At 42.6% G+C, this 288321-nt stretch overlaps 8 protein-coding genes across 17 annotated transcripts; 5 read left to right on the top strand and 3 right to left on the bottom strand.

Annotated features, from left to right (window-relative positions):
• The first annotated feature begins 53003 nt into the window (after positions 1 to 53003).
• Positions 53004 to 102381, top strand: SLC9A3 (solute carrier family 9 member A3). 2 transcript variants are annotated; one of them, XM_065667138.1, is made up of 17 exons: positions 53004 to 53445; positions 75805 to 76107; positions 81066 to 81226; positions 82150 to 82228; positions 83012 to 83189; positions 84057 to 84277; positions 85368 to 85570; positions 86397 to 86486; positions 89788 to 89858; positions 92123 to 92252; positions 94635 to 94750; positions 95374 to 95503; positions 96011 to 96187; positions 96757 to 96832; positions 98022 to 98132; positions 99499 to 99742; positions 102291 to 102381. In XM_065667138.1, exons 1-17 carry the CDS (start codon positions 53250 to 53252, stop codon positions 102292 to 102294), a joined length of 2490 nt encoding a protein of 829 aa, XP_065523210.1. In that variant the 5' UTR covers positions 53004 to 53249; the 3' UTR covers positions 102295 to 102381. The 2 variants fall into 2 exon arrangements, with proteins under 2 accessions (XP_065523210.1, XP_065523209.1); XM_065667137.1 differs by lacking the exon at positions 102291 to 102381 and having other exon boundaries at positions 99499 to 99746.
• Positions 102382 to 117644: 15263 nt separating this feature from the next.
• LRRC14B (leucine rich repeat containing 14B) lies at positions 117645 to 120926 on the top strand. The gene is made up of 2 exons (XM_065669282.1): positions 117645 to 118580; positions 120012 to 120926. Exons 1-2 carry the CDS (start codon positions 117676 to 117678, stop codon positions 120652 to 120654), a joined length of 1548 nt encoding a protein of 515 aa, XP_065525354.1. The 5' UTR covers positions 117645 to 117675; the 3' UTR covers positions 120655 to 120926.
• Positions 120927 to 125582: 4656 nt separating this feature from the next.
• Positions 125583 to 215944, bottom strand: SMARCD3 (SWI/SNF related, matrix associated, actin dependent regulator of chromatin, subfamily d, member 3). Of its 8 annotated transcripts, none has more exons than XM_065667133.1 (15): positions 215853 to 215944; positions 213763 to 213888; positions 212288 to 212481; positions 172517 to 172734; positions 169337 to 169379; positions 153341 to 153463; positions 141819 to 141941; positions 139915 to 140010; positions 139299 to 139400; positions 137155 to 137316; positions 136451 to 136548; positions 134973 to 135108; positions 132655 to 132777; positions 130187 to 130288; positions 125583 to 130089 (listed from the first exon to the last, which is right to left on the bottom strand). In XM_065667133.1, exons 4-15 carry the CDS (start codon positions 172723 to 172725, stop codon positions 130036 to 130038), a joined length of 1371 nt encoding a protein of 456 aa, XP_065523205.1. In that variant the 5' UTR covers positions 172726 to 172734; positions 212288 to 212481; positions 213763 to 213888; positions 215853 to 215944; the 3' UTR covers positions 125583 to 130035. The 8 variants fall into 8 exon arrangements, with proteins under 8 accessions (XP_065523205.1, XP_065523203.1, XP_065523204.1 ...); XM_065667131.1 differs by lacking the exon at positions 215853 to 215944 and adding an exon at positions 215114 to 215386 and having other exon boundaries at positions 213763 to 214183; XM_065667132.1 differs by lacking the exon at positions 215853 to 215944 and having other exon boundaries at positions 213763 to 214883.
• An 8210-nt stretch (positions 215945 to 224154) lies between these two features.
• Positions 224155 to 229155, bottom strand: CHPF2 (chondroitin polymerizing factor 2). Its single transcript, XM_065667127.1, has 4 exons — positions 228545 to 229155; positions 226587 to 227151; positions 225945 to 226127; positions 224155 to 225662 (listed from the first exon to the last, which is right to left on the bottom strand). Exons 1-4 carry the CDS (start codon positions 228817 to 228819, stop codon positions 224400 to 224402), a joined length of 2286 nt encoding a protein of 761 aa, XP_065523199.1. The 5' UTR covers positions 228820 to 229155; the 3' UTR covers positions 224155 to 224399.
• Positions 229156 to 229277: 122 nt separating this feature from the next.
• ABCF2 (ATP binding cassette subfamily F member 2) lies at positions 229278 to 240055 on the top strand. 2 transcript variants are annotated; one of them, XM_065667125.1, is made up of 15 exons: positions 229278 to 229426; positions 229701 to 229869; positions 231948 to 232160; positions 233068 to 233250; positions 233578 to 233749; positions 233897 to 233992; positions 234612 to 234714; positions 234799 to 234894; positions 235002 to 235121; positions 235789 to 235878; positions 236090 to 236200; positions 236448 to 236510; positions 236950 to 237078; positions 237907 to 238110; positions 239444 to 240055. In XM_065667125.1, the coding sequence occupies exons 2-15, from the start codon at positions 229716 to 229718 to the stop codon at positions 239579 to 239581; spliced, it is 1872 nt and encodes a 623-aa protein (XP_065523197.1). In that variant the 5' UTR covers positions 229278 to 229426; positions 229701 to 229715; the 3' UTR covers positions 239582 to 240055. The 2 variants fall into 2 exon arrangements, with proteins under 2 accessions (XP_065523197.1, XP_065523198.1); XM_065667126.1 differs by having other exon boundaries at positions 229387 to 229460.
• A 4284-nt stretch (positions 240056 to 244339) lies between these two features.
• LOC136009234 (histone H2B, gonadal) lies at positions 244340 to 245432 on the bottom strand. The gene is made up of 2 exons (XM_065669281.1): positions 245292 to 245432; positions 244340 to 244610 (listed from the first exon to the last, which is right to left on the bottom strand). Exons 1-2 carry the CDS (start codon positions 245406 to 245408, stop codon positions 244374 to 244376), a joined length of 354 nt encoding a protein of 117 aa, XP_065525353.1. The 5' UTR covers positions 245409 to 245432; the 3' UTR covers positions 244340 to 244373.
• Positions 245433 to 255107: 9675 nt separating this feature from the next.
• On the top strand, positions 255108 to 263912 carry ASB10 (ankyrin repeat and SOCS box containing 10). Its single transcript, XM_065667124.1, has 5 exons — positions 255108 to 255556; positions 259688 to 259955; positions 260503 to 261007; positions 262337 to 262450; positions 263261 to 263912. Exons 1-5 carry the CDS (start codon positions 255247 to 255249, stop codon positions 263444 to 263446), a joined length of 1383 nt encoding a protein of 460 aa, XP_065523196.1. The 5' UTR covers positions 255108 to 255246; the 3' UTR covers positions 263447 to 263912.
• A 9615-nt stretch (positions 263913 to 273527) lies between these two features.
• On the top strand, positions 273528 to 280433 carry GBX1 (gastrulation brain homeobox 1). The gene is made up of 2 exons (XM_065669280.1): positions 273528 to 274308; positions 279815 to 280433. The coding sequence occupies exons 1-2, from the start codon at positions 273528 to 273530 to the stop codon at positions 280333 to 280335; spliced, it is 1302 nt and encodes a 433-aa protein (XP_065525352.1). The 3' UTR covers positions 280336 to 280433.
• The last annotated feature ends 7888 nt before the right edge of the window (positions 280434 to 288321 follow it).

The following is a 288321-nucleotide window of genomic DNA, read 5'->3' as shown; positions in this document are numbered from 1 at the left end:
CTAATGAAACAGAATCTTCAGGGATTACTAAAGGAAAAGTCTTTTTTCCATTCAAAAACCTTTAAAGGGAGATAGTATCCCTTCTGTCCCAAGAGAATGTAAGACACTACAATCTGTATTTTCAAAAGAGTTGAAGTTTTATTATGTCCCTGTAGAGCCTTTGGAAATGCCTGCTCAAGCCTGAACGCCACTTATGCATAATGACTTTAAAATAAAAAGTAAAAAAAATTTGCCAGGATGTATTCTCTTTACTCCAGGAGTTAAATTATTTGTCCTCACTTTTGTCTATGTGTAGTTACTGCGCACTGTAGCTTGTGCATGTAGAGATAGTCCTATTGAGATGGTTCTGACAGAGTGCCACCTGACCATTGCTGCATTTCTGTTCTAAGCTTTCAGGACTGACTGCTCAAATCAGCATCAGTTAGGTCTGCTACTCTCATGTCCATGCCAAATGCAATTGATCTCTTACGGTTCTACCAGCTATCTACCACAGCCGGGACTGCATGAAGAAAGGCAGAACAGGGAAAGGTGGGGAGAAAAAAAGCTATCTCTGCCAAATGAAAGCCTTCAGGGGACTCATAAAACCTAGTTTTCTAGTTAGAATTTTTTCATTTCCTGAACTTCCCATTCAACTCACTGCACTGCTTTATTAATAATGTAAACTAACCCAGCCTCACTGAAATAAACCTGAAGTTTATTCCAGGTCGACATCACTTTATTTCCAAAACTGAGAACTCCAGAGATTACACAACCATCCATGGGTCACTTGAGGGCTGCAGGGGTTTTCAGGAATGAATACAGGAATATAAGGAGTGGCAGGGACAGTAGGAAAGAATAGCCAGCTGGGGCTGCTGGAATGGATCTTGCTTCCAGCTAGTGCAAGTGTGCCTTTCCTTTTCAGTGAAGATAAGGTAGTCAACCGGAACATCGGTTTTAGCCCCTCATTGGAATGAAAACAAAAAACTGTTATAATCTGTTGTATCATTACTGTGGCAACAAGACTTTTTTTTTTTCTGTAACAGTCCCTGATACTACATGATACTGTAGAAAATAAAATACAGGTTTTAATCCCATTTTTACTTGAGTTCCATGACCACTGTAATAGCAAGAATAATTTTATGTGGAATAGAAATTGGCTAGCATGGAATATTTTATCTGAGTCAGCCAGCTTTACAGCTTGTGTACCTGGGATCATCTAATTAAGTGCTTTTATTGTAACGGATTAAGACTGGATACTCCTGTATACATACATGCATATGGAGGTCTAATAGCCATCAGCTGAAGTCAGACCGTGGGTCACAATAGCCAGTGATACCAGTGGTGCCAGCAACTGAGAGTGAGTGAGGCTGTGTACCAGAAAGTGGATCAAGTGAGGGGATGTATACTACCACGTGACTGCTACCAAATACCAAGCTGAACCTACTCAGCAAGTAGGTTAAGAGCATTTAGGCTCAGTTACCAAAGCAGCCGTAAAACTGGGCCGGGTATGTGTGTATCTCTGAGACAGCTAGAAGAGCATGCTAGAGGGACCAGGCAGTCCCGGCCAGCTACTGGGAAGACCACAAGGTCTGAAGGTGTGTGTCTCTAAGCAGGAGGCAACTGGAGATGTTGGAATCCAGGGGCAAGTTACTGAGTTGGTTGCACATCTAAACCCAGTTACTCAAGAGATTCGCAGCATGCGCTGGTGTGTGTAAGGGTGAGGGAGAAGTGTACCAGCAGCTGAAGTGTAGCTGTGGTCCTCCTAGGCTTGCATATACAGGTGCCAGCAGCAAGGGAAAAGAGGAATCCAAGTGATAGCTGTTTGATAAACTGTCTGAAGGGAACCACACTGAATATATGCATGTTTCCTACTAACAGGTCTTCATCCTGATTGGCCAGAGACAGGCTATTGGTGCTGATTTTGGTTTTGTTGGTGGTGCTGGCTTTGGTTTTGTAACTGCTGAGTGTTTCTGGCTATGTTGATCAACACTACTGGCATGTAACTTTGCCTTCTTTGCAGTGTTACCAACATCTGTTGTTGCTATATTGTTGTGAAAAAGCTGATTCGTTGTGTTTCTTAACTGATAATAACTCCAGTTAAACTGCTCAGCTTGAGTCTTCTGGCAAGTGCATGTCTGCTAAATCTTGGTAGAAATTAAAGTTCTATAAATTAAAGAAAATCAGGCAACCAATTTTGTTAATTTCCCCAGCTAAATTAAATGATCTTTTTAAAGTTTCCTTTCAGTAGTATTTTGGTCAGTTTAGTCTACTTCAGTACTAATAAGTTGAACTTAAAACTTTTTAAAGGAACGTTTCTTATAAATTACTCAGTCATACATTGATATCTCTCCAATAAGAATAGTTTCCACTTGTTGAAGTCACTAGACCGGATGCAGTATAAAATATAAAAAAATACAAATATAAAATTTATATTTAATATTTACATTTAAATATAGTTTATATTTAATTATAATTATATGTATTAGTATATATAAATATATATTATTTAAAATTTATGTTTTCCATACTTTAAAATTGTGGCTTTGCTCCAAGGCACTGTCACCAGCATGAAGTGATTGTTAGTTGTCTTGCTCCTCCCTACAAAGGGAGTATTGAAGAAATAGCAAAGGAACTTGAACTTTGGACATAAATTAGCCTCAGATCTGCAGACTATTTATGACTATGAATGCTACACCCTTCTGAATGCTACATGAGAATCACAGATCTCAGTAGGTACCTATCAAAGCCTGTAGCCCACTTAGAACAGCCTTGCCATTAAAAGTTGAACAAATTGTTACTCCTGCGGGAGAGACTGACTGCAAGCCTTTGCAGTGAAGATAAGCCTGGAGCTCCTTCTGGTTTACAAGTGTCTAGAAAGGAGTGTGACCAGAGGGTAACAACCTTTAAGAGGCAAGATAGAAAGTGATGTTGGTGATGTCAGATAGTAAGTAGTATTTTGCATTAATAAATACTGCGCTGATGCAGAAAATCTGTATGGCTTAATGCTTGGATGGGTTAACTGACTTCAGGTTTGGGTGTATTTTAACCCCAAAAGCTGAAAGGCAAGTAGTCACCTGGCTTAAAGTAGATTCTGTGAATAGCTATCAATGAGAGAGAAAGTCAGATGCATTCTCTGGAGTTTTGCTAAAGCCTCATTCAAAGCTATTACAATGTAAAGCTGTGATTTTTATTTACTTCAGTGGGCCATTCATTCATTCAGTCATCACAGTTTTGCTCCCTGTGCGACTGAGGCAGATGCCAAAAGCTAATGCAATATTTCTATTGTGCTTTACTCCTGGATTAGCAAATATAATATGCTTATAGAAAGTTGAGATTAATTTTAATGGAGGAAATAGGGGATTGGAGGGCAACAACGAAACAAAAATAAGCAAAATAGTGGAAACTTCAGATAAAAGAGTAGCAGAGAAAGCTGGTTGCAGCAAAGTTAGAGAAAGCACACAAGAACCAGCCTGAGGACTATGCATTTAATAGAAAGGCCATCTGTACATGCCTGAAGCCAACTTTTTGATGGAATAAAGTGAGATGTTTCAATAAGCACTTAGAAATTTGTCACAAAGTGTCTGTTACTGGTTTGAATCAGCATAAAGTTCAAAAGCTAGAAGGCCTTAAGAGGTTTAAAAGTTTATAACATAAAAACACAGTAGTCTTTCTGAAAAGACAGAACTGCACCACAAGAACTAGCTAATTTGCGGCTACTGCTGAATGCATCAGTGAAAAAGGAAATGTATAAACAAGTACATAGTTAAGGGGTTAGTTTTTTAATTGCAAGGACAGATATGCTGGCACCTGGAAGAATGGTATTCACTTTACCAAATGAGTTGCTCAGTCTTGTGAGACAGTTGCCCTGTTGACCATCACCAGATGGATAAAAAAGAACCTATTTCTAACAGAAATATAAAACTAAGCAAGAATTTGTGCTTGTTAGTTTTGTAAAACACTTGATCCGCAGTCTCCTTGACAGAAGTCTCTATTAGGAAAACCCTCCAGTATCACTTCAAATTAAGAAAGAAGTATCCACATTCCATGGAAAAATCCCATCTGTTTAGATCTGGTTTATTCCAGAACTACAGGAATGACACTTGACCTTAAAATCCTGAATTTACACAGGTTGAAATCCAGAAACAAAGCCACAGTAAACAAGGATATTTTCTCCTCTGATTGATTGTTATGGGTTATTGTATTCCAGCCTTCTCACCCAAGGAATTTTCTGCCCTCCTGTCCCTTCTTCTTATCCAGCCTACCTGAGCACAGGATGCTTTCACCATGGGCAACTGACAGCAGAATAGTGAGACAGATGCTGAGTAAGATCCCAACAAGATGGTGGATCTTTCCATATAGGATTGGCATACCATCACCAGTCTTCTGACTGCTTACCAAATGAATGAAAATATTAGAGAGCCCTAAGCCTGGCATTACAGAGAACAGGGTTCAGCATGTCTTATTTTTGCAAGCCAAAAAGGTAGTGAATGAGTAATAGAACAATATTAATTTCTGAAAAGCAATCTAAGAAAAGGGAATCTTCATTAAAGGTCCATTTTAACATTTGAGATACACAATAAACAATAATCAGATCTTATCAAATCTTCTTTCTAGTGCTTACCTGTCCATCAGTTTTATTGTTTGTTCTTCACATACAGTTTCCATAGAGGCGACAAATTATTTCTGTTTAAGCATTGATATTCCAAGCATTAGATTGTTCATTATGTTTTTGCATAGCTATGAAGTTTTTGTTTCTCAGCAGGTCAGTTTGTTTTATTGCACAATTTTCTATTGCTGAGCAATTCAGATGCTGAGAGTGTGTTAGAATTCTGAGCTTGCATGTGCTCCTCTGAAAAAGTGGATAATTCACCTATTTTAATGAGTTTGGAAAAGAAAAAAAGACACTGTCATGTTAACAGAATATCCTCATTTTAAAATTACATTCAAGAATAAAGTCTATATTGTTGGGTTTGGGTTTTTTTACTATGAAAATCCACATAGTTTTTGAAATTAGGTCTGGAGGTGATAAAAATACTTTCAGACCAGTTCTCAGGTTATTTTTTTTTTTATTTTGAAAAAAGCTTAATTCTTCCAGTAAAATGTTGCTCACTTTGGAGTACTATATATATTCTTCACAATTGCAAACAGTTCCATCACTTTGTGTACAAGTTACTAAATGTAAGTGATTTTTGCTTAAGGAAAAATGAACTCATGGAATAATTTAGATTTACAGAAGTGAAAAGACATTAGCTAAATACAGTTGTATTCACAATTGTCCTGGTTTCAGCTGGGAGAGGATTACATTTCTTCCTATTAAGTGTTACAGTGCTGTGATTCAGCTTTAGTCTGAGAACAGTGCTGATAACACACCAATGTTTTAGTTGTTGCTAAGTAGCGCTTGCCCAGATCAAGGATTCTTCAGTCTCTCATGATCTGCCAGTAACGAGGGGCACAAGAAGCTGGGATAGAGCAGACAGGACACCTGACCAGAGCTAGCCAAAAGGGTATTCCATACCACAGCAGATCATGCCCAGTGCAGAAATGGGGGTGATTTACCCAGAAGGGACCAATTCCTGCTCAGGTCAGACTGAGTATTGGTTGGCAGGTAGTGAGTAATTGTATTGTGCATCGTTTGTGTTTTCTGAGGTTGTTGCTGTCTATTATAATCAGTATTGTTATAGCTAGTATTATTTCTATTGTTGTGTTTTACTTAATTATTAAACTGCTCTTATCTCAACCTGCAGGATATATATCCTTCTGATTCTTGTTCCCATCCCACATGGGGGTTTAAACCACAATAGTCCTTTTTTGGCCCCCAGCTTGGGACCCAGCGGGTTGAGATAACAGTGGATGTGACCAAAACGTGTTAAAAGAAATTTGTTGTAAGCATTCGTTGTATTGTAATAGTCATTGGTCACAATGTTACCTCATTCATTCTCAGAGTTCATGTGTGTGTGCTCCCTGGTAATATTGTTCTTGTCCTGGGTGCTCCCTGTGGTGATTATCCATGGGGCTTGGGCTAAGTTGTACTTTGTAGTGCTGGGCTATGATAGGACTGAGAATCGTTGGCCATGAGACTATCTGGTATGTATACCCGGTATTGTCGTCACCTTTGTCCTTCGGGAGCCATCTGTTGGGAGCTATTAACAATTACACCTTTGGCATTTTCTCCTTGGAGTGCCAACTGGTAACAGAAACATTTTCTTATAGCTTCCTTCTTGCCTTTGTTCTGTCCTTCCTTTCCCCGTTCCTTCCTTCCTATATCCTCCTTCTCCTCCAGGATAATTACACTAGCATCTGTAAATTTTAAATATTTGAATACCCTTTGAATACCAGTGAAACCATCCTGGTTCTTTTGCTAGGAGTCAGCATGCTGTTAAACGTGATTCGGACCTTGCTTAGGGTTAATCAGCTACCTGTGGCTCCTCCAGCCCCCAGTGATGAGCACTGTGGCTCGAAGAAGAAAAAGGGGGACTCAAATTCTAGTGACAGGCACTGTAGCTACTCCAACTCCGGCGACAGGGATTTCAGCCACTTCAGCCTCCACAACAAGCACTGTATGACCAACTGATGACCAACCCCAGGAGTTTGAAGACAATATCTCCCCCTCCATCATTTCAGCTCTGGCAAAACTGCGCTGGGACTTCCAGCAATTTAGAGAGGATATATGCTGCTCCCCGCATGTACAGGCTCACATCTCAGCTATTAACAGTAAGCACATGTCATTGAGAGGGAGTATGTAGAAGGCCACGGGGTTTGGTTTTATCTACAGGATCATGGAGAGTACTTAAGTGGGATGAAAACCTACCTTAATTCTAGAGGGATGGGTACATGAATTTCAAGGATCCCCCCACCTGGGAATCCTCCCAGGAAAACTGCTGCTCCAAACTCTGGTGGGCTGTTTCCCAGATATAGTGGAAGAGCTGATTTTACTCCAATTCCTATGAACAGGAATTCTAATCCCTTTTTATAAGAAGTGAAGAGTCTTATGATCACTTATTATTGGGGCCCTGCCTCCAGCCACGTTGAGGAGAAGGACAACTGGGTTTTATGGACTGTGTGGATCAGATGGCCTGGCATATCAGTCCCACCAGACTAAAAGGCTCTAGTAGACACCGGTGCAGTGTATCCTGATGCCATCAAGTTATCAAGGGGCTTAGCAAGAGGGAGAAAGAATATTAAGACTTAGTTTCAACTGTGTAAAATATCCTCACTCCCAAGTCTTAGTGAGTTCTTTTCACATGGTTTCATGCAAACTATATTCAAGACTTCTGAATGTTCTGTTCTTCCTGACTGTTTAAATTGGTGAAAGCTAAATCTGAACTAGATTGTCACCAATGATTATTGATATCATATGTTAAAGTAAGAACCCTTTATGATGTTCATATAAAGTAAGAAGTCTTTATGAGTTGCTAAAAACCAACTGGAAGTTAAACAGAAAGGTGTGAATTAAGACATATTTTGTTACTAGACAAAGTAACGAGTGTGAGTTATCTGCTCAGAAACAAGTGAATACTGTGTTCCATGGACCTGCGAGCAGCCGAATCTTTGCAGGGATTGTTAAAGAGTCCACTAGGTGGTGCACATGGCACAGAGGAAAAAAGAATCCGCCAAATAGACAAAAAGATTTTTCTCCTGAAGAAGAGCAGGGAGCGTCTGAACCACCAAATATCTAACGTATGCCATTGAGCTGAAACCCAAAGGTCACATCCATTTCTCCTATCACACAGGAGGAAGGAAGCACAGGGACTTGTTCTGTGACATTTCCCCTGCAAGGTGCAGGTCCATTATGTCTCTGAGGATTGTGGAATAGAAGAGATATAGCAATCTTAACTGAACTGTGAATCAATATAGCAGTCTGTATGACCACTTATACCTACAGATTCATTATATGTTCTTTTATTCATGCATTCAACACAGTATTAGCTCAATATCCTTTTTCATGCAGCCCATGTGCATCTCTTCCCCAACACTACCTTCAGTTATTAGCCAAATTACCCGATGTTCACCTAATCCATTACCTCCCTATGCTGCTGAAGTATTCCCCATGCACAATACCTGCTAAGCAAGAGGCACTTTTTGGCCAGTCTGCGTGCAGCTGGGAGCCAGCCACAACAAATATATGTAATGGCTAAAGATTGCAATCTATTCTTCAGTAAAGACACCAATTGGGAAGCTCAAAAAATCCTTCTACTAGAAGATTGAATTTGATTTCCATTTAATTACAGAGATTAGATATCTCCTAAAGATACTGACAATCACAGAATAATAAATGGAGCAGAAAACTACTATAAACAGCCATAAACACATACTTCTTATATAGAAGATAGAAGAATAATTTGTACCGTGGTGATTAACACCTTTGTTTTTAAACAAAGTAAGCTAAAATTGATACTTGTATGAGTTGTAAAGTCAGCCTGGACAGACATTTTATTATAAGTTTCATCTTCATGTTGAAGTTTTAGGTTTGGAATTTTTTTTTTAGACAAATCCTTAGTCTTACTTTCTGAAAACATAAATTTGCTACTTCTTTTTCAGGTCCTTGTTTACTGTTGAGAAGTTTAGCTGGTGAAACATTAGACAAATATTTATACTGTAGCAAAGGGGAAAAAAACAAAGATAGGTTTGCTATCAAATAACTACAGATAATTTAATATATGGATACACACGAGAATAAGCAAGAAACAAGAATGCTAAATCACACAGACAATGTGCATTTTCCAAGCATGGCAAAATAAAATGTGGTATGTTTTTGAACAGGACTGAAATATGGCTTTTCAGACTTGAGACACTGACCAAGTATTCCACCCTTATTAATTGTTCGGGATTGTAAGAAAACTAGGTGATAACAGACTGATAAATTTCTAATTCTATACTACACTTTTTCCATTTCATAGAATCACAGAACCATAGAATAGTTAGGGTTGTAAAGGACCTCAAGATCATCTAGTTTCAACCCCCCTGCCATGGACTCCATAGACTGCCAACATAATGTGCTCCATTATTTTCTTACAGCATGTAGTGTTAGCATTGCTGCTGTTAAAAATGCTTTTGTTGATTCAGAGCAGAAGTATACTAAACTCATGGCAAAACACTAATATAATTTTTAGCAGTTTCTACTATACTGAAATATCATACTCTAGGTCATAAGGATGCAAAATTCCAAACAAGTTCCAAATATAGGTGATTAAATAAAATGCTAATGTCTCATGCCATCTGTGGGTTTTATTTGTTAAGCACCAAGAGCTTATTCTAAGGTACTATATATATCATTCTAATCAATGGAAGTTAAAAACTTGCATTCTTTAAGGAATCAAGATCCTAGTATTTACACTTGCATAGGAAAGTGTTATGAAAGGTAACCTTTTCCTAACATTAGCTGAAATTCCTATTGCAAACATGGAGATATATCTAACAAACTGTGTTCAGAAACATGCTGGTTAAAATTATTCTTTCTTTCCCCCCCTTCATTCTTTTTTCTTCCCCCAAAGGAGAATTACTGAATTCTGAAGATGACAGCATTTTTTCAGTATTTCATCTTAGATACCGTAACTATCACGCTGTGTTTAGTAAGCTAGACTGTATGTCCTTTTGCTGATGAAGTGGTACAAAAATGCTGGGAAATTCTATAAGAAAGTTTTTTCAAGACCACAGGTCTTTTTGCTTTTATCTTTGATATTTATCATGGACTAATAACAACCTCTAAGTGCTCTTGCAACCTCTTCTTTCAAACTTTGGCTTTGAACTGTAATTCTTCAAAGCCAGTATACAAACTACTCTTACTTATCTCTGCTCAAAGAAGCACAGACAGCAACACAGTTTCCAGGCAAGTCTATCACCTCTTGCAATGAAACCTCAGTCTCTTTCCTTACAGAGATATGATGACTCCAAGTATCAGAAAAAAATGCATGAGGATTGCCAAAAATTCAGGACCCAACCATCTTGAACTTACAGTTTTGCCCAGAGAAGCCGTAGCTGCCCCATCCCTGGCAGTGTTCAAGACCAGGTTGGATGGGGCTTTGAGCCACCTGCTCTAGTGGAAGGTGTCCCTGCTTGTGGCAGGGGTTTGGAACTGGACAATCTTTCAAGTCCCTTCCAACCCAAACTGTTCTATGTTTCTATGATTAACCTGCAAGGCAGATATATAAGACCATGATATAAGAAGACTGTGTTATGCCAACTGTGAAGCACTGTCTGCACTGGTCTCTTTTCTATGCAGTTCTACTTCACTTATTATCAATGGAAATGTCAGTCCTACTGTCTAAAATATTAAAGAAAAAGCTGGTAGCAGAAACACTGTGATCACAAATAGTATGAATCTGCTGACCTTCAAGCAATACAAAAAAGTCCTGAACATGCTTGACAAGTAAAAGAAAGGTTCACCTGGAAATAAGTGTTTGAAAGAAGTGCCTAGCTTGGATTTTTAGTTCTGGCAAAGCAGGTAGTGTCAGGCTGCTCTGTTCGAATGTGTCCTAAGTTACAAGCTAAACTTACAAAAGTCATGAGACAGATGTCATCAGTTCAGCTGATCCCAGCTTTGTAAATACCATTGTAGCTACCATTAGCAGTGGGAAAAAAACTTTACGACTCCACATCAAAAATAAGACTAAAGCATTAAGGAAACAGATAAGAAAGGTATAGACAAGGCCAAACTAATAACACAAGGCAAGATTATTCCAACAATAGCACAATGTACCTCAGCTGTAACCTGAAATGCTCCCAGTTCTGAGCAAATAGCAGGCTGACAATATTGAAAATGGGAATATTGAAGCAAGAAGTTCAGACATTTAAGATAATTTCATCTGTATCCAAAAGAAAGGTCATTTCTATAAGCCTATACTTATACAGGTGCAGGGGGGGTTTATGAAATTTCTAGTTCCAAAAAGCTTATGGCAATACAAACTTATTTATGCCATGTTGCTACCATACTTGACAGGTGGGTCCGATCTCAGACTTCTTGTTCTTTAACACTTATGCTATCAGTTTTGTAAATACCAAGGAAATAACATTTGAAAATTTAAAAACATACAAATGAATTGTCTGTAAGTACCAAACATGCATGTCTTTCTTAAAATTATGTCTCAAACAACTGTATAATCAGCAGCTGCCTTCATCACTTGAAAGTAAAATCATAAGAATAGCAAACTTAACACACATGTCAACCCAAATGCAGAACTTGAACATGTTATTATTATTGTTGTTGCTGTTGTTATCATCATCATCATTATTATTATTTAAGAACCTTAATGTTTAAGGTGTCGCTGCCCATGACAGGTGGATCAGAACTAGGTCCCTTCCAATCCAAACCATTCTGTGCTTCTATGATCTGCATGAATCTCAGTCTCACCAAAGCCAGAGAAATTATACTATCTTCCTCTTATCCACAGCTTTATTTACTGAGCTTTTGGGGGTTTTCCTGAAGATTTCACAAAACATATATATCTAAGATTACCTAATTATATTGCTTTGTGCCATTTGTTTGTCCTTGTTTACACCTTTTTTATATCTTTCTTTATGCTTCCGTTTTATTTTTGATGCGCAGTCATACAATTATATTTCCCCTTCCCAAGTGCAAAGATCACAACAGTGCTAAATTGAAAAACTCACGGTAAGTTAACAATTGCATTATGCCTGTGTGTATGTGAGCGTACATATAAAAAAGGTACGGTTGTAAAAATAAATTTCACATAAATACATAAAGACAAAATACTAAAACTGTTATACTTGTAATTGCTATAATCTAGTCCTGTATCTTGGTATTACAAAACAATAGTACCAAAGCTGGCATTCAAAACATGATATAAAATTGTTATTATTGCCAGAGGAGTGCTTTAAGGTACAATACACAGTTACATAAATACAAAGAAACAACACAACAGAAATTTAAATGTAACTGAACTACACTCAAAGCAAGTATTTCAAAACAGCAAAACCAGTCTCAATACATCAGAAATCCATTCTTCCCTTTGCTAACCAGTGCTTACAAACAAAATGTAACCAAAGTGCTTACAAACCCATGCCAGGTTTAGAAACAAGCTAGAAGGAACATAGGATGCTGGTGTTGAAAATGAATGTTTTAATGAGCTCACCAATGAAAAATAAATATCAAGAGACTACCTGAAAATACGTGATGCCAACAGAAAATGTATCCACCCCCAAAAGTAACACAAGAAACTGACAAGGCTTATTAGATGCATCTAAGTTCCTGTCTATGCTGTTGAGCACACTACAAGACATATTTTTAAATGAGACATGTAATGTACCAGAAACATCCTAGCCACTGAAGCATGAGCGCATACCAGTTCACCACACCGAGAGGCAGCAGTACCATAGTTATGTGTAATTATCTTTCAAAACTACTTGAGGAAAATTCAGTTGGTGGTGGAAGTCTTGTAGATTTTCTAAGTGTTTCTTCCAGACTTCACTGTGAATTTTTCTGACCTCGCTTAACTATGCTATTAACTTTTGAATAAAGCTCTAACTAGTGGGACAGCGTTTCAACTGTTTCATGTAAGCACTTGTATCTTTTAACATAATCTATTTAATTCTGTTGCTCAGAAAGACTTAATTTAAATGCATGCTGTCTAGTAAAATGCAACAAAGATGCATTTCATTCACTAACAGTGACTGGATGATCATGTAATATTTCAAAAATTGATTTCATTATTAAGATTTTCACAAGTGTTTAAGTCAGCAGCACCACTAAATCTTTATGATTATTGAATTAAAAGACAGTTTATCAATCTAATGGGATGTGTCAATACTGAGGTAGGTAAGAAATCTTAATGGAAAAAGTAAGTGCACCCAAGATAGCATTGTATGACACAAAATCCATACAAACATAGCAACTGTACACAAAATCTTGACAAATCTTGTGAATCAAACCATTCTACGTAGGAAAAGGGATTATTTTAATTTTTTTTAACTCAGATGTCAGGAAAAGGTTACTTCTTGACTGTCATTTTAACCATTATATTACATCAATTGCTGAAATTCATCTCCCATTGATAGCACATGTTAGAGCTATAACAGAAGCATTAGAAACAAACTTGCTGATTTTATGTTAATGATTCGTTTCACCTAGGAATATAAAGGTGGAACTTTGGCAACAGTTAGGCATGTAGAAAATTTTGGATGGAATTGTACAATGAGAATTTTTGGCCATAGAATCAGCGGCCAAAAGTGATAACTGTCAGTAGCATTGGAACTTCATCTGGAAACTGGAAAGCTTCTGAAAACTTCACTTGAGCATGACTGTTCTTTAACTTAGTCTTACACCTGGAACAGTGTGATTTTATTAATCCTAAGATAAATGTGCAAACTGTCTGCTATGAAACTCTTGAAATTTGGCAGGAGGGAAAAGTTGAACAAATAGCATTTACATGAAAAAAAAGTAGAGAAATTATTTTAAACAGTCACAGGAAACATAGGAAGGCCTCACAGTTAACATCCACTTAAAAATATACACTTGCTATAGTGTTTAGTCAGTTAGTAGTACAGTTCTACTAATAACTTCTAATAGTAGCTATCTTCACTTTCTGTGACCTTTGATATCAATGACAAAGCAATAAACGACAATGTGGATGGCAGATCAAAGTTCACAAAGCAATAATATAGCCATTTGTTTCATAGCTCCACAAAAAAGTAAAATCAGCACAGCTCCCCAGAGGAAACAGAATCTAGTTTTCTTCCCTTGTAGTACAAGATAAGCCTATTACCAAGACATTTCAAAGGAACGAATGCGAACAAAAAGGAAATAAGCTATCTTATCAAAACATTTGTGTATACTGTTAATCTGCAAATGAGGTGTGCACATACCTGTGAATTTAATCAAGTCATATCCTTATAGGATGGTAATACATAAGCTAAATTGAAAAATATAGTATTGTTTCATATTCTCCGAGTTTTACCTTGATCCCTACTTGAAAACGACTTTATTCTGAACTTATTTTGTATCTCCAAGATAGAGTTCAAACTGATAGAATTAATGGAGTCTGATGTTTTACAGAAGCCAGTTTAGCCTCCCAAAAATATGAATGGGATTTATGCCAAAGCTGAACACACTTATAATCTAGCCCTGAAAGTCTACATCCTTGCAACTTCAAAGTCATCTATTGATGGATTTTTTGAACAATCTTGTTTTATTCAAAAGTGGTAGCAAGTACTTAAAATAATCAGATTAAGAGAATTTATTGCTTGCTTTCTTCAGCCTTCATTATTTACATTTCCACTATTTAAGTAGAGGATAACAAATTAAGTATTAAGACTGCGTTACAGAGGTTACATCATGACACATATAAAAAACATAAAACACGCGAAAAGAGTTTCTACACAAGATTTTTTTGCAAACTCTCAACCCCAAGCCCTTAAAACTACCTGTCATAAAAGCAAAGAAATGCATTTATGCAGTAAAAATGTATTGTTTACTTTCTTACATAATTCTCTAAGGCCTGGAAGCATGAGTACTATAAAAAGGCAATAGTCAGGTTTTTTGTACATACTAATTCAAATGCAGATCCAAACTTTAGAGTGTAGTAAGCTATGAAGTCTAAACACTTCTGATTGATAGATATGAAATGTGGTTGTAAGTAAAGACTGTGTTTTTCTTAAGAACTTAGGTGCTGAATACCCACTTAATACACAGAAAACAAACCAAGTTAACATTTGGACATCACTTCAATAAACCAGGAAGATAAAAACTGAAAGTTTCTGCTGTGTGGCATGAATCAGTAGCATCTTCTTGGTAAAACGAATGAGAATATTGCCTATGTTCTGATGTACACACTGAGTTAAACCTCCTCTTACAAAGCCTATAAACAAAATCTCAAGTTACGTAACACCTGTTAGGCTGTATTGAAAGACAGAGACAACATACTCAACCTTCCTTCCATACAAGGTTTAGGTCTTCATATAAAATGGCTTGGAGGTGGCAGGAGGGTGTTATTTCTTTAGGGGGTGAGGAGAGGTGTGAGAAGAGAAAGAGACATGACTGGGTATCTGTTGTCCATACAAAGATATTTGGTGAATAAAGCCTACCTTTACATAATTACCAAACCAAGAATATTTTACTTTAGATGAGCATACAGTTGAAAGAAAAGCAAGAATGAATTATGAACTCAGTCCACCTCTAATATTGGCATTCGTCAGTCTGGGACTGTGGCAACATGAGATGACCTCATCTAACAGCTCACAGTCTGTGACAGGGAGCTAACAGTACTTTTTCCTTATTTTTCATTCCCCATGCTTCCAATGAGAAGTTGTCAATGATCATACTTTTTACCTTGCACAAACTCTTGTGTTCTCTGGATTCCTCTGGGAGCTCATGCAACATGTCAACTTGCCAGGAAACAGATCTACCAGCAAAGAGAAGACCTCTGCTAGGTTAATGAACTGAACTGAGTCACAGAGTTACCTCGTAAGTGCCAGAGAGAAGGCAAGGGAATGGCCAGGAGCCATGGATGACGAAAGAAGGACCTGAAGTCTTAGAGGGACTGGAGAAGGAACATACAGGAACAAAAATTCCCCCTTGCTGTGGCAGCAAGCCATCCATCTCACTGTTTTTCTTGAAAATAACCTGTTACAAGCCAGAAAAAAAAAATAAATATTTTTTGTGTTATCATTCCATAAAGCTGTTTAAAGTAGAATGAAAGTCAGCAAACTTCTCTTCAATTACAGAAAGATATCTAACAGTAAAGGGTGAGAATCAGCTTTTGAAAAAGCATGTGAAACCTAAGTGCTTGCTATTTCTTGTTTACCACTTCCAGTCACCCTTTAAAGTTCACACCACTTTCTGCATTAAATTTCTTCATTATATCAGGTGTTACACTGCTAGAATAAGCCAAACTGTAAAGCTGATCCAGTTGAAAGTTAACCAGCTGGGGTATATGTTGGTGTTGGAATTTTTCTTCCTTTTTTTTTTTTCTGCACTCAGACATACAGAGGTCTCTTAATGCTTGCGGTAGGGGCAGGAAGAAGTAAATACATTTATTTCATCAACAACTGTTCAGCATCAATTCACAGACTTAATTACCATTTCATGTGAGTCAGAGAAACTCCAGAAATAATAATCACGGAATATACTGGTGACATTTTTCAATAAAAATACTTAAGTAACTCAACTCCAGACCACAAGCAACTACTTAAGATCCCCATGATATTCACCTGGGATTCCCATGATGCTGCTGAGAGTTCTGTGATTTGCTGTTTGAGTTTTTGTGAAATCATAGTTGCTATTGAAGTTTCTCCAAGTGTTGCCAGTTTAACATGCAGAGGCATGTTCTTCTGCATGCTCACCCACTAGTGCAATGTAATCTTTGTGAAAGACAAACTTTGAAGTTTGGAATACTTATCCAAGCTCGTCCAAGCTCTACATCTACTTCACTCAAATTACTGCCAAATATTTGCTTGCTATGGCTGCTCATTTTAAAATAAACTAAATCTAGACATGCTTTCTAAAGCATATTTTGAATAGCTACAGGAAAATATGCTTCACTTGCAGATGATCTAGTGCAGAAGTAAAGTTACCACCTCAACATGAAACCTACTATTTCTTGCCTACCTCTTAGGACACATCTCAGTAATCAGCATCTTCGTTACAAATTTAATGGTATGTTGGAACTGGAATTAGGCACTGAGACTCCTTCAGTTCACAAATGCTGATTTTCTGTTTTATTAGAAAAGAAATTTCCCCCTCATACTTCCCCTTTATTTTTCACAGAAAACTGAGATGAACAAAGCATACAGGTAACTATTGCAATGTTGCTCCCAACAGCTAACAGTTTCTTAGCTTTGTCTTCCATATGCTTTCAAGATGCAGTGTGTGTAGGTTACATCTTTCTTAAGCTAGCTTGAAAAAACAACCACCCAACATACAAAGCCCTTACCTCCAAACTAACCAATGTATTGTGAAAGAGATCTGGGAATTTCACATAAGTAAGTTTTTTCAGAGAATTTCATAAATGAGCAATTTTTTCTTGATGTTTTCTAGAAATGAACAAGGAATGAACATCACCTACAGCAGGACAAAAGGGCAGGCAGGATGGGGGCATGGGTGGGAGCACACATATACCACCTCAGCATATTTATAAGAAAGGCAGGTAAAATTTTCCACACATTTTAGTACTTGATATGGTTAATGTAAAACACAGGATGAAGCTATTCTGCAGTATGTTAAGCACTAGGGCAACAGTTTTAATACTAAACAAAAACAGGAAACGCATGGATGTATTTTTGCTACTTACAGGGATTTTGTTGTTTGGGTTTGGTTTTTGTTGGCTATTTTTTTGGGGGGTTGGATTTTTTTTTTGTGATAGAACTAGTAATAATAACTATTTGATAACCATTGCAAAAGGATGTTTGAAAGAAGCCAGCACCAGCTCAAAATCCTGCATGCATGCTCTCCAGGAGAGAGCAATAAATACTTGTTTTCATAACAAGGGCATATTATGCAGATTAAATCACTATCATCTTGTGTACAGGGAGAACACACCTCAACTACCACAGATCTGCATATCACCTTCCTTAGGAAAGAAGCTATGGAATAATAAAAACTCAGTTTCTAAATATACATGGATTTTGACCACAAACAACCTTTTAGAACTGCTGTATGAACCTGCAATAATCAACTCTTTGGGTGTTGTTTTTTGTTTTTGTTTTTGTTTTTTTTTAAAAAAGGTAATCTATGATAGGGAAAACAGGCTGCACATTCTCTGGTAGCATTGAGCCTGTATCTGCTGAACTCTATCCCATTATTTCTGTAGGAACAATTAATGTACTTTATACAGTGCAGGAGACATCCAGGGAAAGATCTATCTAGGACACAAGAAACAAGGTATGTATTTCTAAATTTGGAACTCCTACTCTCTCTCCCTGTATCTGCTACTCTCTCTACTTCTCCCATGATTTAGCTCAACATGTAATATCCTTTTTTATGAAGAATTTATAAGCCTTAATGGGCTTAGTTTCCATATCTAGGAATGATGTTCCCAAGTACACTGGGGTGTCTGAACATTGCATCCTTCTAAAAAACTTTAGGTTTTCAGGCACTGAAATATTAAAAAAAATAAACAAAAAATTACTTTGCATTCCATGTTACTCAAAGTTCAAGAAACAATTACATAGAACATTTAAACAGTGAACTAAGTCAGTGGTATATCTAAATGATGTTAACTCTTATCAGGACTAGTACTGAACAGAAGCCAAATTTCTGCTTTCCTTCACATCCAGATGAAGAATGTTGGTAATTTCAAACAGTTTACAGAAAAACAAATTGCCATGAATGAGAAAACTACATTTGTCAGGTAATACACTGTCAATATCAGCTACAACTTTTTATCCAAGAAGCAGAAAAACACTCTCCTGTCAATCACAAAAGAATAAAAAGCTTAAAAACTCAGAAACCTGAGCAGACCTGTGCAGATCTACTTAACAATTCGTCTGAACCTGTCTAGATGATTCCTTGTTTAGGTCATTACATTAGATGCCCAAAACCTGCATTTCAGCTGGAGTTTACCATTACATAGTTATGCAATAGTTAGGTTAACATATCATGGGTTAACAACTTCTTTATCTAAAAGCACTAGTCCAGATTAACAGATATTCCTGTCTTTTTTTCTTTTAATCACTGTGCATCCACAATAGAGGAAAAGGGTTACGAATGTTAGCTCAGTCAAAACAGAAAAGATAAAACAGCTGTTGGTGCTTCGTTATTACCTGTGAACTGATGAAAAAGGGATGGGAAATAATGGAAATTCTTATGCAGGAATTCCAGGCCTTCTGACTTACTTAAGGGAGGAAGATAAGACAATGTGAGGGTTGCCTTTTTTCCCCCACAGCCTAAGGTTAAGAAACCTTTAAGTCGCGTTTCTCCCACATCCACTTTACTTCCAGCCATGTCTTCCAGTTGCTTTATTCTGCATTGACTCTGGCAGTGATGTAATCAACTTTGATGAAACAATGGGCATCAAAACTAAAATTACGCAATAACTTTTTGTTGGGTTAGCAAGTTGTATTGATATACTGTATGAGCTGATAAATGCCCAACATGGTGCAAAGTAGGAAGATACAGCACTGGAAGTAAGGAAAAGAGAAAGAAGAGCAGTGAGCAAAGATGAAAACAAAGGCAAGACAATGACATACATTAACTATCTATTAATCTTAAATATATTAAGAAATCATATATTTAAGAGGCTCTCACTTGCAGGAGCTCAATGTAATACACATATATCTGAACAATGAGCTACACATACTGATTTTGGGGAGATTTGCATCCCTTGAGCATACAAATTAACTACTATTTAAAGTACAAGACGACAAGAGACTCAGCCAATTAGCAAACTATAGCTATTGTAGTGTACATAGCAGTTGAAAAATCAGACAGCATGTTCTTGTGGTGTGGTTGTTTTTTTTCTCTGGACCAACAGAACAGTATCTGCATTTTCTTCTTCTTGAGAGTTTTCTGTAACTTCTTGCTAACTGTTTTTATAGGCAAAACACAGAGCAATGCTTATGAGTATGTGGAAAGAACAGTTATCTATGTTGCAAAAACTCCCCCAAAACCTGAGTTACATACTCTTCTGACATAAGCGACTGTGAAGTAATTTTTTAATGTATGAATTGTGGATCCGTGGAAAAGTGACACCAGTTAAACTGCTTTATTACAGTAATGCTTGTCCCTCAAATTTGCAGGGAGCAAGAATCAAGGAAGTACTAAAGTAGTACAACGTTATTTGTAACTTTCTCCCTTGTGAATGAGGATACAGGAAGTTTTCGCAAAGTAGCTTCAGAAAATGCTGAGTCAGGAATTAAAATCAGCAGCAGTGTAACACACCATGCCCACAGATTCACAGTCACGCAACTGTGATAAGGGTCTAAGCTTCAGCCACAAGAGGCGCAGAGGACGCCAGCGCACGCAGGCCTTGTAGAGTGTATCCTCCTCGCAACCAGAGGACAGAACCGCCAGCGACAGGAGGGAGAACCCCCACCTCTGCTTCTAACAGCCTTCCCTCTCCTCGCCCCTACCGCAGGGCAAAAAGGCAGTTACCAAGATGCTGATACGGCAAGTAGACCCTCCCCCTCTTCCTCTTCTTCCTCCTCTTCTTCTCCTTCCTCGTCTTCCTCCTTCTTTCTCCTCTTTCTCTTTCTTCTCCCTCCTTCTTCTTTCTCCTCCCCATCTTTCTTCTTGTTTTTTGATATTCATGTCTCGTTTAATACTCATGTCTTGTCCTTTTTGTGGTTTTGAACAGTTGAGTAAGAAGTGTTCAGCATTCTAAATGGTTGATGTTGTTACTAATCAAAATGGAAGGAATGGCTTTTGCTGCATGAAGAAAAAGGAGAGGAAAATGTTTGGGTTTTTTCCCCCCTGCAGATTCTTACAGATCAATGACTTCAAAGCATATCACTAATAAATATGTACGTGATAAGAAGTATGGTGGCCAGACAGGAACTAGCAGAATATATCAACAACAATCACATTCTTGTGCAGTTTTTCAGCATTTGTACTTGTGATGATAACATCTAGTAAACTACTGTAATTAATGTAAACCGTGTTTGAATTCTGAGGAAGCATGAAAAATTAGTAAATCAGTTACATTAGTATTCACTACTAATCTGCTTTTTACAATCTCTTCTTCAAGTATTGGCAGCTAATATATCATCCATTTTGCATACTGGAACTGTTGGAGTTGGCTTGCCTCTAATCTCATTACAGGTACCTGGATGACGTACCATTTTATTTGTAATAATTCTTTTTCTGTTGGGTTATTATTATTTGTGTATTTCCAGCTTATCACTGTGATAAATTTCTCATATTTTCCCATGTTTTTCACTCACAGTTAGAAGATTGACCTTTTCTTTGTTCAGAAACTCACCATTACACTTTCTTTGACACACTTAGTGACTGTCACTTCTGCTCTTCTAGGTTTTTTTAAGCTGTTGCTCCATATTCCTGGTTCCTTGAAGCCAAATAAGGAAGCCCCTCTAATGACCTCAGTGGATTTCAGGGTAAGTTTTCATTTATGAATCTCGTAAATTTAATATGAGAGTGGACCAACTTCCTAACCTTAGAGAGTTACCTAAGATGTTTACACGACAGAGAACTGCAACATGCTTGTCATATACTTGCAACAAGTAATTCCAGAAACTCTGGAAGTAACTAATTTCCAGAAGAAGGTAGTGGCTCAAGGGTAAGTCCATGCTGGAGAATGTACACCTCAAAGCATGTGTGGCTGTGGATAAGTTCATAGTGCAATAGAAGAAGCCTTTACTCCAATCTTTTTGCTGAGAGAATTGAAGATGATGTTCACTGAATTAATTACTAAATACAAAAACAAAAATAAAATTCAACTTATCTTCTAGAACATCTCTAATACACTTATAAAATCAAAGTTGATCTGTATTATTTTGATATTTTGATACAGTCTGGAAAAGCCAATATAGAAACCGACTTTCAAATACTTCAATTTGATTTTTTTGTGTACTACTTCTTAATCTTTAGAGAAAGTGCTGATAAGCAAAGTAGTTAAGAACAGATGTGGTATACTGCTGTGTATATGCATATATGCAAAAACCTGTTCATGTATTAAAACCTGTTCATGTATTATTGCATAACTTTCTTGGCTATTGAATTATTTTGTAGAGCAATTAACCTTTCCTTGAATTTACCTATTAATAATTATCACATAATAATTCTGCCCTAAAATGATTACTTGTGAAAGAATATCCCCATTTTCAACCTTGTGAAAACATAAGAAATTACACTCCACCTTCTTTATACTTGCTAAAAAAAAAGGGGGGAAACTAATCTGCTTTTTACTATAACGTCACTTGAATTGGCACTCATAGCAAATATAAACAGGCATCAAATGTGTAATCTGAATGCTAAGAGGCATGCTGTGTTTAGTGTCCTTTGTTTTGTAAATGAAATTACATTAAATAATTTCATATGATTGCATTTTACCTTATGGAATTTCTGGTTTTTATCAGGATAATGAAGAAAGTTCAGGTAGGACTGGAAATTCTGAGGAAATCTCAAAATATCCTTAAATGTTTTAGCAGGGAGTGATGGTTACTCAGTGGATGATACTCTTTTCTTTCAGTTGGTATTCCATCAGTGCCCCAACAGGACACTTAGTGGTTTTTTCTCAAACAAAACCAAGGCCTGGTTAAACCTGATCAGAAAATGGAAAGTGCATTATGGGAAAAAAAATACAACTAGATTCTTACGTGTAAGGTTGACAACTGAAAACTTTCCACTCATAGCCAAAAAGAAACAGATTTATGAGTGTCATGAAGCAGTAAAAGAAGTACTTTATTTCCCTGGGATGTTGTGCACTTGAGGTACTGCAATATTTCAGTGTATAGATTTACCTTATGACTGTATTTTTTCAGTTTCTGGTGATAATCTTATTGACTTACAGAGCATAATGTTATGAACCATGTGTTTGCAGTATACTCTAATTTTCATACACATTTGGATTCCAATTTTGAAGTAAAATCATATTCAACTTGGAAGTGTTATATGTCTGTACAGTACAGACTTAAAATCTGAAAATAAATGGAGTTTAAAAACTAAGCCAATTTGTACAGGTGTTTAGGTTGTAGAAACTGATTTTTATCCATTTAAGGAAATTTACACTGCAAGAGATAGGTATTTCATGGGAGGATAAGAGCACACATATTTAGTTACCATAATTTAGCTGGTGAATGGTCACTGGCAATGATCTAGTACCTCAGCAGCTTAAAGTCAACAGTCCATACCCTCAGCCCCTGCACTGGCAGGAAGAACAGTTTCTAAGGTTGGCTGCTGTAAATTTCTTTTTCATTGTCCATGGGAACAAGTTTCAATTAGAATAGAACATGACAGAAAACAGAACTGTACTGTGTTAAAAGATACCTGCAATAGGTGCTGTTGCCATAAAGAGCTGTCACATGTCAAGTGGAAGAGTTGAGATGATAGGCAGCACAGTAGAAATAAGTACTGCTGTGTGGTGTAGAGTGCATGTATGAAATTAGAATAGAATGATAGAATCATAGAATCATAGAATAGTTAGGGTTGGAAAGGACCTTAAGATCATCTAGTCCCAACCCCCTGCCATGGGCAGGGACATCTCACACTAAACCATCTCACCCAAGGTTCTGTCCAACCTGGCCTTGAACACTGCCAGGGATGGAGCATTCACAACTTCCCTGGGCAACCCATTCAGGTACCTCACCACCCTTACAGTAAAGTACTTCTTTATATCCAATCTAAACTTCCCCTGTTTAAGTTTTAACCAGTAACCCCTTGTCCTGTCACTACAGTCCCTGATGAAGAGTCCCTCCCCAGCATCCCTATAGGCCCCCTTCAGATACTGGAAGGCTGCTATGAGGTCTCCACGCAGCCTTCTCTTCTCCAGGCTGAACAGCCCCAACTTCCTCAGCCTGTCTTCCTACGGGAGGTGTTCCAGACCCCTGATCATCCTCGTGGCCCTCCTCTGGACTTGTTCCAACAGTTCCATGTCCTTTTTATGTTGAGGACACCAGAACTGCACACAATACTCCAGGTGAGGTCTCACAAGAGCAGAGTAGAGGGGCAGGATCACCTCCTTCGACCTGCTGGTCACACTCCTTTTGATGCAGCCCAGGATACGGTTGGCTTTCTGGGCTGCGAGCGCACACTGCAGCGGCTCATGTTCAGTTTCTCATCGACCAACACCCCGAAGTCCTTCTCCACAGGGCTGCTCTGAATCTCTTCTCTGCCCAGCCTGTAGCTGTGCCTGGGATTGCTTCAGCCCAGGTGTAGGACCTTGCACTTGGCATGGCTAAACTTCTTGAGGTTGGCATCAGCCCACCTTACAAGCGTGTCAAGGTCCCTCTGGACGGCATCCCTTCCCTCCAGCATATCAACCGGACCACACAGCTTGGTGTCATTGGCAAACTTGCTGAGGGCGCACTCAATCCCACTGTCCATGTCACCAACAAAGATGTTGAACAAGATCTGTCCCAGCACCGATCCCTGAGGGACACCACTCGTTACCGGTCTCCAGCCGGACATCGAGCCATTGACCACAACTCTTTGCGTGTGGCCATCCAGCCAGTTCTTTATCTACTGAGTGGTCCACCTATCAAACTGATGTCTCTCCAATTTAGAGACAAGAATGTAATGTGGGACAGTGTCAAACGCTTTGCACAAGTCCAGGTAGATAGCATCAACTGCTCTACCCCTGTCTATCAGTTCTGTAACCCCACCATAGAAGGCCACCAAATTGGTCAGGCAGGATTTCCCCTTAGTGAAGCCATGCTGGCTGTCACCAAGCACCTTGCTGTTTTTCATGTGCCTTAGCATGCCTTCCAGGAGAATCTGCTCCATGATTTTGCCAGGCACAGAGGCGAGACTGACTGGTCTGTAATTCCCCGGGTCTTCCATTTTCCCCTTCTTGAAAATGGGGGTTATATTTCCCTTTTTCCAGTCGGCGGGCACTTCACCTGAGCGCCATGATTTTTCAAATATGATGGCCAGTGGCTTAGCAACTTCATTTGCCAGCTCCTTCAGGACCCGCGGATGGATTTCATCAGGTCCCATGGACTTGTGCACGTTCAGGCTCTTAACATGGTCTCAAACCAGATTCTCTCCTACAGTGGGCCTAGGGTCTTCACTCTCACTGTCCCTGTGTCTGCCTTCCAGGACTTGGGTGGTGTGGTCAGAGCATTTGCCAGTGAAGACCAAGTCAAAGAAGTCATTCAGAACCTCAGCCTTATCCAAATCCAGGGTAGCCAGTTTTCTGGATAGAGTCCAGAGAAGACCCACGTTGTCTGTACTCTGTCTTTTATTTGCGATATTACAGAATCCTTTCCTGTTATCTTTCACATCCCTAGCCAAGTTTAATTCTAACTGGGCCTTAGCTTTCCTGACCTGGTTCCTACCTTCCTGAACAACATCCCTGTATTCTTTCCAGGCTGCCTGTCCTTGCTTCCACTTTTTATAAGCCTCTTTTTTCCATCAAAGTTTCCTTAGCAGCTCCTTATCCATCCAAGGAGGTCTCCTGGCCCTCCTGCTGCACTTCTAGTTGGGATGCAACACTCCTGAGCTTGTAAATTGGTTACAATTAATTGCTATCTTAGAAGCAAGATTAACGACAGTTCTGAAATGGAGCTGAAGCAAATTTTTTTGGTTTATACTTCCTTACCCATTGTCTATCTATATCTAAGCTGGAGTCCCCTGATAATATTCTCACAACAGTTTTTGTATGTGATAAAATACTCAGCATTTATTTCCACAAAGGGTGTTATATTTCAGATCCCTTGCAAGCAGTATAATGTAATTTCTGTACTTTAACAGTTTTTTCCAATAGATGGCAGTAGCTGCTTATTGGGTATTAAATTAACACCATTCATAGTGCTTTATATAAACATAAAGCAGCAAAATACAAATACGTTGATGTATAGGTGCTTAACACACAACTGACCCATACTTATTTATGTTACAAGTGTGTCACCTGTTTTCCACATTTGAACATTAAAACCTTTCTGAATATTTTCCTGTTGAGTCTGTTGGCTTGCTCAGAATTACGTGATATTATAAAACTAATCAAAATATTATAGGGCTACTGAAGGTTAAGGACAAATATATCTCAGAGCATGGTTAGTTCTGAGGTCATTAGGGTTCGTCTACATTTGAAATCTGTTGTGAAACATGTCATGTTGCAAGATTGTCAAAACCTGCCACTCATTTTCTACCATGTTTGCTCCTTCTAGGCTTTGTGTTCATCCATGTTTCCTCTACAGTCTGGAACGCATGGTAAAGAGATGGTTATTGTGCTGTTTAAACACTGATCTGAAAACTTTTATGTCATCATGCTAATTCATAAGGAGTCCACAAACCTTAGCTCTTGGTGCTTCATCTGCCATATGTAATGTTGGCTGGGGTCATCTACTAAGAAGGTAGGAGTGAAGATATCTTTTTCACCAGAACAACATACATTACTTTAACTGATATGCAGTTAGAATCATAGAATAGTTAGGGTTGGAAAGGACCTCAAGATCACCTAGTTCCAACCCCCCTGCCATGGGCAGGGACACCTCACACTAAACCATGTCACCCAAGGCTTCGTCCAACCTGGCCTTGAAAGTTATATAAACATCCACCATTATGCAGATGAAGGAATACATGTGTGTCTTTCCTACCACCTTGCTTGCACCCTGATTGCCATTCAGCTCTCATGTACATTTCCCTGTTTCTGTAAGTACATGCAAACAAAAACAGCATCCCACTCTGTGTTCCTAATCATGATGCTTAAACTCTTCACTTCTGTCTAGTCAACTCTTAATTCCCTGAAAGGGTGATATCCAGGTGACTGTTTTAAAGAAAGACATATAAAGAAGAGAGGAGAGGATGGTGAGGATGACAATGTACATGTAACTCTCTGCTTTTCACTATTATACTGTCATTTGGTGGCTTTACAATATTCACAGGAAATATTAACAAACTGCTAGTTTGTCAGTTGTCATTCATTTCTCCAAGTTGGCAAGGCAACCACTTTTTACTGTGATGCTTCATATCACACCTGGGGAGTAGCAATGCACAGGAGGAAGATAGCCTATTCTAACTTTGGCCTTATAGCTCTAATGCCATGGAAAAAGGTTAGGGAGAGGAAAGGATAGCGAATGTTGCTGCAAAAGCAGTTTTCTTGAAATACATAACAAGGTAGTCCTTTGAATGTATATACTGCTATGAAAGCCTAAGTCAAGATTTTTGTAAGACTGGTGTTAATATTTCAGTATTGCTATGTGTTGAATAAAAAGAGCTGACTTTTTCTTCTCACTGTTTTGGGTCATGGATCCCCCTTTTATATCATCATCATAACATATTCAAAGGCTATGAAATAATATGGATCTTTAACCTCATTACAAGAACTCTGTTGCAAACTATGCATGAATGTGCAACAAAAATAACACTAAATGTGATAACACTTATCAAATCTGGTTACACTGGGATATCAGTTCATTGGGCCAAGAAGACATATAGCATTCCTAGGACATGTCCTATACGAAAAAAATATATACTGATGAAAAGCTGAACTTAGTATCAGTGTATGAGTACAATACATGCCTCATTTTTTGAATTTGTATCATTCCACTGAGTTCTCCTTTCTGACTTACTAAGCTTGTTTTTCTCCTGCACTCTTGTGTAAGATTGTCTCTTAGTTGCTCTCCTGGGCTTCTGCAAAACACATGAAGAAGCAATCAAAAGGAACATGTTTTCTTACTCTGGAATTTCTGTTTTTCTTTCAGTCCTTTAGGTATGTCACTGTATTATGTCTTGTTCTTTTCTATACATCTCATTACTGCAGGTGAACTTCCCATACAAAGACCAAACATTGACATACTATGGAGAAACATTTTTCTCTGTTTAAGAACCTTGGCATATAATCAAAAAACCACAAACATTTTTACAATCAATAGCATTCTTTAATTTAGAGAATACTGGCTATGTAAAATCGTTTATAACAATCAGTATAGATAAAAGATACAGCTTAGGTTGCTGTATTATTCTTTAATAGAGCCACATGTCTCTATTATGCTACCCCTAATGTTTGAGCTACTTATATGACAGAGTGTTTCTGTCTTGAGGTTGTTCTCATGTATGGGAGACGATAGTATCTGCAGCTACAGGACAGACTAAACAGCAAGTTCTAAGAAAGTGGGTTTGAGATCCAACAGTTCTGCTGTGTCATGCGTGTCTTTTAGCCCACTAGTGAGTGGTACTTGACTGAGCCAAAAAACACTGTCTTCCTTGGCAGGTGATCCTGATTCACAAGTTACTCTCTATGTACACTGGCAACAACTACCTGTGTTTTCCACAATTTGCTCCAGACTGCCTGACTTCACTTTGAAAAAGAAATGTTTCTGAAACCAAGATGGTAATATGCCTAACAGAAGAGAAACCTTTCCCATGACACAGGAACTTCAAGGTTCTAGCAGTCTACAAAGTTTTCAGTTTTCCTCTAATATTTTTTCACATGAGGAAAAGACATACATGTACCAGAGTGCTATAAGGCATAACCAACAAATAATTCCACTAAAAGAACAAAAGTTTATTTTAATGAAAAGAGCAAATGTTGACATAGTTGAGTGATTCACTTAGTTTGTGAAATCAAAATGCAGCCAAGGACTTCTGCTTCATCACTAAACCAGTAATTTTAAGTCTGACGTATTTACAGTGCTGTAACACAGATTAGAACTATATTGAATTTTAAAGTTTTAGTGTCTCCACATCTCTGTGAGGATGTGAAATGTACAATTTTGGATTTTGTTTAATCGTGAGATAATCATTCAAAAAAAACTATACAAGCTTAACAAGGCTGATCAAACCCAGTATAAATTTCTGGGTTTTTTTCATGAGAATTTCAGAAGTTTTGACCTTTATTTTTCCATCCTTCAACAAGAGGCAAAACCTTTTGCGTATTTCTCTGCATAAAATGTCTGCTTTTGAATCAGAACCTCTTGATTTTGTACTCTTTATGCAGAAGAGATCTATCAGTCAAGACATCTCACCTAGAAGAAACTTGGGATCCTAATGAAAACATTTCTCCTGTAATGGGACTTGATGAAATGGAAATTTGTCAGTCGGCTGCATCTGAAAGGCATGAGATTTGGGGAAGGAGGAACTGGTAAATTAGGTATAAACCATTCTTTGATAAATAATGTTCCTCCCTACTATGCTGTCTTATCAAAAAATCATGTGTATCAGGAAGTTCCCATTCCTAAATAATAATAGGACTCCTAAAATATACAAATTAGTTCAATTTTAACATATGTGTTTAACTAGCTTAAAAAGTAATGCATGTTAAAACTTTCACCATTGCCAAGGCAGCACAGACTAGCTTCTGCTGATCTACAATCTTTCCTGGGGGCTTCAATGCAAGTGGTATCAATTGTTACAGGGTACGGACTTGAGACTATCTGTCTCAAGCATCTTTTAACTAAAATATTAAATTGGTTATGTTCCTCCATTCAAGTATCAGGAATATAATTTGCTGGTGACCAATAAGACCATCGGTAACACATTCAGTGATTCAGACGGTAAAACCAAAACTGTCCCTGCTGCAGAGTTTAATACTTACAAAAAGAAAATACATAAATATGAGCAGCAGGAAACTGCTGTTGTGCAAACACTGTTATATCCTCTGCAGTAACTAAGAGATAGGAAATAGTTATGATTTTACTCACATGAAAGACATACAGACACAGACATCCCCTTGTATGAGAGTTTAAACGTCCCTAGAATTCTTGCATTTTTGGCTCAATTTGATGCAGTTACAAGCTTTGAATACCCCACCTAACTTGTGGGAAATCCTTTCCCTGTGTTTACAGACACAGTGGATTTTTGCGTGTGTTTATTTCATGCAAACTCAGAACAATGGTAGCTTGTTTTTAATGCTTTTATCTTTTGGAATTGTTAGAGGTCCCACAGTTCTGCTGTCACTAGGTCACTTAACAGATAGTTTAGCTTTTCCTAGTTGTGTGTACTGTAACAGTCTAACATCACTTTGATACTTAGAGTCAGGCATCAAAGGCATTTAATTCTTAAAGCTGGCTCAGTGTTTTTTTAGAAAAGGTAAAAATCAATTTTCTTGCTTAGACACAGCTTTTCAGCTGGTGTAACCTTACCAAAACACCTTAGCTAGCTTTCCCAAGGTGCACAGTAGTAGCAGAGGGATCTGGTTTCAGTCCTTGCACCTGGTCACACAGTGTCCTGTCATGTGTCCTGCACTAAGTTAAATGCAGGGATGTGCTTCTGCATTGGCAGCACATAACTGCACAACCACAGACACACCCCTATTGCAGCCATCCCTCCTTAGGGCCTGTAATTTGATAAGCAGTGACTGGGACAGGAAGCAGGGCTGGTCCAGTCTCAGCTCAGTTTTTGAGGTAGTCAGTGATTTTAGGCAATCCTATTTATCTCACTATATCTTGATTTTCAAATTATAATAATTAAGACCTCTTTCCGGAACACATTAAAAAATTCCATATAAGAGCTGAATAAGAATATTGTTCATCTTCTTATTTTTTCAAAACCCAGGGTCTAAGTATCCCCATTTAAATCTGGCAATCACAGATGATCTTTATCCCAGGGACTGTGCTAAATAAAACATAGGCATAGGTATAGACAGAAACATATCACTCAGACACCTAAATTGTTTATAGATCACTTTTTTAATCATGGTTTTTAATTGGACTGGAAATTCCAATGTATTCTAATGTCAATTTGGCTAGAAGCTGATGATGTGATGTGTACAGATGATGAATGAGGAAATGTTTCTATTCAGAAGAGCTTAACATTAATAAAAGAATGCTTACAAGTTGTGATATAACCTTGCAAGAAATAATTTGTTTGATTTTTAAAAGATTATTGACAGTAGTCATATGTATAGTGCTAGAACCTAGTTCATGAAACAGACCTTTAAATTCTTTGTCATTCGGGTGTTGCTCACCAGTACTGTGCAATTTGCCTAGGAAAATGAAAAGTCATCTTAAAGACTTTCTAAACTGTTAGTTCTTCACTAGAAGGTAACTCATGTACCTTCTAGCAAAATCCAGACAAATAGCTGGACAGCTAATGTGTAAGGGTGACCCACCTGTTGCTTGTAGTTCAGTTTAAATATGAGAGAAAAGCATCCTTCTGTAACATATGTTATTTAAAGTACAATACAATATAATGAGTGTAAAAGACATTATTTTTCTACATAAAAAAAATAACTCTGTCAATGCTGCTAGTGGCTTTCCTAAAACCTCATGTGTAACCTACTCCAGTTATGTCTTTGGTTGTGTGATAGTAGCTGGGGAATTTTTTCCCTTTGTTGATGCTTTTCCCATTAGACCTGATATTACAGAGGTTTAAGAAAGTCTTAACTGATTTTGAATCTGGTCTGTTATTTCTGTCAAGTCATTTTTCCTTGTTCGTAGCATATCATAAGTGTGCTCAGTAGACCCAAAATCTAGGTCTTGTGTGGTTTTGCACGTAGGTACTATGCTGGCATTTCTGCTGTCTGTTCAGTTCCTCATTACCAAGTCTGCAGCAATGCCAAACAGCAGTGAAGAGATGTAATCCTGTACCAACCTAGTTATTTCCACATGGAAATATACTGTTATCTGGTGGTTGAATCCTACAGGTCAGTTTACACATCTGAACATAATGATATTGGTGGCCAAACTGGAATTCTATAGAGCTTAAAGTCCGTGCTGTAGGACTGTGTTGAGTTAGCTTACTGCTCTGTGCATAAATCTTTGAATGTTCATAGTGTGAATACATCCTAATATGCAGTATGTTTAACATGCAATAAAAAGTATATCCCTATTTTCAGCTTTCTGTGAGCTTTGTATGCTGCACATGATGCTTTTACATCATGCAGCAGGAGGCTATCTGTGCAACAGGGATCATCAAGACTTCTCTCCAGTTGTACTCAGTTAAATATCCTTTACCAGATATTTTATCCAAGGTTCCAAGTTTCTTTCAGTGAGCAATGAGCCCCTTTTTCAGGTTTTCCTCAAACTTCAGTCAATTTTACTGGTGGGGAGGCTGCTTTAAAATCCCTGTTACTCCTTTTGTTTCTCTGTTCATCAGTTTCTTGACTAGAGTATGTATTTCTCGTATTTCCGTTGGCATGTTCATGTATTTCACCAAAATCAAGTAATGTGCTAGTTTAGCAGACTGTGCGAATCCTTTTGAAATGCTGTGCCCATCCACTTACCTGCTCTATCCCAATTACGAGTAAGTTGATGCTGACTGAATAACTGGATATTCCCACACATACGTGCAAGCTGACCTCTCTCACACCTAGTGAATCCCTGATGTCTTAAAGACTGTTTTAAGGGTTATACTGCTTAAAAGAGCAAGCAGAGATGAACTTGCAACATGATGCTTTCCATGGTTCATTACTTCAGATAGACTCACCCAGATAATGGTGCAATAAAGTGGAATCTTATTTTGACTGTAATGCATACCCTTCTGTCCAAAGCCTGAAACTTTGGATGTATCTCCATCAGAGAATGCAGTTTTACATAGCAAAGCTGGAGCTAGTTCTCATTAAGCTGGTATGTCTACAGAGGGCAGCTCACTGCCATGCGGAGATGTTAGCCATGACTGAAGTAAGCTCAGACTTCTCTCAATAACAGACCCTACTTCCCAATAATAGTAATTACACAGCAAAAGAGCTCTACCTTGAAGGGACCACAGTGCTGACCTCTTAGCCTGTTAGCTCTGAATTAGCATAAGTATCTTGATAACTCTGTGCCCTGTGCTGTAATACAGATATCCCATACTACAATGCTAATATTGTATTGTCTTGGTTTGTTGGGTTTATATAGCAGAAGGATATGGGATAAAAAAGTAAAACTTCAAATTTCAGACTTGAATTAAAATTTTTCCTGGAATATATCTAAAAATAACATGCTGCCTCATTTCTCTGCTGTTAAATTAGTAGTTATTCTTTTTTCTCATAAACAACATTGAGTCGACTATCAAAAGCCCACCTTAATTTTATTAAGGGTGCAATCTGCTATCTCCTCAGTGTTCAGCACAGGTGTGCTCTCTGCTCTTTGCCCTGTAAACAGAATGGTAGTTGTCCTCTAGTCCGGCTAAATATAGCACTTTAGAGATACCAAGGGCTGACCTTGACCTCAAGGCCTTACAGATACTTACACTTTAATGAGTCACCTGATGGAAGGTAACATTGGGGATTTAGCCCATTTGCTTCTTTCTGAAAAGTTTATTATCAGTGCTTGAGGACACACACTGAATATCTTCCTAATTGTTGTATTTCACATGTGTTTATTTAAAAGGCCAGTGGAGACAATGAGTGCTTTGATGGTTATGTTTAACTGTGTTTCTGTAAATTGAATATTTATTTTGACAGTGATCCCTCATTAACAATAAAACCTCTTTCCCTTTGATTCTCCTCACCTAAGCTTTTTATATAATGGCCACAAATAATTGCAATTTTTTCCCCCTATTTTTTAGGAGAAAGCACCAATACAGTCCTGGACTACCTGAAGTAAATTACAAAATAAACTGCCAAGGATTGACTTGCCTGCTATGCGTATTTGTTGTAAAAAAAAAAAAAAAAAAGCCCAAACCCAGGTAACATTCATGCTATTCCAGTTCTACACAAGACTTTTCACTGCCAAAATTATTTAGCCATGACGTGTGATAGTAAAATCAATAACAACGCAGTGTGTTACTCCAGTAGTAAGCTTTTCCTAGAATAGTAAAATCAATAATACTAAGCTTTCACTGAGACCGTATGTGTGTATAACTTGGTGTCACACTGCAGCTGACACCGTCTCCCTGCTCTTAGCTGTGTAGTTCTATCTCCCCAGATTTGGCAATACTGTTTGATCCCATTATAAATTGATTCAATTCACTAGCCAAGCAAACACATGTGTGTTTAGCTTGAGTAAGCTCATACTGCAATTAGACAAGTGCCAGAGTTAAAGAAGTTGAAGACAGTGTTTGGTTAGAAAACTTTAACTTGCGTCTTGAGAATGTATAAAATATAGTCATTTGCAGAATGGCTTACAGTCATTAAGCAGAACAGGCACAGTTTGGAAGTAGCTTTTCTGGAGGAAATTTATACGTATCTGTTGAAGTATTTATATTATCATCTACATCTGATATATGCAACATTGTAAATATCACATTCACACAAACACCAACTGCTGGTGAAAAAAGTATGAGTTAAATGACTCATTAGGCTATTTATTGCTAAACCATGTTTCTAAAGAAACTTGAAGTGCAAAAATTGTTAGATAAATTTAAGTTGACAAATTCTTTGCTCTCAAAAAATTTCAGTTCAGAATTCAGTCAAGCTAGTACAGAACATGCTTGATTATGTGAAAGAGTAAGTACGGTTTGTCAGAAAAGAGGTAGAGCATCTGCAGAAGTTCTATTTCTAAATATTATCTCCAGAACTTTATTTTTTAAATGTTGTTGTTCACAAGTCATTTGCAGGTCTGAAGTACACAAGAATGTAGCCAATCTAAAATGGAAAATGGTGTTTATAATTTTATAAATCTTTTTTCTCACCATGTTCTAACCTCTTCTTAAATCAAAACCTTTTCTTATAGTGTAAGATAAGTATATATCTAGATGTATACTTTTCCAAAGCACTAAATTCTGTTAATTGAGAACACTCAATGTTGAATTTTACTTGTTATTCAAAAGCACATACTTCAGGTATCAAAATTTAAAAAAACCCCACAAAACCCAAAAGAAACCCAAAACAAACAACCCAACAAAAAAGGAAACACACTAATTAAAAAAACTCGAAAACCCAAAACCAAGTAGGGTGATTATTGTCTGACAATGTTTTTCCTTATACACCTCTATAATAGAGAAACATTAAAACACTACAATAGTAAGTTGGATTTTGAAGTCTGCTTATCTCAGGATGGCCAATTAGTAAAGGAAACGCCATCTTTCTGGAGTTTAAACAGTGACCTGATGATTTACCTAATGGAAGAATCTTGTTTTTAAGGTTACCAGCCTGATCAGAGGGCTGAAGACAGCTGAGAGAGCTGGGGCTGTTCAGCCTGGAGGAGAAAAGGCTCTGAGGAGACCTCATAGAAGCCTCCTAGTACCTAAAGAAGGCTACAAGAAGTCTCAAGAGGGACTTTTTACAAGGGAATGTATTGATGGGACAAGGGGGAATGGCTTTGAACTGAAAGAGGACAGATTTGAGAATAGACGTAAGGACGAATTTCTTCCCTGTGAGGGTGGTGAGGCCCTGGCACAGGTTGCCCAGAGAAGCTGTGGCTGCCCCATCACAGGCAGCGTTAAGGCCAGACAGGATGGGGCTTTGAGCAACCTGGTCTAGTGGAAGGTGTCCCTGCCCATGGCAGGGGGTTGGAACTGGATGAGCTTTAAGGTTCCTTACAACCCAAACCATTCTATCATTCTGTATTGCACATGAATAACAATGGTAATGTATTATGTACATTTTGCATTCAGAAAAGGATCACATCCCAGACTTTTACTTTAGAAATTCAGAAGTTTCAGAACTGGTTTGATTGAAGGTACATTTGAATGGTCCCACTCAGGAATGCCCAAGCTTATAAATTCTCCTACTTCAGCTGAGTTTGTAAATTCTTGAAAATAAGTAACAAAAGGTGTTGATCCTCAGTTTTTGTCAATGGAGATCAATAGTCTACAGAAAAATTAAACAGTATTCAAATGTTCTAAATTACCTGATTAAAAAGCCTGGCCATACCTATTGGCTGTACACTTTCTTAACTATCTCAAAGCCATAATAATACTGGTTACCCAGTTGCCATGAAGGCTGTATGATAGAAAAGACAGCAGTATCAATCAGTTTAAAATATATTTTGTATTGGTACCATATATACATATGTACCTATATAAAACAAAACACTGTTTGCTTTTATTCATACTAGTTAGTTCCTTTCACTCCTTCAAATGAATTTAATCCTTTACCTTGAAGACAGCAGTGCATGTGGACCACTACAAATTAAAAAATACAGTGAAGGCAAAGTACTTCACATTTGATAGAAAAAGAAAGTGAACCCCATACTGTCTTCTTGGGGAAACGGAAACAATTTTTTCTTCATTGAATTCTTTGCTCAGGAGAACTTTTACTTGTTGGTTACTTTTGAAAGTGGAAACCAAGCAAGTAAGGGAACAAACAACAAATATAGGGAAAACAGATTTCTAGGTGCTTTGTCTGAGTAAGTTTGGGGAAAAAAAAAGAAATCTAAGTTAAAGCAAGACTTCTCCTGGAACCTGCAACCTTTTATACTATTTCTCTCTTATTTTTCAATAATCATAATTTCCTAGGATTTTACAAACTCTTTAAACTATTTTTAGATATAATTAAAATGAAGTCCAGCATATGAAGTCTTGTTTTTAAGGTTATTTGTATGAAATAATTGAAATTAGCAGAATAAATAAATATGTATGCTTTTCTTTCCCCCGACCTTATCTGCTCACTCTTTCCCATCACTAAATACTACCTTCGATTCGTCTGCCCACAACTACATGAAAAAATAGTTAGGAAGAAGCAATAAATCTAATTCATATACAAAACAAGAACTAAACACCAAAAGGAAAGTGCCAGATCTTGTGGAGGCCAAAATTTCTACATAAATTCAATCAGGGATTCAGTTCTCCAATGACTTATCTGGACTAGGCACTTACAGGAGGAATTGTGGAAGAAAGATCCTCTTAGATACACTTTCTTCACTTTCTCTGTGCAGGCTACCTACCATGTCAGCATCCACAACCACCTCAGGCCATGGAGGCAGACAGAAACATGGAGAAAAAACACTCTAAGCCTTACATCAGACATGCCTCAAGATGATGGCCAGCACTGCTGATTGAGTAGTAAATTATTACCCCCTTGAAGCAATGAGGAAATTATGTATGGGTTTTGCCCCTGAGGTGTGTCTCTGCAACACTGTTCCTCCCATTCCCATATTGAAGGTTAAACGCCAACCTTTGCTTAGGGCTGTGCCCAAAGGCATATTCTACCTTTCAGAAGCAGATTCAAGCTTTTATTTCTGACCTTAAGTGTACAGAGTCAGCCAAGATATTGAGTGGGGAAGAGTGGACACCCTGTTCTCTGTTGTATTTGTGCTAGGCAAAGGCTGATCAGTATTCAGATATAAAATAAGGTTTTTGTTATTGTACTCAGTTGTGAGCGAAAGGTTAAGGCTTCTGGGGCTCTGATATTTTTGTTGCTGCTTTTGCTTTCCCAGAGGTGAGCTGAGCTTTGAATCTCAATGAGGTAGATAAGCAATGCAAAATTATAGTGAGTGAAATGGGCTGCTGAAAAATTCCAGTTTGCATAACTTATTCTCTAAGGGATTGTATATTCCTTAAAGCATTCATGATTTTGACAATGGTATTTCCTTCCTGCTCTACTTCTTGCAGGTATGCAGTTGTGGAGGCTAAATGTATTTTTGCATCTAATCTTTTCCAATGTTCTCTCTTATCTACACTTTTCCAATATTCTTTTGAGTTGGAACTTGGCTGCTAATGTGCATGTAGTATGTGCATGTAGTACTATATCTCAGGGCCATTATAAAGTGCTGTTACTTACTATATTAGTATGTGGAGAATGCTTCTAGGAGTGTTTGATTAACTCTGTATGTGGCCAAATGAAGCTCTAAAATAATGTGAATGCATTCTACCAGTACTATTTGTTTCTTAGGGTATTCAGTAAATATTACTTGCTTGACATAATTTTCTACAATATTTCTGTGCTGCATTTCTATACTATATGTATTTTACAGTGCAAAATATGTTTGCCTTTAACTAGGAAGCATGTATAGGCTTCTCACTCACTTCAGCACTCATTTAATCCTGAAAATTCTGTATTTCAAGGCTACTGCATGGCTTAGGGCAGTCATTTGGAAGTTCTGCATCTTATTATCTGCAGTATCACTGGCAATTTCCTGGATGTCCTGAGTTGGTGTTCACTGAGAGGCTGCAGTATGAAGGCCAACACTTGATGGAATACCCTGTGTTTTCAGTTTGCTTATCTCCAGCAGGCTAAGTTGCTAAACTCTGGGACACTGTAAATCTTTTTCTTAAGGAAGTAGGGTGGAGAGGATTTCAGATAACATCATAGCTTCTTGTATTAATAATTAAGGAATTTACGGGATACAAATAGATGTGATTAACACTGAAATGAACAGCCCAGAGCTTCCTGAAAATGGTTATAAAGTTATGAATAGTTATTGTTCTTTAATTGCTGTTGTAGCAGACTATGTATGGACCCCTCTTTCTTCAGTGGCAGTAATTTCTTTATCTACTTTTATGGTTCAAAATTGTGGCTTAATTATGCCTTAAGATGAGTAGGAGGGTATCAGAGTTTCAGGAGCAACAAAGCTTGCCTCAGGAAAAGCAAAAACATACTACAACCTTTGCCTCAGGATATTTAAGGTAGTTTTACATCAAAAAGCCACTAGAATGAAATGTACTAACATGTATCTGGACTCAGTATTGTTTATTCTGTGAGACCCCTTTTTGTTTAATCAATGAGTAATATAACAAATGATAATAATAATTGTATATGTTATTTTCATTGCAATTTTCAGTTTTAAAAATTTTAATGATCTTGCAAAATTCTTCCTTTTGTTGCCTTGATCCTTTTATTATTGATGATGTCCTCTTCAGGAAAACAGGAATGTTCTTGTCTAGAAATGCTGTACTCATGTTATTTTTTCTGTTCAAAAATGTCTACCTGACAAAATCAAGTTGGACTGCTGTGATACTCAAGCTTGCAATTTGAAATATTCAGGGAGTGTCAGCTAAAAGAAGTTTGAACAACCAAGTCTGTTGGAGACAACTCCTCATGGCTATGACTGAACCAGCTGAAAAATCCAAAATAAAAGTAAACTCCTCATAAAATTCAAAAAGTGTGCTAATGGGGCAGTTGAATTATATTGTTTCACTAACAGCTGCTTTTAACGGATGCCTGAGCCACCCTGTATGTGAACAACAGCTGTAGAAGACTTAGTCAGCTGAGCCTAATTGCCTAATACAAACAAAAGCAATTCAATTCCAGTTTCTGACACAGATTAAATTCCTGTTCATTGTATATCATGGGGGAAGTAAGTTTTGCAGTGTCACTCCAGAACATTGGGAGGATGTAAAATAGAGGAGAAAGACAGAATAGCAGTGCTATTATAGCTGATAAGAAATCAATGACTGGAAAATTCAGAAAGAAGCTATTTTACTATAGCATACAAGAGCAGGAAGATCCACTATCTTGAAACTAACAGAATTACAGTGAGCTGAAATTAAGATAAAAAGGAATCAAAGCTGTATGTACTGACTTTTGAAGAATTTTCTTTGCAGTAGAATACTACTAGTAGTATACTAATTTTCCTACTAGTAGAATACTAGTTTATCTTAATGGATCTCACCTTCACCCTAAAAAACAGGTATGATTTATTGTGTTCTAAGACGGTTTGCTGTGATGCCATGATTCATCAAATTTTCAGAGATATGCACCTCCACTTTTAAGTGCATTAGAAAGTAAAAATCCAACAAAAGAGAAAATTTTAGTTATTTCCCCCATCAAAGTCTAATGTTATATGCTCTTTCAGCTGTAGAACTGTAATAACTGGACAACATTATCACAAATCTTAGAGTAAAAGGGAAAGAATGGGGAAAAAAAAAAAGATTTCTTCCTGTTGTACCCACCTCTGTGCTTAGCTTTAGCCTCTAACATTACAGAATCTACCATCACTGACCTGCTGTGAGACAAAAGTCATTCCACATAGAAGAATCAGTATAGATCTGAGAAAGAAGAGCACTGGTTTCCAGTAAGATGAAATTATGAAGAGGCATCAAGACTTGAAGTATGTGCCAGAACCATGTCCTACGCCCAGTTTACTACACACACCTCTTCTATTTCAGGGCATTTCCTTGCTGTTCCACATAAAAAAATAACTCATTCAGAGTCTCACTGTGCTCTTCTTTTGCTGTGCTCACCATGTCCCTGTTTTTCATCTCAGATGCTTCCACTCACGCTGTTTATACTGTGGATTCCCTTATCACCTAAAAAGTCTCTGACTTTCCCTCATTCATATCGTCTCTCATTTTCAGAAGTTCCATAAATGAACATCCTGTGGTTACAGCTTGACAGAGAAAACTGGGGCCATTCATCCTAAGAACTTACCCTAAAACTTGGGGAGTGAGAAAGTAAGAATAATTATATTTATTTAGTCACATATATCCTGGCCACCAAAACCTGAAATGTGAGCAGGATTTTAGAATGGCTCACCAGCTGTTATTATGCATACTGTGTAATTATTTAATTGTTAAATAAAGACATTATGATCATTTCTGCATCCATATCTCAGAGAGATGGACGTTCATAGATGATGCCCTATGGTTGTTCAGTGTTCGAGGAGATGCAAACAAATAAGCGTATCCCCACTATCGTTAGTAGAGAGGACCATGCAGTGTTCTCTTTTCCATAGCAGCAGAAAGGCATGCTTGCATAGCATGCATTTGCTGGGATCTCTCAGGGTAATTTCACAGGCATTTCTCACTTCCTCGTACATCCTCTTCACACTGCAGTTAGTAAAAACCTTTCAGCAAAACAAAAATTTGACAGAAAACATTGATTTCTTGATCCAGAACATCAATATGTTTTTGTTTCTTTGCTACTGAAATTCCTGGGAGTCTAATCTCCCTCTCCATACTGGGGATCCTGAAGCATTAGCGTAGGTTCCAGGAGCCTGTGGCTTCTGGGCAGCCTCGGTCTACCCCAGGACAGGAGTTGATTCCCACTCAGGTTGCTGCAGTTGCCCCAAGAAGTTGTCATTTCTGTCAATTTTGATTAATAATTTCTTAGAAGAATACTGATAGCTACACAAACTTTAAATTCTCCGAGCAGCTGCAGGGCACCTGGGGCACTTTCCTTAGAATTTCGGGTTCTGAAAACACAACTAACTAAATCAAATGTCAGACCTCTTCAGACCAAATGTAAACAAGAGTAAGCAAACCCTGCTTTTCACCGAATTTGACGACTCCTTGTACTTCACACTTCCTTCAGCACAGACTACATTTTGGTAGACATAGTCTAGAGACCAATATTTTGAAATAAAGTCAGTCTCTGATACTCTAAACCTTTGCTCACTGCTTTCTTTATATGTTACCGTACCAGAATAACGAGTTGTACTTGAACAGAGATGCATTGTAAATTGGAAGAATTACTGGATGTGTGATAGGGGATTAACAGTCTGAATTAACACAGTGTAAGTTTGTTTTCCGAATATTTCTGTTCCTATTGATCAGTGTTATTTCATTTATTGTCCTGTGTATTACAATTAATAATGGGAAAACACTGTTTTCTGCTACACCCCTTGGAACAATGCTGCAACACTTCAATATTTAATCAATTATGACTGATAAATATGATGCAGCACAGAGCAATCAGCATCAGATGAATTTGTCCCATCGAGCCAGTGTTTACAAATTAGTGAAAAAAGAAATGGAACCTGGGTCTCATTCAGGTATTAGTTTGTATCGGAACCGCCTTTAAATAGATCAGTACTGAAAAGCCAACACTCATGATGAGAAAAAAATTTAAGTAAAGAGTTGTGCTTTCAAATTCTTTTGGGGGGCAAATTATTTCATCGTTAGTAATAAATAAACTCAGTAAATACAATGATTCTTTCGCATATTATGAGTATTCCTGTCTTTGTTATTTACAGTTGAATACATAAATTATTTTTAAAGCAAATTCAATTATAACCATAATACCAAGAGGACTTAACTGCTTACTAGAAAACATTAGATTTGAAAAAAATAGGTGAGTACATAAAATATATGAAATATTAAAATGTTTGACCCACTGATTTTGAACATTTCAGAACCAAATTATTTGTTTGGAACAGTAATTTTCATTTTACATTTGTATGCTAAAAGGTGAGGCTAAGTAACTTGGAAAATAAATTTTTAAGGTAATTTTTTTTGTTTTTCCCCAGATTGAATGATTAAATTATGGAAATTACTGTGGTTTTCTTTTTAAAAATTTCATATGCTCTTTCATTTTATTTCACCCAAACTAAAGCTTTGGTTTTTTGGTCTTTTTTTTCTTCAATTCTGGTGATGTAACCACTGAATAAAAATAAATAATTTCACTGCTTAATGATGTATATACTATGCTAATAATGTGATTTTGTTTCGTCAAATGACATAATCTTTTTACTGTAACCTCTAGCTCATATTTATAAAATATTATAACTTTCCCTAAAAACCTCTCTTTTTGGCTAAGAATTTGAGGTTATTTCCTTAACTATGCTGAATCAATAGACTTCATGTAGCACACTTGGCAATTTCAAAGAATTCCTGTAACTTACATTCATTTCTTCATGTATGAATTAAAAATTTTGGATATTTCCCATTTCAGTTTTTTGTGTGGGGTTTTGGTTTGGGTTTTTTTGGTTTTGTTTTCTTTGGTTTGGTTTTGTGGGTTCTTTTGTTTGGTTGGTTGTTTATTTAGCTATTGGAGCTAAATAACTGAAAGCAAAAGTAAACATTTCTTAACAGATGGATTAAAATAGTTCTTTCTTTCCCCATTTTTCTTTTCTTGTATGTCAGTATTTCATTTGTTCTGTAGTCCTTCCAGAGTCTTCCCATGTAAAGCTATACTTCATATTAAAGAAATAGAAGCACAGAAAAGCCCTCTCCATAGTGTATTCAATGCCAACCAAAAAAAAAAGGGGGGGGGGGGAAAGCCCTAATTTCTAGATACCTTCATGATCTCAGGCAAAATATTACCTAATTCCCCAAGCAAAAATACTGATGCCTGCATTCCCAGAATCCCAGGTGCAGAAAGAGCTATTAATCTGCTTTAAAAACGTATTCTCTATAGAAAGTATTTTAATGGTCATGTTGGAATGTACATATATTTTTAAGACAAAATCAAGTGCAATACATCAAGTTTTCTGGCAGAAAAGGCATAACAGTGAAGTCAAGGTTTATAGTATTTTTTTGTTTTGAATGGAATCTTGTGGTTTCTGCTAAAACCTTTCAAATATGCCAGAAAAGAATTTGACTTTTAAATGATAACATGCAGAAGAAAAAAACAAACAAACAAAACAAAAACCCCCCAAAAAAAACTTCCTACAAGGAAACAGATCTTTTTGCTAAGTGTAATATCTTCAGTGGGGTATTCAGTATATTCGGTTTCCTAAAGCAATACACTTTACAAAGACCCTCAAGAGGGAGAAGAATGACCAAGATTATATTAAGCTTTGTGCTTGATATATGGGAAGTTACTCCTAGCTGTGAGGAAGAACAACATGTAGAAGTGGCTTTGTTGTTGTTTCATTTGTTACATTGCCAAGATTAGAGTTTACTGAGGGTTATAGTTCAGTTTGCAAACTAAAGTAACGTCTTATTTGATCTAAAATAAGATCATACTCTTATCAGTTCAAAAGAAAATACAAGTCATTTTTATATAACTGTGAAATTGCAAAGAGATTTTAGCCTTTGCAAAGAGTGCTTCTGAAAATAAATTTCTGCTGGTACTGTTTTCTTAGTAGCAATTGACTGAAAAATTGTTGAATCAGTCTCCTTAAGAAAAGTAAGTTTGTACACTATTCCCTGGTTAAAGATGCTTGAATTTCAACTGTACTTAAACTTAAATTGTAATAACTTCCAAATTAATGCACCTAAAATATGCATAAAATTAAATATACTAGTCAGTGAAAGATAAAACTGCAAGGAACTTCAGAGGAACTGACTTAGCAATGATGAAAGTAAGTGTTGATAAAAGCAAAGTATTTGACTGGGGAGGGGGAGATATGAAATGCCACTCATAAAATTCTAAGTAAATCCTATCATCTTCAGGACAGGTTGTTTGTAAATAATTTTTGTTAAATTAAAACCGATCAACCAACAACTGAAACAACTCTAGCAAGTATGTAGAAGTAATAAGAATGTTAGAAAAAAAAAATAAAATATATAAATAAAGTAAAAAGAGATGACATATGGAAAAGAATGAGAAAATTACACAAGTTGAAATTACAGTCTTATTTAGAATATTTCATTCACTGTCTGCAACTTCAATCCATATTCTTCTTGCTGAACTGTAAATATCACTGAGGTGGCTAAATTACGAAAGTAGGCCCCCTTGACTCTACGAAGCATAAACAGGCACCTGCAGAAGGTAATTCATTTTTATTTTTAAATGTGCTGAGTTTCCCTATGGACAGCCTGTGTCTTTTCATTGAATATGAATGCTGAAGTGAATACGGTCCTGAGTTTAGTGAGGTACATAATGTAAAGTTACATTAACCTGTATCCAAATCTGAAATACCAAAGCGGTAGTTCAGAATGAGCCAACTCCATGAGGAAGTTGGGAAGCATGGGGAAAAACCTTGCATCTAAAGGACAAGTGAAAATAATTATATTATTAAAGAGGAAAGTGAGCAAGAGGGTATATGGTAGCTGTACAAGGTAAAATAACACAGGAAATAAGGCGGAACCTTTTGTTCTTCATATTACATAACAGGAACAAGGAAATATTCTGTGTAATTGTAGAACAATAAATTCGAAACTCATTAACAGAAAAAAAAAATCACTAAGTCCATAATTACAGTCCTAGAAATTGGAGGCGAGAACAAAACAGAGCTGTCTCAATGCTCATGGATGCCACATTATTTTGAGTAAATATTAATATCACTGAACTCTCTGTACTGTAAATCTAAATCCTGTCCTTTTACATTTTAAGAACTCTCCAGGCTTACATGCTTACCTAATTTAAGAAAACATCTTTTGCTCATATAGAGCCTAATCATTCCAAATATGTGTAACTTAACCCCTGCTGATTATTTCAGAATTTCTTTTTTAAACCGTATTGTTCACACACTACTGCATTCTATCTCAGAAACTTTCTGACCTTTTAGAAACTTTCTTCATAATGAGAAACTGTCACTGTCTATCTTCTTTTTCCTTTGTTAGATAATTTTCTGGATCATGAATTTTCACATTAAATGTTACTGATGAGCACCACTGCTAGAGCTAAATATGATATGGTCACAAGAATATAAGAAAGGCCACCTTGATTCAAACCAATAACCTAGTTCCATGACAGTGGTAAATACCTGATGTCTAGTAAGGAGTTCAAGAACAGGATAAGTATGCCCCTGGTATTTTTTTTCTTTTCTGGGAAAGAAACTGTATATTTATTTCTGGAATTTTATTTGAATTTTTGTTTTTAAATCCTATTACAATATTGAGCAGCCTGCAGGTTTTGAAGGTGCCCTAGAAGTAGCTAACTGGGACTGATTACTTCTTTCTCCTTAGATTATAGTCTATAGAATAATAATTTCAGTGCTTACTTCCACTGAAATACTTTTGCGTCTCTTCTTTCTCCTCTCTCACAGCCTGCGAACCATTATAAACATCCTCCCATTGATATGACTGAAAATCAAATATGATTTTATGAATAATATCTCATATTAATAACATCAGTTAAAGTATTATACACCTATTTACACATAAAGAAGAAATTTAATCTGACATAATTTATTATGAGAGAAAGAATTATCCAGCAGCTCCCAAAGATGTGGTGCACCCTTGTGTCATCATATTGAATAGTTAGCTAATAGCTGTCAAAACTTAGAAAGGTTTTCCAAATTACTTGTTTACTGTGTGGATTCTTATTATCATACAACAGACAAAATTAATAACCCTTCTCTGCAACTGGGCACCTTATTTTTCAATGTTTCCAAAAGTATGACTTCATAAGAAGCAGAAGTTTAAAGTAATTACTCTGACAAAACTTGTATCCACTGCATAATTTTATTTGCACAGTTTCATGACAGAAATGTTCTAATCAGTTTCTTTCTTGTTTTCACTTTAAATTTATCATGAAGTTATTTTTTTCAATATGTTATTTGCCTCTAAAGAAAGTTCCTGAAAATTCAGTAATAACAACTCTGAGAAATTTGTCAAAGCCAACTGATGCAGTTAATTCTTATATACAATAGTGCCAAATTATTTTACATGTTTAGAAAATATCACTCTTCCTGTTTACACATTCATTTACCAATCTCAGTTTATGGCTGCAGTTTTGTGCAGTGTGGAAGCGCATGCCATGTACATGCTGCACCTCGTGGCCTTTGAAACTTCACTGAGATATGAAGCAAACTAGTTCAGATTCCCTCAATTCAAAGTAGAGAGCCTTTCTATTTCAAAGAATCTCTGACGCTTTTTACACTTGCAGCAAAGGACCATCTTTCCCCATTCCACTAGATTCCCATTCCCATTTTACTACTGTCCAATGGACTACAAAATATGTATTGCATTCCTTTTACATTGACATTTGAAATACTACATGCAGGCTTCTCATTGGTTATAATATCTAGCACAGTTAGGGAAAAGATTTGTTTACTAATCTAATAGATATTTTTTAAACCAGTTTTCAATTTCTCAAGAATTGAAGTTTCAACAATCACTTTTAGAATCATAGAATTATAGCATATTTACGGTTGGAAAGGACTTTAAGATCATCTAGTTCCAACCCCCCTGCCATGAGTAGGGACACCTCACACTAAACCATGTCACCCAAGGCTCTGCCCAACCTGGCCTAAAATTAAATCAAGACCATCTTAATTTCTTTTAAGTCATGATCAGGGCATTCACCTGAAATATATGAGATTTAAGATTATATCTTTGCACTGAATTAGGCAGATTACTGCTACTATCATCAGCTCTGAAGTTTTTCTTTCCTCTGTGGCTTTGACCAGGAATATCATTTTGATCATAGGAAAACTTCCTAAAAAAAGACTCACAAAAATATGTATATTTTGGTTAAATGTGTTTTTCTTCTGTTTGTTTGGGTTTGTTTTGTTGGTTTTTTTTAATAAACTGGAATTACCCACTAAAACTCCACACTCCTCTAATGCATCATTCTTAAATACGTGCAGGTTTTAAAGTATGCATCAACAAAAAATAGGTATTGATTGTTATTTATGTCTTTTTTTGCTTATCAAATTGCCATAATCAAGACATTAAGCCATAAATTGTGTTGGCAGATTTTGTCTGTATCATAATTAATTCAACTAATTGACTCTTTGTTTTGCCTGATATAAGTTCAAAGCAGTTCCTAATTAGTACATGATTACTATTTCACATCAACCAAGGTTCACTGTTTTCTTTATCATAATTTAAATTAAAAAAGGGGGGAAAAAAAGAAATAAAGGCAAAATTTTGCTCTCACAAAACCGCAGCTGCCTTCTATAAATATTTCAAAGGAAAGCTTCTTTATGTGCAGTGACAGAGGAGAGGCTTAGATTGGGAGTTTGACGTTAGAAGGCATCCTGAAGGTGGGAGCTGCTGCTTCAAAGAAGCATCGGATCGAAGAAGCACCCGGAAACCCACTCCCCAAAGGTTACCTGGTGCACTCAAGCCCGAGCAGACTGAAGGGTTACTCCCTCTGCTGGAATAGGCTTGGGATTGCAACAGTCAAGTAAATGTACTCGCATTGCTGAGTTTCCACATACTGGTTAAACCATCCACGTCCACTCCATGGCCTACCGATAGAAACAAGTATTTAATCCATTCACGACAGTGGCTGCTGCCATCTATGCAGACTTCAGCATGTAATTTATGAAGGGCAGGGAGAACAGGAGACACTCTTGTTCACATTGTTTTCAGCTGTTTGTTCATCTTTCCCTCTCAGGTTAAGCTACAGAAAGTTTAAATACATGGGAAAAAATGAGAGCAGTGCACTTCTGTTTCTTTTGGTTTCTTTGTTTTTTTTTTTTTTTGTACTTGATGTCTGAAATTTGTAGTTATAGTTTCTGACACAGTCTTCCCCAAACCTTTATAATGTAGAACACAATGTCAATTAAACTAATAGTGACTTGTGTCTTGAGTCACACAATTCGTGTTGTTCAGGCTGGTGTGAATAGCTGGGCAAAGGATATGTGGTTAAAAATTAAATATCTGAATTTGAAGGGGGAGACAGTCATGTGAGAGCTGAAGTAGTGGAAAGAACCATCATACACAAATAGCATTTTGAGTGTTCCTTGTGTCTCAGTATTTGTGATTTTTTGTGAGTATTGACAGAAGACACATATGAAAAGGAAGGAAGGTAGAGACCAGGAGAACAGAGAAATAGAAAAAGAGTGGAATGCCAAAAGCATGGAAATGTGAACACTACACCCAGAGGGAAAGTCATGGAAGATGTAGCCTGTCACAGATTAAAATGTTTGAGGTCATCTTTGTCTAGTAGCAAGCCCAGAAGAGTCCTAATACAGAGTAGAAGATTTTTTGTTGAAATTGGAACTTGAAGAAGGAGGACTTTTCATACACATGGCATTTTATAGAAGTTCATTGTTTTCTGAGCACAATATGATAAAACGTACTAGGTACCTGGTGCTAAGAACTTTCTCTGTCCCATTCCCTTTTCACTGCTCCTTACACTGAGAGTTCACTGATATAATCCCATATGGAGGGAGTCATCCTTAACTGACATATTAGGTGGGGCTAATGTTTGTCACTTGTACCCTCCCACTCCTACAAGATTAGTTGCTAATCTAATATAAATGGGAGGTGTCATTTAAAATGATAGTAGAAACAACAACAAACCAGAAAATCTCACAATATGAAATGTCTGCAATTTCTAAAAAGATGTGAGACCAAAAATGAAAAAACCTCTCTACTCACTCTACTTATATGCAGACACATATTGAAATGAATAATGAAAAATCCAGCTAATTTCCTCTGCCACCTACTTCACAGCCAAATCCATTTTCACCTACCTCTCTGATTCATTTGTCCTCACCCTGGTCTTCATTTTGTTCACCTAAACTAGTAGTAATGCGTGTGAGCTGAATAATAGAATCACAGAATCAACTAGGTTGGAAAAGACCTTTAAGGTCAGCAAGTCCAACCATTACCCCAGGACTGCCAAGACCACCATTAAACCATGTCACTGAGGGCTTCACCTACTTGTTTTCTGAACACTTGCAGGGATGGTGACTCCACCTCTTCCCTGGGCAGCCTGTTCCGATGCCTGATCACCCTCTCTATGAAGAATTTTTTTCCTAATATCCAATCTAAATCTCCCCTTGTGCAGCTTGAGGCCATTACTTCTTGTCCTATTGCTTGTTATTTGGAAGACCGACCCCCACCTCCCTACAACCTCCTTTCAGTAGCTGCAGAGAGCAATAAGGTCCTCCCTGAGCCTTTTCTTCTCCAGACTAAACAAGCCTAGTTCCCTCACCCGTTCCTCATAAGACTCATTCCTCAGACCCTTCACCAGCTTTATTGCCCTTTTCTGGACCCACTCCAGCACCTCAGTGTCTTTAAATTGAGGTATCTTTACAACGTCTTGTAGTGAGGGTCCCAGAACTGAGCGCAGTATTCAAGATGTGGCCTCACCACCGAGGAGTACAGGGGGATGATCACTTCCCTGGCCCTTCTGGCCACACTGCTTCTGATGAAGGCCAGGATGCTGTTGGCCTTCTTGGTTGCCTGAGCAAAAGCACGCTCATGTTCAGCCATCAATCAGCACCCCAGGTCCTTTTCTGCCAAGCAACTTTCTAGCCACTCTTCCCCAAGACTGGAGCTTTGCTTGGGGTTGTTGTGGCCCAGATGCAGGACCTGGCATTTTGCCTTGTTTATCCTTAATTCATTAAATACATTGATTTAATACATTGCTTCTCAACAATTTCAGAGGTTCACATTCATGAAGCTGTAATATAATGCTCTGCTATATTACTCAGTCCAGCAATATTTGCCCTACTCCTTGCAGGATAAATTTTAACAAACTGCACTGATTTCACTTGTAGAAACACTGGCAAAATGTCAGCTGTTGAATCAACTCAATTCACTACAAATTCATATGTTCCTGCATTCATCTGCATAGCAAACACATTAATTCTCACCAAATCAAACAGTTATATTGGTACGGTGCCTTTCACAACAATTACTGTTCAATGTAACTGTGTATAGATTTGGAATTATGGCATGAAAATAAATGCTGAAACTATATTCCTTTCAAAATCTTACCTTAACCTGCTTATGCACTTAATAGACATGAATATAAAAAGAGTGCATTTCCCAAGGACAGACAGGAATGATAATAAGTGATTTATGATGGTTTATGTTACATCAGGAGGTTTTTCACAGTACATTTGCCATTTCTTCACTACTTGCATTTATTTATTTTCTTTATGAAAGTTCTGAGCTCCACAGGAATGTGCTTCTTACTTTCATCTCAGCTTAAACACATTTGTTGTAAATGCCAGTATTGAAAGTTACTTGTACTTCTTCCTCTAAGTTAGTATAACTGAACTACTGTGTGTGCTTCCCAGAGAACACTAATACAATTTTGAAGAGTTCAGTTTATCTATTAGGGTTTTTTTAAACTGAAATTGTCTTTTATCTGAGATTTAAAAAAAATCCCCAAGAAGTAATCTTTACAGGAAACAGACCGTGTGAAGGGTGTGTTAGATACTAATTCTCTTCTCTAGACAACTGTTTACACAACATTTCCAGAAATTACAATGCTTGATTTTTTTTTTCCAGTTAGGAAAAAAAAAAAAAAACAAACAACAAACCAAAAAAAAACCAAACCATACAAAACATAAACACTCAGGACACAAAGCACTATTTTACAGTAAATAGAAATCTTCCTTGTGTGATCTTTCTGAAGAGTGGGGAAATATCAGCTGTTGTGTGATATGATATCTTTATTGCAAACTTAGAACTCAAGATAATGCTTCTGTTACTGATAGAGAATGAGGTCATAGGAAACTACATAAGGAATTCCATGAAGAACATTGAAGCAAATGGAATCTATTAATAAATACATAAACTCAAATTTATTACTGTACAACTAAATGATCTGCACATGAGTTCTCACATATTCAGCTGTCTGCTGGTTTAGCATGTATTCATGTACCTACAGGAGATTTGTGAGTTCCAGTTCCTTCCTGTGTCCTTTCTGTGTCATGCTAACATATGAAAGAATTGCACAAGAATTCCCTGATATGTACTGTCATTTGATATCCAGCCTACTTTAAAAAATTCATAAGCAGTCAGAAGATAGGACAAATGTCACAGATACAGCTTCAACCATTAACTTGTTACTGTTAAACAAAAACACAGTGTTGGCATTTTAGCAGTGTTGTAAGCATTTTTTTGAGAAGATTTTTTGACAAGCAAGATTATGTACTTTTGTAGCAGTTTGCACCAAGGTCTTAAAAAAATCCTTACAAATTCTAAAATTCTCACATTCCTTTAAGATAGGTTGCTAGTCATTATACTTCCAACTGAGGAGCATATTTACATTATCTTTTCTGTGCTAAGATGGTACTTCCAACATTTTTTGTTTGCTAATATGGGTTTATCTCCACCACCAAACTCAGAATTGTCATGTAACTTGGTTGCTGATGTCACTATTGTCATGAGTAGAACACTACCTAAAGGTAATCAGAGGCATGATCTTGGCTGTAGCTCCTTCAAGTGAAGTGTAAGCCTTTGCTTATCTGAGAAAAGATCCACTGGAGAAGGCTTTCTCATTTTTCTAGCACAGCTGCATGCATACTTGATCTAGGATATGTTTGTCTTAACAACATGGTTCCCTTCAACACTTTCAATAGCAAGGTTTATTTCTAACCCAGTCATCATTTTGTGGAATTAGATTTGAGAAGAAACACATATATAACATGGGACACTGTGGCACCCTTTTATCAGCTGCACCTGAAATACTTAGTTGTGATGTGATGGTACATGGAATAAGTTGTGAAAAAAGGTTGTGATAAATTGTGATAACACTAGTGCTGACAATTTGTCTCTATTAAAGCTAATTGTTCTCCTAATATCAGCAAATGGAACATTAGCAGCTGGAAGCTACTACAGAAGAGCTCAGCAACAGGTTACACAGATGATCAGCAGGTACAAAATTCCAAAAAAATGATAAAAAGAATATAGATAGGATTTCGGTTTGTAGACAGGGAAATATTCTTCTGGCTTTTGTCCACAACATTTACCATATGAAATGGTACCAAAGAAAATATTTTACTGTCTATTATGCTTCCTAAAGTTTTGCAAATTCCATCTTCGAATTAGCTCCTAGTTGAAAAATTCCTGCATAATTTCTTTGCCCTTAAGTAATGAGGAAGTAGGGGAAAGAAAAAAAAATAAATTAAAAAATTAAAACCTGTTTGATTGTCCAGCACAAGGCCTGAACTTGCTTTGAGGTGATGATAACTGAATCTTTAGTGCATTAACTCAAGAGAACTTTGCTCCTTGAGTTCCTTAGCTAAATAAGATTATTATGTGATAATGATAGACACCCTTTGTAACAACGATATTTCTTGCAAATTCATTGGGTTTATTAACCAGTTAATTGATTTATAGAGTGTCTGTGCAGGTCACTTAAACTTTGAAGAAGTATTTAGCTCTTCTCCCAGGTGACTGAAATAATCAAAATCATTTCGTAAGTTTCCAAACGTTTTAAGGGAGAGCTTTAAGGATTTTGAACTTTTGATAGAACTATCATGTGAGTTATGTAAAAAGGTGGGATTTTTTTCCCCCAGAAAGTCACAGAAACAGTGGACTGCACATGTGGCCAGCTGGATTGCTTCAGAACACACAGCAAAAGATAGAAGTTGCTGCTAACTGTGGTGTGTGTAAAGGGGCACTGAGGTCGGTTTACTGGCAACATGCTGCCTGCCTTTTTACAGCACCGTGATTAGCATGGGTCCACCTGCCTACAATACACGACATAGACCGTCCAGGATATCAGGTAAATGTTATCAGCACGAAAGAAGGCTTCAAGAGGAAAGTGAGAATTTTCCAAAAGCTTTCAAGTTGTTAACAGTAAAAAGACGCCAGGTAGTGTTTTTAATATAGCACATGTTAACAAACAGCTGCAAGAAATCCTAAGTGGAAAGCTAAACTTTGCCTCGTGGTGTCATTTCCCTGAGCACCGTAGGAAGAGGTGCTCTCTGGTGGACAGAAGAAAAAGCTGGCTTGCGAAATCTGCTGTTTCTTCGGTGTACTAAATCCTAAAGTGATTTGAAGTTGAAAAGCAGAAAAGAGTGCATTTCCTTCGTGCTAACCTACTAGGACAGTGGGTCTGAGGGAAGAAGGCTGACCCACCGGGCTCCGCATTCAAAGCGCTCAAACGGAGACTTGTGGATCTGTTATCTGGCTCCGATCTAAGCACGTACCGCCGGGTCCACCCTGGCTGTGCCCGCTGGAGCAGCTCTGCTTTGGCCCCGGAGCACCGAAAGTTCAAAGCCACTTCTTTCCAACCCCCATGTGCCCACAGCCGGGCCGAGACGGTAGACACAGCCCACAGCCTGCTGTCATCCCCTCAGCGGAACGGAGCTCCCCTGCTGATCCCGAGCCGTGCTCAGTCAGGACATCGCTGTCTCCGCACTGCAGACTCCGCGGGAGCGGCAGGAAAGCTCCGCCTCCGGCCGTTCGGGAACAGCCTGATAAAGGCAGGTGCGGACAAGCAGCAGGACCCTAGCTAGAAGCATCTGCCTATGCAGAGAGACCCTGACCCGTCCTTGGCCACCCCATGCAAAGCAGCACCTGAGCCAGCCAGTGCTGCCGTGCCGACTGTGGCGGGGTAAGACCCTCTCTGCGTCCTGCACCAGTGTCCCGCGGTCCACAGTCTTCGGTCGCGTCTCTGCGAAGGGACAAGGACCTCGCCCCCAAGGACCTCCGAAGAGGCGGGATTTCTCAGGGAAGGGGAAGCAGGATTTTGTTGTGTGGCTTGGAGATGAGGCAGCTATCTGGAGTGGGGCTCCTCCTGGGGCTGATGGCTCTCCCAGTGGCGCTGGGACAGAGAAGCTCGGGAAGCCCTATAAATAGCAACCAGTCTCAAAGCTTTGCCATCGTCTCTTTCAAATGGGATCACGTCAAGGACCCTTATGTCATCACACTCTGGATACTCGTGGCCAGCCTGGCCAAAATCGGTGAGTAGAGTTATGTATTAATACATGTTCTTTCCCTTTCCCTTCTCCCACCCAGCGTAAATGAAGAAAGCTTATTATAAGTCCACTGACCCATTTTCAGGGGGTTTACTGTACTCTGTCCTGATTTCATAATATTGCCCTACACAGTGCTCAGCCGTGTGATCGTATTCTGTCCCGGTGGGTTACTCAGTTCGTTTTCAGTGCCCAGGACTGTGGTTGTGGCTTCCGCACCTGACTCCTTGAAACCTTGCATTACTGTTGCTCGTGGGAAAGACTTCTTACAGCAATGAAACATAAATTATTGCTTATACAATGCCTATTCCGATTTATGATATACCAGTGTCGTGATTATGACTGGTTGCTCTATTAGCTAGGACTATCAAAAATGGACCCTGTGAACTATACTTATGAACTTAGTCTTCTCCACTTGCAGCGCATTGCTGAATTACTCTAAGAGTGTGGTTTACAGAGAAAGGTGATGTGTATTATTAGACCTTCTGATGCAGCTGAAAAAAATACAAGCTTTAGAGCACACAGAATTTTCTTCAAGAAATTGGAATCTGTGAAAAACAGGGGCTTAGTCCAACTTCAGTGTAGTTTAAGTGCATTTATACGAATGCTCTAACTGTTATGTTCTGATCTGTGTGGCTTTTCTAAAATCAATCGTATTAATAATGTTTCTGAACTAGAAGAGTCACTGTTTAATTGGAATGTATTTTTTATCTTGATGCTATAGTTTTCAGTCCATTTACATTTGGATCTAAAACCAGACGTTCAGTTTGGCTGACACTCAAATTGTCATTTTCAATTTTCAATAAATCACCTCTAAAATCAGTCTCAACTCAGAGGGTATGATCAGCTGAAAATCCTAAAAATACTTTTCTGTACTTGTACCATTAATACTCATTTAGGATACCAGAACCACATTCCATGGATTTTCATGTCACAGAGAGAATGGAAGATGCAAAAAGGTGTGCTTAGGTATGTTCTGTCTAGAGCATAAACACAGAAAAGCTTAGGTGGAAAAATGCTGTCTCCAAATCAAATATTTTAAATATAGGGAGGAAGTCATGTAGAAGTGATACTGTCAAGCATATTTCAGTGATACCTGCATCTTGGGTTTCACTTGCTTAACCATAGATATATAAATAAATATCTGAATCAATGTTGGACTACATCTTTCAAATAGTTTGTATTCAGATGGTTGCTGCATTATCTCGATTACGTAAAAACATAGTTTTGTCTTAATTGACTTCTATTGGAGGGCTATATCAAGTAGAAAGCTGAGGAAACCACTTACAGGAAACAGTGACAACACTGAGTCTCTAGAAAATTGTGCTAACTAAACTCATATACAGGTGTTTTATTTGAATCTACTTCTTGAAATACTCTTCTAAATAAGTATTTGCCCTTTGTGTTATTAGGGCTTTGCTGTTTTGTACATCTGCCACAGTTGTATAGAGTAACATTACTGCTGCACAATCATATCAGTGCTGTCTTAGAAACCCTGTGAAGCTATCAGGACAGTTAGATTGTTGTATACTTAAGTTTAAATGGCCTAGATTAAGATTAGTTTGGATTAAGATTAGTTTGGATTAAGATGAGCCAATCTACTGTGAACTCCTCATCATAAACTCTTGATAAAACACTTATTGCCCTTGGAGTTTAGGAGCTGAATGTTGCTGGTTCTGCACTTTTTCCACAGCTGCACAGAGCCTGTCACTTAGATAGTATCTATCAACTCCATCATTTTTCTTACCCAAAGCTGTCAAGCTTTGTTCTTTTCTCCCTTCACATTTGTAATTGCAATCCTATACTACTCTGGCCATTGTCTCTGAAGAAGCAACGGACAACTGCTGTATTCCACTTAGAGACAATGAATGCTCCTGCTTTCCCAACTGGTCAGAAATAAAATACAGAAAAGCAGAAATGTATACTCACTGTTCATCAGTTTATTAATGAAGAAAGCATGAAGGTGTCATATAAATCATTGAGAGGGGGAAAGGGGGGGGGGGGGGTGGGAAGCCCGGCTTGTCAGCCTTCTATCTGCCTTGGTATGTCAGTGGTTCTGGAAAGTAGATCAGAAATCTATCAGATTTTGAATGGCAAAAATCCTACGCTAGTTTAAAGATGTTTTATACAGTAAAAAAGCAGTCAGAAAAGAACTGAGGAAGAAAATCCAGAACATCTGCCATTATATCTCTTGCTTTACTACTTGAAGGAGGCCAAAGGTAGAGTCAAAATGCTGGTGTGTCTTTTGCTGGGGAGGCAGTGTTCCTACCCATGAAAACTCACTTCTCCACGGCTACAGATTGGGAGAGCTATTTTATTGGTGGATGACAGGGTAATGTGTCAGCAAAGGGTGTTCTAGGAATTGCAATTGGTAGCTGGGGATGAGAGGTGTATGAGAATATTTTCCCTTCTCTTGCATTAGAATAACTTTACGGTTTTGTGGGGGTTTTGTTTTGGTTGGTTGGTTTTGGGGTTTTGTTTCTGGTTTGGTTTGGGGTTGTTTTGTCTGGTGTTTGTTGTTGGTGGTGTTGTTTGTTTTCTTAAAGTTTCAGTTTATGATGTATATGGCTTGTAGAAACATGCATATAATAGAATATTCTTGTGGATTTTTTGGGACTTGATGCTCATGTTGTGTACATTCAGAATGTAAATTGGTGATGACAAGGCATTCAGCAACATGAACTATTGTATGTAAAATCTCAGAAGCATCCCAAATACATGAAGAAGTGCCTAATGTTTGGGGTTTGTGGGAAAGAAGCTGCTTTTTTAATTTGTGTGTGTGTGAAGAATACTCGCATCTCTTGGGCAAGTCTAAGTATTGCTGCAAATGAAACTGGAAGGAGAGTCTTTGTACAGTTTGCTTTCATACACTATATGAAATAACATGTCTGTATCTACTATGAAACTTCCAATGCATGTCAGTGTACTGTTTTACATACTATAATTGATTTGACCTTCTTCATTTGAGATGTTCCAACTCTTCATTCTAAGGTACACAGTGTTCCACTTTGGCTAATGATCTTTATTTCCTCTATTGATAGGCTCTCTTATCACTTCAAGTGAGTATCCTTATAGGTTAAGGCCAATAAACTACTTACATGTGCAAAGCTAAGCCAGAAAAACATCTTATCTAAATGAAGAAGGTACATGAGGTACAGCTGAGAACCCTCCCAGTGGGCTTCAGGTGTCTACTTTCTGGCACTTCAGCTCTCCACATGAAGAGAGCAATACCAATGAAAAAAAACCCTCAAACAAATACACACGTGTGAGTATATAGTTACAGACTAGGGCACTGATAAAGAATGTAACATTTTTAAACAACATACTTGCAGAATATAGTTCTGATTGAAGATTAAAGACACATGCACATTCTCCAGCCCTGCACATGCTTTCTATGTTCATTTTTATCCTGTGTTCTTCTCCTTTCTATGTCTTTAAGAGATCACATCTTGAAAATAACTTTTGAATAAACAGACATGTAGAAGACACAAACAATAGCAGGGAAGCCTGATACAGGGAAAAAAAAAACAAAACAAAACAAAAAAAAAACCACCAACAAACCAAAACCAAAGAAGCAGGAGGGAGATCAGAAAACAACTTTGGAAACAAGTAGAAGGAAAGGAATAATCAGCTCAGGAGCTAAAACTGGGAAGAGAAGAAATGGTTTAAACTCTGAATATTGTATATATTTTTTTTTCCTGAGGATATTTCCTGAGACCTTGTCAATTTAAAGAAAAAATACAAGTACGCTTTTTAGCTAGGCTGTATGCGCTGCATGCTTCTATACTTGCTCATAATCCTAGGAGTCAAAGAGAGATTGTGTTTCTATTTTCATTGGAGGTTATGTTGCGAAACTGGTAAAATTCCTACTTGTGGTTTAAATCCTTTTGTGGATTTCTTCAGAAGGATAGTTAATTTTTGTCCCCCCAAAAAATAAAAAAAAAACAAAAAACTTTCAAAGCAGTCTTTCTGCTTTTAACGCCCTGAAATTGCTCAGTGTGGAACAGGTAAGCAACTGTAAGAAAGAGTGTGAGAGTGAGTGACTAGGAACAGGAATGAGGAACAGTACATAACCTTTTCATTATCTGTGATTCAAACCTCATGCCAACTGTTTTCATTGGTATAGTTTATGCTGAGTCCAAGAATGCCACAAAAGCTTTTTTTCTTTTCTATTTTTTTTCTTTACATCTAAAGGCTTTTATATTAGAAATATAAAAGTGGGAGTGAAATTTGAATCCATGGCAGCTGGTACATCTCTCTTCTCTCTTCAGAAATGCCACAATACTTTGCAGGAGGGGGAAGAAGTGATTCAATAACAAGGAAGAAACATTTAGGAGAAGGATGGCCTAGTGATATCTCAAAGATACTCTGTCAGATGGACTTATTGAGTCCATTAGCTCTTGAGACCCCAGAAGGACATGAGAACTGGGGTGTAAAACACTCTAAGTTGACAGAGATATGGGTTCCTGCAAATGCTCTACTTTGTGCCTGTTCAGGCCCCTTCATATTGTCTTAGAGCACTCTGAGAAAGGAGCTCTTCAGAGAAATTTGTTAACACAATTGCTGTTGAGAATTTTAAGCATGTTAGGGATGGGCTAGGGAAGGAACTGTGAAATGCAGGTCTAGCAACCCATCCAATTTAGACTCCTGGGGCAATATTTTCTTTGAAGAAATCAATACCCCACCCTCCAAAGCAAACTGTCAAAACAAAAGCCTATTTGAATCCCAAGTTTCTCCTCCTGGCATTTTAGGACTAGTCAAGTCAGTTACTTAGAGAAAGTGATTTAGTGTATTGTTTCAATAAAAAGGGGGCAAAAAAGTGAGAATAGCTCTTCAGTAAATAACAACTTTAGGAAGAAATGTTGAAGGATGCTTAGCAGAAGTTTATTGGAAGTATTTAACTGAAAATGTAGTCAGAGACTCAAAAGGTGAGGACACCACCAGACCCTACAAAGCTTAAACTGCCAGCTTTGTCATGAGGGTGGTGCTTGTTAAAAGCTGCTTTCATTAGCAGGTGATAATATGAAAAAGAACTTTGCAGTGTGACTAGGAAGTCTGGACTTGTTTATCTTCTCCCACATCCTCCTAAACAAGATAACAAGAAATAATTTATTTTTGTTGTGAACTTAGTAGAAGCTGGAACAGGTTGACATAGTTACAATAGAGGCATATGCATTTCCTTCATGAATATAGTGGTTTATTATCTATCTTAAAAAATACATTAGGAATGCTATAAATCTGTGGTGGCAAACATGTATAACTGGGGTGTCTTCATTTTAGTAAGATTCTGTCTTTCCTCTTGCAAAGTGTTGTTTATAACACCTGTGAGCTAGGAATGTTTAGTACTGTAAAAATCTCTGCCTCTCTGGGAATTACCTTTTGTATGCCACATTTTAGGGAGCTGAAAAGAACATGTCCAACATAAAAAAATAGCTTTGCTTTTACAGTCCTAGGAACAGCTGTATAACCCATATCTTTCTTAAATGGATGCCTATTTCCACATTTCATTGCCATTTTACTCTTGCAACCTTACTTATTCTTTTCCTGTCCTTCTTGCCCCCTTGAAACACACATTTATCTTCTTCCCCCTCCCCCTCCAGGTCTTGCAAGTCTCAAGTCTTAATTATTTAGAGTAGGGAAGAAGATATCAGGACAGTATAATTTGACAAGATTCAGATTACATCCCCTGACGAATAGCAAATGTACAATGGCAACTTGTGTGAATTACATAAGAAAACAATGGCATGTTGAGAATGGCCCTGAATTGAATACAGTTCAGGCATGCATACCTAAGAAAGGATCTCTGCCATCAATTACTTTCAGGCACCTGTGTGCAAAGTGCTTGGTGTTCTCTGTAGAACAATGAAATCCTTTTAATACTGCAGTCTTAGGACTGTTGAAACCATTGATTTACTGTCTTCAGAGCTAAAGCCACTTATTACTAAGAGTGATCTACAAACCCTCCAAGTGACTGTAAATCTCCCGTGGTAATGCAGCAGACCACAGGTCTGCAAGTAATAAGTGCAAGCAGAAAACCCTTTCAGGTGTACACAGGTTCTCCAAGTGAAAGGCTTTGTGGGGCCCTCTTTGTTTTTGTGGAGCTTTGTGTGAGATGTTTAGCAGGGACGCTGGTATGAGAAATTATTACTTTGACCTGGCAGTAAGAAAGTTGCTTTTCCAGTTGTTTTGACTCATACCACCAGAAGTTTATCAAAAGTCAGTGAGTTTCACCACCATTTTGCTTAAACAAATGTTTCGAATTCAAATACAAAACTTCTTCTAGCATGTTCTAATTGCTGAAGTAATGCGGTAATGGATTACTGAAGTTTACTGTACCTTCTGTATGGCTCGTTCTATTCCAAGATGATGTGTTGAGTCTGAAGGCATAGAAGAGTATTTCTAATCTTTTTGCTTTTTCAGGAAATTCTATGATTTTTCTCATCTTTCTGCAGAAAAACTAATGTCCTGAACAACTAGGGGCTCTAATTATTCTCCAACTTGCTAATAAGTGGCACCGATTTGAAATTATAGACCATTAAAACAGTCTTGGTAAACTGCAGAGCATGGCCTGTTGACTGTGTTCTAATATTTGGATTCCTTTTGTAAAACAGCTTACAGAGTATTTTACCTCTATGGCAGGAGTTACTTGATACCCAATTGGCTGTTAAGTAAAGCACTGTAAAGTCATAGATACTGAAACTACTGGCTGACAAGGAAGAGCCAGCCGAGATGGAATACAAGACCTAAAGTGGAAACACTTTTAATTAAGGGACAAATATTTAATGTTTATTCATGGCAGAAAAAATTTGAAAGATATTCTGAGAGGCTTTTGCAAAAGCAGGGTTTTAAAGTAGATAAGGACAGTTTTCTCCTTCCTCAATAACTGAAAGTAAGTCTGAATTCATTAATGTGTGCCTAGGTGAGTTTTGTTTTTATCTTTTGAAAGAAAAAATGCTTCAGCCTCTTGTCAATCCCAAATGTTAAAATAGCAGTAGTTACACACCAAGAAGGAAAATTAGTAGATTGTATACCAGTTTTCAAAAACATTTAGCTATTATTTTCTCTGCTTCAATTACAGTTCCTTAAAAGTGGAAAGAAAGTGGAAAGTAGAAGCTTTACAGATTCATTCACTTCCAAAAGTTGGGCTTTGAGGAAAATATTAAATATTCAAAAACCTTTATAGGTCTTGAGCCAGTAAGATTTCATAATGAAAATCTCCCAGGGGCAAACAGATTATAAACTGGTGGAGGGACTCGTCTAAATACAAAACTGATTTTCTGTTAACTATTTTGCCATAGTTAAAGCATTCTAACTCATTTATTAAAAAGAATATTTTTACATTGGTTTGATGGTATAATAGTATTGCAAGAACTAGATGACACAGATTGTTTGCTTTATGTTACTGTAAGTATCAGTAGTAATAGTTGTACTGGAGGTATGGTGTTATGTGATTATATAATAAAACTAAATATAGTTGTAGTATGGAGTTGTTACAATGCTCCTACTCCAGAGAATTAGCAGAAATGATGTCTGTCAGGATGTAGATTTTTCAGGCCTTGACAGCTTAGACATATATTTAACAAATTCATTTGATAAATGTTATTTAGTGGTTTAAGTGCTGTATTCATGCCACAGTGAATAAACAGTGTTTGAGTGCTTGCTGTTCTGTTCTAATGTATAGTCTAGAGTTTGAACTGCTATGGGATTTGGGTTGAATTCAGTTGCTAGATTTTCCACTGAAACAGCTCTGGTCCTTGGCTATGCCATCCTACTTAATTCTGGTGATGTCTTTGGGATGGTAGTGAACTGGGAAAAGTCATCTTTCAGATTGGATAAGTCAGTGATAAGTGGCTGTGTTTAAGGCTTAAGTCAATGATACAGTGTTCCTGTGATATAACTGTCTCTGAAGCTGACGACTAGCAAGAAAACACAGGAGCACATGCATTGTGTCCTGTAACACAGGCATCAGTTTGGAATTTTGCTGGACATGGGGCCTCATATGGAGTTCACAGAATCATAGAACACAGAATGGTTGAGATTGGAAGGAACCTCTGAAGATCGTCAGGTGCAACTCCCTTGCTAAACCAGAGCAACCTACAGCTGGTTGCCCAGGATCATGTCCAGACAGCTTTTGAATGTCTCCAAGGATGGAGACTCCACAATCCTTCCATGCAACTTTTGCCAATGCTCTGCACCTTCACAGTGAAAGAGTGTTTCCTGATGTTCAGAAGGAACTTCCTGTGTTTCAGTTCGTGGCCACCGCCTCTTGTCCTGTTACTGCACATCACAGAAAAGAACCTGGCTCTGTCGCCTTTCCATCTTCCCATCAGGTGTCTACATACGTGGATGAAATCCCCCCCACTTGAGCCTTCTCTTCTGCATGTTAAACAGCCTCAGCTCTTTCAGACTTTTCTTGTATGTGAGATGCTCCAGTCCCTCAATTATTTTCCTGGATCTTTGTTGGACTCTGTCCAGTATGTCCATGTCTCTCTGGTATTGAGGAGCCCAGAACTCAATGCAGACCTCACCAGTGCAGAACAGAGAGGAAGGAGCAACTGCCTTAGCCTGCTCGACTGCCTGTTGCAGCTCAGGATACCTTTGCTACAAGGGCACATCACTGGCTATGTATACTTGGTGGTTACTGGGACCCCTAAGACCTTTTCTGCCAACCACCTTTCTGGCTGGGTGCCCACCCCACCCCGATGTTCCTGTCAGCCCATTTCTCCAACTTGTTACAAGTTTCCAATTAGATTTTGCATCACTGATCACTACCCTCAGGGACCAGCCATTCTGAGTTTTCAGTTCACCTCACTGTCTGCTCATCCAGCCCCTGCAGAAACAGCCTGGGGGACTATGAGGCTCTTATGGGAAACATTGTCAAAGGCCTTACTGAAGGCTCAGCACTAGCCATTTTTCTGTCCTCATCTATCAGGCCTGTCATTTAATAATGCAAGTTAACCAGGTGGGTCAAGCATGACTTCTCTTTGTGGAGCCATGCTGGCTACTCCGGAAGAATTTCTTGTCCTTGATGTGCCCCAAATTTTTTTCCAGAATTAGTTGTTCTATCAGTTAGACAGGCAGATCATGGTGTTTGGATTAGCAGTGTTTGTATGTGGAAGGACCTTTACCCAGGTCCATCCACCTGGTCAAAGAAAGCAACATTTATCCATGCAGTTTTGATGGAACCAGTACACTTTGATTAGCTGGAGCAAAATTGCATGCTAAGATACAGAGGAAAGGGGAATATATGGTGGCCATACGAATCCTAGAATGGTTTGGGTTAGAAAGGACCTTAAAATTCATCTAGTTCCAACCCTCTACCATGAGCAGAGACACCTTCCCATCTTCCACTGTACCAGGTTGCTCCAAGCCTCATCCAGACTGGCCTTGAACTCTTCCAGGGATGGATCATTCACAACATCTCTGGGCAACTTGTGCCAGTGCATCACCACCCTCAGAGTGAAGATTTTTTCCTAATATCTAATTTGAACCTCCCCTCTTTCAGTTTAAAGCCAGTCCCCCTTGTTCTATCACTACATGACCTTATAAGAAGTTCCTCTCATACCTTGGGTTCCCTATTTCTGTTTTTTTCTCAAGAAACCTTCTGTGGCCTTCTGTGATCTCAAAAAAAGACCCCCAAACAAAACAAACAGATAAAACCCCAAACCAACCAGCAAAAAACCCCACTGAACTATTATTACAGTTCTTTACAACAGGAAGCACCAATAAATTTCTTAGACCATGATAGTTATGGCAGTGGTGGTCTCCTATTGCTTCTTTATATGATTCTCATTTGTCTCCTATTTTAATTTAACTTCACGAAGACCGTACAAGCTGGGTAGGACAACATTTTGACTATTGAACTGGTATTTTGTCAAGGTACATTATTGAAGTGTAAATATTGACATGAAGATATTTTGAGCTCATTTATCTGTTTAGATTAGTTGACATGGAAGATCACTAGTGGAGTAGAGTGTAGAGTGGAGTACTCTTTCTGAGTAGAAATATTGCATAAATACTGTGATTATTTTAATATTTGTTTAACATTTCCTACCATAGATGTCATGTGGAAAAGAAACCATATTTTTATAGACAGTCAATGAATCTGAGTGCACAATCTTTCTAGTGTAACAAGCTGAGTAAGATAGTCTACATTAAAAAAAAAAAAGAAATTTCTTGTAGATCAATGCACTGATCAATAATGAAAAAAAGTAGGATAGAAAGTACTATCAGAGCAGTATAGAAGCTACAGATGAGACTGCATAAAATGATGTAATTAGATTGTGAGGGGGAAAAATAAAAAGAGCGCAAAGTATTTACGTATTTTTTGTTGTGTCGAAATTAAATTATTAAATCCTCAATTTGTTGGCTTTTTCTCATAAAGAAGATGAACATTTGACTAGCACGTCAGATTTTCTATTAACATACCTTCTATTCATTAAAAGCATTTTGTCATAAAATACTGTCTGACAGGTTCTATCACTGCATCCATTATTCAGAATCTGTCCTCAGGACGACTCATCCAGTGGTTCTATACTTTGTCTTGTGGAGTACAGTGTATCCTAGAGGATGCTATCTTTTAGAGGTGTAAAAAGAATATGCACAGCAGCGCTTAGTTTTATTTCCACTAAGGCGGCATTTCCTAGACAAGTTGAATAATCAGCATCACTTTGTTCTCTTCAGTGTTATGCTAAGTATTCCTTCAAAGCAGAGAGCCACCTTTCTATCTTCTCCAAATAATCCTGTTAAGTCTTCATTCTATCTGTACAGGATTATACCTAACAGTTAAAAAAACCCAACACCAAACAACAGGATGGTGCAGCTATCCACAGTTACAGAGTTTTCTGGTTTAGTATTTGCCTTCTTTTTATTTTTTTTTTTTTATTTTTTATTTCTGTGTTCCACAATACCATGCCACAAAGCCTTATGATTCAAGATAAGAACGGAAGATAGGTTGTAAAACAGGGAAGGTGATAGTTCAATTAGGCCAGTTATATAAGTCGCTGTGTAGCATCCCTAACAGAGCCTGAAACGTGTTTCCTGTAGTGCTGAAAACTTACGCTGCTTATACAGTAAATGTCTGGAAATAGAAGACTGGTTTAGTTGCTTTCTTCTTAGTAATATTTAGAAAAACTGTGTGCACTCTTCCAAAATTTTTATTAGAAATAAAGAACAGAGCAGGTTGGGAAAATATACATTTTTCTTTCTTACTTCACAGTGTGATAGATATGGCATTGAAGTCGGTGAAAGAGAAATGCTTTCCCCCTCTTCGCCTCTCAAGTTAATTCAATCAATTTTCAGATATTCTCTGATCTGAGGATGAGGTTATTACACTTCACATGAGTCTATAAAAAAGGCTGTCACGTTTCTCACAGACTTAAAGGGAGCAGCAATTCCTTAGTACATAATAAATTAATTTTATTTCCAACTTGATGTTCCCTAATATTTCAGCAAATGGAAATATATCTTGTTTTCCTGTCTTGAATACTGGTACTGAAGAAAATGGTAGTAAGTGAAAAGCTAAAGCTCTTTGCTTTGAAGCAAAATTATTCTTTTTGAGCAGTCAATAAAGCATCTTAATTCTTCAGCCTTTCCTAAGGTATAGAACATAATTTTCAAGCTGTGTTCACTTGCATAATGCAGTTTGGTGTTTGAAAGTATGAGGATGTAAAAACAGCAGCAGGAAGTATGAAGTTTCCTTCTGTTTATTGTGATTTAGAAGTAAAGATTAAAACCAGTCCAAAATAAATCTGCCACTGTAGGTGGAAACTCAGCTTGTGTATAAATACTGAAGCTCTTATGTCAGGAAAGACTACCCAAAAGGATGACTGATCTATAGCTGTACTTCCTTTTACTGCCTGGTATAGTGTGCGATCTTTATCACATGATGGAGGATCCCAATGTGTTAGTAGTCAGTAAAATCTTGTCTGTATTGCCCTCATCTGATAAAGGCTTTATGATTAAAGTTAAGTGAAATAGTACTACAGTCAACGGAAGTGTTTGTGCTGTTGTGCCTAAAATACAATATCTGTACCTGCTGTTGGAAGAAGCCTGGTAAAGAGTCCATACTTTGGGAACAGTTTATCAGTTACAAATATGATGGAAGTACAGATAAATAATCAAGCAGATTCAGATGCTGACAAACCAAACAGTCATAGCTGAAATGAAAATAGAAAAATACATCCTGTATTGTATGCTAATATCCTAAGTATATTACTTAGATGCTAGTGAATGTGTCAGGAAGTGGAGAATCCGTAGACTTAAAGAAAATATAGCTGAAACTTGGCTGCTGTCTTGACATCTGTTCATCTCTTTTTAAACTTCCTATCAGGAGTAACAGTATATTTAGGTAGAGGAGTTCAAGAGATTAATGGGGAAAAAAAATAGTATTAGCAGAAAACTGTTAAGTTTAGCTGTTTACAACAGTTTGTTTTCAATCAAAAATGGGATTAACCTACCTGTATTTTTTACTTTATAGTTGGGATAAAGCAGTATCAATTCAGCTACGTCTTTCTGTGTGGTTCATGCTCTTCCATACTAGCAGTCTTTTTCCAGAACCTGTCCCAGCATTTACATGTATTTGAAGATGTTACAGTAATTCTTTTAGAACTAAAGCCAACACTGGACTCCCTTTACCGGACATGAGCAGGCAATGTGTGCTCACAGCCCAGAAATCCAATCGTATCCTGGGCTGCATCAAAAGCTTGACCAACAGGTTGGGGGAGGTGATTGTGTCCCCATATCCTGCTCTCATGAGACTCCACTTGGACTGCTGCATTCAGATTTGGGACCCCCAACATAAGAAAGACTGAGAGAGTTGGGGTTGTTCAGCCTGGAGAAGAGAGGGCTCTGGGAAGACCTTATTGTGGCCTTTCAATAATTAAAGGGGAATTAAAGAAAGATGGTGGCAGATTTTTGTAGGACCTGTTGTGATAGGAAAAATGGTAACAGTTTTAAACTAAAGGAAGGTAGATTTAGGCTAGATATAAGGAAGACATTTTTTACAATGAGGGTGGGAAGGCACTGCACAGTTTGCCCAGAGAGGTGGTAGATGTCTTATCTCTGGAAAAATTCAATGTCAGGTTGGACAGGGCTCTGAGCAGCCTGATCTGGTTGAATGTCCCTAGTTGCAGAGGGTGGACTAGATGACCAAAATAAGGCTCTGGCGAAAGTTTGAAGCCTTGCAGGGGGAACAGTAGCATTCCCTTTCAGTAGCAGGTAGCCAGGTATGTTTTCTCAACTTCTCTCAAATTAAGCTTGTTTTCAGTTTTAAGCAAGAGCTACTTGACATTTGTGATTTTACTTTTTTTGTCTGTGGGCATCACTGCTAATTTTGAATGCCTTAATACTTATTTAATTTACTGCTGTAACCAGAATATTTCCACTGTAATACCATGCTACTCCGACTGTACTAATTAAAATCTTGCCAGGGTGGAATATAGGGAGCAGGAAGCAAGGCAGTTTACCAAGGAAAGTGCTTTCCTACCCTATGACTTGGAGCAGCCTTCATAACTATTCCCCCTAGCCCTTAGGCATTAATTATGTCCTTCATGCCCTTCCTAACAGGCAGTAATCCTTACCATGCCCTGCAAGAAGCAGTACTAGGGAAGAACATGAAGTCCTTATAGAATTTTTCAGAGTTTCAACCTCCTGTTGGGATTCATAAAATTATTTCTGACGCATCTTCTTTTTCTTCTTTGTAGAGTGAACCTGAACCAAGGAGAAGAACTGGTTCTTGTTTGTGTTCAGGCTTTGGTAATTCTTCATGCAGTTTATCATGACACCGGAATAGCTGTTCCCATATACTACCAGTAACCCATTTCTTTGCAGTGTTTTGTCTGTATGAGCAGGAGCCAAAACATTCCCAAAGGGAGACCTTTATTTTAATTCATTTATCATATTAAAATGAAGGTCAAAAGGAAAAAAATTCTAAAATTCATAGTGTGAAATGAGTTAACTCAGCTTTTTTTTTTTTTTTTGTGATTTCTTTATTTAACGCAGTTCTCCCCATTTAAAAATAAAAAAAAAAAAAAGCTTTCACTATTTGTCAATAAATTCCAGTGAATTTTTTAAGATAACTTAAAAGCTGGAGCAGTTTCAATGTGTACTACTAGTAGAAAGTAAATCCTTGTGTTCATGCCCTAAAATGCCTTTTATTTAATTTGTAAAATCAGCTGGACTTTTAGACCTCTACCAATCATTTTAGTCAAAACTACCTTACTGATCAGAAAATTACTGCTAATTCTGCTTATAGTTACTGCCAACCCTTTAACATTTAATTGGAAGAGGTTATGAAAGAAATATCATATTTTTATTCTTTTGTATGCAAAGTAGCTCTAGAATGTAAGACCCTTCAACTGTAATTCTTTATATTTCTATTCAGTATGTAATACTGAATCTAACACAGCATCTAAACACAGAAAATTCATAGTAACCCTTAATTCAGGAATTATGGAATATTAACTTGAGCAAGAAAATTGTCTTTCAAACTTAACTCCAATACATTTGCATAGGAAATTAAGCAGTTTTATGAGACTTTTGCTGTCCTGTTTTATATCCTCTACTATACTTCAAGGTGTTTCTAATGTGTACTTTGCTCTCATTTTGAAATATTATTTTTGACTGTTCCCATTTTTCTTTCAGTGCCATTCAGTTCCATAAGGGCCAAATGCTACCACACTTTCACTGCAGTGAGACTGCTCCTTCAAACAAGAGCTGTTTGGCATAATTATGATAAAACCTGATTGCTTATGCTTCATTATGTTCTAGTGCTTATAGAAGTAATAGTTGCTCACTCACACACTTCTTTGAATTTGACTTGGGGCTATCTTGTTATAACCTATCAACAGGGAACCTTGACCTGTATGTTGGCTGTATTTTTAATTACTAACATATTTTGTTAATTGTTCACCTACAAAGAACAGCAACCTAAAATCTCCTGTTTAATGAGCTCATTAAAATGCTGTACACTTCTTAAATGGTGGTCATTACATATGTGACAAATAAAGCAAGCTTTCTTGAGCTGGATAAAACCAAACTCAAACCAGTTCATCTAAACAAGTTACATATGAAGGACTTCGTGATTTGCTTAGGAAAAAAATGTCCAAGATTAAGTATGAATAGTATTAATAGTCATGTTCATATATTTTAAGACAGTATCCAAGGACCTATAAAAAAAGGGTTTTACTGCTTGTTACACAATACACTTACATTATTTCTCTGTTTTTCTTCAGATATAAAATAACTGAGACATAAAATATTTCTGTGGGGGTTTTGGGTTTTCTGGGTTTTTTTGTTTGTTTTCTTTTTTTCTCCCCAGTAAATCTTTGTATTTTTGCAAGATTTGGTGCAAGCATAAGGAACTGATTAACAAAATAAGTTAAAATTTAAGTAGTATTGCTTAGAATAAATCAGTAAAAGCTTTTTCTTTAAGGGTTTTGTGCTACCTGTACATAAGCAATGCAAAATGGCAAAACCAGTTCGTAAGACTTGCAGAATATTGTTATCGCAAGGTCCACAGAACACAGAGGACTATAAAATATTCTATCAGTCTCTTGATCAGGAGAAAAAATTGGAGCACATTTTGATAAAGATTAGAAAGGCAATAATGATCAGCTTCAGCCATGTTGTGTCTGCTCGAACATTTCCTGAACAGATTAGAAAGGCAGCTGCCTCATGCTTTGAATCCTTGCTTCAAAAAAAACACTCTTGGAACACAATGGACTGTTTTGGGTTTTTTTTTTTTTCCTACTTGATTTAGGCCAAAATTCATCTATTAGTATCTAGCTATGCCATGAAGGCTGCTGGTGTGTCTTCACATAGGCTTAGCTGGAGCAAAAATCTTCCCAGAAGAGGATCATTAAATGTGGTGGTGTGATAATAGAGGGCCTGGCTACACAACTAAATAGGTCTTCTAGTTCTTATGGTGATAATTAGAATTCCTAGAGCCCCTGTGCAGGCAACATAAGCACCTGTAATTAGTTGGAAGGTATGCCTACGGTTGTGCAGGCAAGAAATGCTTTGTTTGGTAATGTAGCAAGGGTAGAAAACTAATGTACTCAAGTCATGAAGGAGATCTTACAAAAGAGATCCAGTAAGACTGAGGTCAGTGTACAGGGATGCAAAACTCATGTCATGAAAATAATGAGTTACAAGGGTAGAACAGAAAATGAAAGACACATGAGTACAGAGAAATGAAGTATAGCAAGTGCAGAAACTTTACTAGAGAGCTAGTAGGTTGGTAGCACTAATGAGAAGTAAAGGGAGCCATAACAGAGCATAAGAAAAATATACGCATGGGAAACTTCATTACATAAGAAATTGTATCAAAAGTCTTCTCTTAGTAGAAGAGTGGAGTAAGTAGAAAGTGAACTTAAGAATGTGTTCTTGAACAAATATATGAAATAGATGGCAAGTAATACCAAATACTTAAGGACAAATAGCAGAACCTCTGGAGAAATTTGAGATTAAAACTTTAGAAGTATAGAATCCTGGAATGCTTTGAATTGAAAGTGACCTTAAACCCCACCTAGTGCCAATCCCCCTGCCATGGGCAAGGACACCTTCCACTAGACCAGGTTGCTCCAAGTCCCATCCAACCTGGTCTTGCCCCAGGGATGGGTCAGCCACAGCTTCTCTGGGCAAGGACCTCTGCCAGGACCTCACCACCCTCACAGGGATGTTTTTTTTCCTAATATCTAATCTAAACTTTCCCTCTGCCAACTTAAAGCCATTCCGCTTCGTTCAGTCACTGCATGCTCTCGTAACAAGTCTCTCTCCTGATTTCTTGTACAAGTACCCCCTTTAGGTACTGGAAGACTGTTGTAAGAAAGTTGCCCATCAAATGGAAGGCAAGGTGACTGAAGAGTGGAAGAGACCTGCCGTTCCTAAAAAAAAAAAAAAAAAAATAAAATAAATAAAAAAATAATAAAAAAATAGATAAATAAGTTAAACACTAATGGTCATTACTGTTAAGTAATCTTCTAATCAAATGCAACAGTGAAGTTTTCTAAGGAGTTTGTAATGTCAGTTGTTTAAAGAACATTCACTATTAGTCTTGAATGGGTGATGCGCAGAATGAAACTTACATACATTGTCTTCGTACCATGAGAGGACCATAGCAAAGACTAAGAACAGCCAATAAAGATCAGTGAGCGATTATGAGACTGTTAGTAAACCAGGGGTATGGCAGATGCAGCTGGTTAATCCGTGCTATATTGCACTAACTAGCTGCAAGTAATGTGTGGAGATATGGAGGAAGAGTGTGACCAGTGATGCATAACTTTTAGGGATGGTAGAAGGAAAATAATCCCTTCTTGAAAATCTGTGCTCCATATTATAGACAGTGTGGCCATTCCTTAGTCAGGTAGATCAACCCAGTAGGAATAGACTGGGACTTCCGAGAGGCTTTTGGTCTGTATTCCTGCCCAGCTACTACAGAGAATAACTGCAGAAAGGATAGAACTAAACAGTTTTTGCATAGAATTCACCTTCTGAGGTGAGAACATAAATAGGTAGATAAGAAACACAGATTTCACGTCTGCCAGTCAGAGTCCAACTGTTGGAAGATGTTTAGAAGAAAGGTTTCCCTTTGGGCAGAGTATTCTTGGAAATTAATTCCACAGAATCCTCTTCTCAAGTAGTTTCCATGTTGTGCCATTACAGGAACCTAATTATATACTGCCTTGGAGATACTATTATTTACATCTATGTAAAAACCATGATGAAATTTGTAGCATTTTGCTCTCACTTTAGTCAATGCAAGGGTTCTCACCAGTTACAGAGAATCAAGTCTTGGATCTCAAATTAGAAGCACTCATGGCTTGATTTAATACAACAACTTCATCTTCATAAGTGAAAATACAAAGTCAAACCTGAAAAATAGATTAATAGCATACTATCAGTGCTTATTTGACCCACTAGCAAAAATGTGTACGGTAGACAGAATCAAAGAATCACAGGATCATTATGGTTGGAAGGGACCTTTGGAGATCCTTTAGTCCAGCCCCCACAGCCAAGGCAGGGCCACCTAGAGCTGGTTACACAGGAACATGTCCAGGCAGGTTTTGAATGTCTCCAGAGAGGGAGACTCCATGACCTCCCTGGGCGGCCTATTCCAGTGCTCTGCCACCCTCAATGTACAGAAGTTCTTCCTCATGTTGAGGTGAAACTTCTTGTGTTTCAGTTTATAGCCATCACTCTGTGTGCTGTCACTGGGCACCAGTGAAAAGAGTCTGGCACCATCTTCCTGGCTCCACACCTACAGGGGAGTAGTGATAGGCAGAGCTGAGAAATGTTTGCAGATTCGTATCTATGCTTTCATGGGAACTGTGGAAATTGTAAGTCTGAAAAAAAGAGGTTGAAAATCTTCATCTAAATTTCTTCGTGATTCTTTGGCCTTAGAAAGCTGTTAAGTTCACTGAATGCTACAAATTTCACTAAAGGATTTAATCTAGGTTACTGCACTTTAAAAAGGTGATAAAAAATAACTGACTTCTGAAAGTGTATTTCTTTCTTGGAGTCAAAAAAAAGCTGTTTCCCTCATTAAATCATAGATTGCTAATTTGTTTTGTCTTTCTCACTGGATATGTTAAATGTCATTTTTCTTGGATCTCTAAGGAAGTGTAAAAAAAATTCACTGAAAGTTTATACTGTTGTTTCTTAACTTTGTAGACAGCTTCTAATTCAGGGATACCCATCTTGAATTTAAACACAGTTTGCCCAGTAGCCAGTTCACTTTTAAGCCAGATTTCCACATACTGAATGGAAGGCATATATTTAATCTTTTTTTGCTTATACTGTGCCTAAACTTATGTAGATGAATTCTAAATGATAAATGTTAAAACTTAGAGATTAAAAGATTGCCCTTTGTGCAGTTATTTCTTTTATGCAATGGACTGCCTAAAAGTTTTCTTTTTTTGCTCTTTCCTTCTTCTCATTAAGATATATTAATGTATTTTTCATTATTAACAGCAGTGAAAATAGACTTGATTTCATCTCCGGGTCCCTCACAGAGTAATTTATCTGAGCAGCACTGCATGTTATCCTTCCTGATATTTGCAATTTCTTTCATAACAGAATCAAACTAAACTTCTTGACCATTATTGCTGCATTGTATTTTACTCCTTAGTTAGGTGGAATACCTTGTCATTCTAGAAATTTAGTTGTAATTAAAGCTTCTATTTTGTCATGGAGACATAATTCATTTGGTGGGACTATTTCTGGATTGCTCCTAGGCAAGTGAAGTCAAACTTTATTAATTGAATGTACTATCATTATTTCAGTTTGTAAAACATTCAGAGTGTATTTGGGACATAACTTCAGGATAATGAATTGATAAAAAAAAAACCATCAAGGAGTGAATTTGGAACTAATCTATCCCTATCAATTTCTATAAATGTAATAATTATTCATAATGTACAGTCTTGATTGAATGTATTTTATGTATGTAGCCAGGAAAAAATATCAATCACTGTAAATACAAATATTAACTCAAGCATTGATCTGTTTTAAATTAGTCTCAAGCTATTATATTGAATTTCATGGTATTTTTCTGTTACATATTTCTATGTTTATATATACTAGGATTTCACTAATCATATTGCATCCTGTCTGCCAGCAAAGTTAGCTAAGCAGTTCCCTTAAAACAAGTACAGTTTAGTGTTCGGATTTTGCTTAGGCCAAATGCAAAAAAAAAAAAAAGAAAAGAAACTTCTCTAGAGTCTTGTTCCTTGTCCATGCAATAACTTTCCTGTCCTCAGCTGCTTTTGTAACCTAACTGAGAAGAAGAATTTATTGCTGATAGTATTAAAATCCAGTACAGATAATCAGTTGGTTGGAGTTAAAGAGAGATATGGTGTAGCTGATTCATTGGGAACATGTGACTTCTAGGAGACAGTGATATAACCAAAAGCAGGTTGTCTTCCTAGTACTCACTAAGAGAAACTGGTTTTGGTTGTAGAGACGAGAATTCTACAGAAGATGAATTTTTAGCTGGACGTCGGGGTTTTTTTTTTCCCAAATGTCTAGTTCTGAAAAGTCTTTACAGGTTTATTTTAAATTCTGAACTTTAACTTCTTGTAGTCATGGCTTATCTACAAAGAGTAGGTAAAACAGACTTGGGTTGGTAAGACTAGCTCAGCAACATTCATTTCCATGGATAAGGAGATAATCCCTACTCTGTGAAGTGATAAATTAGTTGATAATTCACTGACTGGAAATTCTAGGAATCAAGAATGACCAGTAGGAAAGCCTTTTGAGAAATTAAATGCTACAATTTATACATATGGAATAACAGCTAGTTTGGTTTTCTTTCTGTAATTTTTCCCCCCCTTTTTTTTTAAAATGGAAGCTCAAGGGAAGAGAAGGAAACTAACTGGGAAAGACATATGATATAGAAAACTGGCATTGCTTAGCCAACTTCACTGAAAGCAGTTTTCTTTCATGTGTGATTTCTGTTGTATTAATCCCACTCTGAAGCTATGTTCTAACATGGCTTGGTGTTCAAGGTTTGTCTACAAACACTTACGAACATCTGTGTTCATGCTCACTGTTGGTATAGAGCAGGTCCTCATAATTTTTCCTTTTTGTGTTTTCTATTCTGATTAGGCCTTGGAGGTTATATAACTAGTAGGACCTATCTTACTTGCGTCTACTATAGTGACAGTGATGCCTCTAACATTGCTTGTATAGATACAGCCAAAATGAAGGCAGAGGGTTAAGGAATGGGGCCCTTAAAACACCCTAAAAGGTAACTAGTAAATATTTGACTAGGGCAAACACTTGTCTGGGAGGAAAAACAATGGTCTTTGAGTAAAGTAATCTCGTGTAAGATTGCTACGTAGTCATAGGAAAGATTCTTCCACTATACCTTGAAAAGCTAGAATTCTTAATGATGTTTTCTTGTGCAAACTAGTTTTGAGGTAACTTGCATCAACATTGTAAAAGCTTCAACACAGTTCTAGGCTGATGCTCAAACCAGAAACTCAGTGTCTTTTAGTAGAATTTTCTTCCTAAAGTGAAATGTGCATTTTCAGCACAAAGCTATATAAGTAAAATCCCAATTAGTGGGTCAATATCACAAACTGCAGGGCTCAGACCATCTGGGACACATCAAAATTTTAGATAAACTGAAGGAAACGCTTGCAGAAATCCCAATAAAGTCAATCAGCACACCTGTGCTTCCTTATTATCAAACATCTTTACCATCTCCTCCATTTTCATGTTCCAGCTTTCTTTGTAGACCCGACTTCTTTCTGTTCTTCTCTTTGCCTTTTTTTTTTTTTTTTTAATTTTTTTTTTTTTTTAAATCTGATTCCTAAGAAATGCACTGGAAATATGTTGCCACACATACTTGCAGTCTTACTTGTGTTTCTGCAATACAGAATAGTTTATTTTTTCTCTCTTGGCCTTGTCATCTTTTCACACATTGCACTGTCTGATTTTCTCCCTCTCTAATTATTAGCTAATTTAATAGTCTTACCACACCATACAATTATATAGTTTTGTATAATAGGTTTCATGTATTCTTCATCTTTATTAACAGATTTGACATATTATTGTAAGATACAGATCTTATTACATTTTATACAAAAGAAAGTAGCCCGCTGCAGAGCCATTTCCTGTGAATATATCTATATATGAAGAAGGCACCACTAAAGCCCCTATTCCTCCAGAAAGCCTCTGAATTAACTGAAATTCTTACTAGAAAAATGTTGAGGAAAAGACATAAAAGGGGGATTTCCTATTATATCATCTCCATTCTGCTCCTTCTGCAGGCTACATTGTCATAGTATTCATAAATTTAAAAAGAGTTGTCTAGAAACTAGTTCTTTCAGCATTCTTCTGTCATCCTCCAGTAATGTTGGAGGATTAATACAACTTAACTGCTGATACACTGATCATTTCTAAAGACAAATATTGGGAGTTAGATGTGTATTTTTACATACAGAAATAAACCATAAAATCATGCTTCCAGCACATATTTCCAGTGCTTCTACCATTTTTTTTCAGTCTTGCACTTACTGCATTGCACAGAACACCATCTTTCCCAAAACAGATCTTGAATAGGGAAGTTAATCCAATAAAGGAAATAAATGTAAGGGAATATTGGTTTCATATAAGTTGAATATGCTGGATAAAATCTGAAAATTAACCTTTATATTTTATTTTATAAGTGGCTGGGTTCTGACACTGTCTATATCTTACGCATTCTATGCATGCTTTTAGGTCTAATAACAACGAAAGCAGGATGTTTCTGTAAAGTCAAAATTGTTAGCTAACAACAGTTGTTGCTCAAATTGTTGCTCCATTCCAATTCTGGCAAACTGTTTTCTCTTGTCCTTACAGTTTTCCAGTTGTCCCACAAAGTCACTCGGGTGGTTCCAGAGAGTGCTCTTCTGATTGTTCTTGGTCTCTTCCTTGGTGGCATTGTATGGGCAGCAGATCATATTGCCTCCTTTGCCCTTACACCAACTGTATTTTTCTTCTATCTGCTGCCCCCCATTGTTTTGGATGCTGGATATTTTATGCCAAATAGACTGTTTTTTGGAAATCTTGGTTCTATCCTTCTGTATGCTGTCATTGGAACAGTCTGGAATGCTGCCACAACCGGTTTATCACTCTATGGCGTCTATCAGACAGGAATAATGGGTAAGTTTGATCTGCAAAGGCACAATTGTGAATGCTATTGTATGCCAGATGTTAGATGCGTGATACTTTACAACTTAACAACTCTTTTCAGCAGGAAAAAAAACCAAACCAAAACAAACAAACGATTATAATGGGAGCAATCTGTAATACTTTTTTTACCAGATTTATGAATGATCTGAGAAATCTCTGAAGCAAACACAAAAGAGACACGAAACTGTGCCTCTTATTTCCCTGCTGTAAATGTGTGCATACACTCTCAGGAGAAAGTTCAGGATTCATCCCACTAATGGATATCTGGACAAAAATACATTCTGAAGGGCTTGTTTGTTTCTGCTGTGATAGAAACCTTCAAAGTTACTGTGAAATGAAACTGCCATCCTTCAATCAGCTTTAATATTAAGCAAGCAATGGTTGTTGACTGAGTCTACATGCGTGACATCTCTATTTTGTCTTCTGAGGCTGAAAATTGTAACTGAAGACTTACAGAGCCAAATAGCACACGGAAGACACACTCTGTCTTAATTATACTAAAATATAAGAGTATTGGGCTGCTAGAAGAGGCACATGACAGCAATTTTTAATCTCCTCAGTAGTTATGGCATGCACATCTGCTGTGCATTACCACCTGAAGAACAATAATTCACACTGTATGTGAATTGCATGTGTTTTGAAACAGGCATCCTACCTATGCTTTTTACTGTCTGTAGTGAAGAGCCCTTCTAGGACAAAATTCTGTTAGACTACTGAGTTCAAGAAAGTACTTACAGGGTACATCTGAGTGCTGCTGAGAGCAGTACAGATTCAGTGTGCTGCTGTGCCTGTGCACTCTGCCCATCAGTTCTTGGCAACCAGTGCTGAGATCCTGGACTCTCTGTGTGGCTCCAAGACCATGAAGGGTATGCTGTGTTGTATTAAAAGCTCAGCAGTGAGTCATGGGGCTGTTCTCTAACCACAGTGGCTCAAAATCGACTCAGAGCAATTTACCACAGACTTCCTTTTAAGTCCAGATAACAAGAGTGCCTCAGATGTCAGAAGCTGCAGAGACATTTTTGTGATGAAGAATTAAACTATTAACCAATTATTGCAGAAGATAACATAATAGAGATTTTCAGCCTGAAAGCCAGCTCTCATTATCCAACACAGAGAAGTAGCAAAATTTAGTTCTGGAAGAACTACAAGAAGACCACAGATTTGTTCATATGAGACCAATTTTATATAACTGCGAACATTTGTAATACAGATATCTAAGACAGATTTAGCTTACATTTTAGATATTTACCTATAACACACAACTATAACATGTTTTGTAAGCAAGAATTTTTCTTTAGAAGATACAAATATGACAGCTCAGATGCAGACACTATTGACTTCTATAGGTAGGTAAGACATTCTACGTGCTTGTAGCCTGTGAACACAATATATTGCATCCACGATTTCACAGTTAAATACAGGTTTTCAGGAACAAAAAAGATGACAAAGGGATACTACTATTGCAACAAAATCGATGGGTAGGACAAGGATTTTTTCTTCAAACATCCAAGCTGTTTGGAACAATTTAAAAAATACAACCAAAAATATTTTATTAACATCCTGTTCTGGGAAATATAATGAATAACAATTACTTTTAAAATATGTTTATAAAAAACATTAAAGGACAAGCATTGACCTCTTTATGACATGTGAAATGGGAAAGTATTTTCCCCCAAAAAAATATTTTTAGTAAAAAATCCACTTATCTCTTACTCTCCTCCCAATCCATATGCAATTCTCAACTAACTGTAAACGCTGGATTAAATAGCTACATGTTCTTCATCATTATGCAAGTCTTTCAGTGACAGTATATGCTAGAACTCTGAGCTTACAGTTAAACAGGAGAATCAGCCCTTGCCACAGGTCACAGCTAAAGCTCTACAAGCTAAAAATAGGGATGTTAACAAAAGGAAACAATAAACTGACATGCCTGGTGAATTTAAATGTTTAGAATGAACATTAATTGGTATACTGTGGGGACCTGTCTTTACCACCAAGGCATATTATAATCTGCTAGAGTTCTAATTTCAGATAGGGAAAAGGGCAGACAAGCCTGTCCCTGATTCAAACTATGTCACTCTCCAGCAAAGCTAAGTAGGACTTTAAAATGCCTTCTTGACACATACTTACTAATCCACTAAATACATTGTGTTGGCCTCCAAGATGTCAGCAAGTTCTGAGTACCACGCTTAGTGAAAAGCCTTCCTGTTGTTACTTATTTGCTGAAGTTAGGAGAACGCTGAGTTAATCTCTAGAATAGTTCATAGCAGCCTCTGGTTAAAATTCTATGGCATATTTTTGTTTCTACACACTATTTCTAAGATCGGATTGAATGCTAAATGTAACATCATTAAAATGTATGTATATCCACTACAAAAATTAACCAAAACCGAATTACTTCCATTGAAGCAATGGTCCACTAACCATTGAATGGGCCTGTAGTATTTTCCATCAATATGAGATTGAATGATCCAAACTGGATTACACAAATTTACTACATAAACATAAAAGTAGCTTTGTTCACATTCAGTATCCTTATAGATATTACAATTTGCAGAAGAAAAAGAGAGAAGGTGATAATAACAAAGAAATCCTTCTTTCATAAGAAATGAACTTAAAAATCAGCACCTTAACTATACCCATACCACAGCCATACCAGTCTCTTTTCACAGCATAAGAAGTACCTAATCCAAAATCTTCCTGGCTGATTGCATCTAAGTGTTCACCATCTGCTGAAGAACACATGCAGTGCTTATCTGTGGAATAACTGTGGTTGTGGTTGTGACAATCTAGGTCACAGCAACAACACGCTGAGTATGTGCAGAAGTCTTAAAATGGGCCCAGTGAATTTACCTCGCTCAGGTGTCACTGTTGGCACCTAGTCAATCCAGACTCCAGACTTTCGAGCTGGAAGAAGCAGTGGTCATGTATCACTTGGAAATAACTTGCATTATTAGTCTAAATAGAAGCCTGATTTAGAAACCCCATGCCCCTCAACACTGCTTTGTAGGAAATAGTTGTGTCCTAACCTTTCCATAAATATTTGCTCACTAGCTTTGCAAGTCTTCAAAGAATGTGCCAATGATCATAATTGGTAACATATAAAAAAGATAAGCAATCTCAGTGAGCCAATTTATTTTGAAAGCTTACATCCTATTGTACCCTGATATCAGACAGTTATTGTCAATGGGTTTGTTCCTTCCTTAAGCGTGGCAGAGAAGGACATTTGATGGAATCATTACTTAGATTCAGGTTCAAGGCTGTTCTCAGAATTTTTGGCAGAGACTTCAGCTCACTGCTTCAACACTTCTCTCACACTAAAATGGATAGATTCAGTCCTCATTCACAGCCCAATATGCCCAAGAGTGTAAAATACTATTACTGTTTTTGAAAATATAAAGCAGTTATGTGTCTGCGCAAACTATGAATTTTTGATTTCAGGGCCTTACCAAGGTCCCTATAAGCCTATATATACGGGAAACTAGAATTCTGATTGGCAGACAGCAGCTTATAGAATATGTACTTCTGCAGCTGCCCCAGATTTTTGGCCATTGTTGTTTTCTACTCCTGTCTCTGGCTGCCCATCTAAGTGTCCTTCTGTATAGTAAATATGCCCATATTGTTTGTATCAAAGCTATTTGGAATATTCAATTACCTTTCAAGCACTAAACATTCCGGATTTGAAAAATTATTCCGTAAGAGTTCTTGCTGGAGGAGTGGCCATGTCGTTCTGGAAGTACCTTACAGGCAGTAGTGATCCTTTTGCTATAGCTACTGACTGTCATTGTCTAACTTATGCTTCTAAATCACTAAATCAGATGGATTTCTCCCTCACCTTTAGAAATCACGCCTGATACAACTGTCTAATTTTGGGCATGTGCCTCTGCACTGTGTTCTAGTGAATGAACTCTCAACATATTCCTTCTTTGCTCCTCAAATACTTTTGGTCTGAAGCATCTCTTAATAACCCTCCATCTGTTATATTAATGAACACAAAAGGGATGTTCTTGTTCTCTATGCTCTAAAAAATCATTTCCCTAGAACTGATATTGGGATAGCACTCTTGATTGCATGAAGAGGGTCAATTTAGCAAGATGTCTAGGAAGGTAAGCAAAGCAATCTTTGTGGCTCTTCCTTTTTTGTCACTTTTAAAAGAAAGTTAATGCTTGTTTCAGTCTTTGCATAACTAACCAAAATAACCTTACTAACTAAAAGAAGATAAAAATACTGGCTTACTTTATCACCAGAGTTTTGTAGTTCCAAAACTTTTGAAATCATTGCCGAAATTTCTAAGGGGCCACAACACAAACACGTTGACATACATTTAGTCCTTCATCTAAAGGACTTGCAGAGAGTGGCCTGGTGAATCATAATTTGGGAACAATTGGCTTAACTGCACCTATCAATGAATGTCTCCTTGAATAAGAAGGCCACAATGGTTTTTAACTGCACTGAATGCAGATAAGCACCACTGTAGAACTCTTACCAACCAGGAGTTGAATTTGGCCTGTGGCATGAAGTATTTTGGAACATATACTTCAGGAGTACTGATATATTCCTCTTACCATTTTGTCATTTCTCAATTATCCTAAGATAATTTATTTAAGTTAGATAAACCAAATCCACACAAATACAAAGCCAGTTTGGATCTGGAAATACTTATCTCCAGTGCCTTGCCGAATGAACAGGATTGTACTGTTCTCAGAATCAACTTTGATCCACATGGACCAATTCTGGATCCAAAAAACCTTGTAGGATACAAGGTGACACATTGCAGAACTTGTTAAGTAGTTTCTGTGACATGCTTTCTAGTCAATGCCTTAGGATCCCTGTTTTCAACGATTTTGCATTATTTGTAATATCAGAGTATGTCATTACTATAGATAGCACAGAGCTAACTCTGCTTATACTTGGCTTTGTTTTTGAAGGCCACCTGAATACTGGACTGCTGGACTTCCTTCTGTTTGGCAGCTTAATTGCTGCTGTGGATCCTGTAGCTGTTCTGGCAGTGTTTGAAGAAGTCCATGTCAACGAAGTTCTATTCATCATTGTTTTTGGAGAATCACTTCTGAATGATGCTGTAACTGTGGTAAATACATTATATATCCCGAAGTCATCTGAATTCTAGAGGGTTTCTTCTGAAGTTCATTTTCACCTTAAATGAAACACTGTATCACCTGTGTGTATCTACTCATGGGCTAGGGGACAGTAGCTGATGGTTTTCTCCGTCATGCTTACAAACACTGTATTGCAAAGATTAAATGTTTGAGAATGAAAGCTAATTGGAGCCCATGGGTCCCATAAAAATACATAGTCCTGGGTTGGAAGAGCATGAAAAACATTTAAAAATGAAGTTTCAGGTGTATATGTTTCATTTGGCTTTCATGACATACTAAAATTAGTTACAGGGATTTTAAGCATTTCTTTGCTGTTGATCTTAATGCACATAATCTTTTCTGTGTATTTCCGTTATGTTCATAATTTATATACATAGCTCAGATATATAAACAGAAAGAGAATACTCTCCAAAGTGCTTATGCCTGTTGCCACTCTTTTACTTCAAACAGATGTTCATCAAACAGATACATAACAAAGAACCAACTGAGAGAAATTATGGGACATTTTAGAAAGTTTCTGTTTAAGAGAATTATTATATCTTATTATCTTATTTATTTTATAAAAGTGATTGATTAAATCTGCTAAATAACTGGATTTTAGAATGAGAAGTGCTTTAGAAAATCCACCTAGATCTAACAACATTTCTTACAGACAAAAATAATATTGAACTAAGAAATGGGAAGTTGTGGGGTTTGAAATTTGTTTCTTCTTGTATCACTGCATTTTTTTCTGGTTTTGAAAAATGAAAAACATCTGCAAAATCTTTGCTCTCCACGCAGAATTTCCCTCTGTCACGCATCATTTCAGAATTCAAAATGTTGGAACCCATAATGACAATATTGAAATCTTGTTAATTCAGGAGCAAATATTAAGTTAGTCTACTTTTCTTTCCAGGTGCTGTACAATGTGTTCGAATCTTTTGTTACAATAGGTCCAGAAAATGTGACGGGGACTGAATGTGTCAAAGGCATAGGTGTGTAGAATTGAATTCCGTATCAAATCATTGATGTACATATGCAGACTTTTAAACAAAATGTTATTATTGTAGTATCAGTAAATGTTATTTTTCAGCCCTTTCCCTTGTCACTGATATACCCACATTCCTGTGGCATAGATAAATGCCCTAAGAAAATAGATGAGTATTCCTGAAATTTGGGAAACGTAATCAGATATTTTTTTTCTGAGGAGGCTCAACAGGCGTGGAGTTCATTTGTTAAGAACAAAAAACTTGATGGCTGTGCATATTTTCTTTCTATTTTATAATATGTTCTTAGTTTCAACCTATGCTGTCATTGCATGCCAGAAGAATTGACATTGCATTTGGACATTCTCACTCCTTATCACTGATTGCTATCAAGTAATGTTTGCTAGTGACTATAAAATATTTGCTCACTACTTCTCATTCCAAGCACAACGCGATACTACGTTATCATATGAATCAATGTTTTATCAATGACTATGGCATATTCTATAACATGCTTTTGGAAAAGCTTTTGTTTACACAACATCGGGAAAAAATAAATGTTCAAAGGAATGTAGTGACTTTTGGATAAGCCTATAATGGTAAGGCTTAACAAAAAGTAACCTTGTTTTTATCACAGCATCTTCATTCACATACAAAGTGCTATAAGGCAATTCCTTTTAGAAATAATTGGTATGTCCTCTAAAATTTTCTCTGACGTGCTAACCATAAAATAGAACTAGTTCAAACTGTCATGTTTCTACTGTTTAACCTGTGTTTGGTTTTGGTTTTCAGTGTCATTCTTTGTGGTGAGCCTGGGTGGGACACTGGTTGGCATTTTCTTTGCATTCCTGCTCTCATTGGTCAGTCGTTTCACCAAGCACGTGCGAATCATTGAACCTGGATTTGTGTTTATAATTTCCTACCTGTCCTACCTCACAGCAGAGATGCTTTCTCTTTCTGCTATCCTCGCGTAAGTCTCTTTTAATTACTGCTTGTGAAGGGGTTGGGAAGAGAGAATCGTTTTTAAAGCACTGAAAAGGAAGACCTAAATTATATAGGAGAGCTATTGAATATGACACTCATGAAGCTTATGCTGAATATTGCTATCTTCACACTGCAGTAGATTGTAGTTTGCAAATATTGTCTTTTAGGCTTGAAAAGGAATGCAAGTTTTCCAGTATATTCTGTGCAACATGAGAACTTCCTTTGCAAAATACAGACTAGACTCTTTCCTCTTTGAGATTAATAATACTCCAGTAACTACAAGTTGTCCATTTGGATTGACATCTTTCCCTATAATTTGTAATTAAAACCATATTTCTCTAAAGCATTATGTGAATGTCCATTATTTGCTGCTCTCACTGTCTTGACTGGCCTGTTAAGGTTTGCTTAAATCTTGCCTGGTTTAGCTTGAGTACCTCTGTGGACTTTCGTCTTTTAGAATCCATTGATTCCTGGCACCTTTCTTCTCAGTTTTGCTTGTCATGTTTGTAGATGCTACAGTGAGTATACTCAAGATCAGAAAATCTTGCTGCAAAAGCAGATCATTAGTTTAAGATAATGTCTAATGTAAACAAGGTTTAAAATTTTCCTTGTAAAACTGTGGTACTCTGAAGAGAATTAAGGTCTGTTATGATGTAATGAAATGCTGTCTTCAGACCTCTTGGAGTCACCTCAGGGTGATTGTTCAAGATACACATTTTATCTAGATTAGTCTCAACAGTGGCTCCTTAGGAATTAATGGTAGGGTTTTATCACTATGTGACAGGCAGATAGAAATACTATTGAACGTTACAACAAATCTTCTCTGAACATTTGTTTCTTTTTTTTCCCCTAGGATAACCTTCTGTGGCATCTGCTGTCAGAAGTATGTCAAGGCTAACATATCTGAACAGTCTTCTACAACTGTAAGATATACCATGAAAATGATGGCCAGTGGAGCAGAAACTATTATCTTTATGTTCCTGGGAATTTCAGCTGTAAATCCAGATATCTGGACTTGGAATACAGCTTTTATTCTGTTGACTCTTGTCTTCATCTCAGTATATCGAGTTATTGGTAAGGGGATGATCTGCTTCCTGTCCTTGCATTGTATTGTTGATGAAATCACATATTCTTTTTCCAAGAAATTAAAAAAATGGGGGTTCTAGACTTGTTTCTTTTAAAGTATTCAATTTATTGTGGTTGAATTTATATTTGGTTTTGGGTTAGGAAGATAGATCTCTGCAGTGAGCTTCATCATATGCTGAAAATACATGAGAATTTCACTTTTGATGACGCATGAGGATATGACTAGACCAGCAGTTAACATCAATCAAGCTGTGGCTGACCATTGTTGACCCAGCACATTGTCATGGCAAAATCTTGCAGTGAAATGGACTTTGTTCTTTATTAGGCAGCTTAACAAAATATGTGAGTCTGTCAGCCATTTCTTTCCTTCAGCTCTTTCAATTTGGTAATAGATTGTTCTAAGCTAATTTTAGGGTTATCTTCAGGTTTGAGATACACAGTGATATCAGGTCATACATAATTACACCACAGATTTTTTGACTTTAGAAATAATTAAGAAACAAGAAGCTGTCTTCCTCGTGTATGGTGGGAGCTGTGGGAGACATGAATTCTAGAGCTTTAGGTCTCCTACAGTAAGCAGCATCTCATCTGTAGGCCTGAAGACAGTATTACCATAACTACACAACCCTCCATATTACGATACCATCAATGTCATTTTTAGTGATTTGTAAAGAGTACTACACTGACTCTCTAAATAAACAGTTTTAACTGTGTTCTTCTGTTAAAAGACGCTGTGCGTATCAGTGACTATGGTGCTAGAAATTCTGTTCTTTCTCAACTGTGAATTTCAAAGGTTAGCATGTAACAGAATTTCACCTGTACTGCCTATGCCAGACGGCAGCACTCTCAGAAGTGCTGCTGGCCCACAGAACAAGCTTCATCTAACTCCTTTGGCTGAATGTTGGTACTGAGTGGACCTGCCCTCCTTGGCAATGTAGCAATGCAGAGGGAGAAGTAGATGGTGTAGAGAATTTGTTATGAAAGCAGACTGGTGATACTGGGGTTTTTACACACAATTGGGTTATTAACACTTCATAAGGCTATTTCTGGACATGCTGGCATTTATTTTTTTTTATAGGTGTAGTTTTACAGACATGGATTCTTAACCACTACAGAATGGTCCAGTTGGAAATAATAGACCAGGTGGTGATGTCGTATGGTGGACTACGTGGAGCAGTTGCTTTTGCTCTGGTTGTACTTCTGGATGTGGAAAAAGTGAAAGAGAAAAACCTGTTTGTCAGCACAACTATCATTGTTGTGTTTTTTACTGTTATTTTCCAGGTAATACAACTTCTTAAGTATACTTCTTGCAAGGAGAAGGAGTCCCCCAAAAGTACTGAATGCTTAAAGCAGTTCTCAGCTGAAGGTTGCGTATTGTTTCACTGAACTGGAAGCATAATTGAATTTGTAATTTTAGTAACAAAGATCCTATTTTATGTTTTCATATGGCACCACGAGGGACAAAACACAATTTCCTCTGTGCTAAAAAATGTTCAGTCTTAGCTGCTTGATATTAATAGTGCTCAAGTTAATATCTGATTAAACATCCTTCACCTCATATGAATAACTATAGGGAACAGTCCTTTTTATGGGCAAATACAGTCATTAAGCTGATCTACCTGAGCCTAATTTCTTGCTTTTAAATATAACAGTATTTAAATATGAGAGTGGGACAAGAAAGTACTTAGCATCAAAACAAAGCAGTACTTTCAGGATGAAAAAAACAACATTAATTTAAATGCAGATATGTCTGTATAACCGGATGGAAATTTCTTCCTCAAGTTCATTATAGAAAGTTTAATTGTGGTCACAAACTCCTGATACATGTAGAAAATAACAGTCGATGGTACAGGAAACACTTTAACCCTTCCACTACCATACTTTTCTTATAGAAAATACATTTTTCCACTGGTTGGTGTCTTTTCAAATCTTTGGAACAGGAGCTGAGGGTACTGCATTATTTTATCTTCTAAAGAGGACAGAGATCAACTGAAGAAATAACACGATATAACACACAAAAAAATGCTCTATCTCTCTTTAACAACAACCAGTTGGAGGAAAATCTAAGATCATTCCTAAGCATTTGTTATTGTTCTTCAATCCTTAGGGACTGACTATCAAGCCTTTGGTACAGTGGCTGAAAGTGAAGAAAACTGAACACAGAGAGCCAAAACTGAATGAGAAACTTCATGGCAGAGTAAGATTTTTAAACAAAACTGTAGGATCTTCTGGATTTTAAGTGCAAAATCCTTCAAACATTTCAAAATTTTTCTGTAGGTTGTAATTTGGCTTTGTTTTGGGTCCTGTGAAGGGATATTCAACTGAAGGTTCTGGTCTTTCGCTTGACAATTCAATGGGGCTGACAGTACTGGGGTAACAGCATGGCTGGAATATGCTTCTTTCTCTTCATCTGAAAGAGAGAGGAGGACTTTCAATTGACAATTGTAGCATAAAGCATGTGGAAGTAAGCTTATATTTCCTTCCTAAATACTGTATTTATGGAAAAGGTATGAAAGCAGCCTTTGTAGCTTGCATAATACATAGAAAGATAGCCTGCTGCCCAGTGCAGATGTTAACTATATAGTGAAATTCCAGATTAATGGTAATAGTTCAGTAAGAAGTCTGGGTTTGCCCCCTTTTGTTTAACCTTTTGAAACATTTTTAAACATCATCTCTTCCAATTGACTATCACACAAATCGACTTTCACACAATATTGCAAAGTTTTTATTCAGTAGAAGAAAAAACATCCATTTTCAATACAAATACAGGTTAAAAATTGGAAGATTATAAGACATCTTTCATGGTCTTCTTTAATTAATAATCTTTTCAGATTTACACAGCTACCCTGAATTAAGTATTTTAACATATTCTTGTATGATCTTCTAATCTTGCCTGTTTTCATGCTGGACATCACCTGAAGTGACTTAACAACTTAGTGATGGACAGGGCTAGTTTTTGATTAATTCTTTTGCAGTCTACTGAATAAATACATTGTGCTTTTGTTATCCAGCGATTCAAATTTCCATTTCCATTCAAATATCTTACTATCTGAAAATCATGATTCTTTCCCAGTCTCTCTACATTCATGACATATACCTTTCCGTGACACTTAGTAGTGCAGGCTGAGCAGCAATGTTAATCCTAACACTTTGCAAAGTTGTATGTACTGATTTCCATCATCTTTGGTAAGTCGTGGGAAACGGGCGAGGTGCCTGAGGATTGGCGGATGGCAAAGGTCACACCAATCTATAAGAAGGGCAAGAAGGAGGACCCGGGTGATTATAGACCGGTCAGCCTTACCTCCATCCCTGGAAAGATGATGGAACAACTTATTCTTGACTCCATCACTAGGCATATCAAGGATGAGGGGGTCATTAAGAACAGCCAACATGGTTTTATGAGGGGGAAGTCATGTATGACCAACCTTATAGCCTTCTATGAGGAAGTGACTAGGTGGAGGGATGATGGTAGAGCGGTAGATGTAGTTTTTCTTGATTTCAGTAAGGCATTTGATACTGTCTCCCACAGCATCCTCATAGATAAGCTAAGGAAGTGTGGGCTTGACGATCAAGTAGTGAGGTGGATCGAGAACTGGTTGAAAGGAAGAAGGCAGAGAGTTGTGGTCAATGGCGCAGAATCTAGCTGGAGGTCTGTGACTAGTGGAGTTCCTCAGGGGTCGGTGCTGGGACCGGTGCTGTTTAATATTTTCATCAATGACCTGGATGAGGGAACTGAGTGCACCCTCAGCAAGTTTGCTGATGACACAAAACTGGGAGGAGTGGCTGACACACCAGAGGACTGTGCTGCCATTCAGCGAGACCTGGACAGGCTGGAGAGTTGGGCGGGGAGAAACTTGATGAAATTTAACAAGGGCAAGTGTAGAGTCTTGCATCTGGGGAAGAACAACCCCATGTACCAGTACAGGTTGGGGGGTGACCTGCTGGAAAGTAGTGAAGGGGAAAGGGACCTGGGGGTCCTGGTGGATAGGAGGATGACCATGAGCCAGCAATGTGCTCTTGTGGCCAAGAAGGCAAATGGCATCTTAGGGTGCATTAGAAAGGGAGTGGTTAGTAGGTCAAGAGAGGTTCTCCTCCCCCTCTACTCAGCCTTGGTGAGGCCGCATCTGGAATATTGCGTCCAGTTCTGGGCCCCTCTGTTCAAGAAGGACAGGGAATTGCTTGAAGGAGTCCAGCGCAGAGCCACAAAGATGATTAAGGGAGTGGAACATCTCCCTTACGAGGAGAGGCTGAGGGAGCTGGGTCTCTTTAGCTTGCAAAAGAGGAGACTGAGGGGTGACCTCATCAATGTTTACAAATATGTGAAGGGTAGGTGTCAGGATGATGGAGCTAGGCTTTTTTCAGTGATATCCAGTGATAGGACAAGGGGCAATGGGTGTAAACTGGAACATAGGAAGTTCCACGTTAACATCAGGAAGAACTTCTTTACTGTAAGAGTGACAGAGCACTGGAACAGGTTGCCCAGGGGGGTTGTGGAGTCTCCTACACTGGAGATATTCAAGGCCCGCCTGGACAAGTTCCTGTGTGATGTACTGTAGGCTACCCTGCTCTTGCAGGGGGGTTGGACTAGATGATCTTTTGAGGTCCCTTCCAACCCTTGGGATTCTGTGATTCTGTGATTCTGTGATTCACCACTTCCTAGAGTATCCTAGCAGATGCTGTCTCAGGAGGCACAGTGCTCCTAGAACTGTATAAACTGCAAACTTCAGAGAGAAGGAAGCACTGTCTGTTCTCAGGGAGGAGGAGGGAGACAACTTATTGTAATATCATCTTCTCCATTTCCATGTCAGATATCTCCTGAGGCAATGTTTCATACTATTTTCAGGAAAAATCCATATCATCCATACTGTGCTAAACCTAGCATGCTGTATGTTCTGCAATAAGCACTCCAATATTCAGAGTGAAATGTAAACAACCATATATAGAAAAAGACTAAATTCTACCTGCAGCTGCCTTGGCTTGAATCAAGAGCTATAAACTCAGGATTTCTGTCAGCTATCTCATATACTCAGTATGGAATTTTGCCCTAGATAGCAAAAGAATGGAGCCTACTTCAACTCTGACAGATGTATGGATTCCTCAAACATCTAAAAAGAAACACTAGGGACTGTTTTCAACTGACTTAATCACCAACACAAACAGTGGCTGATGTACTTCATAGGGCAGAAATGGAGACTGCAAAATGAGTTGATAAAAGAGTTTTAAAATTCAATGGTAAAATGGGGGATCAAGTACCTTCTTGCTGAGACTCTAGTAATTAAAAAAATAGTGAATTCGTAAAGAACTGGTTAGAAAGTTCAGGACCTTTGAAGAAAAGCACATAGTAGTTGGTATTTCAGTAAATGAGGGGAAAAAAATCTCCTTAGCAGCAATAAAACTATTTTGCATAGACGCCTGGTCTAACCTGACATAAATTTAGCTGTTTTCTAATTATGCCTTTTATTTTTGTAAAGATATTAATTCCACTTTCACTTTCCTAGGCCTTTGATCACATTCTTTCTGCGATAGAAGACATTTCTGGACAAATAGGACATAATTATCTGAGAGACAAGTAAGTAGTAACTAACTTGTTATGTTGAAATACTGCTAGAAAATCTTATCTGTAAATTGCGACTTTTTAAGCCTCTGAGTTTAGAGACAAGAAGACTATCAAATGTAGTCGAGAAGGTTGAATGCTAAAAATGCTGGAAATATAGTTAGTGTGAAAATGGAGAGAAGGGTTGTCCCCTACAACTGGACTCTTTCACTTTTTTCCCCACAGTTATGATTAGGCCTTTGTAAATACCCCAGTTCACACCCAGTGATCAGTTACTCTCAAGATTTGAGAACTGGTCATTTGCACAAGATTTAAACTAAAATGTTAATGTTGGGCCTTCTCTGTAGTATTCCATTTCATTAACATTATTTGTGCATGGAGACACTGAAAAACAACATCAGCTACAACTGTCTCAGTTGTTTGTTCTGTTTCTACAAATAATGTGTTCAATGCTTCTGAAAGTGATGGCCGAGGGTGCTTGGAAATTACTCTAATAGTTTAAGCCTATTAGTTTGAAACCAACAATGAAAATTACAGATCATTTCTACCTTCCTCTGTTTATGGCTGATTCATCCTGAGAGAAGCAAAATTACTCAGCCGAAAGATACAGGCACCATTTTCTTTAAATTACACATGAAGAATTACCACTGTGATAGCCAGACTTCCCTAATCTAGATGAACAAATGTGAAAGAAGGACATAAGTCCTGGACATCTTTAAGATTGTTAAGGTTAGGCAGCTCTCTGCCTGGAGTTAGGTCTTTACATATGTATAGACAGTCACAGTTCTGACCTGTTAATGTCCTGCTGACTCAACATGTCCATTCCAATCCAAAAGCCATGTGCTTCTGCAGAGCACCCTGCTAGCCCTTCCTGAGAAGCCTGAATATATTAGCTTAGGTTTAGCATTATGTTTGCACAACTATAAAACTCCTAGGCTGGATCTAGATTGCACCTGAGCTCAAGCAGAATTGCTCACCAGTTATAGAACAATCTCCTTCCTTTCCTTTTGCTCTTTGTTCATTTATGCATCAAAGAATTTTCATGAGTTATCCCAAATAGAACATCCCCTTTCTTTTGCTCTGAATTTTTAGTTTAATTTTGGGGAATTTATTTCAGCAGGCTATAATGCAGGGGAATACATCCCCAGATTTGAAATACTGTCAGGAAGATGGAGCTAAATATATTTAAAATGGGATATTTTTTATTTTTAATATATTTTTTAATGGCTTTTTAAACATCAGAAAGTAATCTCCCTAAGTAACAGGAGGAGTAGCTTAATGTGGATCCGTGGCTGAGTGTGCGCTTTGATGACTAATGTATTCTGAATGAGACCACCTTAAATCTGCTTTTGGACTGTATGTACATGAAAGTGATGCTTCCTCAAAGAAACAACAGTCTCTAGTATCCCTAGTGATGTGTTTAGGTGTGGCAACTTGAATTAGAGATTGCTTGTCAGATATTCTTCCTAGAGAAGAGGAATAGCTATCAAATCAGTGAATAATATTTAACAACAAAAAGTTTTCAATAATCTGAATAAGAAGCTATAAACCCAAAATAGCCATTGAGCAAGGTGGATAGAATCACTTTGAACAGTAGTCTTAAAATTTGCTTCATTGTCCTTTAGAGAAAATCTTGAGGAAGGTCAATGAAAGGAAAGCAGCCTTTACCTTCTGGAGCCTAAATATGAACTGGCAGATGTCCTGCTATCAGACAAGCTTGGAAGTGTAAATAACAGAAAATACACACCACTTCTATCCCCCAGAGTACATCAATGGCATGAATAAAACCCTCTGTAAGCGCTTTTGGAAGGACAGTGTTGTGAACTGACTTTCTGCACTGGCTGTCCTGCAATACGGCTGGGGAAAAGCAGATTCCCTTCCAGAAGAGGAAAGAAAATTAAACTTTTAGAATGAAGCTATTAGATACAACTGCATAATCAGAAGTGGAAATATTAGGTAGCATAATCTCCTAAAGTGTAAAATGTCCTAGTGACTCTGAAATGGGATATTGTAATAACAGCACTCTTGCTGTTGTAGTAGTGTTTGGTAAGTGAACCTATTAAAAGCTTTGTGACAGCTGCATAACTCTGTAGCAGGCTTTTTGTTAACTTTCTTTAAATGTTAACTGGAAAGACTCAAAACACAAATCCCTCATATTGCTATGTTCACCATTTTTTTAAAAAATGCTTAGCTCAAAAAAATATCATTTATGCTAAACTGAAAATTATGTGAAACTAAAATTGCTTGTTGCCATTAACACAGTTCGTTTAAATCATCAGGTGGTCCAATTTTGATAGGAAATTCCTCAGTAAAGTACTGATGAGAAGGTCTGCTCAAAAATCAAGAGACCAGATCCTTAATGTTTTCCATGAGCTCAACTTGAAGGATGCAATTAGCTATGTGGCTGAGGTACTCATGAACACTTGTTGACATGTTATAGCATCATTTGGTTTTGTGGTTTTATGGAGTTTTTTGGGTTTGTGGGTTTTCGGTTTTGGTTTGGGTTTTTTTGTTTAGGTTTTTTTTGGGGGGATGGGGTGGGGTCAGCAGTTATTTATAATATAAAGTTGATATATTGCAGGAGATGTCTAAAAGAAAATTATTTTCATTTCTGCTCTGCTTTCTATTCCTAAATGTGTCATGAGTCCCACTATCACCTGTTTTAGTGGCTGTAGTTCTCAGTATTATGCCTGATCCCCAAGAATGAGTATATTGTACTTATTATTGTAATTATGTCAGTGTACTTTTCTGTTGGGTTTTACTGATTAACTTTGTTTCTATATTTATTGCATTTTAAAAAATAATGTAATTCCAAAAAGATCAGGCAAACTACAGTCTGTCTAAATGTGTCAACAGCCTGGCTCCTGCTGAATAGTGGTTCTGTGTTGTTGACAAATCTGAATTGAAGAAGCTTACTTCCAAGTGGTGTGGATATATGACCAATGTAGTGGACTGCTATAACCCCCTTCTGCCAGATCACAGTAACACACACCAAAAAAAGAAGACTGGGAAGGGTAATTTTAATTCAATGAAATCATAACACCCACAGTTCAAAAATTAGGGTTGAAGTTAAGTACTACAGATATCAAACACAATCACAGAATTTTGAAGTTAGAAAAACCAAAGACTTGTTACAGGAGACATTTTAAAAGTTGCAGAACAGAAGAAAATTACTGGTCTTCTGCATGAATATTATTCCCAGAGTGGAGCAATGTTAACAGGTTGTGTAAGAATTCCTAATCTTTCTCAGTGTGAAGCTGACCACTTCAGTTCAAATCACCACAAATATGCAGTATTGATGCAGTGTAGAGGATAGTTTTAAACAGTATTTTAAACAATAACCTTTGAAGTGATCATCTACCTATGCCCATAACCTCCAACTGAACTGAGTATCACAGTCAGGTGAAATATGAGTTAATTTCTTTAATTAAAATAAACACTATCATTGTGACAGAATCTGCTACTAATACTAGTCTCTTTTAAAAAAAAATTGAGCTACAGCCAGGCAGACTTCTTCTGTGAAACATGGAATTTCAAAAATCAAATTCAGAAAATAAGATTAAATTCAGAAATTATATTAGTGTGAAAAATGGGGAATAGTTCACAACAGAAGTAAATACTTCTTTTTGAGATTTTGTAAATTGCCCCTTCGGTTTTCACACCATTTGAGCTTCAGAACTAATTTTCTTTCTCATGGTGCTTTCTGGGTCACACCTGAGAGGAAGAAAGTTAGATAATGACTTTGAATGTTGATGAGCATGAGGCTTATATTCTGATTCCCCATGAATCTGTTCAGAGCCTACTTCTTAATGTTACTGACCTGATCCAACACACAATACTGTAACATGTATGTGGGCTATCACAGTAAAACGAAACACTTTTATTTTATTTACTCTCTGAATGCAAACATGTAAAGGGAACACAATATAGTTAAAGTTGCAGAAATGTAGATAAAGTCTGTCCTGGTTTCAGCTGAACCCAGGACAACTCTTTCAATATTCTGCAAGGGAGTTGTTTTGTCTTAGTGTATTCTTCATTACTGTTTAAAATGTAGAGACCTGCTATAGGATTTCTCTCTCCTGTTATGCAAAACCATAGATGGGTTCAACCTATGTAACCACAATGTCACTCAACAGCTACCTTTCACCTAAACAAGGTATTATGCAAGCAGTAGGGAAAACTGTGAAAACATAAATCTGATCTTTTCCAGCAATTCAATTCTGACGTGTTTCAGAACTGAAAGCAAATCTCATCTCTTCAGTATTTCATCTCCTCATGCCATAACCTCTAATAGTCTTGTAGACTTCTGCCTCCACTTAAACTTTGTCGCTTCCAGCCTTGTAAAGAATAGAAAACCTAGTATTGTATCTTTGAAAATGGTACTGTTAATGAAGAGATGTGTTGAGTCATAAAAATCTGCATAGATATCCCTATGTGCTTAGTTTGCAATGTGGTACAAAGCGAAAGGTCCATCCCTGAAAGAGTCTGTGAAGAGGAAAGAGACAGCAAAAGTGCAAGGATATAATTTGTAAACAGATTGAAGCCTAAAAAATCATTCACATCTTCAGAATCAATTTACCTGAGTGGAATAGTTTTTCTCTTTGCTTTGTTCACTGGCATAACATCACTTCATGTAAAGCAACCATACCACCAAAAAATGGTTTGTATTCGTTAACCAAACACGATTTCTCCCCCGCTTCTTGTGCTATTTGCATGCAGCAGTCTCAAATTATGTACATTTTCTCATACACATTTTGCCCTAAGTGTTTACAGCTTTCTTTCTGTGGCCAGGGAGAACGCAGAGGTTCCTTGGCATTTATACGCTCTCCAAGTACAGACAACATGGTGAATGTGGATTTCAACACCCCACTCCCAAGTACTGTGGAAAGCTCTGTCTCTTATTTACTGTAAGTAATAAGGACTGATGGGGGGGGGGGGGGGGGAGAGGTGTGTTATAGATGAGGAAATGGAAACAGTTGTAAATTTTGAAAAATGCATGTTACAGAGGCTTCATTCACTACTTTTTGACTTTCAATTAATTTTTTCTCCCACATAAAATGGATATTCATGCAGTTATATCGTTGTGTTTCACATAAAATTTTTTGCCATAAAGCCTGATAAGATGAAGCAGACATCCACATTAGAGTTGTTTCATGTGCCTTTTGCTCACCAACTGCTAAAGGCAAGCCTAGATGTCATTTCTGTGTCTCTTGCAGAAAAAGTCAGGAGAGAGGCAAGAAAAAACCCTTGCTCTTTCCTTAACTCTTTCATGAGTATATCACCAGACTACGTGTCATGTAAACTGAGAAATTAATGCTACACCCACCTGAAAGATAAAAAATTATAATCTTTTCACATTTCCCTTCATTTGTTCACTCATTTTTATTTATCTGATTTTGACCTTTCCTTTTTAGTTCTTTTCCTTTTCATCCCCATTTCTCCCTATCATTCCACATTTTCCTGTTTTTATTTTCTCTCCACCAATTACTGATTTTTAAAACTGCTGTCTTTATATTGTATTCTTCTTCAGGAGAGAAAAAGCTGGACCAGTGTGCCTTGACATGCAAGCTTTAGAGCAGAGGAGAAAAAGTATCCGTGACACAGAAGACACAGTTGCTCATCACACTCTACAACAGTACCTGTATAAACCTAGGCAGGAGGTGAGGGCAGATTGGACTGTTTTCCAGTCTAAAAGAGGAGACATTAGGAACCAAAACTTGGGAGTGAAACTCAAAAGAAAAGAACCCATCTGTAAAATCTGCACCTTTGAGGAACATAGGCTTTTTGTCTATATTCTTTCTCATTTATGAACATGCCCCTTGAACAGAACCGTATCCTTGATTTCACTGGGGCCAGTGGAATGCAGAACTGGATCCAACACAGGTTCTGAAGCAGGATTAAATGGAGTGTATCAATTGAAGTGATTCAGACACTTACAGGGAGAGGCTTACTTTGAATGACAGTTGCTCTTACATATTTAAAATTCTTGGATTTATACCTCTTTCATGGTAAAGAAAGAAAAATAGGAGTTTCATTAACTAGACTAGTCTTTGGTTCATCCTTTTTATGGAGTTGTTTATATTTGCATGACACTGATTAAATGCATTGATTCAGGGCTTCCAGTTGTATTTTTAAATAAATTAATTGTCTTTCCTTCCTGGCCACAGCATAAACACCTGTACAGTCGACATGAGATCATGCACAGTGAAGATGAGAAACAAGACAAGGAGATTTTCCATAGGACAATGAGGAAGCGCTTAGAATCTTTCAAGAGTACCAAACTAGGAATAAACCATCCTAAGAAGCTCAATAAGATTCACAAGCGAGACCGAGGACAAAAAAGGGTAAGACACCTTCATAAGGACCCAGATGTAGGCATGGAATAGGAAGGGAGCACTCTGAATGGTCTTATGTCCTGCATTTATCTCTGTCCTATATAACTTCATGAACTTAAAAGGACTAAGCAAGAAGAGATTAAACTATGAGATAACTCTAGGGGCATCTTCTCATATGCTGCTCTTCTCTGTGCTTTACAACACTTCCGGGTGAGAGATTTTGGATCATTTGAAAAACAATAGACCTTGCGCCACACTACAACACTGTGGGGAGGTGTTGCAGGGTAGCAACATCTAGTACTATGCTATAGTAGCACTATAGTATTGAGTATTCCACAAAATTTGCAGGAAACTAAGAGGTAACATACAGCATACAAAGAGCTAAAGTTCCTTTCTTTTCCTGTAGTGAGTACAAGTGTTGGGGAGAAACTAATGACATCCCTATTGAATCTCAGGCAAATATTACAAGACGTTTCAGCGTTATGATGCTGAACTCGTAATTCCAAAGGATTCCACATCCACATACCATTGCTATCTGATGATGGTAGCATTTTTGGTAACTTTTTGTTTTCTTTCAGCGAAACAGCAGTGTCATACCAAATGGAAAAATACCTTCAGAAAATCCAGTACAAGATTTTACTTTGAAGGAAAAAGGTAAAAAGACTCTTAGACCGGTTTCATTAGCTGCATTTACCCGCTACCTTGTCAATGAAATGTCACTGAAAATTTTTATCATATGCAACAACGAAGCCAGCATTAAAAAGACTTCTAACCATAACTCAGACGAGTAGGGATCTGCCCCATGCTTAAATGCAGTGTCTTGACAATATAGAAGTTGTTTTTCTAGGTAGCTTGATGGCAAATGAAGTTTTAATTGGCCTTTTTTCTCATATTAAAAATATCACATTTCAATTTTGAATACAAAAATATTGCAGTCATTATAAAATAATATGTACCACTTAAAACTGAAATGTGGTCTAAAAGCCACTGAACTCTGTGTTCTTTCTTCTGTTTCTGCATGCAACCCCTTTATCTCAAAGAAAATTGAAGTAGAGAGGGAGTCATCTTTTCTTAATGCTCCAAGCAAAGGCATTTTTCTTTATTACGTATTTCGAATCATTTTCTGAGCATTATTTTTCTTTGACTGACAGAGGCAATACAGGCTGGCTGAGTAAGTGTAATAACCTAGAACCTTTTTGCATGGGAAGACCTTTCCAACTTTTCAACACTGTTGTTGAAGAACACTGTATACAGGTGTCCCTACTCAAAAAAAAAAAGCTTCATTGAAAGACAGTCTTAACAAGTTTTTTTTTAGCTGTTTTAAAACTGATTCTTTCTTCTACTGCAGTAGAAGTAGTACTGATCTCACCAGGTTTAAAATCAGTCAGGACACTAAAGCTGGCCTCTTTCAAATGATGAAAATGAGTGACGGGTCATTGTAACAGAATGACATTTGTCAGCATCATTTAAGCATGAGCATTTAAGACACAAAGCACAGTAGCAGTGGTGCCATGCCATAGATTGATTTGTTTCAGTCCCAGGAAAGCAGACAATTCTGTAGCCCAAAAGCTTAACCAGCATGTGAAATCTCTCTATCATAGCACCAGGTAATAACACAAGCTGGAAAGCTCTGTTGAGTTTCATGGTGTAATTGGTATCTGTGTTGCAAACTCTACATATATTCACATTCCCATTTAAGTGCTATGACTGTTGATTAATCTTTACCTTTATCTAGATCCTTGTTAAGATAAATCTTTGATAATGATGCCAGCAACAAAACAGCATGATAACTGTGATAACTGATACAGATCTCTAATCAAAATGGACTTTATTCTTTTTCCAGATTTGGAGTTTTCTGAATCAGAAGAAAATGATTATGAAACTTTGCATCTAGGCAAAGGAGTTGACTTCCTGGCTAATGTGACACAGCAAAATTTCACAGATGCTCCTACTGGTAAAAATATTAATTACCTACAAAGTTGGGGTTTCTTCTCTCCATTGTGGGAAAAAAAAAAAAAAAACCACACTGGAAATGCTGCCAATTTAATTGTAAATTTTGTTCTGATTTGTTGTGTTCTATTGGAAAATATATTTGCTTAATATTAATGTTAACAGATAACAAGTTTTGGATATTCGGAGGTATGGAGTGAATCAAATTTGCTAGTGATAGAAGTTGTGAGCATGACTACCTAAACTTGTCCTAAACCCACTAATTATTTCTAGCAACAGAAATGTTATTTTAGAGTTGTCCTACCTCATGAGACCAGTCAATACTAGTCTTTTGGAATGGTTTTGTACTTGCGCTTTGTTGTGATAAACTCCATGCTTTTTCTTTCAGGCCAGATTTCTTCTCTTAAATTCACAGCTCCTTCACTTCCTTACAGGCTCATAGAAGTCACTTGAAAAGCACAGATTTGCAGTATTCCTGGAGCATTCATTGGACTTGATTTCCAGCCCTGAAAAGCTCCAAAATATCAGATAGTGTATTACTATATATAACAGAAATTATATGTTTTATAAAGTTTTAAGATTTATTATTTCTCTTTAGCACTTTCGTGTTTGAATTTTCAGCATGCCACTGTATACTTCATTTGTAACATGGTGCATATGGTGAAGAAAAATACTTGTGTCTGTACTTTTTCGGTAGATACAGCCTTTTCACTGTTCCATGACAAATTCTATGCTGGAGAATGTATAAAGACATCCAGAAATCAATCCAGAAATAAGAGGGTGACAAGACACAGACCTAGACTAATTTTTAAAATTTCTTTTTCTGTTCAAACACTAGAAACTTAATATCTATATTACAAGGCCCCTGTAACTTACTTGTGACTCTTACTGAGGCCTGCTTGAGCTCTCTCACACACATCTGAGTCCTTTCATGGAGTTGTGCAGTTTTTGTTTTTGCATTTTATTATTTTTATCCCATCTTTTGTTTCTTTTTTTATGGCTTTGATTTGAATTTTCTGCAGATCTTTTTTATTGTGCTTTATTTCGCTTAAAATTTGCATACTGATTTCTTCTTTCATTGATTTTCTTTTTTGTCTCCAGATATCCCAGACATAACTACATATTGGAGTTAACTCCAATAATAACTACATATTAAAGATATTATATCCAATAGAAATCCAAAATTACTAGTAATAACCAAGGTAGAAAGAGCAACCTATGCATGTATAATGGTCTGTCACACCTATACTGGCATGTATCGGCCTATTTTTTCCCCCATTACAGTTATTCTTTTACAAAGCATCTTGCTTTGTATGACCCAGAAATCATTTTCATTAACTATATTTGTCACTCATGAACTTTTTTTTTAGGAATTGATAACCCAGTATTTTCAGCTGATGATGACCAAAGCATCTACATGAAGTTCTCACCATGGTTATCTAGTGAAGACACTGTGGTACCATCGCAAAGGGCCCGAGTGCAGATCCCATATTCTCCAAACAACTTCAGACGGCTCGCACCATTCCGGCTCAGCAATAAATCAATAGATTCCTTCCTGCAAGCAGATGGACCAGAGGACCGACCCAGATCTTTTCTCCCAGAATCAACACATATGTAATATTGTAAAAGATATTATCACTTTTGTTTTTAATCAGCCTTCTTATCAAACCTAAATACTGACAAGTAAACTTACTTTTCTGAATTTTCTCCTCACAGAGCACCTTTTCCTGATTTCTTCAGACAACTAAATACCTTCTATTTTCCTCCAGTCTGAATAACAAAACATCTTTCTATTTTCTTTCTGCAGAAGATCTGTCAGATTATTTGGGGTCCAATGCCTTGCTGTTTTTATAAGGCTCCTGCTCTTTGTTTTGGCTTAAATGCCAAGAAAATAGCATTCCAAATACCAGAATATCGTGCAATCGTTTTCAAGAGGTTTCAGGTTTCTGGATTAGTGAGCTCTAGATGACAGAATTTGTACCTGGGTTCCCTCACAGGAATCAGGTAGTCTTTAAACGGCGATCAGTCTTTTTGAGTAACACTATCACTACTGTCTGCAAATGTCAGCAAAGTAGTCTGAAGCCCCAGAAAGGCAATACAGTTGCTGGTGCCAAAGGATATGGCTTGCCCATAAGAGGTCAGATGAGTCATTTAACCATTGGACTCTATTGCATTTGGTTGTACAATAGGAGCAGAAGGGCTAGACCAGCAATGGGCTGGGCTAAGTTTTGCATTCTTAGCATTACTAGAATACGATTTTGACTCTATTGCTAAGAAGCCTTGAGGCAGTTCTGAACATTTGTCCTGGTTATTTAGCCAGTGCTCAGGAAGGGAAAATCATCCCACTGCTACAAAACAGGTATTTCATGACAGTGCTGATGTCATCATTAAAATACATAAAAAAGAGTTTAAAAATTAAGCATGTTTACTAGAATGCGTCAGAGTTCCCTTGCACAGGTAGAGATAATTACACAACAGCCATACTGTGGGGAAGCAGAATTCCATTTTTGGTTAGAGCCTTACCTTTAAACTGTAGATTTATCTTAATCCATACCCTATTTTGAAACCAGACAAATGGTTAGCTTTCTGATGCAGTAAACAACTTATTGCTTCTAATATATTAGAGGCTTAAAATTAAATTGACTCTGTGTTTAAATGAATACCCTACTTGCCCTTGAATTCTTGCTCTATGGCAATTTTTCACACCATAAAAAGCAGCCTCCACTTCTGTAATCAAAACAGTCAGTGTTGTAAATTAGGTGGGTCAGGCCACAGTTCAAACATCATAATTGAATAGAACATAGGGCGCTGAGGGGATTATGCAGTGAGATGCAACAGTCAGTTTCATCATTAATTTGCTTTTGTGGAATCCATGACCACAAATGTGTAATCTAGTGTCCTTTATTCATCAACAAATAAAGGAATGTGGTAAGTTGAAACTACTTCTGTAGTTAATTGATGAAAGTTTGTTCAGACAAAGACCTCAGGATTAAGAGTGAATGCTGGTAATTTTTATTTGAGAAGAGCTTCATAACCTTTTGAAAAGAAATAGAAGTTACGTTTTAATTCTGTTCTGGCTTCTGTCCCTGCAAGAAGATGTGCTCATTCAAGTGTAATTACAAAAAGCATGTTACTTTCTTTACTGGAAGAACCTGTAAGTCTGTGGTTGCTTCTACTACTCGGTTTCTTATTAATGCATCTTTTTTAAAATGAACACTGGATTAATTAAAGAACTATGAATTAAATTCCAACATCCTGATCAACAACTTGAACAATGACCAGCATTTTGAAAGGAAAACTTCTCCTTGACACTTATCCACATTGAAATTCTCTTCACTCTTTTTCCCCACTGAGAACATTGTCATAAAATATTGTCATATGACTTGCTGAACATTTTCTTGCTAACTTTTGTTCTTTTCCTCTACTCAAGTGCCTTATTTATAATTGACTTTATTATTAGGAACCAGCATATGTAAGGTCTTGTGCAGGTATCTTTGCTCTATCAAAATCACTGGGGTTTGACTGCTTTGTTTCCTAAGAAGTATTTTGGGAAGTTAGATTTCCCAAGCAAATAAGCTTAGACCTTGAATACTCTCTGAAACAGTCCTCTGAATTATCTCCTTAATAAAATTCTCCTAATAGGAGAATGATACTGAAATTTCAATTAAATGGTTTTGAAAAACAATATAAGCTGGAAGCAAAAGGGTGGAAATCTGAAGTTTCTCTACTGAAAAATGTATCATAGGTTCTGGTCAGTAAGGAGCTGACTCCCCGGTGATACACTCGGCTACTTGATTGAAAGAGCATCACTTTTTTTATTCTTTAAGTTTCTGAAATGTTTCCTTGCTGAGCATCAGGGCCCTAATGAACAGATGATGGCTCCATGCCCCTAATGTCTGAAACAGGCAGTTGTTCATCACAAACACTGAAGTTTCGCCTGATACTTAGCAAGGATAATAAGTTTAATGAACTCACTTCAAGTTGTCAAAGGTAGAAATTGGGACAGGGTACAGTTCCCCAGGGGAAAAAAATAAAAAATAAAAAAACCACCGACTTTCATTAAGATTTTCATATAAATAGCAAAAAGCAAAGCAAAACTAGTCAGCACCCTAGAAATAGAAATTGTGTATTACAAATGTTTCTATTTAATTGTGTTCCCCAGGTGATATCAACCATGATGTTGAAATGACAGAATACTCCTCTTCAGATGATCAACTAAACCAAACTGAAGGTGTTTCAGTGAATCCCCTCCACTTCTTCCCATCATGTCTTGAGATGCCTTGGACACAAAACTATTCTTCACTGGAAAACAGAGGGAATGTACCTCTTTCTACTGTCTCTGAGTATATAGCTTCTTGTGACCCAAATGTACCTGATCTCTTCTGGGAATCAGGTACAGATACAAATAACAAAGAGACAGTAAACTCGGGTTATTGTTCTGAAGTTAACTACAAATCACAGAATTCACAAGAAGATAATTCCTTACTTATGTTTGAAGGGCTGGAAGACTCTTATATGAAGGAGCCCCAAGAGAAGAAATTGTTGCTTGACACACAGGGAAACTACAGATCTGCTGCCAGACGTGTACAAAGCCGACGTTCTTTTCACAGGCCAAAACCTCTGCAGCACCCTAAGCTTCAGAAGCTAGCGTCTCTTCCAGCATCTTGCCATGTCCCTCCACATTCTTTGGAACAAGAAGAAACACAGTTGTGAGCCAACTTTCTTACTGAAAGGAGAAGATGAGAGAGTAACTTAAACAAGGGGCTTCTATAAAAATAGAAAGCAACCTATCGGTTCATGAAGTCTGCTCTAGAACGGTTTCAGATGGAAAGGGAGTCCTATGATGTCAAAAACACTGGAGCTTTTGTGCTGCACTTATATTTTTAAGTTCTCATTCATAATGAAGGGAAACATGCCTCCTTGTTATTTTGTTCATGTAGACTGTTACAAAAGATCAATATTATTTTTGGAAGGCTAAATCGAGAATCTTTTCAAATGGTAAATCCTTGGGTTTATACATGGAAATTGTTTCTTATGCCATTATGCCATAAATACATTTAAAGAAATAGGCTGCATTTGATGCTTCAGTAATGGAATTAAATATTTATGATGTATGAAATCAATGTAGGAGAAGCCAATGGTTAGCCTCTTGCCTGCTTTTAAATGATGTTTTAAAGTCTACTGTGATTGAAATGGATCAGTGCCTTTTATAAGTGCAAGCTAAAGAAAAATATTTTCATGCTTTTGAACATTTGTGTCACTGAGTAATTGTGGGATAGTGACTCTGGTGGAAAATTTCCCAGGGAGAGGAAAGTCCTGGCATCTTGAAATTTAATCAAGGGCTCCAGGAAGGCTATTCCCTTCCTTCACCTTCATTTCCTCTACTCAGTAGCACTGGAATGTAAGAACGTCCAGAATTAGCTCAGAATTTTAGTTTGTGTGGTCACGGACAACACATTTCATATTCTTAATTATGCTGCTGTGTTTTAAATAGCCTCACTCAGACAGAAGTGTAAATACTTGTCATTTTTACTGCTGCTTTGGAAGACACCTTCCAAATACTCTTTTGGATTTTATTGTTAATTTATGTATCATTTTCAATAGCTGATCAGGATAATGGTCTCTCAGATCATATCCTGTGTTTTGCCACATGGTTTAAGTGCCACAATGACTCAGGATGTTGATGGTACAGACGTAGTTTGGCTACTGTGTGTATATATATATATATCTGTTTCTGTTAGGAAATTATTTTTTGTCCCAAATTTTCTGTTAAATGATATTAATTAAAATTGCACTAGACATCTATTGTGTATGGATTTGGTCTGCATCACCTTGAAGACAGCGGAGACATCAGTGAAAGCCAACTCAGATGAAGACTAAATAAAAGTGAAAACTGAGACATCTCGTGGATGTATAATACTACATAACAGTGTATACTCCGTGAGCATATCTGTATTTTGCCTTGGATGATTTCATCCTGAATTTTTTGGCTTGAAGTCTTCCGCGGTATTAATTTGCAAAGATTCAGTGACATGAATAGAAGATGAGTCTTTAGCTGCTTCTGTGATCCTAACGTGCACCTTATTTCTATTTGACACCAGTGTAAACCATTTGTAAATGAACTGAGTCACCTTCAGGGATCTAAATTGCTCAAGACAGAGGCTTTATCTGGTAAATTTTACTTTATCATAGGAATTAGTGGTTGTTTCACTCTACCTACCCAGATTTTGAACAGGTTTTAAGTGATTCTGTGTCAGATGTCAAATTTAAGATTTACCCAGACACCCAGGAAGAGTGAAACAATGTGTGAAAATTCATGCCCACATCTTTTTTCTATCTTTATCCTCTTTGCTAAAACTGCCTGTTAGGCTAGTGCAAATTGCAGATATGTGATGGAAAATGCCATGTACAAATCTAAATAGATACATAACATATGCCTTTAGAGACTAGATTCAGAGTCCTGGTTCTTTTGATATCAACACACAAGCAGCTGCCTGTTTGCAGGCATATCAGTGCCAAATCAGTGTTCCTAATTGGAAAGCTTCATCGCACAGTTCTAGTCTTGTTAATGAGGGTCATAAGACATAAGGCTGTCACCAGTAGGGATGCTAATCTTGTAAATAAATAATGTAAATGCCATTTTTTGTGAACTGAGTACATATGAGCATACTATTTTGGTGAAGTAGACAATATTAATGCTGTTGCAGATATTATAATTGGAACAAGTATTTCAGTCACTGGCATAGATATATAACAGGCCCATGACTGATCCCACTTACTAGCACAGGTGAAGCGTGATGTGCCAAAATCTGACCTCCAGTCTCATAGCAAAATGCTGAAGCACCAACACCAAAGTTGGCCAGAGGCTCAACAGGTATAGGCCTTGAAATAGAAGTTTAATCTCTTATTGCTGCTGTACAGAGGTCATTGCTGTGTTGCAGTCAGAAGAAGAACCACACTGCGGACTGTGTTTTCTGCATGATTCTTGAAGCATTCCTAATCTATTTGTGTACAGACTACCTCAAGAAAACATTTGTAAGTCATCATTATCAGATAGGAATTTTCACCAGACAAGTGTTGTGCACACACACACAAGAGTAAGCAATTTTGAAAATCGCAGGATATAAGATTTTAATGTTCTTGTATGTTTTTATGCTAAACAAAAGAGGATCAATTGACAGGACAGTATTTACAAATACAGCAGTCTGTGAAAAGTCAGCAGGATTCTGTATGCTTTTGAGAGGGCTTTGGACTGTAGGAGTTTTACAAAACAGAGAAACATGCCATTTTTAGCAACACAGGAAATGGAAAGACACTGTATACAAAGGGCTTAACTCTTCATTTACTTTCAAAGGCCTTAGAAATTGTATGTTATGTCACAATAGTTGAACAGACAAAGGATAAAATGGGCAATTCTGATAGCAAAGAGACCTCTCCCTGGAATAGCTTGCATCATTTCTGAGGCTTGTATGCCTCTGGAAGAAGTTTCTAGTATAATTGTCTCTACAGCAAGGTTTTGTTTGGCATAGATTCTCAAATTGAAATGTAACGAAAAAAAAAAAAAGCCTCATGTCCCCATTTTCTATATTGAGAACATACTCTTAGCTTGAATGCAGGGGATTATAATTCCTTTTTTTTTTCCAAGGCAATTGCTCCCAGTGTCTAACAAGTATATACAAAAAGCAGGTTATGAGTTCATTATGTCTCTGACCTTTTTTTTCTATACTCTTATACTTTCACATATCAGTACGTGTCCTGTGAGTGCAAGTGTCTGGTTGCTTCTCCCCGCTTCAGTCAGTCAAGCACCACTAATTTCCATCACCGCAACACAAATTTAGATCTGCTGAGGATCTGGCTGTATGTATCAGCTTCCTTTTTACCATGTGAATTAGACCAGAATGAGCAGTTGGGAAATCAGTTCACCTCTGCTGAGGCCAGTTTAGTTCCCTCCCTGGCCAAAATCTTTTTCTCTAAATATTTTTGTGACATGCTCTGTCAAAGAAAGGCAAGTTGGGAATTCCAAAGTGGCTATTTATTAAACAAGGAACTATGGTCTACCTTCTTGTAAAAAGATGAAATATTTTATATCTCTTCTATACATTTAACTCCACGGATAAGATTCGTTTTGACAATGTTTATTATGCTGCACTATGGCCTAGCAATGTTGAAAGAAGTGTTACCTGCATTCAGATGAATTCTGAACTGTCTGAGCTGTGAAGCTAGTTACCGAAATATATGAAATTATGTTTTATAAATATACGGTCTAGCCAGAGATTTATGTAACAAATGTTGCAAAATAATCACGTGCCTTAAATTGTTACTCTTTGGAGTGCTGTTGTTTGCAGATTTTTGTGTGTACTTTCCAAAAGGTGTCAACTTATTGCATACATTTTTTAATAAGTCAATTTGTTCTGCTAATGTGTCTTTATTGACATGTTTTAATAGTATATCACACTGAGAAGTTTGGCAATAAATTGTATCACTTTGGTGGAATCACACTGCTCTGGCAAGTGATTTGGAGAATCATTTATTTAGTACATTTAGAGAAGACTCTCCATACAAGACTTCTGAGAAGTTTGTATTCCTGCTCCCAAATCAAAGTTAAAAAAAAAAAGTGTACTGCTGATAACTTTTGTCATTTATAAAATGCGAATCGTTAAAAGCAGCGACAGAAGTTGTAGAAGATCTCCTGAGTCTCTCTCTGAAAACTATAGTTCTATCCCCACTTCAGTCAATGACAGAATTCCTATTGACTCTATAAGCCAATAGTTCCATCCTTAAAACAGAAGGGTCCATATTTCATCAAAATATATAATGAGAGGTTGTCATTATAACAACACTATAATTTAAACTTTACATATATGATGAAATAATTGATGCTATGATGATCTAATTATAATATCATTCTTTTGATGCAAAAAAACAAGAGATCATAAAATTTTAGAACGATTAGGGTTGGAAAGGACCTCAAGATCATCCAGTTCCAACCCCCCTGCCATGGGCAGGAACACCTCACACTAGACCAGGTTGTTCAAAGCCCCATCCAACCTGGCCTTGAACACTGCCAGGGATGGAGCAGCCACAGCTTCCTTAGGCAGCCTGTTCCAGTGTCTCACCACTCTCGCAGTAAAGAATTTCTTCCTTGTATCTAACCTAAATCTCGCCTGCTTGAATTTGAACTCATTATCCATAACCCTTCTCCTATTGCTACAGTCCCTAATGAAGAGTCCCTCTCTCACAACCTTGTAAGCCCCCTTCAGATACTGGATGCCTTCTCTTCTCCAGGCTGAACACCCCCACTTTTTTCATCCTGTCTGCATCAATTTTGCTTTACTGTGCCATGTTATCTGAAGATACGGTAGTCACTAATGCCAGACAGCTTGAATTCCTACACAGAAACCAAGGAAACTTAATCCAAGCTGGTTTGTATTGGATGAATTAATTTCCCCTGAAAGCTCTGTGATCCCAGTGAAAATTACCATTTCCCAATTACATCCTCCTGCTGTCATCCTGTTTCCATACCTCATATTTCTTTCTACAGTAGATAGGAGGCACGGGGTGAAAAAATATGTTCTAACTTTATTTCTAGAGTAATGGAGTTAAATATTTATTGGAGTTAAATAAACATTTTCTAAGTATGGATTTGAAAAGATTAAAGAATACACAAATGACTGAACCACATGCTAGTAAATAAGGTGCTGCAACGGCAAAATTAGATAAAACTTGTTTTGTGGTATGTCCATGCAATAACTAATTAGCTAATACATCATTAAATCAAACAGGGGGAAGTGGCATCCCTTGCCACTTTTGTTGATACACAAAACATACAAAAGCCGTGATTTTTTCAGTGGAAAAATTAGACTCTGAAATGAGCATTGAATGCTATTGGTAAGGATTCTGATGGGTCAGATTTAATGCTTCTTAGTTTAGTGAGCTAAGAGGTTCATCACACTGAAACAGACCCCAGCCTTTCGCAAATGGTGTGCAAACACAACTGGCACAGAGAAGATGAGAGAATTCAGTGCTGTCCATTACTTAGAAACACAAATACAAAGTAGTGATCAGCATAGTAGACCCATACAATATAGAGTGAACAATCCAAGAGGTTTTAGGTTACTTCTTATGGGCTTTAATATTTTAATCTTTAAAACCAGTGAAATTATAACTAAATTTCAAATCCCAATTGTTTTTTCAATTTTCTGAAAGTGTTGGTGGACTGAACACATCACAAAAAGCCTTCATATTCTTTCCCCTTCACATCTGCTTCAGGCTCTCCTCACATGCTCAGGGGCATCCCAAAGCTTTGTACCTCTGCGCTTTGTACCTCACAGATCTGGAGGTACAGAAAGGCTCAGTGCTAGTTATTAGAAATTGCAGCAAAACCAAGATGTATGCCTATGGAGTTTACAACATTCTAACTCTCTGAAATCCTAACCATGCCTGAAGTTCAAGTTTCCTTATCTATATTATACCCTACTATGCTCACCAGTTATAGAAGAGCAGACTTTCAGTGAATTTCACTTGATATTATTATGGGTCTGAATTATCACCTCTGCCTTACAAAAGAAGTTCTTTCTGATTGGTTAGCTAGGTGATGTGCCACACAGGAGCTGTACTTCCACCCACTACAGATGAGTTGGATGGCATGCAACGCTTTTGCAAAGAACAGTCCGGAACACGTAACTATCCAACATTGCTCTTATTAGAGCTACTGCATTCTGTTACTTGCAAAACCTGATCCTTCTCATTTGTGTACAGTTAACATTTAACTGCTTGCTGTTCTGAAACATTGACGAATCCATCTTGAATCCTGAAAGTGGCAGCATTACACCTAACATGTAATTCAAAGAAAACAAATATGACTCTGTAACTGGGCTATGAACTCTCGGGCTGTGGATGAGTGAACGTTTTGCTGAGACTCCATAAGACAGAGAATCAAAGAAATATTGAAGAAGTTCAGTTGGAAGAGACTTCTGGAGGTCATCTAATCCAATCTCTGAGGAGCTAGCTGAGATCTAACTAACTTGGAGCTAACTGACCCAAGTCAAATCTGGATAGCAGGATGGCAGGATTCACTTCTTTTCATACACACACTTTCAGCTCTCAAGGCTATTTTCTCAACTCACCAGAAGAAAACCTACCTTCTGGCAGAAAGCCATCAGGGTATCCCCAAGAAAACATTCCAAGCATCTGTCATCCCTGGTGTCTAGAGGATCATACAGGAGCCAAGAGTACAGACTGCAGATGACATGGTATGGTATGCTCATGAAAGAGCTGGGTAGAATCATTTCACCTGCCATAGAAAGACTTCTGCATATACTGATCCTCATAATGGGTGTTTATAAGGGGTGTTTATTATGCTGATGTGTGTGGTGCCCTCTTCCTTACGAGCGTTGACTCATTTTGCTATATGAAAGACACTACTCCTCTATTCCCCAGAGGTGGCCACTACAAGTATGACCCCAATAATGGGGTTAAAGATAGGCAGTCTTAATTTTCTTTAGCTTTTTAAGAAGCACTGCAGGATGCTGTGTTGGTAGTGCTGATCATGTAACTGCTCTGTAACAATCTTGTATGTGGCCAAGACTCTGAATGTGATAGTGAACTCTGCTTTCCAGTAGTCTTCACCACATAAAAACAACTACCTTTTAAACTTGGCACTTCCTCTGGAGCCTTCTTCATTCTTAAAACATAGAAAGAACCCAATGACATATGTGCCCATTTTTTTTCTAGTCATCCTCCCATGAGAGACTCCTATTTGGGGCAGAACGGACTGAGAGTAGCCCTGAGGAGAAGGTCTTGGGGGTGTTAGTTGACAAGAAGCTCACCACGACCCAGCAGTGTGCACTTGCAGCCCAGAAACCAACCTGGGATTTTAGCCTGCATTCTTCTCTTCTGACAAAGTTTTAGTAGATGTTAAAACCTCTTGTGCTGGACTTGCAATACGTGTGCTTTTGCTTCGTTCTGACTTATGTAAGACACCAAAAAGAATAATTGCCTTGAAAGACTTCTAAGTGGTACTAATGCTTTTTGATGTTTAGGTGTAAATAAAGGTTTTCCTGTACTTGTACATTGTGATACTACAAGCAGAAGAGAACAAGAAATTAAGAAAAGCTCTCAGTTTTGAGTGTTTGTGCCATTTTTGTTCCTCCCGTATCCTTGTCCCCCTTATTATCCCTTTATTTTTTCCTGACACAAATCACATTAGGAAACAATACTCTTTAGGCTTCCCTCCCTCTTCCCCCCACCAAGGTTTAGACTAATCTAAATGATTCAAAGAAGCCTAAGGAATGAGTGGAGATAGGGCTGTGTGCCATTTCAAAATACCCAAATATGGGAGGTCAACTTTATTTATTAAACTCCAAAGACAAAAATTGCTTGCATGGAGGCTGCTGGTTTATTCTGCAGTTCCTTTCTGTGTTTGTATGTGGTGCCTATCTAGTCCCAAGCCCTGCCTTGAATAACCAAACAAGAATGGCTGATGGACTATACAAAAAAAAAGACAATACTAATTATGTTGGCCAATCAATTCAACCTGACTGTAACCAGATCAACTGACATTTTTGCAGTATGTTACTGTTTCACGTTATTTTTTAGGATAAAAACCCAACTTTTAGGGGCAGCAGATACATCTTGTTTATTTATTTCTCTGTGTCATCTCTATGATGTTGGAATATTTTGACTCTTTCTTGTTTCCAAACAAATTAAGTATGCAGACTTCAAATATGTGTGAATTGTTTAAAAATTTTCTCTCCCTTTGCCTTCCTGTCTTGCTATCAGCTTTTCTGCAGTTGTCCTGAGGAGCACTGTATGATGTCATATAGAGTACAGGTTGAGGAACACTGGCCTAGACTCAAGTGATGGTACATAAAAACAAGTACCACCTTTCTCCCAAATTGAAGGAAAAAAAATCTTATGCTCTTAGGCAACTCACATTCAGACCTTTTGATCCAAAATTACATGTTTAAATATGCAAATTCATAATTCAGGGTCTGTCTGTAAGTTCTATCTTCTATTGAGAGACATTTAAGAATCTTAGCATTTTTCCCAGCAAGACAGAATTAAATGGATAATTCCTGTAAGATTTTTCTTCCTTTCTTCTTAATCAAAGTTAGGGTTTGTTAACAAGCCTGAGGTATTGGAAAAGAGATTTATAGTGTGCTTGGCTCCTTCTGGAGCCTACATTAGTCTCAGTGGGACCAGAACTTGCAGTCTGTCACCTGCATGCAGCAAAACACTATGCCATGACACAATATGGCATGATGTTGTTCTCAGTCTATGTTGCTTTATCTGCTTTGTTTCTTAGCAGTCTCAAACAAGATTTGTGTGTGGACATTCAACACCATGGACTCAGAATGCTGGATGTGCTTGAAAAACCTCTGTATCACCTACTGTACGTTTTGGAAAACTCCATGATTTGCTTTTTGAGGAGTAATTAAAAAAAAAAAAATTGTCATCTTAATAAAATACTTACCTCCATGATGTGTCCTTTGAAATGGGCCCACAGCTTCAGAAACTGGTTTACTATCCCTCCACATTAAAGATGTATTTCAAGACCCATCTCTTTCACTTCAATGTAAAGAGCATTAGTAGATATAAATTTAGAGTGTGTCAAACAAACTAGTAAACTATCTTGACAAAGCATAATATCAATTGGGTCTACTTCAGATTAATTTTTCAGTAGGATGAAGCAATGAAGTCCTTGCAAATAGCTGTTAAAATCATGTGTATCTCAAATGAGAATGAAAATAATAGATATGTTAACACAGAAATTAAGGAGGAGAAGCTTTGAGCAACCTGGTCTAGTGGAACACGTCCCCGCCCTTGGCAGGGGGGTTGAAACTGGATGAGCTTTAAGGTCCCTTCCAACCCAAACTATTCTATGATTCTATGATAAATGGTATCAGGAAAGTTGTGTGCAACTGTTCAAAGTGTGTATTGTTTATCATGCAGAACAAAGCCATATCCAGGTGTTTCCTTTAAAAGCAGAATCTGGTTGAAGCGAACTTTTTTAACTTGACATCTCATTGGACTGCTTCTTTGCTGACGGTGTAACATAACTGCAACCATCTCTTTCATTCTCTTTTTGAGTGGAAATACATCTTTTTTAGGAAATTGGTGGCAAGAGCTGGTACCCATAAAAATAAATAGTGCTTTTGAACAAACCTCAAGACATGGATGATAATCTGAAAGTTTTAAAGATGTTGTTTTTTTCCTGCAAAAGTTTTCAGCATTTGTTTTTGGACTTGCCAGCAGCTCTGAACCTGGGAAACTCTTGAGTTTGCACAACTCATCTGCTGATTCTGTCTTTGATCACTGAAACATGAAATGAACTAAGTTTTTCTGACCAAATTAGTTCAAGGGAATCATGCAATATAGCAGATTGTTTAATATCTCTCCCACTGCCTAGATCAGAATACACAGTTCATTTTGCAGGTTCCCACACAAAACACAGAGGTGGGAAAACTTTTAAATCAGGAAAAAGTTGTGCTGTATGTTGTCGGTGCAGGCTGAAGTATTTATTGCCTTACACTGAGATACTGACCTTAGTACTGCAGAGCCGCAGGCAGTTTTCATTTTCTTAGTGTTTTTGCAAAAAAAACCCAACAGGCTAACTTTGTGTCCTTGTGTTCAGAGATCAGAAAAAAAAGGTTTCTCCTGGTGGTGAAATGTAACTTTTTTTACAGAATTTCTTCTCACCCTTATTCAAGGATTTGTAAACCTATTTTGGCTCACAAACATCTTACTGTCATCAAATCTTGCTTGGAGTAGCGAGCGTTATCTACGCTATGTTACATGTAGCTGTCACCCTCTAGCGTTCGTATGTGTTGCAACACGACAATTACGATTGCTACCTTTCTTTTTTTGTTTTTTTTGGAAGAAAGAGAGTATTCTTTCCTTATCTGAAATGGAATTTGCCTGGTTTTGTGTCATTCCATAAGCATAGGTTATATTTTAATATTCTAATGCATAAATTAGCTCTAAAATAACAAACAAGAGTTACTGAATGTGTAACTATATTAGATGAAGAGGTAAATACGATATTTCAGACACCCATCAAATTCTCAGTATAAAAATCTTGATTTTACATTTTGTATTTTAACAACAAACTTATTTTTGAAACTCTATACTGGGTTTCTAAAGAGGCTTGTGAATCCTGGTGATCACAAACATCCAGTGTAGCTTTTCATATCACAGAATGTATGACATACATAGAAAAAAACAGACAGGATATACCCAAAGAAGAACCGCTGCATATTTTGTTGATTAATATTTTTAATATCCCTTGTGTTATTGCATTACATTGCATCCCTATGTTATGAAATGCATGTAGTGAAAGTGTTGGTTATTCATATGTTATTTCAAGAAAGGGAAAGTATTACAAAGGTGTCATTAAAAGTAATATTAGTAGTGATAAATAAGATGAACCTTCAAAGACATCTGCAGTTCTTAATATGACTTTTTTTTCTTGATGTTAACTGGTATTGAAATTCAGCTGAAAAGTGCATGAAGACAATGTAATTGCTTTTCTTCTGCACCAGTAATAGCTAAGTGTGTGAATATTACCTTAATTATCTTGAGGTGATATTCTAATTTTCAAGTTCTATGGTTTGTCAGTTTCCTGGGTTTAATTAATTGACTGATTTTGGTGGGACAGAAGTACTCATTAAAAAGAATGGGTGTTTATTAGTTTAGTAACACAAATAATCTGAAAAGTAACATACACCAAGTTGATAAAGTAGGTGTTTTACTTAGCAACAGTACACAAAGCAGTTTGTGTCGCTCCGTGAGAGAAAGGAGTGAAAAGCATTCAACAGTTCTTCAGTGTTTATTGGGAGGAGGGAGGAAAACACTGTTTGTTTGTTCTGGGGGGTTGTGTGTTTGGGGTTTTCTCTGTGAAAGATGGAAAAATAATAATTACTATTTGCATATGTGGATGGCCTGCAAGGGTAAAGGGAGTAACTAAATGAGTTAGTGGTAGATGAGCTAAGCAATTCTACATTAAAGTAGATCGATGGCCTTCAAGTTAAGAAGCCTCGAGATCTGCAGTTAGCTGTCTATCTTATTGGAACATGAACCTTCCTGCCTTCTTCTAGCTTCTCCCTGTTGATTTCCAATGAGGAAATTTTTAAGTGGCAGTAGTTTGTTAAATAAGAAAATAAAATGCCTAATGTCGTGAGCCAAAGCATCCTCCTGATTGTGTCAGTAGTTACCAGCTGTGACTGTTGCATTACCATCTTCCTGATGCTTTAAACCCTGACAGCAAGGCCTCCTTTACTGACTGGAAGCTATAGGACCCTTAAAGAATCCAGACATCATGTCATTAATGCTATCCATACATCTTTGTTTCCTGAGAATAACCATGTGAACTTGTTTGTCCAGCATGAGTCATATTAAGAAGCAGGGAGTTCAGTTGTACAGATCTGTAGGACAAGACTGTTATTCCTTAACCCAGCAAATGTGCAATATGAATAATTATTTATTTCCTCAAATAAGAGGCTGTACTTAGCTATCTTGATACTGTCCCCTTGTAAAACTCGAGGGTATGACTTGGAGAGTGGCAGTGAGCTCATTTAACAGCTCACTGCTGCTGAAAGGAGGCTCCTGCTCTTCTATGCTCTTGTCATTTACTGTGTCTAGTCACTTACTCAATTTAACTCTCAAAGGCAGTGGAAAAGAACTCAGCAAGAAACAAACTCTTCCTTTCCCAAATTTTGGAATTTTACTGTGAGAATTAAAGCAGTGCAAGCTAGGATGCTGAGCCTTGTGGCAGGGAAAAGAAGAGAGGATAAAGGGACAGGGTACAACCCCTCTCCCTTTGAATGGCACCAAACCATTAGAGGTGTCTGTGAAACCACAGGCTGGTTCCATTCCATGGACATGGAAACTCAGAGGTAAAATGGCCTCTCCATCAAGCCAAATGTGGGACTGGAAATGGCAGACACCTCTCTGGATTTGCCTCCCAGTGTTTATCTATTCTTTATATGTGCTACTATGAATAACACATTCTAAGGGGACATTACCTGGGCAACTCATATTTTTATCAATCTTCTTCTAGAATTAAATGCTCTTTTTAAAAAAAAAAACAACCTTTTTTCATTTGGTTTAAATCTTCAATCAAGAACAAAGATTTTTGTTACCCTTGAACTAACCTGAATTGGTTAAATGTGATATTTTTATATGCTACTAAACGGGCATACTAAATACATCTATCTACTGTGATAGATGGTATGACATATTTTATCTAGTCATAGGTTAATAAATGATGTGCCAGCCCATCACAAGCTCTATCTTTCTGGAATGCTTTGGTAGCAGGAAGACCCTGCAACAGAAAAAGTGTTTTGGGGGAAGCAAGAGGGAGTGCGAGAAAGGAAAAGGCTGCCTGACCTTCCTTCTCATTACTTCTACATGCTTTTTTCTCTGTCTTGTAAATTGGAAAACAAAGTGAACTGTCAGTATGCCAGAGTAAATTGTCTTCCTTTTTATATCTTCAGCAGTGGAAACATTTCATGTTTATTTCTTTAGCAGTCTAGTCAGTTGAAATGCAGCATTATTTGGACCTTTATGTAGGCAATTATCCTCTCGCTTGTAGATTTTTTTAGGTCTCCAATTTATTAGCTTGTTTTCATGCTTTGAAATTTCCTCTAAGGTGAAATCTTAAGGCTGTTAAGATTGTGCTATAGGGAATGTCTGAAGTTCTGTAAACGTTTTCTTGCAGGGCAGCACAAACTTGTATAATTAAAATCATTTTTAATATTTTTTAGCAACACAGAAGGGAAACTTCTGCCGAAGTTAGAGTGCACTGTGGGTTTGCTATCTGAGCATCGAGGGAGCCAGATGCAGATATGGCGATCCTAACATTCAAGAAGCGTGATAACAGAACACACATATGTCGTAGCCAATTATGGTGTTTACTGATTCTTTCTTTTTTAATCTCCCAGCATCACTTGCCAGCTAACCACCAGCCCCAAAAGACTTTATGTTGTAATCGATTCAAGGTCTCAGGTTCATCATTCTCTCCATCTTAAATCTAACTGATGTTGAAAGAATTTTAGTACTCTAAATATTTTAGAAATATTTAATATTTAAAAATATTTTTACATAAAGGATAAATAAATTCACTGTTTTCAAAGTGCTGTTAGGTGACCAAAGGAAATCTCGTAGATTATCGAAGGGGGTGGGGGGAGAAGGGAGCTGCGTAAACAGGTTCTGATCTCCCCTTTCTTAACTCTTATGCCAGCAGATAGAAAAGCATCTTCAGGTGGAAGTGTAACTTCTTGCAGTTGTGTATTCTTAAGGATAGAATTGTCAAGAGAGCAGCTTAAACCAGAATGGCAGTTTAAGCTCCCAGACTCTAGGGAACAAGGACTTTGGCTTCCCTCTAGCTCTAGTACAGTCCTGACTTGTGAAGATCAGGGCTTTCAGCTTGCTTGGCATGGGGAGAGTTTACAAGATTCTTCAGTAGGTCCATAAGAGACAAAACTCTCTGTTCTGATTTCAGCAGAGAAATTTGCTTGCCATCCTATCATTCTTGAAGACTTCTCTGTTGCCCAAGGCTTCCCCAACTCTTTCTTGTACAAATGCCAGAGGATGATCACAGCTTATCAAGTTTCATTACAGTTTATTTATCAAAAAATGACCTTGGAATCATCTGTGTAGTATTGTTATCATACATTTTAGTTTAAACATTGTTTTGTCTTAATTCCTCCTTCCATATAGATACTTAGACCTTCTGCAAGTAGGCAGTAGCATTCTGGAGTTAATTCAGGGGTTTTACCTCCTAGTAGCAGATGCTAACTGATGCACTACTTTCATTTAGATAGTTGCCTATGCAATGCAAAACTGGAACCCTTAAGCAAAAACATTAGAGGAGTAAGATTAGCCCTGTAAGTGTTTCTGCTGCCTGCTTCAGTAAATCAGCATTTTAGGATCTTTGTAAGCATTTGAGTAAAAGTAAAATAATTACCATTCATGTTATAGTAATTATTTTATTTAGATAATTTTAGTGTTTTATGAGATACGTTGGAGATATGGCAGATCCACCTTAAGGTAAGGCATTGAATTAAGACAGACTCTTTTGAATTGTTTTTAAATTTAGTTGTAACCAATCCGTAGAAATCTATCCAATAGAAAAACCACCATGTGAATCTGTGGAATACAGATCATGTTGTGTTGAAGTTGGAATCCTGACTGTCTTTCTGTACAGCACAGAAAAAATAAATACTCATGTATATGTGCTGCCTTCATCTTACTGTTCCTGCTGGCTGAGTTCTGTACTTAGCTGAGTTAGCTTTGCTATATGTGAGGGCTGAAATGAAGTAAATGCTCTCTGATCAAAGATCTCACAGTTAATGACTGCAGAATCACTGTGTAGCTCCAAAATAGAAAGCTGAGGATCAGCATGTGACTGTTCATTCTGCCTTCCCAGCAAGGTTTCCGTTAGCAGCAAACAGCAGCTGCAGACAAAAATAGAAGGTGATAAGCAACTAGGAGCTTTAGTTAAATGCAAAGTCACTCTCCATGACAGCAAGGAGTCCAGAGGAACAATGAAGTCTCTCCGATTCATTAGTGCTGAAGCATTCGTGTCAAATGCAGAGTTTGCCAGGAAGACTCTTGGTGGTGTAGCCCATAATCTTTTTCCTCTTCTTTTTAAAGCCAGCTATTTACTGGAGCAAGGGGAAGTTATTCATGACTTGGTAAAGAACTGGCCACTTGCTGACTTTAACATCGGAAAACTTTTGGGAACTACTGTGGACTACCAGGAAGATCTGAGCCATAGAACATGCTCAGTGTGCTTGGAGAGCTGTCTGACAGGCCTGAGAGACTACGTGCTGAATCACTCTTCTCCCTACATGAAAAAGTTGAAAGTGGTGGACCTCACGGGTATAAAAGATGTTGAAGTTCAGTTCTGTGAGTGTAAGAAGAGAATGGGCAGGTGGACCAGGACACAGCTGCTCTCTAAGCTTTGTTTGGAACTGTTGGTTTACCTGCAACAAACACAGTGCAATCCAGGTACCTTTGAAATCAGTATTGATGTGTTAATTGATTTGTATGTTACAGAGCGGAACTATGAGCTGGTAGTGCAGGCCCTGCTAAAGAAATGCTACTGTCCACTAAAGATCTGCTGTGTGGCATTCAGATCTGACAACCTGGCTTTGCAGAAATTCTTCTACATCATAAAGCTCACCGATCCCTCTTTGTTGCGCAAACTGGAAATAGTTCACAATGTTCGCTTGGAAATGGAACACCTGGAAATACTCTTCAACAGTATTCACTTCCCTCTGTTGATGTCCTTGACCTTGCCGGCACGAACATTTAATGTGAGGAGGTTCACAGATGCAGATGAAGGGATACTTACTAATATTGGAGAAAAGATGGGTGAAATGACACAGCTGACTGAGCTGAGTATATCCTTTTCTATACTCACAGGAAAAATACGGAAACTGCTCAGGTAATTTGGTCATCCAGCTTTTAGTCAAAGTGTAGTAACAGCCCTTTGTGTGTTGTTGGGGAGAATAGGAAACCAGTGTTATTCAATACATTTAGAAGAACTGACTATTATTAGTTTTCCAGAACCCATTTGACTAGAATGATGAAAATATACTTTTGGCTACCACATAAGAGAGGGGTATACCCAGACATTTTTAATTTGCCATGTTCCTGAGCTTGTACCTCAGTCAGCTTGGCTGGCTTTTGGTGCAAGACCCGAGCCCAGGTATTTTTCATATTCCAGGTATTTTTCAGGGTCTCTAGTGAATTTTTGTCCTCTAAAAACCAGGCAGTAAATCTACTGAGATTCCGCAGATACTGTACTTTTAGGTGGGCAGGGGGACAGTAGACTTTGATTCAAGACTTTCATTTTAGTTGTGTCTGTTGATCTCAAAGCAAGAGAGATCTGATGCTTTTCTGTACTGCATATTAAGCTAATATATGAATATTCACGATGAATTCCTAGGAAAAAAAAAAGGCAATTCTCAAAAAGATGATAACAAGTTGCCAGTGAACAGTGTTCATACTTGAACAGAAAATAAGTTAACTGTTTTTTTAGATGCTCTGAAAATCAAAGGCATTCAAAAGTTTCATTCAGACAAATCACCTTGGTTTAAAATTCCTCCTGTACAAACTAACTTCATTTAAAAGACATAAATGGCACACTGCTTATATTGATAGAAATAAATTACAAATTCCTAACCTTAATCCAGCTGAGGTCTGTGGCAGAAGTCTCACTAAGATTTAGTATGTATGAAAGGGATCTCTTGATTTTCATCTGTCAGAGCTATTTTATATTTAACTAGAATATTTGCACATAATCTCAGGAACACTTCTTCCACCCTTCATCATCTCAAGGTCTCTTTGTAACTCTAGAAAAAATCAATGTGTAAACCTCCTGGGCATTTAAAAATATACTAGAAACAAAATGAGAAACAAAAACAGATGTCTTGTTAGAATACCAGTTAGCGTTCATCTTGGCATGAATCCTTCCTTAATGGAAATTTTCGAAATCTCTGGAGCTATAACAGCTTTCTACAAGAAGCAGCCACCAATACTTTCATGGTAGTAATGATACGCCATTAATTCAGCAAGTAATAGACACTTGCCAGCATGTAACTGCTTACAAAATAGACACATAGGATGTTATCAAATTAATCCCCATTAAAACTACACAGTAGGAGACACATAAAGTAGGAGCTAATTAATGGAACTGGCTGCAGGAGGAAAATTACTTGTCATTGTTGGCATATGGTTCGTTTTGTCGAAAGAGGTTGGAAAAATAAATATGGCAGATGGCTACATTCACAATGTGAATAGTCGCATGTAATTTTGTAAATGTAGCATTTCAATGGTTTATGTCATAAAACTTTATCTGTCTTTAATTCTGCAGCCCACTAAAAACTCCACTGAAGATGCTGGATGTTTCTAACTGCTCACTGAACCATGCTGATATGGCCTATTTAGCCAACAGCTTCCATGCTAATCACTTAGAAGCCCTGGACCTGAGTGGTCACAATATACATGACCTTTACCCATCAACATTCTTTAAGCTTCTCAGCCATTCCTCTTCAGTGCTCAGGAGTCTTACCTTGGAGGACTGTAATATACAAGACACTCATCTCAACATGTTGATTTTAAGTTTAAGTCCTTGTCAGAAACTACAGGAGTTTAAGTTTATTGGAAATCCGCTGTCATCCCAAGCACTTAAACAGCTTTTCACATTTCTCTGTGAATTGCCAATGCTGAAAACTGTGGAGTTCCCAGTTCCAAGGGACTGCTACCCTACTGGCATCACCTACCCGATTGATGATGCCAGTCTCTGCAGATTTGATCAAAGAAAATACGAAAGTGTAGCAGAGGAACTTAACCTCATCTTACTCCAAGCAAACAGGGAGGATGTGAAAGCTTCAACTCCACTCTTTGGCAGCTATGATGCAGCTGTTGAGGAGACGAACAATGAACTGGGAGCTTACCTGATCAAGTCCTTCAAAGAGACTTTAGAAAAGTTCACTACTTCTTTAAAAATGAGTTGAAGATGCAACACGGTGATGAGCTGCTGTCAAATCAGAAGTTAGGGTTTTCTAGAACTATACCTTCATTGATCAGTCTTGAGGTTAAATTTCTTGGCTGAATTTACTTTTGATCGAACAGCCTCTGATCATCTGAGGTATTTTAAGCACACTGTATCTATTGCATACACCTTACATAAGCACTATTTGCTCGCAAACGAGGACCCTTAAGAGGGGTTTTCACAAAAATTTTTCACAAAAGCACTTTATTTCTCAGTAAAACAACAGATGTCTAAGTCTGGTTGATTTCCTTTGGATTTGGCAATGAGGCTTGTTATCCCTACAGAAAAGACAGGAAAGCCCTTTCCCAAGCCCAACAGTTTGTCTAAAAGATTGTGCACCAATCCTCACCTATGGCTCCCTAAATCAATTTTTGTTTTGCCCTTGGCCATCCAAATTCAGCAGTCTGTGTTTAACCCAGTATATTCCCAGTAGTGGGGGATGTATAAAAGACTCCATGTCTCTATGCCTCTTTCTTCCACAGAGGCAAGCATGATAAAACCTCCTTTTGCATGGGGAATTACAGAGGTTGCCAAACACATTGTGCTGGTGAGGAGTAAAGTTCCATACTGAGGAGTCAGCAGACCAAATGGCTGGCTGACAGCAGGTGATTTTTCCCTATTTTCCCCAGTAATGCAAAGAGGATTCTGCCGAAGCTCTTGCCAAGCATTTTACAAAGGCATATCAGGACAGTGCTGCACAGCCATGCTTCTGATGTCAGCAGGTAAGTGCCTCAAACTGCTCCCTTTGTTCAATCAGTTTCTTAGCTGCCAGAATGTACCTGGCTGCTTTCAGCTCTTTTAAAGAAAGTCTAGGACAGTGGCAATAATGCAGAAAAGGCTAGTTTCAAAAACACATACAGAAAAACGTATCCAATGCCAATTTCAAAAAATGTGGAAAAGGGACAAGGTGGATTGCTGCGTAACTGGAAGTTCATCTGCATAAAACTCTGCCCTCTCCTGCCAGGACTGTGCATTGTTCTGCCACAGAATTAACAACCACTGCCTGGAAAACAGAATGAAAATCAACAGTCATGTGGCAAGCTCCAGTGCAAATGTATTTGAGTGATAAACAGAATCTCAGACCTCCAATACACTGTGTTGGAATGTGGGTAAAGGGGCCAACAGGGTGTCAGGGTGCAGCCACAGGGCCCCACAAAACAAATCTGGGGAAAGTACTGTAAGGTGGGGGAGAGTACTGGGAGGGGAAGAGTACTAAAAGCAGGGGTGTCCTATTTCCTACATTTAGAATCACAGAATTATCGAATCAACTGGGTTGGAAAAGACCTTTAAGATCACTACATCCAACCGTTACCCCAGGACTGACAAAAACACCACTAACCCATGTCACTGAGGGCCTCATCTACACGGTTTGTGAACTCTTCCACAGGTGGTGATCCCATTTCCTTGGCAGCCTGTTCCAGTACCTGATTACCCTCTCTGTGAAAATTTTTTTCCTAATATCCAGTCTAAACTTCCCTGGTGTAACTTGAGGCCATTACCTCTTGTTGTATCATTAATTACTTTGGAGACCAGCCACCTCCTTGCTTCATGCTCCTCCCAGGTACAGAGTGACAAGGCTCCCACTGAGCCTTCTCCAGACTAAACAACCCCATGTCCTTCAGCTGCTCCTCATCACACTTGTGCTCCAGACCCTTCACCGGCTTTGTTACCCTTCTCTGGACTCGCTCCAGCACTTCAGTGTCTTTCTTTAGCTGAGGGGCCCAGAACTGAACACAAGACTCCAGGTGCGGCTCCCGGGGAACATCCTGGGGCTGCCCTGACCCGGCTCAGCTCCAGCTGACCGGGAGCTGCCGCACCGAGCGGTTTGAAGCTCCCCATCCCACCACTGCCAGAAGCCAGCAGGCAAGGCCTGCACACACCGAAGCGGCTCACTCGCCCCATGGATATCCTCAGCCTTCACCCACCGCCGCCCCCCGCACCCATCGCGCCGCCGTTGCTACCTGGGACACCGCGCAAGCGCCGGCTGCCGGCAGAGAGCGAAGGCCCGGCTGCAGCGCCGCGCTCCGGCCACGAGGCGGCAGCACCTGCAAGCAGCCGGCGGTTGCTTTCCTTACCCTTAGGCAACGCAATGCCCGGCGGGCGGCAGCGTGGAGCACTCGCAGCACCAGCACCGTTTGGTCGCCGAGGGGCAGCAGCGAGAGCAGCTTTGGTGGCCTCCGTCGTGCGTGCGGTCATGGTCGGGGCAATTCCAGGCAAAGTTACGGGTTGGGAAGAGAAGTGATTCAGAGCAGCCCTATGGAGAAGGACTTGGGGGCGCTGGGTGACGAGAAGCTCAACATGACCCGGCAGTGTGCGCTGGCAGACCAGAAACCAACCATGTCCTGGGCTGCATCACCAACAGGCCGAGGGAGGGGATTCTTCCCTTCTGTTCCAGGCTCATGAGATCCCACTCAGAGTAGTGTGTGCAGTGTCCTCAACGAAAGAAGGACACAGACCTGTTGGAGCGAGTCCAAAGGAGGCCACAAGGATGAAAAGGGGCTGGGGCACCTCCCATACAAAGACTGAGAAAATTTGGGCTGTTCAGGCTGGAGAGAGCTGCATGAAGACCTCATAGTGATACGCGCATTGACATCAATGTATCAATAGAAGTACCTGAAGGAGCCTACAACAATGCTGGAGAGGGACTCGTTGCCAGGGACTGTAGTGATAGTACAAGGGGCAACGGATTCAAACTGGAACAGTGCAGATTTGGGTTAGATATAAGGAAGAAAGTCATTACGGTGAGAGTGGTGAGGCGCTGGCACAGGCTGCCCGAGGAAGCTGTGGCTGCCCCATGCCTGGCAGTGTTCAAGGCCAGGCTGGACGGGGCTTGGAGCAACCTGGTCTGGTGGAAGGTGTCCCTGCCCATGGCAGGGGGGTGGAACTGGGTGAGCTTTAAGGTCCCTTCCCACCCAAACCATCCTATGGGTGCCGCGCTGCAGCAGCGCTATTTGGCGTCGCCTACCCCCGCGCGCAGGCGCGGCAGGCGCGGTGCGGCAGCGACGTGTGGCCGTTGGGCGGCAGTAGCGAGCGCGGTGTAACGGGGCTCGGCGCGCTGCGCGCTGCTCCACGTGCTGTACCGAACGTTGGTCGCCGGGCGGCAGAAGCGACCCCGGCTTCGCCTGGCGTCCCAGGACTACAGCTCCCGGCATGCTCGGGAGGCAGCCGTCCGTCCTTTTTGGTCGTCCGGGGACACCGTCCCCTCCCGTCCTGTGCCTTCTTGTCCGCCGCAGGTGCATCGGATACCCGATGCGATCGCAACACTACGCTCCCCAGACTGGCTCCGGGAACAGCCCTCTTCGCCCCCCCCCGTGCCCCCGTGCTGTGCCGATCTGAGCCTGCATCACAAAACCCGTCGGCCTCGGCACCCGCTTCTCTCGGCGACGGCTCCACTCTTCCCCTGGCTCACACGGGCCCACATAAGAAGCCGCGGGAGCGAGCCTGCTGCAGGGCTCGGGCCCCCCGACATTCCTCCACCCCAGGGGCATCTCGGAGGTCGGTCGGCTGCCGGACCGAAGGGCTGAAGGGCGGAGCCCACCCAAACAAGACGAGCAGGGCGCAGGACGCTAGGAGAAACAAGCGGCAGCCAGCCGGAGAGTAGCAAGGAAAAGCCGTAAACGAGTGGTACAAGAGAAATGATAGGCACAGCAAGAAGGGAGGGTGACAGGGGTGGAGAAAGAAACAGGAGCGTCAGAGGAGGAGAGGCAGAACGAGGGAGTAGGAGCGGGACAGATAATGCAAAAGACCTCAGACGGACAGCACAATAGAGAGGGATTAAAACAAGAACAAGGGCAGGGAGCAGGAGAGAGGTCTTCCTTTCCTTTTTCACCCTTCTCGCTTTCTACTCTTCACCCGCCTCACTTCTTTGTCATTCTTTCCTGACACTGTTGGGCTAAGAAACCTTAACCCAGACACAAAACCTTCTTCACTGGGCTGAACTGTAGCTTGCTCATCCTGAGAAAGGTTTCTGATACTACTGGCTCTGTAGTACCTCTGTTGGGAGGCTGTGTGCTGTTTACACAGCTTATTCCAGGATCCTCTATAGTAAGAATTAGTGCCAGAGCTTAGCGCTAGTGACTAAAGCAAATAAAGCCTTACGCCACTTGAACTGTACTTTAACCTTTGTTTTTATCTATGGAAATATAACTGGTAGATAAGTATATAAAACTTTACAGGATATTATGTAACAAAAGATAAGGAAATATCTCAAGACACAACAAAAAGGGTGCCTGGAGGCTGTGGAACCAAATCAGAAGAGGAGAAAAAACAGACTCTGCAAACAGGATTGATTGTATGTGCCTTAAGTGCCACCAGGAAATCAAGGAACCTGTAGAGATTATGAAATGCAGTAACAATCAACAGGCAGGTCCCTCTGGAGAGGCACCCAGCTCGAGTTGTAACTGCTGTATTAAACACAGTGGAAAAGGAATTCTGATTCTTTTATTAAAGTGGAGGTGACATCTGTGTAATTCCTACCACAGTCTAGATGGTGCCTGTATTATTTTCCACACCACCTCTGAACATTCAAGCTCTAGCCCCAGCTGCAACTTGGTTGTTGACAGTAACAGTGGTAATGATAAATGTACTCCAGTGGTAAGGATTTTTCCTGCAGAGGAGCCAGATCTCTCCAGTAGTAAGGATTTTTCTCCTTTTCATTATGAAAATGGTTGAAGATGGAATCCAGTCAAGAAATGAGTAAGAAAGATCCAAACAGCAACAGTTCTCATCTTTGTAAAGTCCTATGAAAACCTGTGTATGTTTAAGCCTGTGTATGGGTGCGTGCAGGTGCATGCAAAGCTGAACAGAAATCCAAAAACTTGAGAATAGTAGGAGCAGAAAGAAACTAACTGTACTTGTCTTTGTTAAGACACGTAAGGTTAGTGCAAAAGATACAAAGAAACAAAGTATTTATTGTTAAAAGCTTTTCTATGAATCACTCAGCATCATACAATGAAGATATGGTGGCTACAGAGTAGAGGGAGTTTCTCTCTTCTCCCTCTCCCCGTCTTTATACACATATTTGCTCACTCTCACAAACCCACAGTTGTATTTTTCTTTTAATGGAGTTCCTTTCTTCAGTGAGATTGGAAAAGGTGTTTATCATACAGGATCTGGCAGAACAGATACATCCTATTAAACAACAGAGCAGTTACAGAAAGGAGACCTCTTTCTTCAGGAAAAAAGAGCTTTCTTTTTCCCCATCATCTCTTTGCCATAAAAGGGTTATCAAGACACCAAAACAAAACAAAACAAAAAAAGGCCAAAAAAAAAAAAAAACCCTAATACCAAATTAGCATTTTGGCAAAATTAGGAACCCAAGGATATGCCCCAATATTGACATATGCACTAATATTTTCACTTGGCTTCCACAGAATAAATTCTAAAAATGTGGTTTAAAAAACTTGCCAGCTGAAACAATGTCTGCACTACAACTACTCACCCTGCTAAGCTGAACAACTGAATCCCTGTTAATAACAGTGGAAAATGTTTTGACAATATGTCTCCAAAGTTACTTGCAGAACATTTGGATTTGTCCTGCTAGCCCATTTCCCAGGCTACATCCAAGTTGAGACTGGCTCTCTCCCACATGCTCTCTACAGGTAAACATACACACGTGCACACAACATATACAGACTCACATAGACTGTGCTATTTCCAAAGTACTTTGCACATTATCCTGTGCTAAGTCTTACAGACACTTCAGTGGTGCTCTGCTCCATCTTTTTATTTCATTTCCTACTGCTCTCTATTCCATAATCAATCATTTGTTTTCCCTTAAATTTCTAAGAACTCTTGGTCTGAATCCTGACTCATGGCCAACAGCACAAAGGACTAAAAAAAGTGTTTTGAACCTGCCATCTCAACACTTCAGCTCCCAGACAGCTTTATCTTCTACTGGTACTCCAGAATTCTGTTTTAACCCTCTCCTAGTTTGATGCTATATTTCCTAACAGTCTATATTTTCATCTATGCATTAAATACATCTACGCACAGAATGTTTTCTTGCAATATACACAGATTTGTATTGTACTGTGGCAGCAACTGAAGACTCCAAAACACAGAATCTCTGAGTGGTTCGGGTTGAAGGGATGCTAAAGATCATCTAGTTCCAACCCCCTGCCATGGGTAGGGACACCTTCCACTAGACCAGGTTGCTCCAAGCCCTGTCCAACATTGGCCTTGAACACTGCCAGGGATGGGGCAGCCACAGCTTCTCTGGGCACCCTGTGCCAGGGCCTCACCACCCTCACAGGGAAGAACTTCTGCCTCAGATCGCATCTAAATCTCCCCTCTGTCAGTTTAAAGCCATTCCCCCTTGTCCTGTCCCTACCTGCCCTTGTAAAAAATCCCTCTCCAGATTTCTTGCAGGCCCTCTTTAGGTATTAGAAGGTTGCTCTAAGTCTCCCTGGAGCCTTCTCCAGGCTGAACAAGCCAAACATCTTCCTTTCATTTTTTATACATACAAAAGGACAACTGTTCTGAACTTAAAATGAATTTATCATTTACAATCTGTCACAATTACATGCCTGTTCAGTACTACTACCACTGCATTTTCATTTTCATACGCCCAAGCATATGCCCAGTATTCCTCCATTATTTCTCTTCAAATATAATTTCTCTTTTTGCAAACAAGCAAGCTCCTGGCTGCACTCCTGGAACAGAGGACAGAATTTCTCTGTGTCTCTCCAGTAAAATCCCTGAACACAGGAAAAAAGCATCAAAATCTCAAATCCCAGTTTAATCAAAGGAAACATACCTGACAGCTATTCCTAAGACTCACTGTTCGTGACCATTCTTTTCACTTACAGTAGGAATATGGTCAGTGGGATGTAAGAATTTAGATTTTGGATTGCCATCCTCAGTGTCATCTACAGTGGCTGACTCATGCATGTGCATGCATGGACACACGCATACATACACGCTTCAGTACAGCATTGGTGCTTTACATGGATCTACCTTCCAGGGACACTGTTGTGAACACTGGGCAGCAATACCACATTAGTTTCATTAGCTTGCTCTGAAACAGAAATAGATCCATCCAATTAATTCAACAGAGAGATTCTAAAAGCAGGCTGGACTCCATTATGTTGCCAGCTGTGGCACATGACTGAAATTTCTCTGTACAAATATTTGCCACTTCAATGGGAAAGTTCTCAAAACACAAAATTCCTTGGCAGACATCCCGTAGGCATCTATCCCAGTCCCATGCCCTTCTCACATCCTTGCATATCATTCTCCACATTTCTTACTCCTTGAGACTGAATGCATCCCCTGAATGTAGCTGCTCTGTTTACCACATACAGAAAAGAGTTTTATACACTGGACAGCATGCACACAACTGACACAGCAGCATAATAAATATGGAAGCACAGTAGCAGATGATCCCCACTGTTTTCCCTCATAATGCTTGCTTGTAGTCCAACTAGTGGAGTCCTAAAGAAAGTAAGATTTCAAGTCTGGCACCCTCACAGCCCCTCACCATACCCCGTTTAAGACTGCAAGATTTCACATTTTACTGCAAAAAGAGGTTTTAACACAAAAAAAGTTCCAAACAAAGCCATTCCTGGTAAAAGGCCTCGGGCAAAGAGGTACAACTATGCTTTTTCTCACACCAACAGTTCTGTGTGATGGTACTACCATCATGACTGCAATCAAATGTAAATTTTCCACAACATCTCTGAACACAATGGACAGAGTAAAGGCTATAGCACTATTAATGTGAAAGCACAGGTATTAAATGAAGGGGTGGAAGAGAAGACTATCTCTTTTGTGACTGGACAGAAGAAACTTCTAAGTTTGACACAGAAATTGGCAAAGATAGCAGAAGAGAGAAGGACAATACTACAGCAAAGTGCATTATTCAGAAGAGCTGTCTCCCGTACCACATGTGAATTTGATTATCTTTCCAAGAAAGTGAAAGAAGATGCAAAGGAGTAACCTAAGAGCATTCTGAGTGCCACATCATCCGGACAGTTACAATCTGGCAGCTGCTTTTTTGCTGAAATTTGCAGAAATCATGTTGGGCCACTGATTAAGGGCTAGTCTATGTACTACAACAAAGGAGGAGAGGAGGATTTAATGAACATGTCCCTGCCTCCAATTAAATATGGTTTAAATTCCCATAGTCTGAATTTGTTGTACATTTACAAAGAAGATGGTTTTGGTGTGATACGTTCTCTGTGCTATTTAAGGCTGATAGTGCTTTATAACTCAACAGCGTCCTATATGACCAGTATGTATCATGTATGGGGGAACCAAATCACTCATAGTAAGGGGCAGTTCACCTATAATCAAAACGTGAGACCTGTTAACATCTTGAAGTAAAGAGAAAGCTGCCACATGATAAGAAGTTAAGCTTCTTGGATTCTGCACCAACTTAATTAGGGAACTTCTTTTCAGTGCAGATCCCTACTGGCACACAGAGAAACATTTAAGATGTCTTGTATTTAACATATATGCTTATTGTTAGTATCTGCTGTGTTCAAGGCAGGTATCAGCAAAGCACCATTAAGTTATTTTAATTTTCTCAGAATGACTCATTTCTTGCTTCAACCTCAGCTTTGCTAATACCACTGACATTAAGGATGCCTAAGAAGCTCTCATCCCTCAGATAATTCTCTTCCTCTCAGTACAGCACACTGATCATACCCATCTACAGATAATGTAAATCAGTCTAGCTTTCACTGCAGGGGCAAGGGAAAAAAGAAGTATTAGAATTTGCAGAAGAGATGTCCTGACTATGCTTCTTTCTTCCAGAAAGGCTCTTCATTCCAGGAATGAAAATCCTCCTAGTTTCTTCTTTCCCATGGTGAGATGGCTTCTTGTACTGTTCCACCTGGAGTAAAAAATCTATTCAGGAATATAAAGCATTCCACAGCTATAAGACAGACTATCTTGTCTAATTCCAGAGAAGTTACTATTTGAGACTCTTAGGTAAATAGGATGAGAACTGCATTTATTTCTCTAAATCTGTAGTCTCCTATAACACCTATCTCAACCTCCCCCTTCAGTGCCACCCACAATTCTATGCATAGCCCATTAGGATTTGCTGTGTAGTGTCTGAACTTTCCACTAAAACTTAATGATGTGCGTTGATGAATGAACCTTTAATCTTCTTTAACACTGACACTTGTATGGCGCTGTCTCTGGCCTGGAATTGTTTGAGACACCCCCCATGGGCAAGATTTTCAAGGGTCACTCAAAGCTGGTGTTCTGACTGGTGTGCTGATGGTACATTCTCATCCAGTCAGGAAGCAGGTCCATGTGTAACAGTGAGCTAAGTAACACTGGGAAGTCCACTGGTTTGGTGGTCATGATGCCAATGGGATCTTGTGAACAGTACTTATGTGTTGCGCACTCCCAGAGATTGTTCCAGTTCCTGCCGGCGCTGCTGTATCTGAAAGTAAAAGAGAAACTGTATAGTTTAGCAGATTCAATTTTTTAGTGGCAGAAGATTCATTTATAAGCCAGCAGTGTGGATAATTCCTTCATACCTTGCAGTAGAAATATCTGCTCACAGCCTCTTGAGACCATGGCTCATGATAAAATTCAGCTCTGCGTTCTTCCTCTGGGTTTCCAACTACATCAGTCATCACCTGTGACAAAAATAAAAATGTTTTTCATTATAGCTCTTCTACCATGTAAAGAAACGTAAAGAGATTTACCTGAAGTCAAATTTTATCTGTATTACTACATTAAAAATATTCAGGACCATTCTTTAAGCCCAAGGCAAATGGACAATGAATGTCATGTGTGCTTAATTACCAAAACAATATGGTCACATACAAACTGTCATCTGTGAACAGCTCCTAACCTCTGCTTTCTCTGTGCCAAGGAATAATTCTGAACACCAGTAGCTGCCCTGGCCAAGTGCCACAATCACTAACAGCTTGACAGCATGGATAGCTTAGTTCCAGCACCCAGGAAAAGTTCCCCAGCACCATCTATTTTATTAGCCTGTGTATTCAAAGAACCTCAGTAGTTACCCATACACAGGGTAACAGTTTGAAATTATTAAGGTATTCACATTAGATTGAAACACAAATCTATACTAGTGTTGCCCTTATCTCAAAGTGTATTTCACCTTGATTTTGAGAAAAGTTCTGATGGCGAAAGCATTAAGGAAAAGTTATTCTACTGAAGTGTGAGGAATAGAAAACCCTAGTAATTCCAAAAAATCCTGAGCTGATTTTCCAGTCTCTACACAACTACCAAGAAAGCAGGATTTGAACAGAAAGTTGTTTGAAGAATTAGTGGATGGGACCACCTGGAAAACTGCCCTTAAGGACAAAGAAGCTGAACAGAGCTGGCAGCTCTTTAAGGACATTCTTCTTAGAGTGGAAGAGCTCTAGATCCATTTGTAAGAAACATGGCAAGGAAGGCAGAGACAAGCATGACACAGCAAGGACCTCCTGGTCAAACTAAAGCGTAAGAAGGAAATGAACAGGCAGTGGAACTAGGGACTTGTATCCTGGGAAGAATATGGGGATGCTCCCCAGATGTGTAGGGATCAGCTCAGGAAACCTAAGGCCAGCTGGAGCTGGATTTGTCCCTCTACTCTGCTCTTGTGAGATGATGTACTGTGTCCAGCTCTGGAATCCACAGTACAAGAAAGACATGGAGCTGTTGGAGTGGGTCCAGAGGAAGCCACGAAAATTGTGACAGGGGTGAAACACCTCTCCTATGAAGAAAAGATGAGAGAGCTGGAATTCACCCTGGAGAAGCTCTGGAGAGACCTTACTGTGCCATTCAATACTTCAAGGAGTTTTTTAAGAAAGGTGGGGACAGACTTTTTACCAAGACCTGTAGTGACAGAACAAGGGGCAACGGTTTTAAACTGAAAGAGGGTAGGTTTAAATTAGATACAAGAAAGACTTTTTAACGATGTGGTTGATGAGGCACTGGCACAGGTTGCCACAAGAAGCTGTAGCTTCCCCATCCCTGGCCAGACTGGATGGGGCTTGGAGCAACCTGGTCCAGTGGAAGGTGTCCCTGCGCATAGCAGGGGGTTGGAACTCGATGAGTTTAAAGGTTCCTTCCAACCCAAAGCATCCTATGATTCTGTAAAAAAATAACATTTGGATGACTAAGTCTCCAGCATCACAGAATTAAGGGTAAATATAAAAATGTTCACATGATTTGCAGAGTAGTATTGTGCAATTATAATTCTGATGCGAGCAGGGCATAACTTTATAGAGAAGGCCCTTATTGGACTGGTTGTCAGTCAGGGAGAACACTGAACAACTGTTCTAAGTATTCAGTCAGAGAAGCTCTACAGCAACTCAGTTTTTAAGCTCTTCAAACTTAAAAGGTGCTTTATTTAAACATTCTTTCAAATGCCTGTCCCCTTTTGAATACAGTGTAAGTAATAATAATCATAGTCTTAACAACAGATCTTTTGGAACACTATTGACTAAGAAACTAGACATTTCTATTTGAAAGATATGATTTTATTAAAATAATTTCATAGATTCATTAATACATCTGATTTTGAGGTGTCTTTACGAGGAACTGTATGAGGAACAAATTACTAATTTTTGTTGGCAAAACCCAACTTGTTTACATTACATTTCCTAGCTACCTCAAAGATAAGCTCAAAGGCAGCTCATATTTAATGTGCCTATTTATTAAATAAGATTAAATTATGAATAAAATACTCAAATTGTGTTAATCGTACACAATATAGCTTTAATTTTACAGAATACACCAACACAGCCCTGCACTTCACCCTTGCTGTCTGACCACAAATTCACCCACCATTAAGCACAGCTGTTCTGCTGGAAGTGGAATACAGCCTAAGCTGTCTTTCCTGCATACTGTCTGCTCTGGGATTGCAGTATTCCACTCACTGTCTGTCTTTCACCAGTTTTCCATCCTGGATGTTTTAGCTATAAACCGTATATGCACTAAGATAAAATTCTTACATTCTGGTTCCACTATTCTTCTTCAAACCTTAGCTTACCTTAAGATCCCTACTTTGGGACCGGAGAAGGTCTTGGATGTATCCTTTGGGATCTTTGGAGAAACTCAGCATGAAATCACGTTGTATTTTTAGCTGATTTATAGATTCAATTGTCTCATGAATCTGACAGAAAAAAACAAAGCAGATATACTTGATTCTTCCCATGATCCAGTAACCCTGACGTGAGCCCTATTAGCATTTCTTGTGAAGTATAAAGGTGACAGTTATGTACCACAGACTTGCACAGGTCCCCATGGCTTTCTCCCTTCAAAGAGGGAGTTAACCGCAATCTTGCAATTATGTTTTGGTTTCACCTGTACTTCCGCTATATACGTATGTATGGGATTCTTCTTCACTTCCTATATTGAACTGCTGAATAGGATCCTATATACAATACTGAAGAGCTAAGCCATGTCACTATACAATGTAATAGTTTCCTGTGTATAATTAGTCTTTCTGACAACTCTGAGATTTTTCAGGAAAGATGCTATATAGTATGTCTTTAGACAGTGCCCAATGCGAGAAAGCAGTTACTGCCCAGGTTAATCATCATCGTATCTTCAATACCTTGCTGTGATCCTTAAAATTTCTAGTGATTGCCTGATCAAGTCCACATTAAATTAACTCACATAACAGCCACGACTTCTAGATTTTTTTCTTATGAGAAAGCCCATTAAAGGTGCCAAAAAGAGTGTGAAAATGAAAAATCAGGAGTATGGAAGGTTTATAGAAAATGAGTCATATCTTCAGAATTATTATAAAAAAATTGAGCATTAGCCATCAAGGAAGAATGAAGACTCCAAACAGTCCTAAAGTCAAGGTCCTATAATCATCCTTGATAACAAAATCAAATACGATCAATGGGAGGACAGTTAATGAATCATTTGCACATACACACGCAGAAAAGCGAACTTTCGCTATTCCATTCCTCTCAAATTCCAGTCTGACATTTTAAACCTGTCTTGTTTAGTTTCATATATACATCTATTTTGCCATAACAGCTAATGTGGCCAGGCACATGGGGAAAATAATCCTTCCCTGATCTCGCTGTGCCACCAAGGCCACTAGTGTATGCACAACTATATGGTATGTTAACAGAAGAGAGCTGCTGTCAACTGAAAATCATTCCTTATTTGGGAAAATGATGTAGCCATGCTGGAGAGAAATCTGTTCGCATGCACCGAGTTTCCACTAGAGGACTCTGTGACAGCACAGCAATAAATGGTACAGATGGTAACAATGCAGCAGCCTATGCCAGTTTACTTAGAAGTTACTTCAGAAACTTCACTATCATAGGTTGCTGTCTGTTGTAGGAGGTGCTCAAAAAAAGGAGTGATGCAGACATGGGAAATGGTGGGCTGAACTGGAAATGGAATAATGCTATGCATGCTGCATGCAAGCCTATATAGGCTGGGAACCAATTGGCTGAGCAGCTGCCCTGCTGCAAAGGACCTTTCTCAAGAGCAATAAAACAAAAGATGCTACAATAGTTACCAGAATACACAGGATTGCTAGTGTCCAGCCCCCCTTTAAAATCATATGAAGACCAAGGTTTAACATATTTATTTGTAGTAGAGGTAAACAAACAGAAACTGGGCATATCTGTATGTCACGTAAGTCACCTCTGGTCCACAAAGTCACACCTCTTCTTCCCTTGCTCTGAGAAGCCACTTTTGTTCATCCCTTACCAAGCTAAACCAGCCATTTACACACATGCCAAAAGCTGGCTAACAGTCCCCACTACATGAGCCCCTAATACAAGCCTGCAGAGCTCACCACTGCTGTAAGACAGATACTGTTATTTAAAGTAGACATGATCCTTTTTCAATAACCCTGAAAACAATTCTGCCAACTGCTCCAATTGATTTTTCTTCCATGCATTTTCCATATTTGCACGTACAGCAGAGAGCTGTTCTGCAACCAAACATGTACAAGACACATCTGGAGTATGACATTCTCTTAGCTTTGCTTTATAGCAATTTAGCAAGATACCATGACCTCTCAATAAAAAGTTATAGTCAAACAGTTCAGATGATTACTGAATGCCAGAGGACTCATTATACTACCTGTGAAACTCTGTTTCTATCACCTCGACAACTGTGTCAAGCCCTGGATCACATCCTAACCAGGAATGCCACTCACTCCTCTGTATTCCCATTGCATGTGTCTGATTCATCCCTTGAAAGCACATCCAATTGAGAAGCCCCTGTCTTATAACAGTACTGTCTTTGACACGTGACACCAAGCCCACACGAAGGTACACAATGCCATGTGATACGCAATATATGCCATGTGATACCTTACTCCTGGGCTAGTACCTTGTTGTCCAATGCTGTAATCTCCTGTTGGTTAGCTGTTGAGAGAAGAAAACTACTCATCTGTCCCTTTAATGGGTCTTCAACTTCTACATCTATGTCATAACAAGCTGTCTTCTTCTGATCGTTTGGGTCAACACTATAGAGAGTATAACAGAAGACCATTAGAACTGCCATAATGAATCAGAATAAATATCCATCCAGCCAAGAATATGCTCTTTTGCAGTCTTTGCACATCTATTGCAGATGCTTGGAAGAGTTTCAGAACAGAGCATCTTCATATATTTGTATATCCCAGTATATTGTCTCATCTTTCATCAATCAGAATTCAGAGGCTCTTTGCTGTCTCTGTGCCCCTGGACATCAGTTCCTTGTCATTTTTCTTCAAGACAATGACTGTCTCTGAGGACCTCAGCTTTTTTTGGTCCACCAAATAGGTCACTGAGCTGTCTTCAATTACAGTTTATATATAGCTGTCAATCTGCATGGTAGTCAAGCTGCTTTTTGATGCTCTGTTTTATACACTCGAATCAAAAAGCAAATTTTGTTTTGATAGCCTATGTAATATTTAAACTTCGTAATGTATATTAAATTTAAAATAAAGAACCTGATTTTAAGTATATTCAGAAATGTTTGTTGTCAATATTCTGTAGGAAATGAAGTCACTATGCCCAATTAACAATAATATTTAAACACCCAGAATCACAGTTTTGACCAAGACCACAAAGGAACTTGGGAAAGACTGAAGTATCTAAATGGCAAGATTGCAATCCCCAAGAATCAATTTATCTGTCCATGTCCCTCTCCCCACCAAGTTGTCACTTATATACGGAATGTGCTGGAAGTGCCCTAGATAGCTGAGAGTTATGTTTCATCTACTATGCCAGAAATACATCTGTTTTGACAAGGATGCCAGAAGCTCAGTACTCTTGATCACAATGACCTTCTCTGATCTAGGCATTCTATACTGCGAATCTCTTGAGATCTCTGACTAGTTTGCATTCTTACAATAAGATCAACACCCAAACAACAGCTGACCTAATCCCAACAAAGCATGCATGGACTGGCCACTGCATTTGAAACTGTAATACTGTTGTACATTTTACAGTGATTGCAATGATTGTTCATGATGTACAATATCTTACTTTGTTTCCCTCTTTTTCCCTCTAAGTGGATTCAAACTCTCATTCCTCTCCCCTTAGGAAAGAAACCTGACCAACTCTTTCAGTGGTATTCTAGTAAGCATAAAAATAAGAAGTTGCTTCGTATACTCCTAGAGAATTGGTGCCATTCTATTGAAAATCATTCAGAATTATACAGACCAGAATGACACAGAGAATAAACACACAAGAAAGCCCAAGGTACCCAAGGTACCGGAAGTTATAAAAACTAGATTTTGGTCCCTGCTACTGTAGCTGTTTCTGTATTTTATATAGTGAGTGTTTTGCACATGACAGTGCTGAGCTGACTCACCATCTTACCTGATTATATGGTTTATCACTATAGGGTCTGGTGGCAGCAGCAGGTTAGTGAGTCTCTGAGGAATTTCAGAAAACTTTAGCCGTGGGCAGTCAAAGATCTGGAATACAATAAAGCATGTTATCTTTGTCCAAAACATAAACTGCAATCAAATGAGAAAGAAAGAAATCAACAGTTCAAAACTAAGGTAATTTTGAAAGCTGTAATTCTGGCTTTTATTTTTCTGTACTTACAACCTGGGCTAGTTGACAGATGCATCAGATTACAACAATTTTAGGTATCCCACTTTTGGTTTAGTTGCCAAAGGGCACAGGCCACTTTAAAAGAACACCAGTATCAAGTGTATCAATAATGGGAGAGAAGTGAACATTGCCTCTTTCACTAAGGGTTTGAAACAGCATATCGTAGAGAAAAAAATATTTTTTTTTACCAGAGGAAATATAAAAGCAGTTTGCTTTATTTTTCCCAAGATAAGTTTCCTGCAATATTTCATGCTAAATAAAAATACAAGAAAACACTTTGGAATTTTAAAAACATTTGGGGTTTGGGGTTTTTTTTTGTTTTTTTGTTTTTTCCCTAAGATTAAGGCAAAAAAAAAAAAAAGGCAATATGGTTTTACTTATTTTCAACCAAAACCTAAATAGCCTCTTGGAAGGGGTCCACTCCAGTTTGCCTCTAAAGAGCTACTGTGTCCAAAGGGAGCTACCTGCTGGAAGTACTTGTCACAGTTAATGTATTCTTTATCATGGGAGTCTTGCAGCTTGTTTGTTTTGATGTACTGCCAGAGAGCCTGGATGATGGCTGACCGGGTCTGTGTGTGTATCCCCAGCAAACGGGCTAGTCGTGGGTCCAGTTTAAACTGTGGAGGCTGTAACAGAAAGAGATGGAAATGGCAATAGAGAGAAAAGCAACCAGATACACTGGTTTGAAGTTTCAGCTTTGATTCTTGTGTGACTGTTTCTCAGGCAAAGCACCCCATTTAATGGCAGAGATTGAAAAAATACAAAATGCTCAAATGTGTATCACTGTCAGTGCCCTGGAAGAGCTATGTCTAGGGTTTGAAAAGAAAAAGAAGGACACTCTACATGTGCTACGCACACAGACTATCTGTATCACATGTGTTAGTTAGATAGTAACAATTTGCATGCAGACTCAGAAAGGAATTTTCAACACTGACGCATATCATGACTTTAGGAAGTGGGGAAGAAAGCGGAGGGACCTTCCTCTGAAGGTTGACCACAGACAGAGAGAATAAAGTCAGAATGATGCTTCGACTTTTGCTAATAAATGTTCAGCTGCCTCACAGCAACAAAGTACCCTGGAACTCTGTTTTTCAGACATGTTCACACCATTCTGCAGGATACCAGAAAATTTAACAAACCACAGATAGTTGATACGTTTCTTCTCTTGACCTCTGCAATACAACTCTTGAACTACCCTGTTTTGACATCTCTAGTAACATACATTCCTTGGATACTTTTGGATTTGGTGCCCCTTCTAGTGTGCTCTCATAATGAAGTATAATAATTGCCACATTATTAGGCAAGGATTACTCTGTTGCATGTCCTGTCACCCAATGCTAGCTTTAGAACGAATCAAGACTTAAGCGTAAGAGAACATCTTTTTTAACGCATAAATTTATAATAATGGTGAGCATAACAAACACCATTATACTGTCTTAACAATAAAGATTTTAACTGGTTACATCAGCATTGCTGTTAGCTCATACAGTCTCTAAAATTCCTAAAATTTTCTCTATGTTAACGTAAATTGGAATGTCTTTTCCCTGGATATGCTATCTGTATGGAGGGAAAAGAGAATCGCACAAGGTAAGATCTTATACAATCAAAATGTATCCGAGACTGAACTACCATTGAGAAGGGAGATCCCATGTCCTCTAAGCAGTGCACTTGTATTAATTTCCTTAAGACAGCAACTTTTCATTCAGGGATGGTTTCAGTCAGATTAGTGAGCTCCACAATTGCAATCTCCACTGTTTGTGCCAAGAGGATGGAGACTGTGGCAGTGCACAGCCACAACTGAAATGGAAGTGGTGTTTTTTGAGCAGCTTATCCTTATGATAGCTTAAAATAGTTTGAAATTGTGCCCAGGAACCTCTTACACATTCTATCCCAAGGCAGAATAACCTAATTTTGCCTAACTTTTTGTTGTTGTTGTTGTTTCCTGTGACTCGGATCAGAGAACCAATTTCAAAGTCAGTCTTGTTAGTTTTCAAAAGGATCAGTTCCCTGACTTGTTTGGGTTCAGCCCACAAATACTACTAGTACAATAGAACTAATACTGACAAAAGAAAGCAAGCAGGAATGCCTAACAAGACCTAATAGTAATGGCAACACTAACCCTTCCAGGGCACTGCTGTCTTATGACAGATTAGGGCACAATGTAATCAAAACTGAAGAACCCAGGAAAGCTGTGTAGTCTGCTCTGAAAAAAAAGGCTGCCACAGTTGCACAGTTCAGGTACCACTAGCAAAAGCCACTCCTTTGAAATTCTGTACAGAACCACACACATAACTCATGTGCAACTTATCTGGCTATTCTTTGAGAAGCGTGAGGTGGAAATACATATTCTTTCTGCAGATGGACAATAAAAATGCTAATTATCATAGTGCTAAGAACAGTATTTTGCTAGGCTGTAACAGAAACTTGCTTGGTATGTCCCCTTTAATTTTTAAATAATCTGTCAGTTTGGTGCCATTCTAACCTCAATGGACTATGTGACATTCTGAGTCCAAATATACTGGGTTTTGATGTATGTGACAGGATGAATTTGCTCTGTTGCACTATGTCCCAGTGGCTATATTTTCCGTGCCAAAAACAGTGTGCTGACCTGGTAGTCCAACATGAGGAGCAATGTACACCGCACACTGACATCACCAGGTCTTTTCACCTGGAAGCCATCCGTTTCCTGGGTTGTAGGAGTTCTGTGCCACTGCCAAAGGAAAAAGCAAGTAATATGGTCAGTCTTTTTTTCAGTGATATCCATGGAGGTGCACAGTATGCCATGAAAAAATAACACAAGTACAAGCCTTCTGGAGATCTTGCAATTAATTAAAAAATAAAAAAGAAAGAAAAGAAAAAAAAACCCACAAAACACGCTCCCTCCCCCAGTTAAGCTCTTGCTCTGCCCTTACAATACAGCTTAAGTGCACAATCTGTTCTGCTGTTAATAAGCTTTACTTGTTAGGAAGACTGTGCACAATATTTTCACCATTTCATACATTCTGTCCAAAGATGTGCACTGCATCACTACCACATCTATGATTTTAGACTATATAGATTCTGCTAGGAAAACAATTCTTAAAAAGAATGGAATTTTGAAAACTTTAAATGAAGTACTCTAATGAGATAATGAATGCAAGGGAACTTAAGGCAGAAAACATGAACAAAGCTGTTTACCTGTGCTAGTGTCAGGTTTATAGGCAAAGGGTGCATGACCTTCTTACCTCCACAAGATGGTTGTCAGGTCCGTAAAGATCTTTGTCCAGCTCAATAACCAAACTCTTAAAAAAAGACGAAAACTTCCGTTTTTGTTTGCTGAGCTGTACAAGCAGAAGAAACAGAAATGTTTAAGGCTGCGTATATTAGCTTGTGTTCTATGCTTCCTTCTCAGGCTTTCTCTTTCTCTTGAACATTAATTCCCATATAGACCTCAAATGTGATCAATCTAATCAAGTTTTTTCTCTGACAAATGCAGCTAAGATGCAAATATCTCAACAGTAGTGGAACAGTGCACACTTGAGGGAAGTTTTCCCTTACTCTCTTAGTGTTATTGGAAAAGACTGTCTTGTAATGTGAACAAAGCACTTGTTCGAGGGGGTCCAGAAGAGACCACAAAATTAATCCAAGGGCTGCAACACCTCTCCTGTGAGGACAGGCTGAGAGAGTTGGGCTTGTTCAGCCTGGAGAAGAGAAAGTTCTGCAGACACCTTATTGTAGCCTCTCAATACTTGAAGGAGACAAGGCCTGTAGTGACAGGACAAGGGGCAATGCTTTTAAACTGAAAAACAATAGGTTTAGATGGGACATAAGGAAGACATTTTTTACAATGAGGGTGGTGAGGCCCTGGCACAGGTTGCCCAGAGAAGCTGTGGCTGCCCCATCCCTGGCAGCGTTCAAGGCCAGGTTGGACAGGGCTTGGAGCAACCTGGTCTAGTGGAAGGTGTCCCTGCCCACAGCAGAGGGTCTGACTAGATGATCTTTGAAAGTCCCTTCCAAACCAACCATTTTGTGATTCTATGGCCACTGTATACCTTTTATTTAACAGTTTGGTTTTTTGATGAGTGTTAATTTCTTGGTCTGATTTGTCAGAAAACAGTAAATTTTACAGATTAATCATACACTAAGTATTTCCTTTTACATTTTGCCTTTTAATTATCAGTTACTTTTTAGTAGACAGCTCACACTATCTGAATGAAAAACGGTGAAGTTTATCTACATATACGTATCTATGATTTCATATCTATAATCATACTTTATATATATATAATCTAACTTTTCATAGAATACAGTCCACAGGATTTCAAGTATTTTCTTCTCATTTAATGCAGATAATATTTTAGAAATACATCCTCCGGCAATTTAAAATTGCCAGTAATTGAGAAGCTATTTTGTTCTAATAAAGACTCTCTTTGTTAAAATATATGCTCTAATTTCTAAATTGAGTCTAACTTCAATTTCCAGATGTTGCACTGTCAACCCTTCATCCTCCAGCAAGATTATGATTTTGATTCATGTACAGTTATCTCCAGACAGAGAGATGTGCCTTGAAAGCCTTGTCCTCTCCATACAGACATGTTCTCCATCTGTATCTTATCAAATACTTAGCTTGACCAGTTTATTCAGATAAATGGCACCTTTTTTAGGAAAGTCCAGCCTTCCCCAAGGAAAGCTAAATCCATTACTGAGGTTTCTGAGGACTTCAGAATGATAAAACTTTTCTTCCATCCTTGCTCTGACCTTCCATACATCATCTTGTCCTCCCTAGGAATGTAAACTCCTCACTTCCCCTTGTCATCATACACTTCAGAAGATGCAGTGCTTGCTGCAAGCACGCTTCTCATTACTTGAACCCTGCCATATCTTTTAAGGGAATTGTCTCAGCCCTGTTCTCTCCACCTCTTCATACCTGTCCTGTCCTTAAGTCTGCTGCCCTCCCTGCCCCTTCCCAACATTTACATTATGGTCTTATCCCTCTCTCCGGCTGGACACAGCACATTCCCAGCAGCAATAAACCAATGCTGCCATTCGGAGATGTCTTGTCTCAGTTGATGTCCCCAGTAAAGTCCACCACCCCACAGGACAACCTCTAGATCCTTGCCAGCCCCAGGGAAGCACAGGTAAGTCATACGTCATCCAGGAGCTTCCCCTCCACTCGCAGCTCCCATGAAGCAATGCTGCCGTCAGAGTCATCAGCATCAGATTTTGCAGGATTAAATGTGTTGGAGATGTAAAGTCTCAGTTTCCGCTTTTGCTGTTAGAGAAAAGAAAAGTACACATCCAGTTTAAGTCCAAGATCTGAGGAAGCCACAGGAAAGTGATAGTTATACATTTAGTAGAGAATCTGCAAGTTTAGTACAGTTGCACCACTTAAGATTTGGTTATGTATAGGAAAATATACTGAAGAGCTGAATCTGAAACTTCCTTTCAAAAACTATTGGCTATATAAACATACTAAGATCCACTGTAAGTGGAGAAAGACAGGAAGTTGCAGGGCCAGGCTTCAGAGGCAGGGACAAGCCTCAGAAGTACAACCTGTACTTCTGGATTAGATATTTGAGAAACCATTGTAAGAAAAGCATGATACGATGCCCTTCCTGTCTAGATCCTAGCTAGACTGCTAAAACTCAGCTGCAAACCTCTTGCCACATGAATGTCTTCCATATTTGCAGCAGTTCAGATTTGTAAATGGCAGTTACAAATACAGCTAATGCTGCAAATTATGTGCTGGACACATCTTTGCCCATCCTCATTCTAACATTATGCAGAGCCTGGTAATAATCTTCCTATACCTCCCACACAGGCTGCCTAACCTTAGAATCATATAATGGTTTTGGCTGGAAAAGACTGTAAGATCATCTAGTTCCAAACCCCTGCCATGGGCAGGGACACCTCACATTAGAACATGTCACCCAAGGCCTTGTCCAACCTTCCTCTTTATCTGCCTTTCACCCACATCAAACATGTTACAGATCCAACTTGCTGTGAGACCTGAGTGGAGGAAGGCATCATGCTTCACCCCTAACCCAGGCGCTCAAGCCTGTGAGAGATACAATCATGCCTACCTGATGTAATTTTTACAGGGTATCTAAGGCTTCTCAGTCACTGTACTGACTGAGGGCTGTGTTATTTCTCAGTGCCTTTGTCTCCTGTGCACCATATGGAAAACCTGGTGATTAACTCTGATGCATGGATTCAAGAAAAGATATTGCCAAAAAGTTTCTCTGGGACTCAAATATCTGTTTATAATACAATGACAAAAAGGCTACAGCTGTCAAGTTAAAGAGTCAAAACAACCTTCATACAACTTAAGAAAGGAGTAGTCTTGTAAAGCTTTCACACTCCCACATACACACATATAGGAGAGAAGGAAGTCATATACATCAGGTCAGGAAACTAAAAAACTAATATAGCACAGAGGAATGTGGGAGGCAGAGATGTATGGCTGAAGAGGAAAAAGAAAATGATTACATTTTGCCAAATCTGGAGAAGACAGTGACAGAAAGGTTTGATGGAAACGGAGTGTCAATAGTATGCAGTGATAGGAAAAGGTTTTTCAAAAGTGCCATAAGTCCAGAAAATGACAGGTTGACACAGATAAGAACAGGCAGACAGGTAGTAAAATATTCCTGGGAATCCATATTCTTTCTTATCCTTTCTTACAGAATTTCTGTTGCTAAAGTGCTCTTTCATCATACAGATTTGGGGGGTTTTATTCTAATGCCCCAGAATCTTTATTTGGTGTGGAGGACTTGTGAAGGACTTCACATTTCTAAATTCACAACTCTTTAAATTAACTTGCACATTTTATGTTCCTAAATTTTATTCCCAACTGATTATTTGCAAAACTGCATCTATATACATAAGCAGCTTTTCTCTTACCAGTTCATCCTAGATACTCCACAGATATTTCAACTTTACATCACTGATTCCATTTCCTCTTCTTTTGATTTCCAAAGACATTATCACCATTCTCCCTTTTACCCTGGAAACTCCTTCTCTCCTTGTATGTCTCCATATCTGCTAGGAACTATGTCTGTTTCCTCTGAAATCTGACATTTCATCACTAAGATCATCCTCTGCAATAACATCCTTATTCAAATCTGAGCATTGTAGATGTCTTTCTTTCTCCTAGCTTTCAGGCTCTAGCTGCCTGGTATAGTCCACCTGAAACCAAGTTAGTAACAATGCCTAACTCCACTCCAAAATGCCTCTCCTTGATACTTTCCACTGTTTGTCTTCACTAACTCCTTACCATTTTTCTTTCAAGTCATGCATAAGCCAGATGCAGCTTGCATTTCAGAACTGGTCTCCTGCTGGGTTCCCTATACTTTCCCTGCTCTGCCAAACTCACGAGTCTGCATATCTTCTCTTCAATGTACAGTATTTTCTTCTGAACAACAAACTCTTAAATTTAATCATTTCCTCACTGTAACCCCTATTAATCAGCCCACTTCTTCCACACTGTCATCAGAAAGAAACTTAGAATAATTATGAACAAAAATCCTATGTAATGGCTATCTTTAGTTATCTTTTGCCTTACTTTCTATGTACCTTGATTTTAGATCAAAAAGCATCTAGTCTTTGACTCCAGCGTGTTACAGACACTACTGACAACCTGCAAGTACTGTGGAATGCTGGGCCTTTAGTCTCTGCTAATCAAAGATATTCTATCCAACAAGCAAAATGTGCAACCTGTGTCCTGGGGGTTGTCTTCAGATTTTGGTCAAAAAGGTACTGCAAATTTACAACACTATTAAGGCAGTGATTATGTCCTAAATGCAACCACAAAAAGATCCTTGCTTCTGACTTACCAGGAAATCAAAGAGGGCAATTGCACAGCTGCAAGAGAACTCCAACACCAAATGGGCTTTAAATCTATTAAAAATCTTTTTTTAAAGATTTTTAGACTCAAAAAGAATCAAAATCTTGAAAGCCTTTATTAGAATACCAAGCAGAGTAAGGGAACATACAGAAGGAAAACTCACTTTTGCCAGGTAAAATGGAATTTAAAAAAATAATAATAATAAAAAAATAATCTGTAAACCATGTTTTCTCTGATCACATGTCCTTAAAAATGAATCATTTCTTCAGGCTTGCTCTTATTCCAGCAAGTCTGTGATTTCCGAGGTTGCAGAAAACTCTGTAGGGTCATTTCTAGGAAGACACAAAGAATCCTCTTTTTTTATTACTTAAGATCCAACTGTGATTGTGCTATTGTCTTCTTTCAGAAGACTCCAAATTTCTGCTTTTTCTTCTGGTGTTTTACTTTAAGGAGGGAGTCCCTCATCCTTTTTGCCTCGCTGATTGCACTACCCCACACTTCAGCTGGTACAACTTCCCTTCCATCTAGGGGCTCTACCATGCCAAGCACACCTCAGGACATGACAGACACTAGCCTTCCTTTCTACAGCTGAGCTACCATCCTTTAACAGGAACCTACATAGTAATGCAACTGCAAACAGGTGTCAGCCATCACAACTGTCATAACCAGTAACTCTAGACCTGACCTGCAAGAGTGCAGCCAGATCTGCCAGAGACTTTCTGGTAAGCAGTCTAAAAAAATTGTGAAAGGGGCATTTGGCCCTGAACACTGCTTGAACAGCCAAACATGTCCTCTGTACAGCACTGTGCAGACCCAGAAACAACCAAGCCTCCACCACTACGTTTCTTAAGCTGCTGACGTGTCCACCTCCTGTTAGTCCCCTTATGAGTTGCTGCTCCATTTTAACTTCTTTCTGCCTTTCCCAAAATGCCCACTACCTCTTCTTCCTTACACGTCTAAGTGTTGCCAGCACTACTGGCTTCTCATAAAAGCTACCAGGGAGCAGCTCTGCACCAGACATTCTAGGGGGCTGACTACCTTCTTCCAGTTCCAGGAACTGGAATTGCACTTGAACTTGCCCTACATACACGTATCACCAACAGTGGTAATAGATACTTTAAGCAGTGTCATTCAAAGAAAATACATCTTCAGCAAAACATCAGAACCATAGCTCTACAAATGAACACTTTCTTTTGACAGGTAGGCTCCTTCTCCTGTACAACGACTCTTCTCCTGTAAGCTGAGACACTACAGTCTCACCTGATGAACGAAAATTCTGGCAGACATTGAAGAATATAGTCTGAATTCCTCCTGAAGAGATCTACCCAGTGAGTAACAACTTCAGCACTCACAGCTATACTGCCATCATAAGGATGATTAGCCTTGGAAGCTGTCAGCTCAGAAATGACACAGTCAAGACTCAAGTTTGCTCAAGAAGAAGATCTAAATGGCACTGGCCATATACATATATATACACATACATAGCCATATACAGACCGTAAAGTCCCTTGGTTGAAAATACACCCCCAAAATCACTGCACTCAGTTCACTTATCAGTACTCCTGGCTTCCATAATAATGTCAAGTTCATATCCAGAAGGCTCTGAGTGTGAGGTATTCTTCCATCTCTATCTCATCCAGGCAGGAAATGATACATCAGTTATGTGCAACTAGGTTATTGTGCAGCTTAAATACAGCAGTGCAAGGTAGCTTAGGAAGAAGACACTGCCCTTCAACAAATTCTGCAAATTTCTTAGCAATGCATATTGTAGCACAGATCTAAAATCAATGCTCCTCTCTGTATGATTGGCTCTCAGAGAACAGAAAAGCAGCCAACCAAAACCTGTGGCCTTGATTTTTACTGGTAGGATTCTCAGTACCTTGGAGCAAAAACTAAAGAGAAAACTTGCAGCTCTAGGGCAAGAAGAAAGCATCACATTTCATCTCTCCTGACACACTGAAACTTTACCACCCACACAGAAAAAATTAACAGGGGGGAACTTGACAGAGACCTGATCAACACTGCGAATCAAATACCCTCTGGAACAAAAATCAATAAATGCTTAATCTGCTTATTCCCTAAGTGTAAGATACACATCTTTAAGAGATATCTTTGACTTGTCTTCAGCAAAATGAACCTGAAATAGCAGTCATATTAAAAAGAGAAGCCTTCCCCAGAAAGCACTGTATTTCACTTAAAATTTCCTCTTGAAAAACAGGAAAAAAAAAGAAAAAAAGACACATATGTGACACAAGATTGGGCATGTCAGCAACGAACTATTGCAAAGGTCTCAGCTACAATAGCAGCACAATTGTCAGCAAAGCTCATGTGGAATGAGATAGATCTCAAAAGGAGGCTGACAAGAATGCTGGAACAGCAGTACAGCTTTTTCTCTCCAAGTTCTTAAATGTCATCTTCACACAAATCAGCACAGTTTAAGTAAATAGGTGTAATGCTGGAAATCCATCAAATTCTTCAGAAAACTACCTCTGGGGGGTTTTTGTTGGGTTTTTTCTTTTTTCAGTTTCCATTACCATTATATCCTTAAAATTCAAACCAGAATCCAGTCATCTGAAGATACCATGATCTGTGTAATACCCTCAAGACAAATCTCCATCAAATACTGAAGTTAAAGCTTCCTTCAGTGACCTCTCAGGCAGGACACAGTACTTACAGGACACTTCCAGGGAAACTGTGTTTGGGATTTCAAACAAAGTTATCAGAAGATGAATCAAGGAAATCTGGCTGTTGATCTTAGGAATAGTATTGTATTAACAGCTTTCTATGCACATCTTAAGGATGGATTTCTGTGTACATCAACACAGCATAAAAACCTCATACATAAAGCACAGGAAAGATTAACATCTGTGTTTCTGCATTTGCATATAGCGTAACTGTTACTTTTTCTCACAATAAAAAACCCCACACCTTTTAGGAAACAAAAAGAACAGGGGAAGGTGAAGTAGCATGGAGACTAGAAATCAGGAGACAAAAAGAACAATGTATAGGAATAACAAGTGTTTAAGTCTGACCATTATAAAAGAATCAAGTGTGTCCACATCAGAACTGGAATACAGAGGTATCGCTCACCCAGAGTAGCAACAATCAGATATGTCAAAATTTGTAAAAGAAATAAAATTAGTTAGGTAACTCATGGCAAGAAAAGATGGACAAGAACTTAAAAATGGCCAACTTGAAGCAGGAAAATCAGTGACTTGGTAGAATAAACAAGTATCATGAATATTAAAAGGAGCTATCCAGTATTTACTGAGTTCAAAACGGGACTAACACATGAAGAACACCTGTAGACAGTTCTAGAAAAACTTCAACTAAAAAACCCACGCAAACCTCCAAAAAGTCAAACAAATGTTACAGAGGAATAAAATGAAGAATAGTATGAGCAGTAGTCTAAAACAAATCAGTTACAGCAGCTTATCTGGTAGTTGTATACTGTACTCTTTCAGGAACAAAATCAGGAGGTGGATACTAATGGGTGGTAAGAATAGCTAGGTGCACTGAATTATTCTTTCTCTACAGTGATTGGGAGCACTGAATTTTTTACCTAAGAAAAGAGAACATTAAAGAACATGAAAGATGTATGACCTAAAGAAGGAGATGTTTGTGACCTAAAGAAGGCTGACCTAAAGAAGGAGATTAGAGTGTTTGTGTTTTCCTTATCTCACAATTCAAAAAGCAGAACACACCCCCCTCCCAACAACAACAAAAAACCAACAAACTAACAAAACCACCACCAACAACAAAACCCTCACCAAAATAAACTCCCCCTAAACCCATTACCCAGGGAAGCAGTGGAATGTCCTACATTGTAGATGTTCAAAACCTATCTGGACAAGGTTCTGGATAACCAGCTCTAGGTAGCCCTGCTTCAGCAGGGGAGTTGGACAAGATGACCTCCAGAGGTTCCTTTCAACCCCAACCAATCCATGATCTTGTTACTGGTCACTATTAGTAAGGACACTGATCCACACGAGCCTCATAAATCCTATTGTCACTGCATGTTGAGAGGGGGGGTGATCATGCGCGATTTTATCATGTTCTCATCAAATACTTCAGCTAGTTTGTGATGGGTTAAGAATGCACACACTCTTTGCCTGTTTGTGTCAAGGCTGAGGAACTTTTTACCCAGTGGCTTGATTCAGTCCTAACTAGTTAAAAGCAGCATAGTATGGTAAGGCTGTGGGCACAGGCTCTGCCAATAATTAACTACCTAGGCAACAAGCCATCCAGTACTGCAGTAACACATGTTGATGTGGTCCCATTGGCAACTCAGTCCTCTCAATAATAACGTGTAAGAAGCCTCAGATCAGCCCAGAGAAGACAACCTGGGAACTCCTAGGGCCAAGTTCAGGGTATCCACAAGGAGGTGGACTCACCTAAAGCCCACTGACTCTGAGGTGACCTTCAAACACTAGGTGACTGCAGAACAAGACACATGTTGAGACTAAGGACAACCCAACTCTTCGTACATATAACCACTTCCTAATTAGAGGATGTACCTGTTGCAGACTGATCTCCTCACACTTCAGGAAACTACAAGCTATTTGGCTTTTTTTTTTTTTTTTTTTTTTTTGTAAATTTTATCATTGATGATAAAGATGAGAAAATTCCTAATAAAATTCCCTCAATATATTGTTTTAATGCCATAAATTCTGTTTTACCTTCAACATATTTCTATTTTAAATTGCTTGTGCAGACATTTACCCTGAAGAGCTTTAAAATATCTTACGAAAACCACTGTAGTGCTTGATGGGGTCTGGGGTCACTGAGCTGGCAGCAACAGTAAGTCCAGGTTACAGGTCTGTATCATGTAATGCATTTCAGAACCAATGAAGATACAATTTCAAAAACGAAATCTTTTCTCCCCCTCCTTGGAGTCTTCTCTGACAATTACATTTATTCAGGCACCTTTTCCCCGTTTGTTCTTGTGCCAACATTGTCATTCAGCCTATCTGTTGATACTTTTCCTCCCCTCCACCTAAAAAGCAGCCACTACCAGTCCCTCCCTTTTTTTCTTTTTTGTATTCACATATAAAAGCCAAGCGACATACACAAGGTGAATCTTCCTTTCTCTAGGTTGTTCCAGAAGCACTTTTTTGCATTATCATCCTAGTCCGAACCATTCATTTTGACACTGCATTCCAGCTTTAACAAGTCAGGTGTCACTAGGGTCTTCTGCAGCAATACTAGGACTTTTCTGTTGCTCATCACTTTTAATGATGTTTCAAATCAGTTGGCAAGTGTTTTATAGCAGGAATTCCTCCACTTAATCCCAGCCAGGGCCAAGTCCACCACAACAATCACAGAAAATGACGTACACTGCCTATGTGCCACAGAACTCAAAGTACAGAGGGGAATCTACAACAGCTAAAATGTGATTGAGCTGCCACTGCTCTCAGTCACCTTAGTTTTTCCTTAGTAATCCCCAGCTCTTTCTCCATAGCATCTCATGAAGAATGAATAAATGCTTTGCTCAAGTTGGAGGAAATGATACCAACTGCATTTGCTGACTGAAGTGAGTACAGGTTTGATTCCAGGAGCTCAATGAGAGTAGGGTTCAGAGTAAGACACAAAAGTCCCCAGATATTATTCATTCTTCTGCCCCTAAGAAGATCCCTTGCAGGTACAGAACTCAGTACACAACAAAGATGAGAGTCTCTTACAACAACAGAACTCAGAGCTCAGATACAGATCTGAGTGTGCTGTGGCTCAAGCCATACTGAGCAAAAAAAAAATCAACCAGTTTGCCTGGAGGGTAGAGGATCATGCAGAAACCTTTGTGTTTCAGAAAAGCAAAATGCAAATTTCCTTCTGCCAGCAATCCAGTAGTAATTCCTCAGTTATTTTAAAACCTCAAAGTGGGGAAAGTGCATTTAGTTTGAGGAACTCAAACTACACACAGATCTGGTCAATATCCCCCACCAGTTCAATGTGAAAGAGCGACAGCCCCTTGTTTGGGTGAGACAAAAATATCATCTGTTGTGCCAGGGCTTGGAACACGAGTCTTGCTTGTGGGATGGGTCACTAGATGCTCTGCTCTCAGCCAGGTGACCTTGATATGAAAATCATCTCAGTCTTAAAATTATGTTTATGTCCACAACTAGTTATCTCAGGCTTAGACAATGGAGAAAAACAGGCACTTTTTAGGGCATGATTAATCTATATTCTTTTAAACATCTACTACTGTTTACTGTACTGTGCCCTGAACTCCACTGCCCACGCTGACTAAATCTTTTGACTATAAAGGGAATCCAGAGTGACTAGCTTACATATAAATAAATACAATGTAGATGTCTATACTTAGCCAAATAAATCCCACTCCCAAAGTCCACCATGGCCTTAGCTGTCCAGATTTTCAGTAATGCATTCTTCTTTAATGACATCTACTTGTTTGGAGTTGAGCCATGAGGTTTCTGTTTTCTTCAGGCCATGGAGCTTGCTATATCTGTATCTCTGGCCACACTGAAGTCAAACAGCCCTGTCTGCCTGACTCCCTCTTAAAAAGTCCTTTATGGAATTCTGAGTGCATGGGTTTTCCATAAGGTCAGTGCAAGGACTTGCAACGAGTGGCATGCAGCAAATATCGCTCTGCAGACGAGAATGTAGCCCAAGCACACAGGACTGACAAAAGAGAACATGCTAGTACCCAAAGGCAGAGCAAAGACAAGGCAGCATCTGGAGTGAATAAGCTGGGAGCTGAGAAGGATTGCTAACAGTGGTAAAGTGAGCTGGCAGGTGGTGAAAGCCATTTCTGCACCTTCAACCAACCTCACAAGCCCTAAGTCTCCTTGCTTTCTGAGCAACCCCACAGCTGTCATCTGTTTCAACAGAGCAGCTGTTCACAGAATGTCCAAGTAGGATCAAAAGGCCAAACAAATTTTATACACAGTCCTCAATCAAAAGTGTTTGAAACATTTTCCTAAAAATTTCTCCAGAATAATTAGTCTTCAGAGAAAAAAAGTCAGCAACACTAGACCATAAACTTGCGGCTGCCAAACACTGTTTCTAGCTACAACGCAATCACTGTGACCAATATGGTAAGTGCAATTACAACTGGTAATTCAAAGCAGTCCTGCATATTCCCTACATATTATCACATGCCTCAGAGAAATTTAAATTTTTACCAGGATTGCAATCCCAGCTTGGGAACCACCGTTTTAAGGCAAATATTTCAAAATTACAAAAGCTTTGATAGGAGGTGGAAATGTAGAGATAACTTTTATTGCTGTTACTAATGCTCCAACTATAATAAAATGAATACACTTAATATCATAACAACCTCAAATTATCTGGGCTTAGCTCTCTTTTGACAGGTCTTGAATTTCACAGCTGCTACATGCTAAGTCTAGACATGAATTTGAAAAACATCTGATTGATCATTCTTTAGATGTTAACTAGCTGAGTAACTGATATTTAAAACGTCTGCTGAGCCCTAGATGGAAATGGAATTTTCTGTCTATAGTTTCTGTACAGTGCTGTGCCTCCTGACTCTTTCCCATTACAGGGCCCTGGACATCTCTGGATATTCAGAGCTGGAACCTCATGTACTGGTCAACTCCCTAGTTAAAGAGTTTGCCACAGAATAAGCATCTTTCTGCAGATTTATGAATGCAAGTCTAAGTCTTCAATTACTTTTAAACATGGCCAAATTCCTAGCTAGTTTAAACTAATGGTGTTCTAAAGACATTAAGAAGCTAAGGCAAATCATTCCAAGAGTCAGTCCAATCTATTATATACAACAGTTTTTGACTACAAACTTGTGATTTAAAGCATCCACATTTCACTTCCTATCTATAAATAGATATGTTAATGGAACTTAATTCTTTCCCTTTTTTTTTTCTGTTTCATATATATAAACTGGAAAAACAACAGAGGTAAAAGCCTTCCACATCTTATCACATACCTGTACAGTGACAAACAGATCTTAGTTGGGCTGATACCCATTACTCTGGTACAGACAAAAATGACAGTTTTACTTCACAACAGACATGCAGCTACAAAGCTATTCATACTACAGGACTTACTACATGAATGAGTATGAGCATTCAATACAGTCACAGAAATGAAAAGAAATTCTTCACAATGAAAGTGGCCAAACATTGGAACAGGTTGCCTGAAGAGGCTGTGAAACCTCCATCCGTAGAGATTTTCAAAATTCCGCAAGGCCTTGACAACTTTGTTTTGAGCAGGAGGTTGAATTAGATGACTTCCAGTTTCCACCTACCTAAACTTTTCTGTGATTCAGTTGAATAGACTCAGAAAACTTAGGAAAAGACCATTTCAGTAGGGTATTATGTATGGTGAAGTGCTGGGCTCAATCTAATAGAAATTGCAGAAAATGTCATCCATTCTTTTCTCATATAAATCATCCTTTTACAGACTATGCGAATGTGTACATTTTTGCAGGATCTTTAATAATTTTCCTGTAAGTCATTCTTCCCATCATATGTTTTATTATTCCACAAGTTTAGTTTATGACTGAGTTCTAATAGGAAATTTAATACACCTCTTTAGCATACCCCTCTAATCTCTTACTTTCTTTTTAATCATTGTAATAAAAAGTTCCAAAGCCAGTGTTTATTTATCCAGAAGCTATTATTCTCCTTATTAAAGCCTTTCAGAAGACAGAGCTGGTAATATCCACAGAATTTTCCCCACCACTTTTTTATGCATGCTGCTCCCCAGCTGCTTATTCTTAGGAGCTTTGTCTGACCTGTTAACAGGACTTTTACTGGGAAGATCATTCCACCATTTAACACAAGGATTATTCTTTTTCCCTTAACTTTATGTATAAAGTGTTCATTACATACCTTCATTGGCCTCTTCAGTGCTTCCTGAATATCCACACGCTTCCGCATAATGGTCTGGTCTAGTTTGCGTTCAAAGGCCAACAGATCCATATAGGCTTGGGACTCAGGAACCAGCTCCCGGATCTGAGAAGGAAGCAAGGAATATCCAAACACTAGAAGCAAGAATCTACTATGTTCTAGAGCAGTAATACTGACACCTTCCCAGACCTTAGACAGATGTGCTCAGAAGTAGTTCCCCATTAGTGGGGCAGGTCTCAGCGGCATAGTAGAAGCATATGACTGTAAAGCTGCAGCACATAACTAAAGCTAATGAATTCTGGAAGACCCAAGCTGAATCCACAAGGTCTGAATCACAGATCTTTGGCTATTTTTTTTTTTCAAGTGAGGTTTAGCTACAGGCAGACTGGGAGCCACTGCTCTTAGCAAAGCAAAACACAGTAAATTTGTCCTGTTTAAACTAAAAAAGTATTGGTTCTCTCTAGACTAAAAATAAAGGGTGCATGCTCATACTGACTTTTTAAAAACAAGTGTTATCCATCATAAGTAAAAACTGCCCTTTAGTCAACACATCTTCTTGGCTGAGATGAAATTGAACTTCACATCAAAGTTTCAATATGACCAGCTATAAGGTGTCAACTTAGGATCTTGCCAACTTTTACTGATATTTCAATACACTAGTTAAACTACATTAGTTCAATTAACAAACCCCATTTCTATTTCCCCTTTTCCAAAGAAGTTAGCAGAGGAAGTGATATGAAGTAGATTAGGTGGAAGACCTAATGATCTGAGCTTGGAAATGGGCAAGTACACCCTTACATTAAAGAGTCTGTTCTTAACTGGGAGTAAGTCATGCAGGCAAACCATAAAAGAAAGGAACTGTAACTAATTATAATAAATCTACTGGACTGCCTTGTCTATTTCTACAATATTCACTTTAGCTTTCACCTATATAACTAAAATATTTAACTTTTACAATACTTCTGTTCTATAGGAATTAAAAGGTAGTTCATATTCCTGTTCTGCTTGAGAACCACAAGCCAACAGTTTTAATCTGATGTAAGACACAAACACCTATGATAGAGACAACACACATACACCCGTTCACCCTGTTCTGCAAGGACACAAGAACTATTGCACAAGGTCATCCCAACCATCATCTATCCCAGCATTGTGTCTCTGACAGCATTTGAAAGTTGTTGCCCTTTAGTACCTACAACAGCCTGAGGCATGGCATTCTAGAACCTATGTGTGAAGAAGTACCTCCTTTTGCCCATTTTGAACCTGCCATCTGTTAGCTTCATTTGACGCCATCTTCTTGCATAGTTGGAGCAGCACTCGGAAGGCATTCCTTAGGCACTTTCTTTATCCTGCTCATACATTTCCCTTAACACTTTTCTTCTCCATTCTGAAGAGGAACAGTTCTTCTCTCCTGTATTTAGACTGATCAATGCTATCAAACAAATGCTTCTTTCAACCTCATTTGTTTGTTTGTTTGTTTGAGATACTCTAGTTATAGCAAGACTGACACTTTGGAGAAGCAGAAACCATGGAGCCAAAAACTCTGTTCAGCTTTAGCTAAACCTCTGTATTTTTAACTGCTTGTATCCTTTCACAATGTCTTAGTATCAGCCAAATAATAAAAGAACATGAACATTTTAAAGAGTGAAGCATAAAGAGCAAGCATTGCCCTGGAAACATCATGGAGTTGCCAGACAGCTTGCGGAATAAAGACAAGCAATACTCCCTCCCCACACAGAATACAAATCCTTGGACCCAACAAAATACCCCAATGCTTTTATCCTGTCACACACAGACAACAAGATTCCTCAGTTCCTTCTGCATAGAGGAAATAAATCATGCTGTACTGCAGTCAATTAAAAATTCTGAACCTAAAAAAATAGCTTCAGTTCATGAACTCCTAGGCACACAATGAAGCAGGTTGCTAGCCTACACAGCCTTCAAGATTAAGCATATACTACAGCTGTCGTAGCTTTCCAGCTAGTTTGCAGGATACTGGACCCAAGATCTAATGTAATTTCTAAGAAGCTTGTAGAAACAGCAGTAATAGTCAATAAATATTTCTATTTCACACTTTTACATCTTACCACATGAAAGTGAAAGGGTACTCAAAACTATAACAAAACTGGGTATTAAAAATCATAAGATGTTACAAAAGCATAAATACAACAAAGATAATACTGCATATATTTCCTTGAACTGCAAATGGCTGCAGTTTGGAAGAGTATAGGGGAGAAGAACTGCACTTGCCTGTGTTTGTATTCTTCTGTAGGTATGTGATATGGTCACAGTGAAGACAGGATGCTGGGCTAGAGCAAAGGTCCATCCAGGCTAGTTTGGGCTGCTCTTACAGTCTTTTGCTCTCTCACACTACAACTGGATTAATCTTTTGGAGGCATGATTATGTTACCATTCCACACTCTTTCCCAATTTCCCTCAAGACTGATAGGAAAATTAAAGGGGAGCCCTAGAAATATAGCATCACAATGAAAAATTTTCTTTGTTTCTGGTACAACTTAGCTCAAAAAGATACAGGTACTCTTACACTCCAGCCAGCAGTACATCATTATTTTTTTCAGTCTTCTTCATAAGTAAGCAAACCTCAATTATCTTGGTGTTTATGTGATAAGAATCTGCCTAATTCCTTCCTGTGGCATAGTTTGCCCTAACTATTCATAGTTCATAGCTCCATTAAAGCCACTGCTCTTCTACAAAAGTTCTAACTATGAATGCGTAGGGAGTATTTCAAGACCTGAATTCTCTATTCTGGCCTACATCTATTTCAAGAAACTACAATAAGCACCTAGTAGCAGTACCCCAACATCTGAGTTTTGAAGCATGTATGTTAAACCTTAGGTTAGAATTATATGGATAACTTGAATAGATTATTGTTAACATTAGTAAGATAATGTCTTTCTAGAGGTCAGGGGTTCTTTTTTTTCCAATTGTGAAAATGCAAATGTTTCCAAAATTTAATAATCAAGAAGAACATATTAAATTATGCACCTTTATCCTTGATTTCCATGAATTATTTATTGATGGTGACAAAAGAATGGAAAAATTATAAGTGGGGGCAGTGAGGACAATGTGCAGGGAATAGCAGGATCGGAGACACTCTCACCGTTTCCTTGTAAAAGCAGTACAATGTAGAGGCCCCACCACATGTGCCTGCAAACAAATGTGCAAGGCTTATCAAACAGAAACAGAAACCAGGGAACAGCTGCAACGCTTCTTTTCTGGAATATGAAAAGTATCACGGGATAATGTCTATGAATGGCACAGTATGACAGCTTGGACGGCTGTCACACTATGTAAGGCTTCATCCAAATGCTGAGAGTTGCACTGGAGCAGGTGACACTGCAAGGGGCATCTCCTACAAACCACCCGATCAAGAAGGAGACAAAGCCCTTCTGAGACATCTGGAAGTTGCAGGCCCTCATTCTCATGAGAAAACTTTAACCACACTGACATCCATTTTGAGGGCAGCAGCACTGGAAATGACCCATTCACTGATGTGTCTCCAAATTGACAGTGAGGGACTTTTTAATTTAAGGTAACTGATAGTCTTACTTATGCTGTAAGATTTTTAATTAAGACCTCGCTGATAACAGATCAAATGGCTTGAAGAAATCCAACAGTATCAACACAATTTCTGTTATCAAAGAATGCTGTGATCTCCTCAGAAGAAGGCAGGCTTGCTGAACAAGATTTATTTTTTACAAAGCTGCACATGGCATCAAAGTGCTCAGATGTCTTCACTCAGGTAGGGCTACAAGGATCTTCTCAAACAATGTAAAACTTGACAGAGAGAGCAAGAGAAGCCCAGGCAGGGAGCAAAAAGATCCTACCTCATCTAGAGAGCAGGAAATCTTCCAGAGGGGAAGAGAGATTCCCCAACTCTGAATATGTATTTTGCTGTCTGCCTGTCACCAAGTAGTAGAATGGCTGTGAGTGATCCCTAACTGGACTTGGCAGCTGTCAAGCAGAGAAGAGAACATAAGAAAAATATTGTGTAAAGAACAGAACTGCATTCTCCCCTTCTTCTCTCTACCTACAGCAGTCACCTAATGCAGCAATTCTTCCTTGTCTTTTTACTTTGACATCCCATTAACTCCTAGTCCTATCCCTTACTTAGCCCCCTCAAAACCATCATCATCCTAATAATGCAATTGTGTTGGGGAATGGTGCATTTGTAAATTTATTTAAAATGTTACCTTCCTTCTGGCTATTCCATTATCAAATATTAGCAAAGAGTTTCATGCAATAAAATATTTATCTGTTTATAGTCATGGAGTTATGGGAACAAAACCAGGAAGTTGTATTTTGAACTAAAGCAAAGAAGAAACGTGGAACCAGGACAGACAAGCTTGTTATGTGCAGATAAAAGACACAAGCAAGATTTAGACAACTTTACTCTGATTTCCCTACAATGCCTTAAGCTGAATGTCATGAACATTTCCTAGTTATGAAATACAGAGTCATGGACATTTAAATCTAGACTAAACTCTCTCAAGTACACCAAAGAAACAACTCTGCTTCAGTTTCCAAGGCTATAGAGAAAGATACACATTATGTTGAAACTGACCTCGTGTGTCCATTCCAAGCTAATTACTACTGTGGCTGGAAGAGTACTAAAAAGCATCATGTGAATTCCAAATTTAGTCTTCTAAATATCAAGAGACCTAGCTGTATCACTCCTACAAGAAAATTTTGTCCCATCCATTCCTTAAAGATGCCAGAAATAATGGAAAAAATAAAATATTTTAGACTTTCAAGTGGTCCTTAGGGATACAATCCTTCACAAGAACTTTATGAGGAATTCCCAGTGACACACAGGTAAAAAGAAAATACTGGCCATGTGTTGCCCAAGAAAGCTGAAAACAGGCATTAAGACAAAGATTCCATTTTCATTGTGGCCAAATATACACAAAACCTTACATTTTTCATCTACTTTGACTTGGCATTTTTATTAAAATGATCCAGAAGTGGACAAGAGACATAAATGTATTAAAAGCTGTAAAATTTTTAGTTAATCATGACCTGAAAAGACTGTAGGACACTTCAGAAAAGACTTTTTCCAAGTTTGCTGATGGAGCTTCATGGTGGCAGCTGAGCTGCAATACTGAACAATCACAAAAGAATGCACAATGAAGCAAGTAATTTCTCTGTACTGGTGGTACTAATGAGACCATGCCTACTGATGAAAGTGACTGAAACTCACTGTGGATAAGTTAATGAAGTCATCTGCATGAGCAGCAGCAAACAGACAAAGATGCAAGGTATAAAGAAGAGGAAGGGTTCTGGGACTTCTAATTTAACCTGAATGTAACAAACAGAACCTACAAGTGACACTGGATAGGGAAATCAGAAATAAAGAAAAGGACAGGGATATGGAACCATACCATGGTGATCTGGGAGAAAGAAAACAATACAAATAACTGAATACAAACAAAATAAAAAAAAACCCACAAAACAACCAAACAAACAAAAAAAAAAAACCAAAACCAAAACAACAACCTAGAAGCAAAGGATGTAGGACACAGCTACAGCATGGGGACTTTCAGGGCTTCCAGAAAAATCTTATAAGAACTTAGGAAATGGCAGGGTAGGAAACAATAGCTCAGGACAATAGGAAATGGTAGGAGAAGAAACAATAGCCCAGAACACCACTGTAGCCTAAAGTGGCCAATGCATAAGCAGGAAGACACGGAGCACGAGTAAGGATTTTATAATTCCTGCCATGCTTGGCAGTAACATAATCACTAAAAACTCACTAGAGTCACAAGTGAAGAAATCTACTGACAAACTCAAGAAAATTCTGAGAAAAGCTATTGAGATGATTAGCAAACAGAAAAACACCCTTTATAATACAAGGTGTCATGAAGCCAGTTCATCTAGCTCAGATTAGAAATAAAGCTGAAGTTCTTAGGAATGAGTGTAACCAGATACTGAAAAATGTGACAATGACTGCAGGGAGTATTTTGTTACTAGTTATTTTAAATACATACACTCTTACTTACAAGAGTCATGTAAAAGTTAAACAAAAACAAACCAAAGTAGCAGTTAAGTCCTCATGATAGCATTAGACTAGTTGCATGACACTCAAAATAAATTACTTTTAGTCTTCTCCCAGAAGATCAAATATGTGTTCTTTCTTTTCAAAGTCTTCCATAAGAAGGCTTGCCACTCTTTAGTAAAATTAAATACACCTCTTCATACAGCTATAAGGAGCTGATATACAAGTATGCAGACCATAAAGAACAGACAAGAATACTGATAGCAAATGACACCAAAAAAAAAAATAAATAAATCTGTCAGTGATGGAAAACCTGACCTTAAGCTGGAGACAGAGGTTTCCTTGAGTTCCTCTCATTGCCATTGACACAACCAGGAGCAGACACATAAACATAAACAGAAACAGATGTGACGTTTCCCATTTCTGGAAAGAACTAAGCCATCTCCCATGCTCTTAACACTACAGAAACAGACTACAAAACACAGATCTCCAATATTCTCATATAGCAAACGTGTTAGTTCTTGATTCTTCTGTTTTGAAAAATAAACATAGTAATAATTTCTGTGACTTTTGCCATCAGAAAGCATAGGAGCTAGGAAATGCATTTTTGGCATAGAAAGTTTTCTAAAGGGGGTTGTTTGAGTTTTCATTAGCATCCCCAGGTGAAGTGTGGCCACCAGCAAACCTAAGAAATAGATCTGTATCGGCCTCATTGATATCCAGCATGACTGTATGCGTAATCTTTCCTGCCGACAAGAGTATAACCCATTCCACCATAAACTTAACATTGTAGGATACTGAATTCTGAAGGAATTTGAGTCTCTTCAGGTGAAGCCCTGATATGAGTACTTCCATACAGTAGAAAAAGGTCTATATGCAGTTCAGCCTTTCTTGATCTTCACAAATCCTCAGTGTCAAGGCAGTCAGCGCTTCTTTGCTAGTCGAGGCACACCAGACGCACCTACCACAGCTCTCTCCAACAAAAGACAAACACCAAAGTCACCCACATCCTAGCAATAATCTGTTTGAACTTCTGAAGTTATGTTGATGAAGAGTCCTCAAACACACAAAGGATTCAGAGTATCTGGCAAAGCCATGATGTGGTGGACAACTGCTTAAGCCTTAGGAATCCCAAAATAATTTGGATCAGAAAGACCTCTGGAAGTCGTGCAGACCAACTGTTGCGTAAACCAGGTTGTTCAAGTTATATCAAGTTACTCAGGGCCTTGTCCAGTCGGGTTCTGAATGTCTCTAACTAAGGATGGACATCCCACAGCATCTTTTGGCAGCCTGTTCCAATATTTTGTTGTGCATCCTACTGTTGTGCACCTCCAAGAGGAGGCTGCCTCTGACTTTTCTCCATCATCCCACACAGCAGTGACACTCACCAGCAGTCTCTCCCTTTCACCTTCACTTATCAAGGCTGGACAACCCCAGCTCTTGCAGCTTCTCTTGGTAGGCGTGTGCTTCAGCCCCCAGGCATCCTGGTGGTCCTCTGCGAGCCTCACACCTATCTAGCCTGACAGGATATCATGTCTCTGTGGTCCACTGCCCACAAGTCCTGATAGTTTCACAAGTATGGCACAGCAAAGAATAGCTTCTTTCCTCAACCTGATGACAACACTTGTGCTAACACAGCCCATTTTGCAGTTGGCTTTTGTCACAGCTGGCTTACCTCACAGACTCATTCTCTATGAGGACCCTCAGGTCCTCTCCTGCAAAACTGCTTTCTACCCAGTTGATGCCCACCTGTACCACTGCATGGAGTTATTCTGATCCAGGAGCACAACTCTGTTTGCCTGTATTGAACTTTACACGTTGAATTGCCCTCCTGTTTCTGCAGCCTGTCAAGGTCCCTCTGAACAGCTGTGCTCTGACTCTGATGTAGGCTCAGGGACCTGGGAGGCTTGGGGACAGGGCATACCATGAGAAACAGAGGCAAGGACAACACTGGGTGCCTTGGCCTTTTCCATGGCTTTTTGATGTGAGCAGCAGAACCAGACCAAGACATGGGTTTTCCTTAGTCTTCCTTCTGCTGCTGATCCACTTGCAGAAGGCTTTCTTGTTGCCCAACGCATCCATTCCTATGTTCCATTCCAGCTGAGCTTTGACTTTCCTAATTTCAGACTTGCACACTTGAGCACCATTGTGCTGTTCCTGCTGGGTAGGCCAGTCCTACTCACACCTCCATGCACTCCTTTTTTGCATTTGAAGCCAATACGGAATTCCCTGCTTGATTCTGTTGGCCTCCTGCCAGGGCTGCTCAACTTTCTGCACTCTGGTCTGATCATTCCCCTTTGCTTTGAAGAGGTTGTCCTTGGAAGTTCAGCCAGCTTCTCTGAGCCCCTTTGTCCTCCACGACCTTCATATCCCCAACCAGTTCTTCCTTCTTTGTAACAGGTCCAGCAGAGCACCTCGCCTTGTTGGCTTGCTGACTGCCTGTGTCAAGAAATGGTCCTAAATCCAATCCAGGAATCTCCTGTAGTGCTTGTGCCCACTGCTGCTGCCCTCAAAGCAGAAGTCAGGATAGTAAAAGCTTCCCCATGTGTATGAGGGCCTGCAACCATGGGGCTTCTTCCAGATGTCTAAGAAAGGCTTTGTATCCTTCTTGATAAGGCAGATTGTATGCAGCAGACAGACACCATGCTGTGACCTGCATAACTTCAGTTTAAACTAAAGATAATAGAAAACCCAAAAAACCCCACACAGACCCCCCCAAAAAAAAACCAAACAACAACAACAAAAACCAGATACATAAGAGTGTGCCCTTCAGATTGATGTTTCTTTCCAACTGAAAGTCTGCTATCATTACAGGTCCCAGAAAAAAAAAAAAATAAATGAGATCCATTTCAGGTAGGAACAACTGAATTCTTCACTACCTGAGCAGGGACAAACAAAACAGTTTCAGCAACTAGCCTTTTTTTTTTTTTTTCCTCAATAAAAAACCCCAAACCATCAGACGCTAATAAACAGAGCTTTGTCTATTTCCTTAGAATTAGGCTAGCCTGTAATTTCCATCTTTGAGAGAGGTAACAGAAGACAAGGCTCTCACTCCCGAAGCCTGACAAGCCCAATTCTTGGGCCAGTTTTTTTGCTACCTACAGCAGATGCACACAACCTAGATATATCAAAAAGAGTATTTCGAAGGCAGCCTTTTCAAAGGTGATAATGACTGAAGTCTGAATTACCAACTACTGGACAGTTTCGCTGCTAAGAAACTTTAGCCTATAGCTTATTGACAAAATCCACTGTTGAGGCTTCTATGGTAGTCAAAGAAGGATAGGTAAGGGCTGACACTCCTTAGAAATTCTAACTCTCTGCCACCTTGCGAGTCTTGATCCCTAAGAGAGAGTGTTTCTGGGAAGATTTCTGACTGGCTACCACAGAACCAATGATACAGTCCAGTAACATGACAAAAGCAATTAAAACCTGTGCCATTCTGAATTTTATGGCCACATACAGATACCATTCAAAACCACAAAGATCCTGCAACACTACAAGCAACAGGTGAGCAAGTTTTTCACTAGCCACTCTTGGTAATCAGTTACGAGCACTGACTAATGTGGGCAGATAGAAGCAATACATCTAAGCACCTAAGCTCCACACTGTTTACATTTGAATGTTTGATTGCATAAAAAAAGGCTGTAAGTCACATCTATGAATTAAGATTATGAGGCTTCCTTATGAGTTTCTCTCAGAGTTCTAGTAACAGCAATTCAGTAGCTCCTTTATGTTCAGTGGCTGGGCAGCATCTATGACCCAGCCAAACCTCTGATGCATGCAGTCCAAATCAAAAACTGGAGATGTGACAACAAAGGCGATCATCTTGGAAAGCATCAACTGTAGAGCAGGGAGTCAGATGGCATATGAAAGCAACATTTCTGCAGACTTCTGCTAGAGATGCTCTATGGAACAGCAGCTGGATCACAGACACCAGCTTGAAGGGATGTTGGGAGTTCTCTAGTCCAACTTTCTGTTCAAAGTAGTGCCAACAATGAGGTTATGTTGTGGTTTGAAAGATCCCACACAACCTCTCTGGGTTCCAGTGCTTGATTGTCCTCTTGTGAAAAAGTTTCTCCATACATACAGCCAGCTCCTGTCCTGTGTCAGCTTATGCTTGATGGCTGTTATTCTCCTGCCATCCTCCACTGAAAAGCTTGCCTCCATCTTCTTGACCATCCTCTCTTAGGAGCTGGAAAGCTGCTGTTAGATTCCCTCAGAGACATCCTTCCTCCAGCTGAACAAGGACAGTTTTCTCAGTCTCTCCTCACATGCTGAACCAGCCCTCTGACCAACATGACAACCCTTCACTGAAGTCAGTCCAGTTTGCCAACGTTTTTTAATGTTTGAAACTAAGCACAGTGCTCTAGCTGCGAGCTACCAAGTACTGAGGTAATCAAATCCTCCAATCTCTTGGCTGTGCTCCTGTTCATACAGCCCAGGATGCTGTTTGTCATTTTTGCTGCCAGGGCACACTTCTTGTGCACGTTCAGCTCATTGTCCACCAGGACCTCCATGCCCTTTCCAGCAGCGCTGCTCCCAGCCAGGCAGCACCAGCAAATGCTTAGTGCCCCCTACTTTCCCAAGGAAGAACTACGCATTTGACCTCGCTGAATTTCATAAAGTTCCATCAGTTCATTCCAGCTTCCTCTAAATGGCAGCCTGTCCCCAAGCATACTGGCTGGTTCTCCCCTGCTCCATGATTTGATGTCAGCTGCAACTTTTATAAGCAAGTACTCCCCTGCTTCCTCCATGTCAATGTCAATGTTCCTTCATTGACAAAAACGCTAAACTGAACTGCTGCCAAGATAGAACCTCCACAGCCTGGCGCTGTCTTCCCAGTAGAGCACAACACATTAGCCACCACCCTTTAAGCCAAATCATCCAGCCAGATGGCTGTCCATGCACCCAGACCAAGTTGGCTTGGATACAAGACTATTATGAGAGACAGTGTTGAAAACTTTGCTAAAGCCAACGTAAATTATATCCACCGCTACCTTGCTCACAGACCCAGTCATTTTATCAGAGGATGCAATCAGGTTCATCAAGCATGATTCACCCCCAGTAAATCCATGCTCATTGTTCCCTATTACCTTCTTCTCCTTTACGTGTTCAGAAATGTGTTTCAAAGAGCAGTTGCTCTGTGATTTTCCCAGAGACCAAAGTGAGGCCAATTGGCTGCAGTTCCTGGAATTGATCTTTCGGCCTTTTGCAAAGATAGGTGCAACAACTTGCCTTTTTCTAGTCACTGGGAGACTTTTTCTCCAGTAATCCCTGTCTCAATCCCTGTCCATTGCTGGCTGGTTCCTCTTGAACATGTTCAAGGATCACAGAGGTATGGAAGACATTGTTAGCACAGACTGAGACAAAGGCAACTTTGAGTACTTCAGACTTAATATGCCTCTGTTGTCACTGTATCACCCAGAACACTCAGTATCGGGCACACATTTTCCATGGTCAGCCTTTTATTACAAGTGTAACAAAGAAGCTTTTCTTGTTGCCTTTGACATCCCTTGGAAATCTCAACTCCAGCTGAGCTTTGACTTTCCTGATACTGTATGTCCAGGTAAAATTTCTAAATTCCTCTTTTGTAGCCTATCCCTGCTTTCACCTCTTATATACTGCCTTTTGATGTTGGGACCTCCACCATGAGCTCCCTGCTTAGTTAAGATGGGTTCCTCATACATCTGCTCATTTTCCTGCGTATCAAGACAGACTGCTCTTGTGCTTGGAGGGTCCTTAAAGACCTGCAAGCTTTTACAAGCCACTGTGCCCTTTGGAGCCGCTTCCCATGGAATCATACCTACCAGTTCCCCGAATAAGCCAAGCCCTGCTTGTCTGAAGTCCAGAGTCTGTATTTCACTAGCCTCCTCCCTCATTCCCTTCAAGATCTTGAACTTGTTGCTATATTCAAGGCTGCCACTGATTATCACATTCCTAACTAATTTTTTCTTATGAGTGAATAGCAAATCCAGGTGTTCCTCACCTCTAATTGGCTCAGATGGAGAAAGAGGTGGGCAACAGCCATGTAGTGACCAAAAACCAACAGGACAGCTATTATGGTATAGGATCTGTGCAGAGAAACTCATATGGTGGTCTGTGAATGGCAGCAGAAGCTGACTGAGTATTTGTGTAAAGGAGAATGAAGCAGATAGGATAAAAAGAGCTGTACAAAAACCTGTCAGCACAGCTAGACAAAAAGTCCTCACGGGAATTTGGGGCCCAGTAAGAAGAATAGTAGCCAATATTAAGTGACAAGCATGCTATTTAAGGAGAAGCAGCTTGCTGCTTCAAAGTTGCACTCCACTCAGCAAGTTAAATGAGGAAAAGCAGAAACACAGCTATGAAGTCAGAATGATTTTCAGCTGAGATTCTTGCATCAGAATGGGTAGGCAAGGAAGCTGAAAAAAACCGAACAGTGAAAAAATGTAATGACTCAGAACTAAAAGAAAATAAGACACTGACCAGAAGTAATGAGGAAACAAAGCCTGGAGAAAAAGGAGACTAAGTCTGAAATGCAGTCATGGTTCTCTACAGACAGTTTGTGGCCTGAGGTCGACTTGAGGCACAATTGCTAGACTTGGGTCACACAGGCCACGTCAGCTCCAGAGATCTAGGTCCTCAGTTAAGAATGAAGATGCCTATAAACTTTTCCAAAATTGAAAGAGCATTTCAGTGACCTGAGAACAAGGGAAGGATCCAGAGATAAGGAAAATGGGGTTAGGTATAGCCTGCTGCACAGAACTGGAGTTAATATTAAATGCACTATAAAAAATGCTGCTTTGTTACATTACAGTACATCAGCCTCGGCTTAACCAAGCCTTTCTTTTAATTAAAATTGCATTTTAGACAAAAGATATGCAGTAGATCAAATCAACCTGCATTTAAGAAAAGCATCTGACATGCAGTCATGAAGGGAACCATTACTTAAGACCAAAAAATAGGGAACAGAACAAGAACAATCTGTGATAAAGAACTGGCATAGAAAAAAGTATTAAGCAGGAAGGACTTCATGCACCATTTTTGAAACTAATTTTGTTTAGATATATTCATTAATAACTCCAGCACAAGAAGGAGAAGTATGCTAGCAAAACTTAAAATGACAAATTTGGGTGGCACTGTCAGTACAAGGCAGAGGATAGTACAGAGAACATAAGGAAACTGAGAACTGTATAATAGAAACAGGATGAAATACAGCATTACAAAGCACAAGATCATGTTCCTCAGAGTCTATACCCATAATTCCTGCCATAATACAGGAATTCATCAGTTGCAAATAATAGAAAGCAGGAATACTTGTGAGTATTAGTCAATCACAGAATGACCATATGCTGTATCAATGTGGCAAGGCCATAAAAAATAAAAGCAATCCCAATCTGCATTACTGGCTGTTTCTAGTAGAAATAAAAATGCATTAGTGGCATTCAAGCACTAGTGATACTGGTAATCTGTACTACTGCATATGGTTCTGGCATCCTGAGAGGTAGATTTAAAGAGGTTCAGAAGAGGTGAATTTAACCTGGAACAGACATAATGAAGGACTGCAAGGATTAGAATAATGAGGAGCCCCTCTTACCTGGTAAACTAAAAGCACTTGCCTTTAGCACACCAAGAAAGACAAAAAAACCCAAAACAACCAAACAACAAAAACCTGACAGATCTAAAGTATCTGAGAAGTAAGGAACCTAAGTAAGTTGAGGCAACAACTGTGCCACAGCTTCCATGACAAAGGGAACCAGACTGTATGTGTGAGGAGGTCCCATGCAATTCCATAATCCTATCTTCCTACATGCAATAGTTCGCTATGTTGAACTTTCTCATATTATTATATCCATCAAACTTAAATCCGGGCCAAACAGCTGATCTGTAGCTGCTGAATAACCCTACCCAACTAGGAATACGTTCCAGTGCTACAGCACAGGCTTGATCAGAGAGCCTGGAAGTCCAGCAGCAGGCTATCTGTGCCAGCTGCCTGACTCACTATCACAGCAAGTAACACTAAGAACCCAGCTCCTTTTCCACTATTACATAAGATGGTTTGCAAAATTAAAATTTATTTATTATCTTCCCCTCTCCCGTTCACAGTTCCCAGAAAACACAGAGTCTGCAAAAGGTCTGTGGGTAACACAGGCTGACTGGCTGGAAAATACACCAGAAGTAGCTTTGGAAAGTTGGAGTTTTACCCTGTGTTCCACGCACATTCCACAGCCACCAGCGCAAATCTTCCACTTGACAGGACACCGATGCACACAGCATTTTCCCATCCGACGAATGGTAAGCGTAAGGAGGTTCTGATAAGCTGCAGCCTAATGGAGTACCTTAATCCAAACACAATGTCACACCATTGATACCAACACTCCAGCTGCACTGATAAAAACTCCATTGCAGACAGAACTCTACCAATTAGTGTTGCCTTATCACTCCATCAGTTAAAATTATTGACTGACAGCAACAAAGATACTGAAAGGCAAGAAGACTTGGTAACAGCATGATCCTGAAAGGTGCTAGCATCTGTATAGGTTTTTGACATATTTGAATAAGGCTCTATCTATTAAAGAATTATTATGAATCTGATAAACAGAGGCCCAAGTCTACTGTTGCCAGAAAACTTTGGTTACCTCTGCTGTGAGAGAGACCTTTTTATCTCAGAAAGGCACTAGACAGAGTGGGGGAAAAAAAAAGAAGAGCCTTGAAATGGACATATATTTAAAGCGACAGCCTCACCATACAGGACATACAGCGTTCTGTGGAAACAGTATGTGTGGGACAGACAGAACTGACAACACAAGAAATGTAGTTTTCATACTAAGAAAGTAGAGACTCCAAGCAAGATACAGAAATGCAGAAATGGCTTCAATACAAATACCATGGAGGCTGCAAGTAGTTCAAACTTCTGGATTTAATTGTAGCTTAGTCCTTTCAAGACAGCAGCATGAGAGAACTAATGGCTAAGTTATGAGAGGCTCTGCTTTCGAAGGGTGGCTGGAATTACAAGAAATGAAGTGATGATATGACATGAGGAATACCAAAGTGGGCTCACCTCCTCAGAAAACTGGCACTAGGTACCTGCAGAATGTCACAGAAGAGAATGTGGAGGCTGCTGGCAAGCTTGGGTTTACACTAGCAGTGGAGAGGTAGACTTGGAAAGGACATGGAGATCTACACACCTGTTGAAGTGATTTTGATTCCAGAAAAAGCACCAGAAGCTAAAGAAACTGGGTCTAGGATGTCACAAGGCTGTGTGTTTTGAAGACTAAGGAAGCTTGCATTTTGGGACCAAGTAGGTTTGGGGAGAACTGTACGGAAGAGGACACAGGAAAGGAAACATCTGGGAATAATGAAAGAGAAGAGGAGCAGAGACAAATTCTGATGTTTACAAAGGAAGTAGAAGATTTAAGCACTGAGGATCAAGCATAGGCAGACACTAAAAGCTAGACACATACCCAGGGATAAGAGAATTAATAACTCTCTGGACAATGCAGGCCCCTTGAACTCTGTTGTTTACATGGGTTCACTGGAGTCCTACTAGGATACAACCACAGAAATTAGAACCTGGCAGCTCCACTGGGCCAGAGAGACCTGAGAACGAGCCCATCTCCTACAGGCACAGCTGTGCCCTGAACTAGCTTTTGGCCAGCCTCAAAATTTGATCAAAAACATCCTTAAGACCCAGAGGGCCCCAGCGTCAAGTCTATACTTCACGGCCCAGCACCACTGTCCATCCAGCAAGTGGCAGTGCTGGCTCGGCTAACCCAGGGCACGAGGCCGGCACAGGCCGGCTGTGCTCCACACTCCCAGCCCCCAGCTCCAGCCCCAGCCTTGCTCTCGAGACTTTTACCCACTGCCTACTTACTTTTTAATTAGATTTTTAAACAAAAAGTGAAAGTATTTTCTAAAACCCCTCTAATTATACTAAGATCCTGAACTGATTGTGAAGGGAATAGGAAATGAAAGCGACTCACCCTCTGAGGGAGAATTTTGTCAGCCATCTTCCTCCTCTTGGCACTGTACATTTTTTAAAGAAAAAAACACGTTACCATGGTGACAGATCTAGGAGTAACGAGGCCACCTGCTAAATTATCCTGACATCTCCACATGCTGGTGCACAGCTGTGCATGCATCAGCAAAAGGGTCTCACCCATGCCCAGGACCTAGGACCCCTTCTCTCAGCAGCCTGGGGAGTTAGTTAGCTAAGAACAAATCAGGGCTGTCTGTTATGCATCTTGGAAAGAAGTGTGCAAGTTCTTTGATCACAGCATCTTCTATGGTGCCGGGCAGCAATGTATGCAACTGCATGTGCACATGCTGTCTGTGGATGCAGAAAAAGCATGTAGGAGGACAGTGTGCATGTGTGAAAACGGCATAGATACACCTATGCATATGCACATGTAAGTGGTTGAGTGCCTGTAAACAAAATGTGAACTTGTTCAAACAGATGATGTGCATTCATTCATTCATGCCCAAAACTGAGTGCTGATGAAAACGTGTATGTGTATTCCATATGATGTATGGAAACACACATATACACACACCCTTCCCTACATATATACATTTGTTTTATTATAATGTATTTGCATGAGTGATATGCAACGGTGACAATACGCAAAAGGGCTTATGTTTCCACATTTTTCATCTTTACAAATATACAAGTGGAAAGATATGTGTGCCTGCTGTGTAGATACATACTGTGTCCATACCCATATATGAGCACATTTACAAATCTATGCTTTTAAAAACAACCTTGTATTCGTGAACATAGACACAAATGTATATGTGCCTAAGAATGGTTCTGTCAGGATGATTGCCAAATACATTGTCTTTTGAACTCTTCAGATTCTAAAACCTGTTTGTGCCCAACAAACCTGCCATCTAGCTCTCTCTAACAGGGCCAAGAAGGAATTCAGGCCTTATTCTTCACCTCTATAATTTGTGAGGCCTTTACCTTATGCAGGAAATGAATCATTCCATCTGTGACAGACAATTGGCAGAAAACAACTGCCTGCTACCATTCTGCCATGTCACACGGATGCCCCTCCTTACTGTTTTTATACAGGAAGCCTGTCATCAGCCATGTCCATGTAAAGATTGTTTCCACACACATTGCTGTGGCATACTCCCTTCCTACATTTGCTAGTAAGAAGCCTGGCCTGAAACACCACGTCCTTAGATTCTCTTCCATGCCCACAGAAGCCAAGCCTGAGGAACTCTTTGTGCCCAGAGGTGCAAACTACATCCTTCCTCAGGGGCAGAAAATTCATCCACACAGTCACACCCAACCTCGTAGGTGAAAAATGTCCCTTTTTAAAAGTGTACGAATGTTATATGGTGTGAACCTCCAACACCTTCCACAGCTCACAAAATCAAATCTGCACTGCAACACTTCACAGAATATGGAAGTAATGCGTGAACAAACTCCACCTTCCCAAAGGGAAATGGGATATGCACACACATGCAACAACCCCAAAGGCTTGCAATTAAAAAGCAAATATCAAACAAACCGAAAAAGCCCCAACAACTTGGGTCTCAACCAGTTCTCCTAGAGTCTATTACAGAAATGAGATCTCGATCTCCACCAAACTTGCCAAGAAAGGGTGACTACACCTTTTTGGCCTGTTTGTGCCATACAACATAGGAGTCTATTACTCCCAGAATTGCACCTAAGGTGCCAGGAAAGTTTGCCTGAAAAAAAAAAAACAAACCAGAAAAAATTCAATGGGAAACAACAGGGAAGCATAAATGAACAAGAGGGAAATATTCAACACATTATCTGGGGGGAAGACATGGCAGAAGAAACAGAGGAACATTCCTGGATACCTAGGAAGCACTAGTGTGAGCTGGACTCACTACATGAGAGGTATCTGCTGGGTTCCAAATGAGAAGCACAGAAGTTGAGAACTGGGGAGGGGGAACACTTCCTTCTGTGAGTTACAACATCTATTTTTAGAAAACACTTTTCTTTAATGATCCCTGGAAACTAGTTAGTGACTAAAGTTTACCTTAATTAACCAGCAGTGGCAATTTTTCAGGTTATATCTACCCTGTGTATTTGAAGGCTAGGCATAATCTTGTGCAGTTTCCAGGAGTACCTCCTGGGAGATGCTGTGGAACATGCATTTTGCCTAGTGCTGGGCAAGGCTTCCAAGATGCACATGCATTTCTTGCGCTCATGTGCTGCACTCATACACATTCCTTCTGTATTCAATCTTATTCAATCATAATATATTAATACTCTCAGGATTGGTGTCCTTTCCAGATGCATCCCAGATATAAGCATTCCCAAGTCTGGCTTGCTGATCCAAGGCAAATAACTCAGAAAGAGCAGGGTTCCTAAAGCACTGAGCTAAGAGAATCATGTTTTACCTACAACTGGATATGACAACACCACCAGAACATTGTCTTAATCTATATATACACCTATAATGATTTTGCAAAAGGCAGATCACCTAGATCTCTGCTGTATTTATCAGGAACTGGCTCACACTAGGAACTCAAGACTGCTGAGGTTAATAAGTTGCAAAAAGAAATGAGCTGTCATTTAAGAGAGAATGCATTCAGCACTGTACAAAGTGGCATATTTTAAAAAGAAAGTTCCTTTAAAAAAAAAACTCTAATGATATGAAATTATTTTCTATGCATATCTCTTTACTTTATATGCAGGAATGCCTGTGACAATTGCAAGTTTTATGACTGCTCTCCTAAGGAACTATAGTACAAGTATTCACATGAAGAATGAAATCTTTTTCTACTTGTCTTGTTTACAAACCATTTTCTTAGCCAGTCAGAAATTAAGAGAAACTATACACACCAGATAACAAATAATGCAGTAATTGTACTATATTAGAAGAGATCTGTGCATAAACTTTAAAGGCTAAATATAACAGGCAGGTTTCTAGCCCAATAAACCTGCGAGGTAAAAGCATTATAACTGCAAAGCCAGACATTAGTAAAGGTCAGTTTGTTCAAGATCATTCACAAAGTAGAGAGTAAAATTTACCAATGTTTTTCCTGCTTTAAGAAACAGACAATATCTAAATCTTCTATCCTGTCTTACTTGATCTCAAAGGTGCTACCTATTGCTAAAAAGATACCGTTTTTTTTCTTCCTCAAATTGTCCTCCCATATTTTCTTTCCAGAACACTCACCTCCTAGTTCGGTTCTGAGTGGCTTGCTGCTGCTGTTGCACTTGCTGCTGCACCTGCTGTTGCTGGACCTGCTGTGGTGCAGTGCGTTTTCTTGTTGTTTCCATCACGGTCTGGGGCATCCCAGGTCGCACTGAGGGGCTTCCAACGTATGGGGGACCTGGGGGACCCATGGGAGCCCCCTGATGGGGCATTCGAGCTCCTGATGGCATCCCAGGTCGCTAGAGAGGAAGCAAAACAGAAAGAAGAGCCAGTTTGGTCCCTGCTTCTTCAGCTTCTAAGACATTTGTACTTAATCAAACACTAGCTCCAGCACATTCCCCATTTTAACCATCCTGTAAACACTAAGCAGCAACACAGAGCACATGAGCTCTGCACTGGTATTTCCTGGATATAGTAAAGAGGCATTCAGTGATAAAGTAGACAGGAAAGAAGGATGAAAAATACTAGGCTTGGGAAAACACTCAGTGGTCAGTAACATGTCCAGGACAGCTTACAGAAGCAAGCTCTACCTTCAGATAGAAGAAAAAGCTCCATGGCAGCTACACGCAGCCCAGATTGGTGCAGTTCACATGCTAATCAAGCCACAAGCAAGCTCACATCTACAGCGCTTCAGATTCTGCACTGACTAGCAGGCTGCTTTGATCAGAAGGGAGACTGTAACTAGCAAAGGTGAGCCTTGAAACACTATGATAAAACATTTTCCATTAGGAGCCCTCTCCTTCACCTACACCGGAGAGCAGTGTAAGTTCATAAAGTGACAAGCATCTTTTAAGAAAAGGTCATGTCTCTATCAAGCCTCTAAAATAAAAATTAAAAAAAAAAACAAACCACGAATGTGGTAGTTTGTCAGCAGCCCCTATAGGCATTCTAAGTCCTGACATTTATGTTGACTTCAGCTTGCTCTGGAGAGACACTCAGGGTCAAATCACAAGCTTAATGCTGATCAAGACACCCAGCAAACTCGGTTCTAAACCCTAGATGTTTGTAGTCATCATGGAAAAACACCAGTGAAATAATTACCACCTGTAAAACTCAATTTAAAACAGAAAGAAGAGCTTAATTTCATTCTAAGAATTATCAAGATGCTTATTATCTGTCTACATACATATGAAAATACAGAGAAATGCACACATAGCCTATAGGCATTTGAACTGGTATATGAATGATAATTACACACACACACACAAAAGTCTTTTGAAAGTACAGTCCCTCTACAAAGTCTTTGAGGGAACCAAGAGGCAGTAGCATCCATTATGGATAAATGAGGTAAAGTAATTGTTTCTGAAAAGAAAAGGAGGGCACATGCAGTGTGTTGCTGGGACTCATGCTTTTCAGCATATTCATAAGCAACCTGGGAGGAGAAGAAAGGAGGGATTAAAAAACAGAAAGGGAAAAAAAAAGGAAAAAATAAGAGAGAAAAAAAAAAGCAAGGAAGTGAAAAAGTTTGTTGATAATGCTAAGTTATTCAAGCTGGCAAGGATGAAGGCCAGCTTCAAAGAACTGCAGAAGGACTTTTATGAGACAGAATGAACATTAAAAAGCAAGATGAAAATGGATTTCAATACTTATTGAAGTGAATAACATGGGGGAGAAGCAAGCCAGTCATCATATACAAAACAACAGACTCTGAGCTGACTGTAGCCCAACAGAAGCCTGATCTTAAACAGGTATGTCCAGGAAAAAAAGAAAAATACAGCAGTTGGCTGCTTACTAGAGATCAAAAAAGCGTCATTAAACAAAAGAAATTACAAGGAAGGGAACAGAGAACATCACTGTGCCACTGTCCATAGTTTGCCCACAACGATGAACGCTGCATGCAGTTCTGGTTCCTGCAGGTACCGGCAGAGTAAAACTGAAAAAACAACAAACACTGGCACAGAAATGATTAAGATATGGAACTGCATTCAAGTAACTGAAAATAAATACACTACGATTTTCCATCACGAAATAGGTAACCTGAGGGGGGGGATTTACTAGAGCTCTGCAAAATCATGAGTGGCCTGGAGATGGCAGTTGGGGATTGACTGTTCACTGCCCCTTCCAGAATAATGAAGTTCGGTCACCAGAGTTGGTTAGGAGGAGTCAGGCTCTCAGACAGCCAAAAGAGGATAGTCTGCCTCACAGTGGGTAGTCAGCCTGTGAAACCCCTTTCCAAAGAGGTGCTAAAGACATGGAAAACATATTTGGCTCAGAAACTTCACTAAGTTATCAAGAGTTAAAAACAAGAAAAAGTACTGGGGAGAAGTACATTAGTGGTCTCTGAAGGGAGGTGCTTGCACCACAGAGGGTATGCAGGACAGTCCATTGGGAGATGGGAAAAAAAAGGTCTTTGCATCACTAATAAATAAAAAATTTAAAAAATAGTTTATTTAATCTTTATATAATCCTTTTATAATTTGTAAATATGTAATTATAATATATAATTACATATTATTCTAAACATAATTTGGACCTGCATCTCCAAATTAACCACCCAAATGCACTGCAGTCCCCAAAGCCCCAGCTCAGTGCCCTCCCTGATCATCACAAGTCTTCAACATTCCTTGCACTCATATGCATGACGAAGGGGAATGATCAGCAAACAACCAATGGCTACAATCAGTGTAGAGAGAGGAAGAAAGCTGAGGCAGGAGACAGACCAGCACAGGGAACCAAGGAGGTGAATTCAGCAAGTATTCATGTATGAAACCAGTTGTGGGCCTGGCCACTGAGCAGAGAAGCAGAAGGAGGCAGCAAAAAGGCAAAGCCGAGGCTCTGTGCAGAGCTGGAAACATCTTCTCCCATAAACACAGAGCTATGAAATCTGCTGGAACAGAGCAGCTCTCTCCGTTCCCACGTACTCACACCCACCCTCTGACCCAGGCAGAGTCAGCAGGAACAAACGCTTCTCACTTAAGCTTGTACTTAAGATCTCTCTGTTGTGTGTCAACCTACACCTCGTGGCCTTCTTCCAGCAAAAAGCAGACCACTGGGCCTGCTGTTGCCTGTCAATCAGCTGGGGACATTTGACAGTCATTCAGGAGAGACAAGATCCCGAGCACTCCCATCTCATGTTCATCCCTCATGGAGACTGTCTGGCCACAAGGATCAGACTGCAGGCCAGCTTTCCTGCTACTATGAAGGACACCTTAAGGCCTGGAGAACAAGGTCAGCAAGCCAGGCCTACTCTCAGTCTAAGTCTGAGGTTTTTGAACTTCCTTCAGTTCCCTTTGTTACACATCAAAATAGGAAAAACACAGAGAAATGACAAAACGGAGAAAAATGAGACTGCTCTAGTAAAAGCATATTCAATTTCCCTTCTCATGTTCCCATCTCCAATATCACCCACAGAAGAAATGTAACTTACTGCACAATTACCATCTCCCTGCTGCAAGCCCACCAGACTTCAAGATACAAAAATGTTTTCTCTATGTAAACTTGTAAAAGGAGAACACACAAGCAGTACCTTACGTATCTAAAAGCTTATTTTGCTCTCTAACACACGTGCAAGACAAGGCAGTGACAGATAATACACTGAATTTTTCACAATATTGACATAAAAAAAAAAAAAGAAGTCTTCATACGAAAGAGTACTTCACTACCATTATGTCTTTTGAAAGAAATATTGGAGCTGCACCTATCTAGGGGTTAGGATCTGTCTCTCCCCTCTTCTCAGAGGGATGCAATCTGTCCTGAACAAGTGTCTTCCATGGTAAGGGCTGCAGTGCAAAACAACACTGACACATCCTCCTTCCAAGGAAATCGTTTACCCTAGACACCTCTACCTGACCCAACTGTTCTTACCCACAGACCTAACCACTTTTTTTCCTGCATTGACTCCATACACATAGACTCTGCAGTACTTCAAAGACTTTAATGGACAGAGGGCAAAACCACTGTGGGCATAGGAAATGAGGAAGATCACAGTTATGTCCCCCGCTGAAGGGACCACTCTCACAGCTCTGAGAGGATGAAGAGTAGAGCAGAGCTGCCTGCAGAGCAAAGACAAAGGGTACAGCACTTAGAGCCAGGGGGCTGGAACTAGATGATCTTCAAGGTCCTTTCCAACCCTAACCCTCCTGTGATTCTGTGAAAGGCACACAACCAGTATTCCATGCTTGCATACGAGTCCCTAAGAGTTCTGCTGACTGCCTGCATTACTGCACACAGTCTACCACTGCCCCTGACTACACCCTTCCAAAACTAAGCACACTGTCAGTGCCACAAGCATACCACCTCCCTCCCCAACAACTGCTGCCAAGTCCCTATCGCTAACCTTCTACTGCCCAGTTTCCAAAGCCCCACATCTGGCTTTTCTGCTTTCTTCCCTGCCTGAACCTTCTATCACATCAGATGACAGTTTCTTTCCACTTTGGCGTTCTTCAAGTGAACTTCACCTCCCTGGTGGCAGAAATGAGACAGCACTGGAGTGGTGCTTTTCTATGTATTTCTGCTGCAGTCTTTTCTCCAGGGACATCAACATCATAGTGACCAAAATGCTGAAGCAGAAAAAAGAAGGGCTCCTGTCTGGACATACCAGACAGAGGAAAATAACCTGGAGAACTGACAGGTGAAAATGTCAAGAAAAGAAAAGCAAAACTACCTACAAGATCTTTAGAAAGAGACTGAACAGAGAGCAGGAAGTCACTGCAATGGCATGTAGCATTGAGCTGCACCTACAGCAATTTCTTCTTCTGAAAGACTGAGACTTTATCCATGTTTGTACTACACAGGACTCTGATGGCATGCAGTGAAAAGCCATGGGCTTCTTGTTAACAGAGCAACTGGCAGATTTTGAGAACAACAATAATTACCAAGTATACAAACAGCGTATTTTTTTAACTAAAAATAGAAGCTACCTTGGCTAGACAATATATCCTGCCAAGGCATTACAGCAGCTCCTGATTTCCATAGGGCATAAGCAAAAGCAAGGGGAGGTGCCAGATGCGGTCTGGAGGTACAAATGGGTCACTATAAGTATCTGAAACAGCTAAGAAATTCAGACTAGACTGATGCTTCCTGATAGCAACAGGTTTCTGACTGCACAAATGGTTTCCCAGACAGCTCCTCTCCTCTCCTCTAACTGCAGATGTTACTTCATATGAATTCCCTTTTTAAAATCTATGAATCTTACAGAGATTTAGTAAGGAGAAACATCAGTATTGCAATTCTTTTAGCTTGTCTGCCATATTCATCTTCCTCCATTTCTCAAAAGCTTTCACATCCTGGAATAAAGGTCCAAGTGCTACAGGTTCCACTCAACTTTAAATAATGTTCACAAAAATCCAAAAATCTTTAACTTAAAACCCATCACATTTACAGAAATTGCAACTTGAGAAGAAGTTTCTATTTCATATATGTCCATTCACGGCTCAGAATAATCAGACATCAAACTGCAAATGAAGCACTTGTATGCATCCAAGAAAGAAAAACAAAACTATCTTTGGAACGGAAAGTAACAAGTCCTATATACCATCAAGTTCCATCAGCTTGCTCATTGTAATAGATCTGATTACATCCACTACTGTGATGATACGATGAATAAAAAGGATTTTGTGTGAAGAACCATCAGAACACACCTTTTCACTCTGTAAAAAGGAATGCTTCGACAAGGGAGAAGTAACAGAGCTCTCCAACAGCATGAGTATCATGGAAAGAGAGGAGACTGATCAAGAGCTTGCAGTCTCTTCCCTGACAAGAATTAGCAGTTGGCAGGACCAATGACTTCCTTATACAAGATAAGCTGCAAAAATTCCTGACACAAAACCCTGTGAATGCTAAAAGTTTATATGGGTTCAGGAAGACATCAGTGGACATTTTATCATGGATAAAATCCATGCAGAGATACCACGCGCAGAGGGCGGCTCTGCGTCAGAAAGCTCCAGAGCTACAAAATGCTAAGTATTGAGATCAAGCATCACTACGTTTTCGCATTGTTCCCATACTTCCATGCAGTCTTCTGCTGTTTCCTGCAACTGAGTACACTGGGCTAAACGATCCAGTGTGACTGTTTTCATATTCCTACAGTATTTCTTAAAAAAAAAACCAAAAACAAACAACTAAACAAACAAGGAAAAAAAAGAAAAAACCCACCAAAACCAACAAAAACAGAAGAGCAATTCAAACCTTTCATAGATCAATTAGATCGATTACATCTATGCACTTACATTCATCAGCAAATCCAAGATTTCTCAATGAGCAGCTCAAATTTGTTTAACAGGCAATACTGCACAAAATCACATTGATCTCTACAGAAGGCCTAGCTATAACTAATAAAACTAATACAATTTTCTTTTAATTGTGTGTGAACTTTTCTGTATTTGCTAGCCTGGAGTTAGTCCAGCGCTAGGAAAGGACAAACCTGCCATTTCTGTTCGTACCTTACTTACATGGCTGAATACTGTATGATGTTTTCACCCTACCAGTCTTCTGCAAATACCCACCAAATCAAGTTTCTTCACTGCGGTAAGGTCCCTTGATTTCTCCAAGCTGTCCTACACTTACCCCAAACATCTCCTTGTTTAACAAACCAGGGAAATGCATATGCAACAAACCAGTGATTCCATTCCAGGACCTGTGCCCTGACAATGTCCCAGCACAGAGAACCATGCAGACAGCCCTGTATTATGGAAGTGGAACAAACTTTCCAAAAATGACAGTTCACGAGGCTCTTTTCTAGCCTTTCTAGTGTTAGCTGATTTATGCTCTGACAAGACAGTATTTATATCCATGGTAATATAAAAATTAGTGGGATATTCTTCATTAATAAAGTTCTACTTTTTTCAAACCTAGTATTCTCCCCACCTCACCACTTCTACTAGCGACCTCTACAAGCTGATGACTGGCTGGAAGAAACAGTAACTTTTATCCACTTAAAACAGATGGCCATTCTAATAAAATAAATAATTTTTTATAATATAGTGAAATGTAAGTCCACAAGATCATACAGTCCTTCCTCAAGTACCACCAGTACCTCCGTTTACTTCTTTAACCAATGCCAAGAGCCTCCAGTGACAGAGATTTTACAACTTTCCTAATCAATCTCCATCCTTAGCTATTATAAGTAGAAAAAAAACAAAACAACTCTCTTATTCCTGAAGCCTTCACAGGCCTCCCACTACTACTGTCCTCTGAGTTACCCCTCTTCTTCCTCGTTTGTTATGCAGACAACCAAAATCAGAAAAACATTCTTGTAAGTATATGACACGGATTTACAGTTGCTTCTGTATTATTCTCTGCCCCATCTCTTAATAAGACTAACTTGCTTTCTTAGGAGCAGTGGCTACACATTAGGCAGTTCACAGTGTCATCCAAGTCTTGCTCCTGAATGGTCATAGTTCATTTAAAACCCAGCAATGCAGGAGGAGATTCAAAACTTGTTTATGTAATTCACTGCTCATCCCCTTTTCCAAGTTGCTCATAAATCTATCAGATACTCTGTACATCTCCGGGGCACCACACCTGTTTCTCTGTCTCTTAACATTGGCAACAAGTTATTTATCACTCTATTAAATATTTATTTACATGACGGCATGCTTTGAGACCTTTCTTTCACTGTACTTGAAATTATAACACTGTTTCTGTACTTGTCATAAAATTCTATTACTGGATTTGAGAGGTAGGTAACCAGACAAAAAGAAGACTGAGGATAAGCAAGGGAGTCACATAAGCGATACACAGGTTTGTATAAATTAGCAGTCTTGAATGCGTAACTAATAGTAAACTGTAGAGATTGGCAGGAACTATCACAAGAAACACATATTAGCAGAAAATAAATATGGATGAGGACTTGTATTAACAAGAAGAGCTTCCTAAGCAAAGCGCAGAGGACAAAGAACAGATCGCTATGGGAAAAAGGTCATCTGAACTGACAGCAGGTATATTGTAAATACAGATATGACTTGATAGTTAAGAAAGGGACATAGACTTCTACAGGCGTATCTTTTGTATAAAAGGCAAGAAGATTGGTTTTGGAAGGAAGCTAAAGTGGGAACAGAAAAAGGACACAAAAGGAGATTTAAAAGGTCAGAACAACAGGACAAGAAAACGAACCTCTCAGCAGCTTCTTGTGTGAAGATGACACAGGCAAGGTCGACAGTACAAGGCACCAAAGAGAAGGCTGCTGCAAGTGAGTCACAAAGGACAAATGTCTGGACAAGAGCTTTAGCACAATCTGCACCATAGACCTTCTCAAGGCTATATCAAGGCTATATGGGAAGATACCTGTTTGAGTAAGAAAAATTAAGAAAAAAAATGGGGGGGGGGGGGGGGGGGGAGGGGGATAGAGGAAGACAAAGATGACATCCGTTGAAGGGATACAGCCAGCAGAGAGGCCTGTGTTACGGTCTAAAGGATAGAAGAAACCAAGAAAAGGAACAGCCTGCAGGAAGACTAAAAACTTGGTCTGGGTCAACAAAATTTAAGGCAACAGCTGGACACCCACAGGAAGATGTCATAAAGACAGCCTGAAATGTACTAGTGGACAGTAGAAAATGCATCAGTAAAGAGATAAAATGCATCAGTAAAGAGATAAATCAACCTAAGTGTGGTGATTAAAGCCGTATTAATCCACAAAAGTGCTAGAAACAGAGAAGACAGGAACAACAACAACAAAAAAAAAAAAAAGGACAAAGTCAGGGATGAGGCCTTTGGGAAAGAAAACAAAAATAATAAAAATTACCTCTTCCCACAAAACAAATGTGCAAGATCCTGATCAAACAGAAGTAAAATAATTATAAAAACAAATAACTGAAACAACTCTTTTTTAAAAGAAGAACTGCTAACCAGCGGTGTACCAAACTATCAAGAACTCCAGCAGAATGAGAATGAAGTATTGCACTTGAGATTTTTAACCACTAAGAGATTTCACCTTTCAAAGGTTATCTTACTTGACTGGGACAAAAAGGGAAGAAGACATCTCCTAAGCTGCCCATATGGTAAAGAACAAAGGCAAGATCAGGTGCACAAGAGCAAAGGGCGAAGTGACCTTAGCAAAGGAACGTATGTTTCCAGAAAGATCAAGTGAATCCAAAAGCTAACTGCCCTTGGGAAATACTGCAAAATTATCCTGTTCATTAAAGTGTTCACATAGCAAAAAATTTTCTCACAACTTTCTACCTCTATTTACCTCTCCCCCTTTTTATTGGGGGGGGACACACGACACGACACACAGAAGAAGCCTGCAATAACCAACTCAAATAATGTTATCATGGATAAAATTTAAAAAAAGGTAATTTTAAGAGGAGATCTTCCCCTAGAATTAGAGCAGAAACTGACTCCAAGGAATTCCAGTAAAGTTCACTATGTAACTTGATTTTTCAAGGAATTAATTCAGATGCTGACACACTGTGGATGGTAATAAAACTCAATAGCCAGCCATATGTAAACTCAAGGTAATGGCTGCGATGGCACATGGTCTTATTTGGTAGGATACAGGCCTGGAGACATAAAATGAAGTCATTATTTTTTTTTACCTTTTTTAAGGAATGGAAGACTGACTATCCCCACCTGTGTTTTGATCAAAATGAACCTGAGATGAGGAAGAAACTAAAGGAAGGAACAAACAAGGAAGAAAAAAACAAGGTCATCATGGAAGAAAGGAATGGGTCATATAGGAGGTGCTCAGGCAACAGAATAACAGACAAGAAGCTACAGCCTCGCTGACAAGCAGAGGGAAGATGGCAAACAAATGCAGATATTCCAGGCAAATGCAGATATTCAAGTAAGATGCCACTAGTGGCAAAACTCCCAGGGCAGAAAAGGCAGACTATTCAGCATCCAAATAAGCAATGGAAATGAGTTCTGCTATATTCATTCTGGTATAAGTTAAAAATTCCCACGTTGAAGAGACTAGCATCCTGCTTTCACATGAAGTCCATCTAGGCACATTCACATAACTTTTTGCCACTCTTTTTGATCCTAAAGGAAGACAACTGGTGTGCAAATGCCAACAGAAACCTTGGAAAAGGCAAAAGCACCCTATTTGCCCACCCCTCCCACCTTACCTACGGTTCTGCCCAGCTACAGCCATCCTTAGCCAGGCTACCTGAATGAACCCACACACCCAAAACAAAACCACTGCTACAGACCTGCACACTTGATCCTCAGTCATCCTTGTACATCTGCCAACCTCACATCAGACTGCTTCTGTACACTGGCACCACATCACCTGTTCACTGCTCTCACAAACACAGAATGCCACCTGAAGTCCTTAGCCTCACAAACCCCACCATTTTCAGGATCTGCAGGACACATGCTAGCTCCTACACACCTGGAATAAGGCCGAATTATGGAGACAATCCAGGAGCCTGCTGTGAGCTCCACAGATTTCTATGATCTCTGCAAAAGAACCACCACCTGACGTCTTCAAAAAGGTGTCACAGGAGGTGGCAGAATCTTCAAGAATGGCAGATTCTTCAAGAGAGAAAGCATTTAGGATACTATCAGCATCCAAACATCTGCACCCCTTGGGGCTCTTTAAGAGTCTTATTTTTGTTAAATGTGTATCAATGTAAGAAATCCATATGTTATAAATGGTGACTGCCCTCAATCACTAGAGTCATTTAAAGAACATCATTTCCAATGGCAGCAAAACAGGGTTAGCATTTCCCCTTAAATGGAGATGGAAGACCTGATTCTTAAACAAAAGCTGGAAAAAATTTAAAGACCTTAAGGATTGCTTTAATTAAGCATGGTACCCTGAAATTCTCTTGTGGATGAGTTCTCATACTGTTACAGATCTACAGAGCTAATCTCTCCAAGCCCCTGAAAGTCACCTGTTAAGTAGCCAGAGGATACATAAGAGCCAAGACTGGAGACAAGACCGAGAGGCAGTACCACAAGACTTCATCAGGCTTTCATCAGAATTGCTTCTCAAAACACAAGTTTGATTACAGAACAAAGTGTCCTACAAGCCCATTTGGGTCAGATCCAGTGCAGATTCTGCACCATGATCAGACTGAAAAGCACGCTATTCACCCATTCATGGAGAATCAAAGCAAAAATCACAGCACACATCCCCCCAGACACAAGCCTATATTATCAATGAATCCGTGCATATTCTGGGGGCTTTACAGACCCCAGTGCTCTCCTGGCAAGGCAGTTAGCAGCGCCCCAGGAGCACACTGCAGGAGCCGATCCAGCCCAGCACAGAGCCTCCAGTTTCCAATCATCCCTCTATTCAGAGCCAGCCAGCTCACTAACTTTCCCGACTCACCACCCCATGGACCAGAAACTCAAAAAGTTTGCTTTTCGTAGCTTTGCGAGCCCCTCCTGTAACTTCGTCTGTAGCCATCAGGGTCTGCTCAGCCTCTCTCACTCTCTCTCTTCCTCTTTCTTTCCCTTTTCTGCCTTTTTCTCCAACTCTCCCCTCTGAGTCCTGCTGGGCTCTCACACTTCTAATAGCACGGAGTGGGGAGGGGGCCCCTTCAGGGCCTTCCTGACGGCCCACTCGAGCTAAGCCTCAGCTGCTGCATTCCTCCACTGATAAGCCAGAAATAGTTTGTGCTGCCGGGTTCTGTGTGTTTACTCTGCAGGGACAGAAAATCCAGCTTTTTAAACCTCTCTGTCCAAACAGCAGAGATAAGCAGGAGGCGAACTGAAAACATGCCTCAGCTTTTCCACAGCAGTGCTGCAGCCTCTCCTCCTCTGCACCAGAAGATGGTAAATTCTGGGGCAAGGGGGAAGGGGGAGGGGGCAACTTCAGCAATGGCACAGAACTCAGTACCTCACAGGGAGTGTTTTCCCATTAGAAAATGCAAGCAGGCGAGCAGTGAGAAACAATGGTTTTCCCTTGCTCCCACTGCTCCTCCTGCACTGCATTTCCAGGCCTTTTCCCTAGGGACCTGGCAAGGCAGCACACAGAAACATTCACTGGCAGCATTTCCAGCATGTGAGGCTGAGAACTAACCCCTTTGGACAAGAGAGAGGAACAGCGGGAGGCTGAAAGCTGGGAACAGGGAGAGACAGCGTGCGAGAGCCAGGGCAAAGAAAGAGTGTGCGAGCAGCGGCAGGAAGGGGGCGGGGGGCAGCATGGCGACCACAGCGCCTGACTTGCTTCCATGCTCCCAGCCATCCACAGCCTCCCCCAGGGGTGACTGGGCTCGGGGTGCAATGCGAGCGTTCCATTAGAGACCCCAGGTGACTGACAGGGGCAGAGGAATGATTAACACCGCAGCTGCTGCGAGGCATCACAGCTTGCTGCTTATCACACAAAGCCCTGCACAACGATGCATGTGTTGTCCCAGGATGCTGCTGGAAATGGGGAGCCCACCTGCCACCCCGGGAAAGGGGACAGAAAGCAGCAGACCGTTCCCTCTGTATTCCCCTGCTGCTACAGCGACCCTGGAAGGACACGGGCCAGTGCAGCTGCCGGGTGCTGGCAGCACGGCAGCCATTCTGCAAGCAGCAGTACTGGCTCCTCCATCATGGCAGAGCAGGCAACGGTGGCCTGGGGCACCGAACTGCGACAGCTCCCTGTGAGTCTGCGGCATGTGAGGGGCTGATGTTTCTCTCTCTGCCTAACATAGCAATAGCTGAGATGTTGCCAGGTTACGAGAGGGGTTTATTCTATTCCTCTGCTTGAAATTCTTGTCTAGGGGCTGTGAATTTTCTGGCAAGGCTGCCAACAGAAGAGAATCAGATCTGAAACAAGTAAATTTCTGCCCTCAACCAGTAATAAAAACAAGCACAGAACAGGTATTGCCTCAGCCGTGAGGCAGTGAAGAGCAAGCCATGGAGATCACACGGCCATTAGCACATGGGGATGAAGGAAACAACCTCCACTGATTTTTAGGGTGACTCCAATCGAAGTGCTACAGTGTGACAACAGCCATAGAAATCACGGAGGTTCTGCGAGGGGGAGACACTCTTACCAGTTCCTATTCTCCCCCTCAGCCCTTCAGAAGGAATATGCCAAGCAAAGTGGTATGGCCTTATTCAGTACCTAAACTACTCCTGAGGTTCTAACTGGAACTAAACATACATGTAAACTGGAACTGCTACACATCTCATGGATTTGGTAGTACTAACAGTTAATCTTAAAAACGATTCTATCTGTTAGGATGCCTGACAAGGTGGCAGTGGGCCGGTATCTGCAGTATTTTATAGACCCCAGAAGCACTCAGAAACGCTGGCTCCCATCTTGTGCAGCCTTTCCCCTACTCCCAGCAAGACGACGTGCCTTTCCTTTAGCGGCCGCAGACTGCTGCCTCCTGCACTTGCCGGAGAAGCTCCAGCTCTCCCTGCAGTGGAACTGCTGACACGGGCCCATGCAGGTGTTGCTACTCCCGTTCGTTAAGGGCAGCCACCCGCAGTGTATTTAACGGCACACACGGGGAAGTGGCGGAACGCTGGAGCCCACCGGGGCCGGCTGCAGAAGTAAGCAGTCCCACGTCCTCCGCCCGCCAGCGCCGCCCGGTCCGCGGGGCGCCCGCAACTCGGGTGCTAAGCGCACGGGAGGGCCGCCCCCCGGCGCCGCGGAGTGGGAAGGGGCCGAAGCGGCGGGGCGCGGCTGCAGGCTGCGGCGCGGCGCGCAGTCCCCCCTCGCGTCCCCCCGCGCTCCTCCGCCAGCACCATCGGCACCGAATGGCAACGGCGCGCCCGGCACGGGCAGGGCGTGCGCCACCGTGGTCCCAGGCGCGCCGCTGGCGGGCAGGCGGGCGGAGGAAAGGCCGAGCCGCGCGCCCCGGGCCGGGTCAGGCCAGGCCAAGCCAAGCCAAGCCAAGCCGAACCGAAGCGGGCCGCCCGCAGGTCCCCGCGGGCCCCGATCGCGGCGGCGCGCATGCCCGGCGCGGCTCCCGTGAAGGTCAGCCGTGGCCTAGCGGGGGACGCGCGGGCGGGGACGGCCGGACGCGCGGGAGGGAGCGGCCTTAACCCCTTCGGCGCCGCGCCCGGGGAGGAGGGGGGCGGGGGGACACACCACTGTGAGCCGCTGTCCCGGGGACCGCGTGCAGGGCAAGGCGCGGGCGGCGCGGCTCGGAGTAGGGCGGCCAAGCCGGTGTCGCGTTGCGGGCCGGAGCGGCTCCGCCTGTCCGCGCTCTCGGCGGGGCCGGAGTTCGGTAACGCGGGCATCGGCCGGGCTGGGCCGCGGGACTTCCCGAACGGCAGACAAAGCAGAACCGCGCACCCGGCAGGGGTTGTGCGGCTCCAGTGACAGCGGCAGCCAGACATCTGGGGAGGACACCCCGCCGGCGCCGGCCGCACGCCCGCCCGGCGGCCCATCCGTCGCTGCGGTCGGTACCGCCCCGCCGGCACGGTGAGGGCACGGCGGTGGGGCTGAGGCTGGTTCATTGTTCTGAGCCGTTACGGATGGAGTAAAAGGCCTCTGCTGCGCCCATCAACAGCCGCTGCATTACTGCGTTCTGGAGAAGGGAGGATAGAGCACGGAGTGTTGCTGAATTTCCGTTTAGTGCCATGCAATACGTATTGCATTCTATCTGGATGCTCTAACAGGTTTAATATAAAGAGATTTCCTCAAAAGCATCGAATTACAAGGTCAGACACTCGAAAATTAAGGAATGGCAGACACACTGTAGCCATATACAGAGTAAAAGTAAAAAAAAAAAGGAATAAAATCATGTAATTTTAAAACTCAGTTCTTACTTAGTACGATTGTAGGTCTCTAGGTACTCAAGAAATCAGGAGAAGTAGCTCTTTTGTTTTGCAAATGAAAAATGAGGTACAAGTAGATGGAAGTGACTTGAAGCATCCCCTAGTTGAGAATGAGACCTGTGTCCTGTGATTCTCCCACTCGCCACAACACTGTTCAAGGAAAATGTCCAATGCATTTACACAAAAGGGTGAAGGTTACAGTGAAGGAATGTCTTCTCCCAAATTAAGAGAAAAATCATGTATTTTATTTTGCTTCTATTTTCCCTATATGTTTTTTCTACATTTAAGACAACAAAGCTGGTGAAGAGCCTTAAGCCCAAGTCTTGTGAGGAACAGCTGAGGGAACTGGGGTTGTTTAGGAGCAGAGAAGGCTCAGGGGGACCTTACTGCTCTCTACAGCTACCTGAAAGGAGGATGGAGTGAGGAGGTGGCTAGTCTCTTCTCCCAAGGATGGAACAAGAGGAAACAACCTCAGGCTGTACCCGGAGAGGTTTAGACTGGATATTTGGAAAAATTTCTTCACTGAACAGGTAGTTAAGCATTGGACAGCCTGACCAGGGAAGTGGTGGAGTCACTGCCCCTGGAAGTGCTCAACAAACACGTAGACAAGCCCCTCAGTGACACGGTTTAGTGGTGGACTTGGCAGTCCTGGGGTAACGGTTGGACTTGATGATCTTAAAGGTCTTTTCCAACCCAGTAGATTCTATATGTTTTTTTCATAAAAGCTTAGAAAATAAGTGTCTGTGCCTGGCTCAACCCTAGTCTTCCACAATGGCTACAAGTATCCTGGCAGCTCCCAGCCATTCTGGTCAGATGTCAGTGCCACAAGGCGTTCAGTAATGCGTGTGCTCCTCTACTAGGCCCTGGAGGCTGGCACACTCTGGGAGGCCTCCATTCATACCCCCACAACTCCCTTCATGCTCACTCCAGGTTATTCCTAGCCTGTTTTGTTCCAAGGGAAGGATGACATTGTGCCTCCTTACCTCTCCAGACCACCTTTCCTCACACAAGTTTGTGTGGTTTGTGTTTACTTCTGGGCTATTTTTTGCACTTTTAAGATGGTTAAACTAAGATGGTCAAGTTAGAGAAGATAAGAACCAAGTTGTCTGGGGGAGATACATTGGCAGCTGCTTTCAGGTTTTTGAGCTGCAGGTAATTCAAGAAGTACAGGAAGGTGCTGATTGCCTTAAAGAGGCATGGTTTCTGTCATCTAGTTTTCAATGAAGTCAGGAGTGCTCTGTTCACTGACACTCAAAATATTCTCAGCAGTTTTGGAAGTGATGCAATACGGCATAGAAAACATACTAAAAAACAGACAAAATATCCCAAGATTGAGGTTCTGTTTATTCTACAGAAATGCCCACGTGTTTCTGAGTTCAGAATGATTCAATATTAACAATACTTATAATGAGCTAGAAAACATGCTTATTAAAATTTCCTAGCAACATATGGTTTGGAAAGTTTACAGGTATGCTAGGAGAGATGATTTAAATCCTAAGAAACTGGAGATATAGTTGAAAAACAGGACATAATTCAATTAGAAATAGTGCAAGCTTCCACATTAAGATAGAAATCAACTATAAACAGAAGACTGAGAACTGGCTTAAGAGTTGGTGGGGTTTAGAGTGGGTTTTTTGTTTGCTTTCAGAGAAAATGTTTGGGTATGCAATAGATCATAAGCTGAATGTGAGTTAACAGTGCTACAGTGACACAAAATAAGCAGGAAAAAAAGAACCCAGAAGAGCAGTACCTGAATGCTGCCCCACTTCTCGCATCCCCTTGGTGGCAGCAGAAGCAGTGGCAATGATACTCTACATTATTCTTTTTCTCTTCCTTATTTTGTCTCTGCTTCTTCCCCATCCCTTGTCCTCTCCAGGACACAAGCAGTCCCAGCTCACCATTTCCCCAAGGCTGCAAAACTTAATTTTCCAGTATTCCTGAAGAACCCTTCCAAAGTAATTCTTCTGTTGTGTTATGAACTGTTAATGCTTCAACCAGACTGTCCTTTGCAGTCTGGGTCTCTGTGCATCAGAGAAAATATGTGCGAGAGAAATCGAGATGGTTGTGGGGAGAACAGTAAGTGTGACAAGAACCGTAAAGCCCCAAAAGAGAAAATAACAGTCCAGATATCCAAAAAGGCTGCTGCAAATACAGGGAAGAGCTGTTCCCCATACACACAGTACAAGAAATAATAAATTTAAATTTCTCCCAGGAAGATTTACGTTAGATATTAGGGAAGAGTACAGCAGTAAAAATAGAGATGTTCTGGGATAGTCTGTCCAGCAGGGATGGGAATCTCCATCACTGAAGGTCTTTACAAGAACAAGTTAGACAAGCATCTGTCCAGAGTGACATAGGCAGTATAGATTCCAACTTGGGGCAGGACAAGGGACTAGCTGATTCCCAGGGATTCCTTCTGCCTTATTTCTGAAGACAAAGATAAATAAGCCTTTTTTCTATCCAGGGTGGTTTTCCCTGACAGATTCCACAGATCTGATGCAAACAAGTTCAAGCCAATCAAAAAGGGTCCGTTTTGGGTTTGTTTTTTTTCATTTTGGAAAAAAATCCAGATCTGATTGCTTCAACAGTGTAAGAATAAGGAATCTGCATATGCACACTGCTGCCATTTATCCTTTGTGACTTCCAAAGTATATATAGTCTCATATATATATATATATATTCTCATATATATAGACTCATATATATGTCTCATAGACCTGCCTTTTTGTTAGGCCTTCCTACTGTTATTAAAAATCTATCTTCAGTGAAGAATTACCATAAGCAATTCATAGCACACATAAAGAAAGAAGACTTGAAATAAAGAATAAATGAAGGCAAAGAAAAGCATTTGTCTCTGTCTCCAGAGGTTCCAAACATTATTGTGCAAAGGTAGAGAGATAATTACAAACTTACCTCCTGGTTATTTTAAAATTAAAGGCAACAGCAGGGATGAAAAGATAGAGAAAAAGATATTAAATACTACAGGATGCAAAATAAGTCATCACTATTATCATGGTATCAATCATACTTTCATTTTACAAACGCTGCACAATTCTGTGTGACCTCATAGTAAGCTATCTAGCCTTACTTATGATTTCTCCACTATTCCATCCTCACCAAACCCACTTTCTGCACCTTGTCCAGTAACATCTGTGCATGGCTTCTCACATCTTCTTAGCAAAGAAGCAGAGTGCTACAGGTAGCAGTCCACAACACTCATTTTCTAGCCAAGGGCCAAAGCAGAGCTGCAAAGCATGAGAAGTTAGTAGGAAGATTTTGGGCCTGGAAGTAGAATAGAGAAAATATGATACTGTGTTTGGAGTAGGGACTTCTGTTTCTCAAAAGTGAAGGAAATAGAGGAATTCTTAGTGGGGAATTATGGGGAAACAGAGAAAAAGATAACTACCCTCAAACCTACTGCCCCGTAGTCCAAAAAGTTTAAGTATCTTCATGATGCTTGGTGGTTAGAATGATGGCTTTGGGGTGTGTTTGGTAAGAGCATCATAAAGATCATAAAGAGCTATCACTAACTGACAGAACACAGATGGGGCACTGCTGGGTCAGCAAGTCCACTGTTGTATAATCAATAGCAACCATATCATATGTAAGCCTTTTAGACATAAATTTATTGCACAGCACTTTAAACCTTGGTATTCCTATGGGGCAGCTGCTAAAACCCTGAGTACTTTGAATGGCTGAGTGTGTTCTTTCAGTATATCTGGCTATTCCCACTCATTCTTTTACCAACATTTCCCTTAATGGTTCTTCTTTATGTCTCAAGTTTATGTTTTGAAGCATTTAGATATAGCAGTCATACCCACTCTCTCTCCTTTTGTCAGACTAAACAAGTGAAACTTATTTGCGCTCTTAAAACTGTGTGCCCATTTCTCATGATTCATCAGTCTTTCCGTATCAGTCCCAGTTAACCTATCTAGAACAAGAGGAAACAGAACTGTATCAATAGTCTCCAGAAGGCCATGTACTCATGTGACATTAACACTTCTCTTTTCAGCAGAAATCTCTACCTATCTTTGCTGGTTTCATAACTGCCTACCCCAGTAGTATGGGACTGATACCCCCTATTCTCCTGCAAGTGTACTAATGTACTGGGCTGATTCTCTTTAATCACTACCATTAGATAAACCTCCAGCTTACAGTGCTAATTCCTGTTACAAGCCCCTAAGTGCATGACCATGCACTAAATTGTTATCAGATACTATCTACTTTCTGTTTGTGTAGTCTTCAGAATCATCCAGTTCTTTCCATACAACTTGTTCTCTTCTGCTTTAATGGACCTGTCTGTTTTGCATCATTAACAAATTTAATTACTACGCTTCCTATTTTTGTGCCATGCTCAAGTTCTTTCCTCTTTCAAAAATCATTCTTAGACCTTGCATGGACTTAGGATCAGACTAGTGCAACTGCCTAGAATATTCTTGCCCTTCTGTATTATAACAAAACCAACAGGATTTCCTATTTTTTTAATCAGGAAATACACTTTTAAGCCCATTTTGATTAATATTAATAATGCTAGGAATTACATCCTGTTCTCACTGAAAATAATTAGAAAAGTATCTGTAGTTCAAGCAAATCAATAACAAGTAAATACTGACTGAAGGATGTATTAATATGCAAAGCTACATAAGAACAGAGAAAGTCTTAGAAAGAACTAGGAGACTGGAAAAAGCATGTAACCAGAGAAGGAAAATGGCAGTCTTAGCGCAGACTAGTAAATCCACCTCCCATTTCAACTAAACTAGTAGAACAATTAATAGGTGAATACAACCACATCAGACTTTTGGAGCGCAATGAACTGAAAGCAGCTATACTGGTGAGCAAGAAAAAACTGCATTGCCAGACAAGCCCAAGTATCTTTTAAAATTGTTTTATTTGGCAGAATACTTACAAAAATTACAAACAGATTACCCCCCCAAAAAGTCAGTCTCAAATAGTACATAATTACAGCAAACATCAATGACTTTGGAAGATGGTAGCCAGTGGGAAATGGCAAATGTAACTTACATGCAATGTAGTAAAACATCTTTGTATATCTGAAATTCTTAACATGAAGATAATTTTTATGCAAGTGCCAGGAAAAATCAAAATTGCTTAAAGGTTATAAACAAAGATAAAAACAAGTGACGGGAAGGGGCTACTAAGGACTCCAAGTATGGTTTTCATATCTAGATTGTTTTACCATCTTCAAAGATCTAAAAGAGGGAAGTGAAAGACATGTAGATCAAAAATCCTCAAATGAGAGGCTTTTGGAGCAGTTTCCCAGCCAGTCAGGACAGAGGATAAAAACACAAATAAATCAAATGGGCCATTAGGCAGAAGATTTAGGCTGGAAAAACTCAAGCAGGTGGTGGAAGATAAACCGAGGTGAAAGATCTGTGCTATGTCTGTAACAGCAGGTAAGATGGTTTTCTAATCTCTTCAGTGTTCCATTTACCTAGCACATTTTTATATATATATATAAAATCACAGGAATACGGAAACACCAGGCACAGCAGCTCATGACACAGAGACACGATTACAGTACTCAGGCTTCAGCTGGACAATAGGCTTTAAATTGAGGCTCTTTTTGAGCAAGTGTTGCAAAAGTGGAAGATGTGTGGCTCCAGCACAGTACAGTGGTTTGTCTCCTCAATTCTCACCAGGGCACAGGCACAGCAGGCTGGCAGATTACAGCTTAGAGCAACAAGCTGCACTTGGCAGTGGAGTCATGAAGTTACGAAGTGTGCACAGTAACACACTGCATATGCTCCCAGAATGGAAGCCAGTCCAAATGACAAGGCACATAAAAGGTGGCACAAAGTCACTTGTCAAATGGGCTTCAAAACATATGTAGAAAAAACATAGGCAGAAGAGACATGAGTTGAATCATTATGGCATACAGCACTTTGCAAAATAAACAGAATTTACAGTGGTAAAACTCAAACAGCAGAAGGGTGTGTTTGTGTGTGAACTGTGAGAGGGTGAAGAGTTACATGTTGTTAGTTAGGTCATATTATCTGTCACATTTCTTCCCATTCTTGGTACTGGGTTGTTTCTAGGGCCTGAGAGTACAAGAGGTACCGATAAAAACAATGTAGTCTCTGGCCTTTACAGTTTACAAATTAAGTTAACAGATGGAAATAGAAGAGTGCAAGGGAACAGAGAGCACTAGGCATCCTGACAGGCAGTGGACTTGGCACACCAGCTGTCTAGCTACGCTTATTTTGAATAGCCACCAAATTCCTACTCCGTACACCCCATCCCTGGCACCTGTTTTCTGATCAAGTTATACCCAGACTGCAACTTGAAACCATAGAAACAACGTACTTGTGGAGGATTTTGACTAGTCTGTTCTCTCTTGGGAAATAAGTATGCTTCATTCTTCAAAGAGAGTCCCTAGCGCTTAGATGCTACAACCAAGCCAGTACATGTACATATGATACAATTAAGTATGCTTAAGTTGCTGTAAGTAAGATGCCAAATAATAAGGCGTAAGTCTCTATAAAGGCTAAATTGTTAGTCATAATGCTGAGATACCAAGAAAATTAGAAAATTATTTCTTTAAATTCCTTTAGTTAAGATCCTGGATATTAATCTGGAGTAGGGTATTCACCTGGTCTCAACAAGCAGAAACCAAACTTAAATTAGTGAAAAGTTTATGAATTACAGGGAGCAGAATAATTGCAAAAAAAATCCAACACAAAAAAAGCTTGTCATATTTCTGCTCTTTCTTTTGTCTACAACATAACTGGTTCATTTTCTACTGCATCTGATCTATATCAGCTCTTCTATTTAGCTGACTTTGTCTTAACAGCTACTTCTTTTTTTTTCCTCCAGTTTTTCACCTCCTTCTGCTATTTGAGTCAATCCTTCCTTTCCCCAGTCAAACTCCTGCCATTGCTCTCACCACAGCAATTCTGTCTTCTGATCTTGGCAAATACTTTTTTTTTTCTTTTTTAGTCCACTTGGAATGCTGCTGGCAAAAATTTGCTCTGAAACTGTCTAAAATTCCAAATACAGGAGTAAGAAAATGTCCACTTATTCTGCATCCCTCTGTTTTAACCATTTGCTGATTTTACCCCACCCTATGACAGCTTTGCCATGCATTTATGCATCTGTGAAGGCGGTGAGGCACAGGTTGCCCCGAGAAGCTATGGCTGCCCCATCCCTGGCAGTGTTCAAGGCCAGGTTGGATGGGGCTTGGAGCAACCTGGTCTGGTGGAAGGTGTCCCTGCCCATGGCAGGGGGTTGGAACTGGATGAGTTTTAAGGTCCCTTCCAACCCAAACCAGTCTGGCATTCTAGGATTTATCATGCCACTTAACTCCAGGATGTCTCGCCTCTTCCACACTGCTGCAAGAAGTCAACAGTCACAGTTCCTCATGAGAAATCATTTAGTCAAGAATCAGTTGAAGGCATACACCTTTCTCCTCATTGTGGCCTCATTTTAAGGCTTAGCACTTTCTTCCCTATTTTCCCCTTTATATGTTAACCTCGTTTACCTATCGAAGGACCAATTTTGTGAATCCTCTTGCCCGCTTACAGGACACAGTTCTCTGACATTTCAAACCAGACAAAGCCCTGAAGAACACCTTCAGAAAATAACTGTTCTGTCTGGCAGCTGGTTAAGAATGGACCACATATAACTAAAATAATTAGTAGTCTTTCAGCTTCTGATTCTACTGCAGTATCCCAAAATATAAATGGGCTTCCTGCAGCAAAGCATCCGAATGAGCAGGCATCAGTCAAGTGCTCATTCAGTCATTTGCTTTTGGCTAGAGGACAGAAGACACACTCTTTAAGACTTTACAAAGATGTGACATATTCTCTTGATTCTTATAGCAACGGTGCAGTATCTCCTCCTAGACTTACAGGCCACCTCTTTCTCCTCACAGAAAGCTGCACCATCATCTACACATTGCAAGTGCTGCTCTCTGTTTCCTTTCCCATCCCAAACATGCACCGAATTCTAAGGTAGTTGACAGCTTGCACACCTAGAGTGCTGTGATGGATGGATGCAAGCTCTTTAGGAAGGGTGGGGTTGGGAGGCGAGGAGGGGAGCTGCACTTTAGCTGAGAGTGCAGCTGGAATGCAGGGAGCTCCACCTTGGGATGGACAGTGAATCAGCTGAGAGCTTATGGGTCAGAATTAGCAGGCAGACCGACATGGGTAGCATTGTGGAGGGTATGTGCTACAGACCACCTGCTGAGGAACAGGCAGATGAGACCTCAGATAAGAGGAAAAAATCATCCTGTTTGCAAGCTGTGGTCCTCATAGGAAGCTTTAACCACCCCAATATCTACTAAAGGAGTAACAGAGCAGGGCACATGCAATCCAGGAGGCTTCTGGGGCATACTGAGGATGAATTCCTAACACAGGCGACTGTGGAGCAGAAAAGGAGAAGTGCTCTGCTGGACCTGATTCTTATTAATAAGGAAGAAATGGTCAGAAACGTGAAGGGCAGGGCAGCCTTGGCTGTATCACAAGATGGAGAATTTCAGAACGTGGAAGGATGGAGCAGGGTATAAAACAGGATCACAGCCCTAGACTTCAGAAGAGCAGACGCAGGGATCCACTTGGAAGAGTCTCGCAAGTTATGGCCTTGTAAAGGAGAGGGTTTTAGGATAGCTGGTTGATTTTCAAAGATCACCTCCTCCAGATTCAAGACTGGTTCAACGGCCAGGAAATCAAACAAAAGCAAGAGGAGGCCCACATGCATGAACAAGGAGCTCCTGGCTGAGGTCAAGCATTATAAGGAAGCATACAGTAGCAGAAGCAGGGACAGGTGACCAGGAGGAATGCAGAGACAGTGTCCAAGCATGCAGGAATGTAATTAGGATAACAAAAGGCCACCTGGAGTTGAATCTGGTGAGGAACATGAAGGGCAGACAGAAAAAGACATACAAAATGTAGGCTTACTGCTGAATGGGGAAGGGGACTTGCGGAGAAAGAACACAAGAAAGGCTGAAGTACTGAACGCCTTCTTTGTCTCCTTTACCAGATTCGCTGTCAGGAATCCCAGGCTCCTGAGACCAGTAAGGAAGTCTGGAGGCAAGGAAGACTTGACCTTGGTGGAGGAAGACAAGGTCAGGGAGCATTTAAATAAGCTGGACATACAGTAGTCCATGGGGCCTGGCAGGATATACCCACAAGTGCTATGGGAGCTAGCCAGTGTCACCTCTCAATTATCTGTGAAAACCCATGGAGATTGGGAGAGTTCTGGAAGACTGCAGGAAAGCAAATGTCACTTCTGTCTCCAAGAAGAGTTAAAACAGGGAACTGGGAAAATGCAGGTTGTTCAACCTCACCTCAATGAGAGGGATGGTAATGAAGCATACCTTCCTGGAAACCATTTCTAATAAATGAAGCACAAAAAGGTGACTGAGAGTAATCGGCATGAATATGTGAAGGAGAAATTGTACCCATGCACCAGGACATGCCTGGGGGTGACTGGCTGGAAATCAGCTTTGCAGAAAAAGACCAGGGATCCTGGTGAGCAATAAACTGAAGATGAGCCAGCAATGTTCTGTTGCAGCAAAGAAGGCCAGCAGCATCCTGAGCTGAATTAGGAGAACATTACCAGCAGTTCAAGAGAGGTGATCCTTCTCTACTTGCCACAGATAAGATCACATCTAGAGTGCTGTGTCCGGGCTGCCCAGTATGAGAAATACATGGACATACCAGAGTGAGTGCTCACAAGATGGTTAAGGGATTGGAGCATCTATCATGAGGCAAGGCCAAGAGAGCTGAGATTTTTTTAGCATGGAGATGAGAAGGCTCAGGAGGTATCTTATCGATGTGCATAAATACCTCACTGCAGGTTTTAAAGAAGGCAGAGCCAGAGTATTCTCTATGGCACCCCATGACAGGACCAGAGGCGAACAGCACAAAACAAAATAGAGGAAATTTCATTTACACACAAGAAAAGCTTTTCTACTCTGACCAGGTGAAGAGTTTTTCATTTAGAACAGGTTGCCCAGAGAACAACCTAACTCCATTCCTGAAGACACTCAAAATTTCACTGAACTTGGTAATCAGTGACCCAACTTCTAGGAGGGAAGCTGGGCAACTTGATCTCCAGAGGTCCCTTTCGACCTCAATCATTCTATGATTTTATGATTCTACTCAGGAAAGACTTAAGCATTACAAGTAACTCAAATACATGCTGAATCAACAGATTCACATGGAGAATGGAGAATGAAGAATGGAATGGGGACTGACAGCAGAAACAAGGCAATAACAAAATACCTGGAATGCTCTTACCTGCAAACATATGCAAACCTAGCTGCTTTCTCTTTGCAAGCACAGCAAAATTACAGAGTACAGAGATGAGGATAAGAATCACGGTTTAGTGAGGCCAATTCAGGAGTAGTGATTGAAAATGCTAGGGGTTTTTTACCTTAGAAAGCAGGTATTAGGGGACAAAATAGTAGGATAATGAAGGTAAATAATGCACTTCTATTTACTATCCCTTAATGCAGGACTGGGAAGAAGCTACTGGAATGAAAAGAAGGCTATTGATGAAAAAAAATGTAAAACAAAAGAACAAGCACACTACTGAGTAATACCTATACATAATACATACAACTGCATATATAATGCTGCTTCTAAAATCATTTTCCCAGTCCATCACTTTGAAATGATCACTGTTGCACTAGGGCTTCTGCATCCTGCACCTCATATTAAAAAAAAACAACAAAAAAACAGAAACCAAACCAACACCACCACTACCCCCCAAAAAAAAATAAAAAATAAAAGATCAAACCATGCTTTCATACTGCTTCTGGTCCCCACTGAATGTTTGCTCCCTTAAAAGAGCATTACATGGGTTTAGAAGAAGTGGTGCCTATTATATATAGTTTATTTACTGTATTAGCAGTTTCTTGGTGGGTCTAGTGCAATAGACCTGTCAGTGCTCCTACATAGTTCTTTTCACCTTTCAGACAGCAGAAAAGACTGCTGAGATGCAGACTCCCTGCATATCCTTTGTTTCCTGCTTTTCAGATTTGCCTGTGCACTCCTTTGAAAGAACTAGTATCAGAAACTCTCTGACGCTTTGTTGGCTAGCAAGAATCCTGCTTTCCTTATGAAAAGCTGCAAAGTCATCTTCAATGCTGTCAATTAGTGACTGAGGATGTAACTCCTAAGACAGGAACAGCAGTGCACAATTAATCTGTTTTATACAGGGGGCCAGGAACAGCTCCACACTATTTGCAGCTCACTCCCTGTCAGCTGCAGGATGAGAGCACCTGAATGTACCGGCAGCCTCTCCTTCAGGTAGGAGCAACAAAGAGCTTGGAGCTGCTGAGCTCTGAACAGAATCTTCTCTGTGAAGCTTTCACAGCACATTTCCATGGGAACAGACACATGCCTTTCTTGTTGCCGAGGAGACAGTCACTGCTTTTTGAGATTGGTGAACATTGTGCCCAAAGCATTTCAATATCTTTAAGATCACAAGGATCTTTTACACACATAATCACCTTCCTCACCCCAAGTTTAACATGTCAATCATCCTCCCCATTCCTATTTTCCAGAACCTGTTCTAAGCATTTAGATATAATTGTGTCAGATTATTCCTCAAATCTAGGTTTGATATCAACATTCAAAATGACACTGTCAATCTGAACACCTCTGTATGCGTAGAGATCTTTTCTACCATTGTTCTGTATCTCTTTATTCACTCTCACTGATCTAACTTGCAGTAAAACAAATTCCTTCTGCTGCATGGGTCTCCCGTGGTGCAGATGTGCACTCAGAGAAAAGCTGGTTGGCAAAGCCAGTGTTCATCTGCCCTCCGGCTTATCTCACTCCCGCTGTTTTAAAACCGGGAAACGCTTTTGTACAATCAAAGGGCTCAGTACACCCGAGGCCTCAGGGTGGCAGCAGCGTGGCCGGCAGCACACGCATAAAGGAGGAGCCGAGCTCCTACCCCGTGTCCGCGCTTCGCTGTCAAGCGAGGGAGCAGCTCGGTGAAGCCGCGGCCAGCACAGACACCGTGCCCCGAGCGGCTTCTTGCTGCCCCTCTGTGGCAGCTGCCATCAGTCCCCTGCGGAGAGGTCCTGAGGTGCGGGCGTCAAGCTGCCGCAGAGGAACAAATGCAGCTCCCTGGGCTGCAGGAAGCGGTGGCCACCGGACTGCTGGTGCCACCGAGTTCTCTTCTCCCATTATCACCTCCCTCACCCAACTTTCTGCTCATCCCTTCTGAGAAAAAAAAAAAACAACCAAAAAAAAAGCACCAGTAGTTGAGCTTTGTAATTTGGGGAGGGAGCATCAATTGTGTCAGATGGGAAGGAGAGGCAGCTAAGAGACTGGGACCAAAGGAGCGATGGATGGAGTCTCCCATACTGGGGGAGGCTGGAAGCCTGGCATTCCTGGCAGCAGAAGGACCCCTTCTCCACCCTTATAGCAGCATTTACAGAACCAGTGCAGCACACATTTAAATTTTGTACTTCAGAAGTCCTAAGATACTAATGCTTACACAGACTCTCAGGCCAGAGGGCCCATTACAACAATTGGACCTTGTCTACAATGGCACCATTTCTATGCTATACCTCTCACTCACTCTAGGCGAGTATTCAGGGCCAAGTACCATCATATTCCTCTCATTTTTTTACTCCTCCTTAGAGTTACTCACAGCCACTATCCTACCAAAATACTGTGTTACACCCATGACATGATGCAGGATACCTGCTCCCACAACACCAACCCATCCCTTACTCAGCAGATTCTCCACAGAGTTAATTCTAACTTAAAAGGTATAAAGATGCTGTAAAGTCATGCAATCCTGGATTGTTAAATTTCTTTAAATCAGGATTTACTGTGTCCTGACATCTGATCTTTCACTCTTTAATTGTCTTCCTTGTAAAACTATGCCTTACTTCATGTCGGAATGTCATTACTTATAGCTCACAGACCTGCCTTTTATACCCTACCAAGACTTCCTGGGTTGTGTGGGGCCACATACTTGAACTAATGGTAGTAGCAGAAATAATTCCCAAATTTACATAGAGTAAGAGACAATGCTCATCTGCCTTATGCATATCAGACTAGAAGTCCATGCCTTAATCATAGAATCATAGAATAGGTAGGGTTGGAAAGGACCTCAAGATCATCTAGTTCCAATCCCCCTGCCATGGGTAGGGACACCTCACACTAAACCATCTCACCCAAGGCTTCGTCCAGCCTGGCCTTGAACACTGCCAGCGATGGAGGACTCACAACGTCCCTGGGCAATCGATTCCAGTGCCTCCCCACCCTCACAGGAAAGAACTTCCTCCTTATATCCAATCTAAACTTCCCCTGTTTAAGTTTTAACCCGTTACCCTTGTCCTATCACTACAGTCCCTAATGAAGAGGCCCTCCCCAGCATCCCTATAGGCCCCCATCAGGTACTGGAAGGCTGCTATGAGGTCTCCACGCAGCCTTCTCTTCTCCAGGCTCAACAGCCCCAACTTCCTCAGCCTGTCTTCATATGGGAGGTGCTCCAGTCCCCTGATCATCCTCGTGGCCCTCCTCCGGACTTGTTCCAGCAGTTCCATGTCCTTTTTATGTTGAGGACACCAGAACTGCACACAATACTCCAAGTGAGGTCTCACAAGAGCAGAGTAGAGGGGCAGGATCACCTCCTTTGACTGGCTGGTCACGCTTGTTTTGATGCGGCCCAGGATATGGTTGGCTTTCTGGGCTGCGAGCGCACACTGGAGCTGGCTCGTGTTCATTTTCTCATCGACCAGCACCCCCAGGTCCTTCTCTGCAGGGCTGCTCTGAATCTCTTCTCTGCCCAGCCTGTAGCTGTGCCTGGGATTGCTCCAACCCAGGTGTAGGACCTTGCACTTGTCATGGTTAAACTTCATGAGGTTGGCATCAGCCCACCTTACAAGCGTGTCGAGGTCCCTCTGGATGGCATTCCTAATACAAAAAGGCCTTTTGAACTATCTTCCCCATTTAGATTCTTTAAGATCAGAACAAAATCCCTCTATCAGCCTCTCCTGAATAAACAAAATACAGCAAGTCCTTGTGGCTGCTCACTATTAAACCGTAGTAACTACCTTTCATCCCCTTATACATCCCTTCTTAGTACTTCTTCATATTCAGTCAGCTTTCGTGAAGTACAGATACTTGAAATGGAACCCGTATTACAGTACTATGCAGTAATGTCCCTAGAATGGTATCATTTTAGGACCCTGTTTTTATTTCATTACTAGCACAATCCCAAAGCCTATTAATTTCTATACAAATTCATGTTTTTTCTCAATATATGATCCTTGTATATTATTCAACGAAAACATTGGGAGTGTTAAAAGGAACCTAACATATAAATGAACAAAAAAAAAAAAAAACATATAAAGGAGTCCAAATTGGTTGGTATACTTCCATAGTATTCATCACTGCACTAATTCCATCATCTCCTTCCATGTATTCCTCCTGCATCCAAGGATTCCGATTATTCTGCAACCTCAGTGACAGCACAGCTCCACTGCTGAGCTTAAACTGGTCAAGAAATACTGGCCAGCTCTGCATTACATGGCCTCTTAAGGTCTTCAGTGACTGTACATCAACATCAGCTTGCCTCAAAGAGAGCTTTGAGTCCCAGAAGAACCTAAATCTACGATATCTAAGAGATCTTGCTACAGCCAAGTTGTATTAGATGGTACCAATGCTTTGTGATGGGTGAGAGGATATACAGTCAGACTCTCATATGGCCTCTGCCATGTACCAGGCAAGTTTCCAATGAGCTATTTCACTGCTGACTGGTAGAATACAATAGAGAAACTGTGGGGCAGCAACAGCCACTCAGGGAAGACATGTCCACACAAACGTTGTCCACACAGGCTCAGCATTCAAACAGGAAGCCACTGAAGATAGGCTGAGAAAGTTGGGGCTGTTCAGCCTGGAGAAGAGAAGGCTGCGTGGAGACCTCATAGCAGCCTTCCAGTATCTGAAGGGGGCCTATAGGGATGCTGCGGAGGGACTCTTCGTCAGGGACTGTAGTGACAGGACAAGGTTAAAACTTAAACAGGGGAAGTTTAGATTGGATATAAGGAGGAAGTTCTTTCCTGTGAGGGTGGTGAGGCACTGGAATCACTTGCCCAGGGAGGTTGTGAGTGCTCCATCCCTGGCAGTGTTCAAGGCCAGGTTGGATGAAGCCTTGGGTGGGATGGTTTAGTGTGAGGTGTCCCTGCCCATGGCAAGGGGGGTTGGAACAAGATGATCTTGAGGTCCTTTCCAACCCAAACCATTCTGTGATTCTATAAGATGTTTGACTGAACAGGAGAAAGAAGAGAGAAATGAAAGTATAGTCCAGGCATGGTCCCTTAAGTGTGCTGCTCAAGACCTAGCTTTGTCAGCCTGACCAAGTAGCTACTGCCAGTTTTGCTGGATAATCACCACCCCTTCCATTAATATCCAGAAAGTTGGAAAAATTAGGCAATATCCTACAGGTACTTGAAAAAGCTAGACTGAAAGTCTGTAAATAAGAAGTGAGCTGAAGCACTTACAGAGAAAATAAGCAAGTACTTCATAAATAAGATTATTACCCACCTTACTACTTTTACCCACCCAATATTTTTTGTGACTGATTAAATGTCCTTTGTAAAGACAACGTATAATATTAACATGTGTTCTAATTTACTTAAGAGTATTTCTCTCCACAATAGCAAGTTCTAGTACCATGACCATAAAGAAAGTGAGGGTCTCCAAAAGCCGAGTCTCAGGACAAGTCAGGCTCCTCCCATCACATACAGCTCCATTCCTGAAGACAGAAAGTTTTTGCCAAACAAACTGAAACCAATTCTCACCATTTCCTTTTCCTACTTTGTTCTGGAGGTTTTTCTTGGGTTCTGGTTTTGGTTTTTTTTCTCTTCCCCAAACAGGAGCATGAGTAGGTGGCAGGCAGGCAAAAGAGGCTAAATTGTACTGGATAAAGGAAGATCTCCGTATTTACAGCTCTCTTCCCCAGCATTTTTTACACGCTGTGCAGCTGGCTGTTTTTCATTTCCTAATCTGCATTTGATTTCAAAACAAGACCACCTCCAGAATTCTGGTCAATCACCAGAACTCCCTACCCCTTCCTCTACCATTTATCCTTTTCCTCATTTTCCAACTATTTTCAGGCACTGTTTCCTAGCCCACCACTGCTCTTCTGCCTTTTGACAATGCTGAGGGCTTCAACATGCACTCAGATGTCTTTACGGATGCAAAGTAGTGTTTATCTCTGGCAAGTATTTAGTTCTGGACGAGTATTTAGCACAGGAACAATATTCTGTGCAGTAGAAACAGAGCACAGGAGAGTCCAAATGTGATGTGTGGAATAGGCCTCCACAGAGCAGTTCAAGAAGGGAAAGCAGAAGAAAGAAAAGTCCTAGGTAACAGTGCAATCTAAACACCAAGTAAGCCATCAGAGTAACATTAAGGGCAGATAAATATATCTTGCTAAACCTTGCTTAAATATTTGAGAATTTCCACTCTTTTAATCTGAATTGAGCAATAGATTTCAGAGGGTTTCATTTTAATTTTCTCTTAAGTAGTGTTTTTGTTTGATACCTGCTAGGTTTGTTTTTCAAATTAAAAGTGAAGGGACTCTGTTATGCACAACACTCACCACACAGCAGCATAACTCTTCTATTAAAAGGTTTCTCTCAATTCTGTAAATCCAGAATGGAAACTCTCCCATCCTGAATCACCAAAGCTTACTGGATGGTATAATCCAAGACATATGTGTTCTGCTTCTTTCCAAGGTACCTTCATTCTTGCATGAAACTCGGAGAAAACCCTAAACTTACCACCTGCTTCCAGGAACCTATCTACACCATGCAGAACGCCCACTACAAGAAAAACGTGATTTGGCTTGTGAAGTTTTACTGCCTTTTAGTGAAACTGATTTTCAAACAGAAGTTTTCCTACCTTCACTTTTCTTCCCTTCCAAAGTACAGTCTATAAATAGGAACAAAGTATTTTTATATTCAATTTTGAGTCAGTATAAAAGACTTAGAGAGGCATGGGAAGCCCATAGTTCAGAGGTCTGATACATAAAGGAAATAAAGTCAAAGATGGGGAAGAGCGTTTCAGCTAAATTATTTAACTTCTCTATTATTTTTTCCTCTTTAAAGTTGCTTAACAAGAATGCCTGACATCTGGAATAAAAGAAGCCTTTATCATTTACTATCCTCTCCTCAGACTTTTAGAAAGACTGTGGCAAAAAATCAATTTCTGACACCATCAGATCTCAGACCAAAGCCCCACTCAGCCAACTGGACCAGATGCTCAAAGGAAGGTACAAGAAATACAGTTTGAAAAATATCCTGCAGTTGGGTTTTTCAATTGCTTGGGGGTTTTGTTTTTCTTTGGTGGTTTGGGGTTGGTTTTGGGTTTTTTTTACAACTACAGAGGGCATTCTAATAAACCGCTCCTCTGCGTCTGTCCATTAAGACTTTTTGGTTTGGTTTTTTTTACTATATGGATAGAGCCTCATAGCTATAACACTGTTATTGCAAAAACCAAAATATATATATATTCCCCTTGTACTACCTTCCTGTTTCTAACAGACATGGTTTACTAACAACCTGAGCCTGGACTGCCATGTTTGAGAGCCAGCAATCTAAGACCTTCGTTTGAACCCATCTATACTGTAGACAGCTGAAACATCTTTCAGTAATAAATGCTACAATCTAATTTGACAGGAGCTAAAACAAAACCAAAAACTTGGTGTTTGTTTTAAGCCTGTTGCCTGATATCCATATCCATAGGTTCAATAAATCGTGTCCAAATGTTCTATAAATAGTAACTCTCCTTTCCTCTGTGATGTCTGAAGAACTCTAGCACAGTTATATTTGTCTATCATTTTTCTAAAGGATTCTCACACACCTCCTATAATGGAAACCTTTCCACTTCTCGCTATTCTCATTGCTTTCTATAGAATTCTTCTAGTTCTACTAGTCACTGCATCTTAAGGGATATAGAACTGCATTCACTCTCCAGGACATAAGTGAAACATGAATTTATACATTATGATATCATTACCTTCAGTTTTGGTAATTCTTTTTCTGGAATATCTAGTATAGAATTTTCCATTTTTATCGCTACTGTTAAGCTCATATTTGCAAAGAACTGTCTGTAAAGATGCCAAGAATTCCTTCCTCAACCAAAAGAGATAATTTTGACAACAATGTGGCTACATTGGTAGGCTTATTTTCTCTACACACTTTACATATTAATTCATCAACCTTAAACTTATTTTGCTATATTATCTCCCAGTTTTTAAACATTCTTCCCCAATCTTAAGAGACAGACTTAGGTTCTACTGCACTGAATAATGTCACATTATTGGCTAATTTTGTTGCTTCATTATTTACCTCTTTTGAAATCATTTATCATACACTGAATGCCAATGGGGAACCGAAAAGGCACTCTTTCCATTACAGAAACTGAACATTTATTCATCCTGCTGCAGCCACCACCTCCAGCAGCTCCAAGACCCAGGGATTCCTGTAGTTCAGATTTGTCCTCTCCAAAGCTATACCTGTAGTTTCATCAATTAGTGAAAATATACTTTGGTCTTTGCCTCCATTATCCCTCAACTAGCAAGTTTATGTCTCTGTGTGTCACCCTCCTAAAGCAGAAGACTGTCTTGAAAAGTAGAAAACCTGAAAAGGGGATCACAGTGGGAAAACTCAAACTGAATTATCTGTGCCACACTGCGGCAAAGAGAGCCAAAGGAACCCTTTAATTTATGAAGAGGAGAAAGCAGGGGTAGCAGGATGATTTTCTCCATATACTTCAATCACTAGAGATGTCCATGTTGGAATCCTGAATAAAGTAGTACCAAGCACAATCCAGAAGTCTGAAAAATGTCCATGAAAGATTCACATAATGCTACATGTTTAATGAACTAAACACAAAGTTGAGAGATGAACATGATGATGTTTAAGTACATTCTATGTAAGTACAAACATTCACAAAATCCCAAGTGATAGCTTTTAAGTTAAATATGAAAAAAGGCAAAAAAAAAAACCCAAAAAAAAAACCCACCACGCAAAAAAAAAAAAAAAACAAACCAAAAAAACCAACCTTAAAAAAGGCAGAACACGAGCCAATGGACAAAAGGTGGCATGAGACAAACTACACCACAAACCACTACCACACAGCGTGTGTCAGGCAGGGGCAGGGCAGGGAGGGGGATCACACTCCTAACAGGTACAATGACACTGTCTTCTACTTATGCCCAGCTGACACTGGTGTAAGCTTGGCCCCTTGCCTTCAGAACAGCCTAGCCATCAGAAACAAGGTATTTAAAGAATCAAAGGGCCATTAGAAGATGTTCAGATCCTTCCTTGCCCAGTCAGTACTGACCCGCCCAAACCCTTCTTAACAGATATCCAAGTTCTTAAACCCTCCACTCATAGAGGTTCTACAGGCAGTATATTCCATTACATTTTCAATCTTCAATAGCTAGCCAAACTGCAGCTTGTCTTTCTGCAAGGAATAAAAGCCTCACAGTAAGGACAAACAGAACTTGATTAGTGCTCAGTAAAATACAGGTGTCAGGTGATCCAAAAATCTCTTTAGCCATAAGATCCATTAATCCGTAAACAACCATGATCATGCAGATCAACACCTGGCTTCATGGCTGGTGTTGACTGACACCAGGGCTTTGGCTTCTTTGATTACAGGATGTTCTTTGATTAATACAAATTACTGGGGAGAGAGACAGGATTTAGCATCAGCCGGTTCCCTCAGGACTCTGGCATGCATTTCACCAGTCCTCATGACCTGTGTATGTCCAGGGTCCCCAGGCAGTCTAGAACCTGATCTTTTTCTACAGTACACGTGAGTCCAGCGAGGCAACCATATGCTGGGCTGCATTAAAAGGACTGTGACAGGCAAGTCAGGGGAGGGGATTCTCACCCTCTGCTCTTGCTATGGTGAGATCCCCCCCACACTGCTGCATCCAGCTCTGGGGGCCACAACATAAGGAGGACATGGAGCTGCTGGAATGAGTCCAGAGGAGGCCACAAAGATGCTCCAAGGGCTGGAGACAGGCTGAGAGAGCTGGGCTTGTTCAGTATGGAGACGAAAAAGCTCCAGGGAGACCTTAGAGCTGCTTCCAGTGCCTAAAGGGGCTGACAAGGAAGCTATAGAGAGGCTTTTTTGATTTTAAATTGACAGAGAGGAGATCTAGATTAGATAATGAGGGTAGTGAGGCCCTGGCACAGGTTGCCCAGAGAAGCTGTGGCTGCCACATCCCTGGCAGTGTTCAAGGCCAGGCTAGACAAGGCTTTGAGCAACCTGGTCTAGTGGAAGGTGTCCCTGCCTGTGGCTTTAAGATCCCCTTCAACCTAAACCATTTGAGGATTCTATGATGGGTGGGACTTCACTCCCAATATTCAGAGACTAAAGAGAATTACAAATGAAAACCAAGAGATGGGGGGAAAGTTGTTGAGTACGTCAGCCTTCTCCATGTCAGCTGTCATCAGATTCCCCGTCTCATTTATTGGGGAGTACAGTTTCCTTTATCTCCCTTCTCTGACTAGCATACCTATAGAAGCCCTTCTTATTATTCTTCACATCCCTTGCCAAATTTAGCTCCAGTTGTGCCTTAGCTTTCCTGATCCCACCCCTACAGACTTGGGCAGTATCCCTGTATTCTTCCCAGGATGTGTCTTCCTGCTGCCACTGCTTACACATTTCCATCTTGTGTTTCAGTTTGAGCAGAATGTTCTTACTCAGATACCGGTTTCCCACCTTCCTTGCCTAATTTCTCAAATGCGGGAAGTGATAGTTCTTGTGTTCTAAGAAAAGTGCCTTTAAATAGCTGCCAGCTCCATGTCCAAATAGAGATCACTATCAAGGGATGTCCCTCAGGGGTCTACATTGGGACCAATGCTAATACCATAGATAGTGGGATTGAGTTCACCCTCAGCATGTTTGTAGATGATATCAAGCCAAGTGGAGCAGTTGATAGGGTAGAAGAAAGGGATGGTATTCAGAGGGACCCTAACAGGCTGAGGGAGCGAACCAATGTGAACCTCATGAAGTTCAACAAGATCAAGTACAAGGTCGTGCACCTGGGTCAGAGCAATCACCAGTATCAGTACAGGCTGGGGGATGAAGTGATGGAGAGCAGCTCTGTGGAGAAAGGCTTGGGGATATTGGCAGATGAAAAATTAAACATGAGCCAGCAGTGTGTGCTTGCAGCACAAAAAGCCAGTTGTATTCTGGCCTGCATCAAAAGCAGCATGGCCAGCAGGTCAAGGGAGGAGATTCTTTCTTCCTCTCTACTGTGCTCTCCTGAGACCCCACCTGGATCCAGCTCTGTGGTCCACAGTACAAGGAAGACATGAACCTGTTAGAGCAGGTCCAGAGGAGAGCCGTGGAAATTACCAGGAGGTTTTAACACCTCTCCTATGAAGAGCAGATGAGAGAATTGGGGTTATTTAGCCTGGAGAAGAAAAGGCTCCAGGGAGATATTATTGCAGCCTTTCAATACTTAAAGGAAGCTATAAGAAAGACAAACAGAGAATTTTTACCAAGGCCTATAGTGACAGGACAAGGGGCAATGGTTTTAAACTGCAAAAGGATAGGTTTAGAGTGGACATAGCAAAAAAAAATAGCTTGCTATGAGGGTCGTGAGATACTGGAACAGGACGAGATGATCTTTGAAGATCCCTTCCAACCCAAACCATTCTGTTATTCCATAAACCACACACTGAATGAGCTTTGTGTTTTCTCCCACAACTAATTCCTATTGGCCACTGTCCACATTGAGCCTGATCAGCATACCAGCCAGCTCAGTTACCAGTGGTTATTTCTATGATCTCAAAGAAGAAAAAAATAAAACTAAAATCTTGAGTAACCTTTTCATATGTCCTTTCTCTACCATGGAAACAGAAAGCTTTAAAAAATTATCTATAAGTAACATTTAAAAAAATCATTCCTCACTGACCTAACAGCTGAAAACACAGCTCTTGCTCTCCATCTAGACATCACCTTTTAACTATAAATTCTGCAGTTGCCATGAATCATACATATTTTGCCAGGGAAAAATGACTGGTTTAAATCTTTAAAAATCATGAATTCATAAATGTTGAATGTTGTGCCTTGTTAGGCCTTTCAATTTCACCAAATGAAATCAAATTTCTTTCACATCATCAAAAGCACATTTGCAAATCAAAGGCCACATGCTTCTTGAAAGTTAAGTTTATATGATTTCCCACTTCAGTGCAATAGCTGTGCCCATAAATTCAGAAATATATGACTGGTAAATTGTGTTTTCATCTCTGCAGTTTAGGATCTTGAAAAAAGTTGAACTGCCTTTAAGCAAATTATTATTAAAATTCTTTCATAACAGAGAATAAGTGTGCTGAATTTCAGGGTAAAAAGTGAAAGATACAATGTCAATTAGACTGAAACTGACATTCCTGAAGCAGGCAAATTCTTCATTCAGGCTAAAGGCTTTCATTTGAGACATGGTGATAATTACGTTCAAAGACAAATGCTTCTATCCCTAGCTTTGAACAACTACCATAGCCAAACACAGACCCCATCATTACAGTTAAAAGTACAAAATAGTAAAGACCATTGGTCTATCAAAGGCCACAAAGGAAAGTTTGTCTTTCATACACTGGAACCAATGAATAGAGATTGTTTTAAGAAATAGAAAGAAAATCAAAACATCTTTCTATAAAAATTCATGGGACTCTTGTGCAGCACTGAGGCCCCAGTGCTATCAATACATTCAGGTACGAGAATGACCATAGCATTGTCATTTTCATATTTACTCAGTGAGTATCAGAAACATCTGACAAGGGCATCTCAGACTGTCAATTCATGAAAATCGGACATACCTCACTTGATGATCTGTGAGTAACATTTCCTGAACAAGACCTACTAGCCACTGTCTACATTATGGAAGTGTCATGAAGAACACAGCAATAAGCATGTGAGCTAGAAGAAAAATCATGCAAGTTGTAGTTATTTGCTTGTTTCCAGGCATTTAGGACACTTCTGTATAAACTAAAAACCTGGATAACTCCCATGGTATGATAGAAGAACTCTTCATTCTTCACATTTTAAATTAAGCACCATTCAATTACTCCAACCACAACTTTCCAGAAAAGCTAAATTCCTAGATTGCTATTCAATTTAATGGGAGACCAGCAAATTCCAGGCATTAGCTCAAGCATTCTGTTTGAAAACCACTTGTGGCAATACTGCACTGGAAGAGGAGTGCACTCCAAGTAATAAGTATTGAAGGTTGAACTTAACACCTTGCCTTTCATCAAAAACCTAAAGGAGTTTTAATATCTAAATTCTTCTGATTTCAGGAAGGGTTGTGCATTCTCTGCAGGAATATACATTAGCAGGTTTATTCTGCATTAACTTGAACATCAAAGGCGTCTTAAGTTAGTCAGCATAGAGAACATGGATGGCATACGGTATTTACAGGAACAGAAAGAAATGGAGCTGGGTGCCAGAAATGAAAAGGAAAGAAACTTTCCTACATATCAACTAAAAAAACCCCTTTTGCCAAATTTGCTGCCTGGCATTCAGTGGTCACCTTGAACCCAACACCATCCATAAGTGCAAACACAAGTAAAAATCACAAAAGCACTTCCTGCTGAGCAAGTTATTATTCTCCTTTTAATTTCTTTTGCCAGGCATCTGCAGTCACACCCTTTTTGTCCAGTGTCTCCCTATGCCAACTACCTCTCACCCATACCAGAGTCTTCTGTCATTTGGAACCTAAATGAGAACTACCAAACTACCTTTCTAAAAGACACACCCTTACTCAGCAACAGCTGCAAGCTGGATACAGGTACCCAGTACCATTAAGAACATGCCATAGTGAATGGCCCTATAGTTCTCCCTGCACTCAGACTCCAAGAGAACTTTCAACTGAACAGAAAAGGACATAATAGTAACAGAAAGCATAATCACAGAAAAGTCAATCACAGAAAACTGAAACAACTCCTTCCAATAAAGATAACATTGAAACAGCAGACCTACAAGTTTGGGGAATTTTCTAACAGTGTTTACTCCAAACAAATTATGCTGACTCCATAATTAGATGAGTGCAAAAACTTGAAAGGTAGGTGAAAGAAACAAAAGACTATTCAGCATTTGCCTCACCTTCCTATTCCTTTTTCACATACCTGTTACTAGTCAGAGACAGGATAGTTTGGTCTGTCTCAGCATAACACAGTTCTTAAATTCATATAAGTTATGATTTGATGATTAGTAACACACTTTCCCTAGCTCACAGTATCAAAAAGCCAGAGGTAGCAGGTACTGGGCAAAGCTCCTAAATGTACTGCAGCAGGCTAGGCAATATCGTTGTTAAAGGGCCAAATCAGATGACAATTAACAAGCCTAATGTGTCTTAGAATAAATAAAATTAAAAAAAAAATAAAAAAAAACAAAGGAAGCTAGGCTATTTATTCTCAATGCAAAACAGAACGCATTTTTCTACCAGACAATTTGTGCTACCAGTGAAGTGACCTGGGCAGGCTGTAAAAGGTTAAAAGGAACTGATCCAGTTGTGGGAAAAACAAAGTCCCTTACAGACATACTGTGTATTGACTCAGGAAAAAGATAGAGGGATACAGGTGGATATTCACCAGCAGAAGCAACAAGAGGAATGGCAGGAAATAAAGATATGAGTGGCAGATTTGAGTACCTTATCATGGAGATGACCAATACATACTCAGCAACAGCAGGTACTGCAGAAGTCTGCCAGCTGGGAAGAGCTAACCATGCCAATTTAAACCTGCTGAGAGAAGCATGGTAGCCCTACAAATCAATGGCCATCTGACAAGAACTAATCACATTTACTCCTAGATAATGGAGTAATGAATTATCACAAAGAATACCTGTTACTACCACTACTCTTCATTCTTTCCTCTATTAGGCCTGCTTTTAGCAACTGCATTCTCTAACATTATTTGCTCTGAGTCAGTCTACTCTGGCTAATCAGCACCCTCCTGTCAGCACTAGCAGAAACTATCACAGAAGCAGCTGGCGAGTAAAAGGACCAGCTTAGGTCAACAGCAGCAAGTAGGCAGTTCAGGATTTATTTCACAAAATAACATTTCCCATATGTCCAAAGCCAAACATTTTCTAGTCCCAACATAAAGCACAGACGCATTCTTCCCACCTAGAACAGGTCATTTTTCAAAGGGCTAAAACCTACCTGTACAAGACTGGGTAGCTGATGAACACCTGGAGTCACATGTGTATAGACCAAGAGGAAGCAGGAAATTTATCCAACAGGATGGAGCAGGAGACCACATATTATGTCATGATGAATTAGCAGCAGATAGTCTCATTGACCTGAAGCAGGAACAGCTCTAAGACAGCAGGCCGAGGATTCACTTGGACCAAGCTCTGAAAAGAGAAAGTACATACTGAGTGAGAGGGAAGTAACATACAGTATAAATAAAATTTCCTAGAACAGCACCAACCCATGTGACACTCTATAAGCAGCACAACTGAAGGAAAAAGAAAGAGGAGGGAAAATGCAGGCAAGAAAAGATGCAACTGACAGTGATTAGGGACTTCTCTGCAAACAACTGCACACAGATGCATGTCCACATTGACAGGGCAGTACTTTTGCCAAGGCATTAGGCCATCCTTACAGATAGGAGCCAGCTTGTATTTGTAGAGATTACAAAAAACATGAAGAAAGCACACCACTTGCCTGCAACCTGTCAACATGTTAAGGCATGCTCTAATAAGAGCCATAGGGTAGTTAAAATTGGAAGGGCTCCCTGGAATTTGCCTGGCTTAACCAAGGCACCAGGCTATCTTCTTACACAGATGTTCTGAGTTATGTTTTTGCCATCAGACATATCTGGTAATCCTTGGGAAAGCAGGCCAGTTCAGGAACTTTAACTGAGCCAGCTTGCTTTTGCTCTTCAAAAATCAAATCCTTAAAGGCTATCAGAATACTCCAGCATTTCAGAAGGCATTATCAGATGCCCTCATAGGATGTTGAGAGTATTGCAAACTGGAAGAACTAATGATCCCTCAGATTTAGTGTATAGGCAGGCAGCTTCAGTATCTGCATATTCATTACAGGTCCCATAGAAGATGAGCCAAGGTAAGAAGGAAAAGGGAGCTGCTCCTTGCAAACAGCTGAGCCAGCTGCACCTGTATACAAAGCACTGTTTCTTCTGACAGCTCTGTACTGCAGTTGAAGAAGAAAAGAAGCATTACAGCAGAACAGAAGTGAACACCAGCACTCACAGCATTCACGGATGTAAGCCCATACCTACTCATGCAGTTAGAAGCAACTGCTGAAAGGATGGATAGGCAAGAAAGCATCACAGTGCTAGCCTAGGCAGTGCTGGTGACCGGCACTTTGAAGAATGAGAGCAAAGAGCAGGCAACTCCATTAGGGATAGTAACAAGGCCCTATGTCCAGCAGGGTCAAAACAAGGGAAGAACAAAGGACATAAAGAAGATCATGGTGAATTGTGCTAAAATAGAGCTGAAGTCAAGGAAGGATAGGTTCTAGAAAAGCAGTGGCTGAGGCAGAACACAGCAGTGGAGGCAGTACGAGTGAGAAGGAGTGGGCCAGGGGAGTGCACAAGGTATAGAAAGGCACATCACTGCAGCACTGCAGAAAAAGAGGCAACCAGAGGCTGACAATGTTGGGAATCTCACCCTGCTGAAGGGGCAAGGCCAGGCTGCAGGCTTCTTCCTCACAGAGGGCAGGAGATTCTGCTAGGAAAGATGGGCTGGTTCTTCATGATGGTGTCCCCATGGTAAACAGTAGGTTGCCAATTGCTCCTGAGGCAGCAACAAGGAATTAGTTATTTTCAGAAGCTGCAGGACTCCCCTGGATGGGCAGTAGTATGAAGCCAGTCTCTCCAAGAAAAGCAGTGCTGACAGCGCTAGGCAAGGATACTGTACAAACACATCCCCAGATCATGCCGAACTTGCTTTCTTCTCAGTTCCCTGTTTAATTTCTACCTCAGGCTTTCCCAGCAGCAACTTGCACAGAGGGTCCTTCCACAGGCCATGCTGACAGATGAAATGAAGGAGCTTCAGGCCCCAGGGAACAGCAATCCCCAACAGCAAGCTCCTGTTGCCAAAGTGAGAAGGTTTGTCTGTGAGGGAAGTCAAGAAGATCTTCTGGAAGACCATGCAGCCCATTAATATCCTACAGATACAGATCAGTTTGCCCTGAGAGAGTTTCTGGGACTACGTATCTCCCTCTGAAAACAGAGCTGAGGGCAGCTTAGAGGCAGCAGGAGAAATGCTCTCTCTCAAAAGGTGTCGTCTCCTGCGTGAAGGCTGGGTGTTCTGGAGCACTGCAGACAGCTGTCAGTCGCAGAACAAGACTGGGGTGTGGAATGCCTCCAGGAGACAGGGTATTAAGAAGAGAACCCTCCTCTCCAGAGGACCATGCAAGGGCCAGCTGGGCAATTCCAGATGAGTGCTGGTGTCTCCCATGGGAAAGTCAGTCCCTGCTGAGGGAAAGCCTCTCACAGGGACTTGCAGCCCGCATTTGGGAGTGGTAAATGAGTATTGGGCTTCCCATCTCTGCCTGCCTCTCCAAGCCAGGTGGGTCCCTACGAGGTACCAACGCCACCCCAGCTTCACCAAGGATGCGGGGGCATGCGCTGGGACAACCGGAGGGACCCAGGTGGGCGGCCACACCGGCGCAACGCCGAACGCTAAGGGAAGCACGGAGAGAGCGGCGAGGGTATTCCAGTCCCCGGCTCCGCGGAGGAGCAGTGCGGAACAGCGGAAGCGCAGGGTCCGCTGCCCGGACTCCGAGTCTTCCGGCCAGGCGTGCCCCGTGGGCAGCGCCGGGTCGGGAGCACCGCCAGCGGCCGCTGCCCGTGCCCGACCCGAGGATGCCGCCGGCTGGGTGCGACGCGCGGGCGGAGGTGTCCCGCAGCCAGAGCTCCCGCAGGTGCCCAGGGCGGAGCCATGGCAAGTGCCGCCGCTGGGCCGAACCGGACGGCAGCCCGGGACGCGGGGCGGCGGGACCGGGGGCAAGGCTCACCGTCCCGTCCATGCTCCTCCCCGCCGCTCCGCTCTCCCGCTCGCCCCGGGTCCGCCGTCCCAGCACCGGGCGCGGGGCGCCTGCGCGGCTCTGCAGAGAGCGGCGCAGGGACCGTCTGCAAAGTGCGCGTCGCTCGCCGCCCGCGCAGCAGCGCGGGGTTGGGACGGGAGAGCCACAGCGCCCTCACCGCCGCGGGAGCGGGTCCCGGTGCGGGAGCCACCGCTCCTCCGGCTCCGCTGCGCTTCACCGCCGCGCCGGGGACGGGTGGACCGCGTAGCCGCGGACCCTGCACCCGCTTCCCAGCCCTGCGGGGGCGGCGCGGAGCGGAGCTCCTCCCGCGGACGGGCGGGGGCAGCGCCCGGACCTTCGCAGCCCCGCGGCTCGCCCCAGCGCTGCTGCCGCTGCGGAGCTCGCTCCCGCCCGCGGACGGTTTCCACGGCACCGTCGGGAGAGCGCTGGACGGGCCGCGGGCCTGCCCCAGCGCCGCTGCGGCCCCAGCTCCCTGCCGCTACCGAGCCCCGGCGCCAAAGCGCCCCTCAGCCGCCAGAGAGCCGCCCCTCACCGCCACAGCCCCCTCACCTGAGCGACCCTCGCCCGCCGCTAGAGCGCTCCTCCGCCATCACAGCTCCCCAGCCCGCCGCCACAGCCGCGCGGCCCCAGCGCGGCCTTCACCCTCAAACTCTGCCCCGCTACAGCCCCCACCCTCGCCACCGCCCCCTGCCGCCACAGCTCCCCTCACCCGGCGCCGTAGCCCCGCTTCTCTACCACGGCCTCAGCGCGCACCACAGCGCCTCCGTGCGCCGCCATCCGTCCCGGCCCCGCTCTCTCCAGCCCTGCGGGCCGGGCTCCGCCACTGAGCCCACGCCCAGGCTGCCGCTGGGCCGTAGCGACCGCCCGCAGCCCGCCCCGCGGCCCCACCTGGCAGCGGGGTGATGCCGGGAGGGCCCCGGGCAGCGCCCTGGCTCGCGGTACACACAGCCCGGGGGAGCGGCGCTCGGCGGCCGGGTTTTACCGAGTGAGTCCATGGGAGTTTCGGTGGTGCTGTGAGCCGCAGTGCCCGCGTCTCGGGAGCGCACGGGGGCTGGCGGGAGCTCTGAAGCATGTGTGACATTTCAAATCCACACCTGGCCTATGCCCGGAGTTACTATCCTGTATTTGCATGCTCTTCTGCACACCTTTCTCTTAAGGAGATAGAAGCTCCTGGGAAGAGGAGGATACAGGGTTCAGCGGACGGTGACCGTTGTAATGAGAAATGTATTTCATGAATATCCAATGGAAGATATTTATGAAGTACACTTTCAAATAATAACTTCAAGAAGCACTGAAGAGAGTCTGACCTAAGTTGAAGGAGCACTGCAAACAATGAGAGACGAGGACAGGGGGTTGTAAAGGATGAGCGCTGAAATCTAGTAACTCTGAGTGATGCTCCAAGGAGTTGTGAGAAAGCGATGAAAGAAAACAACTCAGTTGAAAAGGAGTATCAGATAAGCACAAGTCTTCTAAGGAGCAGCTGAGAGAACTGGGGTTGTTTAGTCTGGAGAAGAGAAGGCTCAGGGGAACCTTATTGCTCTCTACAACTACCTGAAAGGAGGTTGTAGGGAGGTGGTGGCTGATCTCTTCTCCCCAGTAACGACAGAACAAGAGGAAACAGCACCAAGATGCTCCAAAGGAGGTTTAGACTTGATATTATGGAAAATTTCTTCCCTGAAAGAGTAGTCAGGCATTGTAATAGGCTGCCCAGGGAAGTGGTGGAACCATCATCCCTGGAAGTGTTCAAAAACTGTGTAGATGTAGCCCTTAGTGACACATTTTAGTGCTGGACTTGGCAATCCTGGGGCAACGGTTGGACTTGATGATCTTGAATGTTTTTTCCAACCCAGCTGATTCGGTGATTCTATGAGCAGAAGCCAAGCAATTCTGCTAATTCCCAAGTGTTCCAAAAGGGTGTAAATCTAAAAGCTGAAGTAAAATCTTGTAAAGATTATGAGGTAGGCAGATTTATGTCTCACTGGGTATTTTAAAATGGGGACTATATATTTACGTTATTTCAGCTTTTTCAGCCTGCATTTTTTATGTGTGTTGCATTTGCAAGCTTTTTTTCACATCTACTTGCACTAGAAAAACACTATTATAAATAGAAAATGAGTATTTGTGTTACCTGTAATCTGGAAACTGCCACCCTTGAGCATCCTGGAAGAAATGCTTTAGCATGCATGTTTAGAAAATAATGTGGTAGGAAAGGCAATCTGAAAGAGGAATGGAAGAGAGGGTGACTGTCTTGGCTAAGGTGACTTGTGAGGGGCAAGTCCTGAGACAGTGTTGCCAGAAAGCATCTGTAGCAGCTCAGGCTAGGACTCCTAACAGGAGATGAAGGTATCAGCCTGCACCCCGCCCGTACTGCAGTACTGTAACATATGCTTTGTGATGGATGTGTGACAAGGAAATGCTTTAAGACCAGGTAGAAGAGAGTTTCTCCAAAGTCTTCACGCTGGAGTTAAGAATGGAGGAGTCTGCTGAGCAAGAATCCCTCTCTTTTCCTGGGGAAATGTGAACCTGTTGATGAGATTATATCGTACTCTGTATCTGGTCATCTGATCTGGCAACCAGCAAATCCAAAACTTCTCTGTGGAACAGACTAGAGCATCTGCAAGGGATTGTCTTGCACTCTCCACAGTGCTTAGCAATTGGCTATGAACCACTTCGGAAGGAGAAAATTCAGTTTCCTGTCAGCTGTGGCTGAGACAAGCGCAGCCATCCTAGGGACTGCACAGACACAACCAAGCTGCTTAGCACTGCCAAGGGAGAAGGGGGAAACCACCCCATGCGGATTGCCCAGATGAGATAGGCTGCACACCCCCCTCACACAGGAGAGTCACATCACTTATATTCCAGTCTTGGAGAAGATTGGTGGATACCATGATCTGATACAATATCTGAGTTTGCAACATCTGCATTTTGTTTGGGGTTTTGTGTTTGTTTAGTTTTTTTAAGTATACCTTTTAGTTAGGGATAGAGTGGCAGCTCCTTTGTAGTGATGGTGAGTCTGTTTCTTGAAGTTAAAAATGCAGCTGGAACAAAAGCTTCCTCTGTTTGTAACATGTTCTGTACATGTTTCTCTGGGATCCACAAAGACTATTCCAACAGGATAAGTAACTTGTCTATGACATCCAATGGAGCAAGCTACCCATCCCACATACCCGTACTACAACTGAAGACAAAGAAGAAACATACCCAAGGATGTGGAGCCCAAAGAAAGTGAAGTACACACAAAAGTACACTCACCTGGAGCATGACAGGGTAAGCACATTTGGAGGCACAACCGAGCACAGTTGGAGGCTCAACAGACAGGTAGCAAGGGTATGCATTTCTCAGTTTCACAGGGTCAAAGATGACAATTGTGGTAATTTGTCTTCCTGGCCAATCCATGACCCCACTGTAGTCCATGAACCCCATGGTCCTCACATAGTTTATCATTTCTGGCTGAACTAAAGCGTATCCTTGAAAAAGATCAGGGCCTTTTTTGCAGATAATGCCACAATAACGGTGGTACAGAGTAAAACCCTAAGTACACCTGACTCATTTACCTGACAGTGGCCAACAGTGAATGCCTAGAAAACATCATACAAAAAGGGTAAACATACAGTGATACCTCGCTGGATGCTTTCCTAGTTCACAGTGATTTGTGATTCAGACACAGTGACAGAGGTGTTGGCTTTGTGTTTAATAGCCTTTGACAGATTTCTCTTTTGCAGCTTTCATCCACTATATAGTCACACTCATGACATTTAAGGCCATGAAGGACCATTCATTCTGCTCACTTACATATGACAAGTAACTTCACACTGGCCTCCAATGAAATCTGTTGCACAAGCTGAGCAAATTGTAACATACTGGAAAAGCTACCACTCTGTAATTTCACTTGCTAATAATTTTCATCACTAAAAGCATATGCCTACTTTCACTTGGAATTATCTGTTGCAGTTTAAAGCTGTTAGCTTCGGTGGTGTTATTATGCCTTACCCCTAGACAATCAAAACCCTTTTTAGTATCCAGCATTTTTACTCAGTCAATGTACTATATCAATACTCTAGTCAGATCACTTCACAACCTTCTTAGTAATTAAGAGTTCATAAAATCCTACAATCACAGAAAGGTTTGGGTTGGAGGGGACCTTTAAAGATCATCTAGTCCAAATACCCGGCAATGAACAGGTGTATCTTCAACTAGATCGGGTTGCCCAGAGTCCCATCCAGCCTCATCCTGAATGTTTCCAGGGATGGGGCATCTACCACCTCTCTGAGCAACCTGTTCAAGGGTGTCACCACCCTCACTGTAAAGAATGGCTTCCTTATATCTAGTCTGAATTTACCTGCTTTTAGTTTAAAGCCATTACTTTGTCTCATTGTTACAGAAGTTCTGCATCTCACATTGCAAAATATTCTTCCAATCTTCAGATAATTTTTGTGAACTTGTTCTATATTCTTTTTTTTTTCCCCTCTCTCTTCCCTTCAAGCCTTAAAAAAAAGGGAGCTATGGCACCAGTGGCATTATTAATCTCACATGAACAGCATTTGTTTCCCCTAAACCATACACCTGTATAGATCTGTTATCATGTCTTAAACTGCAAACGTTATATGGCTGGGATAGCTCTGTATTTTAGTGTCTAAAGTAGTGGTTCCTAAACAAATTAAGCTGCTTGCACATTAATACCGTCAGTTTCTTTCCAGACTTAACTGTTTGGGGTTGGGTTTTGGGTTTTTTTTTGGTACAGTCCTTTTTGGAGGAGTTACATGCCTTCATTTTCCCCAAGAGTGTAAATTTGCCCTTGACTGCTTTAAGACAAAATCTACTCGAATAGCCTTACACTGTTTTCTCCATCGTTATCCTATCTTCATGACTGTTTTTTGCAGTACTCATTTTTTACATCATCTGCAGATTTTATCAATAGAGATCTTACATTTGTTTCCAAATAATCAGTGTTAAACAACACTGACTGGAGAACTGTCCCCTTAGGACTTTAGTCGAAGCGCCCAAATCCAACAACTGCCTCTTATTTGAGTTCTTAACTCGCATGACTTGTTTGCTGCTGCATAACTTCCTCTTTAACAGTTAAAGCATTGCATTAAATCAAATGGATTTTCAAGTCTGTAATGGCTGTCTGATCACCTTTAACTCAAGATGTAACTTCAAAGGCTTAAGTCTTCCTTGCTGTACAACCATCCTGACAAGTATGAGTTATGCAGTAATGCCAACTACAGTAAACTCCTTGTCAGCATTTCCAGTTTCAGTTGTTTATAGTGTAAAGTTAGGTATCTGTAAAAAGAGATTAATGTTTTTCTTGTTTGGTGTAGCACTAGATCAGTTAATTCAACAGCACTTGCCTTACTGCATTTCTAATTTACTATCCCCAGGCTATTCCAGCTAGAGCATAACTGTGATAGGTAACCTGTCTGCCTGTAAGACACAATCGTTCCTGTTGTATATCCTAATCTCACCTTGGAATGCAGAGTTCTGAGCAGAACTAAACACGAATCTTTAGTTTGTGGACTCAGCAGTTTGCTGGCAGTATTTCCTGCCTTTCCCTTCCCTCAGAGATGGATTTAAAATAAAAAATAAATTCAAAAAACCCAGCCTCCAGCTTCCCTCAGTTTTCCCCCAAGATACTAGTTGCCCTTAAGAGTTTCAGGTTTTGCGTAGTATTGCATTGTCTCATATGTACTGGCAAGGGCAGTGATTTACCAAACAATGTTACATTCCAATTTTTTGGTTTACACCTTTGTTTAACTGACAGTAAATTAAATCTCACTATCCTGTTTCCCATTATTCTCTTTCTTCTCTAATAAGGACTCACTAATTAATTCTAGCTTGCCCTTGTAATTTTAAGACCTTCTTTGTAGCAGCTTATTTTACTTTACAGATATCCCCAACTGCTACATCCCCTACAGCTGTTTCAGCACTAGAGAGCTCCTGAGAGTTAACTTACTGCACCTTTTCCAATGCTTATTTTTTCGCATGAGAACTGTTTTATCCCCATGCATCCTATCAGACTGCTTGCCTTGCTTACATAGTTCCCTACAGCATCCAGTGCCTACCTGTAGTCCTTCCAAGTGTGTGGACAATAATTCAGGGAATTCTCCTTGGATATTACACCATATTGAAACTTACATTTACAAGCTATGCATCCTCTCTGGCACCATAAGCATTTCATGCACCAGAATCTCTTTTGTGTTCAGGAAGACAAACATACCATCAAGGCAACCAGCAGCAGGGTTTCTTAGACTGTCCATCTCTGCTATTGTAGTGATCCTGGAAAACAGTCACAGTACATCAGGGAGTCGATGACCCACATCGCAGTTCACCTGAGTGTGCACAGGCTTGGGCTGCACTACTCGCACAGTGTGATGTTCCAGCCTGTGTTTGCCACGCAAATTCCTTGTCTGTAGGACAACCTCTGCCACTGTGTTGAAACAGAAGCACCCACATGCAGCTCTCTCAGTCCATACTGGCAATTATGCCACCTGTGTGGCTTTGCCTTTTTCTAAAAGTAAGAAATTATCATGCAGACACCCTTTCTGTCTGACAGTAGAAATGACGAATAATTTGTTTTCTTCTAATCCTGTAATAACTCTAGTAGCCAAAATGGGAGAATCTACTCTGCAGATGGAGTTTGCATGGTGTGCTGTGTGTGGACCAGAGGTCCATTCAGTGCTACACCACTTGGGGTTCCCTGCATCTGAAGGATGCAAGATTATCTATACTATTCTCTCTTTATAGTGGTAACTCTAATACATCATATTTTAAATAATACCTTACACAATCTGAGGGCCTTTCACTACTGAGATCATAACAGATCAGCACCTCCTCATGCAAAACAACCACTCATAACAAGAAAAAGCTTCTCTTGTTCTCACTCTTTGAAGGTCTGCATAGCAACAAGCATGCATCTCAGTAAGATATTCTGCAGAGACCTGACTTCTTCCTATGTAAATGTAACCAAGACAGTATTTTCTAATAAACCAATCTGAGATTTCTACTCATTTTTAAGCAACAATTCAGATTTTGAATACTTCTTTTGAAGCTTTTTAAATCTTGCAGATTCTCTGTTGATCTTGACACCAGACCTCCACCTCATACTCTTCATGAGTATAGCAGATACAGTCTCTTCCCTTAAACAGTGCTTATGCAGCCATGAATGGGGTTAGTCACACTTGCTGGCTCACCACACTGAAATTCACGAGTTCACATCAGGGCTTCAACCTCTGATTTCTGCAGTACTGGCTGCAAAGAAGCAGCTGGAAAGCTGAAAGCTTGGCAGTAAAGATATGGGTGGGGTCCTGATGGTAACAAGTTAAACATAAACCAGCAGCATTCCCTAGGAGCAAAGGTGGACCGCAACCTGGGCTGCATTAGAAGGAGTGTTGCCAGCAGGTCAAGGGCAGTAATACATCTCCTCTACTCAGCCCTGGTGAGACACACCTGGAGTGCTATGTCCAGTTCTGGGCTCCCCAGTACTAGACAGACACAGACATACTGAAGCAAGTCCAGTGAAGGGATGTGAAGATGGCTAAGCAATTGGAATGTCTGTCCCAACAGGCGAGACTGTAAAAGCTGGGATTGTTCAGCCTACAGAAGAATGGGCTCAATGTGATTCTTATCCATATATATAAATCATCCATGGGAGAGATAAGGAAGACAGAAATGGATGCTTATCAGTGGTATCCAATGACATAGCAAGGCAATGGGCACAAACTGAAGCACAAGAAATTCCAGTTAAGCCTAAGACAGAACTTTTTGGCTCTAAAACTTACTACACGCTGGAACAGATTGCCAGGAGAGCAAGACACTTAAAATGCAACCAGACACAGACCTGAACAATCTGCTCTAGCTGACCCTTTGTGCAGGGGTGGGACTGAATTCTATGAACTCCAGAGGTCCCTCCTCTGTGACACAGAACAGGGAAATGTAAACCATGACCTGTTTGCTTAATTGCCAGAAAAATGATTTTGCAGTTGCCTGTTTTATGAATAAGTACACCTTATGTCCAAATAATTCTGTATAACAGACCTGTCCTCATTTTTTCACACCTGGTTAACATTTGTTACCTACAAACTTTTACGAAGTTTTCCCTCAAATAATCAAATATAACAAGTGACATTTGGCTAAGAACCTGTTTCTGAATATGTTTCAGCATACTGAAAACCCATACCTGTTCATTAGAACAGAGCTTTTCATCCATTTAATAATTACATTAATGAAAACACAGATGTGAATTTGGAAGAACAGCCCTTAAGAATAAGCAAACAGTTGCCTGCTTCTGCTAAGATGCATGTGGCAAGCAGGCGTTTCTACCCAAAGGAAACCACCAGGTACCAAAAGTGTGTACTGAAGACATGCAGAGCCATGAACTCAAAGATACGGCATCACCAAAGACTTTTCTGTCCTTTAGAACAGTTGCACAGGCTCACCACTTTAACAGGTGCAGGACTTAATAGTTCCGCTTCAGTTTCATGAACTGCTAAATCTGCTAGCTATGGCACCTGCAATAGGAAGTAACGTATCTGTTATTTTCAGGGATAATATTTTGCTCTATCTGCACAACTTCAGATAGTTCCTGGTTGTCTTCTAGAGCACACTGCAACCACAGCACTCAGTCCAACTGAGGCAAGCTTAGTGCACAAAGTGAATTTTCTGTTCCTTCACCTTTCCAGATGATGCAACAAAATGAACGTTTTGCAGTTGTGAAAAAGACAAACAGCAAAGTGAAAGTGCATTAAATAGCTTTGTCAAGCAGTAAACTAGACAAGCTATGTTTATGCCTCCCTGAAAAATGAAAACATGAAGATACAAACACACACGAGCATACTACAACAACATTGAAAGCAGCATAGCAGAGGTAACTTTGTTCCGGTACATAGCTCATATTCACCATCTCTGCACTGCTCAGCAGAATTGTGTGGTTTAAAGTAAGGTCAACTCTACAGCTTGTTTTACTCCCTCATCCCAGACACTATAAAGGTTATAAGTAACCACATGAGTCTGCCTGGAAAGAAACTTATTTATTCCAAACCCAGGAGGAAAAAAAAATAAAAATAAAGAAAACAACACAAAACCCCCAGAGAAACAGCTTCTCTCTGCAGCCCAGGCCTGGGTCTCAGAGCGGGGCTGGGAAAGTCCTCCTCCTTCTCCTCCCTGGACATTACATGCCCTTCAACCATGGCAAGGCTGGGAAGGGGATGGAAAGTGCCAAGTGTTAAGGTGCTTAGAAGTTCTTGATGTTTCTAGTCTCTCAAGTGCTGTTGGCCTGCTCCTGCTCAAAGAGGGCCATGGCTAAATGTGAGCGGGATGCAAGTCCTTCCAAGTTACTAAGCACGCAGCGGTGGTATAACTCCTCACTAAGCCGGGGATTGCAGCTCCTCAGTGCATATTTCTGCACTAACCCTGGCTCCACAGCCCTGAATAGGTGCAGACCAGAATAGTGTAGGAAGACATCAAATACCTCCATGCTTTCCAGCACCTCATCTCGGTCTAAGATATCAGCTGCCAGCTTTGTACGTGCTGTCATGTAGTCAGAATTATAAAAGCAGGCCTCAGCAAAGGAATGTCTGTCAAAATGTCCATCCCTCAGGAAGTCAGTGGCGGAGGAAGAAGTCTGCTCACCACGGTACACCAACGCAGGGTTGAACTCTTGGAAGTGCACTGGGAAAAAGACCTGCCAATTACTGATAGTATTCATGCGGCAGCGGTTCAGGAACTCCATGTTGATTTCTGTCCAGACACTGGCCAAGAAGAACAGTGTATCCACAGGGTGCTTCTTTGAGACTATATCCATGAGTTTCACTTGTGATGGCACCTCAGTTTTAACACTAATCCAGGGGATTTTAACTTCTGCATAGCGTTTCTCCAGCTCTCCTACCATGGCTTTGACTCCAGCAAAAACATCCACCTGACCAACACGCTGGGCATCATAGGGATGGTAGATGAAAAGCAAAGTCAGCAAGGCATTATCATGTGTGTCCAGTGTGTTCATAGCAAACATATCCAGGAAGTTTGCCACAAAATCCAGGTCCTGCACTGTCAAGGGAAGCACCAGTTGCACTCGTGTGGCCTCTGTCACATATGGCATGGGAATAATTTCCACCTTACTCAACGGTCGCACCAAGCTCACTCGTTTGGCCAGAACATGACTGTGGCCCTTTTGGGTCACTGCCTCCAGCAGTAGGTCCAGAGTATATTCCATGCCCCGTGTAGGGTCAAAACGCCGATAACCATTCAGCAACTGCCGCTTGCTGAAGCGGAGCAGAGGCTGGTAGCGACTGTTAAGTTGCTCGAGTGCAGACTCGATGATTTCACCAACATCTGCTTTGCTGGCTCCCAAGAGCTCGCACTTAGGGGAGCCATCAGGACAGGAGAAGAGGTGCTGCTCAGTGAAGTAGTCCCAGCTGATTACCTCAAAACGTGACTTTGGAAGAAATGGGGCATTGATGCCCACAGGCCAAGTTAAGCCCACCTCACCTGCAGGGGTCAATGATGTCAGGTTCCTGATCTGCATCTGTGCAAAGAGAGAACGCATACTGATCCCTAACCACTCTGAAAGAGGTCCATTCCATCTCCTACCCAGGCCTGCCTCACCACCTAGAACTGTATCTTGGTAATATCACACCAGTAGTTTTGGATAACATGGTGTCAGAAGTGCTACTTCCGAGACACAGGACTATATCCTGTGTGTGGCTGACAAATCACACCTACAACCAGAAGTGATAATCTTCCTTCACTGTGTTGAAAGAAAAGTTTGGTTTGGTCAAGGAGTCTGCAGATATCCCTCACCACTTACCTGGAGGTCCTGGATCTCCTGGTAGGCTCTGTCAAGCTGGATCCTGCTGAAGTGCTTGTGCAGCCGGTACATCAAGGTCATATCAGAAACAGGGTGCACAGCAAGAGCTGCTTGAAATTCCTCTTCTTCCTCCTTCTCTGGCTCAGTATTTTTGGCCAGTTCATAGGTGTGATAATTCTGGCCCTGAAGTAGACAAGAGCCACAAAACACTGGCATGGAACTAAAGTTCACAAAGAAGCATTTCCTCACCCCAGACATGCATCTGCCCCTCTTTCAATGCTGACTGCAGCACCCAGAGACAAAAATGTAGGAGCTGTCATCTCCCCTCACCACCCCACCCCCCCCCAAATATATGCCTGCTTGCTTCTTGGTACCAATGTGCCCTTTATCTGACCTCCAAAACACCTGGGGATTAGCATCTGCTAGTAGGCTGAAAATTACTGTACGTGCTCTCTCTCCCACAACATCTCAGCTTTGCTTATGGGTTTCTCCCCAGTGCTGCCATACCACACAGTCCTTTCTTCCCCTAACTCATATCAGAGGCTTAAGGAAAGGTCCCTTTGCTATGCAGGGGGGAAACTAGTAAGAGCATGGGTTCTGTAAGGCTTAGCTAACACAAAGCCCCAAGAAAGGAAGTAGTACCTGGAGCTGGGAAACACAGGTGATGCCAAGGAAATCAATGATGCACCGTCCCAGCCACTCATCTGGCCGCACACTAAGGATCTCATTGCGACAGCTGTCCAGGTGCGGATGAAGCTTAAGCAGCAGGCTGCGGGAGATCAGGTAGCCAAAGCCACCATGACAATAGCGGGCCTGCTCATCCCCCCCAATAAACTCCTCTGCTCGCCCCAGGTAGACATCTTGGTTAATACTTAAGTGTGTCACCAGAGCCTTGACCTGTTCAGCCTGGGCATAGGTGTCATCCTGCATGATGTAGAACCAGTCATAGTCAGAACCAAAATGCTGATGGATATAGTTCATGGTCTCATACATGAGCCAAATGGGACGCTCATCCCCATGGGCCACCAGCACCATGCCATGGGGCACCTTGGCACTGCGCAACCCTGTGAAGTACAGCAGGCGAGAGAAGTGATGGGCTACTGTCTTGTTCACTGCCACTGCCAATGTATTCAGGGTAGCCTTGGATGTCAGCACAGCCACAAACAGTCTTTCATGGAATCCCAATTCTGTCTGGATGTAGCGAGTTCTGTAATGGAAGGACACCTAAATGGCAAACAGCTGCATGACAAAAATCAAAGACTTATAGATTCAGAGAATGGTTTGGCTTGGAAAGGACCTTAAGATCATCTAGTTCCAATACCCCTGTAATTGGCAGGGATGCCTCCCACTATAACAGGCTGCCCCAAGCCTCATCCAACCTGGCCTTGAACAATTACAGGGATGGAGCATTCACAACTTCCTTGGGTATCCTTTTGCAATGCCTCACCACTCTCACAGTAAATAATTTCTCTCTTATATCTAACCTAAATCTCTTATGCTTCAGTTTGAGCACATTACTCCTTGTCCTATCACTACAGTCTCTAATGAAAAGTCCCTCTCCAGCAACCTTGTAGGCCCCCTTCAGATACTGGAAGGCTGCTATGAGGTCTCCACGCACCCTTCTCTTCTCCAGGCTGAACAGCCCCAACTTTCTCAGCCTTTCTTCATATGGGAGGTGCTCCAGTCCCCTGATCATCCTCACAGCCTCCTCTGGACTTGCCCCAACAGCTCCATGTCCTTATGTGGAGGACACCAGAACTGTACATCATACTCCAAGTGGTGCCCCATGAAAGCAGAGGGGCAGGATCAACCTTCAACCTGCTGGTCACACTTCTTTTGATGTGGCCCAGGACACGGTTGGTTTCTGGGCTGCAAGTGCACCCTAATGGGTCATGGTGAGCTTATCACTGACCAACATCCCAAGTGCTTCTCTGCAGCGCTGCTCTGAATGACTTCTCTGCCCAGCCTGTAGCTGTGCCTGGGTCTGCCCTGAATCAGGTGCAGGACCTTGCAATTTGTTTGTTGAACTTCATGATGTTCGCAAAATTTAGGATAAGTCTTTATGCTGGAGTCTATCGGTGGTGAAACGGTTAAGCCTAGAAGTAGAGCTTTAGGAGACAATGCACTAGTAAAAACCGCATTTTGTAAAAACACTTGCTTCCTTCAAGGAAAGTACATTCTCACATCACTTATCCAAACTAGGAAAATGTTAGTGCAACTAAAACAAAAAGTACAGAGCCAACTACCCGCAACTTACATGTTAACATTAATTGCTCAACATTCTCCTAATAGGCTGGTTTAAAAAGTTTTGGAGAATAATTTAACACGTTATATTAGACATGAGCAATGAAAAAAGAAATATTCTCAATCTTTTTGAGTGCACTTATTACTTTAATAGCTTCTTAAACCCTTTCCTTGCTCCTCTCAGGAAACCGTCTCAGCTGTTGCCTTGCTGCATCAAGCTGTTAAAACATAAGGTACTTCAAATAGCACGCTCCCCCTTGAACATGTTAACTCCCTGGAAGGTTTAGAATCCTCAGTACCACTCATATGCGATTATTCTCTTCGCAGGAAAGCCCGGCCAGAAGAACAGATTTTACCTGAGCACTTTTTTATAAGGCTTGTTGGGGTCTCTGTAGTACGGAACAATCCTAGGCCTGAAGTCCTCGTGGCCCGGGCCCAGCCTTCCATCCGCAATCTCCGGAAGGGCTCCGCCAGCGAGGGGCCCGGGACGGCCGACCCCCCCCAGGCACTGGTCCTCAGCGCCGCTCTGGCTCCAGGAAGCGCGCAGAAGGCTCAGGCTGCAGCCGAGGGAGAGGCCCAGGACGAGCGGCAGCACGGGCCGCAACGCGGCCAGCAGCGCAGCCAGGCGCATGGCGGCGGCCAGCCGCGGGGCGATTCGATCCGGGCGACGGCGGTCGCAGGCCCGCTACGGCCTGCGCGAGCTCACGGGGCCGCTCCGGCGCTCGGGAGCCGGGCGGCCGCACGACATCTCCGGCGCGGGGGGTTTAGCGCAGCACGGGTCAGCGGCGCCGAGGCTCCCTCCGCTGCAGGCCGGCGGCGGCCGGCGTCTCCGTGCCGGGGGCGCAGAGCAAAGCGGCGGGTCTCGCCCGACCGCTCCCCCACCGCTGCCACCTCAGCCGCCCCATCGCAACCCGCACGCGCTTCCGCTTCCCCTTTACGCTCTCCGTAGTGCCCTCGCCTCTATGGTACCACGTCACCCGCAGGCGCGCGAGGGGTGCGCCGGGGGCGGGGCCGGGGCCGGTGCACGACGGGAGGCGCAGTGCGCGGGGGCGCGCGGCGCGCGGGGACCCTGCCCGGCGGGCGGCGGCAGCGCGGACTCCGCTTCCCAGGGCGGCCGCCGCGCGCCCGGCGCGCGTGACACCGCGCTCTCCGATTGGCCGCTGTTCCGGCGGTGGGCGGGGCGTGTGCACGCGGTCGCAGCTGTCCTGTTGCGACAGAAGGAAAGCGCGGACCAGCCGGTGCGGGCCGGGGCGCGCGGCGCGGCGGTTGGAGGCGAGGGCTGGGAAGGAGGAGTGGGTCTGGCCGGGCCGGGTTGTGTTGGTCGGGTCGGGTCGGGTCGGGTCGGGCCGGGCCGGGCGGCGCGGCGCGGCGAGGGCAGCCCAGCGGCCGGGCCGGCAGCCAGCGGTCAGGCCCGGCAGCGCCGCGTGCTCCGAGCCGGGGCGGGGAACGGGGGCGGAGCGACTCGGTGCGGGCCGGCGCGGCCTAACGGCGCCTGTCGCACCTCCGCCGCAGCCCCTCCGCCGCGCCATGCCCTCGGACCTGGCCAAGAAGAAGGCGGCCAAGAAGAAGGAGGCGGCGAAGGCCCGGCAGCGGCCACGCCGCGCCGCAGAGGAGAACGGCGATGTTGGGACGGAGCCGCAGGAGGTCCGGCCCCCGGAGGCCAACGGGACGTCGCTGCCAGGTGAGAGGCGGCCCCTCCGTAACGGCAGTCCCGCTGCTCCGGGTGCTCCCCATGGGCCCCGCGCCGCCGGTGGGGTCAGCCCGGCAATGTCTAACCGGACGCATGCGGTTGTGCCCAGGGCTCAGCGTACTGGGGTATCGGCTCCTTTCCAGCCGAAATACCCGACGGGCGCGGGCTGCTGCCTGTGCTGGGGCCGCGGCGGCGTCCGACGTCTTGGCCGCGCTCCCCTTGAGCCGGCGGGATACCTCCGGCAGTTGCTGGTGGCTCTCCGTGAACTGCGCAGTGAAGGGTTTCCCGGCCCTTGCTTGAGGCTGGCAAGGTAAAGGTAGAGGGTGCTGATGGTGTCTCTTTCTTCTCTGTCACGGAGACACTGTCCCGATTTCTCGTACTTGTTACCCAGACCTGTTTGGCTTTGGTTTTGTGGGGTTTGTTAGTTTAGTTTGGGGTGTTTTGTTTGGGTGGGGTTTTTTGTTTGTTTTTCGGCTTTTTTTGGGGGGGGGTGTTGTTTGGCTTTGGGGCGCTTTTTTTGTTGTTTTTTTCTTGTGGCAGGAGCCACTGTAGTGTCTGAATTCTCACTGTTCTTGCTGATACTGCTGTGAGCCCTTCTGTTCATCCCTTTCTCTGGGACATACCTGGTTTGCAGAAACTAAGAACTTGACTACCTTAATGAAAGGGACTTTGTCAACAAAGAGGTACTGACCTCCGTAAAGGAAACAGCCAAGGGAAAGCTTACACGGAGCTTATTTTCTGGCCGTACTTCGCCCATGCGGTAACCGGCAGGCTGTTGGGCGCACGGGCTTTTCTCGGGCTCAGCTCAGGATGCGTTGTTTCAGGAGGCATGGCGTGCGACGCAGACCCAGGGCACTCCCGAGGGCCCCTTTCCTTGCCGAGCGCCGCCGTGGTCCTCAGGCACGCTCCAGAGCACTGGTGCTGGCGGGCCCGGATCACGGGCCAGACCCAGCCGATGCCTGGCGCGACTCCGGCCCGATCCCGGCGCCGCCGGCTGCGAGCGGAGACTCTGGCCCGCCGGGACCGAGCCGGCCAATACCGACGGTTGCCGCGGCTCATCTGCATACCGCCTTCCTATTGGTGGGGCTCGGGAGCAGCGGCCTGGCCCTCCTGACCACCGCCCCGGTGAGGGGTACCGCCGGCGGCGCCGGTCTGGGCAAGCGGGGCAGGAGCTGGTGGGTCCGGCTGCTTAAGAGCAGAGGTTGGCAGTCAAGGACTGTGGTGTGCTCATCTGGTTTGCTTCTTATGGTCTGCCTGCACTGCCCGTGCTTTCAGAGAAGGTCCCGCATCAATGCGGCTAACAGTTCTACTCCTTGGTTAAGGCACTTGATAATAGCGATTCTGCTGAGTGAGTGGTTCTGCCAGGAGTGATGGATGCTAACAGCCAGGGTGCTCTTCTTCACTGGCTTCAACACAAACTGTCTGGACCACAGGTCTCATCTCTGGGCAGGTGGAGTATTGCTGAGATCCTCAGTGCCCTTCTTCAAATGGCAGTGTCTCACCAAGGAATGGAAATCAGTCCGTAACTCAGGGCAGCAACTGATGAAAAGGAAAGATTCGTATACTGTAGGAGGAAAGGAAGAGGGGGGCATGCATATGGACATACTAGCTTCTAAAAAAAACTTGGTAGGACCTGTTCCAGTACTGCTGCTTTTTTTGTCCTCTCAGCTTTCCTTTCATTTATGTCCTATCCAAGTTTTCTTTTGGCCAGCTCTTTCCTTAAGCTTGCAAAGCAATACTTTGTAACTTCTTTTCCCACCCCAGTCCTTCCAGCAGTGAGGGTTAGTCCCAGTTCTGTTATTTGGATAACTGGCTGGCTGTTCTGGCTGCTCATTTAGTTCTATTGGTCATATTTAATTTGGAGAGCAGGTGGAAGTTCCTGTTATATCATATATATCCATCTGCTAAGCTGAAAAGCTGAGTGTCATTGCATCTGAGCCTCCTCAACATTTCTGTAGAAATGGGGGCATAAGAATTCTTTTTGTGATCCTGGACCTATTGATAGAGAGGCCTGTGGCTTCCCTTGGGCTGGTAAATCAGTAACACTTCTTGTCTGTCTCTGCATATAGAGGTGGATGCTCTTACAAAGGAATTGGAGGATTTTGAATTAAAGAAAGCTGCCGCCCGTGCTGTGACAGGAGTGCTGGCCTCCCATCCCAACAGTACTGATGTGCACATCATTAACCTCTCGCTGACCTTCCATGGCCAGGAGCTGCTCAGCGATACAAAACTTGAGCTGAACTCCGGGAGGCGCTACGGCCTTATTGGACTCAATGGGATTGGTAAGCTGTGGAGCACAGTGTCGTGGGCTTTTTGGAGCTTAGGGAAGATGCCATACTGCTGAGAAGCTGGTCATAAATGCTGGAAACAAGAAAGCAGGCAGTTAGGCAGTCATGGCTGGGACATGGCAGTTTCCATTCTCCCATTTCCCCACCCAGGAAGAGGAATTGCTAGGATGCTGATGGAAGTATGAGGTTACATTCTGGCTTTGGACTGTGCATTTGAACGTGTTTCTGTGGAGAGTTGGGTGAGATGTTTGGGCTTTGTGAATCTGCCTGATTGCTGTGTGCAGGATTTGTTTGGTAGTGTCAGTAAACCCAATGCTGATGCTATTGGTCAAAGAACTTGCACAGTATGAGTGTATGATTTGGTCTTAATGGGAAAACAGCTGTACTATCTCCTGAGAAAGCAATGCTCTACATGGAGAGATGCAGAATATAGGAGTAATTGAAGAAGAGGTAGTAAGAGTGACCAGCTGGTTTAACTTTCAGAAAAGCCCCTAGGCTCTCCAGTGATGAGTACATTATTTTCCTCTATGTTAGAGATCTTTAGATTCTGGGGTGCTAGTAACAGATGTCAGGCCTAGCTAGACAGCAGGAAAAATACATCAGACATAAAGTTCCTTAAATCCAGGCAAAGGCTGAACTGCAGTGGTTTCCAAAGAGCTTCTTCATGTCTCAGTCCTGTCCTTGGGGTGGTGAGCTTTTGCTGGGAGGGCAGCCTGTCAGAACGAGGCAGTAAGCTCTGCTGTGTCTCCAGTTCTTCTGGCCTCTTGGGCAAGTAATTCCAAAGGTTTTTTTGGAGTTGGAAAGGGAGGCAATCAGTGGGATCTGACTGCATCTCATTTGTTTCTCTGTGACATTATAACTCAGTGAATCCAACAATTAATTGCCGAGTATCTGCACACAGGGAAATCCATGCTTTTGTCAGCTATTGGAAAACGAGAAGTGCCCATCCCGGAGCATATTGACATCTATCACCTGACCCGAGAGATGCCTCCCAGTGACAAGACCCCTCTACAGTGTGTGATGGAGGTGGATACAGAGAGGGCCATGTTAGAACGAGAAGCAGAACGTCTGGCTCATGAAGATGGTAAAGCTTCTTCGAGTCCCAAGGGACATTTCCTTCATTTCCCTCCCCACCGAAGAAGAGGTTTTATTTGGGTTCCTTGGCAGAGTTTTTATATGTTACAATACCTGTTTCCCCCAGCTGCCCTGTACTAGTTGAAAAGTCCTGTGGGATTGCACTTCTTTGAATGAAATTAATCTGTGCAGCTTCTTAAGAAGTGTCTCAGGCTTAGGTATGGAGGGGGCTGAATAGTAGTAAACTAGATGGACTAAGAGCTTTCCTAGCTGTATAGAGGTGCAGCTGAGAGCCCTTTATTGGCAGAAGTGCTGACAGGCAGGCTCTCTCTTTCAGCGGAGTGTGAGAAACTCTTGGAGTTATATGAACGTCTGGAGGAGCTGGATGCTGACAAGGCAGAAGCACGAGCCTCACGTATCCTTCATGGTTTGGGGTTCAGCCCAGCCATGCAGCGGAAGCAGCTGAAGGACTTTAGTGGTGGCTGGCGAATGAGGGTGGCTCTTGCTAGGTGAGTGTTATACTGCCTGCTGCCTCCTGCGAGATTTCCTGCCTGCTCCTGGCTCTGCAGAGCCATATACACAGTTCTCAGAACTTGGAGCTGAGAGGCTTTGGGTTTCCTGCATTTACCCTACACACATCTCCCCTCTCTTTTCAGAGCCCTCTTCATTCGGCCTTTTATGCTGCTGCTAGATGAGCCCACAAACCACCTTGACCTGGATGCCTGCGTGTGGTTGGAGGAAGAGCTGAAAACGTAAGCATGAAGGAGTTTGCTGCTTCATGTTGTGCTTTTCTGCTGGAACATCTTGTCTGCACATGAGCAAGTGCTGCCATAATAACTGTCTGTAGTTCTTGTGGCTACGTAATTATTGCAATACCAGAGACACCTTTCTATGCTTGTTGCTACATTTATCTGTGGAAGGGTTCTTGATACATATTTTACAGATTTGGAGCAGAGCAAGTCATAGTGTGCCTGATAGATGATAGTCTGTACCAAGGTGAAAGTAAGCAGCAGAGGTTGAAACTTCTTAGAGGTGTGATGCCAGTGGAGTCAGCTGCATCAGTAGCACTAGTCATCCACCAGATGGGTGGCCAGCTCTTGTCTCTTTGTGAACATGTGTGAGGGCTTTCTTACGGTGAGGAGTGTTTTAACACAATGGAGGATGTTTGTAGTATTTGCATGCTGCAGCTGGTTGTAGCTGCTTTACTCCAGATTTCCCAGAGCATCTCCAAGGCTGTTACCTTTTTATTCTAAATCCGATTGTAGGCAGGAGAGATCTGGTGCATGTAAATCCTTTGTCACCATCAAGGCCAACAAGCAAGAATTATTTTCCTGCCTTAATCTCAAATTAATAAGTTACATGGTGCCCTAGGTTCAAGCGGATCCTTGTGCTGATATCCCACTCCCAGGACTTCTTGAATGGTGTCTGCACCAACATAATCCACATGCACAACCGCAAACTGAAGTACTACACGGTGAGTAAACGGTGCCCTGTGCAAGTAGCAAAACTAGAGGAGCTGTTTTCTGGACATGTATTACATTCTATGGTCTCTTTCTAGGGAAATTATGATCAGTACGTAAAGACGCGCTTGGAACTAGAAGAAAATCAAATGAAGCGATTCCACTGGGAGCAAGATCAGATTGCCCATATGAAGGTATCTGCCTAGCTGCATGAACATCTTTATACCCATGCAGGTGGGCATTCCTGCACCTCCTCAACCTTGTTATTGTGGCTTTCAGCTAACTCCATGTTTTGTTGCAGAATTACATTGCACGATTTGGTCATGGTAGTGCGAAGCTGGCCAGGCAGGCTCAGAGCAAAGAGAAGACCCTTCAAAAAATGATGGCTGCTGGCTTGACAGAGAGAGTTGTGAATGATAAGGTAGGATGAGACATGGGTTTGCATCTGGAGATCAATATTGGAAACATGGGCTAGATAAGTAGAATGATCTTTAGCTGAGGCCAAGTTGGATGGGGCTTCGAGCAGCCTAGTCTAGTGGAAGGTGTCCCTGCCTATGGCAGAAGAGTTGGAACTAGATGAACATTAAGATCCCTTCCAGCCCAAACCATTCTATGATTCTGTGAGAGCAGGAATGGCTGGCATAACTGGGAGCAAGAATGATATACCCTTCCTGATGTCAAGGATGACTGTACTGAAGATAGTGTAATGCTGAAGAGGAGGAGTAATTTTCTAGGGAGAGAAGGGGATTCGTCATCTCAGTAAAGCTATTTTGCAGACACAGAAATCAGGAATGAATGTCTGAGGGTTGGAGAAGATGGGGGAGAACGCTCAGATCAATTTGTACTTGTTTGAAGAGAACAAGCCCACATTTGCTTCAAGTGGAAAAAAATAGGGACTCTCATATTCAGTAGGTGAGCTTGCAGGCAACTAATCAGAATAAATCTGGGTTGCTAGAGGGGCTTATAAAACGTCACAGTCTGGTGGCTTGGTCTGCAGGTGATATCTGTAGTGACACATAGTTGTACCAGAATAACTGGGTTGTCTTGTGCTCCAGGGTCTCTAACAAGTGGATATTCTGTGTTAACAGACTTTGTCATTCTATTTCCCGTCCTGTGGGAAAATCCCTCCTCCTGTCATCATGGTTCAGAATGTCAGCTTCAGATACACCAAGGATGGGGTGAGTGTGGGGAGCGTGCATGGGTTGTATGGAGATTTCTCGTATCCCTGCCTTGTTTGGGAGTGTAAGGCTTTTGGCTAAGCTTTCTGATCGGGCTGCAGCATGAATGACTAGTGGATCAAACTTCCTGGCAGCGTTAATGCTAGGTCTTCTGAGGAGGTTCTGGGTAGTAGTGGAAAAGCATATGTGTCATGATTTTTGTGGTTTGCAGCCATGGATCTATAATAACCTGGAGTTTGGGATTGACCTGGATACCCGTGTAGCTCTTGTTGGACCCAATGGAGCTGGAAAGTCAACGCTGCTGAAACTGCTCACAGGAGAGGTATGCTCCCTACATTGTTTACTCTGCTCTGGACCTTGATTCTTGGGGTGGTCTTCCATGAAGCTGCATTTATTTGCCAGAGCACCCCAGTCAGGCCTTGGAAGTTCTAAGATCATGCTGCAGTATCTGACATTATCTGTGCAGGCTGCCTCCTGTGTGCCACAGCAGAGATATCTGGTTTCTGTATTTCTGGCATACAGCCAAAGGTGGGATTTCCTGGTGAAATGCTTCTATCTTCTTTTTCTAGCTGCTGCCCACAGATGGGATGATCCGCAAGCACTCACATGTGAAGATCGGTAGATACCACCAGGTATTTCCTACAGCAGACACCAGGGATATGAATTGCTGAGGAAAAAGCTGTCAGGAATGAGGAATCTTGCCCCTCTGTTTCTGAGGCTTCTCCCACTGCTGCCTTTCTGTGCCTGGAGATGGGGGAAGGAACTGTTCCATTGGCTGAATGGGCTCTAGAGGCTTGCTATGGTCCTTTCTGTTTAGCCTCTAGACTTTTATGGGAGAGATGGTTGCCTTGTGCTTGGTCATGAACAAGCCTGCTATTCTGAAGCAGGACTCCTGATACTGAAATTGAGATTCCTTTCATGGTAGTTTGCACAGTGGCTATGCTGTGAGGGGGTTTACTGGCTCATGTGTTCTGCTCACTAGTTACGTAGGGCTTACAAGGGAGAGAAATACTTTTGGCCATGAAGTGGATGACCTGCATAACCTGAAGCTGACTTTTCTTCTTCTGTCAGCACTTGCAAGAGCAGTTGGATTTAGACCTCTCACCCCTGGAGTACATGCTGAAATGCTACCCAGAGATCAAAGAGAAGGAGGAGATGAGGAAAATCATTGGCAGATATGGCCTGACAGGGAAACAGCAGGTGAGTATGAGTGGTTGAGGTTTGCCTTTTGCTCATGAGGGAGGTAAAGCTGCTGCATTTTCTGTTGCTCTGTTGATGTCTGACAGTGTGATGCAGTATGCAGTATAGCACATGACAGCATCAAAATGTTTTTTCCATCTCAGCTTTTGAAACTGGAGGAAAAAATAACTCATGGCTCATAGGAACTTTCTTTGCATTGCAGCAATATGTGGGTTGGAATGGGTGACTTCAGAATCTGGGTGAAAGGAAGAAGACAAGTTGTAGCATAGACCTAGACTCAAGCATATTTTAACTGTAACTTGAACGAGTTTGTTTCTTATTGCTGAGATGAATAGCAGGCAGAAATGCTAGAACACATTTTCAACTGGGAGTGGGGACCACTTTGCCCAAACAGGGTAGGATCACCAGTGGTGCTCTAAGTCTAAACATGACATGCTCCTGTATATCATACATCACATGTATGACAGAAGTTGTCCTCATCACTGCAATTCAGCATTGATTTTTACATTGTTCTCCATTTGTCACTCCAGAAGTTTAGAGTAGTTTTATGGTTGTGTCAGTATGCACTGAACACTAGTCAGGCCTCAATTAACTACCCTTTGGAACCTTTACCACAAGCTGGGTTTTGTGATGGACACTTCTCAGAAGTCACTGGAATTCCCTTGTTCTGCTGGTAAGAGAAGCCTGGTCTAGGTGTAAAGCTGACTAGAGTTTGTCCTCTTGTGTCATGTAGCTGCTAGAAACACAGTGAGATCTGAGTATCTTGTGGTAAAGGTGGAAGTGTGTAAGCTTCCCTGCAGAGCTGCAAACAGTGTCTGTGTTTGTCAGGTGAGCCCCATTAGGAACCTCTCTGATGGGCAGAAGTGTCGTGTGTGCTTTGCGTGGCTGGCCTGGCAGAATCCTCACATGCTTTTCCTGGATGAGCCCACCAACCACTTGGACATAGAAACAATAGATGCTCTGGCAGATGCTATTAATGACTTTGAAGGAGGAATGATGCTTGTCAGCCATGACTTCAGACTCATCCAGCAGGTAAGAAAAGTAGTGAATTTTGTCAGAGCACCTTTCTAGGTAATTAAACCAGGTGTTTTCAACCGACTCATCCCAAGAAGATGTGTGAGTGAAAGAAATCTCTGGACACAATTCTCTTCCCATGTTCATGTAAAATAGTTGCTGAGCTAGCCTAGGAACACATTAGGTACTGGAAAAAAATGAAACAAAAAAAACCCCAGCAAACCCCTAGAGGTAAAGAGTAAGTTAAATGGCAATGACACTTAGAGGCCTTAACTAGGTGTTCTTAAATGATACTGGAGTAGTTCTAGCCCAGTAATTTATCACGCAGTCTGCACAGGCAAAGGAAATTGCACCACATACACACAAATATCAAGTGCTGATTTATCAGCTATAGCTTTATCTGCAAGTTCAGGTGTAATTTTATTTTTCAGTGTGTTTCATGCAAGTACTTCAGGTCAAGAGCTACTTTTCTTTTTTTCCTTCAATGCCCAGTTTAGCAGGAAAGGCTTTCTTCCTGTTGTGGTTTAAGCCCAGTCAGCCACACAGCTGCTTGCTCACTCCCCCAGGTTCCTCCCCCCCGGCGCCTGGAGGGATGGGGAGGAGAATCGAAAGAATGTAACTCCCACAGGTTGAGATAAGAACAGCCCAGTAACTAAGGGATAACACAAACCACTGCTGCTACCACTGCTGCTACCACCAATAATAATGATAAGGGAAATAACAAGGGAAGAGAATACAACTGCTCACCACCCGCTGACCGATACCCAGCCAGACCAAGCAGTGATCTAACCCTTCTGGGTAACTGCCCCCAGTTTATATACCAGGCATGACGTGCTGTGGTATCGAATACCTCTTTGGCTAGTTTGGGTCAGGTGTCCTGTCTCTTGCTTCCTCCCGGCTTCCCCTCCTCCCTGGCAGAGCATGAGACTCAGAAAGTCCTTGGTCAGAGTAAACATTACTTAGCAGCAACTAAAATCGTGGGTGTTATCAGCGCTGTTCCCAGGCTGAAAGTCAAAACCACAGCACTGCACCAGCTGCTAAGGAGGATAAAAATGACTGCTGCTGCTGAACCCAGGAAACCTCCTTAGTCCATGAGCAAAAAAAAGAAATGTTGAGGAGTCAAGGATTTTTAGTTCTAGAATCTTGTATAAATATGCAGAAAACACCAGGTAAGATATTTCACTACAGGTATTTTTCTTTCGTAGTTGGAAGTGTGAAGTGTGAAACCCTAACCCTAGCCCTAACCCTGACTCTTCTTACCAGACTTCAGAGAGTAGATTTTGGATAACTTTATAACTTTGGTAAAATTATTAAATGCTGCACTGTAAACCTCTTCTGTGCTTGCTTTCAGGTTGCACAGGAGATCTGGGTCTGTGAGAAGCAGACAATCACAAAGTGGCAAGGCGACATCCTCTCATACAAGGAACATCTCAAGTCAAAGCTGGTGGGTGAGGATCCTCAGCTCACCAAAAAGACCCACAACATGTGAGCTCTAGAGCAGTCGATCAGGTGCTCACTGTGGAGACTGACAGTGGCCAATGTGACTCACCCATCTGCCGACTGGAATGGGACTCTGCTGCTATCTCTGGCTGTGTTCTAGGATTGCTGCAATACTGCTTCCCCTTGACTTGCCTTGCACCTCTGTATCTGGACAGATCTCTTCTCTCCTGATCTGGCTACGTTTGGGCAACCGTTTTCATATTTAGATGATGTCCCATCTGAGTCGGGCTTTGGAATCTAATGATCTCGGATCATGGCAGTGGCAGTTAGGGTGTCTGAGCTGCAGTGATACAGAAGTGGAGACCCCAGCCCAGCTTCTCCCGCCTCTTCCTCCCCAATTTCTGCTTCAGTTTAGATACTTCACGTCAAACTCCTCTGGCCTTGGTTTGTTTTTAACTATTATTTAACAGTGTAATTAACAGATCTGCCTGAGAATCCACCAGTCAATAAAGAGGGAAGAACACTTGTCTTGTGAGCCATAGTAGTTATTGGGGCATGCTGGGGCAAATCAGCTAGTGCTGAGTTTTAAGTGAGGGTGCAGAGCCGTGTCTTCTGGGGTGAAGGTACTGCCAAAGTTATGACCAGAACTCATGGGATCTATGAAGCAGTTAGTACTGAGCTCTGGAGGTACAGAGCAGTGTGTAGGATCCTTACTCCTCGGATACCTCTGATAATCCAGTGAACACTGTATTTTCCAGTTCGTGACAGAAGGGGGAGCAAGCCACACATGCTTTCTTGAGAGATAAAACTTCAAAGGATTCTGAAGACTGGCTGTTAGAAACAGAATTTAGATCTATAAAATACCAGCGTGTGTGTGTGTGTTGTCTACAACAGAATGGCTTAGGTGTGTGCTTTTTCCTTCACCTTGAATTGTATGGGTGGAATAATAAGACTCAATAATTTAGCATTTTTTTGCACTATGAAGTTATTTGTTCCCTGCAGGTATTACTAAACAAGACTAATTGACTAAAGTTGGTTTATTTTTGTTCTCAATGGTAAATTTTTAGAAAAGTTTCAGACCTCACCCTCTGCCATAGAAGCTTGAATAAAATACAATTTTGATTTCTTTTTCAAACAAAACATACCAAAGAAAAAGATAACAATCGAAATCCTATAAAATTCCTGTGATTGTGAGCTGTCATTTTAATTACTTCTGACACGTGACAATGGCTGTACTGCTTATGTGAGAGGTTCATGTAGCCCGGTAACCTGTTCCACCAGTACATGTCAACAGGCAAATTGAAGAATAGAACAAATACGGAGTAATTGTACTCACTCTCTTGCAGTACTTGCTCAGAAGCCAACCATCTGTGGGTCTGACTTTTTGAGTAAAGCATTTCCTTGGGTTTTTTTTCCAGCTGAACCATCCAAGTTGTGACTGCTGCTGTAGAAGTGCTGCATACCATCCACAGGACGAATATCACAATGGGACCTGCCTCCCATAGACAGTGCAGAACATTCAGGTTTTTCATTGGGTTTAGCAATGATCTGAGGGGGGAAGTATTTTTTTTTTGAGGAAATAATGCAGGTTAGTATAAAAGCTGTTCAAGTTCTGCAGAAAAGGCTAGATTGCATTGAGAAGTTTCACAGTATAGTACTCAGAAGTTAACAGACAGTGAAGAGTAAAAGCAACCCACACATAAGTAATTACTGTAAAGGCTGACTGGTGTCACAAAAGTTGAAACAAGAATAGATGAATGCATGTCTTTGTTCTGCTCTCTAGGTTTTAGAAAGATGTTGGTGACTTGGAAAGCGTTGCAAAGTAGCTATGAGAATGGTGAGGTCATGAAGTCCTGCCTGAGGTTAGAGCTGTTCATTCTGCTCTTCCTGATTCTTGGCAAACTTTTGGCAACTCTGATCTCTCCATTTCAGATTTGTAATTGAGAGCCATGGTGACAATAATAAATCTAGGATAAAACCTTACACTGAGTTCTTTGGGAATACCAAATCCTGAGAAGGGCATGGGAACACTGGGATGACAGCCAGCATGACGGACAGTAATTTAAGACTTTTTCTAGCTGTGTTAGCTGTCTGCTGCTGCAAAATGTGAGGAATTTCTCAGTTGCAGACAGGTCTCTGATTTAGCAAACAAGGACCACAGGTACATACATGTTCAAAGCAGAAGTAGCTGTAACTGCACTAGAGGTCACAATAGGCTAAGACTTGTAAAATGAAGTATATATTCATACATGCCATATCAGTCTGTTATTTCAGACTTAGTTTAAACCTGTTCTATGCTGACAGTTTGTAAGACTGCACTGAAGCAGCTGTGGCAGGTATATGGCCTGTAGTACTGATGTCTGCGAGAGAGACAGCCACTACCTGGGCAGTGGCATTTTGAACTGTTTGAGCTAGGCCTTTTCTGGTCATGCAAAAAAGCAAAACTGTATCCGGGTAAATTAGAGAATTGCTCCTTAGCTGCTAGGATGGTCATTTCTGTGAAAGAAGTGGCCTCGAGCCTCTACAACGTTACTCTTGCTTCAAGTCTAGAAGTGACACAGCCACAGCCAGAAGTGGCAGGTATTACATCACGTGCAAGGTTGTGGGATTCCCTTGTCTTTGTGTTGTGAGCCGATCCATAAACTACAAAAATATCACAAGGATGAGTCAAGATGAGCACACGGCTTCCACACTGGACAGCCTCTAGCACATGCAATCTAGGGAAGCAGGTGGTAATTCCCCAATCTGGGAGTACAGATTTGACCATACTGCCCACTGGATGAGCCTCTGTCCTTGCTATATAATGGCTCCTTGTGCTTAGTACTGAGTGACCAGTCACTGCTCCTTCTTCACCAAAGGGCTTTCTTCTAACTGAAGATTTTGTCAAAAACCAAGCTGTGTGCATATAACTGCTGATGCCAGATGGTGTGGGAGCTGTGGAGAGGTACAAGGGCTAACAGCTCCTTTAGCATGAAAGAGCCTTTGTTTGCTGTGACTGGGAGAAAAGGTAAAACAGCTCCAGCCACAGTGAAAAATCTTCCCCAACACAAAGATCTCAGCTATTTACAGGTCTGTAAACTGGTGTGTGAAATGTACATCAGGAGAGAAGCCCTGTACTGGTCCTTGTCAACGCATGGCCTCATAGAAAACACAAGTAGTGATTTTGCCTGCTCCTTGCTCTCAGTATGAGTCACTACTGTTCCCAGAAGGATCCCACTACCCATATCTTCAATGCCCAAGCCTATTCTCTGTCATGAATGCACTGATGTGACCCTTCTAGCATGTTCCACCTGGTCACTAACATTTCAGTTCTTGCATACAAGAAGCCCTTCTGTGATATTTAGACCCTGCTTGTCACTGTGATGTTTATTTGCACTAAGGGTGGGTGACAAGGTGCCTTCCCATGAGGACAGGCCTAGAATAAAACTAAATTCAGTGAAACACTATTGCCTGCACAAGCACTGGCACACTGACTGATGAACAAGTCTCCCAAACTCATTCCTTGGAAGATGTGATTTGCTAAGAACATGCCAGTATAATGGAGGCCCTGAGCAGAGGACGGTGTGGATGGCAGCCCAGAGATACCAGTGTCTCCTCCCTCAAAGGTACATTATGTATCTCAGTGGGAGGCTGAACATCCTGAATATGTATTTGATCTTGGAAATCAGCGATCACACCAGTGCTGGTAACTATGATGCAGGAGTTAAGCCAGGAAAAAAACTATGTGCAGCAAACACAGTACAGAAGTGAACAAAATAGAAAGCTTCCTGCCCTTCAGATAGAAAAAGAAGCCTTTCTCTGAGCAGGCATCACATCAGGTATTTCATGAAAGGGTAATACCTTTGAGGGTATACCTTTGAGGTGGAACCTCTTCTGTGCTATGTAACAGATAATGCAATCAGTGGAGACTCAGTAATTGAAGGGACCATCAGTCTAGTGACTGAACTATAAACATCCCAATAGCCAGTATTCCTCCCACTATCTCAGCCTGCTCCTGGGCATCCTGTGGCTAGACCACCTTTATTTGTTGTAAAAGGGTGAGACTACAGGTAACTTGGTTGAGCTGCAAGAGGTTGTAATGGGAAAATGCAGAACATTCAGATGCCACAGCAGCTTCACCAGCTTGTATCAAGCTGCCAGCATGCACTCCCCGCACTGCAACTTGTTTAGAGAGGAGCATGTGGAAGGTAATTTAGTCTGTGATAAACTAGGACAGGTTTGTACTCAATCCTCTTTCTGGATTGCTAGTTAAACCAATCCTACACTTCTTTAGGTGGGCTAGATCCCAGGCTAAAAGTCCTTGCAGTGGCCAGCAGCATGCCAAGAGAACCCTTCACCTTTTCCAACACTTGCATCCTTCCTCCTCCTCAATTTGGATTAGGATTCTGCTCACTCCCCCCCTTAGGAAACACTCAGCCAGGACCTGAAAAGCTTGCAGCTGAGCTTCTCACCAATGGGAGCTCCCAGCACTTCTTGCTCCTTACCCAGGCTGGACCACCACAGACAGCACAACAAGCAGAACCGTCCCTCCTGTTCTTCTCCTGTTGCCTACAGCACCACCCAGGACCCTCAACCACTACCACACGTTGAAGGCAATGGCTGCTCTGTGCCATGTCAGCAGTGGGAGAGGGGGATAGGCAGGACCAGAGGGGGATCCCCTCCAACCTCCCACCCCACTGAAAGCTCTGCCCCAGCTCCTTGGGCCCCCACCAACATCTGCCAGCCCTATCCATGGTGATGATGAACATCCACCGCCTTCTCCTCCCATCCTCCCCCCCCCAGCAGCACCATGACACGCGAGGCACACTCAGTGCAATGGGAATTTATTGGGGTCTGGCCAGTCACTTGCTGCTGGTGTATTTGGTGACAGCCTTGGTGCCCTCAGAGACAGCATGCTTGGCCAGCTCACCAGGCAGCAGGAGCCGCACAGCCGTCTGCACCTCCCGGCTGGTGATGGTGGAGCGCTGATTGTAATGGGCCAGGCGAGAGGCCTCCAAAGCCAGACGTTCAAAGAGGTCATTGATGAAGGAGTTCATGATGCTCATGGCCTTAGAGGAGATGCCAGTGTCCGGGTGCACCTGCCAGATGGTAATCAAGCACTGTCTCACACACCCATCATCCTGAAGTGGGGGCCACACTCCCCCCCCCCCACCCCTTTCAGACAGGGCACTCAAACCACACAGGGACCCTCATTTGCCATCCTAAGGGTCTCAAGTCCTGTGCCACTTGCATTAGACTGAAGAGAGGCTTTGGGATTGCACTGGCAGGCGCCTCCACACAATCCCTTATGGAAAACCAGCCTGTTGAGGGGTGGAGGTAGAACATGAGCTCTAAGTCATGCCTACAGGATCATGCAGGCAACTGACGCCCAGACAACCCATGGTTACCTCTGAAAAGATCTTTTGCTCATCTCCCCAACAGGAATTACCAGAACAATATAATTCTTACACAGAGGGCCAGCACCAGCCCTATTGGCTTATACTCAATGATTTCTTTAGGCAAAGCTATGTACTAAAGCTTATCCTCACCAAGAAATCCTTTCTGATTGAAGCCCATTTCTCATCTTGCCTCTTGCTTAGAATCCCTCCCACCATATACTTTTGAGATTCAGCTGGGGCTCTCTTGTACCCACTCATTCTGTTTTCCATCTCCCTAAATAAGCACATTTTTCTTCCTTCTCTTTAGGCAGTTAACATGCAATGGGCAGAAGTGACTTTACATATAAAGCTGCTTCTAGCTGAAAAGAAACATTTACTCACCTGCTTCAGTACTTTGTAGATATAGATTGAATAGGTTTCCTTCCTCTTAGGCTTCTTCTTGGACTTCCTGTCCCCAGAGGCAGAAGCATGACCACGCTTTCTCTCACCTGCACTCATCTCAGTCTCCAACAGAGCAAGCTCTAACAGAGCAACCAGTAGGTGCCATGGGGCTGGTTATATACTAAAGGCAGCAGCACCCCACCTGCCTCAAGTGCACTCCCAAGGAGCAGAACAAACACACACCTGTAACTGATGATTCCACTTTGCACTAACTGAAGGGCAGCTAGCATGGGAGGGCCTTGGAAGTTACTGACTCAATTAAATTTTCAGACCTGAGAAAAGCCCTGAGAGTAACATGGGCAAAGAGGTGGGCAGGAGCAATAGCATCTCACTCACATGGGGCAGAAGTGTCAGAGGAAAGCTATTCCAAGCTTTTGGTGAAAGGAGCCTTCCTTTCCTGTGTATAAAAACACAGATCATGTCTTTAATCTTTGCATTACAAACTATAAGGCAGTTTGAACTGTGGACATCTGGATTGTTTGGTAGGAGTGGATGACAGCTGCTGTTTGAAAACAACAAAGAGCAGAGATTACATGGGTTACTTGTGGAAAGCTAGGGTCATTATGGAAAGCAGGCTGGGTTCTTCCACAGTTCTCCAATCTCCTTATTTCAGTTTCCAGGTTTCTGATTGCTAAAGGCTTATGTTGTCTTTGAGCGTCGTGCTGTTCTTCCTCAAGTGCTTCCTTCCTGTGCTGGGCCTCTTTGCACCAGCCCAGGTTATCAGCATGCAGGTTATTCAGTTTGTAACAGTCAGAGCTGTGACTAAATCCCTCTGTGTCAGTGGGGTGCAGTTAGCAGTGGGTAGAGGGTTTTTCTTCTGTTTATAAATTGTTTTCAATGGTGTTTTGTTTTTCCTGATGGGTTCTGAAGGTTTGTCTTGGTTTTCTGTTTGGGTTTTTTACCTCCTGGTGAAAAATTTCTCCCTTTCAGGTAGGGGAGAAAGAAACAGTGCAAAAGGAGCTTGACTGGCAGAAGAAACAAAGGGTATTTTCATTCTAGGACTTGTGGCCACCATCTGTTCTTGATTCCAGTGGCTTTGAAGAGAGAACTTTGTTCTGCAGGGCTATAAACTGGGCTAGGATTGAGCATCTTGTGTTTTGCCTTGGGCCATCATGTTAATGACCGGTCCTGCCTGTTTTTCCTCAGGCTGGCTGGGAGCTTCTAGGTGCTCCCTACATGAATGAGCCAGGGCCCTGAAGGGAGCATTAGCAGATTCTGTCTGTCCATATGGAGCCTGTGCAGCCCACAAGGCTGAGTGGGTGCTGTGTCCAGAGTGATGGCGGAGAGCATGATCTCCTGCGCTGTAAGGGGACAGCCCGAGTGTCCCATGAGTGCAGCACCTTCTCAGGGTGTGCAGGGCTGTCCCTGGGTTCCTGCATGGAGGTGCCGCCTCAGTATCTGTGGTGGCATAAAGGAAAGATGTGCACTGTGCTCTGGGTGGAGATGTGGTGGAAGTCCTTTGCCAGTTTCAGGTTGGGAGTGGATGCCTAGTTCTGAGGTCTTCCAGTGTAGGCAAAAATTGGGGTTGGAGTGTCAAGAGGAGCCAGAGCTGTGGCTGGTGACAGTATGTGGGGTAGTGGTGGACTTCACAAGGCTTGTGAGGTGATGCTGAGTTTCATGATCATAGAACTGTGACAAATGCTTGTTTCTGCCTAATTGGTGTGAGTTTAGCTCAGTAGCATGGACCAGAGGAGATGCACATGCTGCTCCTAGAGAGCACAGGAGGCAGCAGAACTGGGACTGAGCATATCACCTTCAGTCTCAGCCATGCTGCTGTGGTATGGTGCCTGCTGGGGGAGGGAGGAAAGAGCTTGTACTGGTACTCCATTCCTTCTGGTTGTAGAACAGCACAGAAGAGTGCTCTTTTCTTTATAGTGCCCTGCCTGCAAGTCAGAACTGGTCCTGAGCAGTGGTGGGAGCAGCATCTTGCCCAACAAGGCTGTATTTCTATTTCCTTCAGCCCTTGCGGCCAGTTGTGCTGTGGGGAGAGGCTGTGCAGCTGGTGCAGGTGGCAGAGTGGCTGTGTCAGGGCTGCCTGTGAGCCAGGTTCATGGTGGAGACTCGTCTGGATGCAGCATCAGAGCCGGGAAAGTCCAGGAATGGGACTGTGAGCAGTCTGGTGTTCGCATCCAGAAAGTGAGCGCTCCATCTCCTTGCCCAGTCTATTCTATTGCTCCCTAGGCCACACTGTCTGAGTTTTCTTGCCCTTTCCAGCAGCACTCACATTTTCCTGGCTGTAGGATGTGCCGTTACGCTTTTTGTGGGACGGAGAGTGCTCAGGGAACAGCTTGGAGCTGCAGTTCTGCTTCTGCCCTATAGGTGGCTCTCTCTGACTACCTGATGCCCGGTATATTTCCGCTGCACACGCAGGATCCTGGTGCTGTCCAGCTTGAAGCAGGCTGTTTGTGGACCATGTAACTTCCCTACGTGGTACCCCGGCTCTCTTAGCAGGCAATTGGCTTACATCTGTGTTGATAAGGTGCTGATTTATGGCTAGATGAGCGGCTGCCTCCTGGGAGTATCTGGTATTGTATCTAGCACTGGATGAGCCCAAAAGGAGTAAGGCTTTAGAGGTGCAGGTGCTCGATTCTCCAATACTGTAATTTGTGCATCCTGCTTCATGTCCACCCACCTCGTTTTTATTTTCCTCCCCTAAATGCTGGAAAAATAGAGTTGATGACTGGCCTAGTATTCCTCTTACTACATCCCTGCATTTCCTCACAGATCTGGAAGGGCAGCCAGCTGTGCAGATGCACCTAGCTTGGGAGGCAGAAGGAGATTGTTGCTCTTGGAATGGTGAGTTCTGCCTTGAACCTGCCCAGATTGTCTTTTTTTGCATTTCCCATATGAGGCTGGATTCATCTGTCACTGTGCAGGGGTCGTGCTGGTTGTTTCACCACAGTACATACCCATAGAGCTGCCCTGATAGAGGATGTCATGAACAGTTTTCTTTCCTGAGAGATCACTCTGCATGCTTAGCATAGATTAGATGTTTTGAGCACTACTCCACAGCTCAGCTTCTTCCAGACTGGACTGTGGCCCTGTTTGTGCCATGGTGCCTTCATGGATCAGGTGAGTTCTGAATGAAGTTGCTCTGGGAGGAGGGGGTAGACTCTGCCAACCAGCAGGGATTCACAACAAACTGGTCACTGCAAAATGACCCAGAAACACTCAGGTTACGGTAAAAAGCAGACCTTAACTAAGAGCCCATGCAGGCACTCTTAAAGCGTTTTGGGGCTGCCTTGGTCTGTGAGTTTGTCTTTTTCTAGGTCTTCCCTTGCAAGTCTCCCACTGAGTTCTTAATGCTACAACACTGCAGCACTGTCATGTTGTGTGTCCCTGACCCCACGTCTACATTAATCTGATTTGTTCTTACCAAGTTATACATGTCCATGGGCTAAAAGTAACCTCTTTTGGTTGTTTTATTTTTTTGCCTTGGTCCATTCTTTAACCCCCTTGAAAGAACGTTATAGTGTGACAAACTGCATCAAAGTGTTCATTAAAACATCAGTAATGCCTGTGTTCTGTTTTCATTTTTGTAAGTGAACAATGAGGTAAGAGTTATGTGCTCTTTTCTCTCATAGGGTGGGGACCAAAAGGCAAAGCATCGCTGAGGCCTGTGATGATTAGGGCAGGTTTGAGGGGCAGGAGCTTTTTGGACAATGGAGGCTGGCACCAGTGTGCAGACCTGCGTGCATTTCTCTTCCCATGTTGTTGCATCCCTTGGCAGCAGTGCTGCCAGGTGGCTGCTCTGGTGCATCATTAGACACTGTTCCAAATAGCATAGGCAGGAATGAGGAAGAGGAAAATGAGCCGGTGATGGATAGCACTGGTGATGCCAAAGCTGTTAAAATATGAACCTCTGAAGTGCAGCCAGGGCTCCAGCAAGGGGCTTTCATCCTCTCTGTGTTCAGCTGCTGGTGTGTGGGGACAGGGCTGGTCTATGTCCCTCCCCTTTTCTGGTTCCGTCTGAGGTAGGCTGTTGTCACTGAGTAATGGTAACTCTGAGTCTGTAACCCATGGTGGCCCAGAATCCCTGCCTGGAGAATGGGAGGTGAGTGATGATCAAAGGTCAGAGAGATGCTTCCCCGTGAACACGCACACTGCTGTTTGAGGCTCTGTTATCCCTGATGCTGCCAGTACTGTAATGGGACTGAGGGTCTGTGGCATCCTCGGAGCTGTGTCTCCATCTAAGTTCTCCACAGCAAGGATTGCTGCAAATAGTTTGTTTCATCGGGTTTTGTTTGTGGGGTTTGGGGTTTTTTATTTTTCCTCTCTCTCTTCATATTCTTTTCACTCTGGAGTCTCGGAGGCAGCCAACAGTAATGCTGCTTCATCTTCCCTGCTTGGGATTGTGCAGTGGAGGTGGGGGATGTATTCAGAAGTTAATTATGTGAAAAAGTCTTATTTGATATCCATAATTTCCAGGGCCATGTAACAATGGGAGTCAGAAGGCATCCCTCTTCTAATGTCCTCTCCTCTTATAGCCCTGGGTTACCTGCTGCCAGACATGGTAGGGGGGACAGGACTGAAAGACCTGCCGTTTGGTAAGGGGCTTTCTGATACGGAGCTGCAGCCAGCAATTGTTAGAGCCCCAGTGACTGCCTTGCTGTGCCCCCGGTGCTGAGAAGCTTGGAACAAGGCAGAGTGCTTCTCTGGGGCCTGAGGACAAGAAGCGTGCTCTCACATAAGCAATGTGTATTGGGCTGGGCTCGGGACAGTTACCTAGTGGTACCCTGTGTGGTCTGCAAGCGGGAGGAGGTTGTTTCCATGTGGCCCCATGCAGGGTGTGGGACTGGAGAATGGGATGACACGGGCAGAGTGGCCCCATGAGGAATGGCTGCTGCAGGCCACACGCCGTTTTCCCATTAGCGAGTGTTTAGTTCAGCGTTTTAAATAATTGTGTCCTCGGAATGATATTTAAAATCCATTTGGGAGGCAATGAGGCGGGAAAGTGCCTATGCCATTGTGATGACGCTGCGCAGGCCGCGCCGCACATGCATATTACAAACTCGTTACAGGCTCGTTTACACGCACGCTGCTCACTCCCCACACAACCTCTTTCAGATGCTCCTAATGTTTCTTCCCCGCCATGGCTGCTTCTGCTCAGCACTAGGGAGAAATTGACTTGATAAGTCAGGCCTGGTGTCGTCTGCAGCAAGACGAGCAAGGGGCATGGTGGTGGCAGTTGGGTGCTGGCCTTTGAAATGGGATGTGTGGAGCATGCTAGATGATGGGACTGTCCCTCAGGTGCGCTGCCCTCGTGCTCCATGCTCATCAGTGCAGAGCTGTGCTTACTGCCTGACAAGCACTTGAACTTGTGTTATTGCAGGCTCCAGACCCTGCAGCCCTAATGCTTTCAGCTGCTGTGCTCTGGGTGCAGCTGGGAGAAGAGCTGCAGCACCCATGCCAGGCTGACTATGAAGCTCAGCAGCATGTGCTCTTCAGTGTCTATGGACAGGCTACGTGAGCTGGAGGGACCAGGCAGGAGGGAACAGATGGAGCAGCATCTTGAGCAGCAGTTTCTTGAGTTCTGGCTAGTGGCTGAATGGGAGGGTGGCCTTGATGTCTGTCCCTCTATCCCCAGTTCCTCTCTGACTGCTGCATGGGCATCCTCCTCTGCCCTCCCAGCCTGTGCAAAACAAAGCCTATGCGGCAGTACAGGGCTCCTGGTACCACTTTATCCCGTTGGCCTCAGTGGCATGAGCAGTGTTCAGTCGTCTCCTTTTATCCTCTCCTGATTGTGTTCAGGCTCTCTTAGCCAGGGTCTTAGCTGTGGTTTTGCTTGGTGCCACCTTGTAGACAACTATGTGAGGTGAGGATCAAACCCGCAGGTATACTTAAGGGCATGCTGGGTTCTGACATCTGTGTCCCTTGCACAGTGACCTTGCTGGCTGCTTTCTGGAATAGGAAAAGATGCTCTAACATTATTTTCTCAAAGAATGCTGAGCAGGTATGAGGGCAGAAGAAAAGCAGGAGTAGGGGCAAAGGTTGTCAGATCAGAGGAGGAAGGGCAGGGTACAAAACATGGGGACTATCTGTGTTTGAGGCAGCAAATGTTCTCAGGACGTGGTATTTCCCCCCATCCCACCGCAGGGCTGGTGTGTCTGAATTTCCAGTACATTTGGGAAACATGTGGTAGGATGGTCGTGGGATGAAGGGGTTGGGTCCCACAGCCTTATGCTGAAGGGGTGCTAACTGATATAATCTGGGGCAAGGAAGTGATCATGTGCTGCCTGCATTCATATTTCTGCCAGCAATGAATGGAACATTCACAATGTACTGCCTAAGTAAGGGAGCTGCGTGCCATGTTTAGGAGTGGACTGGAGCTGCTCTAAATGCAACACAGATCAAGAAACCAGAGGCTGATACTTAATGGCTGAAACTTTGCACAGTTTATATGCATGAGTCTGTGGATGGTAATATGTGGGGTATTGCCTTAATCGTTCCCTCCCTGTGTATGTGCCTGTGAGTAGTAAGGCTCCAGCGGAAACCTTCACCTTGCTTTCAAAGAGTCTGTCTGGGGTGGCTTTATTCTTCAGGACACTACATTTTGCCTTCTGTGCATAGGGCTTTGGGTATTTGCTCTCCACTTGCCACTTCTTGTGGCCATAGCTGTGGTGCAAGATGCGTGAGTCCGTCTTGGGTTTCCAGGTGCTTGCTTATTAGCACATCTTGGTGTGGGTGGTGAGCAATGCCAAACGCAGGTATCTGGACTTGCATGTGTATGGGATGCTTGGCTTTCCCTGCTGAGACGCTGAGTGTTGTGTGCTGGTGAGGAGAACCTGGCTGTTCTGTCTGCCAAGCTTCATTTTTCACGTGCGTGGTGGCTCAGCTCATCCAAGCCAGGCTGTGTTACATGCCCGTCAGCTGCCTGTGCAACTGCCCTTCCAAGGGAGATGGGTCAGAGGTGCTTTAGGGAACAGGGTGGGCTCTGCTATGGGGAAGGCAGCAGTTCTTCACTGATGGTGGCGGTGGGCTGAAACACAAGTGGGAAGGGTATAAGATGACAATGAACCGGGTGTGATGAGGTGTTCTCTTAACAGATGTGGTGTGGCCATAGGGAAGCCTCAGGTAAAAGGCTGAGTGCCTTTGGGAGGCAGGGGAAAACAGAGTTGAAAGAGTGAGTTTGGTGAAGTTCAGCTGCCCCATCTTTGCAGACAGAGTCCATGGCCTGAGGCTGATCAAGACATAAAAGAGAAGAGGCGGTAAAAGATATCTTCCTGCAGATGAGCCCTGTGGACCTTCCTACTTGGCAACTGTTTTACTTGGAGATGTTGAAGGGAGATGGAAAGGCTTCTGAGATTGAGGGAGTTCAAGAGCAGAGCTTGCAGGCTCAGGAAGGTATTAATGGCTGTTTCTTCCTGGAGAAAGCTCAACTTAACCACTGCTTTGTGCAACCTGTGACCATGTGCAGGAAGCAGTTAGCCTGGGAGTGGCTAATATGTGATGTGGCCTCTAGGGACATGTTCCTGGTCCAGTGACAGTGAGAAGTTAGCAGTGAACCAAGAATCAAGCAGGTTCTATGTTGAGATTGTCTTCTTTCCAGGCTAATGATGAGTTCTTGGAAGAGGAACTGAGTGTGAGTGTGAGTGTGAGGAAGAGATCCTGAATGTGGCAATGGACCAGGAAGATGAGAAGCCACACAAAGCAAAGGTGACTGGTGGTAAGGTCAGGAAGAGAGCCCAGTGTTTCAGGCACCATGGGTAGGAATGCATAGCCAGCAAACTGAGCAAGGCTGTGGGTGGATTTAGGGCTGGCTCACCTGAAATTGGCTGTTTGGGCTGTGTCTCTGCCGGTGTTCCCTGCTTCAGACCCCTGTGCTTCTGCTCTGGTTAAGGCTTCTGACACTGCAGCTAGCGAAGTTGCTGCAGCTGTCAGTAGTCTGGTTTGGGAATGACAAGCATTTGTTTTGTAAAAGGCCTTCCATGAGGAAGGAGGTGAGACCCAGAGAGAGAGATTGATGGGCTGTCAGCTTCTATATTCAAACTTGCCTTCCAGCTGGGTTAGAATTTTTAATAACACAGTTCACAGTCCCTTCCATGTGCTGTCCTTAGCAGGTCCTCTTTCCTGAGAAGCTGGCTTGCTTGTGTCAGAAGTGAGCCTGGAAAGCTCTTCTGAATGACTTATTGCCATAGCAAGTTGCTCCTGAGCAGCAGTGTTACTGAGAGTGGTTACCACTCCAACCCATGTGCTGCTGTGCAAGAACAGTCCTGAAGAACGTTTGAGGGACAACCTCCTTTACTCACATGAGGGTCTCTAACCCAGTCCCCATGTCTCATGACCTACTTGTAAATGCGAGCTTCCATTCAGTAATGTCGTCTTGAGGATCATGCATGTTCTGCTTATTCTTTCCTTGGAGCCTGGTCTGAAGCTCCATGAGGTCTCTCTCTGCTACATTTGCTTACAGGAAGGACTCTTTGTGCTTGCTGGAATAAAGGCTTTCCCAAAACAGCAGCTGCTGGCTCCACTTGCATTACCCTTTTGCAGACTAGCAGGATCTAGCTGCTTGTTCTCCCTTATAATCAGGGTGCAAGTTCTTTCAGCTCCCTCTTTGATTTCATCTACTGTATTGCAGAGGTGTGTACTTTGCTTTTGGCTTCTATCTAGCACAGCAGCTTCTGTATACCCATCAGGTTTAACAGTAAAGCAAAAACAGGGTTTATTAATGCTTAAGGTAGAAAATGAGGAGCTAATAGTTCAAGACTTGAAAACAAAGTGCACAGTATGGACTCCAGTAGCTTACTATGTGTCATCAGGACCTTCTGAAAGCGGTAGCATTTAATATATCCAGATTAGTGTATATGACTAGCTAATATCTGCATTAAATATGGTTTGCCGGGTAGTCTCTGACCTGATAGGGCTGGCCATATACTACATCTTTAGGCTTGTAGTTTACACGGATGACTTTGTTAGTAGCAAGGTATGTGAGCTCCTACAGCTGCTGAGCAAGGTGGAGCCCATCTACAGGGAAAGGAGCCTGGTGGAGTGCGTAGGTAATTCATCCTGTCTCCTCTGCTTTTTCCTGCTTGACTTTTCCTCTCCATTTGGTTTCAGCCTGATTGTCCCATTTCCTTTGTGCTTTGGACAAGGGGCCAGTAGTTTCTCCTGCCCTAAACCCATTTCTATCTTCTGGGCTGTGACCCTCCTTTGCAGCCTTTTATTACCCCCTGCAAACTTGCTCTCACTGCAGAACTGGTAAATGAATAAAGCCCTGGGTAAAAGGTGGCTCTGGGCAGTGTAAGAGATGGCAGAAGTGAAGGAGGCAGAAGAGAGAAATGAGAAAGGGGAAATTAAAAATAAGTTAATGAACAGTTCTGATGAGCTCTGTACGTGTTGTTTTGGGACAGAACAGCTCTTTGTCAGTTTTGGCCGCTGTTTGTGCAGGAGAGCACAAACCGCTGAGTGGGGAGAGGCTCTGGGAGGAATTTGTGTGCCAAAGAGAAAGGCCACTGGGGATGTGTGTACAGATATACCTATGGAGGGATGGGCATGGCGAAGCTCACCACATGTGAGTGAGGCTGGAGAGGTCTCCATAGTTGTGCTTGGACTGTGGCCTTGCTCTGTTTCATTCCAAGTGGGAGAATAGCGCAGAGCAAAGAAGCAAGCACATAGAGAGTGTTTCAAGGCTGCCTGCTACCCTTCTCCTGTATCTAATGTGTGCCGGTGATTGCATCCAGCAGCTGAAAATAATCTCTTGGGAGGAGGTGATGAACGGGAGCTGCCAACCAGGACTATTTATAATGGGTGATTCAGGCCATTCCTGAATCCAGCCAGACACTGGGAAGCTGGAACCCAGGAGTAACCTGCAAAGGACACAGCCTTGGATAAGAGGCTGTTGCTTGCAGCAGCTTGTTTATTGTATAGTTCAGACTTGCCCTGTTTGTCCCCTGTGATGGACTGCACCTTTCCCTTCAGCTCTAACACACGCTTGCTGCAAATGGATGGGGGGCAGCTGGATGAGCGGAAGTACTCTGGGCGTGTAAGGCCCCAGTACTACCACAGTAAGCACAGCCTGAGCCCAGCTAGCCGGAGATGCCAGAACAGCCGTTTGGAGCCACTGGAGTGCCGGGATCTGCTGGTTCAGAATGCGCTTTTCACTGGGGACCTGGAGATGGTGCAGAAGTACTTCACCAGGGATGCAGCCATCAATCTCATCATTGAGACCAAGGGTGGTGAGCTACGGTGGACTAGCAAGAAATTTGGTAAGTGTGCAGGGCTGGGGCACGGGAGGATGGAAAGTGCCCAGGATGGGGATAGGAGAAAGAGTGCTGATGCCTGAGAAAAGTGTTGAGAGGAATCCCCAGTGGTGGAAGCCGGGTGGTGAAAGAGGGACTGAGGAAGAATGGCTTTTGGTTGAGGAAGGATTCCAGTGCTTTTGAATAAATGGTAGCGGTCTTGTTGAAGGTGGCCAAACTGCTGGTGAGAATAGGGCCTTTGGAAGTGCTGCTGGAGAGGAACAACATCAGGGCTGCCCTGTTAGAGATCGCTGGGACAGATGTGAAATATGAGTGAGATGGAGGCAGTGCTTGGGTGAGAAGGCATCAGGTGGCATAAAGATGCTTTTCTTGCCTTACGTCTTAAGTTGGGTCTGTTACTCCAGCTCATTAGAAACTGGAGGCTGTGACATGCTTTGAGAACAGCAGAGAAGCGGTAGTAGAGGGATTAGTAGTCTGGAAGTGCAGTTGTCCTTGCTGCTGTCTGTCAGTAGTGTGGTGCAGGCAGACATCCAGAATTTAAGACAGAGGCTGTCAGGTGTACAGGGGCCATAAATGCACCATTCTTTTCCATAGAAGGTTGGTGACAAAAGCTCCTCTGTGCCAGAATGGAAGACCTGTTGATAAAGGCCGCTTTCCCAGAGGTGTGTGCTCTTTTTAAGTGTCCTGGCACAAAGCTGTGGAGCACATTGATAAAGCTTGACCATGACCAAGTGTTTTGTGTGGGGATCCGCGCTGCCAAGAGACAAACAGGTAGCGCAAGCTTGCAGATGCAAGTGCTGCTGCTTGTGAGTGGTGAAGATTATTTACTGACTTCCAAGATTTGTACAACCCAGGTGTTGAATTGTTACAGTCTACTTAGGAATAAAAATACAAAAGGTACTGCCCTTTGCATAACTGAAACCACTTGTCAATAAAATACTCATTGCACATTTTAACTCCTGTCTTATGCTGGGCCAACAGACACTTGAACAGCAAGTCAGTCTGCTTGTAAATATTTGTGTCCCAAGGATATCAGAGCAGTTGATGTAAAGCAGCTTTAGACAGAAATTGCTCTTACCACTAAAGTTTCGAGATGTGAAAGATCAACCCAAATCATTCATCAAGGCAAACAGACCAAAAATGTGCTGCCAAATTTATCAGATAAGGGTATAGAAAAACAACCAAAGCAAACCTTCATGCTTTGGTTCTGTATCTCACTGCCCTATGGTGACAGTTTCTTAAAACTTAGCCAGCCAGTGACCTTAAAGCAGACACTAGTGACCTGGTGTTTCCCAAGTCATCCCAACTGATATTTTAAGAAGCCCAGAGGAAGCATACATTATATGGTGTTACTGACACTAACTCGCACAGCCTTTTGCCTCCTTGGTGATGTGTATGTGATTGGGAACTTTAGACTCTTCGTGGGACACCAACTTATATCTTTGGGGAAACAGAGGATACCATCAGGGGAGAAAGTCTGCCTGGTGCTTCCCTCCTTATTCTTTCATGCACTACATTTTAGCTAGACAAGATGGTGAAGTCAGCACAGAGCGAGCATGCTGGACACCGTCAGTACATTTGGTCATTTATTTTCATTACTATCTCACACTCTTCTCTGGTCCCCCAGGTAATTGTTGCTTGGTGGTCTATTGGGGTCACTTGTTTTTAGCTGTATGATCTGAAGAGTTCCACACCACAGAATTAAACTAAACACTACTAGCCTTCCATACAGTTTGATATGTTCTTTAAAACACATGGTTTGAACAAAATGCACACACAATGCTGACAAACTCTGAGCAAAGTGTGCTGTTCTGTAACCAAAGTAGGGGTAGGGTGGGTTTATACAACTCGGTGGGGACAGGAGAAAATGCCATTTCAGGTGAAGGGGCAGCAGTGAAGAACCCCGAGTGAAGCGACTGTCAAAGGATATGAAAAGGAGTACTAAAACAATGCAGGAGCTCTCTGTAAAGCTGAATTCCAAGGAAAAGTAGGAAGGGGTCTAAAGGATAATTACCTTCTATGTTTTCACTTCTCTTGTAATACACTGTTTTCCCATCCTTGTACATATTTCAGCCTTTGTCTTCAAAATCCTTTGTCTTTCAGCTTTGATTAAAATGAACTTTCCTTTAGCTTGTTTAAAAACCTCTCTAGAGCCAAGGGCTCGGGTGGAACTAGCAAACTGGTGTGTGTTCAGTGCTGGAGCTGTGCGAGGAGCCAAGGGCTGGACAGAGCTGTGCTGCTGGTCTATGGCAGCAGCTGGGTGACAGAAGGCTAGCTGGACATGAGACTACTTCCTCGCTTTTCTTAGTGATGTCGTGTCTCTGTTTCTACCCTTCAGGCTACCCTTCTCCCCTGCTGCCCTGCCCTGCCTAAGGGTTTTCCCTTCGCAACCAGTGACTGTAGGGATACTGCTGCCTGAGAGGATTGTCCTTCTCAGCCTCTTGGCCCAAACATTCTGTCACAAGGTTTCCCAGAATAGAAGAGCTGAGACCTGAGCTGTACCCACCCTGGGCCAAACAGTGCTGTGGCATGTCTGCCCTCCTTGCATAGTGCCCCAGGGCGGGCAGGCAGGCAGCCCATCAACTAGGGCACAGCGCGCTGGTGGGGCTGCAGCCCCAGGCTCAGAGCCTAGCCGGGAAGGCAGCAGCAGCACGTCCTGCCCTGGTGTCTGGGTGGTTCTGGGTACTGCATCATGGGCAGCATCAGAGGCAGAGGAGACAAGAGCCAGGAGCCCATTTGCATACAGAAGGTGGATGGCCCTGCCCAGACCTACTGGCAAGCCCTGCTGACTGGGGATCAGGAGGTTGTGGCTGAGATCCTCAGCAACTCTCAGAACAACCTGAGTCCCAGTGCAGTGTTTGACACCAGTGACCTGGAAGAGTGGAAGAACTACCGCTTCAACATCCGCTGGCTGAGTATGCAGGGGGCAGCGGGCCCCACCTCAACAGGGACTCAGAGCCTTTTGCTTATGCTGCAGGACATTCCTGTTGCTGGGTTATGGGTGCTCATTGGATTATGGAGGAATGAGGGTGGGAGTGAGAGCACTAGGATGTAGTTGGGCTCCCCTGTGCTGCTTATGGGAGAGTGTTCGTGTGTTCGGGAGTGTGATCCGGGATACCCAGCTCTTCTAGCAGGGGTTGTGCAAGTGCTTGGAAGCTGCTTGGGTTCCCCCACTTGGCAGAGGAGATTCAAGTTCCAGGTGGTGCTCCTTCTGTAACCAGGTTCTGTGTGCCTATTCTGTCTGTGTGCAGCCTGTGCTGCTGGTCTCTCTGTGGGCTGTGCTGGCCAAGGAGCTGTCACAGCCCTGCATTAGGTCCTCAAGATAGTTCAGTTTGAACCTGGCCCTAGGAAACACAGTTGATTGCATGCTGCTTCTGCAAGAAAGAGGTGAGAGCGATGTAGTGTTGAACATACGAAGTCTGGGACTTGGTTCTCCAACCTAGCCTGGTTGGGCAGCAAGAAACATGATTTAAGGAGACCTTTTTCTGTAACAGCTGCAGGCTGTTTGCCGGCAGACTGCACCAGCTCAGCAATGGTTCCAGCATCTTTGCTGAGTTTGCATGTTTCAGCCCTTTGCTCTCTCCTAAGCCCTAGATGTCCATCTCTGCTGAAGCTTTCTTGTCTGCACCATGCTTACGGCTTGTTGGAATCTCCTGTGTGTGTGTCAGCCTGCTTGTTTTACTGTCTGGTTCCTTGTGTTTGTGGTGCTTCACACCAGGTGCTCTTCCCAGCCACCTTGTTGCTTTCAGCCCTGCCTGTGCCCCAGGCACTTCATCTGCTTTACTCCTGTCAACACAACCCCTGTCCTGCATGACTGAGTCGCAGGTGAGAAGCATACTTCCTGGGAACAGCCTTTGCTTAAGGCGCAGCTGCTCCCTTGAGCTCCCCATCAGCGTGGCTGTGCAGTGTAAGGCACTATCCCCAGTACTTTGCCTTCGGCAGGCTAGTCAAAAGGCAGGGACTCTGCAGAGAAGAGACTGTCACAAAGAGGCAGTCCCTTAAGGGGAAACCCGAGTCTCTCGGAGGGCGGGGTGGGGGGATATGTATATAAGGTCCCCTGGGGGAAAGGGCAGGTCTGGACACAGTGCTCCTGTGCACTGTGGCTGGATGCAGCCCCCGACCTCTCTTTCCCTGCAGGACTGTGGTCTCTGAGCTATGAGCAGGAGCTCACCACGCCGCTGCACATCACAGCCAGCCGGGGCTACACAGACTGCCTGCGGCTCCTGCTGATCAGGGGTGCTGCCGTCAACTTCTCACCAGGGGGTAAGACTGCCCTGCATGAGGCTTGTGCAGCAGCCAGCACAGACTGCGTGCGCCTGCTGCTCAGCTTCGGTGCTGACCCTGAGGCTGTCTCCCAGGATGGCTACAAGCCCCTGCATCTCTGCAAGAGCCCAGACTCCATCGAGTGAGTTCTGCTGAGGGGGCACAGTGGATCTCCCCACCTCAAGCCTTATCCTTTGTAGGAGGGTACCCTGCTTATCCCTGCAGGTGGGGTGGTGGTTACAGCAACAGCTGCTGAATGGGATGGCCTTACTGCCTGTTCCAGGACCAGCATCACCTCTGAAGTCCAAGAGATCACTGCAAGCTGTAGTCCTCAGCTGATGCAGCTGAGTTTGGTGCTGCTGTCTTGCTACCCACCAGCAATACAGAGCCAATGGTTCACATTGAAGCTCAGGGCACACACTGTGCACGCAGGCTGATGTGGGTGTGTGGGAGCAGACTCTGGGTGTAACAACACTGTATTACACATCTGTGGAGACTTAACTAGAATTAGGATGGTGGTATCTCCACTCACCAGTCATCTGGCTTAAAACTGCTCCAAGGCATGAGGAGCAGGGACTTTTGGACTTCTGGGAAAAGTAAAAGCCCTAGGATGGTACAAATATGGGGGTGAGGGGAGGTAGTATAACTGGACAGGAGAGCCTGTCACTGAGTCATCTTGGCCCACACAGGTGTTTGCAGCAGCTGCTGCAGCACGGAGCCAGCGTGAAGAGTCGGACAGAGGAGGAAGACGACACAGCACTGCATATAGCAGCACGGCATGGCCTGACAGACCATGTCCAGCTGCTTCTGCGCCATGGGGCAGAGCTGGAGGCAAGGAATGAGGAGGGGCAGACACCACTGAATGCTGCCTGTGCTCAGCCCCACCAGCCCCAGGACATGGACCGCTACTACCAGGTCTGCCAGCTGCTGGTGGAGAGTGGTGCTAGCATCAATGCTGCAGATAGGGACCGTCAGCGCCCACTTCACCTGGCCTGCAAGAACGCCAATGCTCAAATAGCAGAGTTACTGCTGGCCCGGGGTGCGAATGTCAACGTCATGAACTACAGCGGCAACACGGCACTGCACAATATCCTTCAAGCTGCTGCCTACAAGCTAGACCACCACCCAGAGCTTGTGGTGCAAGCCCTGCTCAACTACGGTGCCGTCCGCATCTGGCCTGGTGCTCTTCTCAAGGTGAGGGGCTCACAGCCGGGCAGGGGCATGGTCGGAAAGGGATAATGTGAACATTAGTGCTCCAGTGAGAGCAAGAGTGTTTCTGTCACAGAAAGGGCTTGTTCTGCGCCAGCCTGCTTGCTTGTCTCTTCCCAGGGGCTGTGGGAGGGGAAACTGACATGAATGGTAAGGGGTTTCGTGAAGTTTTCTCCTGGGGAATGTTCTCCTGTAGGACTCTCCCACTTCCATCTGCCAAGCTGTGTGGACGGTACTTACTAGTTTCCTTAATCACTTGCCCAGGAAAGTGTTCTGTCTCTTGGGCATGTTTCTTCTTTGGGCCATACCTTCCAGCTCATGCTGCCTCTGCAAAACAGCAGTAAACAGAGGGTTAATTTTCTGTCTTAATTCCTGAGCAGTGCAATAATTACCCAGCCCGGAGATCAGCAGATTGCTCTCCCCTTTGGGAAAATACAGGAAAATCAACAATTAACACTAATTAATCTCCTATTAACGCCAGATAATGAGGATCACTCGTACAGCCAGAATAGACTCTGACAGCTACTGCTGGCCTGGGCCATGGGGAGCGGGAGCCAAGAGCCGGGGGAGATCTGCCTCTGTGCAGCTATGCATGGGTGGGGTGTGCTCCAAAGGCCACACGGGTGGTGTAAGATACAGAGCACCAGCGTACTGCTTGCGTTTACACAGACACAGTACACACCAGAGACGTGTTACACAAGACGTGTGATGTCTTCCTGGGGCTCTGTGTCACAGCTAACATGAGTACATTTACTTCCTAGGACACCCATTACACACAGCACAGATACCAGATGTCTCTGTAGCTCCATGCTAAACAGGCACAATACATCCCTGAGACCCCTGTGTAGCCCTCAACAGAGGCATGGTATGCCTTAGTCTTGCTGCCCGCAAGATCAGCGTCAGTCCTTGCCCCAGAACGGCTCGTGCTCTAACTAGGAAAACGTGAGGGAAGGAGCCTGGTGTAAAGCAGAGTGTTGGTTGCTTGCAAGCTACTTGCAGCAGTGAGGCAGATGAAGTTCTGCATCCCTGCCATGTATGTTAGCTGCTGCATCCAAGGAGAGGCTGTAGGGACCCGGTTGTGCTGAATACAACCATGCTGTGCGTGTTGGGTGTTGGGTGTTGGTTCAGTCACAGGAGTGGTGCTCCGGCATTTCCCACCGTTGTTGTGGGTTTGATCTCCTGGGGCAGCACAAGGGAAGGACATCAGTTCCCAAGATTTACCAAGGCTATTTTTGAGCAGCTTTTAGGAGGTGAAGGTAGGACTTGCAGGACCTTGCCCAAAGGCAGTGTTCATCTGCTCTCTCCCTGGCACAGGTGCTGCGGTACTGCCATACCTGCCCGCGTGTCATCGAGGCCCTGATGAACAGCTATGACCATGTGCGTGTCTCTGAGGACTGGGTGGAGGCAGTTCCAGCTGAGGTTGTACAGGTGAGGGAATGCATCCTGCCATTGAGCTGCTGTGACAGGGTGCCAGAGGAGCCTTGGGGCTGAGGGAAGTTTGGGGCAGGGCTGGGTCTGGGTGGAGATTTGCGGGGCACAGGGGTGGTGCTGTTGGCGGATAGGGAGGAAGCACCACAGAATCATAGAATCAATTAGGTTGGAAAAGACCCGCAAGATCATCAAGTCCAACCGTTACCCCAGGACTGCCAAGTCCACCACTGACCCATGTCTCTAAGGGCCTCACCTACATGCTTTCTGAACACTTCCAGGAACAGTGATTCTACCACTTCCCTGGGAAGTCTGTTCCAATGTCTGACCACCCTTTTGGCGAAGAAATGTTTCCCAATATCCAGTCTAAACCTCCCCCAGGAGTAGCCTGAGGCCATTACCTCTTGTCTTACCACTAGTTGCCTTAGAGAAGAGACCAGCCACCTTCTTGCTCCATCCTCCTCTCAGGTAGAGAGCAATAAGGCCCCCGCTGAGCCTTCTCCAGACTAAACAACCCCAGTTCCCTCAGCCATTCCTGATAAGCCGTATTCTCCAGATCCTTCATGTTGCCCTTCTCTGGACATGCTCCAACACCTCAATATCTCTCTTGTAAGGAGGTGGCCAGAACTGAATACAGGATTTGAGGTGCAGCCTCACCAGTGCTGAGAACAGTGGGATTATGCTGGTGGTCCTGCTGACCACACTATTTCACCATAGTGACTAAGGTAGAGGGATGTCTGGTTCAACCTCTGCTGCAAGGGTGGTATCTTTAGCTTTATCTGTGTGTCGTCCTCTTTTCTGTTTCTGTAGAAATACCCACGTTTCTACCAGTCACTCTTTTCCCTGGAGCGAAGACCTCGCTCCTTGCAGCATCTGGCTCGCTGCACACTCAGGACCTTCCTGGAGGGCCGGTTGCTTCTGGTCCTGTCCCAGCTGCACCTGCCAAGTGCCTTGCACCGTTTCCTGCTGCTCAGCTTTGAGGATGTTCTCTACTGAGGACGGTGGTTCCAGTCCTACTTTGCCTTTCTGTGCAGATGTTCCATCCCTGCGGTGCCGACTGTGCCTTCAGTGCTAGCCCCTTCCCCTCGCACACCTCCTGCCAGGCCATGTCAGCCCCCCAGGCCAAACCTGTTGCTGTGTCCCTGTCACAGGCAGATTTGTGTTCTGCCTCATGCGCCTGTTTTGTGGCACCCTGTTTACCTGTACTAATCAGGACAAACTCCAGACTCAGTAGGAAAAGCAAGATATGGGGATTAGGGTGTTTTGAGGGACAAGGAGCAAATACACTGCATTGATCACAGTTTTAGTCATAGCATGTTGGTCTCGCTATCTCAAGTCTACAAATTCTAACCTGAATGATGCAGCTCTATGCCCTGGGCATTTATTAAGATCCTGTCTTTAGTCAAGTTGTTTACGGTTTGTACCCAAAGTTGTTTGGAATAAACCCTAGTCTTGCTCTATAGCTACCAGAGTATGATTTCTGCCTTGCTTTGAAGGCTGTTCTGACAGAGCTTATCCATGTGATGTGCCACACGTAGTGGCACGTGCTCTCTCAGACCCACACATCCACCTGCTTCTCAGGAGACATAGAGAAATGTGTGGTGAGTGTGGGGCTGAGGCCTCCCACACAGACACTTCCCATGCAGGTTCAATGTCTAGGTTTGCCTGGCTTTGCAGCTCAGGGCGGGACAGCAGTGTTTGTGCTGGCACTGGGGACTTTGATGTGGGGCAAGGAGGAAGCATGTCCTGACAGTGCTGGTCCCCTGGGCCCAGAGCAGCCAGCGTCTACCAGAGTACAGTGCAAGTCCACACACTGCTGCCTGGGCTGCACCACACTCTAGACAAGGTAAAGGGTAGTGTTGGTTCCTACCATTTAAAGAAGCAGTTGTAAAGAAATCAAAGCACTAACCATCCTTTAAAGATTTGCTGTAAGCTAACTCTATTCCTGCTCCTGACTCCAGATGTGCCTGAATTGCAACTAGCTGGCAGAAGGTACATGAAGGCAGCACTGCACATTGTTTCTCTGTTCACGTCTGTGAGTGGAGGAGGAGCAAAAAACAGTGGGGTCTGTTCCTTTTGGTGGGAGCATCGTCTGGGACTGCTTTAGCCTCAATGGGTATCTTTGGTATGAAGGCAGTCTATGGAGCAGTACATGTGGGGCTGGTTTACCATTCTTCCTTCTTTCCAGCACTGTCCATGTGCCTACAATAACTTCTGTTTAGTAATGGGTACTCAGCCGTTAAGATAATATCACCTGAAGGACAGGGAAGGATTTAATTTAATGGTTTGCTTTATTTTGCAATTGTTTCTCGCAGTTGGTAAACCTAGAGCCATGCCTCAGGTGCTGCTGATTACTTTTGCTAGCTCTGAAGCCTGCTCTGCAATTGGGTGCTGAGAGCAGCTCAGGTTGGAAGAGGTGAAGCTCGCGTGTTTAGTTTCTGCAAACACCGGGGCGCACGATGCCACTGCACATGTGGGCAGGCCAGCTCCTAGCACTGCCAGTTCCTCTTTGGACAAAGGTGTCTTAGCACAGATGGGCATCTGTTTCAGTGAAGCTCCGGTGCTGGGACTGCAGGTGAGTTTCCGTGGTTCCTTTCAGAGCTACCAGGTTTGCAGGCGGGGGATCCCAGCATCAGTGGGAAGGCTGAGGTCAGGCAGGTGGCTGAGAGGGGCAAGCCATCCCTGGGCACACATCTTCATAGATCAGATTTCATCTGTATTCCCACTGAATTTACAAGGGTGTGATTTCATTGGTGCAAGGATACCACTGCGGAACCATGTTCAAGGAATGTGAGGCTAGTAGGAAAAGGGGAATACCTTTTACAGACTGATTGATTTGAGTGGGGGACAAAGAACCAAACAAAGAAGAAACTCATCAGAAAAGCTTTTGGGCTCTTAAGCCCTTTTCCAGAACTGAAACAATCAGAAAAGTTAAAGCTAAGTGCAGGCTGAGAACAGATGCTCTGAGTTTAACACAGTTATGCTAATCAATTAGCAATTGATTTTGAAAGCATCCCTTGGTTGCTTGTCTGTGACTGCTTGGGATGTATGTTGAACTGTCTGCTCTGTAGTTTCCTCCGTATCTCTGTGAACACACACAGACACCGACAAGAACTGGATTTTTTTTTTCCCTGAGTTATCTTAAGGTCCCCAGTGTGCCACGATTTGTTATAAAGAAAAGAAAATCAATGGTTCAGTGAACTCATTAGCCAATTAAATCCTCTTGGCTGTAAGTTATTCTCCTGCAGATTATAATAATTATTATTTAAACAGTTTTTCTGTAACATCTTCCTTAATTACTGATGGGATAGTATTTTGTTACCACAGTAAAATACGAGTATTGTCCATTGTTGTTTCAAATACAGAGAAGAAATAATCTATTGATTTCTTGGGTTTCATTCTGCAGAGCATACATTTACTTACAGAAACCTGGGGCAGGTGCCCAGCAAGTGCAGTTCTTTGGATTCTCTGCTGCTGGAGCATCCATGGTTGGACACACCAGGGTTGATCTTTGGAATCCTGCATGCAGTTGTAGGCACCTGTTCTTCAGTCCCGGATTTACAGGGCAGGAAGGATTGACAGCACTCTTGCATGAAGCACTGTGGGCATGTGAGCTAAACACATACTCCACAGCCATGCTGACATCCATGGCTGGTACTCAGCTGTGCCTTCCCAAGCTTTCTGAGGGGCCAGCTGCAGGGTTTGTTCAGCGCTGCCAGTTCTGAGCGGCGCTTAGAGGTAAAACTAGATCCAGTGGCTGGAAATTGAAACTGCGAAAACACATATTAGAAATGAGACACATTTTTAATAGAAAGGGTAATTAATCTACTAGTTAATTGCATCTTAGAATAGCTTATCACGGTGGATGTAGATTTCTTACCTCTGGCTTTTTTAAAAGTCACTGGAAGATCTGCCCTAGCCCAGACCAGAATTTATCCTGTATGGTGCTCAGCCCAAGTCCCAGGGAAATCAGTCTGCTTAATTACAGATCTATGATCCATAGTCCTGTCACTCTTCCACACTGGTCTAACACTGGCCTCTGTCACAGCTGGGACTGTGTTTGTCCCCAGAGTAATGAAACAGTTTCATGTTTCCCTCGACAGTGCTGCTCACTTCACTGATACTTCATTGATGTCTGTGACTTCCCTTTAGTTCCCTTCATTTTGTAACTACTGGTTTGTACTGGCTCTATCAGCTTCCTGGCTCTGAATTTGCTGCCTGCATTGGTTTCTGAAGAAGACATTCTGAAATAAACAGCGATGCTAAATTATAATTTTATTTAAATATTTTCTCTTATTCAGTTCCTCTCACAAGCTTTAGCTTTGAGATTTCAGCCATTTAGAAGCACTGAGCAATTTCACCCTGTAGGACCGGGCAGTGTTTGTGCATTGCCAAAGGACCTCAGGGCTGGATGTGACACACAAAGGCGAACTCCTTTCGCTGGTCCAGAAACACATGAGGACGATCCACCTGATGAAGGACCCCAAGGGTCTCTGACTCACAGCAGTCTTTGAGTAGCCCCATGCAGAGCTCTGCTGGACTGACTCCAGGGGTTGGTTTGGCCCTAGAGCAGTTCTTCTGGTGCGGAGTGCTTCTGTTATCTCACCATTAGGAGCATGACTCCAAATGCTTCCTGCATGTCTGTTTTCATCTAGATGCTCTGCAGCAGATGCAGATGCTCCTGGGTACCGTGCTCTGCAGGTGAAATGTGGGGGAGCACACCCCTGTTGTATAAAGATGCTCTTTGGGGCCTGTCAGCCCTGCTCTGTTCCTCCAGCTCATCACCAGATGTCAGCAATGCTGCTCACATCCACTCTGTCCCATCTACCTCATTGCTCCTGGCTGCAAGGCTGTCCTTTGGGCTTCTGGGCCACCTGGGCTTGGGCCAAACGCAAGCACATGTTTGATAGTAGCCTGTGACTTCTTAAATTTGCTCCTATGCCTGGACAGCCTTAGTCTGACTCCTGAAAAATACTACAGCAAGTAACTGAACAGTTTGCAACTGCCTGGATACATGCAGAGTTGGTAAGACCGATTCTATGTCCTTCATTATCAGGTCAAAGGGCCTGTGGGAAATGAACAGAAAGAGCAGATGTTCTGTGTCTTAAGTATCTTAATCTCACACTTTTTCACATTAGATTCTCAAAATGAAATTAAGAAAAGACAGTGTAGAGAGAACTGTTGTTAGGTGAGAGCTGAACTAGTCAGAAAACCTTACTTGGAGTCAGTTACCCATAGTCATACTGCAGTGACACAAAGAGGGTCTTACCTGGAGGTCTGTCCTGCGCTTTTCTAGAGTTGTTAAAGACTTCCATGGAGGAGCAGACATCAGGCTTATTTAATCTGCAGCTGTGCTGGTTGACGTTACAGACCCAGCTGCTGCTAAGGCAAGCAGGACAAATACCAAGTTTTCCCCTAGAACCAGCAAAGCCCAGCTGGAAAAGCCTTAGTAAGGCCTGACCTGCCAGAGACAGTGCAAGCTGAGATGTGCAGGAACAAACATGCCACATACTGCTCATGAGCAGCTGCACAGAAAAGGCGCAGCTGTTGTGGCCTGCACAGATCAGAGTCTGATCTGTAAAGAAGTACCACCCTGGTCTGCTCTTCCAGAGGTGTGGTGTCCATAGCATAGAGGGCAGGCTGTGGTGGGAGCAGAGGACATCAAGAGTGGGAAGAAGACAAGGAAATGGCCAAAAAAAAAGCACCTCAGGGATTTGGAGCTGTATATTCTGAAGAAGAGAAAACGGAGTGGTGACAAAATAACTGTATCTAAACATGGGAAAATTGCATGAACATCTGTCCTGTGAGAAAAAGCTGAGAGAGCTGGGACTGTTCAGCTTGGAGAGGAGAAGACTTGGGGAGATCTCATCAGTGCACATGAATACCTGAAGGGAGGCCACAAAGAAGGGGGGGCCAGGCTCTTTTCAGTGGTGCCTAGTGGCAGGACCAGAGGTAATGGGCACTAAACAAAACACAGAAAGCTCTGTCTGAACAGCAGGAGACATATTTTCACTGTGAGGGAGATTGAACACTGACACATGTTGCCCAGAGAGTTTGCTGAATCTGCCTCCATGGAGGTATTCAAAAGCCATCTGGACAAGGTCCTGAGCAACTGGCTGTAGATGGCCCCGCTTCAGTGAGGGGCAGGGGTGGACAAAATGACCTCCAGAAGTCTCTGTCCACCATCTCTGTGTAGTCCAATAGTAAGGTCTGTGCCTGATATGAGCCTTGCTTCTGCCAAGACAACATCACAGCCAGCCCATTATCTAGATTTTCTGAACTTCGAGTAGATAATTTTGCAACATTACCCTTGCTTTTAATAAGTTTAGTAGCTATATCGCAGGAATGCCTAGAGGCCGTGACTAGATTTAGTCCTGTTGTGCCAGATTCTGCGTACAGATCGTAAGTGGAGCAGGTAGAGGCATAAAGTTAAGGCTGCATAGCAGTTTCCATTAGAAAGACCTGCTTTCATTTGCCAGTGAGTTATTAAACTTTAACTGTTGCCGTTGTGGTTTGCCATGCTGTGTGCCTGTCGCAGACTGAACTTTTCCCATTACAACTACAGCAAAAATTAATTGGCCTGTACTTAGCCAACAGCCTGTGTACAAGGAATATGCTCCCCACCTTGGAGGAACAGCTTACAGTGCAGGAAGGAGAGCTGGCTCAGATGTTTCTTCTTCTCCCTAGTAGTATGGGATCAACTTTTCCCAAATTACCAGCCTCTGAGGATCCCATTTTGCAAGGACATTTTTAGATGCTGATACCAGGAAGCCTCTGCCTATGCTGAGCAGTTTGAAGTTATGACAGATCCTCCATTCTAACCAGTCAGGTCATGTACCATCTTCAGCATAGATGCTGTGTCCAAAGCGTCAAGTGTTGAGTAGGAAACTTCACAGTCTTGCCTATTGACTTTTCCAGTCAATAGAGTCAGAGGAGGAGGAGGATGAAGCTTCAGCAGTTCTAATGCAGAAAATAGACAAGAAGAGATCTGGGAAGCAAAGGCAGCTGAGGAAGGAGGGCCGGCTCAGGCAGTGATGTGATGGAGGAGATGGGACAGGCTGGTCTGTAATTGCTTAAGGGCACTGCTTGCAGAGACTGGACTTGAATTCAGCTCTTGGGGCCCTGCCTGCTGAGACTCAGGACCAAGTGCTGAGGCTGATAAACATGGAGCTATGACCCAGTAACCCCAAAACAGAAGGGAGAGAGCAGGTCTCCTCCTGATACTCTTTTCTACCTGAGTAATGTATCCAGCAAGGTCCTGAGAGGTCCCTCCTTGTCAACAGCTCAGAGTGCGATGAGACGAGGGGCTCTACAAATTGCACATGCAATTGATATTTCTCACGTAGCTGGTGTGTTGGATGGCGTATCATCAGGCACGTTAAGGGAACATACCAGCTACTTGCAAGTGGCGGATGGAGCCTGATAAAATGGCACAGAGTGACTCCCGCAGAGAAGGTGTGTGGAGAAGGAGAAACGCCCAGGGAGCTTACTGAACAGCGGAGGTCTGAGCCTCAAGTGGAAGCCATGGAAACTGCATTTCCTCTAGACTGAAAAACTGAGGAAGACTGGATACAGGATACAGAAACTGGGAAAGCCCCTGGAGGCCTAAGGGTAGTAGAGTTATCGTGTGCAACCTGGACCCTCACCCTTCCAGTTTGGCTCATCCTGCAAGGATGGTGGATGTCGAGCTCTCAGTCTGTGTCTTGTTTAATGTACGTACTACAGTATAATATTTGCTTTATTCTACCTAAAACCCTCCTCCTCCCCCCCCCCATTCCTTCAACCTTTTCTTCTCTGGATCTTTGCTATACTATTTGGCGAATGAATTTCTACCTTTCTTTAATGCATAGCCTCATGAGACAAAGTAAACCAGAGCAGAATAAGTTAGCAGGACCCTGAGTACATTCCTCTTCTGTGGGGGTTTGGCTCTCCAGGGTCAGGAGCAACTTAGACGATGTCTGTCCTTGGGGAACCTCAGCAAGAGCATGCCCCTCTTTGGCTGAGGAGCTGCTTTTAAGCTCAGGCTCTGACCCTCAGTCTCTGCCTGAACTAAGCTGGAAGCACACTTCATCTTGTACCTCCTTCATGCTGACAATGGTCCCAACCCAGTGATTCGACTTTCTGGCTTAGCCTTGTACCTGCCTCACCACTTTGAGACTTGCTGGGTGATCACTGACTATTGGTGACCCTGGTTACCATCACCAGATCTGTTCTGCTCACCTCTCTTGAGTCTTGTGGGACTGCACCCTTGTCAGTGAAGACACTGCCCTGCCTGCCTTGCTGCAACTCTTGCTTCCTGCCCCCCCTTCCCTGTCGGAGCAACATGCTCTTACTTCTCCCAGCATTTAACTGAGATTCAATGTTTGAAGAGAGACAGGGGCTGCGAGTAATGCAAGTGCATGACCAAGTAATCAGAACCTTAATCTTGGACATACATAGGTACTTGCAGGGTACAAGCTATTGATTTGCAGAGGCCAGTATGGAATCTTGTGTTACTGGCTTCAGGAAGGACCCGCTGCTTTGGACACAGGCAGTGATCCTTCCCTGTGGGAGCTGTAGTTCATTCCCCAGCTTTCTCAGCTTCCCCAGCAAGGTCACTGAAGATTGCACTTTCTTGTTGCTCTCAGATACCTTGCTGACTTGTATCAAGGTGCAAGGTGTGGGTTGAAGGTTACATGTAAAAGGCTCACTGAACAAGTGATCAAATGACAATTGCTCAGGAGTTCGCAAGTTGCTTGCATAGCCTTGCTTTGGGCCCTTTTGAGTACAGCTCTTGAGATCTAGTGACTTACACATGGCTACACTTTGTTTTCTCCATGGCCTAACATAGCAATGGAATGAACCTCTAACATAGCAATGGAATGAACCCAAGCTGTGTGCCTGATGTTGATGCCAACCTGAAGGTTCCTTTCCCACAGAGACATTTGGCAGATGAGACTGAAGAGCTGGGCCAAGGACAGATAGAACACGGATGTTGACCTGCAGACCTTGAGCGTGTCCCTCATCATGTCACAACAGACTCCTACGGTGGGATTCATCCACCTGCTAGTCACTGCCAGCTGCTTTCCCAGCCTGAAAACTGTGTCCTCATCCTAGAGCAGGGTCCAAATGGCCTACGCCCTGTAAACACCCCCATCTCTTCCTTAGTGATCCAAGGGCCATCAGTTAGTGGGAGGTGTCTGCATCAGAGTGGTGAGAGGGATCCCTCTTGCCAGGCCTGAGTTTTATGATTCAGTACCTGTGACTGGATGATTATTTTAACATTAACTTCTTCACACATCTGTTTCTCTGGCTGGGGTAGGGCAGCTTTTGCCGCAGGGGGTTATTTCCTCAAGACTGCAAGGATGTGCCATAGAGAACGGTATAAAAGACACGAAAGAAAGAGGAGGCTCTGTACAGGCCCTTTGTACTGATATCATAGCTGGGGATTCAGATTGTGCCTGTTTGGTGGAGGAAGGCTGAGTACCACACTGTCAGCCTGGTGGGCCCATTGGCCTTGTTTACATGCTCCACACAGGATTCAAGTGCCCAGTCCCATGGCTGGACTGTCATGTCCCCCACAAAACACTTGATTAAGGCTGCAGCAAAGTGGTGCCCAGAGCTCCTTGGAGAAAGAGTAGAAGGTGGTGGTGTTGAAATCTGCGTGGTCAGAGAACCTGGATAGCTAAGCAACCAGAAGTACTGTATCCCTGGTCAAAGGATGAGTGCAGGCAGGGGTCCTGAGGAGAGGACTACCCCTAGGTGAGAGCTGAAGGTCTGACGTGTATCTATGCCACTGAAAATGCAGCTGAAGTGAGTTTAGACACAACTTCAGCTTCGGCATTTCTCAGCTTCCAAGTGCTTTATGTGGTAATCCAGATGCTGATTCTCTTCCGAGGCAGGGCTTTAGTTTGCTCGATGTTTAGCATATTACAAGCCCAGTAAGCATCTCATTGTGGATACGAGCGTAACGTAAGTGCTCCATTTTAGCCAGGCCGTGCACCACAGGACACGCAGCAGAGCAGGGCAGAGCTGTGGAGCTCTCGCCGCAGTTCAGGAGCAGTCGGCTTCCGCGGGTCTCACTCGCTCTGTCGAAGGAGTGATGTGCATCGGCAGCCAGTCGGGGTACGCGTCTGTCTCTCGAGCAGAGCGCCGGTGGGAGGGCAGAACCCAGGGGCTTTGTGCAGCTGCAGCGCAGGGCGGGCAGGTTCGCAAACCCCGGCCCCGGCCGCCCCGGTGGCGGACAGGTCCGGGCAGGCTGAGCCGCCTGGGCGGGAGCTCCCCGCTGTGCCGGGCTGCGGCCCCGCTCAACCGGGCCTTAGCACAGCCTGCCCGGTCCTGTCCCGGCGGAGCCGAGCACCGGGAGCTCCCCGTGGTGCGCGGCGCCGAGGAAGCAGCAAGGGGGGAAGGCAGGAGAGCCTCAATCACCGCTCCGGCTCGAGTGCGTCTCTGGGCGACCCGACAGCCTCCCTCGGCCCGCAGCGCCCTCGCCCGCCGGTATCACGGAGACCCCGCTCCGAACCCGCCCCCGAGGCTCCGGGAAACGGCCTCCGGAGCCTGGAAGGAGGCAAGCCAGACCCTGCCCGACGCATCCTCCCGGCGCCCGGCCGGAGGCGGGCGGTATTCCGGCACAGCGCGGTAGCCCCGAAGTGGCGGGGCCGCGCCCCGCTGCCGGGCCCGGCTACTGCCCGGCAAGGGCCGGTCCGTCGGAGCCTTCGATCCCGCCCGGCGCCCCGTCCCCTGGCTGCTCCCTGCCGGGCTCGGCTGTCAGGAGCGCCGGCCCTGGCCGGCTCCGGGAGCCGCTGTGGCTTGCTGCAGAGTGGGCCCGGCTTGTCCCGTCCCGTATGCTGTCCTGGGTCCGGGGACGGCCCAAGGATGGCTGTGCAGAGCGATGTGGCGTGGCCCTGCCCTGTCCCGTCCCCACAAAAGCGCCCTTGTGCTGGCCCCGTAATTGCTAATCATCAATCACCATTAATAACAGCTGATGAGGCGGGAGGGGGAGGTGCCTTCCCAGGGGCCGGCCGCGCCAGGGGTAGCGGGGAGTGCTGCCCCGCCGGAGCGGGTGCTGAAGGAGGAACTCGACCGTGATGTGCGGAAGATGGATGAGAGCAGAGGGCGACACCCCCGCCCGCCTTCCCTTCCCTCCCCTCCCCTCCGCGGCCCGGCCCGGCCCCCCCGCGGCGGGGCGGGCGGGCGGGCGGCTCCGAGCGCGCCTCCACTCCGCCGCGCCGAGCCAGCGAACGGGCGGGCGGGCGGCAGCTCTCGCCGGGCGCCGGAGCCCACGGGAGGCGGCGGGAGCGGGCCGGGGCCGGGGCCAGGGCCGCGGCAGCGGCGGGGCCCGGCGGCGGCGCGGCGAGTTGGCGGCGGCCCGAGCTCGCCGGAAAGTTGGTGCCGGCTGAGCCGGCGGCGCCCGCTCGCCATGCAGAGACCCAGCGGCCAGGGGACCGCCTTCTCCATCGACTCGCTCATCGGGACGCCGCCGCCGCGGTCCGGGCACCTGCTCTATACCGGGTACCCTATGTTCATGCCGTATCGGCCGCTGGTGCTGCCGCAGGCGCTGTCCCACGCGCCCCTGCAGTCGGGGCTGCCGCCGCTGGCGCCGCTGGCCTCCTTTGCCGGCCGCCTCACCAACACCTTCTGCGCCAGCCTGGGCCAGGCCGTGCCCTCAATGGTGGCTCTCACCACGGCCCTGCCCAGCTTCTCCGAGCCCCCCGACGGCTTCTACCCGCCGCAGGAGCTGCCTCCACCACGTGCCAACCCCGACGCCGGCTGCCGGCGGGGAGCCGAGGGTCTAGAGGCGGAGGAGCTGCCCCCGGGGCGCGACAAGGGACCGCCCGAGCCGCCACTGCACTTCCCGGACCCCTTCCCTGGCCTGACAGGTAAGAGCGGCGCGGGCCAGCCCTGCCCGGTGGAGAGCAGCTCGTCCGAGGCGAGAGCCGGCCCGCCTCGCCCCGCACTTATGCAGCCCCGAGGGGCACCGCGGCTGGCAACACCGCCCGCCCGGCCCCTGTCCGGGCTCCGTCCGCCTCCCCAGCGGAGGCTGCCGGTGGGCGGCACCGTGCGCGTCAGGACAACAGCCGTGGAGCCGGCGGCTCTGGGGACCGATGTTCGGTGGGGCCGCGATGGGCCGTGGCGGCGGAACCTGCCCGCGGCTGCGCTGCCGGTGTGTCCCGCCGGGCCGAGCCGGGAGGACGGGGTCGGCTTCTCTCCGTGCCGGGCCGGCTCTGCAGCGCCCGCAACTTTCGCGGGTGGGAGACAAACTCTGCTCGCCTTGCCGGGGCCCGGGGCGGGAGAGCCACCAGAGCCGCCGGTCGGGGCGGCCGCCTCGGCGGGGCACGGATCGTGCGGCAGGACCGGAGCAGTGCGGACTGGGGCAGCGTCCCGGGGCTGGGGCTGGGGCCGGCCCGGCGGCCCGGAGCTCTCCGAGGTCCTGGCAGCTGGCCCTGCGCGAACGAGGACTGCGCGCAGCCCTTCCGGCCCGTCCCGGCATCGTTCGCTGCAGCTATGGTGCGGGGCTGCGCCTTGTCCCCGGCACGATGCAGCGTCCGGGGCGGACCGCGGGGCTGGGGGATCCCTCGCTACCCCGCAGCCCGCCCCGCCCGGGCGCCGTCGTCCTGCGGCTGCCGGAGCTCCGAGCCCCTCCGCGCCGCCCGGAGCCCCTCTCCCCTTCCTCTTGGTCCATCGCCCCGCGCTGCTGTGCCCGCTGCCTCCGCATCGGCTTTGCCCGACGGCGCGGGCAGGCGGCGGCTCTGCTCCCGCGACCTCCCTCGGTGCTGGCCGGGAGCGGCTCCCACTGCCGTGGCGGGGTCCTCGCCTTTGTGAGGCAGCATCAGGCTCGGTTACTTGTTGCTCTGCATTTCTCAGCCAGCTCCAGCTCTGGCTCTCTTCCATGTCCGCTCCTGCAGCAAGGGGCTTGAGGTGTCCCTTCTGCCACGAGACTGAGACAAGCCAACATCTGGCTCTCTCTAATGTGGCCTGTCCTGAAAGCTGTCTCCCCTGGTCATCCCCCTGAGATCCACCTTTGTCTCAGGCTTCCTGGCATGGATGCGTGCCGAGAAGTCTCTGCTGCTTTTTGCAGTGCTTGGCTGTTTGTTCTCCATCTCCATTTAGTCTCTCCTGGATAAGCCCAGGTCTTTTCCTTGCCCTGCCGTCTTGTTCTCTCAGAAGGCTGTTTTCCTCACTCAGGCACCTCTTGAACCTTTTCCCTTAGCAGGACAGCTGGGGCATTTTGCCTCCCCATTACCTGTGTGGGTTATCGGGCTTTGGTGCCCATCTGGTGCTCCCAGGCCTCTGTCCTGAGTCAAAAGCCCAGTGCGATCTCACTTTTGTTGTGAAAGTGTCCTCAGGGACAGAAATGCCCTGACCAAAACCTGTATGCAGCCTGTATGGCCGCATCTTCCCAATCTATGGGGAAATGAACCTGTATTGTGCTTGATTTCCCTCCGTGGCTCCTCCATAGCTAAGCCAAACATGTTCTCTTTTCCCAAGGGGCTCGGATGAACTGTTCAAGCCATTTCTGGTATCGAGAAATCATCTCTCTAATACCTGCCCCGTTGTGCCTGGCTCATATAATGGAAGGAAGTATGTCTTGCTACTCCTTTTCATTTGCTGCTGTTTACGAGCACTGGCTTGCTTTGAAGCCAGGAAGGATGCTTGTCCTTCTGCACAAGCATGTGCCCACATGTACCTGACTCTGTGGCTTGCTCTGCCCAGGTCCAAGAGGATTTGTCAGGCCAGGTGTGCCCACCTTCTCCTTTACCTAATGTTTCTCCTGACTGTACCAACTGAGGCCCTTAGAGATGAACAATAGGGTTTGTTTTACCAAGCATCTCTGATGAAACTGAGGCTGGTTCCTGTAGGCTTTCTTCACAATTAAGGAAGAGAAAGATGGAGGCACCAAAAACTATAATGCAGTTTGCATTACCACCCTATCTGTGTCCCTGGCCGAAAGCAGTTGTTCAGGGAAGAGCAAGAGAGCACAACCTTTGCAATACTTTTTAAAATCACACATAAAATTGCCTACCATCCAACCACCTGCAGTTCAGGAGCTTTCTGAGCCAGGTGTTGTTTCTGTACATTTAGTAACCTTTGGCCAATTCCTCTTCTGTGACCTTATCTAGTCTCCCCTGGAGTCCACCAGAAAGGAGAGATAAACTTGGCATCAGCCACATCCTGGGGCAAGGTGTTCCACAGATCTCTTATCTGTAGAAGAACCACGTGAAGAAGAAATGCCTCCTTTTGTCTGTTTTGCTGACATCAAGTGAGTTATACCCTAAAGTGACTATTTCTGTCCCTGGGCTCCATTAGTATCTCCATCGTGCAGGTGTCTATGGAGACAAGATCAGTTGCTTGCTGGATCAGCCAGAAGAGTCAATGCTCTATTTTAGGGCCTCTCTCTGCATCTACTACGTCTCAAACTTGCTTCCAGCTGTTGTTACACTTCTTGAGGGATGGGAGGCATGTGGGGAAACTGGTGGTAAGCAGCAGCAAAGCTTTGAGGCTGGTTTGTTACTACAGCTGCAACAAAGACTACAGCTCCCAGGATAAAGGTACTCAACACCGCCAGCTCTCCACACCTTTCCTGCGCTGCACCTGTCTCCACCAAGATCCAGGCAGCAGCTTGAAGACCCTCTCTTGGGTTGATGTAGTAACAGCACATTCAATCAGATATAGGGTGAAGATTCACGTTGTTCCCTGTGATCACGACAAACAGCTCGTGTGCACTTACCAACACAGGGCTCTTCTGGCTGTCACAACACACATTCTTGAACCAGGACCCTTGGATCCTGCTTGAATAATTTTGTCACCTGTGACACCCAACTCTCCTCACCATGCTTACCATGTCCAGAACCACAGAATCATAGAATAGTTTCAGTTGGAAGGGATCTTTAAGGTCATCTAGTTCAACTACCCTGCAATGAGCAGGGGCATCTTCAACTGGACCAGGTTGCTCCGAGCCCTCTCTAACCTGACCTTGAATGTTCACAGGGATGGGGCATCTACCACCTCTGGGCAACCTGTGCCAGTGTCTCACCACCCTCACTGTAAAATATGTCTTACTTCTATCTAGTCTGAATCTGCCCTCTTTTATCATTTTTGTGTTCTCCTCTAGACTCGCTCCAGCAGGTCTCTATGTCTTTCCTAAGATCAGTGAACTGGGACTTTGTGAGGAACGAAGCAATGGGTCAATCCCATTCTTCAACTCCTGCCTTCTTGCTGACTTTTTGAAGTCACAATGCTTTGCTTCATGACAGCTTCACTTCCTGTTCAAAGGCCTTTAAAGACTCAGTAAGCCCTCCCACCAAATGGGTGGGTTCCCCTGCCTCCATTACTTCCTCAGCGGGGACATACCAGATGACTAACAGACCAATATACCAATTTTCTTTGTGAAAACCTCTGGTTTAGATGCTGTCATCCTACAGTTCTGAGTTCCTTACTACAGACTCTGCCCTTTTGTAAGACACAAATGTGAGATGTGCTAGTCTGCTAGAGACCGTCTAAAATGTGGGGTCTGGTTAAGAAGAATCTATCCAGAGAGAGTACCTGTTTACAAGTGACATGTTGCAGCTGGTAGCTCAGCCTTCCAGTCTCTTGGGACACCGTCTCTCTTGGGGCAGTTGGCTCTTGTAGGAGTGTTTGATAGTGTGGCTGCTGGGATGCTGCCCTCCACCGATGGGGAAAGGCACCAAAGAGTAACTCCTGGTGAAGACACTGACATCCTTGTAAGAGCTCTCTTATCAGGCCTCATGCTCCAATGGAGAGGTGGTACACACAAATGAAAGTTCTCCTTTTCTTTGTCAAAGTGCTTGCATGAGACTATGCACTGTCAGCCAAAGTGGTCCATGCCACCTGCAGCTAATCCTCACCCCCACAAGTACCGATTTTCTGGGTCTTTAATATACTCCCTACATCTATGGGAGATTTTTTCTCCGGACCCTGATCCTCAGGAAGAAAGAGGTTACTGTCTATTCTTCTGCAGCAGAATAGAGATTAAGGTATTCCTTTCCCCCTCCATGAAGCAGGAGGAGCAGAGAGATGATTCCAGATCTCCAAAGCCTCCCACTCATTCCCAGGAAGTCACAGACTTGCTGCAGAACCAGCAAAGGATGTGGGAGCTCCACAGCAACCAGACTCCTAAGAATGTCTCCTGGGCTCAAGCAGTTTCTTGCAGTAGCTGCTTGTGCAGCTTCAGGCATCTGAGGGCTGTTCTGCCTTTCTTACTGAGGTGAGGTGTCCAGAGACCCAGTGGCCAAGGTGCACATACCTGGACACTGCTTAGAAGCTTGTAGAGCTGCTGCTTCTTCTGCATGTAGGATTATATTGAGAGTGGCATTGCTTCAGGACCACCCCATTTCAGCAGCCATTCCTGCTGTTGGGTCAGACTTGGACCATTTGCTGGTCTCTTCTAGTCTCAACATGACAAAATAGCTTCATCTGCTTGTGCATAACTCTGGATCCTCTACCACTCCATGACCCCTAGCTACGTCTGGGAGCATCTTCTCGCTTGATCTTCTGTGAGGCCTTTAAGCCCTTCTATCAAGGAAGTGACTGGCTTCTAGGCCTCTTTCCACTGTCTCTCACCCATGTTCTCCCTTGCTCCACGGCTGTTTAATCATTCAGGCAGCAATATGGGAGACAAGAAGCTTGCAAGGAGATTCATACCTATATACCTGACCAGTATCCCTGAAGGCAATGCAACAGAAGTGCCTGCAGTGGTCCAAGCACCCTGAGTGGCCTTGGTTAAGGTCCTGCGTGTTGAGTAATGCCGGAGGTCTCTATTCTGCCCCTCTGCACAGACTGGATGGGCAGGTGAGCCCCGAGCATCAGCTGCCTAAGCGCTTTGTTCCCTTGTCTGTGCAGCTCTGCTGTAGAGTATTGTGGGGTTAGGGAGTGAGTGGTGGTGGCAGGACACCCCATGTCCTGTAAAGCCCAGCAGGGAGGTTTGCTGGGCTGGAGCCTGCTCTGGCTGCTGTTTTCAGGACGGTCCTTCAGCTCTTCGTGGCTGACTTTGTGCTGGGTTAACAGCATTGATGCAGTACGACCGGACAGAGCTGAACTGAGGGACGAGGTACAGACTTTCTTTCCGGATGCGGAGGTCTGGACAGGCCCTGGAAGCGGGGCTGGGCTGCGGAATAGGGATGGCGGCAGCGGCTGTGGCGGCTCACACCGCAGCGCCGGGCAGGCTGCGGGCAGCGCGATGCAGCCCGTGCTGCCCGCAGCGTGGCGGAGAGCGCGGCTGGGGCCGGGACCGTCGCTCCTCTTGCGGGCTTGCGAGGGGCTGCGGGACCGGGGCTGCGAGACTGGGCGAGCGCGGGGGAGCCTCGGTCGGGGCGGGGGGGGGGGGGCGGGCCGAGCCGGCGGGCGCTGACGCTGTGTGCCCCGCAGACGGGAAGGCGTACAGCTCGGACGAGGAGAAGCTGGAGGTGAAGTCGGCGGCCACGCCGTGCAGCGAGCGGGAGGAGGAGAGCTCGGCGGGCGACAGCGAGGAGGAGCCCTTCCTGGACGGGACTGCCGCCGCCGCGCTGGGCGCCAAGAGCAAAGGCAAGGGCGGCCCCGCGGCCGAGCAGACCCCGCCGGGCTCCGGGGCCGGGAAGAGCCGGCGACGGCGCACGGCCTTCACCAGCGAGCAGCTGCTGGAGCTGGAGAAGGAGTTCCACTGCAAGAAGTACCTGAGCCTGACAGAGCGCTCGCAGATCGCGCACGCCCTGAAGCTGAGCGAGGTGCAGGTGAAGATCTGGTTCCAGAACCGCCGCGCCAAGTGGAAACGCATCAAGGCGGGCAACGTGAGCAACCGCTCGGGCGAGCCCGTCCGCAACCCCAAGATCGTGGTGCCCATCCCGGTGCACGTCAACCGCTTCGCCGTGCGCAGCCAGCACCAGCAGATCGAACAGGGCGCCCGGCCCTGAGCGCCGCTGGCGCGCTCGGACCCTGGGGCGGGCGGGCCGCCGGCAGCGGAGGGGGCCGGCGCGGCAGGGGCGAGGCCCGGGAGCCCGCCCGCACTCCTCTGTACATGTCCCTTATTTATTCCGTGTAAACTCTGTACATACGGCAGCGTGTCCGTCTGTCCGTGCCGCGGAGAGCGCGGGCCGCCTGGCCCCCGCGGGTCCCGGCCGCCCGCCGCGCCGGGCCGGGGCCGGGGCCGGGGCCGCGCTGCCCGCGGGCGCCCGCCCATGTATAGCTGTGATTTCAATAAATTATTTTCTATGGAACGAGGCGACCTTCTTCCGCGGGGCTGCCCCCCGGCGGCACTGCACGGGCGGGCGGCCGCGGCCAGCAGCGCTTCCCGGGCCCCGGCCCGGCAGCGACAGGAACAACGGAAGGGGCAGAGGCTGCGGGCGGCGGCGCAGACGCTAAGGGGTGGCCGGGCAGGGCTGGGGACGGCGGGAGGGTCCGGGGCTCTCCCGCCCCTCGGCCCAAGCTCGTACCGGCGGCTGTGCGGGGAGCAGCGGTGGCCTCGCGGGCTCCATCTGCCCCGGTCCGGTACCGGTGCCGAGACACGGGAAGGGACAAAGAAGGGGAGGGGCTGGGAAGCGCCCGGGAGCATCCGCGGGGATCTATCGCCAGGGCCGTCCCTCGCTGCATCCCGCAGCCCCTGCTGCCACAGCCTGCCCGAGGACAGGGGCGCACCCTGGGGTTAGAGGGACGTGTGCGCTGCCCCCGAGCTCCTCACAGGGCTGTGTCCCCGGCCCTGCCCCGGCACAGCCGGCGCCCCTGGTCGCTCATGCCCTGGGTCAGCCACCGTCCCACCCGGCTCCCCTCGAGGTTTGCTCTGCAGATTGTCACCTCCCTAAAGTCAAAGCCCTGCACATCTCATGGGTCTCCTGCCAGGACCGGGCCTTTGCTGGCCGTGGGCTAAGGCGAGGTCTGCGCCCGCAGCCTCCTGACTCTTGTTCGATGCAGGCAGGATGCTCGCCTGTAGTCCCCATGCTGCCCTGGTGCGCTGTGCCAATCACGCTCAGCCCCATGTACCAGCAGCACCTCTGAGGTCCAGTGATGCAACGCCCTCCAGCTCTTCAGGGCTGGAATTCCAGCTGGAAGAGACCTGCCCCAAAGCCTTTCCCTGCCTTCTTTAGCCCATTGGGAACGAACAGAGAAATCCTCGTGTAGCTCAGGTGCCTTTCTGCCACTGAAGCCTGAGGGGAAGGTAACGGTTTTGCCCTCCCTTCTAAACCTCATCCTGTCTCACCAGTACCAGTTCCTGCTTCTCTTACCACACTGCCAAGGCTCTGCAGCCATGAGCAGGGCCAGGATGGATGGGCACTGGTGGCACCAACAGTGTTTCCTTGCCCCAGCCTGGAGCAGCTGCTGAGTCTCACTGCATTGGCGAAGGAGAGGGGTTATAGGCTTCCTGAGCCTCTAGGCCAGCCAGAGTGGAACAGTCTGCTCTTGAGAGCTATTGCATGAGATCTGCTTCTGAAGCCACTCACCTCAGACGGCTGAGCCCAACCCCTGATGAAGTTCCAGTTTCGCACAGCACACAGCTGCAGTCCTGAGTCAACAGTGCAAGGACCATGTGATTTCATTGCTAACTGGGTGTCCAGCCATGAAAACCTCTGTTGCTGGTTTGATAAACACCAGTCAGCCTAGCCCATGAGGCAAGGGAGCTCTCATGCATCTGTGCTGTAGTAGCAACACCCTTCTCAATCCCACCAGAGGTTCCTGGACAGAGAGAATGTGTTCTCCAAGGCTGTGGGACATGGTGCTCCTTGGACGCTGATTGCTCCAAGGTTTGATACGGAGTTTGAGTGACTGTTAGGTCAGTTAGGTGCTGGCACCCTTCCCTGGGAGACAGGACAACTTCCCTGACAGCCGGAGCTGACTTCACCCCCCTAAGTGCCCTCCCTGATGATGCCACAGCAAGGGCTGCCTATCTCTGTGCTGCCTGGGGTGAAGTGCTCCCTCCCTATGGCCCTTCCCTTTTAGGCAGGTGAAATCTATTACTCTGGAGTGCGGACCCCATGCTCGGCTGGTGAAAGTGAGTCCTCCTGCAGAGCCCTGTACCCTCAGAGCACTGGTGGGTGCCTCTCCCTGCCCGTCAGCTGCTGGCTCTGGCTGGCCTGAGTGGGCACAGCCACAGCTGAGAGCAGAGGAACCGTCAGGACAAAGCTGTGCTCCTGGACGTGCTAGGTGGGTGCTTCTTTCCACAGAGATGTTGCAGGTCCAGAAACAGTGCTGCAGGACCCTTTCATGGCCTGGCTTTCTGAGCACCTGCTGAGGCAGCAGAGCACATCTGGCTTCCTGCAGCTACAGCAGGACAGCTTCTGCCTCTGTCCGCTGCACCGCCGACCTGGAAAGAAGTACGTCTCCTCAGGAACTGCCTGGCCTGGTGGTGTTCACAGCATACCCAGCGGGGGCTTGGCCTGCTCAGGTATCAGCATCTGCTGGCATTCACTCTGGATATGGGAAGGTAAACGTCCTCTGGCAGCTGACCCCAGGTGCCCAGTGCTCAGAGGAGCTGACAGTTCCCTTCAGCATGCAGGGAGTAGAGCTGCCTGCACCTACTACAGCTCAGGTATTCCCTGCTTCTCCCTCTTTGGATACGGGTTGTTCAGAGGCAGAGACTGCCAACTTATCTATACACGGCTGCTAAAGCGGGTAACATACCCTTTGCAGCAACTGCAACAGCTCCTGCACATGAGCTGATGCACGTACATCTGGGCCAGCTCTGGGGAGGGTGTGAGGAGGGCAAGGGGAGGCAGGATGAAGCAGTTGTGCAGCTATAAGCAGTGCTCTGTCACTATAAATGTGTCCACATGAGGGGTCTGTGCCACTGCAGCCTAGCACAGCACAGCAGTACAAGATGAAGCACAGCACTCTGAAAGATGTCCGCAGCTCCAGGGCTGCGGCAGGGACAGTGAGAGGAGTTAGATTTTATTTTAGGGTCAGAGAACCCCCTTGCTCTTATTTGGCGTTTCCAGCTGACCCTGTGGTTTGGTAATGCCCTGCTCCAGTGGCAGCATCAGTTTATTGTGCTCTTAACCCATCACACCACCACCCCCAGCCAAGCACACCATTGCCAACTTGAACCCTGCGTGCACATTTGTCCATGGACTGCTGTGAGAGTGGATTGGAGAACCGGAACTTTCAGCCTATTAGAAGTTATTTGGGGTTTAGCTATTTTTTGTTGCTGAGTTAGGTCAGTCCCAGAGCCAGTGCACAACACAACCCTACAGACAGTCATGTTAATGCAACTGCAGGTGCTGCAGCTCAGCCTGGTGCTGAGGAGGTGACAGACTCACTGCTGTCACCAGGGTTGTTGGAGAGCACTGCGGAATAGCAGCGTGCTCCTTGCACTGTGCAGAGCAGAGCTCCCCTGTGGACCTTGTGCATTGCAATGAGCCTGATGCCTCCTGCACAGCACAAAGTGCTGCAACACACCAGTGAGTGCAGTGAATGGCACTGCCCAGGCTGCAGAAGGGGCTGCAGGACATCCCCAGGTAAAAGATCTGCTGGGGTAGAGGGGCAGCATGCCCCGTGAGCTAGAGCTATAGGTGCTGCATCAGTTAGACTGGGGTGGGTGGGAGGAGGAGAGCAATGATGAAAAACTGTGCAGTAAAGACAGAGCCATGCGGATGGGAAGGGACCTCAGGAGGTCTTTGGTCCAACACCTGCTCAGAGCTGGTTCTGTTAGATGAGGATGCTGAGGAACACGGACAGCTGATTCAAGTATCTCCAAGGATGGTGATCCCACCTCTTCAGGCCCCTGTTCCAGTGTCAGACCACCTTACTTGTATTTTTTCCCTTTTATCTATTTGGAACTTCCCATGTACCACCTTCTGCCTGAGGTCCCAGTTCTGGAGTAGGAACTGGTGCAGGGAAGAAACTCATGTTGAGTCCCAAATGCACACACTTCTGCACATACAAAACCATAGAATCACAGAATGGTTTGGGTTAGAAGGGACATTCAAAGCCCATCCAGTTCCACCCCCCTGCCATGGGCAGGGACACCTTCCACTAGACCAGGTTGCTTCAAGCCCCGTTCAACCTGGCCTTGAACACTGCCAGGGATGGGGCAGCCACAGCTTCTCTGGGCACCCTGTGCACATGTGTATGCACACACACAAAGTAAAATGTAGATAGGGATGTAGACACACAAATACATGCATGGACGTGTATTTATTTATATGTTAAGTTTATACATACATTTTTATACATATATATACACATACATATGAACAAGACTTATTTTGCCCTCATGAAGACAGTTTCATCATTTACAAAGGAATTCTCTCTACTCAGACCTGCACACTCACTTACCTGGACAATGGCTCTTAAAGGACTTGGGGAGGAGTGGTGAATGCATCCCACGGGGTATTTATTCGCTCAGGGGTCCTCTCTCAGGAAAAGCTTTCAGTGCAACAAAGGTGGCTCACGGTGTTCTCTACCATTGGGCTCGCAGGAAGACTTGGTGCTGGTGCTCCTGTTGCTCATCAGTCAGCCTCTCCAGAGCTTGCCCAGCTGCTTTGCTGCTCTGCTGGTGGCTCACAGAGCAGCTCCCCAGGAGGCCTTTTTCCCGAAGCAGGGGTGCAGCAGGGGCCCTCCGACCCTGGTAGAGCAGACTTGAGGCAGGGCAGAGGAACACCACTGTGTGCTGCAGGGGAACCCATGCTGCTGGGGCTTGCCTTTAGGGAGCAGCTCACCATATGGTCAGCCTCGGTCACAAACACCATGCTGGTGGTGTCACTGCAGGAATCCCGCAATGCAATGAGCCTGTACCCTGGTGGGAAGAAGTTGGCTCTGAGGGCATATGGGTAGGAAAGACAATGTCCCTTCCCACCCAGGAAAGGTTATGAGCTTTCCCCATGCTCCAATTCCTTTACAGCCAGCTCCACAGCAGCACACAGAACTTCGGGTGCGGGCACCGGGGGGATTCAGTAGCTACTCTGGTCATGATGGCTTCAGCAGCAGAGTTCAAACTTCTGGTGGGTCCATCCTTGGTGCCAAAGGAAAATGACCCAAGACCTGAAAGACATTGTCAAGGGCAGGCTGGATGTGGGGCTTGGGAGGAGAGAGGGACTGTAGCCACACGCTGTGGTGCTGCTGCTTGCTCAGGTGCCGGGTGCGTTCTGAAGCACTTCACAAGACTGCAGTGCTTGATGATTCCTTCCTATCCAGGACTTCTGAAACCCTTCCCAAGCAGTGGGGTCCCACTTGCCTGCCTGCGCTGCACCTTGCACAGCTTACCAGTTTGTGCCAGTGCCCTCAGCTGCCAGGCTGAGCTCTCCTCAGAGGGCTTCAGGAGGACCTGTGCTGTGGACTTCCATAGGCCAGATACCGAGACGTGAATGGGCACAGGGTGAAGGTGCCATAGTGTAGCATCCTGGTGCCATACCTTGGTAAGCACAGGCCAGGGGAGCTGGGACGCTGTGTCACACCTCCGTTCTCTCTTTCAAACAGGCAGGGCTGATTGGAAATACAAAGGTGCAGACCAATAGTGTGATCCCTGCTCTGGCCATCTCCTGTAAAAGCACCTCTGCATGTACCTACCGTGTGCTCCCCGCTGCCTCCCAGCTGGGCAGTGCTGCCCATGCCATGGCTGCTGCCTCCAGGAGGCTGTGTAAGCTCAGCTAGGGTTCATGAGAGGGTTCATGGCGCTTCTCCTGGCCAGGCTCTGCTGTGCCCAGGCTCTCTGGGAAGTGGTGTAGACCTGTGGCATGGCTGGTTTCCAGCCCGGGGCTGCACACCCTGGCTGTGCTCGTGGTCCTTGCTCCTGCCCTGCGGCACCCACACCCTGCTGCAGCCCCTGCTTCAGCTCAGAGGTGCGAGTGGTGCTGGCTGCCTGTGGCAGGGTCCTTATGGTGCTGCCAAGGAGCTGGTGTGGTCATCGCTGCTGCTAGGGGCTGCCTCATGCCGGGACAGCCCCACTGTGCTGCTGCCCCAGCACACCCCTGTGGTGTACAGGGCAGAGCGGAGGGTCTGCCTGTGCCCTCCCTGGCACCAGCATGAGCAAGGACACGGCAGCTCCTGCCTCCTCCTGACCAGGCGCAGGACCATAATGAAGTCATGCAGGCCACCGTGGTACTGAGATGTGTGCAAACTGTGGGATAACACTAGGGCAGGACCGCAGTGCCGCTGCTGGGGCCTGGCCCCACTGCCAGGTGGAGGCATGCTGTTTTTCCTAGCCGGGACACTGTTGTTCACCAGAAACCCATTCCTCCTGGGGACACGAATGGTGTGCCCCAGCCCAGAGGCTGCCTGTGCCCAGCACAGGTCCTTACACTGGGGCAGCACACTGGTATGGGTGGCAGTGCTGCGCCCCTTAAGGAAACAAGGTCCACTGTGGTGCCAGCAGCCCACAATGACTACTCGAGCTGCAGTAAAGGGCTTTTTTCTTGGCTCTTTGGGACCATGTCAGAAGGCACAAAGAAGCTGCTGGTGCTCCCTTCCCCTGGGTGCAAGAAGAGGATAAGCCCCTGGACACACAGCATCCATCTGCAAGTTGCGGGCAGCAAGCAGGATGCTGGGACTATCTCCATGGGGCTGTGCACTGGCAGTGGTGCAACCACCAGCAGGACCTGGCCAGGGCTGTGGGTGCCCCGAGGGGGGCTGCACACCGCTATGGGCACCACGTAGCTCCAGGGCTGTCCTCACACTGCTCTTACTGGCACGGTTGCTGCTCCCAGCCCCAGCGCCGGGGCTGACCCCAGAGGCAGAGCGTGGGTGCAGGCGAGGGGGTTGAGCGGAGCCCCCGGCTCTGGAACTGGGTTTGGAGCTGGGTCCAGGCTGTGCCACGGGCATGGGGCATCCCAGCAGGGCAGGGCAGGGCAGGGCAGGGCTGGGATGGGAAGGGAGGCGCCGGGGCTGGGCCGGGTGGGATCCTGCGCAGGAGATGATGTATGGGCAGATGTATCAGATCGCACAAGATAAACAAGCAGTGAATTTCATCAGGGCCCATCATGGCTTTAATTTGGCTGCCTAATGAGTCAGATCCAGCCGCGCAGATAAAAGTTGTCAGAGCCGCAGCCCTAATGAATTTCTTGCCACTTGTAATCAAGGCAGCTTGTCTGAGGGGGATGATTAATGGGCCCCAGAGGAGCTGCCGTCCCTCGGCTTCCATTCCCGCTAATGCAGTCGCCAGGAAATTAACCAAGCCCAGCACCGGGCTGGGGCTGGTGCAGGGCACCTATGTGTGCTGTGAGGAAGAAGGGGGCGAGGCATGAGGGGCAGACATGGGCATGGGCAGGGGAGCGCTGGGACTGGGGCCAGGAGCGGGATGGGGACCACAACACATGCGGCTAGCACATGGAGATGAATTAAGGCACTGGAGGGGCTGGGGCCACCATCTGCAGCCACCATAGGAGATGCACAGGGAAGGGGCAACAAGGGTTTGGAGGGGACTGCTGAAGATGGGTGCCAGGGGGAGAGCTGTGTCTCTTGGTGCCTCCCTTCCTTACAGCACTACCATATAGGCTTGCGGACCAATCCCTGTGCCCAGTCCCAGCGCAGTGCAGAGCCTGGACGCAGGCATGGTAAGCGGGGATGCTGGAGCCCCAAACTGTCACTTGTGATGTGGCCCTGGGTGAACTGGCAACACTGGGCCTTGCTCAGCTAAAAGCTGGAAGCAGCATGTGGGGTCAGGGGTGGTGGGGCAGGGACCCACGGCTCTCTTCACTGCCTGGGGCTGTCTGCCCCTTGGGGCTAGATGACCCCAGTCTGCTGCAGCAATGTTTCTGCCAAGCAAACTACCCAGGCTCCTTGCTTGCTGAGACAGCCCATGGCTCCCTGCCCATCTCTTATTTCAACTCCCACCTTTGAGCTCGCTGTGCTGTGCACAGGGACCAGCTGGCCCCAGCACTTCTGACCCAGCATTTCCCCTGCCCAGCACACACCTCATCCCACCAGAGCCGAGCATCTCTGGGGCTGTGTCCCTACACTGGCCCACAGCACCTGGG

The sequence above is a fragment of the Lathamus discolor genome, chromosome 2 (genome assembly GCF_037157495.1).
Source record: "Lathamus discolor isolate bLatDis1 chromosome 2, bLatDis1.hap1, whole genome shotgun sequence".
NCBI lineage: Eukaryota > Metazoa > Chordata > Aves > Psittaciformes > Psittacidae > Lathamus > Lathamus discolor.
Note: the sequence above shows the minus strand (reverse complement) of the source record. Positions and strands in the feature narration are given on the sequence as shown.

Excerpts from the sequence above, each read along its gene's own strand:
- LOC136009234 (XM_065669281.1), bottom strand. The coding sequence starts at position 245,408 with ATGAGTGCAGGTGAGAGAAAGCGTGGTCATGCTTCTGCCTCTGGGGAC. Across the intron at positions 244,611-245,291 it reads TCTACAAAGTACTGAAGCAG|GTGCACCCGGACACTGGCAT; the intron begins GTGAGTAAATGT and ends ACCATCTGGCAG.
- SMARCD3 (XM_065667128.1), bottom strand. The coding sequence starts at position 183,788 with ATGGCTACAGACGAAGTTACAGGAGGGGCTCGCAAAGCTACGAAAAGC. Across the intron at positions 136,549-137,154 it reads GTGACAAGTACTTCCAGCAG|ATCTTTGACTGCCCACGGCT; the intron begins GTAGCTCCCTTT and ends ATTGTATTCCAG. Across the intron at positions 130,289-132,654 it reads CCCAAAGTAGGGATCTTAAG|GTGATGACTGATGTAGTTGG; the intron begins GTAAGCTAAGGT and ends TTTTTGTCACAG.
- ABCF2 (XM_065667125.1), top strand. The coding sequence starts at position 229,716 with ATGCCCTCGGACCTGGCCAAGAAGAAGGCGGCCAAGAAGAAGGAGGCG. Across the intron at positions 233,251-233,577 it reads ACGTCTGGCTCATGAAGATG|CGGAGTGTGAGAAACTCTTG; the intron begins GTAAAGCTTCTT and ends TCTCTCTTTCAG. Across the intron at positions 233,993-234,611 it reads TTGGAGGAAGAGCTGAAAAC|GTTCAAGCGGATCCTTGTGC; the intron begins GTAAGCATGAAG and ends ATGGTGCCCTAG.
- SLC9A3 (XM_065667138.1), top strand. The coding sequence starts at position 53,250 with ATGAGGCAGCTATCTGGAGTGGGGCTCCTCCTGGGGCTGATGGCTCTC. Across the intron at positions 92,253-94,634 it reads CAATTAGCTATGTGGCTGAG|GGAGAACGCAGAGGTTCCTT; the intron begins GTACTCATGAAC and ends TTCTGTGGCCAG. Across the intron at positions 98,133-99,498 it reads TTTCACAGATGCTCCTACTG|GAATTGATAACCCAGTATTT; the intron begins GTAAAAATATTA and ends CTTTTTTTTTAG.
- CHPF2 (XM_065667127.1), bottom strand. The coding sequence starts at position 228,819 with ATGCGCCTGGCTGCGCTGCTGGCCGCGTTGCGGCCCGTGCTGCCGCTC. Across the intron at positions 227,152-228,544 it reads CCTTATAAAAAAGTGCTCAG|AACTCGCTACATCCAGACAG; the intron begins GTAAAATCTGTT and ends CTTCCATTACAG. Across the intron at positions 225,663-225,944 it reads AGGAGATCCAGGACCTCCAG|ATGCAGATCAGGAACCTGAC; the intron begins GTAAGTGGTGAG and ends CTCTTTGCACAG.
- LRRC14B (XM_065669282.1), top strand. The coding sequence starts at position 117,676 with ATGAAGTCTCTCCGATTCATTAGTGCTGAAGCATTCGTGTCAAATGCA. Across the intron at positions 118,581-120,011 it reads AAAATACGGAAACTGCTCAG|CCCACTAAAAACTCCACTGA; the intron begins GTAATTTGGTCA and ends TTAATTCTGCAG.
- ASB10 (XM_065667124.1), top strand. The coding sequence starts at position 255,247 with ATGGACTGCACCTTTCCCTTCAGCTCTAACACACGCTTGCTGCAAATG. Across the intron at positions 261,008-262,336 it reads GGCCTGGTGCTCTTCTCAAG|GTGCTGCGGTACTGCCATAC; the intron begins GTGAGGGGCTCA and ends TCCCTGGCACAG. Across the intron at positions 262,451-263,260 it reads TTCCAGCTGAGGTTGTACAG|AAATACCCACGTTTCTACCA; the intron begins GTGAGGGAATGC and ends CTGTTTCTGTAG.
- GBX1 (XM_065669280.1), top strand. The coding sequence starts at position 273,528 with ATGGATGAGAGCAGAGGGCGACACCCCCGCCCGCCTTCCCTTCCCTCC. Across the intron at positions 274,309-279,814 it reads CCCCTTCCCTGGCCTGACAG|ACGGGAAGGCGTACAGCTCG; the intron begins GTAAGAGCGGCG and ends TGTGCCCCGCAG.